The sequence below is a fragment of the Pongo pygmaeus genome, chromosome 8 (assembly GCF_028885625.2).
Source record: "Pongo pygmaeus isolate AG05252 chromosome 8, NHGRI_mPonPyg2-v2.0_pri, whole genome shotgun sequence".
NCBI classification, from domain to species: domain Eukaryota; kingdom Metazoa; phylum Chordata; class Mammalia; order Primates; family Hominidae; genus Pongo; species Pongo pygmaeus.
Window position 1 is genome coordinate 96765688 of NC_072381.2, and position 288358 is coordinate 97054045.

The window sequence follows — 288358 nt, forward strand, 5'->3', positions numbered from 1 at the left end:
CTGTACAGACCCCCACACTAAATTCTCAAGTGTCTTTCTTTTCCATAGCCAGGTCTCAAAAGCTCAAATCTAAACCTACTGATGGAGTAGCAAAGGCTTCCTAAAATTGAGCAATACAGACCTAGGATTGCATGGGGGAATATGACAAGTCAAGACCAGTTACATTGTTGCTTAATTCATCGATAAGAGGCCAAGTTCTCCATTCTCCCCCAGCTCTGCCACTCTGGGAAGAGCCCACTAGCCAGCCTCGGACTGCCAAAGATTGTTGACTCTAACTCTGTCTTAGGAGACGTCTGGTGGAATGCACAGTCCTGGGGTGCCATCTGTGTCTGCACCCCATCAGGCTTCCATTGAACATGAACAATTCTATAATTCTGACCATCATTGTTGTCCCAAAAGACTTGCCCATTAGCATGGTAAGAAATGCAGAACTCAATTTTCTGCTCAGTTGGAATGACAGGGGGTAAGTCAATGGCAAATGAGAAGGTATCACTATCTGAGCCACCATACACATTTTTCATATAGACACAGTCTACATCAGTGTAGTTTTTCCAAGAATCGAAAGTGATACGGATCTGAACTTTCTTCTCAAAACTCATATTTTTGACTTTAACAGTCCCTGTCACTGTTCGCTCTTGCAACGAGCAGTTCTCCAGACAGACAAAGTTCTTCTGAAAGTGGCTCCGGAAACTTAAGTAATCGGTTGAAGGCTGAGGGAAATCTAAAATCAAGTTTTTCTCCTCGTGGCGTTTTAAGGCAGAGGAGATATCATTAAGGTCCAAGAGATCAAACTGGAGATCCCACGCTGGTTCTTCTGGGAGGTCGGAGAAGACATGGATCGCGGTGAGAGAGAGGCCCTTGGAGTCAGCAAACACAACGCGCTTCTTGGCTTGGTTGTGTGAGCACTTCCAGTCATTCTGTGATTTGGCTTCGTGTTTTATGTTGAGACATGATTTCAGGGGCTTTAATTTATTCACAAAATGTCTTCGTTGAAATTCATCATAAGGGCCCAGGAAACTCTTCACAGGTGGTGAATGAGCCAAGCAAAGCCTCATGGCCACATCCACGGGCATGACTGAACTTGTCAAAGGACGTGGATCTAAAACCTGGATCATTCTGGAATGCAAAAGGAAGACGGATTATCACCTGGATCGGAAATGCTCTTCCCCAGTGCCAAATACATATGTACTATTTTTGTGCTGACTGAATTATAGCCAGTGCAGTAGATATCAGGCAGGTGCTATCATATGTAGTAAAAGAGAACAGTACTAAGCGATCAGATCTTCTACGTCTACCTCTACCTTTGGCCGGCTAAAGGCTGTTAATTGCTTAAAACACTTAGAGGGTGATGGGGGTCTCAGTTTCCCCATCTGAGAAATAAAAGGGTTCAACTTGATTATCTCCAAGGCAGCCTTGAGAACTGTGTGCTCTGTTCTGGACCAGTGGTCCTCAAACCTGTCTGGTCACTATGCCTAGGGAATTCATTTTCTTTCTTTCTTGTCTTCCCTCCTTTCCTCCTTCCCTCCTTTCTTCCTTTCTTTCTTTCTCTGTCTCTCTTTCTCTTTCTTCTTGCTTCTTTCTTTCCAATTCCTGGGACTCAGAACTACTGAGGCAGAACTTCTGGGGCTAGGGCCAAAGAATGGATATGTTCTTAAAGCTTCCCAGGTGATTCTAATGACCAGACAGGTTCAGGAGCCACAGTTCCAGACCCTCTGCTCCCTCTGGCTACGTTGGCTTATTTTGCTGCTAAATTGATTGACACTTCTCTGGTAAGGTAATTCACTTGAAAAAACACAAAAATAACATGCAACAGTTTTGAGAGTGAGAAGGCTAGAGAAGAAGTCAAAGAATTATCTCTGCACTTTGATTATCATGCTCTTATTTTTCACAAATAACCACTGAAATACAAGCCAACAATTCATATGCACTTAAAAACTATATAATTGATAATTCACCTAAAGAGATGCCCATGACAAGTCCACATTTAAGTGGAAAAACTGATTACCTGAAAGTTGGAGTGTTTTAAAATATACATTTTATATATATAAACTTATAAATATTGAAAAACTCTATAGGAAATACATCTTTCCTAATAATTTAATAATTATTACTTCTGGGTGATAGGATTATAGATTACATATTTTCATTTTTGTTCTTTTTTGGCATTTTCTAATAGACATTTATAAGTAGAAAGACAATAAACCCATTTAAAGTTTTAAACATGACTATGCTCAGCAATATTAAACCAAGAAGCATCCATAAAGAAGACTTTTCTCTGACCTTTAGCCCTCATCATATATTTCCAAGCTTATGGTATTAGGATTTTTTTCCCTATCTTAGCCTTACAAGTAAGAGGTGTGTATATACTGTACATGACATTTCTCAGTCTGGCTTTAGTAACTCTCCTCACAGCAGCTCTAAACATGTATGCAAGTGGTCATTATCACAAAAATGTGTAATAACACTCGCAGAATTTACTGTATTAGCTCTGGGGTTTTTCTGGGAGATCTGCAAGCTTAGAATAAACAAATGAAAGCTAAAGCTATATTTGTGGGTCTAATAATAGTTAATAGGCAGGATTTTTAGAGAAGTCTGCTAAGCTATGTCTGGATACGCTATTTAAAGTAGTTTTATGGGAGGTTTTTTTTTTTTTCACTTTTTGCATTTATAGACAGACAGTTTTAGTTTGGGTAATCCTTGGAACTTTAAGTCCTGGACAAGAGTTAAAAGTAATCGTTTGCTCAAACTCTTGAGATTTTGCTATGGCAAACTGTGATAAGAAGGACGAATGAATGCAAACGTCGTCCTGTAATTTTTTTCCCCCAAGCTAAACCACCTAACCAGCAATGTCAGAGTGCTGTTCTCACCACTTCAGCTGCCCGAGTCTTTGGGACATTTGTGCAGGACCAAAAGAACAGCCGCATCCATGAGAAAATCCGAACAAGCTGATTCACGTTAAGATAATTTCTGCTTTAAGATGCTGATTACTAAAATAGGCTCTGCTTAAGAAATAGAGCCAAATTTCTACACCTCCAAGGCCTCTCGGTTGCCAGATTCAACTAACAGTGAATTCAACTAACAGATTCAACTGACAGTGCAGTCAGTCCACTTGTCCTCCTCCCTAAGGTGTCCATTTCCAGAGATGACAGAACTGAAACGCCCCCCAACTTCCCCACAGCTGCGCGTTCCCCTGTGTTCCTAGTACGCAGAGTTGCAGCGAACCTACCTGGTGCAGCTCATTAGGCAGAGAGGCGGCGGACCGTAAAAGCCAGCACCCGCTGCTTGCACAAATTCGAACCACAGCTCCAGGCCTTGCCCCTTCGGCGGTCGCTGGGAGAGACTGAGGGCCCGGCGCCTAGAGGCCGCTTATCTGCTCCCAAGCACGTGACCCGATCCCTGGGACCAATCGCCGGGCCTCGAGCCCCATGGCGTGACCAACCAGCGCCCAGCTGGGGCGCAAGCCCTCGCCACGGGAACGTGATGGCCCCGGGGCCGGACGTGCAGAGAGCGAGCTGGGCATCCCGGAGAGGTTCTGGGACTCCGTGGCCAGCTGGAACCAGCCGCGTAACGGGAACCCTGGGCTAGGGGCCGGGCAGGCACGTACCGCATGCAGCGGGCGCCGGCCAAGAGAGAGCGCAGCGAGCATCGCCCAGGCGGGGCGCCAGTGCCTCAGGCTTGGGGCGGCTGTTACTTGGGAATAGCTTTGTGGGTCACTGCGGGTGAATCTGCACACAGAAGATGTGGCTCAAACCGAATGTGTATCGCATTTGAAATGTTTATATCGTTCATTACCCTGTGTATCCGCATTTCTCCCTCACCTTAGCCTGCGCGACCCCAAACTGGCTGCATGCTTTTCAATTAGTATGAGTTCACAGATGCACCACACAGTAGACAGCTGCCGGGAATTACCAACTTATCTAACAAATGTTGTTAGGAAAGAATACGAGCCCCATAAAACACTAAGGTGGCATTTAATTAAAAGACACTTTGTATTTCTGTCTATTCTTCAATTTTCTCCCCTGCGGGGAACACTAAAACCAGAAGTGAAATGACCCTTTTCACACATACAGCCGGTCAAGAGGCAGCAGTCAACCCAAACCCCTTACTCAATTCTGACGTCCTTTGGCAGTGGTGTGGAAATCAAAATGTTAAAATAAAATTTAAAAAATCACGCCGTATGTTTCATGAGCCTTCTGAGCCACTCACTTTCGCTGAGGTTTCATTATTTTGATTAGTTTGAGGAATTTTTAGACCATCATTTACAACTGTAAAATTAAATGTCTAAGTCAAGTCTAAATTATTTTTATAAAACCCACGTCCTAGTTTTGCTCTACTAATTGAGCTATCCATTAGTCAATTAAAATATACAAAAATTCCTATGTCTTTTAAACAACTGTCAAACAGTGGAATTGTTAAAATTATTAGAGTGAAGAAAAAAATCACACTGAATATCACTGGGAAAGGCACTTCATGCCTGGGTTTTATTTTTGAAATGAAATATCTAACTAATGGCAGGTCTTCTAGCCCCTTTAGCTGAACCAAAACTAGCTGGAAGGTCTTTGGATTGACACTTACTAGCTACACGAATCTAGGCAAGTTCTAACCTCAGTATCCTCGTGTGTAAAACGGAGATAGTAATGTTCTGAGGATGAAGTAAGATGGTGCCAATGAACAGACTCAGCACGATGCCCAGCTCCTGTGTTCAACCCGGGCTAGTTCCCAAGTTTCTACTTGATCTCTCAGCTAGAGTTTTTACTCTATCACCTCAAGGTGCCTGGTGCCTGAGCTAAAATATTGAGACTAGCTGCTGCTTGTTGAGCCTTTACTCTGTGCCAAACACTATGTGCTATCAATTCAATCCTCACAACAACCCTATGTGATATGTCCAATTATTAATCCCATTTTAGAGAAAAGAAAACGGAGACACTGAGTGGTCAGGAAACCTGCCCAGTGGATCACTTGAGGCCAGGAGTTCAAGACCAGCCTGGCCAACATGGTGAAATGTTATCTCTACTAAAAATACAAAAATTAGCCAGGCATGGTGGTGCACACCTGTACTCTCAGCTACTCTGGAGGCTGAGGCAGGAGAATCGCTTGAACCCGGGAGGCGGAGGTTGCAGTGAGCTGAGATTGCACCACTGCACTCCAACCTGGGCAACAGAGCGAGACTCTATCTAAAAAAAAAAAAAACCTGTCCAGGATCTCACAGGTAGAGCAGGGATTAGAGCCTGGCTGATGCCAGAGCAATAACTGCTGCACCATATTGTCTTATTTTAATGACCCATCAATGGTTAGAATTATGGAGGTAGAAGGAGGTGATAGGCATCAAACTCTGTATTTCACAGATGAGGAACTGAAAGCTTAGAGAGGTCAAGCTGCTTGCCAGGGGCTGGCTAGGTCTGAGCCAAAACTAGAACCCTAGGTATTCTTTTCCTCTACCCATGATTATATGTTGAGCTAAATAGTAAATATTACCAGTTAAAACTATGAAGAAACATGAATAACAATTTACGGTGATCGCATTTTGAGGGAAAGGTATCCATGCACGGAAAACAGAACCTGCTCTATAGAAATGTGAACAGTTCATTTTGGAATGGTGAGATTCCAAAATGTCTTCGTTGTTTTGCTGCTTTGTTGTTTTTCTTAATTTTTCTACAATGAACATACACAACTTAATTAAGAAATAATTTTTCAAGGGCTTTAAAACTCTGGGATTCAACTAACACATATAGCGTACTGCTAGGTGCCAAGAACTGTGGTGGAAATTTTCACATGCTTGTGCCATTTACTCACACCACCCTTTCAGCCTGTTCCATTCATACAGCTTTCTCTCCTGCCCCCTGGTGTTGACTAAAATGCCATAGAAGTCACTCTCCCTTTCAGCTCCTTCAAATGGAAGATTCAGGGAGACCATGCTTTCTCCTAAAAGGACTCAACACTCACTCAATAAACCTCTAAACTGGATGATCCAGGCTTTTCACTTCTGTCTCCTTCCCAGCTTTTGCTCCCCTTCATTATTGGATGAGAAAAACTAGGATGGAATCAGTGTTCTTAGTTGTGGGTTGCACCAATGAAGACAGAGTAGAAAGGAATCGTGGGGAGTTTTACTACTATTTGTAGGATTTCTCCCACTGTGGTTTGGCAGCATCTAAACATTGCTTGGTCCTACCCATCTTAACAATCAATCTATCAGCAGGAAATTATTGAGCTATGCAGTATTTCCAGCTCCATGCCAGGGGTTACAAAGTCTCAGCAGTCATAATCCTTTGACCTTGAGGAGGTTACAATCATTATTACAGAAAAACAAATTCATAGAATACCCAGCGGACATTTTAAGAAGCTACTAAGCAAGGAGCTGATAATTGTGGGGCTTACACAAGTGGGTCTCTTACAGCGTTCACTCAACACGTTGCCTGAGAGCTGCCTTTGGAAAAACACCCTGGGGGGTTGCCAAGTTGCCAACTCATTTTCTGCAAGCTTGTCTTTTTTCAGTGCCTAATCAAGAAAGTACTTGAGAATTCAGCCTCATAGTTACTAATATAAAAATTTCAGTACTTTAACCACAGTTAGTGGTAACTGAGAGAAACCTCGTAAGTGATCTTCACTGAAGATCACTTATGAAGTTTCAGTGAAGAGTCAGGGAAGTTGAGAACCGAGTTTTTTTTTAATTATTATTAAAAGGAGCAGGTTTTGCATTTTGGAGAACAAAAAAGGTGCCAATTCATTTGTCTCAGTTAATAGTAAGCGCTCTCGTACACTATTTTCTTCTTCCTTCTTTAGCTACATTCAACAGGAAGTCCAATATTAAGTAAAAGGATACAACCTAAAAAACATATGGTGCTTACTTTGGGCTCGGCACTGTTTTAAGCACTTAGAAATATTAACTCATGTAATCTTTCTAAGAATCCGGTGAGGTAGAAACCCATTTCACAGATGAGGAACATGAAGACATCGAAGGGGCCAGTTGTCCAAGATCACACAGCTAGTAGGTGACAGGATCAGGTTTCGAGCCCCTGTAGAATCCATGCTCCTAGTGTATGAGTTGCTCTGAAAAAGACAAGCACCACACTGGTAGCTACCAAGACCAAAAAGCAGCTCTGAAGGCCAGAGAGGTCCTGAAAGGAGAAGGCTTGCTGTGGAATACCTGTGGAAGCTTCAAGAAGGTAGCGGGAATTGGGAAGGCCAGGAAAATGGGAAGAACTTAAATATGATGTGCTATCATCTTTAGGGCATTTAGATGACTAGAATACAACTTTGTGGCTCAACAAATGAGACAGCAAATAAGATCACCATTGAAATGGTGCCAGCCACCCACCATTCCACTCAAAAGGCATATTCCCAGAGGCAAGTGGGGAAGTGAAAGGACTAACAAATCTGCTTGTTGCCAAGAAGACTATGCTACCAGCCATTCAGTTTGCACTAAAGGGATTTTCAAGTATAATTTTCACTACTGGAAATTTTTTAGTTTTTACCTTAAACCCCATTTGTAAAATAGTCCAATAAGAGCAGAGAACGGTCTAGGTGTGGTGGGAAAGCATAATTGTTAGCAAAATAAGGGGTTAAAGAAAGTGCAGGGCTGGGTGAGGTGGCTCACGCCTGTAATCCCAGCACTTGGGAGGCCGATGTGGGCGGATCATTTGAGGTCAGGAGTTCAAGACCAGCCTGGCCAACATAGTCAAACTGCTTCTCTACTAAAAAATAAAAAAATTAGCTGGGCGTGGTGGTGGGCGCCTGTAATCCCAGCTACTCAGGAGGCTGAGGGATGAGAATCACTTGAACCTGGGAGGCAGAGGTTGCAGTGAGCCGAGATCGCACCACTGCACTCCAGCCTGGGCAACAGAGTGAGACTCCCTCTCAAAAAAAAAAAAAGAAAGAAAAGAAAGTGCAGGATGCCGCCTGAAACATGTAGGTATCTCAGGTGAGGTGAGGAAAAGGAGAGGGGAGGGCGGATGAAAAAAAGAATGATATAACTGTATCAGGTTGGCTTAGTGGCAAATGGATCATGTGAATATTACACACATTTGCTACACATGCTTCAGGACTTTAGAGAAAGGACTGGCCTCTGGGGGTCAGGATGGCCAAAGAGGACCAGGACTTACTGAGTAACTACAAGGAGAAGAATTTGGCTAAAGGTGAGGATTCTGGCTGGGGAGCATGAGGAGGAGAGGTCAAAGGAGAGAGGTTTTTTTTTTTAGACAGACTCTCACCTGTTGCCTAGGCTGGAGTACAGCGGCGCTATCTCGAACCTCCACCTTCCAGATTCAAGTGATTCTCCTGCCTCAGCTTCCTGAGTAGCTGGGATGACAGGCATGCGCCATGATGCCCGGCTAATTTTTGTATTTTTAATAGAGACGGGGTTTCACCGTGTTGGCCAGACTGGTCTCCAACTCCTGGCCTCAAGTGATCTGTCTGTATTGGCCTCCCAAAGTGCTAGGATTATATAGGCTTGAGCCACTGTGCCAGGCCAGGAGAGAGAATCTTAAGTGTAAAAATTTTTTAAAATCTGCTGGATTATCATGAACAAAATTAGAGATCTACGTACTACAAAATGAAATAAGCAGAGAATAAAATAACAATCTGACTGTGGGGGAGGTACCATCCTTTTGTGTCGATAGTTACATCAAGTTGCTGCAGTTTCTCTGTATTCATCGAAAGATTAGGGTGAATAAACATGTAAGTTAGAAATAATCCATGCAGAAATTATTAAAACACCTACTGAAGAGCATTTTAAAAAGCTCTAATGTGAGTGTATGGAAGATGGGAAAGGGATGACTTGTTCAGGGGGAGAATTAGAAACTAGCCAAAATGTACGAAAATTCATAGGAAACTTCAACATCAGAAAAATCAAAATAAGAAGAAAAAGTATTTTTGAAAAAGAAAAATGAGGAGATACTAGCCCTACCAGCTTAAATTTGTTATAAAGTTAAAGTTTAAAAAATAAACTGGAATTGGTGTGTGAGCAAAGAAACAGATCAGTGAGATGAAAGAGTTCATAAAATAGACTACTTACATATCAGAATTTCATATATATGATACAGTGGGTAACTCTCATAAGAGGTGCTGAAGAACGGCTTATTCAATAAAAGGGCAGCTGGCTAGACATATAGGGTGGGTGGGAGGATTGGGAGGATATATGGAAGAAATTATTTTATTCACACCTCTGTGGAGGGGGACTACTGTGCTTTGATGGCACAGCAACATGTATGAATAAAGCACCTCAAGAGGGAATTCTGCAAAGGGATGGCTGGCCTGGTTCAACTGCCCTGCACGCTGTAATTTGGGTGACTTAGAGAGTTTTCTTTTCTTTTTTTTTTTAGATGGAGTCTCGCTCTGTCGCCCAGGCTGGAGTACAGTGACGCGATCTCGGCTCACTGCAAGGTCCACCTCCCGGGTTCACGCCATTCTCCTGCCTCAGCCTCCTGAGTAGCTGGGACTACAGGTGCCCGCCACCATGCCTGGCTAATTTTTTTGTATTTTTAGTAGAGGCAGGGTTTTACCATGTTAGCCAGGATGGTCTCTATCTCCTGACCTCATGATCTGCCTGCCTCGGCCTCCCAAAGTGCTGGGATTACAGGCGTGAGCCACCATGCCCAGCCGAGAGTTTTCTTTTTAACTTAGGACTTATGGGATAGAGAAAAGTACTGGGGCAATTACTCAGTGAGAAAAAACTCACTGAGACAATGTATTAAATATAATCTTTTTTTTTTTTTTTGAGACGGAGTCTCGCTCTGTCTCCCAGGCTGGAGTGCAGTCTCACTAGATCTCGGCTCACTAGAACCTCCGCCTCCTGGGTTCAAGTGATTCTCATGCCTCAGCTTCCAGAGTAGCTAGGATTACAGGTGTGTGCAACCATACCCAGCTCATTTTTGTATTTTTAGAGGAGATGGGGTTTCACCACGTTAGCTAGGCTGATCTCAAACTCCTGACCTCAAGTGATCTCCCTGCCTTGTCCTCCCAAAGTGCTGGGATTACAGGTGTGAGCCACCACGCCCAGACTAATGTATACTCTTAAGTACACATTCTTTCCTACCTCAAGTTCCTCCTTTCTAAGAAGGAGGAGAAAACTCTTCATGGGTACAGCCGATGGGATGTGTCAGCACTGGGTGGGCCTGGATGCTTTGTGTGTGTTCTGATTGCTCTATCTGGGCAGGGATGTGTACCTCTAGTTTTTTTACTAAATCTTTATATCCTGACTTTGCAATCTGTATTTTTACTTGAAAACCCAATAGCCTGTGAGATGCAGAGGCTCTCTGCCTACCCAGGCCACTATTTACTCACCAGATGCATATTGTCTAGAGTAGTCTATTTTTTAGCTCTGTATCTGGTTTCTGGACTTAGCTGTGAACTTTAGCTATTGGAGGGGTTTTGAAGACCCTTTGGCAGAGGAGTCCAGACTGAAAACAAGTCCCCCATTTGTAAGGTACCATAACACTTTCTTTCTCATATGACAAAATTAAACCTCTCCTCCTCTAAGAGTCCACTCCCCTCACACACACACAAACATATCACATCAACTTTTTCCTAACTCTGGACATAACTGTTAATAACTACTCGCGCTACAAGATGTTCAGAACTCTTTGTTCCTTTCTTTTAAACCAGAATGCTGTATTTTCTCCTTCAACCATGAGGAGAAAAAGCAGATCTGGTCGAAGTCAGAGCTTTGTGTCTATCAGAGAACTGTTTCTGTTTAGCTGCTAAATGGCTGGTAAGTGGTTAAAAGTTCCAACTGGGGAAAGTTGGAGAGGATTAACAATTTTCCAGATCCTACTGAGTCAACTATTTTTACTAGGGCTTTAATATTTTGTCTGAAGTATAGTAAATTCTCCAGAATGTTAGCCACAGTTTTAAAAACACATTTTTTAAGGTCAGGGGTACATGTGCAGGTTTATTATATAGTTAAACTCATGTCACAGGGAGTTGTTATACAGATTATTTCATCACCCAGGTATTAAGCCTAGTGCCCATTAGTTATTTTTCCTGATCCTCTCCCTCCTCCCACCCTCCACCCTCCGATAGGCCCCAGTGTCTGTTGTTCCCCTCTATGTGTCCATGAAAAACACATTTTAAAGCCAACTGTCTCCAAGTCTTATTGCTGTCTATTAGCAAGGTATTAATTTTTTAAATGAACAACTATTAAACTCTTAAGTCACTTAGTAAAACTGGCAATTGTTTGAAAGCCACTGATAAGAAGACAAAAAACTTCAAAATGCTGTTACTTCCCCTGTCAAAAAAAAAAAAAAAAAAAAAAAACAAAAAAAAAAACCAAACTTCCAATAATCAAAAGTGATGATGTTGAGCAAAAAAGCATTAGGTCTTGCTTTCCTATATACATTGTTGAGTTTTCTTTGTTACATAAATTTGGAGCTCAAACCACTGGTGATTAAAATAAATTTTTCTTTCTGAAGAAAGAAGAAAGAAAATTAATGTTAAGAACAAACTATGAATCTACCACTGCTCGGTCCTTTTACATATTTTATGATATAATCACTGCTACAATATGACTACAATCTAATGTTTTTTTTTTTTTAAGTTAAATGCTATTAAATTAAAAAGAAGATGGGCCGGGTGCGGTGGCTCATGCCTGTAATCCCAGCACTTTGGAAGTCGGAGGCGGGTGGATCACCTGAGGTCAGGAGTTCAAGACCAGCCTGGCCAACATGGTGAAACCCTGTCTCTACTAAAAAATACAAAAATTAGCCAGGCGTGGTGGCAGGTGCCTGTAATCCCAGCTACTCAGGAGGCTAAGACAAGAGAATTGCTTGAACCCAGAAGGCGGAGGTCGCAGTGAGCCGTGATCATGCCATCGCACTCCAGCCTGGGGGACAAGAGCGGGACTTCATCTCAAAAAAAAAAAAAAGAAGAAGAAGATGAACAGAGGACTATTGCTTAAAACAGGGCAAAAGATGATTAGGTATCACTTTATCTTATCTTGCTTCTACTCTGTCCCACCCCCAAATTCAAAGTTTTAATGCTATTTACAAAATTTAATCTTCTTCATAGTTGATACTGGAAGAAGTTATTATTTTGCAAACTACAAACAGAAATGCAAGATCCAATTGGTCAAAATCACAGTGGCAACACGTGAGCAATAACATTTTACACATGATTAGCTCTTTCAATTTTACAAATGCCTTCAGAGCCTTTATTTAATCTTTATTAAAACTCTGTGAAGCCACTCCTCTGATTTCATCTTACAAAAGGAGAAACTGAGACCTGATAAGGCTGAATGACTACAGAAGGTTCACAACTATTAAGTAATTGGGTTAGGCTTCCAAGCCAGGACCTAACCTCATGTGTATACCTTATCTGAGTAGTTAGCTGCTTCATTCACAGATATCAAAGTAGGATCTAAGCATGAACATCTTGTTGGACATTTCTGTCTTCTTCACCTCCATATTTAATCAATCACCAAGTCCTACCTGCTTTGACCTTCTTACTACTTCCGAAAATTGATGTCCCCTTCTCCACTCCCTTGCCACTCACCATCCCTCACTTGAATTGTAATAGCCTTCGAACCAGCTTTTCCCAGTCTATCTTGTGTCACTCAGGTGCATGTTTCTCACAAGCAACAAAGTGTCTAAAATGTAGTTCTGACCACAGAATCTTACTAAGGCTGCCCATAATCTCAATCTACTAAAAATAAACAACTGAAACAAACTGCTGACATTCATAGTCCTCCAGGATCTCTGCCTGTCTCACCGACTTCATTTTCATTTGTCATTCCCTATCCCTACTTGTACTCACAAAGTGCCCATCCCACCTGGAGCATCCTCTCTCCATTCGCTTTGCTTGACTAATGCCCAGTCCTTCTTTGAGGCTCAGCTCAGATGTCACCTGCCCAGGATGCCTTTCATGCCCTCCCTCCACCAACTCAGGGACTTTCCTCTGTCTTTTCCATAAGACCTTGTGACTATTTTTATCATTTCATTTACCATCTACTTTTATAAAAATCTGGTTTGTGTTTATCTCCTCCATTCGACAGTAAGCTCCCTGAGGGTAAGAGCAATGTCTTATTCATCTGTGTTTCTCCAACACTGGGCACAACACCCAGCACAAAAAACACATGCCTGTTGGGTAAATTGTATATATTAATTATGAAAAATACTTGCTGGTTTCAGAATCCTGCACAGAAATTGAGAAGATGATGTTGAAATGATGTGAAATGATGTGATGTTAAATGAATGTTGTGAATCAGCAGGTGACAAGACCATGAACTGTCAAAAGATGCTTTCAGAAACAGTCTAAAGAGGAGTATTGACAAAAACTCTAAATAAGAAGAGTGTACTATTAAGTTGGCAGTCGGGGGAAATGTTATTTCAAAAGTACCACAGAGCAGTGCCAACCAAACCACCCAATGCCCCAGACTCAGGAACCTCAGCAAAAGCACAAGTTGTCCTAGGACATGACAGATTTGTTTTCAGATCATAAGTCAAACACCAGGACCAGGACTGATGGAGACTTGGGTTTTTTTAAGGGATAACTCATCAGGAATTCTTTTAATATATAAACCCATTTGTCATCCTTTGAGTCTTCTTTGCTACTTCTGGCTATTTTCCAACTTCCCCTTTTCCTTGTGGGCCTTCAAATACCTCTTCCTCCTCTGTTTTCCAATGTCTCCTTGCTTTCTGCCTCTCATGTTCTTGCTTGTGGAAGATCACCACTGACATTAAAATTTCCTGGAAAATTCCACTGGCTAATGTACACCTCTAATTGTGGAAAGTACATGGGTCACCTAAGTCCCTCCCTTAATGTGCTATGTTCTCCTGTTTGTTTCCACTGTTCCATCTCCCTGGAAGTCCTTCACCTGGCCAAACCATATCCATCCTTCAAGGTCTGGCTCAAATGTCCAATGTTAAACTTCCTCCAACCCTAAGACAGAGACAGAATGCCCTGCTCTTTTATCTGTACTCCAGAGATGAATTTGCTTAGAAAGCTAGAATAGCTTTTGTAGCACTCCGTGTTTTTACTTGTTTATGCAACTATCTCCCCTAGGAGACTATGCCCTACTGAGGACAGGCACCAAATATCATCCATCTCTGTATCCCTTACCCTTATCAATGCCTAGAAAATCGTAGACACTCAAAAATATTTCTTGATTCCCAGGCAAACTGGCCAAATAGAAACAGCTCCAGTCTCCAGCTACCAGCGAGACCTGAAGCCACCACCAGGAGGCAGGTGATTTCTGCATTTCCAACTGAGGTACCTGGCTCATCTCACTGGGACTGGTTAGACAGTGGGTGCAGCCCATGCAGGGGAAGCAGAAGCAGGGTGGGGCGTTGCCTCACCCAGGAAGTGCAAGGGGTCAGGGAACTCCCTCCCCTAGCCAAGGGAAGCCTTGAGGGACTGTGCCGTGAGGGACGAAGTTATCTGGCCCAGATACTACACTTTTCCCACTGTCTTCACAACCCACAGACCAGGATATTCCCTTGGGTGCCTACACCACCAGGACCCTGGGTTTGAAGCACAAAGCTGGGTGACCGTTTGGGCAGACACTGACTTAGCCGCAGGAGTTTTCCAGCCCCAGTGGCACCTGGAATGCCAGCGAGACAGAACCATTCACTCCCCTGGAAAGGGGGCTGAAGCCAGGGAGCCAAGTGGTCTAGCTCAGCGGATCCCCTCCCCACCCCTCTCCCCACCCCATGGAGCCCAGCAAGCTAAGATCCACTGGCTTGAGATTCTCGCTGCCAGCACAGCAGTCTGAAGTCGACCTGGGATGCTCAAGCTTGGTTGGGGGAGGGATGTCTGTCATTACTGATGCTTGAGTAGGAGGTTTTCCCCTCACAGTGTAAACAAAGCTACTGGGAAGTTCAAACTGGGTGGAGCCCACCACAGTGCTGCAAAGCCACTGTAGCCAGACTGCCTCTCTAGATTCCTCCTCTCTGGTCAGGGCATCTCTGAAAGAAAGGCAGCAGCCCCAGTCAGGGGCTTATAGATAAAACCCCCATCTCCCTGGGACAGAGCACCTGGGGGAAGGGGTGGCTGTGGGTACAGCTTCAGCAGACTTAAATGTTCCTCCATGCTGGCTCTGAAGAGAGCATCAAATCTCCCAGCACAGTGCTTGAGCTCTGCTAAGGGACAGACTGCCTCCTCAAGTGGGTCCCTGACCCCAATGCCTCCTGACTGGGAGACACCTCCCAGCAGGGGTCGACAGACACCTCACAGAGGAGAGCTCTGGCTGGCATCTGGCAGATGCCTCTCTGGGATGAAGCTTCCAGAAGAAGGAACAGGCAGCAATCTTTGCTGTTCTGCAGCCTCCACTACTGACATCCAGTCAAATAGGATCTGGAGTGGACCTCGAGCAAACTCGAGCAGACCTGCAGCAGAAGGGCTTGACCGTTAGGAGGAAAACTAACAAACAGAAAGGAATAGCATCAATATCAACAAAAAGAATGTCCACACAAAAACCCCATCTGATAGTCACCATAATCAAAGACAAAGGTAGACAAATTCACGAAAATAAGGAAAAACCAGTGCAAAAAGACTGAAAATTCCAAAAATCAGAACACCTCTTCTCCTCCAATGGATCACACCTCCTCACCAGCAAGAGAACAAAACTGTATGGACAATGAGTTTGATGAACTGACAGAAGTAGACTTCAGAAGGTGGGTAATAACAAACTCCTCCGAGCTAAAGGAGCGTGTTCTAACCCAATGCAAGGAAGCTAAGAACCTTGATAAAAGGTTACAGGAACTACTAACTAGAATAACCAGTTTAGAGAAGAACATAAATGATGGAGCCGAAAACACAGCATGAGAACTTCGTGAAGCATACACAATTATCAATAGCCAAATTGACCAAGCAGAAGAAAGGATGTTAGAGATTAAAGATCAACTTAATGAAATAAAGCATGAAGACAAGATTAGAGAAAAAAGAATGAAAAGGAATGAACAAAGCCTCCAAGAAATATGGGACTATGTGAAAAGACCGAGCCTACATTTTATTGGTATACCTGAAAGTGACAAGGAGAATGGAACCAAGTTGGAAAACACTCTTCAGGTTATTATCCAGGAAAACTTCCCCAACCTAGCAAGACAGGCCAACATTCAAATTCAGGAAATACAGAGAACACCACAAAGATACTCCTTGAGAAGAGCAATCCCAAGACACATAATCATCAGATTCACCAAGGTTGAAATGAAGGAAAAAATATTAAGGGCAGCTGGAGAGAAAGGTCGGGTTACCCACAAATGGAAGCCCATCAGACTAACAGTGGATATCTCTGCAGAAACCTATTAAGTCAGAAAAGAGTGTGGGCCAACATTCAGTATTTTTTTTTAAAAAAAGAATTTTCAACCCAGAATTTCATATCCAGCCAAACTAAGCTTCACAAGCAAAGGAGAAATAAAACCCTTTACAGACAAGCAAATGCTGAGGGATTTTATCACCACCAGGCCTGCCTTACAAGAGCTCCTGTAGGAAAAACTAAATATGAAAAGGAAAAACCAGCACCAGCCACTGCAAAAACATACCAAAATGTAAAGACGATTGACACTATGAAGAAACTGCATCAACTAATGGGCAAAATAACCAGCTAGCATCATAATGACAGGATCAGAGTCACACATAACAATATTAACCTTAAATGTGAACAGGCTAAATGCCACAATTTTGTGAGCCCAGTCTCACAAAAGACAGAGACTGGCAAATTGAATAAAGCACACCATCAGTGTGCTGTACTCAGGAGACCCATCTCACATGCAAAGACATGCATAGGCTCAAAATAAAGGGATGCAGGAAGATTTACCCAGCAAATGGAAAGCAAAAAAAACCAGGAGTTGCAATCCTAGTCTCTAATAAAACAGATTTTAAACCAACCAACAAAGATCATAAAAGACAAAGAAGAGTATTACATAATGCTAAAGGGATCAGTGCAACAAGAAGAGCTAACTATTTAAATATATATGCACCCAATACAGGAACACCCAGATTCATAAAGCAAGTTCTTAGAGACTTACAAAGAGACTTAGACTCCTGCACAATAATAGTGGGAGACTTTAACACCCCACTGTCAATATTAGACAGATCAATGAGACAGAAAATTAACAAGGATATTCAGGACTTGAACTCATCTCTGGACCAAGTGGACCTAATAGACATCTACAGAAATCTCCACCCCAAATCAACAGAATATACATTTTTCTCGGCACCACACTGCACTTATTCTAAAATGGACCACATAATTGGAAGTAAAACACTCCTCAGCAAATGCAAAAGAATGGAAATCATAACAGTCTCACAGACCACGGTGCAATCATATTAGAACTCAGGATTAAGAAACTCACTCAAAACCACAAAACTACATGGAAATTGAACAACCTGCTCCTGAATGACTACTGGGTAAATAATGAAATTAAGGCAGAAGTAAATAAGTTCTTTGAAATCAGTGAGAACAAAGACACAACGTACCAGAATCTCGGACACAGCTAAAGCAGTGGTGTTTAGAGGGAAATTTATAGCACTAAATGCGCACAAGAGAAAGCAGGAAAGATCTAAAATCAACGCCCTAACATCACAATTAAAAGAACCAGAGAAGCAAGAGCAAGCAAATTCAAAAGCTAGCAGAAGACAAGAAATAACTAAGATCAGAGCAGAACTGAAGGAGATAAAGACATGAAAAACCCTTCAAAACAATCAATGAATCCTGGAAATGCTTTTTTTGAAAAGATTAGCAAAATAGGTAGACTGCTAGCCAGACTAATAAGGAAGAAAAGAGGGAAGAATCAAATGGACATAATAAAAAATGATAAAGGGGATATCACCACCAATCCCACAGAAATACAAACTACCATCAGAGAATACTATAAACACCTCTATGCAAATAAACTAGAAAATCTAGAAGAAATGGACAAATTTCTGGACACATACACCCTCCCAAGACTAAACCAGGAAGAAGTCGTACCTCTGAATAGACCAATAACAAGCTCTGAAATTGAGGCAGTACTTAATAGCCTACCAACCCAAAAAATCCCACGACCAGATAGATTCACAGCCAAATTCTACCAAAGGTACAAAGTGGTGCTAGTACCATGCCTTCTGAAACTCTTCCAAGCAATAGAAAAAGAGGGATTCCTCCCTTACTCTTTTTATGAGGCCAACATCATCCTGATACCAAACCTGGCAGAGACACAACAAAAAAAAGAAAATTTCAGTCCAAAAATCCCTGAGGAACATCAATGAGAAAATCCTCAATAAAATACTGGCAAACAGAATCCAGCAGCACATCAAAAAACTTATCCACCACAATCAAGTTGGCTTCATCCCTGGAATGCAGGGCTAGTTCAACATACACAAGTCAATAAATGTAACCCATCACTTAAAAAGAACCGATGACAAAAACCACACAATTTTCTCAATACATATTGAAAAGGCCTTCAATAAAATTCAACACCCCACTCATGCTAAAAACTCTCAATAAACTAGGTATTGATGGAATGTTTCTCTTAATAAGAGCTATTTATGACAAAGCCACAGCTAATATCATACTGAATGAGCAAAAGCTGGAAGCATTCCCTTTTAAAACCGACACAAGACAAGGATGCCCTGTCTCACTACTCCTATTCAACATATTATCGGAAATTTTGGCCAGGGCAGTCAGGCAAGAGAAAGAAAGGGCATTTAAATAGGAAGAGAGGAAGTCAAATTGTCTCTGTTTGCAGAGGACATGATTATATATTTGGAAAACCCCATCATCTCAGCCCAGAATCTCCTTAAGCTGATATGCAACTTCAGCAAAGTCTCAGGATACAAAATCAATGTGCAAAAATCACAAGCATTCCTATACACCAAAAATAGACAGCCAAATCATGAGTGAACTCCCATTCATAACTGCTACAAAGAGAATAAAATACCTAGCAATACAACTTACAAAGAATGTGAAGGACCTCTTCAAGGAGAGCTACAAATCACTGCTCAAGGAAAGAAGAGAGGACACAAAGGGAAAAACATTCCATCCTCATGGATTGGAAGAATCAATATTGTGAAAATGGCCATACTGCCCAAAGTAATTTATAGATTCAATGCTATCCCCATCAAGCCACCATTGACTTTCTTCACAGAATCAGAAAAAAACTACTTTACATTTCATGTGGAACCAAAAAGAGCCTGTATAGCCAAGACAATCTAAGCAAAAAGAACAAAGCTGGAGGCATCACGCTACCTGACTTCAAAGTATACTACAAGGCTACAGTAACCAAAACAGCTTAGTACTGGTACCAAAACAGATATATAGACCAATGGAACAGAACAGAGGCCTCAGAAATAACTCCACACATCTACAGCCATCTGAGCCTTGACAAACCTGACAAAAGCAAGCAATGGGGAAAGGATTCCCTATTTAATAAATGGTGTCAGGAAAACTGGCTGGCCATATGCAAAAAAACTAAAACTGGACCCCTTCCTTACACCTTATACAAAAATCAACTAAAGATAGATTAAATATTTAAACGTAAGACCTAAAACCTTAGAAGAAAATCTAGGCAATACCATTCAGGACATAGGCATAGGCAAAGACTTCATGACTAAAACACCAAAAGCAATGGCAACAAAAGCCAAAATTGACAAATGGGATCTAATTAAACTAAAGAGCTTCTGCAGAGCAAAAGAAACTACCGTCAGAGTGAACAGGCAACCTACACAATGGGAGAAAAATTTTGCAATCTATCCATCTGACAAAGGGCTAATATCCAGAACCTACAGGGAACTTAAACAAACGTACAAGAAAAAAACAAACAACCCCATCAAAAAGTGGGTGAAAGATATGAACAGACACTTAGAAGACATTTATGCAGCTGACAAACATATGAAAAAAAGCTCATCATCACTGGTCATTAGAGAAATGCAAATCAAAACCACAATGAGATACCATCTCATGCCAGTTAGAATGGCAATCATTAAAAAGTCAGGAAACAACAGATGCTGGAGAGGATGTGGAGAAATAGGAACGCTTTTACACTGTTGGTGGGAGTGTGAATTAGTTCAAACATTGTGGAAGACAGTGTTGCGATTCCTCAAGGATCTAGAACTAGAAATACCATTTGACCCAGCAATCCCATTACTGGGTATATACCCAAAGGATTATAAATCATTCTACTATAAAGATGCATGCACACGTACGTTTATTGCAGCACTATTCACAACAGCAAAGACTTGGAACCAACTCAAATGTCCATCAATGATAGACTGGATAAAGAAAATGTGGCACATATATACCATGGAATACTATGCAGCCATAAAAAAGAATGAGTTCATGTCCTTTGCAGGGACATGGATAAAGCTAGAAACCATCATTCTCAGCAAACTAACACAGGAACAGAAAACCAAACACCAAATGCTCTCACTCATAAGTGAGAGCTGAACAATGAGAACATATGGGCACAGGGAGGTGACCATCACACACTGGGATCTTCCAGGGGTGGGGGGCAAGGGGAGGGATAGCATTAGGAGAAATACCTAATGTAGATGACGGGTTGATGGGTGCAGCAAACCACCATGGCACGTGTATACCTATGTAACCTGCACATTCTGCACATGTATCCCAGAACTTAAATATAATTTTTAAAAAAATTATTGAACTATCTTGCTTTATTTGCTCACTAAGGCGTCAAGTTCACTCCTAAAGTTAGCAAGACTGACTCTAATCAAGGTTTGGTAGCATATAAGGAGAAATTTAAAGATTGGACAATATGAGTATTAGGTATTTAATTATTTAACAAATATTTATTGCTCTTCTACTACGAAGCCCACTATTCTCAAGGCTAAGGATACTGTGGGAAAAAAAGACCACTGGGTCTTATGTTCTCAGGCTAACAGAGAAACTATGATTAATCCAATAATTATACAATTAATTATGATGCAATTTTCATAAGCATATCAAAAGATAACTAGAGGATGCCATGAGAACATGTGATGACCTAAACTGAGGGACGTTAAGGAAGGCTTCCTCAGTGAGTGAGTGATACGCAGACTAAAAGTAGAAGAAAGCAAGCATCCCTAGGTGAAGGGGGACATATGGGGAGACAAAAAGAAGCCGCATATTTGAAGTACATGGCACCTTAGAGAAACTATACAAGGGCCTACTAGAGACTTCCAATTGCCCCTCCAGATGCGTTTGCCACACACTTACAACCTATTTTGTGCCTGTATGAACTATATCGATGGCCTTCCCTGCCTTCTAGCTTCTGGTTAGATTCTGTCAACAAGAGGCCCTGGCAAGAGAGCAGAGGGTAGGAGGAGAATGAAATCAAAGTATTTATTCTCCCAGCTTCCACCCTGACAGGTGGCTATGGTTGGCTTCACTCCTCTACCTGCGGCCATGGCTTCTATCAGGCGGTCCTCTCTGTGGAGCTGCTCCATGGGCCCTGCAATGGCTCTCTCCACTTTTCCTACAGACTAAGAGGTAATAACAGCTCCCTGAGCTCTTACCCACAGGGGACTACACCATCTCTTGTTAGTTTTCTCAGATCCTGTCCACACCCTTGTAATTACCCATTTTGACTATGCTATCTTCCTGCTAGAACGCTGACTGATACAAGGGCAAATAAGAAGCTAGATCATTCAGAAGGTTTTAAACTATTATAAGGGCTTCAGATTTTTGCCCTGAATGCCATGGGAAACCATTGAAAGGGTTAAGCAGATGAGGTAGGTGATCAAGTTTGCATTTTTTAAATGTACACTCTTTGGGTCATGTCTACACTAAAAGTCCAGACATCACCATTACACAATATATCCATGTAACACAACTGCATTGTATCCCCTAAATCTATAAAAAATTTTAAAATGCAAAAAAAAATCACTCTAACAGCTTCGGTGTAGAGAAGAGATGGAAGAGGTGCAAGAGGAGGAAGAGGGAGTCTGGTTATAAGGCAATTAGAGTCACAAAGTTGGCAGATGATGAGCCACAGTGGAAAAATCTGAGGCTGACTACAGAGGTGTGACACAGAACTAGGAGGGACAAGGGAGCAACAGAAGCCCAGCAAGATCTTGAACATCATGCACATAAGACCACCGGGCTCTCTCCACTCTCTTCTTTGCCTCATGGAGTTTATATTGCCCAGCTGCAGTGACCTCCTCACCAATCGCAGTGACTGCCTCACCAATTGCAGTACACCTTGTGCCTGGGGTACACTATCTATCTGGAATATTCTTCCTCTCACCCAAATCCTACCCATCCTCCAAGACTAGCTCAAAAGATACTAAGTAACCATAGCTAACAATTTCTGACAACTTACTATTTTCCAGATATTATGTTAGCATTAGCTCATATAATTGGCCTACCTATGAAGGAGGTACTGTCACTCACTCCATTTTACAGAAGAGGAATTGGGCTCAGAGCTGTTAAGTGCTCATAATCACACCACACTGGGCTTGAACCCAGGCCTGGATACCTTCAAAACCCTGTGTTTGATCCTGACCTAACACTGCCCCTGAAATAGCAATAGTTAACTTTATTGATGACTTACTAAATGACAGGCATTAAGCACTCCCTCAAACTGTTTTATTTGATGCTGGTAACAACCCAATGAGATAAGAATCAATTTAAATATCATCTTCAGAGTATGAAACTAAAGCAGAGAAAGTTAGAAACTTGCTCAAATGCCACCTCCTCAACAAAGTTTTGCCAGATTCCCCACACTCTTGAACATGATTCCTCCCTCCTCTGAAATCTGAGGCACTGCAATGCATCTCCAATAGCATCATCACCCTCTGCTTCATATCCTTGCTGCTTAGCCTGTATCATCTTTTTATTAAAAGGGCAATCTAAGTCTGACTCACCATCAATTACCCCAAGCGCCTGTCTGTAGTTTCCCAACAGCCATTCCCTGACAATTACTTGCTTCAAGTAAGCACTTGCAGTATATTAATGAATGAACACAGGAATGCCTGCAATGTGCCATCAAGGGACTCAGCTAGTGATGAGCCACAGAGTTCCCCTCAGTATTTGCTTAGACCACACCACTGGGCCCTCCAGCCAGGGCAGAGCCAGTTATCTCACAGCCACTAGACTTCTGGATCACATTCAACATTAACCGGGGCACTATGTACACTGCCTGAAGAGCAGAAAAAAGAAATTCAATTTCTATTTATTATAATTAGCTCATTAGGTAGTAAAATAACCATAGTGGTGGAGAGTTGTAGGTTTTGGAAGCCATCACACCCAGTCCTGCTCTTCACTGCTCCATAAGTTTGATCCCATTAGTGACTTAACTTACTTGAACTGCAGACTCCTTATCTATAAAATAAAAAACAATAAGAACCACCTGCTTGGGATTGTTAGGAGGATTAAGTGAGACAATACATGAAAAGCATCTATAACTAAGGTGCCTGGCAGTAAATGGTAGTTATAATTAAATATGAAAGTAGTATATTGCATACTGCATTTAAGGGGGATCACTGGCAAACAGGAAATGTGAAAGAGGACAAGAGGATTGTTCCATATGCTGTCAAAGGAACTGGAGGAGTTTGGCCTATGACATCTAGGAGAATGTACAAGACGTATCTTAATAGATCTGTAGAATTCGCATGTGGAAGAGAAAGATGAACTCTGTGTGGCTCCTAAGCTGAACTAGAACCAATGGATAAAGTGGTAAAGCCCAAATTTTGATTCACTATAAGGGAAGCCTTTCAAATGACTAGGCTGTCCAGTTGGACTGGAAAACTAGCAGGAGTTTGCTCACTGGACTTGCTCAGGCAAAGCCTAAAAGATATGTGAGAGATACTAAAGGCAGAAATGCTTTATGTGGGAGGTCATCCTCAATGGCAAGGAAGTTTCATGCTAATGCCAAGATTCTGTTATTCTGTTGTCCAAAAACGCAAATGCACATGGGAAAGTTGAATAATGAAAGATCCAAAGGTTTCATGCACTCGATTATTAATTCTGGAGTGGCACAAATTAATCTATCAGCTGCAATGATTTATTTCCACCCACATCCAGGTAGACTCCTATTCCTGAATACCTACAAAGATGATTCAGAGCTGTCATCTTGGCATCTCTCCAGACAATAGACTCATAGTTTCCTAAAGTTGGACAGAACCTGAGTTTTTTTAAACCAACTTCTGATCAAATGTCTTTGAATAGAAGAATAATCTCACACTCCTTAGCTGGTTAGCAGCGCACAAAGAAAAACAATCCCTACACAGTGGAGATAAACACATAAGGTGATTACTGTGAACATCCAAACTTTAGGCACCAGGACTGCTGTCTAGTGAGGGCTATTCTCTGCTTCCAGGATGGTGCCTTGTTACTGCGTCCTTCAGAGGAGCAGAACCCTGTGGCCTCACATGATGGAAGGCAGAAGGCAAGTCAATCAAACCCTGCATAAAGCCTCTTTTATGAGGGCCTTAATTTCACTGGTGAAGGAGACCTCACGGCCTAATGACCTCTTAAAGGCCCCACCTCTTAATCCTCACACTTTGGCCATTACATTTCAACACTCGAATTTTGGAGGGGACACATTCAAAGCATAGCACTCCCCACGCTTCTAGAAAAAGGAGAGGGAATCACCAAAGCAGTTGAGAAGCAAAAATAGGTGCCTTTACTCATACCCACAGACACAAAAGCAGGGACTATTTTTACCTATATTACATTAGGTATGCAGTTGGCTATGTTTTCGTAGATACCATGTCTCTTGTCTAAAGTCTACTTTGACTGATATTGATATATCAGACAAGCTTTTTCAAGATTCATCTTTTCATGGTATATCTTTTTTCATCTTTTTGCTCTTAACCTGTGTCTTTATATTTAAAGTGGGCTATTTGCAGAAGTATACATTTGGGTATGGCTTGGTTTTATTTTAAATCATGTCTGACAAAAATCTTCCTTTTAATTGGAGTGTTTAGATCATTTTTATTAATATAATTACTAGTGTGGTAGGAATTAAATCTGCCATTTGCGATTTGTTTTTTATTTGTTGAATCTGTTATTTATTCCTTTTTGTTTGTTTGTTTGAGATGGAGTTTCACTCTGTCGCCTAGGCTAGAGTGGCGTGATCATAGTGTAGCTGCAACCTTGAACTCCTGGGCTCCAGTGATCCTCCTGCCTGAGCCTCCTAAATTGCTGGGATTACAGACTCATGCCACTGCATCTAGCATATTTATTCCTTTTCGCATCTTTCCTTGCCTACCTTAAAGTCAATTGAGTATTTTTAAAGAATTTTATCTCAACTAAATGCTTATTTCCCACGCTTTTTGGTGGTTTTTTTTTTTTTTTTTTTTTAGGGATTGCTCTAGGGTTTACATTGTGCTTCTTTCCCTTATTGCAGTACACTTTCAAATACTATTATGCCAATTTATAGTGTAAAAAATATAATGTTTTAACAGTATATGTATATTTCACTCTCGCATCCTTTATGCTATTGTTGCACATTTTACTTCTAGAAATATTATAAAGCCTATAATGCATTGTTATCTTTTCTTCTGCAGTGTCAAACTTGCTATTAATCCCATCTAGTAATTTTTAAATTTCAAATATCAAGAAATTCCATTTGGCTCTTTTTTGTATCTTCCATTTCTCTCCTTGCTGCATTCACGTTTTTCTTTAATACTTGAACATAGTTATATTAGTTGTTTTAGCATTCTTGTCTCCTAATTGCATCATCCCTATCATTTCTGAGTCTGTTTCTATTGATTTTTTTTTCCTGGTTATGAGTCTTATTTTCCTTCTTGGCATGTCTAACTTTTTTTTTTTTTTTTTTTTGAGACGGAGTCTCCCTCTGTTGCCCAGGCTGGAGTGCAGTGGCGCGATCTCGGCTCACTGCAAGATCCGCTTCCCGGGTTCATGCCATTCTCCTGCCTCAGCCTCCCGAGTAGCTGGGACTACAGGCGCCCCCCGCCACACCTGGCTAATTTTTTGTATTTTTAGTAGAGACGGGGTTTCAGCGTATTAGCCAGGATGGTCTCGATCTCCTGACCTCGTGATCCACCCGCCTCAGCCTCCCAAAGTGCTGGGATTACAGGTGTGAGCCACCAGGCCCGGCCAACAATTTTTTATTGGATGTTGGACATTATAATTTTAAGTTGTTGAGTTACTAAATTATATTGTCTTCCCTTAAAGAGTGTTTGGCGTTGTTCTGGTAAGTAGAAAATTTACTTGGGGTTGGCCGGGCGCGGTGACTCACGCCTGTAATCCCAGCACTTTGGGAGGCTGAGGCGGGTGGATCACAAGGTCAGGAGATCGAGACCATCCTGGCTAACACAGTGAAACCCCGTCTCTACTAAAATACAAAAAAAAAAATTAGCTGGGCATGGTGGCAGGTGCCTGTAGTCCCAGCTACTGGGAGGCTGAGGCAGGAGAATGGCATGAACCTGGGAGGCAGAGCTTGCAGTGAGCCGAGATCGTGCCACCGCACTCCAGCCTGGGAGACAGAGCGAAACTCCGTCTCAAAAAAAAAAAAAGAAAGAAAATTTATTTGAGGTTCAACGCAATTGTTTGCCAGATTTGTTAGAGCATGTCTATAGTAGCCTTCACTCTATGGATAATTTAGCCCATTAATAAGCTATGGTGGCCAGGCACAGTAGCTCATGCCTGTAATCCCAGCACTTTAGGAGCCTGCGGCAGGCAGGAGAATTGCTTGAGCTGAGAAGCTCAAGACCAGCCTGGTTAACATAAGAAGACTCCAACTCTACAAAAAATTTAAAAATTATCCGGGCATGGTGATGTATGACTGTAGTCCCAACTATTTAGGAGGCTGAAGTAGGAGAATCACTTGAGCCTGGGAGGTCAAGAATGAAGTGAACTGTGACCGCAGGGCCACTGCACTCCAGCCTGGGTAACAGAGTTAGACTCTGTCTCAAAAAAGAAAAAAAAAGCTATGGCCATTCTAGGGTCTCTAGTGAATGCTCCAAATGATCAACAAGAACTCTCAACCCTGGCCTATGGGAACTCAGTGATCCCAGTCCTATGTGAGCTCTAGAACCTTTTCAGCTCTTTGCCCATACCTCATAGAGTTTCACTGTACACATTTAAGTCTTAGTGTTCAGCAAAGACTCAGGGAGCACCATGCAGATTTCTGGAGGGCTTTTTCTATATACCTTCCTCCTCTCCAGAACTCTGACCTACAATTTTTAGTCACTTTAGACTACTTGAACTTCAGTCTCTGTCTCAACTCAGTGAGTCTACCATGTTCCGCCTGGGATTCCTCTTCTTGCTTTGTGATCCAGCATGTGCCTCCAGGCAGAAAACCAGGACAATTACAGGGTTCACCTCATTTGTTTCCCTTCTCTAAGGGATCACAGTCCTGTGATGCCTGTTGCCAATGTCTAAAAACAATTGATATTTTGTCCAGTTTAAGGTAGGTAAGTAACACCTTGATGGCCAGAAACAGAAGTCCTCTAGTTGTTCCTAATTTTATAAAAACAGTATTGTGCTGCAGGTAACCTTTCAGGACTTCTATTTTCCACTCCATATTCTATTGCCAGGATTCATCCATATCTTCATATGTAGCTGTAAGCTATTCTTTTGACTGCCGTGTAATAGTACGTTGTGTGAAACCACAAGCTATTTACCCGTTCTCCTGTTGATGGGCATTTGGGTTGCTTCCAGTTTTTTGTTGTGATTATTTTTGTATATGTTTCCTGGTATATTTTTGTAAGAGTTTCTTTTGTATATTTAATATTTTAATTAACATTTTAATTAGAAATGGCCGCTGATTGTATCAAGCCCTTTTCTGACATTTATTGATTACATCATTTTTCCCCTTAATTTGTTGCTGTAGGGAATTATATTGTTGGATTTCCTAATGGCAAACCTTTCTGGCACTCCTAAAATACACTTAGTTGGGGTTTATTATTCTTTCAACACCATTACTAGAACTACTAAATTTTGTGAGTCCAGTTTATTGAGGTATAATTTACAGATAGTAAAAATCATACTTCTAAAGTATATAGTTTGATGAGTTTTGACAAGTATATTCAGTCATATAACCACCACAATAAAGATATAAACATTTCCATCACATCAAAATGTTTCCTCATACCCTTTCGCAGTCAATTTTCTGTCCCACCTCAAATCCTTGGAAATTATTTGTCTGAATTCTGTTCTTATAGGTCACCTTTTCCAGAATGTCATATTCTAAATAAAGTCATACAATATGTAGGCTTTTACAAATGGTTTTTATCACTCTACATAATGCTTTTGCAATTCATCCATGTTGTTGCATATATCAATAGTTTTTTCCTTTTTTACTGTGAATAGTATTGTATTGTATGAGTGTACCACCATTTGTTTATCCATTCACTAGTGGGTAAACTTTCGGACTTTTTGTTTCCAGTTTTTGAAAACAATTAGAAATCAATCTGCTGTACAAATTTAGGTATAAGTCTTTTTGTGGACAAATGCTTTCATTTTCATAGGTAAATAGCTAAGTGTTAGATTGCTGGGGCATCTGATAAGTTCAGCACTATAGAAACTGACAGACTTTTCCAAAGTATCTATACTATTTTGCATTCTCACAAGGAAGGTATGAGACTTCCAGTTGCTCCAACTCGTCGCCAGCATTTTATGTTGTCAATGGGTTGTTTGACTTATTATTGAGCTGCAAAAGTTGTTTATATATTCAGGATATAGGTCCTTTGTTAAATAGATTTTTTACCAATATTTTCTCTTAGTCTGTGCTTTCCTTTTTTCATTTACTTAATGTCTTTCAAATGCTTAACCCAAGATCACAAAGATTTTCTCCTATATTTTCTCCTAGAAGTTTTACAGCTTTAGCGCTCACATTTCTGTCTATAAACTATTTTGATTTAGTATCTTCATAGATGTGAAGGGTCAAGATGTTATTGTTGTTCTTGTTACTCTTTTGTCCTTGTTTTTACATATGGGGTTTCAATTATTCCAGCACCATTTTTTTAAAGATGACCCTTTCTCCATTGAATTTCCTTTGCGTATTTGTCAATATTCAATTGTACATAAATACGTGTGGGTCTATTTCTGGAGTCTCTATTCTATTCTGTGTTCTATAAAACTACCCTTTTGCCATTATAACGTGTTCTTCTTCTTTTTTTCTTTTGAGATGGAGTCTTGCCCTGTTGCCCAGGCTAGAGTGCAGTAGCACGATCTTGGCTCACTGCAACCTCCACCTCCTGGGTTCAAGCGATTCTTCTGCCTCAGCCTCCCGAGTAGCTGGGACTACAGGCATGCACCATCATGTCCAGATAATTTTTGTATTTTAGTAGAGACTGGGTTTCACCATGTTGACCAGGCTGGTCTTGAACTCCTAACCTCAGGTGATCCACCCACCTTGGCCTCCCAAAGTGCTGGGATTATGTGCATGAGCCACTATGCCAGGCCTCATTATAACATGTTCTTGATTACCATGACTTCACAGTAAGTCTGAAATCATGTAGTATGAAAGTCTTCCAACTTTGTTTTTATTTTTCAAATGGACTTGCTAAAGTTTTACATAGAATTTTTTCATGTTTAGTCATAAGTTGAACTACAGAAGCATTTTGTGATATATATATTAGGTTTTAATATTAAAGTTATGCTTGCTTCATATTATTAATTGAGGAACTTTCCATACTTTTTCAGAGTCTGAAATAATTTGACTACCATAGAAATTAGCTCTTCCTTGAAGATTAGATGGAATTCCATTGTAAACAATTTAAGTAGGTTTTTATTTCCTTAAAAAGAAAATTTTAACAATCTTTTGCATTTCTTCTATCATTTTTGGTGTATTTGAGTTTTTTATATATCTTCCTGTACCAATTTTACTCATTTATATTTTCCTAGAAAATCATCTATTTTGTTTAGACTTTCAGATTTACTGAGTTTATCAATTTACAATTAATTAATAAACTTCAAATGTATAAATATATTTACAAACATAGAAAACTGAGGCACAGAGAAATCAAGTAACATGCCAGAGATCATACAGCTAATAGCTGGTAGGGCCAGGATTTGGATCTGGGTTCCAGAATCCCTGCATTTAACCACTAGACATCAGGAAAAACTGACAGTGACCTACATGTTTGGAATATCATTTGATAAAGTCTTTCATGATACCCTTATGAACAAGATAAAGAAATGTTAGGCAGCTACAAAACTTGTTGAACAACCTTGCCCAAAGAGAGCTCCATCTTTAGCTTTCTTCTTTAAATCCATCAAGAAAGAAAATAAAGGACTTGACATAAAGATCCAAGACTTCCATGAAAACATAAAATATGGTTTCCAAATGTGCAAATGGTACAAAAGTGAATCTAATAGCTTAATGGTGAAAAGGAACTCAAAAAAGCCTTCACCACTGTAACTTAGACAATCAAACGAATGTAAACTGAACAGACTTTAGGCTCCACAAGAGCAAAGACAAAATATGTCTTATTTATCAATGTAAACAAAGCTCCCAGCAGAATCATAGCTGCTTAGTAAATATTTTTGAATGTTTATTGAAAGAAAAGTATATACATTACTGAACTTAAACAACTGCACAAGTTTAAAATGCAGATGACATGGTTACACATTGAGACAAGGGGGAAAAAAAGTTTTGGTTTGCCACAAGCTGTGTTAATCAATAATGCAATGGTGCAGGATTTGGCGACAGAAAACTTAAAACTAGATCTGTTTCCAGGACAAGCCACTTAAGCTCACAGTAAAATACAGTTAAAAATTATTCCATTTTTTATTTTATTTTATTTTATTTGAGACAGAGTCTCGCTCTGTCACCCAACCTGGAGTACAGTGGCATGATCTTAGCTCACAGCAACTTTTGCCTCCAGGCTCAAGCAATCTTCCCACCTCAGGCTGTCATGTAGCTGGGACCACAGGTGCACTCCACCATGCCTGGCTAATTTTTGTATTTTTTGTAGAGATGGAATTTCGCCATGTTAGCCAGGCTGGTCTCAAACTCCTGGGCTCAAATGATCCACCTGCCTCAGCCTCCCAAAGTGCTGGAATTACAGGCATGAGCCACCATGCCTGGCGAATAACAATTCAGAAGACTGGTGTGAGCATAAGATCATTTATGTGAGAATTTTTTAGCAAACTACAAATGTCTATTATTATTATTGTTATTAGATTATGAATTCCAACAGGAAGTTAAAAAGTACCTTGAGCTTAACTGTAATTTCTCAGTTTTGACAGGGTTTAAGGGACAGGGTGAAGATTTGAAAAGGATATATATGAAGTGCCTAGCAGGATGTCCAAAATATACTTAACATTTTAAAAATCTTGGTATAAATGGATTATCTTTTCATACATATGAGACTGTATGCATGAGGGGACTCCAAAAAGTTCACAGAATCTGGGTGCAGTGGTGTGTGCCTGTAATCCCAGCTACTGGAGAGGCAGAGGTGGGTGGATCATTTGAGACCAGCCTAGACAACATACTGAGACCCTGTCTCTTAAAAAAGAAAAGAAAAGAAAAGAAAAGAAAATGTTACTGGAAAATGAAATTAAAAGATAAAAATAGAAAATATAAACTGTATTTCTCAACATAAGCTCCATCAAGGTTAAGATACTCTATAAGCAATGATATCAGCCATATAGCCCATCCTTAAAGAACTGGGAATTTAACAATGTCAATGCAGTTTTTTAAAAATAATTAACTGAAGAAAAGTGGGTGCCCTTTAAAGATCTTTTTAAGATTAGAAAACATAAATAAGTCAGAAGGAGTCAAATCAGTACTGTAAGGTGGATGCCTAATGATTTCCCACAGAAACTCTCAAATAATTGCCCTTGTTTGATAAGAGAAATGAGCAGGAGCATTGCCATGGTGGAGAAGGACTCTCTGGTGAAACCTTTCCAGGTGTTTTTCTGCCAAGTCTTTGGCTTTCTCAGAACACTCTCATAATAAGCAAATGTTATCATTCTTTGGCCCTCCAGAAAATCAATTAAAAAAATGCCTTGAGTATCCCAAAAAACTTCTGCCATGACCTATGCTCTTGACTGATCCACTTGTGCTTTGATTGGACAACTTCCACCTCTTGGTAGCCATTGTTTTGATTGTGCTTTGTCTTCAGGATCACACTGATAAAGCCATGTTTCATATCCTGTTAAAATTCTTTGAAGAAATGCTTCGGGATCTTGATCCCACTTGTTTAAAATTTCCATTGAAAGGTCTGTTCTTGTCTGCAGCTGATCTGGGGACAGTGGTTTTGGCACCATTGAGTGGAAGTTTGCCCAACTTTAATTCTTGAGTCAGAAGTGTTTAAGCTGAACCAGTTGAAATGCCTATGGTATTGGCTATTGTTTTCTGGTGTTAATCATCAGTCCTCTTCAATTACTGCATGAACAATATTAATCTTTTCCTCAAAAATTGATATGGATGGTCTGCCACTGTGGGCTTCACCTTCAACAGTCTCATTCCTTCTTAAAATGAGTTATCCACTTGTAAACTAATAATTTATTTTGGGCATTGTTCCCATTAATTTTTCATAAAGCATCTGTAATTTCACCATTTTTCCACCCGAGCTTTACTATAAATTTGGCGTTTGTTTTTGCTTCAATTTTTGTAGAAATCATCTGTTCTGATAGGGAATCATTTCAAATTGATGTCTTATCCTTCTTAATGCCTCAAGCTACATCCTGTTCAGACATATTATAACAATTTAGTGTGATTTTATTTTAGTGCAAAAACATTTTGAAATGCATCCATGGCTTTTTCATAATATACATTTTCCATGATTTTTTGAAGACCCCTCATATAAGAATACATGTGATCGTATATATGTGTGTGTGTGTGTGTATATATATATATAATCACATATGTAAGGATCTATGTTAAAATGTAAACATGTTATATTGAATTATCCCCGAGTCACTATTCTAGATACGGAAGATACAATGGAGAAGTACATGGACAAAACGGCTTCAATTTTTTGTCATTTACTTCTCTTCAACTCCTCTCCCATTTACAAGGACCACTTTTTTAATTAGTAAAATGAAAACCAAACTACAGTATAGAGGTGATAAAAAAGATCAGCAGTTGCCAGGGGTTTACAGAAGGAAAGGGAAGGGATGTAGAGTTAGAGCACAGGAGATTTTTAGGGCCGTGAATTACATTGTCACTTGGTAAAACCCATAGAACTGTACATCACACAGAGCAAATCCTAATGTAAACTATGGATTTTAGTTAATAATAACATATCTCTATTGATTTTCATTTGTAACAAATGTACCACACCAATGCAAGATGTTGATAATAGGGGGAACTGAAAGTGGAATGGGGTATATGGGAACTCTCTGTACTTTCTGTGCAAGTTTTCTGTAAACCTAAACCAGTTCTGAAAAATAGTCTTTAATTAAAAGAAAAACTAAAAAACAAAAGAAAAATCAATGAAAAATCTGGCTTGCTTAGATGGACACTTTCCAAATACTAAATTGCAATTGAGTTATTCTTCTTGGCAGTAAACAACTTGTGGCCTTTTTTTCTTTTATAGCAAGAAATAACTAGCTGGATCTCTCTTTTTGACTCAAGTATATTGAACAATAACAAGAAAATGCCTGGTTGGGTATAGAAAAACTGCCTTGTTAGCTATTTTATTTATGATGTGTGCTTTAATATTTGTTTATATGCTAATAGTGGTTGCCTGGCAACTAAGTTTGGGGCTTCCTTCAGGTAGAAGTGCGTTGTCTAATAGCACCTCATTGTCTTCAATGCTGGATTTCCAAAGCCACTCACCATACCCTAAGTTATGGAATTCTTGGTTTGAATAACATTCAGATCTAGTTTTTTTTATTCATTCAACAACTATTTATATAGAGTATCTACTATGTGTCAGTCACATTCCTAGATTCTGAAGATAGAGTGAAGAATAAAGTGAACAAAGTCCCTGTCCTCAAGGAGCTTATATTCTAGTAGGGTGGGAGGATAAACAAATATAATTTTTCAATAATAATATTCAGGTAAAGATGGAAATGAGTGCTATGAAAAAAGTAGAGTAAGGAGATAAAAAGACTTTGGAAGAATGTTTCTCTTTGCTAGTTTATGAGTAGTTAGTGAACATCTCTCCAAAGAGGTAATATTTGAAGATAGCTGAATGAAGTGAGGCGTGTGCCATGGAAATACATTGGTATATGGGATTAGAGGCATGCCATGGAGGAAAAGCTAATGCAAATGTTAGGTTTTGAAGGGAAGGTGAGGGTTAAAGAAAGACACGCACACAGTGAGAGGGCGGCTCAACAGCAAATTCAGACTTTACGTCCAGCATAAAACCTACAGAAGTGGGGGACCAGCCTAATGCCAGAGCTCACTGCTGCTTACAGGCTGGGACAATTTATAGGTATGAGTGGGAGGGGTCTGGGCAGTAGGGCTTGCTTCCCGGCAGGATACTGATAAGACGTTCTCGTGATGAGGTGGTTCTGGCCCTTGTTCAGGTGGGATGTGATCGTGATATTCCTTGGACCTTTGTCCAGTAAGATATGATTGGGATGTTTCTTTCTTTCTTTCTTTCTTTCTTTTTTTTTTTTTTTTTGACAGCATTTCACTCTTGTCACCCAGGCTGGAGTACAATGGCATGATTTCGGCTCACTGCAACCTCCACCTCCCAGGTTCAAGTGATTCTCCTGCCTCAGCCTCCCATGTAGCTGGGATTATAGGCGCCCACCACCACGCCTGGCTAATTTTTGTATTTTTAGTAGAGATGGGGTTTCGCCATGTTGGCCAGGCTGATCTTGAACTCCTGACCTCAGGTGATCCGCCCATCTTGGCCTTTAAAAGTACTGGGATTATAGGCGTGAGCCACCGCACCTGGCCTGGGATTTGGGCCTTTGTCTGCCTTGTGGTCAGGTGGTTAGGCACAATGTTTCTCAAGGCCCAAACCCCTGTGAAATGTTTCACTTTGACCAAGGTCTGCAAAATAGTGGGAAGCTTACAAAATGATGCAGTTTGGACTAACAGCAAAGACCCTGGGACAGGGGCATGCTTGGAATTTCCAAAGACGGCAAGCTGAGTAAGTCAGTGAGTTAGCCAAAGAGGATGGGAAATAAACTCAGAGCTATGGAAGGCCACTGGGGAATTTTGAGCATTTTTTAAAATGTGGCATGATAGTTGCTATATGGAAAGTAGACTGTGAGGGATATTTAGAGGTAAATGAAGAGATCAGGCAGACACTACTATAGTGGCCAGAAGAGAGACTGAAAACTGAATGAACCAGTCAGGTGGACAACCAACAATCCAGGTTTAATGGCATGTTCGATGTCAAAGAAAAACTACTATTTATCTCCAAATTAGAGGTAACAAACCAATTTGGGAAACAAAGACTAACTGATTAGGTAAAAGCAAAGTTCAGCAGTGATTTCTGCAGAAATCACTTTTCCCTAAGCTTCAGGGAAAAGCTGATTTTCTAAGCAATATTCTCCTCTCCCACATTACCTGAAATCTTTTTCACTACCTTAAAATCAATTTCTCACATTGACAAGACATATCACACAAAAGCACTTAATTTACATCTCAGTAATACAACTTACATCTCAATAATAAAAATAATCTAATTTTTTAATTAGACAAAAGGTTTTGAATGGACATTTCACAAAGATATACAAATGACTGATAAACACATAAAAAAGCATTCAACATTAAGTCAACAGAGAAATGCAAAATAAAATCACAGTGAGATACTACAAGACACCCATTAGAATGGCTAAAAGTAAAAAGACCAAAAATACCAAATGTTGATGAAGATAGGGAGCTACTGGAAGCCTCTTATCTTGTTGGGAGTATAAAATGGCACAATAACTTTGGGAAATAGTCTGGCAGTTTCATTTTAAATTAAATGTAGCCCCTACCTTGTGATTCAGCAATTTCACTCCTAAATGTTTACCCAAGAAAAATGAAAGCCTGTGCCCACAAAAAGAAAATAATATACATATAGCCTTATTTAAAATGTTCCAAAACTGGAAACAGACTAAGTATTGTCAACAGGAAAATGGATGAACAAACTATAGTGTACTTGCACAAAAGAAGACTACCCAGCAATAAAAAAAAATTCACTAATGATACACAAAATAACATAGATGAATCTCAAAAACATTATGCTAAATTAACAAAGCCTTACATTTAGAAGCACATATTGTAATTGTATCATTCCACTTGTTTTAAGTTCTAGAACAGCCAAAAATAATTTATGTATCTCTTTAAAAAGTCAACAGTGGTAAGTTACCTCTGGGTAGAGGGGCAGGTGGACAGGGATTAACTGGGAAGGAAGAAGAGAGAAGTTCTCATAATGTTTCATAATGTTCTATGTCTTGATAGAAATTTAGATTACACTGATGTCTACATTTGTTAAAATTCCTCCAAAGCCTGGCATGGTGCCAAATAGTCTCAGCTACTTGGGAGGATGAGGCAGGAGGATCTCCTTGAGCTTAGGAGTCGGAGTCCAGCCTGGCCAACATAGTGAGATCACATCTCTAACAACAACAAAAATTCCTCCAATGGCACATTTAATATTTGTGCATTTCACTATATGACAACTAACCCCAAAATTTAAAAGAACCATAAACAAAGATTGAACTCATGTTAATGGTATTCATACTGAAGCATTTAGGGGTGAAGTATACAGATAGTTGCAACTTACTTTGAAATTCTGCAAAGTAAAAAAAAAAAGTGGATAGATGGAGAGATGGGGGGTAGATATGTGATAAAGTAAATGTGGCGACATGTTAACTGTAGAATTTAGGTGGTGTGTAAGTTCTTTTAACTCTTCTGTATGTTTGAAATTTTTCATATTAAAATATTGAGGAAAATGTCAGTTTCTCCTATTTGAGTTTAGCTCTTCAAGGACAGTAATTTCAAGTTGAATGATGAAGAATTATATTTTTAAAAACAAGCAGGAATTGACTCTCCTTAGCATAATGTTAGTATTCAATACATTTTGATTAATTAGTTAATTAATTTTTTGAGTACAGGTGACTTTATTGATAGTATATGACAAAGTGGGCTTCCTAGGCCCCTCCCTCTTCAGGGGGCTCTGTGTGGAAATTGTGGGGAGGGGAGATTCTCAGTGTGGTGGGGAACTGAGTGTGGCAGAGACTCCCTAGCAGCTGAGGGCCTCTCTCTTCCTCTCGTGCTCTCACTGCGGCTGGTGGTCTGGGGTCTTACTCCTCGGAGGCTTTGTGGGCCATGAGGTCCACCACCCTGTTGCTATAGCCAAATTCATTGTCATACCAGGAAATGAGGTTGACAAAGTGGTTGTTGAGGGCAATGCCAGCCCTAGCGTTGAAGGCGGAAGAGTGGGTGTTGCTGTTAAAGTCGGAGGAGACAACCTGGTGCTCGTGCAGCCCAGGATGCCCATGAGGGGGCCTCCAATTCCTGCTTTACCACCTTCTTGATGTCATCATATTTGGCAGGTTTCTCCAGATGGCAAGTCAGGTCTGTGACCAACACGTTGGCAGTGGAGACATGGAAGGCCATGCCAATGAGCTTCTCATTCAGCTTGGGGGTAACCTTGCCCATAGCCTTGGCACCACTAGTAGATGCAGGGATGATGTCCTGGAGAGCCACATGGCCATCGTGCCACAGTTTCCCAGAGAGGCCATCCAGGGTCTTCTGGGTGGCAGTGATGGCATGGACTGTGGTTATAAGTTCTTCTGTGATGCCAAAGTTGTCATGGATGACCTTGGCCGGGGGGCTAAGCAGTTGGTGGTACAAGAGGCTTTGCTGATGATCTTGAGGCTGTTTTTGTACTTCTCATGATTCATGCCTATCATGAACAAGGGGGTGTCAGCAGAAAGGGCAGAGATGATGACTCTTTTGGCTCCCTCTTCTAAGACATCTCCAGCCTTCTCATGGTATTGAAGATGCCAGTGGACTACACAACATAATCAGCACCAGCATCACCCCATTTGATTTTGGTGGGATCTCGCTCTCAGAAGATGGTAATGGGATTTCCATTGATGACAAGCTTCCTATTCTCAGCTTTAATGGTGCCATGGAACTTGCCATGGGTGGAATCATACTGGACCATGTGGATCATGTAGTTGAAGTCAACGAAGGGGTCATTGATGGTGACAGTATCCACTCTGCCAAAGTTAAAAGCAGCCCTGGTGACCAGACACCCAACATGACCAAATCCATTTACTTTGGTCTTCACCTTCACCATGGTGTCTCAGGGATACAGCTGGTGCTGCATGAGAAGATGCAGCTGTCTGTCTAACGGGAGGAGCAGAGAGTAATTGTATTCATTTTCTACATGCCTTTCTTACTAATATATGGCAAGTATCTTTCCTTTTCATTAAGTATTCTTCTAAAACACCATTTTTAATAATAGAAAATCTGGGGATCTATTGCCCTCATTCTCACCTACATTGGGTTTTATCTTTTCTTTTAAATCTTTGCCAATTTAGGGAACGAAAAAGACATCTCTCCTTTATATTTTTGATTACTAGTGAGGCTCTTCCTGTTAATTGGTCTTTTATCTTTTCTATGAAAGTGCTTTTATTGGTGTATAAACACTATATATTAGGGTTGTTAGCATTTTTGTCATATGTGTTAAAAATGCATACACAAAAAATATATTTGTTTCAGATTTTTAATTTTAATAGACTTTTTTCATCATGATGCACTTAGATCTCTTGAATTCATTCTTCCTAACTAAAATTTTGTGTCATATGACCAACATCTCCTCAATCCGCCTTCCTTTGCCTCTACCATTTTACTCTCTGCTTCTATTAAGTCACCTTTTTTACGCTCCACTGTAAGTGAGAAAATGTAATATTTGTCTTTCTATGCTTGGTTTATTTCACTTAACATAATGTCCTCCAGGTTCATCCAGTTGTCGCAAAAAAAAAAAAAAAAACAGGATTTCCTTTTTTTTTTTTAAGGCTAATGGTATTCCATTGTTTATATATGTTACATTTTCTTTATCCATTAATCCATTGATGGGCACTTAAGTTGATTCCATATCTTGGCTATTGTGAATAGTACTGCAATGAACACGGGAGTGCAGATATCTCCTCACCACACTGATTTCATGTCCCTTGGATACATACCCAGTAGAGGGGTTGCTGAATCATATGGTTGTTCTATTTTTAACTTTTTTAGGAACCTCCATACTGTTTTCCATAATAGTTGTACCAATTTACATTCCCACAAACAAATTACAATTTTTATTCATAATACTTTGATATAAAATTTTGTTTCTTATTTATTGTTTGCTTTTTTACCATGCCACCTTCAAAGAGACCTGGAGACATTGCCAGGGGTTGGAAACTGACTTAATAAAGAGTCTTGAGAAAGGAAAGAAAGAAAACGTATTAAGGGAAATGTTGCAAGGAATAGACAGATCTAGTTTTAATTCCATTTCAGCCATTAACTACTAATTGGTCGAGTGATTAAATCTCTCAAAACCAGTTTCCTCTTTGGGGATTGGGGATAATAGGACTTTCCCTGAAGTGTTGTTGTGAGGACCACATAAAACAAATATAAAGTACCTCCCTGGGAATGCTTATGCACTGTTGGTGGGAATGAAAATTAGCTCAGCCCCTGTAGAAAGCAGTTTGGAGATTTCTCAAAGAACTAAAAGTAGAATTACCATTTGACTCAGCAATCCCATTGCTGGGTATATGCCCAAAAGAAAATAAATTGCTCTACCAAAAAGACACCTGTACTCATTTGTTTTTCGCAGCACTAGTCACAATAGCAAGATACGGACTCAACCTAGGTGACCATCGACAGTGAATTGGATAAAGAAAATGTGTTACATATACACCATGGAATACTACAAACCATAAACCATTCACAGCCCCAGCATTGAAGGCGGAAGAGTGGTTGTCGATGGTGGCTGTGAATACTACACAACCATAACAGCTGAAGGCTATTATCCTATGTGAATTTTTTTGTTTGTTTTTTGAGACAGTTTCACTCTTATTGCCCAGGCTGGAGTGCAATGGCACGATCTCAGCTCACTGCAACCTCTGCCTCCCAGGTTCAAATGATTCTCCTGCCTCAGCCTCCCAAGTAGCTGGGATTACAGGCACCCGCCAACAAACCTGGCTAATTTTTGTATTTTTAGTAGAGACGGGTTTTCACCATGTTGGCCAGCCTGGTCTTGAACTCCTGACCTCAAGTGACCTGCCTGCCTCTGCCTCCCAAAGTGCTGGGATTATAGGTGGGAGCCACTGCACCCGGCCTATCCTAAGTGAATTAACACAGGAACAGAAAACCAAATATGCATGTTCTCACCGATACGTGGGAGCTAAAGATTGGGTACACAGGGACATACAGATGGGAAAAATAGATACTAGGAACTCCAAAAGTGGGAGAGGGAGGGAGGAAGTCGGAGAAGGACTGAAAAACTTCCTATTCGGCATTACGTTCATGATATGGGTGATGGGATCGGAAGCCCGAACCTCAGCATCACGCAATATGCCCTTATAACTAACCTGCACATGTAACGCCCTGAATTTAAAATTAAAACAAATTTTAAGAACCTCTCTTGAGAGATAGCAAGTTGCAACTGTATGTAACTAAATGAAAAGGTGTTCTAAAACACTGCTTCCCAAATGTTAAAGGTGCATGTGAATCACCTGGGGATCTTGTTAAACGCAGTTTCTCATTCAGGACACCTGAAGCAGCGCCTGAGCTGCTTCATTTCTAACAAGCTCTCAGATGATGCTGATGCTGGTTGAAGATTCTAGAGTCTTCTGACAATGAGAATACTTGACAAAAAATACTTAAGAACCAATTTAACAACTGATGTCTGTTTTCAGAAGAGTTATAACTCGTGGTACTACATGGAATTTGCAAGATGGAAGACGTGGCTTGCCCTTAGAGGATGCAATTTGAATCTAACATTATCTTAACAAGGTCAGTGTTTCACCAGATGAAATTTCATTAGAGTCATGTTGCTATACAGGGAAGCCAAACATCTGATGAATAAGAAATTGTGCATAAAGAATAAAGAAAAGGATTCAGGAGCGGTAGCACACCTATAGCCCTAGCTACCTGGAAGACTGAGGTGGGAGCATCACTTGAGCCCAGGAGTTCCAGTCTAGCCTGGGTGAGAGAGCGAGACCTCATCTCTAAAAATAAAGATAAAAATAAATTTTTGAGACAGCGTCTCTCTTCGTCATCTAGACTAGAGTGCAGTGGCATGAACCCGGCTCACTGCAGCCTCAAACTCCTGGGCTCAAATGATCCCCCCACCTCAACCTCCTGAGTAGCTGGGATCACAGACGGGCACCACCACATCCGGCTATTTTTATGATTATTATTTGTAGAGCCAGGGTCTTGCCATGTTGCCCAGGCTGGTCTCAAATTCCTGGGCCCAAGCAATCCTCCTACCTCCACCTCCCAAAGTGCTAGGATTACAGGCCTGAAAAGATCTAATGGTCACAGTCCTCCTGATGACTTCCTCCCCAAAGGCCTACCCAAAACACCCATCCAAAGGAAACACCCCATATGAAAAAATTGAGTTGTTTGGAGGAAACTAAATTGCAGTATTCTGCGTGCAGCTTTCCCCTGTAGCAGTGTTTCCCAGCCTCAGCCAATCAGAAGCATCACTTGGGTTACCTGCTACCACTCCTAGAGCTTGGGAGAGTTTGTGGAAGGATACGGGAGAAACCCAAGCATCTCTGTTTCTAAACAGAAATGGTTTGGGAAACCTGCCTCACTATGTTCATCTCCCTTTTTTTTCAGTTTAGAATTCATAGCAGAGGGGAGCTGTACATTGTGGACAGAGGTTCTATTGTGAAGAAAACTGACACTCATCTGTGATACTCAGTAGCTGTGTAATCTTGAGCAAGTTACTCATCCTTCCTGAGTGTGAGTTTTCTCATGTGTAAAACAAGAATAAAAAAAAAAGCTTCTACATAAGGTCATTATAGAGATTACCCAAAGTCATGGATTTGACTGCCATTTGTAAACTGAATACAAATGTGATTGCCATAAATGCATTTACTATGTCAAATCTTCACTGAACAAAGCCGTTGAGAGGCCCTTTGGGATTCATTAGTGTGGGATTTTATCCACTTAGCAAGGCGGAGTTGGTAAACTAAAGGTCAAGTTGACATAAAACCTGGATACAAGCCCAACTTTGCTTTTATTGTTTGAGCCCCCTCGGGGAAAGACGGCAACCTTCCAGTTCTCCACTGTCTTATCTGTAAAACAGTGATGATGATAACTCCTAGAATGATGATGATGGAATCCTAGAATGGTTCATTGAACTAGAGCTGTAGCATGAGGTGGAGTCCACTCAGATGCTCTTGGGTGTGGTGACATTGAGATCTGTCCCCTATGGGGACAAGCCTATCAAGAGCAAGGAACACAGAACCATCTCCTTCAGACAGCACTTCCAAGTATGTTACCAAAATCTTGGTCTTTGAATCCCATGTTAGAGAATTCATCATCCATTTAATCAGTCATTCAGAGAGCGATCCCTCTCAGGACTACATAGAACCTGCTTTCTGAGGACAGAGGCTTTATTAGACTTAGGACAGTCAGTGTTTTCCAGTAAAAATATAACACAAACAACATATATAATTTTAAATTAAAAAGTAAAAATAGGCCAGGGCAATGGCACATGTCTGTAATTCCAGCACTTTGGGAGGCTGAGATGGGCAGAACGCTCGAGTCCAGGAGTTTGAGACCAGCCTGGGCAACATGACAAAACCCCATCTCCACAAAAAAAATACAAAAATTTAGCCAGGCGTGGTGTTGCACACCTGCGGTCCTAGTTACTTGGGAGGCTGAGGTGGTAGGATGGCTTGAGCCCGAGAGGTGGAGGTTGCAGTGAGCTGAGATCACACCACTGCACTCCAGCCTGGGTGACAGAGCAAGACCCTGTCTCAAAAATAAAATAAAATAAATAAAAAGTAAAAATAAGCAAGTGAAATTAATTTTAATAATGTAATTTATTTAATCCAATACAGACAATATATCACTTCAACATGTAGGCATGATAAAGCTTAATGAGCTATTTTACACTTTTTATACCAAGTCTTCAAAATCTAGTATGTATGTTACACTTACAGCACATCTCAATGTGGACCAGCCACATTTCAAATGCTCTATTGTCACATGTTGCCAGTGCCATTGCAGTGGACAATACATTGAGGGGTTGTTGGTCAGCAAGCAGGGATGGACCCCTTATAGTATTAGAGTAATTCTGGATGATATTTTCTTGAAAAGATCAAATTTATCAAACACTAACTACTTTTAATCATTACTTTTCCGTGTCATTAAGCTCCATCAGACTCCCAAAAGCTTCCCTGCATTGGCTGCCCCAGAAAATGGCTCTCTGTGACTGTCTGATAATTGGCCCTTACTGTCCATTCTCTCTCTTTTCCATAGTAATAAAAATTTTAGCTGGACAGCTACCCAGAATAATACATTTTCCCTGGCAGCTAGGTGAAACCATGGAACTACATGTTGGTCAATGAGACGTAAACAGAAGTTCATGCAGCACCTTCTTAAAGAAATAGCTGGCATCACTCTTTGTCCTGTTCAATCTCCTTCCTCCTTCCCATTGGCTGGAATGAAAATCTGATGGCTAGAATTAGAGCCACCATATTGGACCATGAGATGACCGGGAAATGGAGGCCACATAGTAGACTACGTGCCAATTTCTGGGAATTTCATGAAGGGGAGCCTACTTCCTGGCTTTAAAGTAAAAGAGAAATACATTTCTACCATGTTTAAGTCAATATTGTTTGTCCGATTGTTACAGCTGAACTTTAACCATTTCACATTCCCAACCATTCATCCTGGCTTGTGAACGTATAGCAGAAATCCCCAAGAAAGGGGCTAACAGAAGTATTGTGCATTGTTAGCACAAAATAAAACTAATAAGAGCTAATTATTATGGAGCTCAAACTCTATCAGTAAGTAGCCTTATGTTAGGTACCGTACATATCTCCTTTAATCCTCGCAACAACCTTTGTGTATAAATAAGAAAAAAATTTTTTTAATGGTGTATTTCTTTTTTTTTTAATTATTATTATACTTTAAGTTTTAGGGTACATGTGCACAATGTGCAGGTTAGTTACATATGTACACATGTGCCATGCTGGTGTGCTGCACCCATTAACTCGTCATTTAGCATTAGGTATATCTCCTAATGCTATCCCTCCCCCCTCCCCCCACCCCACAACAGTCCCCAGAGTGTGATGTTCCCCTTCCTGTGTCCATGTGTTCTCATTGTTCAATTCCCATCTATGAGCGAGAACGTGCGGTGTTTGGTTTTTTGTTCTTGCGATAGTTTACTGAGAATGATGATTTCCAATTTCATCCATGTCCCTACAAAGGACAGGAACTTATCATTTTTTATGGCTGCATAGTATTCCATGGTGTGTATGTGCCACATTTTCTTAATCCAGTCTATCATTGTTGGACATCTGGGTTGGTTCCAAGTCTTTGCTATTGTGAATAGTGCCACAATAAACATACGTGTGCATGTGTCTTTATAGCAGCATGATTTATAATCCTTTGGGTATATACCCAGTAATGGGATGGCTGGGTCAAATGGTATTTCTAGTTCTAGATCCCTGAGGAATCGCCACACTGACTTCCACAATGGTTGAACTAGTTTACAGTCCCACCAACAGTGTAAAAGTGTTCCTATTTAAACAGATTAAGTGACCTGTCCAAGATCACGTAGCTAGAAAATGGGAAGCCAGAATTTGAATCCAGGTCTAGATGACTCCATAAACGAAGTTCTTTGCTAGGCGTATTCCCGTCGGTAGACTCTGCACCATACAACAGGAAGACAGAAGGGGGCACATACCCTATTTTTTTTAAGTCAACAGAAGCTCTGAATTTCAACTTGAATTCACATCCTTCTCCTGGCAAAATTCAACCACTCAGTACAAATGTGAGAATCAGCTGCATTCTGTAAGGTATTTTAAGGGAATAAGGTCACATGACTTACAGCCAATTTCCTAAAACTCAACTCCCTTTTGAGACCTTTGGCACCTGTTCAGGTGTTCTATTCTTTTTGCCATTTTAGCACTCTAAGGATTAAAAATTGACATATTTAGGGTAAAACATGGTGCTTATTATTGAATTTCTGATAAGCATATATTAAATATACGTTATTTTAAGAATCATGGAATCATTTTGTGCTCTGGCTTATGAGCAGGTCACCAACAGAGATATCTTGGAGCTCTGTTACTCATTTCCAACAGTGCCACAAATAAAACTAATAACAGCAAATAGGAGGAGGAGCCAAGATGGCCGAATAGGAACAGCTCCGGTCTACAGCTCCCAGCGCCAGCGACGCAGAAGACGGGTGATTTCTGCATTTCCATCTGAGGTACCGTGTTCATCTCACTAGGGAGTGCCAGACAGTGGGCGCAGGTCAGTGGGTGAGCGCACCGTGCGCCAGCCGAAGCAGGGGCGAGGCATTGCCTCATTCGGGAAGCGCAAGGGGTCAGGGAGTTCCCCTTCCAGGGGTGACAGACGGCACCTGGAAAATCGGGCCACTCCCACCCGAATACTGTGCTTTTCCGACGGGCTTAGGAAACGGTGCCCCAGGAGAGTATAGCCCGCACCTGGCTCAGAGGGTCCTACGCCCACGGAGTCTCGCTGATTGCTAGCACAGCAGTCTGAGATCAAACAGCAAGTCGGCAGCGAGGCTGGGGGAGGGGCGCCCGCCATTGCCCAGGCTCGCTTAGGTAAACAAAGCAGCCTGGAAGCTTGAACTGGGTGGAGCCCATCACAGCTCAAGGAGGCCTGCCTGCCTCTGTAGGCTCCACCTCTGGGGGCAGGGCACAGACAAACAAAAAGACAGTAGTAACCTCTGCAGACTTAAATGTCCCTGTCTGACAGCTGTGAGGAGAGCAGTGGTTCTCCCAGCACGCAGCTGGAGATCTGAGAACGGGCTGACTGCCTCCTCAAGTGGGTCCCTGACCCCTGACCCCCGAGCAGCCTAACTGGGAGGCACCCCCCAGCAGGGGCAGACTGACACCTCACACGGCCGGCCAGGTACTCCAACAGACCTGCAGCTGAGGGTTCTGTCTGTTAGAAGGAAAACTAACAGAAAGAACATCCACACCAAAAACCCATCTGTACATCACCATGATCAAAGACCAAAAGTAGATAAAACCACAAAGATGGGGAAAAAACAGAGCAGAAAAACTGGAAACTCTAAAAACCAGAGTACCTCTCCTCCTCCAAAGGAACGCAGTTCCTCACCAGCAACGGAACAAAGCTGGACGGAGAATGACTTTGACGAGCTGAGAGAAGAAGGCTTCAGACGATCAAATTACTCCGAGCTACGGGAGGATATTCAAACCAAAGGCAAAGAAGTTGAAAACTTCGAAAAAAATTTAGAAGAATGTATAACTAGAATAACCAATACAGAGAAGTGCTTAAAGGAGCTGATGGAGCTGAAAACCAAGGCTCGAGAACTACGTGAAGAATGCAGAAGCCTCAGGAGCCGATGCGATCAAATGGAAGAAAGGGTATCAGCCCTGGAAGATGAAATGAATGAAATGAAGCGAGAAGGGAAGTTTAGAGAAAAAAGAATAAAAAGAAACGAGCAAAGCCTCCAAGAAATGTGGGACTATGTGAAAAGACCAAATCTACGTCTGATTGGTGTACCTGAAAGTGACGGGGAGAATGGAACCAAGTTGGAAAACACTCTGCAGGATATTATCCAGGAGAACTTCCCCAATCTAGCAAGGCAGGCCAACATTCAGATTCAGGAAATACAGAGAACGCCACAAAGATACTCCTCGAAAAGAGCAACTCCAAGACACATAATTGTCAGATTCACCAAAGTTGAAATGAAGGAAAAAATGTTAAGGGCAGCCAGAGAGAAAGGTCGGGTTACCATCAAAGGGAAGCCCATCAGACTAACAGCGGATCTCTCGGCAGAAACCCTACAAGCCAGAAGAGAGTGGGGGCCAATATTCAACATTCTTAAAGAAAAGAATTTTCAACCCAGAATTTCATATCCTGCCAAACTAAGCTTCATAAGTGAAGGAGAAATAAAATACTTTACAGACAAGCAAATGCTGAGAGATTTTGTCACCACCAGCCCTGCCCTAAAAGAGCTCCTGAAGGAAGCGCTAAACATGGAAAGGCACAACCGGTACCAGCCACTGCAAAATCATACTGAAATGTAAAGACCATCGAGACTAGGAAGAGACTGCATCAACTAACGAGCAAAATAACCAGCTAACATCATAATGACAGGATCAGATTCACACATAACAATATTAACTTTAAATGTAAATGGACTAAATGCTCCAATTAAAAGACACAGACTGGCAAATTGGATAAAGACTCAAGACCCATCAGTGTGCTGTATTCAGGAAACCCATCTCACGTGCAGAGACACACATAGGCTCAAAATAAAAGGATGGAGGAAGATCTACCAAGCAAATGGAAAACAAAAAAAGGCAGGGGTTGCAATCCTAGTCTCTGATAAAACAGACTTTAAACCAACAAAGATCAAAAGAGACAAAGAAGGCCATTACATAATCGTAAAGGGATTAATTCAACAAGAAGAGCTAACTATCCTAAAAATATATGCACCCAATACAGGAGCACCCAGATTCATAAAGCAAGTCCTGAGTGACCTACAAAGAGACTTAGACTCCCACACATTAATAATGGGAGACTTTAACACCCCACTGTCAACATTAGACAGATCAACGAGACAGAAAGTCAACAAGGATACCCAGGAATTGAACTCAGCTCTGCACGAAGCGGACCTAATAGACATCTACAGAACTCTCCACCCCAAATCAACAGAATATACATTTTTTTCAGCACCACACCACACCTATTCCAAAATTGACCATATACTTGGAAGTAAAGCTCTCCTCAATAAATGTAAAAGAACAGAAATTGTAACAAACTGTCTCTCAGATCACAGTGCAATCAAGCTAGAACTCAGGATTAAGAATCTCACTCAAAACCGCTCAACTACGTGGAAACTGAACAACCTGCTCCTGAATGACTACTGGGTACATAACGAAATGAAGGCAGAAATAAAGATGTTCTTTGAAACCAACGAGAACCAAGACACAACATACCAGAATCTCTGGGATGCATTCAAAGCAGTGTGTAGAGGGAAATTTATAGCACTAAATGCCCACAAGAGAAAGCAGGAAAGATCCAAAATTGACACCCTAACATCACAATTAAAAGAACTAGAAAAGCAAGAGCAAACACATTCAAAAGCTAGCAGAAGGCAAGAAGTAACTAAAATCAGAGCAGAACTGAAGGAAATAGAGACACAAAAAACCCTTCAAAAAATAAATGAATCTAGGAGCTGGTTTTTTGAAAGGATCAACAAAATTGATAGACCGCTAGCAAGATTAATAAAGAAAAACAGAGAGAAGAATCAAATAGATGCAATAAAAAATGATAAACGGGATATCACCACCGATCCCACAGAAATACAAACTACCATCAGAGAATATTACAAACACCTCTATGCAAATAAACTAGAAAATCTAGAAGAAATGGATAAATTCCTCAACACATACACCCTCCCAAGACTAAATCAGGAAGAAGGTGAATCTCTGAATAGACCAATAACAGGAGCTGAAATTGTGGCAATAATCAATAGCTTACCAACCAAAAAAAGTCCAGGACCAGATGGGTTCACAGCCGAATTCTACCAGAGGTACAAGGAGGAGCTGGTACCATTCTTTCTGAAACTATTCCGATCAATAGAAAAAGAGGGAATCCTCCCTAACTCATTTTATGAGGCCAGCATCATCCTGATACCAAAGGCTGGCAGAGACACAACAAAAAAAGAGAATTTTAGACCAATATCCTTGATGAACATTGATGCAAAAATCCTCAATAAAATACTGGCAAACAGAATCCAGCAGCACATCAAAAAGCTTATCCACCATGATCAAGTGGGCTTCATCCCTGGGATGCAAGGCTGGTTCAATATATGCAAATCAATAAATGTAATCCAGCATATAAACAGAACCAAGGACAAAAACCACATGATTATCTCAATAGATGCAGAAAAGGCCTTTGACAAAATTCAACAACCCTTCATGCTAAAAACTCTCAATAAATTAGGAATTGATGGGACGTATCTCAAAATAATAAGAGCTATTTATGACAAACCCACAGCCAATATCATACTGAATGGGCAAAAACTGGAAGCATTCCCTTTGAAAACTGGCACAAGACAGGGATGCCCTCTCTCACCACTTCTATTCAACATAGTGTTGGAAGTCCTGGCCAGGGCAATTAGGCAGGAGAAGGAAATCAAGGGTATTCAATTAGGAAAAGAGGAAGTCAAATTGTCCCTGTTTGCAGATGACATGATAGTATATCTAGAAAACCCCATTGTCTCAGCCCAAAATCTCCTTAAGCTGATAAGCAACTTCAGCAAAGTCTCAGGATACAAAATCAATGTGCAAAAATCACAAGCATTCTTATACATCAATAACAGACAAACAGAGAGCCAAATCATGAGTGAACTCCCATTCACAATTGCTTCAAAGAGAATAAAATACCTAGGAATCCAACTTACAAGGAATGTGAAAGACCTCTTCAAGGAGAACTACAAACCACTGCTCAAGGAAATAAAAGAGGATACAAACAAATGGAAGAACATTCCATGCTCATGGGTAGGAAGAATCAATATCATGAAAATGGCCATCCTTCCCAAGGTAATTTACAGATTCAATGCCATCCCCATCAAGCTACCAATGACTTTCTTCACAGAATTGGAAAAAACTACTTTAAAGTTCATATGGAACCAAAAAAGAGCCCGCATCGCCAAGTCAATCCTAAGCCAAAAGAACAAAGCTGGAGGCATCACACTACCTGACTTCAAACTATACTACAAGGCTACAGTAACCAAAACAGCATGGTACTGGTACCAAAACAGAGATATAGATCAATGGAACAGAACAGAGCCCTCAGAAATAATGCCACATATCTACAAGTATCTGATCTTTGACAAACCTGACAAAAACAAGCAATGGGGAAAGGATTCCCTATTTAATAAATGGTGCTGGGAAAACTGGCTAGCCATATGTAGAAAGCTGAAACTGGATCCCTTCCTTACACCTTATACAAAAATCAATTCAAGATGGATTAAAGACTTACATGTTAGACCTAAAACCATAAAAACCCTAGAAGAAAACCTAGGCATTACCATTCAGGACATAGGCATGGGCAAGGACTTCATGTCTAAAACACCAAAAGCAATGGCAACAAAAGCCAAAATTGACAAATGGGATCTAATTAAACTAAAGAGCTTCTGCACAGCAAAGGAAACTACCATCAGAGTGAACAGGCAACCTACAAAATGGGAGAAAATTTTCGCAACCTACTCATCTGACAAAGGGCTAATATCCAGAATCTACAATGAACTCCAACAAATTTACAAGAAAAAAACTAACAACCCCATCAAAAAGTGGGCAAAGGACATGAACAGACACTTCTCAAAAGAAGACATTTATGCAGCCAAAAAACACATGAAAAAATGCTCACCATCACTGGCCATCAGAGAAATGCAAATCAAAACCACAATGAGATACCATCTCACACCAGTTAGAATGGCAATCATTAAAAAGTCAGGAAACAACAGGTGCTGGAGAGGATGTGGAGAAATAGGAACACTTTTACACTGTTGGTGGGACTGTAAACTAGTTCAACCCTTGTGGAAGTCAGTGTGGCGATTCCTCAGGGATCTAGAACTAGAAATTCCATTCGACCCAGCCATCCCATTACTGGGTATATACCCAAAGGACTATAAATCTTGCTGCTATAAAGACACATGCACACGTATGTTTATTGCCGCATTATTCACAATAGCAAAGACTTGGAACCAACCCAGATGTCCAACAATGATAGACTGGATTAAGAAAATGTGGCACATATACACCATGGAATACTATGCAGCCATAAAAAATGATGAGTTCATGTCCTTTGTAGGGACATGGATGAAATTGGAAATCATCATTCTCAGTAAACTATCGCAAGAACAAAAAACCAAACACCGCATATTCTCACTCATAGGTGGGAATTGAACAATGAGAACACATGGACACAGGAAGGGGAACATCACACTTTGGGGACTGTTGTGGGGTGGGGGGAGTGGGGAGGGATAGCATTGGGAGATATACCTAATGCTAGATGACGAGTTGGTGAGTGCAGCGCACCAGCATGGCACATGTATACATATGTAACTTACCTGCACATTGCGCACATGTACCATAAAACCTAAAGTATAATAATAATAATAATAATAATAATAATAATAAAGAAAAAAATAATAATAACAGCAAATAACTATTGAGCACTTACTTTAACAGACCTTATTTTAAATACTTGTGTACTTTTAAGCTTATAATCAAAAACAGTGGGTTCCCTGAGTGTGGAGCTTGTGTTGTATTGGTCACTTCTGCATCACCATTTCTTATCACCTTACCTGGCAAATAGCAGGTCTGTGATAACATCTTGTTGAATGAATTGTCAGATACTCCTTAGGCCACTTCACATTCTCTCAGCCTCACCTGTCCCTTGTTCCAGCTGCTGCAGAGACCAATACTACATTAGGCTCTGAGCAACTTCACATAGGTAAAAAGGGCATGCCTTACCTGCACTTGATGTTTCCTGTTTCTTGCTCTGGGGGTTCCCTTTTGACACAGAGGTCTGGGGCACCATGACACCTCCCCTGGCACCTGTGCATGTGCAAAATGAAAGTACGGAGGAGTTAACATCTCATGGGAAAAACCTTTGACCAGTGGGAGACAGGAATCAATGAACAGGTTGCTCTTTCTTCTCTCCAATGGACTATTCTGATACACGATTTATTTGGCTTCTTGGAAGACAGTTGTGATGGTCCCTTGTGATCAAACAATTAGCAGTGACCAACTTGGTAACATGCCCTCCTATTGACTCCCTCCCTCCCTGCCTGCCACTCTTCCTTTGTCCCTTCATCCTGCTCTAATAGAAATAGCACATACATGCTTTATCTCAGGTTTTTCGATCTGGAGAGCTTAGACAAGACAAAGAAAGTGAATTTACCTTTGAATACTTTGTCTAAAAACATTATCCAGATGAATCATTAACCACTGGGCCATCTTACTTTAATTGTCAGATTCAAATCAAAAGAAATGATGGATGCCATCTTCCAGAAACATGTAACCCATGACCATGGATGCCAATGGTAGTTATTTCTATAGGCCCTAGGAGTATGGCCCAAAGGCAGTTGGCCCCATTCTGACTCCTGCAAAGGTCTTATTTCTGCACAAGAAGCACTGCCTCTAAAGGATTCTTTGAGGGCAGGACAATGTGATATTGCTGTGTCAGGGTTCATAACAGAACACTTAAAACAACTGTTTACAGTACATGGTGTCACAGAGATGCCTGCAGCTAATGTCTGAAAATTACACAAATCTGGACATTTATTAATTTACTAAAAAGCAGCAAATGTAAAGGGGCTGATAAAGCAAACAACTGGCAGTAATAATAAAATAATAGTTGTCATTTTTTTTCTAACATTTATTGAGTATTTACTCGGTGCCAGGCCAGGGTTTCACTGTGTCCTCACAAAAGCCCTGTGATAATATTATTAGTTCACATTCACATTGGGTCTTCACAAAAGCCCTGTAATAATATTATTAGTTTAATTTACAGCTATCTGAAGGATTTCGAAGCTACTAACTTACCCACGGCCTCACTGCAAGGAAATGGAAGATGACATTCAACCTTCAGACTTCTTTTATATGGAAGAAGAATAAATTTCTCTGTTTAAGCCAGTGTTATATTGTTGTTATATGTAGTTTCTGTTATATGTAGTGAAAGCTGTTATGCTTACCTAATTACAAGAGATTTCTAATACTCCTTTTGGTTCAAGCCCAATCAAAACACTGGGGAAATAGGCCAGGCGCGGTGGCTCACACCTGTAATCCCAGCACTTTGGGAAGCCAAGCCAGGCAGATCACTTGAGGTCAGGAGTTCAAGACCAGCCTGGCCAACATGGCGAAACCCCCATCTCTACTAAAAATACAAAAAAAAAAAAAAAATTAACTGGCGTGGTGGTGCATGCCTATGGTCCCAGCTGCTCCCAAGGAGGCTAAGCACAAGAATTGCTTGAACCCAGGAAGCAGAGGTTGCAGTGAGCTGAGATCGTGCCACTGCACTCCAGCCTGGGAGACAGAGAAAGATCCTATCTCAAAAAAAAAAAAAAAAAAAAACTAGAAAAATCAACCCTACTGTACATTCAAAACAGTTGTAATCATAAGATACTGAGTGTGCATCAGAGAAAGGAGAATCAATTACCATCTGATATATGGAAAGGTATATCACAGCAAAAAATAAGCCACACAAGGGTTCCAAGGCCTTTTATAGGAATAATGACTATTTTTTCCTCTAACCCTAAAACTGACACATAGGAAGTAATAAATAGGAATGTACTTATTTTCAATAAGAATTTTAGAAAATAGTTATCATATTTCACTACTTGTTCACTTAAGTCATTTATTAAGCCCAGGGGAAATACAGAGATGAAGAGGTGAGACCTTCCTTGTAGGAGGCCAGGCCTACTAAAAGAGGCACCCAAGGAGACAGCCTACACAGTGTGCAGAGTGCTGTGGTCCACAGAGCACGATCTAATGTTGAGGGAGAAAGGAAGACTTTCTGGAGGAGACGATACCAAGTTGATTAGGTGTCCTTGGGAAAATAAATCTGGGTAGGGGGTGGCAGGGGGAGCAGAGAGAGAAGCAGGGCATGCTGGGAGAACAAAGTAGTGAGGTATGGTAGGAAATTTAGGAAGGAGGGAGAAGATATGAAGGGGCCAGGTCACTACAGCATAGAGAAACCACATCATGAAGACCAGGCACTAAGGTGTCCAGACCACCTCAAAAGCTATGAAGAGCTGCAGAACACTTTTCAAGGGGGTGTAATGTGAGAATCATTGTCATTTAGAAAGATCTGTAAGGTGATTTTCTTCAAGTGAGCTCTCTGACCCTTCCTGCTCTAACACTATGAATCAAGGAACTGGTGCAATTTTAAAATAACAATAACTTGTCCGAGTCTAGACTGTTAGGAACCTGCAAGTAACTCTTGCTGTCATTTGGGAAGCTAATTTGGCTCACCACATATTCATGCCTGATACTGTTCTATTGGAACATGCCTGGTGGCCATGCCTAAGTTGGGAAGAGAGATACCACTTGCTATGTCTAAATGTTTGTGTGCCCTCAAAATTCAATGTTAAAACCTAATCCCCAGTGTGATGGTATTTGGAGGTGGAACCTTTGGGAAATAAGATTAAGTCATGAAGGCAGTACCCTCATGAATGGGATTGGTGCCCTTATAAAAGGGACACCAGAGAGCCTCTATTTTTTATGCCATGTCAGGACACAGCTAGAAGGCACCATCTGTGAACCGGGAAATGAACCTCATCAGACACCAAATCTGCAGGCACTTTGACATTGAACTTCCCAGCCATCAGAACTGTGAGAAATAAATTTCTGCTGCTTATAAGCCTCCAGTCTATGGCATTCTGTTATAGCAGCCCAAATGAACTACAACAGTACTATTTGTTTCGGATACCAATTGGAGTAGAAGCCAGGAGCAAAGACTAAAGCTGAGAAACAGTAAAGCCTTCCCTGAGTACCCAGTCTAAATCAAGACTTAGGATTTAAGAGCACTCAGTGATAACATGATGTCAACTAACTAGATGGCAGCAGAGGCTGAGGACCCAATGGGTGCCCATGCTCACTGCCACCAGATGGTTCTTCCAAGGAAATTCTCTTTATATTTGAATATTATCTGCAGAGTCCAGGGGGTCTTCTAGGGGATAGGACCTGGGTTGGACTCCCAGTGGCTCCTGGTGTAATAAAGCAACCATTGTACTGTTCCTTGCCCCTTTTCACATACATTGGCCAGAGCTGGTGGGTCCCTCCTCAGCAACCCCATGCCTCTTTTTACATAGAGTAAGGTGCAAGAAGCCAGGCGCCAGGCAGGGGCCAAGTCTGGCCTGCTCATAGTTGCATCTCAGCACTCGGTACAGCACCAAGCACATGGCAGGTACTCAAGAAATACTTCTGAAATAGATGAACAAATGTGTCAGTTAATTGTGCCTTTGCATACAGAATAATAGCAAACACATATCATGTTTACCATGTGATCTACACATTTTACAAACATTTTATCCTCAAAACAACATTATAAGAGAAGTACTATTATTCTCCCCCTTTTACAGATGAGAAAAGTTAGGCAAAGAGAAGTTAGTGACTTGCCCAAGGTCACACTGCTTAAAGCCTAGACTGGGTATCAACAACAAAATTTGTCAAATGAATAAATTCTAGCATTCATAGTTTCTTTAGGATCCCATTATTTTGTCCAATTGAGGTAGCTGTGGGGTTTTTGGTTTTGTTTTTTTGTTTGGTTTCAGGTTTTTTTTTTCCTTTCTTTCTTTACCATCTTATGGTGCTGAAGCTGTAGGTTTTAATTGTTAACAGGGTGGCAATACTAAATTTGCACATCTTTTGGATATGATTGCATTGCACACACTGAAAAAAGGGAATGAGGCTCAGGTGAGAGAAAACCTTAAAATCCTCCAATGCAGTCTCATTACTCTTAGAATAAAACTCAGATGCCCAGCCTTGGCCTGTGTGATGAGGCCTTCTATATTGCCTCTGTCCTCATCTTGTGCTGCTGTTCCCCCAGGTCCCTAAGGTCTCTGTCACACTAGCCAGCTTTCTGCTCTTCAGACAAGCCAGGCATGTTCCCCCTCATGGGCTACACCTGCTGTTCCATCTGCCAGGAATACCGTGGGCTTTCTCTTAGCTGGATATCTTCTCACCATTGAGGTCTCAGCTTAAATGTTACTCCTCGGTAAAGCCTTCCCTGAGCCCTAATCTAAAGAGCGACTCCCCAGCTCCCACCTCCAACTCCATCTGACCTGTCGATCTCTCTCTATCCCATTAACCTGCTTTATTTTCTTCATAGTACTTATCACTAACTGAAATAATCATTTTTGTCGGCTTGTTTGTCTCCTTATTTCTTTCCTCTTCCCACTTGAGAATTTAAGATCCGTGAGCTCAATCTGGGATGTTGGCAGCATAGAAAAGGTGTCCAGTGCATATGTATTGAATAACAGATGATTCAACAAATTACTAAGCTTTGCCAAGCACTGGCCATCACCAAATCAGATGAGGAGAGGAGTCTCAGACCTCCATGCACCCCATGTCTCACCACTGGAATCGTGCAGAATAAAATGCCCAGGCTTCTGGAGCTTCTGTGTCAAAACTCACTGATGACACCTGATTGCCCCAAAGACAAGGTCCCCTTGCAAATCTGGGAGATTAAATCAGGAAAACTTTGGGAATAAGGAGGATAACTGTGAAGTCAAACCAAAGAGAGGGTTTCGCACCACCACAGACGTTGGAAATCTGTGGAGCCACCTCCAAGTACCTGGAGAAAGAGTTGGTGCGGCCTCTACGACCATCAGGGAGGGTTTCCTGTTGTTGTTGTTGTTGTTGTTGTTGTTGTATATTATGCAGCATAAGATTTCACATTTTTTAAAAAAATCCCTCCAATTTAAAAACATAGTTTGGAAGCCACTTCTTTAGAGAATTTCTCCTGATTATATGCAGAGTATAAATGCTAGAGGAGAATTTTGTTTTTACTTAGGTCTTTCTCAATAGTCATAGTAAAAATTTTAAATGTTGTCCTTCCCAGTTAGAAATTTGAAAACTTCAAGGCCAAATGCCGTGCCTGCTCCAGCCTGGAGGCCGAGGGAGCTGAACGCATTCATCTGCCCCCTGTCCACCCATCTCTCCTCACCAGGTGGTGGGTAGGCTGACTGTCTGCTCCAGGCAAAACACATTAGAAATGTAGGGCGCTCAAACGTGCTACCTTGACGTGGGTAATTTTTTTCCTGCAGGAAGAGAAACCAGGAATATAATTGCCCTAGAAATAACTCAATCAATGGGCATCCTACGCCCAAACCTCTCCAGGGGCCCACGCTTGCGAGGCATAAAGTAATGGCATACTTGCCAGCAGCTAATGATGCACACCAGCCCCCAAGAAGGCTTCGGTAAAATGTCTCCTCACAGCCACTGTAATGATTTAGAAAGTTTTGCCAAAACTAAATGCCTTCCTCTCATTTGCACTTCATGCCTTTAAGCTCCCAAGGTGCCACTGCCCCTGCCACTGGGTGAAGAGTGGCAGGGATTTTGCAGGAATGCTCCCCAGTAGCACAGGCCTAGAAACACAGAGCAGCCACCCACACACTTCTGCGTTGTGACTGCCGCCTCACTGCTGCTAGGCAAGATAATTGGTGGCGCTGGAATGTAGCCAAGATTTGGCAGGATGCAGAGCAGGCATCTAAATCGGGATGTTGGTGCCAGCATCAAAGCTCTGACCATGGGGTAGGAGCCAAGGTCACCACGAAGCTCAGTGTGACCTTGGAGGTGAGGACACTCCTCCCTGTCTGTGCCCTGAGTCCCACTCACTCAGCTTCCATGCCAGTTTTGTGCCACTCTTCCTACATACCAGGCTCTAGCTAGGGCAGCAGCAGGAAGCTGTTAGGTGACACATGAATCCTGTAAGGTATGCAGGTGGCGACAGCATACCACCCACAGGTTGGATGGTGACAGTCACAGCTATATATAGGGAAAGGGATTACCACAGCCCTCTGTGGGTACTGCAAGTACTGGTACATGGGCCCTTTGCATTGTGCCATGGAACCTGTTAGCAATGTAAAATTTGTTCTGTGCCAATTGGACACACAATCACTTTTAACATTAGCAGGAGGGAGAATGGAATCTGACATTTAAAGGGAAAGAAAGAGTCACACCCTGGTGATCAGCTGAATGATTGAATCCAACAACTAGTGTGTCTGCAGCTTTTGTTGGAGGCTCACCCTCACCACCCTGACCTTAGTCACCGAATTTTCATCCTGAAAGCCCAGCCACAGCCCTACTCCCGATGTTGTATGCCACTGGAGGCAGGGAGGGAGCACGCTCCCTTGAGTGGAAGGTTTGAAGTGAAATCTCTACCACTCTCAGAAGCAGAGGCAGGCATCCCATTTCACAAGCGGGTACCAAGATACCATCTGGCCCAGGACTCAGCTCACAAAGGGCCTTAAACTTAGAATTTTGAAATTATCAGCAAAAAGAACTTACAGCCATAAAGATACCCTGATAAGAGTAAAAAAAACTGGCATTCAAGACAAAACTCAACAGTGTCAACCAGATGACACTGCTGGGAGTACATTAAAACAGTAACAACAATAGTAATAACTAACACTTGCATAGCGCAAACTGTTGTAAGAGTCTAGGTACTTCTCTAAGACTTACCTTTAACCCTCACAAAAACCCTGCAAGGAGATACTACTATGCCTATTTTATAGATTGGAAACTGAGGTACAGAAAGACCACATCATGTGCCCAAGATCACATGGCTAATAAATGCTAGGCCAGAATTTGAACTCAGGCTGTCCAGGCTCCAGTGTCCCCATGCTTAATCGCTATCCTCTGAAGTAACGGTTTTTAAAAATAAATCTTTGCTAATAGCACAATCACACTGCAGTGTTACTCATTAAAAGCATCTACCTCTTAGCATGGAAACACTTGACATTTCATCATTTTTTAGTATCTCAGGAGTCTCTAAAAGGCTTTAGGTCAGGCTAGAAACAGCCGTTCTTCTTCCAAGGGTTGCTCTTACTCTAGAGAAAAGTAACACACAGGCCGAGCACGGTGGCTCATGCCTGTAATCCCAGCACTTTGAGAGGTCAAGACAGAAGGATCACTTGAGTTAAGGAGTTTGAGACCAGCCTGGACAACATAGCAAGAAACCATCTCTACCAAAAAAATTTAAAAAAAAATAATTAGCATGGCGTAGTGGCACACACTTGTAGTCCCAGCTACTCGGGAGACTGAGGCAGGAGGATAACTAGAGCCCAAGAGTTTGGGGCTGCAGTGAACTATGATCATGTTACTGCACTCCAGCCTGGGCCACGGAGTGAGACTCTGTGTCAAAAAAAAAAAAAAAAAAAAAAAAGTAACACACTTCTGGAAAACAATCATAGAGCCCCGTGTGTGAGCCTCCTCTATGCTGCAGAGGCACTCTTTATTTGGCCATGTCAGGTCCTCAACTCAAATCTCTCCAATTAAGGAATGAGTGAGAGCTTCTCTGTTCCTAATAGCATGATACCAAGGCTCTCTGAGGGCTCAAGCTCTATCCTAGCCCCTCCAAAAGCATGGCAGCATCAGTGCGGGAGGGAAGTGCAGTGCGCCTCAGCCAAGGTGCTGAGAGGTGTTGAAATATGATCCCAAGTATGCTGGAGGAAAACACTGTGTACAATTAGTATTTGATATATGGACAGTGGGATTTAATCACTCACAACACAACTGTTAACCCTCCCCAGGAGGACACCACGCTAGGCACTGTCGAAACGGAGCTGAATGAGGCACACAAGGGCTCCGAATGGAGGTAACGAACACAGTGACAAATCACTCCAGTACAGTGTGATTAGGAAAGTAGGTCATGGCATGGACAACGGCTGCACGAGCCTGGAGGAGGGGGTTTCCCATTTTGCATAGAGAATTTGTAGAAAGCCTTTAAGGATTTGCAATCCTTAAAGAATTTGCAGTCAGCCTTTAAGGATAAGCAGGTGTTGACTCAGCTCAGCAGAGACAGCTGGAAGAAAGACAAAGGGAGGCTGCAGGAGGATGAGTGAAAGCAAGGCCCCAAACACCATCCAATCTGCAATAGCCTTCTGCCTTTGAGCAAACTTGCCTGTTAATTAACTGATTTAATGAACATTTACTGAGCACCTTCCATTTGACTCATCATACTTGAAAATTTGGCGGGGAGCGGCTACCTGGAATTCTTAACAAATGTTCTAGAAAGATAGAGCTAGGTATTTCTCAACTAACTCTTGTAATGCATATTTATCTTCCAAAACTGAAGTCAGCAGGGGCAATAGGAAAAATGCAGAGTTAGGCACACTCACACCCTACCTACCCCTCCTTGAAGATGGGGACGGCGACAGGGTTTTAGAGCATCTCCATCTCCAAGTTTGACTCCTGCTCTGACTCCTTAGATTATGTCTGTTGGGCCGGCATCCTTTTTAGGACTGTTAGCAACAGATCCCACTCCCAGTGGGCCTTGGGGCATGCCTCTTCCCATTAGAGCAGCTATTGATCACAGACAGATGCCACCATGTGCAAGCACAGTGAGGTTGCCACGTCATCTCTAGGGATGTTGGATGCCAATCTGGCTGTTTGTTCTTTATCTCTTCATTGCCCCCAAATACTTTAGAAAAAAAATATGCTTGCATTGGAAGATCTAGTTTATATTTTGGTGATCAAAGAATTCTGCATCTCAAACGGGCCTCCTTTATTTACATTTTTTAGTGTGTGTATTCTTTGAATACTCATCTCTCCTTTGCATCTGACTAACTCCTCGTCACCCTCCAGACTTTACTGCAAATGTCACTTCCTCCTGGAAGCCTCCTTGGCACTACCACCACGCTCCAGTCGGAATTAAGGGCTGCTTATGTGGTCCTATCCTCTGGACTTCTGCCTTTATCACAACACATTTTAACTGCTGTTTTATTTATCTGACTCCTGATGGCAAATTATAAAATTCTGTGATGGTGAATCTCCTTGTTCATCATTGTATTCTCAATCCCCTAATACAGTGTAAGCAACATATTAGGTAGTCAGTAATTATTTGCTAAATTAATTTATTGTTTAATCGATACTAATGCTTTAAATGACTACACATCAACAATAAGTAATTTTGTACTTCAAAATGAAGTACATTCTGCTTTTTAGATCGTTCATATTTCTTTAGCAAGCCTAAGGGTAGAAAAATATAGGTATCTCAGTCCTTCTGAAGGGCTTCGTAGAAATCCCAAACTTAGAACTTGCACAGTTTAGGAGTTTGAATGAAAAAGTGCTATAATTCCTAGTCCCTACTTCCAACTGCTAGGAAAACTTTAAATCAGATTTCCAACAACATATGGTAGAGCTCTGTCCCTATTCCCTTCCTTAGTTCTCTCTTCAAAAATTTATATCATATGTTTCACTTTCCTTTTCTCCCTCATTCAGGAAAAAGTATATAAATCTTGCTATTGTGGCTGTCTGTTGAAGTTTGTCAGAGAAGTCAGGGTCAGGGGAGGCACATATAAAATCGATTAGTGGTATCAGTGAATCAATAGAGTGTGTTAGTAGATCTCTGCCCCACCACATTTAGGATAACCTTGATGAGGTTATGCCCCTTTTTTTCTTATTTTATTTCCTATCTCAATTTTAAAGATTGATACACCTTTAATGAATTGTTAGCTATAATTTTAAACAATAAATAAACAGCTCAGCCTACACACTTCTCAAATTCTTAAAGTGTTCTCTTTAAATGCAAATAAGAGAGCTCTCAAGTCCTTGGGAGTAAAGGGTGTGGAAAGGGAGCTCTTAAGGGAATCATAAGAAATGCATAATTTGTAATAATAATAATAAGGATCTTTCATGGGACTCTTTCTGTCTTGGTAGTGGCTGAAGTCAACCAAGCAAAACCTGCAAAGGACATGGTTAGCCCGGTTTTATTACCCTTATCCCTCACATACCTCTGAGATCTAAAAGGATTGGGGTTGAAGTATGATTGGAAATTGAAGCATTTCTTTACAAAAAGTTGTTACAGAGTTATGTACTTTCCTCCCATCGTACTTAGAGGGTTTGACATGTGTTCATCGAGTCTGCACAAGGCAATGAACACGGTGGACTAATTTGATGCATACTGGAAAAGCAGTGTATTAGTCTGTTTTCACACTGCTAATAAAGATATACTTGAGACTAGGTAATTTATAAAGAGAAAGAAGTTTAATGGACTCACAGTTCCACGTGGCTGGGGAGGCCTCACAATCATGGCGGAAGGAGAAAGGCAAGTCTTACATGGCGGCAGGCAACCAGAATGAGAACCAAGCAAAAGGGGAAACCCCTTATAAAATCATTTGGCTGGGTGGGGACATAGCCAAACCATCTCAAGCAGAAAGGCAGCAACCAGTAGCCAGAGCAACTGAATGGAAGACTGGCTGAGCTCAGACACACCAGTATTCCCAGTGTTTTTTGGACAAAGGATACATAAATATTCTCTGTGAACCAGAAGACTGCTCAGGAGAGAGAACCGGCCTGGAGGGGGCTTCAAACCTAAGCTGGGAAAGGACCCAGGATTCTGGGGAGCTGAGGGAAAAAACATAAACAGTCACAGAGAACATGCATCTGAGGCATGACACAGGCAGTACAGTCTAATGTTCCCAGTGTAGGCCTCCAGAGTACCCACAAGTACAGCCCCAAAAAGATCTGCTTTGAAATTCCCCCAAGCCCAGAGTCAGCTTGAATCATCCGCCACAGCCAGCAGAATCCATCGCCATATGACATTGGTGCCAGTCAAACTTGACCTTTCCTGTCCCTGACATGTCCTCCCTATTCCCTCTCCTAGTGAGTAGCTGGAGCTATGGAGAAAGTAGCAGGAGTTGAGGGTGGACGACCAAGGTGAGGAAGTCTGGAGGAAGCCAGCCCTGCCCTACTCCAGGCCCAGCAAGAAGAATCTTAAGTGAAATCTGAAGCGTTGATTAACACCTATGAATTGATTTTTTTTTTTTACTGAAATGAGATTATCTTTGTGACAGTAAGTAACTGGAAAACCTTTTATTATCTACAGGTGACTAAAAACTTCAGGGGACCTGCCCTAGACACACCCAGAGGGCAGAGGGGAACTAGTTCCACAGAGCAGGTTCAAGCACATGGTGGGGAAAAGAATGAAGCTGTTTTCTCCTTGTGCCCTCCAAGGTTTTGCTCTTACAATATACTACTTACCTCGTTTCTCCTGGAATTCTCAATATCCTGCTAGCCCAGCAGGTTGAAAGATGTCATCAGCATGGTAGCCGGCTGAGATCAAATCCCATTTTTGCACTTAATGGTCTGTAGGAAAGTAGGCAGAATGCTATCCTCCACGTACCTTGATTCACTTATCTGTACCATGTGGATAATCATAGGATCTACCTCATGGAGCTATTGTGAAGATTTAACAGCCACAAAGATCTTAGATCAGGGTCTAGCTCATGGTAAGTGCTCAATCAATGATAGCAATTATCATCATCCTCTTCATTGAAGACCCTGATGTTCATCAAAAATTTAATGCTCATTAACCTCTAAAGAAAAAGGAAAAGAGAAAGAGATGAGTAAGCATTTGGAATCTTGCTCCACCCAGAACAGAGCTGATGCCACTAGATGTGAGTCCCTCACAGGGCAACAACATCCTCTTTTCCAGAATTCTATTTCCCAGACCCAGTTCAACACCTGCTCAGTCATTGCCAAGAAAGGATTCTTGAGCAAATGAATGAAGAAGTGAATGGATGACTGCTTATACTGCCTACGCCCTGACCACCTTGATCTTGTTGCTCTGGGGCCAGATGAGTGGTTAGAATCTCTCATATTTCCTTGCCCTCAAGGGAGGTGCCTCCTGATTCTACTGTGGCTCTTCAGAAACTCTTCCCACCATGAGGCCCTCACTCCAGACTCTTGACAGCTGAAAGAGAATTGTCCTAAGCAGTGAATCTCAAACTTTAGCATGTATCCGAATCACCTGGAGTGCTTTTTAAAACATAGACTTGGAGTACTTTTTTTTGAGATGGAGTTTTGCTGTTGTTGCCCAGGCTGGAGTGCAGTGGTGCCATCTTGGCTCACCGAAACCTCCGCCTCCTGGGTTCAAGCAATTCTCCTGCCTCAACCTCCCTAGTAGCTGGAATTACAGGCATCCACCATCTCATCCAGCTAATTTTTGTATTTTTAGTAGAGACAGGGTTTCACCATGTTGGCCAGTTGGTCTTGAACTCCTGACCTTAGGTGATCCACCCACCTCGGCCTCCGAAAGTGTGGGGATTACAGGCGTGAGCCACTGCGCCCGGCCCTGGAGTGCTTTTTAAAACAGATTTCTGGGCCCACTCTGGAGTCTCTGGTTTAGTAGGTTTGGACCAAGAATTTGCATTTCTAACAATTTACTGGTCCTGGGAACACACCCTAAGAAACACTGTCCTGTTATTTTTTGACTGTTTAACAAAATCCATGAAGCTGTGGAGAGAAAGGGGGACATTGGTACACTCTTGGTAGGAATGTAAATTAGTCCAGCCACTGTGGAGAGCAATTTAGAGATTTCTCAAAGAACTAAGAGTTGAACTACCATTTGATCCAGCAACACCGTTCCTGGATGTATACCCAAAGGAAAATATATTGTTCTACCAAAAGGACACATGCATTCATATGTTCATCACAGCACTATTTACAATAGCAAAAATTTGGAATCAACCCAGGTGTCCATCGAGAGTGACTGGGTAACAAAAATGTGATACAGGTACACCATGTACTACAGCCATAAAAAAAACAATGAAATCACGTCCTTTGCACAACATGGATGCAGCTAGAGGCCATTATCCTAAGTGAACTGAGGCAGAAATGGAAAAGCAAATACTGCATTTTTCACTTATAGGTGACAGCTAAACATTGGGTACTCATAAAGTGGCAACAGTGGACACTGGAGACTACTAGTGAAGAGGGGAGAGAGGGAGGGGAGTAAGGGCTGAAAAACTACCTGAAAAAAAAAAAACGTAGTAGTACTATGTCCACTACCTGCGTGATGGGTTCAGTCATATCCCAAACCTCAGCATCATGCAATATACCTTTGTAGGCCAGGCACGGTGGCTCATGCCTGTAATCCCAGCACTTTGGGAGGCCAAGGCGGGTGGATCACCTGAGGTCAGGAGTTCGAGACCAGCCTGGCCAATATTGTGAAACCCCAAGACACAAAAATTAGCTGGGCATAGTGGCATGCACCTGTAATCCCAGGTACTTGGGAGGCTGAGGCAGGAGAATTGCTTGAACCTGAGAGGTGGTGGTTGTAGTGAGCTGAGATCGTGCCACTGCACTCCAGCCTGGGCAACAGAGCAAGACTCTGTCTCAAAAAAAATAAAAAATTATATATATATATATGTATATATATATACACCTTTGTAACAAACCTGCACATGTACCCCCTAACCTCAAATAAAAATTAAAAACAAAGCACTGTTCTAAAGCATGGCTTTGATTGCATCATCCACTGCTTAAAAATCTCAGAGAGTTCCTTTTAAAAGTCCATGAACTAAAGCTACTAAATAAAGTCCTCACTCCTTAGTCTCAGGCCCTTCCAACACAGCCCAGTCCAACTTTCTAGCCTCATTTCCTGCCACTCCCCTCCACTCTCTCTAACCACACTGGGCTGCTTTCCCTTTTAGGGACTCTCCAGCAGCCCTGCCTCTGCACTGTTCCCCAGGCCTGCAGTGCCCTTTTCTCCTTCCCTCCTGATCAAGTCCTAGTCATCCTTGAAGACCTGATCCAAATGTCCTCCTCTGTGTCACTTTCTCCAAGTCCCTCCAGGCATGCTGTGTGGCCAGAACATACTGTACACAGCCTTGTTATCACCCTTGTGCATTGGCATTGTCTGTTACATGTCTGTTATGTTACTAGATTGTCTTTGTCCCTCCAGCCATGACCATGCTATTTATTCTCATTTGATGCTCCAAGCCCAGCACAAGGCTTGCCAAAGGGGCAATTTAGCACACATATGATAAATAAGTGAATTCCAGACTGTGGTTGCCCCAGTTGATATCTGTTGCCTGCTCCACAGATGTTTACTGTATTAATCAACTATTGCTATAATAATGGTGCATAGCAAAACACACACACACACATCCAATCTCAACAACGAACATTTATTTTTCTCACTCAGCTAGGGCAGCTCTGCTTCAGGCAGCAATTTGGCTGGGCCTTGGTTCCAAATTGCAAGTTGGGTTCAGGTTTTCTCTACACACATTTCCTCATTCTGGAGCCAGGAGCTACATGTGTGCACACTGCACACATCAGATCTGCTAACATTCCACTAGCCAAAGCAAGTCATATGGCCAAGATCAGTATCAGTGGAGCAGGGAATATACCTTGTCCTCCACAGTGTCAACAAAGCCATGGCAAAGCATATAGAGGTATAATATTATAACAGGGAGCCAATCAAGAATTGGGAAGGAATCATTGGAAATAATAATCTAACCTACAAAATGTACCTTTTCCCACTTTGGGGTCCTCACTCATCTTTGTTCATTCTGCTCAGATGACATCATAGAACCTGCTGACTCCCCAGGGCACAACCCGAAGCCAGTGAACTCATTCTTGTCTTACTCCTTCATCCTTGAAGTTTTGTCTACCATATGCCTAAAGCTGGAAACCCAGAAGGAATAGACCTAGCCATTGTATTTTTTATTATTTTTTTATTTTTATTTCTGCTCCCACTCTATTGGGATCAGCCATTGTATTTTTAAAAACATCATTTGCAAAGTCACTATATTCATTAGTGGAAACTCTCATTGTTAAAGAAATACCACTCCACTCTGTTATGGTGAAAACACAATTCTGTTCTTCCACAAAATGCTACAGGCTGTGAAATTTCTCTTTACCCACCCAACCTCTCTATTCATAACCACACCTTCCTTGCACTAGAGGCCTATTCACTATGATTTTAGCTTTGCCTAATCTAAATGCTGACAAGCCACCCTCCCTAAACCAGTAAGTAGAGAGGGCCAGTAGGGATCTCAGATGATTTCCTTGGAGGTGGGAGAGAAAGCAGCAAGCCCCTCCCCACCCCCTACACACATGTTCTATTGCTAAGGATTACATCACACTATAGGTCTTTTCCAGGACAGGGCAATGCCCTCTAAAAGTTTGCTGTGTCTTGTCTCTGTGAGTTGTTTAGAGACAGGTAGCAGCACGTAGCACACCTCCAGCTTGTAAACCTCTCCTCTCCCCCTACTCAGCCCTCCCATCTGCTTTTAGAAACCAGCCAAGACATCATCCAGTATCCACACAGATTTCCAAAGAACGGAGGGCAGATACTATGTCAAAGCAGACAACACACATGACATAATCAAAAGATCCTAGCAGTTAGGAAATGGGGGTTCTGGCCCTACCACTAACTGTGGTGACCTGGGGTAGGCCCCTTCACCTTTCTGCACCTCCGTTCCCTTTCTGAGCTCCTTTTTCTCTGCTTCAGCCCATTGTTTGACTCCTTCATAACTTAATAGGGTTTGTAATCATTTGATTTACGTATTTTTCTTTTTACTTGCTCTTAGTCTGTGCTCCCCACTAGAATGTAAGCCCCTTTGGGTGATCCGATTATCCCATTGAATACCCAGCACTTGGTACATTGTCATCAGTCAGTAAATATCCATTTAAATTAATGAATGAATACACTGATATCAAATGATCTAGTTTTAATATTCTATAACTTTTAATCTATTAAAGCAAAAACAAGTGAACATATATGAAAGAAAAATTAGCTTGCTTCAGTAGTTCCCAGGGACGAAATGGGGCAACAGATGACTATGTGAACATTTCCTGTTCATCAGCCTCCTTCTTATAACACTTCGTTAGGATCGTAGAGAACAATTTATTATTTTTATATGTCTAACATAACCTGAGTAATTGTGAGCACAGCAATTGGAAAGTCTTTCTTATCTTTCTGGCATTTTCTCGTCCTTCCTAGCATTTCTTTCCTGATTTGATAAATCGTTTTAATCAACACTTAGGTACATGGTCTAGCCTACTCACCAAGTCTAGGCTAGTTTCTCCATTTCCATTATGCATTTGTTCCTTGGAATTTTTGCGTTACTTCTATCCAATCTTGCCATTAACCCCAGAGAATTTAAGATCAAATTGAAACTTAAAAGTACAAAAATGTTCAATAGCGTCCTTCAGACCAGTCCAATTTTTGTGTTAGCAGAAACCATCTGGGCAAAGTCACTATAATGAATGCCATTAGCCACTGTTTCTCAATATAATATTAATATTTAATTAAGACTATGCTGATGGTTGGTCAATGACCTTGGTCTCCATCTTCGTGCCTCTCCACAGCCATTGAACTTTCATCCAATCAGGCCATCCCAAGCTAGTGGACCAATCGCAGATCATTGTAGTTTATTTCTCCCACATACACACACTCTTTTATTTGGTGGGTTTAGCCAGAATTTTCATCCTCTCTTTGCTTATTTGTGTCCAAGCAGCTAAGATGATGTATCTGGTATTTGCTCTTCATAGTTGCTCCTGACAGAGAAGTGAAGGGCTGCGTTTCCTTGAAATGTCTTTTCCAGAAAGATATAGATTTGATCCTCTGTTCTAGCCTTCTGAGAACTCCTGGCTAGGGCAAAAACATTTATGTGATTTCAGATGTTTATGGCAAAAGTTAAACCAAACAACCGATGCTTTTGTTTAGAGCTTTGCCCTATGTGGTCAAACTACCATGCCTAAGCTTCTTTCCCATTTTCCTTCATTCTTCCTTCATCGTACTCAGATCAAACCATGCCTTGTTTCTCCTACAAGCTTGGTGCTTTCCTGAATCCTTGTCTCCTGAATAGTCAGCCCTGAAGGTCCAATACACCTGTTGCCTCCTCCATAAAACTGTCTTAGATCACCCTAATTGGAAGTAATCTGAACCCCCATAGCACTCTTACTTCTCTTATAGGACTTTTCTTTCTCTACCTTATCTTATAGTTTTTTATAAAATTGTTTGTCTCCTACATGAACAATAAATTACTTGTACATAGGAACTATCTCTTCTTCATCTTTATCTCTCGAAAAGTGATCAGTATTATTGTTTGGTTGGATGATGTATTAGTTAGTTCTTATACTGCTAATAAAGATATACCAGAGACTGGGTAATTTATAAAGGAAAGAGGTGTAACTGACTCACAGTTCCACATGGCTACGGAGGCCTCACAATCATAGTGGAAGGCGAAGGAGGGAGCAAAGTCACATTTTAACACTACAGCAGGCAAGAGAGTGCGTGCAGGGGAACACCTCTTTATAAAACCATCAGGGCCGGGCAAGATGGCTCACACCTGTAATCCCAGAACTCTGGGAGGTCCAGGTGGGTGGATCATTCGAGGTCAGGAGTTCGAAACCAGCCTGGCCAACATGGTGAAACCCCCTCTCTACTAAAAATACAAAAATTAGCTGGGTGTGGTGGTGGGCGCCTGTAACCCCAGCTACTCGAGAGGCTGGGGCAGGAGAATTACTTGAGCCCAGGAGGCGGAGGTTGCAGGCAGTGAGCAGAGATCGCACCATTGCACTCCAGCCTGGGCAACAGAGCGAGACTCTGTTGGAAAAAACACACACACACACACACACTTCGGATCTCGAGAGACTTATTCACCATCACAAGAACAGCACAGGAAACACCCACCCCCATAACTCAATTGCCTCCCACTGGGTCCCTCCCATGACACATGGGAATTATGAAAGCTATAATGCAAGATGAAATTTGGATGGGGACACAGCCAAACCATATCAGATAAATAAATGTCTCTAGCTTGTGACATGAGACATCCGTTATACATTTGAAACTCAATACATGTTATTAATAATAGACACATTTATTATCCTTTTCTAACTCCAATGTCAGCAGGGAGCTGGAAAGCTAGTCAATGAACTAGAGAAAAACATAGGGAGAGTTGTTTGTCTCTGTGTACATTCAGGTGTCCAGGTATATTACAGGTTTATGGCAGGAATATTCATTCCACACTGAGCCAAGTGAGTGATAAACTGTCTACAAATAGAGGGTACCAGCACCTCCTACTGGAAGAAGGTAGGACATGCAGGTACTGATAGAGAAGTTTTATTGGAAAAGGTAAAGGGTACAAGGTTATTTTCATCCTTGTTTGGTTGACTTGTACTTGTACTTGTTTGTTCAGGTATAACCCATGAGTTGGGGACATAGCGAGTGAGCATATATATAACAGAATAGAGGTGGGATGTTTCCAGGGGCCTGGTTAAGAATGGAAAAACATTACCCAAGATAGTCCATGAATGTATAACCAGACCTAAGAGTTGAAAGCACAGCCAAGGGAGTATTCTGCATTGGGATTGGAAAAGATGACAACATTCAAAGAACTAAAGGTCTGAGGAAGAGCTATATTGGTGATATGAGCAGCAAAGTTGGTAATCTTGGGAGTCACAAGCAGAGAAACAAGTAAGGTATGGATGAGTCAGGTAATTTTGGAAAAGTGCTTAGAGAAGAAAGTAAGATACAACCCAAGACCTCCAAGAACTCATTCACCAAGTCTTTTGTTATACTCAACGAAACTTTGTTTCCACACTCCATTCATCACTTCAGGAAGCCAAATTACTGCTTCATTTACCCATTCAAAAATATCTAAATAAAAAATATTATTGAGAGATATATAGAATATTTTATTTTAAAAAGATGCACACTATTTCTGGTTAGTTTTTTAAAAAGTCAATTCTTACCCCATATGCAAGCAAAATTCAATTGGATTTTTTTTATTTTGGCCAAATAAAGTTTAAAAATATATAAAAGAATCAACAGGGAATATCAGCTTCAAAATTTTTTAAATAGAAGTGTTGAGAGAAGGTTCTACCCTGTTAGCCATGAAATCATATTACAAAGCTGACATAAGTTAATGCGGTCTTAGCACAGAAATTATCACAGATCAGAGTAAATAATCCAGCAATGTACACCAAGATCTAAAACATTTAATAAATAATAAAGAAAGCATCACAAACAAGTGGGAAACATGAATTATCAAATACATGGCAGTTTAGAAATTAACTATTTGGGGAAAAGTCAGCTTTGAGCCTCACCTCATGCACAGATAAATTCTATGTGGATCACAAAAAGATGTAGAATTCAAACTTTTAAAACATAGGTGATTATGCCATATTGCTGGATGGGAAATGATTTTCTAAACATAACAATGGGAAAAAACATAAAGACTTAGATGTAAGATCCAAAATTATGAAACTACTAGAAGAAAACATAGGGGAAACATTTCATGAAATTAGACTGGGCAAGAATTTTTTTAATAAGATCTCAAAAGCACAGTCAAGGAAAGCAAAAAATAGACAAATAAGATCACATCAAACTAAAGAGTTTCTGCACAGCAAATGAAACAATAAAGTGAAGAGACAACCTACAGAATGGGAGAAAGTATTTGCAAACTATGCATCTGACAAGGGGTTAATATCCAGAATATATAAGGAACTTGAGTAACTCAATAGCAAAAAAAAAACAAAAACAAATAATCTCATTTTAAAATGAGCAAAAGACCTGAAAATATATTTCTCAAAAGAAAACATACAAATGGCCAACAGATCTGTGAAAATATGCTCAAAACCACAAATCTGTCAGAGAAATGCAAATTAAAACTGCCGTGAGACATTACCTCACCCCAATTAGAATGGCTATTATCAAAGACAAAAAAAAAAAACTGACAAGGATGCAAAGAAAAGAAAACTCTTACGCACTGTTGGTAGAAATGAAAATTAGTGCAGCCATTATGGAAAAAAGTATGGAGATTACCCAAAAAATTAAAAATAGAACTACCATACATCCAGCAATTCTATTACTCAGTATATTTCCAAGGGAAATGAAATCAGTATATCGCAATAACTCCTGCACACCCATGTTTATTCCAGTGTTATTCCCAAAAGTGAAGATATGAAATAAACCTAAATGCCCATCTACAGATGAATGGATACAGAAAATGTGGTGTATGTATATATACAATGGAACATTATTTAGCCATAAAAAGGATGAAATCCTGTCATCTGTGGCAACATCGATGAACCTAGAGGCCGTTATGTTAAGTAAAATAAGCCAGGCACAGAAAAACAAAAACTGCATGATTTCACTCATATGTGAAATCTTAAAAAGTTGATTCCTTAAAAGTAAAAGGTAGGATAGTGGTTACCAGAGGCTGGGGAAGGGAAGAGAGAGGGATGATGTGGGAGGCTGGTCAATGGGTACAAAGTTATAGTTAGATAGAATACATTTTTGGTGTTCTATTATACATCAGGATGACAACAGCAAATAACAATGCAGTATATATTTCAAGATAGCTAGAAGAAAATATTTTGAGTATTGTTGCCACAAAAAAATGATAAATGTCTAAGGTGATAGATATGGTAACTACCTACCCTGATTTAATCATTATATTACGTATACATGCATTGAAACATCATATTGTATCCTATAAATATGTAAAATTATGTCATTATAAATTTAGAAATTAAATTTAAAAATTACAATGAATATATTTGTTTCCATTCAATTTTTTAATTACTATACTTCAAAATAATGTCATTAATAAAACTAAATCACAAGCTGGAAAAGTATTTGAAACAAGAATGTTCTTTTTAAAATTTTTTTGAATTTTGCTAATTCTTCATTCTGATCTGAAACAATATTCTTTTTTTTTTTCTTTCAGAAGACAAGGCCTTGGCTATGTTGCCCAAGCTGGTCTCCAACTCCTGGGCTTAAACGATCCTCCCGCCTTGGCCTCCCAGTGTGCTGGGATTACAGGCATGAGCCACTGTGCCCAGCCCTGAAACAATATTCTCGATACATAAAGAACTTCTATAAGTCAGTAAGAAAAACACTAACAATGTAAATATTAAAGGACATAAAATAGCTAAGGCACAAAAAGTAGAAATGTTACAGTTAATAAACAGGAGAAATGCTTAACCCCACTAATAATAATGAAATGCAAATCAAAATAATAATGAAATATGTTTTAGTAGTTATGTTTTTCAAATAACATTCTGTACTAGCAAAGTATTTAGAAAGAGATGCTCTCACATCCACTGGCAAGAATATAGAACCTTTCTGATCAGAAATCTGAAGATAAGTAGCATTTTAAAATGTTTGCATCCAGACTGGGAACAGGTGCCTTTGACATCCCAGATGCTTGAGGGGGGAAGGTGCACTTACCATCCCTGAGCCAGTCTAGCTGCACAGTAGGGAAGTGTGAGATGCCGCAGAAGCTACCGCACAGCCCACAGCCTGACATTCCAGAACCTTGGGACACTCTGGAGCATCCACAGGGAAAAGAAGTACACCAGGAACTTAGCCTTGGCCTGCTCGAATGCACACCATTCTGAGTTTCTATGAAGGTGGTTATGTCCAAGATTGCCCAGGACAATTCATTCCAATAAGGAGGAAAGAGTATGAGGATTCGAGGAGCAGGGCCAGGGTAGTGTTCTGACCAGGATGGGTAGCATGGTGGGGAAGAACATGGGCTGCCTCCGTTCAAATTCCAGCCCTGCCTCTCACTCAGCTGCGTGATCCCTGGCAAGTTACTAATCCACAGCTGTGCTTCAGTTTTCTTGCCCATAAAACGGAGGCCAATACTGGTGACTTTAGTCAGAGAATCAAATACAAGATGCCCTTTTCTGGCACAGATGGGAAATACTTGATAAATGTTCATCTTTGATTATTTCATTATTATCATTGCTCCCTTTCCGGTTCTGGAGTTGGGGAGACCTTTCCTCATCAAGCAATCAAATATGCGGCTGCCAGGCAGAGGCCACAAGCACTGCTGGGCTGCCATCAACCTTGTCTGGTAGGCTTCTTCTCCTACTCAGATACCTTAGAGACAAAACTTCTTGAAGCCCAGGGCCATGAAGTTTTCCTAGTGCTGTAGGAACACAGGCAAGCAGCCAGAGTCCCAGGCCTCAGCTGAGGCTGCATAAGGCCCTAGTGAGGACAGCGTTGATTTGAGAACCAATGAGTAAATGCAGAGAGTGGCCAACCTCCTTTCCCACCAGAAACCTGGGGGTCCATGACAGCTCATCCCAGCCAGGCTCTTGTGGAACCAACAGAGGATGGCTTAGCTCCAGGCCAAGTCACAGGCCATGGGCCAGGCCCAGCTCTCCTGGGGCAATTGGACCCCAAGAGGCTCTGCCTAAGACTGGGCCTTGCTGCATTCTGCCAGGGGCAGGCTTGCGTGGGGGCATGTTGTCCAGGAGACCAAGACAGCTTTCATATGTGGGGCTCCTTGTAGGAACAAAACAATTACCAACCTCTTGGCCCTATTGATGAGGGCACTAAGAACCTCTGTTCACAGCCTCCCCAAAACAATGGTGGCCCACAGGCCCACAATGATTTCTAGCTCTTGTAGAGACTCAGACAAATTGGGCTGCTGGCTGTATGGGAGGGGAAGGCTGTACACGTGGCTGTGGCTATGCTACTGGAAAGACGGCACTTGATCCGGGACAGATATCAGTCCTCTAGAAGCCCCCCACTCTCATCAAGTGAGCATCTGTCCTTGGGGCAGCTCCTTCTTCAGGCAAAGAGAAGGGACTGATTTAGGTTCTGCTCATTCTCCTCTCCTTGCTTCCCTGGTGCCCCTGGGACCATGGACCCTTGGAATAATGCCCAACCCCTGGTCCCCAAGGCCAGGGAGAAAGCAGCACCTGCCCCCAAACCTGGGCTTAGGGCTTGAGCCACTAGGGTTTCCCAAGGAAGACATTTGCAAATGGCTAGATCCGAGAAGTCAGATGACTAAGAAAGGAATCCAAGAAGACAGGCCATCAACTTAGAGATTTATGGACTATGTTGAAATGAACTGAATTGTGTCCCCCTAAAATTCATATGTTGGTGCCCTAACTCCTGTATGATGGTATTTGGAGATGGGACCTTTGGAAGTTACTTAGGTTTAGATGAAGTCGTGAGACAGGTTTAGATGAAGTATTGAGAATGGGGCCCTCATGATGGGATGAGTGCCTTTATAAGAACAGATACCAGGAGGTTACTCTCTGCCTCCCTCTCTCCCCTGCCCCATCATGTGAGGGCACAGTGAGAAGCCAGGAAGAGGGTCTTCATCAGAACCTGACACCCTGGCACCCTAATCCTCAGGCTTCTAGCCTCTAGAATTGTGAGAAAAATGTCTGCTCTTTGAGTTGCCCAGTCTATGGTATTTTGTTATGGCAGCCTGAGCAGGAAAAGACACTGGTGCTCATAAATAGAAAACAGAGGTTCCAATACCACAAACAGGGCAGAAGAAAGCAGGACCTGAAAATAATGAGAGTCAGACATGGGGCGACAAGGCACACCCGCTGAGTGTGCAGCGTGGATGGTTCAAGGCAAACCTCATGGAGCCAGACTCCAGCCCCAACATCTCCATTGGAAATGTTAGAATTCTTCTGTCAGCCCTGGCTGCCAGAGTCCTCAAGGGGCAGCTCCTCTGGACAAGAAGGATCCCAATAGCCATTCTTGGGAAAAGAGCATTCAATTTGCAATACTGACTAGGTACCAATATATGCCAGGAGCCATGACAGGCACTGGGGTACAGCTGTGAATAAGACCAGCCTAATCTCTGTCCTCACAGAGCTTCCCACTTAGCAGGAATTACAGATATTACAGTAGAAATTACAGATGCACTAAGCATTGCAGAAAACTCCTGTTAGTGAATAGAATTTGAAAAATAGACATCAGACTTAGCAGCTATCAAACCCTAGGCTCACAAGAGGTAACAAAAGGCTATTTTGAAAAAGCTTGGGAATCCTTCATAATGGAGACTGCATGGTGGTAATTTACCCTAGATGTCCTCCAAGCTGCTCAATAACCCATTTCGATTTTATCATCCATGAACATCTAAATCCCTCCTGAACTTTACCTCTTTACTGTTTCATTCTATTTTACCATTGCTGACTTAACACTTCTCTTGAATTCATTCATGGAGTCTCAAGCTTTTTCTTTCTATGAGGGGGAATTCTTATCCCATCAATGTATTCTGTCCCAGAACGTGCTCCTTTCCCTTCAGCACTTAGTTCTCCCCTGGACTTTTCCAAGCCCAATTATGTCATTCCTGAGATGGGTGCTCATAAATGCCAGCAACCCTAGTTTTGTTGCCAGTGCCCATTGCCAGGATCTGCCCACGTATTCCCTCTGGCCAAGAGCAACCCCTTCTCTGCCTGCCCCTGCAGGCCAAGGAAGGCCACGGCCCCAGTGCCTGCCCCTTTGCAGAATGGACCCCTCTCATTCATAGCATCCTACTTGTGCCCAGGTTTTGTAGTCTGCAGAGTTCTTTCATAGACATTTTCTCATTTGATACAAAAATCTTGAGAAGCAGGCAAGGTAGACATGAGTTTTCTCATGATTTACAAAACAGAAGTTCAAAATTAATTAATTTATTAAATAAGTTGCCCAATGTCATAAAACTACTAGTGGCAGATGCAGGAATTCAACTTGGGTCTCCTGAGTTGTATCTGCCCAACCACCCCCTTTCTTTAACCCCGAGGCTGCATGCTCTATCTCTTAATATCTGCCACAGATTTCTTCCTTGTCTTGGTGCAAACCTTGGCTTCAGAACACTGGAAGCTCTAGGTAAGTAGCACTTCCTCCAGAGTCTCAGTTCCCTGGGACCCACACCTGGGAGGCTGACCTTCCCCCACACTCTTCTCTACCTGGCCCCTCGCTTCCCAAGGGGGCAGGGGTGATCAGGCCATTTCTAACTCACTACTGTTCCTCTGAATTGTGGCATCTCAGTGCTAAGTCCAAATTTCTGCCCAGCACTAAGCTATGCTTCTAACAATGCTCAATAAATGTTTGGCAAATTGATAGAAAATCTGCTGTCTGCGTATTTTCTGACTCACTGCCTCACATTGCCCTCTGACTCGTGTATTCTTTAAGACTTGATTTTAGGCCAAATTTCTGACAAGCAATACCAACCCTTCCAATTTAGAGACTCCGATATGACCTATTTCTTGCTATAATCAGCATTCTTTTCAAAGGGTACTTATGTGTGCACCAAATACTGGAACCCCTGCTTTATCCAATAGCGTGATCAAGGCTATGATGGAGCTAAAGGGATCCAAAGCTGCTTAATCCAAATGGATTGAGGGTGGAAGAGAAGAAAGATAGGGCAGGCAGGCTTCCAAGAAGAAAGTGCCTGAGCCGGTTCTTAAAAGTGAGTAGAACTAACCAAGATGGAGGAGAGGGGAAAACATTCTAGGCAGGAAATGTGGCACATGAAAAGACACAGAGTGTTAGAGATTATGGTGTATTGAGGAACTACGAGTTCCTCATAGTTGAGCATGGCTGGAGGGCAGGTTGGGAAAGGATGGAGAAGCGAGGTCTAGAGAAGGGCATGGACCAGGTAAGGAACGGCCATGCAGGCCATGCTGAGGTGACTAGACTTCACACTGAAGGAGATGGGCAGCCCTTGCAGAATGTCAATGTGATAGAATCAGATTTGTGCAAACACTCTGGCTGCATAAGAACAGATCGCAAGGGAGCCAAATCTATTGAGAGGGTGCTGCTTTAACCTGCATAAGAAATAACTAACAGAAAATCAAATGATGTACAGAAGCTTAGAATGTCAATGCTGAAAGGGGCCTTGCAGATGGGTCATCTTATCCAAATGCTCCATTTTAGAAATGAAGTAAGGTGGTCAGAGAGGGAGGCCAAGGATTAAGTGCTACTCTGCTGCCATAAATGCCTCTACCTGGCCCATTTATTAGTCCTCTCTCCCATCCGCGGATTTGCTTGCTAGGGCTGCCATAACAAAATACCACAGACTGAGTGACTTAACCAACAGAAATTTATTTTCTCATAATTCTGGAGGCTAGAAGTCCAAGATCAAGGTTTTGGCAGGTTTAGCTTCTTCTGAACCCTCTCTCCTCAGCTTGAGAATTGGCTGCCTTCCAGTTGTGTGCTCACATGGTCATCCTTTGGCTGTGTGGGTCTGTGTTCTAATCCCCTCTTCTTATAAGTGCACCAGTCATATTGCATTAGGGCCCATCCTAACAACCTGGTTCTAACTCAACTCTTCTAATTCTTCTAATGATTCTAACTCTTTAAAGGCCTTATCTCCAAGTACAGTCATATTCTGAGGTACTGAGGGTTAGAGCTTCAACATATTAATCAGGAGACGGGGAACAGAGTTCAGCCCCTGAATAACAGGAAAGTGTATTCACAGGTGCACAGGGCAGAGGAACATGACTCTAGCCATTTGGGAGTTAAAGGATGAATTCTCAAGCAGAAAGAGGGAGCAACAGTAATCCAGGCAGAGGGAAGAAATGAGCAGCGTCCCTCCTGGAACGTTGATCATATGACAAATTTCCTTGGGTCACTGAACACACATCGAGGGCAGAACCTCATCCAAGCTGATACCAACCCACTGTGCTCCCGCCCTGTCACACAACACAGTTTGCAAGACACCTCCTCAACGGGTCACCTTTAGCTTATTATTTACCACACAGCCAGGGGAAACCAGAAGTGAGGCCTCTTCCAGGTCACTAAGGAATGTGCTGTCCCATCATAGCGCTGACCTATGAGAGAGTCCCACCACTAAATTAGCACTCTGTGACTGTCCCCCTTGCTGGAATACTCTGCAGTCATTATGCTGTGATAATCCCAATGATCACAGAAATGCTCACAATACAGTATTAAATGAAGAGACACAATTCAAAAGGTACATTGTAACTTTCATGCTGTCAAAGAAAGGACTGAGAAACATTTCAAGAAGATGTCAATAACAATGGTTTATGAAAGTAATATGTAGTTTTCCAAATTTTTTTATTACACTTTAAGTTCTGGGATACATGTGTAGAACATGCAGGTTTGTTACACAGGTATACATGTGCCATGGTTGTTTGCTGCACTCATCAACCCATCATCTACATTAGGTATTTCTCCTAATTCTATCCCTCCCCTAGGCCCCCATCCCCCAACAGGCCTCAGTGTACGATGTTCCCATCCCTGTATCCATGTGTTCTCATTGTTCAACTCCCACTTATGAGTGAGAACATGTGGTGTTTGGTTTTCTGTTCTTGTGTTAGTATGCTGAGAATGATGGTTTCTAGCTTCATCCATGTCCCTGCAAAGGACATGAACTCATCCTTTTTTATGGCTGCATAGTATTCCATGGTGTATATGTGCCACATTTTCTTTATCCAGTCTATCATTGATGGACATTTCAGTTGGTTCCAAGTCTTTGCTATCGTGAATAGTGCTGCAATGAACAATCGTGTGCATGTGTCTTTATAGTAGAATGATTTATAATCCTTTGGGTATATGCCCAGTAATGGGATGGCTGGGTCAAATGGTATTTCTGGTTCTAGATCCTTGAGGAATCGCCACACTGTCTTCCACAGTGTTTGAACTAATTTACACTCCCACCAACAGTGTAAAAGCGTTCCTATTTCTCCACATTCTCTCCAGCATCTGTTGTTTCCTGACTTTTAAATGATTGCCATTCTAACTGGCGTGAGATGGTATCTCATTGTGGTTTTGATTTATATTTCTCTAATGACCAGTGATGATAAGCCATTTTTCATATGTTTGTTGGCTGCATAAATGTCTTCTTTTGAAAAGTGTCTGTTCATATCCTTCGCTTATTTTTTGATGGGGTTTTTTTTCTTGTAAATTTGTTTAAGTTCCTTGTAGATTCTCGATATTAGCCCTTTGTCAGATGGATAGATTGCAGAAATTTTCTCCCATTCTGTAGGTTGCCTGTTCACTCTGATGATAGTTTCTTTTGCTGTGCAGAAGCTCTTTAGTTTAATTAGATCCCATTTGTCAATTTTGGCTTTTGTTGTCATTGCTTTTGGTGTTTTAGTCATGAACTCTTTGTCCATGCCTATGTCCTGAACTAGGTTTTCTTCTAGGGTTTTAATGGTTTTCGGTCTTACTTTTAAGTCTTTAATCCATCTTGAGTTAATTTTTGTATAAGGTGTAAGGAAGGGGTCCAGTTTCAGTTTTCTGCATATGGCTAGCCAGTTTTCCCAGCACCATGTATTAAATAGGGAATCCTTTCCCCATTGTTTGTTTTTGCAAGGTTTGTCAAAGATTTGTTTATCAAACATTTGTCAAAAAGATTTCTTTTTGTCAGGTTTGTCAAAGGTTGTAGACGTGTGGCGTTATTTCTGAGGCTTTTGTTCTGTTCCATTGGTCTATATATCTGTTTTGGTACCAGTACCATGCTGATTTGGTTACTAGTATTTCAAATTTTAATAAAATGATTTGGAAAAAAATATGCTTAACAAAATTGCAAACCTCTATCTGCAATAGAGTCACTTTTTTTCCCTACCCTTTGTTTCCTAGTACAGTGAAACCCTGGGTATTTTAACTGTAATGAGATTCGCTACCATGACAAAACATGTCCTCTATTCCACAATTATCAAGTTAAAAAAAAACCACCAGTTGCTGACTTTTAAAACTAGAATTTAAGGCAAGTTTTATAATATTCATTTTTGTTTACCTATCTATAAAATAAACTTATTCTAGACTATTAAAAAAATAGAGACAAGCACATAGAAAAAAAGAAAATCACCTAACTTGCTTCTTTACCTATGAATAAATCATAGACATTTCCCCATATCATTATTATTCTTACACATCATTGTTATGACTGCATATTATTTTATTGTATAGATATATCTTAATATATTTAATGAAGTCTCTTTTGATGTAGATATAGGTGAATTTTTTTCTTTCAGTCAGAAATTAGACTGTAATGAAATGGAATGATAAGCATAAATCCATTTTTTTATAGGATAAATTTCTAGCAGTGAAAATGCAGTCAAACACATTGAAGACTTAGGATATATATTGCCTAATTATCTTCCAGAAATTTTGCATGTTCCAAAATTACTGTGAAAATAATTTACCAGCCCATAATTGCCATGATTTCTCTGGAACTTCCTAATAGATATGAATTATATTGCTAATTCATTAGTTATCTGGTAGTCTTTTGTAATTATAGGGTTCATATTTTAGTCAACAGTTCCCCAATTTTATCTCCAGGAACAGCTAGGTAGATGCCATATGTTCAAATGATTTATTTACATCTAAATCGTTCTTATGTTCAAGAACACTTTTTGTGCGTATCACCATTAGCCCTACTCCATCTGGGTTGACAGTTACGAAAGGCAAAGTGTCCAGCCTCTTTTCTGAGGTGCCATTGCTAGAGTGTGTCAGAGGCACTAGACAATAATCATGTGTGAAAACACACCGCTGAAATGAAGGAAAATAAAGGTTAAGGCTTTAAAAAATATTAATAATCATAAGGAATCAGCCTAAAATGTAGTACTATCTTTATTTACTAGTTAGGAAACAGTGAGTTTATTTCAGTAATAGGAAAATGTCTTCAGTGTCTGGAACATATATTAATCAGGGTCCACTCAGGAAAATGGAGCCCATGCCAGGTGGTTCCATGGAGGTAAGTTAATTTAGAGAACCAGTTAAAAATGTTTTGGAAAAGTCGAGAGGCCAAACAAAGGAAAATGAGATAACTCAGGGATTCACAACAGCAGGAGGTTGCTACAACCATATTATGAAAATCCAGAAGCCAGGGCAACAGGACAGAAGCTAGAAACTCAAGACACCCTCTGAATCAGAGAAATAGGAAATGGAATACCCTGACTTCTCTTTTTCTATTTTTCTCCAACTTCCCCACTGGGTTCCCCATGGGTAAAACATAGACAGAAGCCAGTTGGCAAAGAAGCTTGGGAAATGCGGTGTACAGGGCAGCCCTCTTGGAATTTAGAGCAGAACAGAGGAAGTATTGGGTTGGTGCAAAAGTAATTCAGGTTTTTGCCATTGCTTTTAATGGCAAAAAACGCAAGAGTTCAAAGCTGCTCAGCCAAGAGCTAGAATTTGCCATGAGGAGAGCACTCCTTCTCAGCTCATGGAAGAGAGCCCAGTACCTTGGTCTCTCCATATATTCAAATTTCTTATCCTTAAACTCTAGTCTTCCCATGAATGGGTCCCCCACACCAGACCCAAGCCCACTTGAACTTCCCACTCTTAATCTCAGTTTGCACTTTGACCAATGGTACTCACATTTCATCAACGGTACTGACATTTCATCATCTTTGTCCTTGGAGGCCAATCCAGATGCTGAGCAGCTTTGAACTCTGTGTGTCTCTTCAAAGGCTCTGGACTCTGTGCTCATATCCAGACCTCTGACCTTTGCCTAACCCCAGGGATCTGTCTGCACTCCCCTATTGCAGTAGTTCTCTCCCCACAAAATCAATGGAACCAGAAATAGAAGTCTGAGTGTGTTAAAGTTATAATAGTAACTAATGTCATGACTAAAACTCATGTATATCTATCAAATATAGGATGGAATAAGGAGAGGAGGCAGAATGATATGAGCAAAATCCTCATCTGATGCAGGAGGTTAACAGATAACATTTAAAACTGATAAATCAAGATGGAGATACATGTGCATATTAATTAGGATCTGGAAGTAAGTGACAGAACTAAAACCAGAAACAATTAAAAAGAAATAAGACAATCACCTTTGGGCATTGATGCTGCCAGAAGAAAGGATGGAACAAGGGTCTGTTGCATTTTATTATAAGTCCTCCATATTCTTTTTTTTTTAATCATCATAGATTCTGTGCTCAGTTTTTACACTCGCAGATCCCTCTACCTGGAATACTCTGCTCAGATATCCGCATGATTCATTCTCTCAGTTCTTCCTTTGGGTCTTTGCCCAAATATCACCTTCTCAGTGGGGCCTTTCTCGAGCAGTCTATTTAAAATGGGAAATTCTCCCTCTGCTTTATTTCTCTAGATATCACTTATCACCTTTTAACATCTATATAATTTCCTTATTCATTTTAGTTCTTTTCTGTCCAGCCCAATTACAGAGTAATCTTCACGAGGTCAGGGGTTTTGTCTATTTTCTTCACTGGTAAATGCCCAGTGGCTGAGCAATGACTGGCACTATTAACTGACTGTGTGAACAAATGGCACGTGTAAATTACTAGGTGCAAAAGATTGTAATGACCAACAGATGTTTTCAAAAAACTCTCATTTCTTTTTGCTTGTTTGTTTTGTTGTTTTACTTCGAGGTCATTCTTGGAGGATTAACTGTGCCTGAAGTTTTCTAAGTGGATTACTCTTGTGTCCCTTTTTGTCATTCAGAGATTCCTTTCAGTTCATCCTGATGAAGCATCAGGTTGGTCAAGTGCAAGGAACTGATGTGAGTGGGGAAAAGGAAAAGAGGTTTCCTGGTGGCACACTTTCTTACCCGTGAGGATACACTTTTCCCAAAAGGGTATAATCCGAGAAAGGAATGAGGTCAAGCTCCAGAGGAATGACACAATCAAAAGAGCATAATGAGTGTTGGGTCTTATTTGTTTGTTTCCTTAAACATTTCAATTATTTAAGTCTTAAAAACTAAACAATTAAAGGTTAGACAGCCTTGTTCACGTATGGGTCTTTTAGATAAGGAAGTCTAAAAACTACACCTTTCAAAGACCTTATTAAGTCCATTGTAGTAAATGTGCTCTTAGCCCATTTCTTTTGAAAATACAAGTAATTCCTCATATCAGAATCCAGATAATAACAGCATCAAAAACAGCCCCTCTCTTCAGTCCCTTCAGAAGACTTCACCTTCTACTTTCCTGGTGAGTCCTCTCACTACCGTGATTAAGTTAAGTAGAGGAGCCTGGAGTGCAGAGTTGACACACCAGTCTGGGTTCAAGACTGTGATAGTTAATTTTATGTGTCAGCTTGACTGGCCATGGAGTGCTGCCTTTTATATATTTTATCATTTTAAACATATTTTTATAGTATCCTTTAGCTCACTGATCTCAAATATGTGGGTTACTCATTCCATCTGGTCTGTTGACTCTCCCTCTGGGAGCATTTCTTCCTTATGGGTTTGTATTTTTTACTGTGAGCGTATTTCCAGGAGGGATTTGGTCAGGGGGCAAGTGGGAGGTAGGTAGGGGGGACTTGTGTTACAGAAGAGTTGCTACAGAGAGGTTTGGTATTTGCTTCCACAAGTTGCACTGGGTTGTTACCTATGTTTACGTTATTTCTTAGCTTGAGAATTCTAGGACTACTTGGGTAAATATAAATGTGGACTCCGCTCACACAAGACACAAGCTGGGTCTCTGATTTCTCTAAGGTGGAGAGATGTTTTGCATTACTTCCCTGAGTAGGCAAACAAACTGCTTCTAGGTCTATTTTACTAAGAGTGCAGCCATTTAAGGGTTCTAGCTCTCAGAACTAGTTTCCTGTCTTACAACGGTCTAAGCCCACACCTCCTGTCCTCAAATGAAAACAGATATTCAATCCCAACTACTAGCCTCATGGGTCTACTTTCAGATACATATCTTCCTGAGCCACTGTGGCATCGGCTCACGAAGTTACACAGCTGGCTTCACATTTCCTCATTGTTTTTTGCACCAAGAGAGTTCTCTCACTTTGTTGTAAGTTTAAAATTTAAATTTTTTGTTGTAATACTTTGTCTTGTATTTATATGTGTTGGAAGTGACGAAAGAAGATAATATGGTGGTATTTCAGTCAGCCATATCACCAGAACCCAGGATAAATTTTTTTAATAAAGTTTCCTATATGGAAAACATACATTATCTTGGCAAAATTCTTATCCTTATTTTTTCATTTCCCAAATTATTGTGGTTTATTTCCTCAGGTGAAATTCCTTTGTTAAGAGTAAGTACTAGATCCCAAATTGGGCACATGCTATACAATTTTATAAGCTATCTCTTTGTATATGGCTTTTATCCTGAAATATTAGACCATTACCATTTCCTGTATCATTAACAATGTATCAAAAAACTAATACTTACGACCTGCATTTTATTTCACTGCAGTATCATAATTTATTTAGCAGTCCCTCTACATTAAACATGGGTATATTTTTCAGTGTTTCATATAAATAATACTATTTGGCTGGTGCAAAACCGCAATTACTTTTGCACCAAACTAATATGATTATCTTCACACTTAAATATTTATCTACACTTTTTATTGTTTTCTTAAGACATATTCATAGCAATGTCTTTACTGGAGATTGCATTAACTCATTTAAGCCACTGAATGTACTACATGGCAAATGATTATTTAAATTGTATCACTGCCAAGAACCTAACCAGCTACTGTGCTAGCAGGAAGAGAATGATTAGCAATTACCCTCCAGTAAACCACAATGTCATAAGATTATTGTTTGTTTTACTAAAAGTTGTCACATGATTACAGGTCATTAGGAGCCAATGATAATGAAAACTCTATACAGGTTTCACAAGTGTGTTTAAATTTCACAAGCTTTGTATATTCCACCAGAAAGCCAAATGCTTGCAAATGTTCTCCCAATCTTACTTCTCAAAGACTGCTCTTCATTTTCCTCCCCTCATTTCTGAATGTCTTCAAAGACCCTATCAAATGCTGTTTCTTTCAGGAGCTCACCTATCCAGGAGAATAAAACGTAAGCCTCACCTCTCCTCTGTTCCCCCAGCACTTACAGTACTCTTACAATGTTGAATAGAAACACTCTCTGCTCTGTCTTACAGTAGTCATGCTGACACTCAACTATATGCTTTCAGGACAGACACTTGGTCTGATCCATCTTCACATTGCCCAAAACACCTAGAACTCTAACTCTGTCTTCAGCATAGAAAGGACTCTTTTAGTTCTTTTAGACTTTAATGCACAAATGGTAACACTCCTAACTACACAAATCAATTTCATTAACAACTAACCAACAATATGTGTTTATACTATTCAAGTGTAAAAAATGGCTGGGCGCAGTGGCTCATGCCTGTAATCCTAGCACTTTGGGAGGCCAAAGTGGGAGGATTGCTTGAGGCCAAGAGTTCAAGACCAATCTGGCCAACATAGCGAAACCCTCTGTCTCTAAAAAAATGTTTTTAATTAAAATTTAGTTTTTACTCATTTTCACTTAATTTTTATAATATAATACATATTATACATAATAATTTTCATAAATAATAATTAATTTACCTAATTTTACCCAATTTTTTGAGGAAGTGTGTCTCTTGGAATGTAAATATTACCTTGATAAAAAGCCACTAAGTACTCCAAGTTGAGAGATGAAAACCTAAATAAATCAATATAATTCAAGCAGAAATAAAGTAAAATTCAGAAATTCAGTTAATCTGGTTTTTGCATCTAACATTGTAACTAATGTTATTATACATGATGGCTGAGAACAAGCCTAACGATAATGACAAATAGCAAAGTTAAGTGATTTTTCCCATTTTTGAATTTAGTTTTTTCTCTTGGAATTTTTACTTATAGTAATAATCCTTAACTGTTTCAGGAATGACTCTGACCACCAAATGACTATCTTATATTTTTTTCACTGTTAACAATAAGTTTATCATGGCCTGATGGATGGATAGGCGATAAAGCAAATACAGCAATATGTTAACTATATCATTTAAATCGGGGTTGGCAAACTTTTTCTGTAAAGGGTCAGATTGTAAGTACTTTAATCTTTGCGGTCTCTGTGGAAACTACTCAAGCCTGCTATTGTAGTGCAAAAGCAGCCAGAGACAATATCTGAACTAATGAGAAAGGCTGTGTTCTAGTAAAACTTTATTTACAAAAACAGGCAAGTGGGCCAGGCACAGTGGCTCACGCCTGTAATCCCAGCACTTTGGGAGGCCGAGGCAGGCAGATCATGAGGTCAGGAGATCGAGACCACCCTGCTAACACGGTGAAACTCGTCTCTACTAAAAACACAAAAAATTAACCGGGCTTGGTGGCGGGCGCCTGTAGTCCCAGCTACTCGGAAGGCTGAGGCAGGAGAATGGCGTGAACCCGGGAGGCGGAGCTTGCAGTGAGCCGAGATTGCGCCACTGCACTCCAGCCCGGGCGACAGAGCAAGACTCCGTCTCAAAAACAAACAGGCAAGCAACTAGATTTGGCCCACAGGCCAAGTTAGGGTTTGCCAACCCCTAATCTAAATGGTGGGTATACAGATGCTCACTGTAAATTATTTCAACGTTTCTATATGCTTTAAAGCTTTCAGAATAAGATGTTGAAAACCATGTCTATGAGTTATCCAAAGGTTTTTAACTATTATGCAAAGGTTTAAATATTAAAAGCTTATAAATTGTCCCCAAGTTTTTGTTTTTGTAGATGCTCTTTGTTATAGCTTTCAGATGGTAAAAGTTAAATATCTAATTTTCTGAAGTCTTTGGTTTTGATCAGAAATGACTGATCCAAAAATGGCTAGTCTTTGGCAATAGTAAGATGAAAATATTTCTCTCTGCTTTTCTCCACGGGAGTTACACGATGGTTTTCTACTTAATTGTGACCTTTCCATTTCTGTCAGGAAAGGGGAGGTGGATGTTTGTTGCACTCTTATTTTATAAATAGCATATGTACCTTTTTCCAGGCTTTCTTTTTAACATTCCATTATTTAAAACTGACACTACCTAAAGTTGAGAGTAGTGACTTTTCAAATTAAGTTATTTCCTTTTGACTATTTCCATCTACATGGTACCTAATTTGATATATTTTCACTTCCTTCACAATATGGGCTTTTTAAACAACTTTTTTTCTGGAAACTGTGACATGATTACTTTAAAAATCAAACAGAATCTAAATTTGCATGTGTTCATAATATCAGCTCTGCTAGACACAGCAAGATGACAACCAGGCCATAAGACACCCTTTGGGATCTGTGTAGAGTTTGTGAATTGAAGCAGAGAAACATTCTAGTTTCATACTCACTGGCTTAGTTAATGATCCAAACCAAACATTAGGAGACAATCGTAGTGTCTTTGTCCCTGGCAGAATTTTTGTTCAGGCCTGTGAAATCTTTCTGGCCTTATGGCCAAACCATACCTTATAGAAAACAAAAAATAGGATCAGGGAGAAAAACAGTATATAATTAAGGATTATTATAAGATCATTTCAGCCACCACAATCACAAGTTCTTCTGTTGTGATTCTCAGTCCTCCTGGATGTTGAACGCTGCCTGCCTGCCAAAACCGAGGGTCCCCACCGAGGCTTCCTGACACTTGGCTTTTTTATTAAAAACACTTTGGGTAAGACCCAGTGAATCTCCCCAGAGGATCTGGCCCTCTTCCTATGCAGTCCTTCTGGAGAGTTACCATTTTAAATAAAGAAACCGAAACAAAGAGAAAATAGATCACCACACTGCCTCCCCCCTGCCGGGTGAATCCCTACTTCCGAACTCTTTTGTCTCTGTCCCATCACCACTGCCTATCACTGCTTCCTGATAAGAAAGTTATCTTACAAATGCCTACTTTGAGAAATGGTGCAAAGACTACAAACTCTAAAGTCAAATAGATTAGGGTTCAGCTCTCACAGCTGCCACTTACTGGTTATGAATTTGAGTCAAGTTGCTTAATCCTACTGAAGTAGGCTGATAATGACTCCAACAATATGTCCACATCCTAATCCCTGGAACCTGTGAATGTTACCATATGTAGTAAATTTTTGCAGGTGTGAGTTCTTAAGGATCTTGGTCTGAGTGGATTATCCTGATTACCCAGATGGGACCTAAATGCCATTACAAGTGACCTTATAAGAAAGAGACAGAAGGAGATTAGGCACCACACACACACAGGAGAAGGCAATATGAAGATGGAGGCAGAGATTGCAGTCATGTGGCCATAAGCCAAAGAATGCACGGCCCCCAGAAGCCAGAAGAGGCAAGGAATGGATGCTCCCCTGGAACCTCCAAAAGGAACAGCCCTGCTGACACCCTGATGTCTGACTTCTGGCCTCCAAAACTGTAAGAGAATAAATGTCTATTGTTTAAACCATCGAGTTTGTGGTAATTTGTTACAGCACCCACAGGAAACTAATACACCTGCTAAGCCTCCGTTTCCTCACCTATTAAACTGAGATAATAATATATGCCTTGCTAGGTTGTTGTGATAACAAAAATTAACAAATGCAAAATATTGGCTCAATGTCTGGCACATAGTAGGCATATAGTACATAGCAGCAGCTATTATTTTTATTAGTATTATCTTCACTATTTTTAATATGGATAAAAGAGTATGGGCAGCTTATCCTAAACCCAGTACTGCTCCTTTAAAAATCAGTCAAACCAAACACCAAGTGGTATAATCTTCAACTAGGGAGAACTGCATATTTATTTATAGTTTGTATCAAAATAGTGCCTTTCATTAAAAAACTGACTTCTATTCTGTTGCCATATTATTATGAAATGCTCCATCTATTCATGCCAATAATTAAATAAGCCATGTTGCATTTTTCCAAGTATTTAATTGTATGTTTCACCATAAACTACATGTTTAAAATGGAAAATAAACATTTCCAGCTGTTTTGTGGACAACACATCTAAATTTGAACTGCTGAATTCTGGAAAACCACAGATCTTTTAAGTATGCTACAATTATTTCTTAAAGCAATGTCAACTCTTGCTTATTCAGGAGTTGAACATTCAGCTGAAGTGCAGTTAGGGGAGAGTGGGAGTTTTATGTGATGGAAGATTGCCTCCCCAAACACAGAAGTGTAGTATGTAGGGGGTCAATCATTCATTTAACAAATGATTATTTAGTCATTGTGCTGGGCATTGGAGGATGCAAAGGTGACTAAGATAGAGCCTTTACCTTGAAGGCACTCACGGGACAGCGAAGGACATAGAAATATAAAAGCAGATAGATTAAAATTCAGAATGATAATAGTGAAGCTAACATTTACCAAGTATCTATTATGTGCCACACACTATATAGCCCTTTACATGCATTTTCTCATTTAATCTTCACAACCATCCTGTGAAGTGGGGTTTTGGTAAGGTTAGGTTGCCCAAGGTAACACAGCTAGTTTAAGAATAGTCTAATTCCTGGGTCCTCACTTTTAACCACTGCTACAGAGGCATAAACCATTTAACATGATAACATGGAAAACGAAGAAAGTTACTGTGCCTGGGGGAAGTGGGAGGGTTCCATCCAGAAATACAGTTGACTTGGATCAAGGATGAATGGAATTTAGGAGGACTTTGTTTTTAAAGGTGAAAAATACGCCAAAAGGCACTCCAGAAGGAGAGAAGTGCCTGTGCAAAGGTGAGGCATCAGGAAAGGGCCATGTATTCAGGGCAACTGGAGTGCCATGAGTCTGGAGTGGTCAGGAGTATTATACTGGACACAAAGAAGAACATCAAGTTACTAAAGCCTTTTGGGGGTGATATGGTTAGGCTTTGTGTCCCCACCCAAATCTCATCTTGAATTGTAATCCTCATAATCCTCATAGGTCAAAGGAGGGACCCAGTGAGAGATGACTGGATCATGGGGGCAGTTTCCTCCACGCTGTTCTCCTGATAGTGAGTGAGTTCTTCCAAGATCTGATGGTTTTGTAAGCATCTGGCATTTCCCCTGCTTGCACTTCTCTCTCCTGCCACCACGTGAAGAAGGTCTTTGCTTCCCCTTCGCCTTCCACCATGATTGTAAGTTTCCTGAGGCCTCCCCAGGCATGTGGAACTCCTAGTCAATTAAACCTCTTTCTTTTATAAATTCCCCAGTCTCGAGTATTTCTTTACAGCAGTGTAAGAATGGACTAACACAGGGAGAGACAGGATTAGATTTGCATTTTAGAAAGATGCTTGGGGATCCATGTAGGGAATGGGCTACACAAAAAAGTCAAGCCTGGAGGTAGGGGTTTCTAGTCTGATATGGGAATCGGATTACTACTCACTTATCTATTCCCATTGGAATAATTTTAAAATACAAAAGAAAACATGCTATATTACTGCTGGAAACAATGGAAGGCAACCATTCACATAGCAAAAGGCATTGAAGCAAACGACATGCCTGATCTTACTGGTTAGTCAGATTCATATAAAAATGTCTGAAACAAATTTTAAGGTCATCTGGGACCCTCACTATGTTGATATTAGACAAAACAGGATTTACACCAAAAATAATTTTTAAATGAGAAAGGGGGTCATGTTAGATAGATAAAAAGGAGACATACCAAAAATACAGTATGAATTATCATGCACCAAATAACATAGCATCAAAATAGATAAAGCCAAAGTTGCTAGCAATAAAGAGAAAAGTGAAAAATTAGAACTATAATAGGATTTAACATACCCCTCTTTTCAGAATAGATCTAACTAACAAAAGCAAACATAGTTTATAAAAGTATAATTAAAACTTTGTGTTAATAAATATATATATAACACTTTGTATCTCATGAACTTTAAACTATATCACATCCTAGTGAACAAGAAAATCACAAGTTCTAAAAACTAAAAATTGTACAGTTTACATTTCCTAACCACAATACAATTAATAAAGTAGCAATTAATTTTTTAAAATGAACAAAAAATAAACAATTTGGGGTTATAAAACACCATCTTAAATAGATTGGAACAGAAAAAGAGTATAAAACTGCAGTTAAAGATTCTTTATGAAATAAGTAAAACATTAGTTATCTAAACTTTTCCTCAGAAAAGTACCCAGAAGAAAATGTGAAGTCTCAAGTATTTATAATCAAACAAACAAAAAAATAAAAATAAGTTAAATACACATCATTTCAAGGAGCCATAAAAAGAGCCACAAGATAAGCTTAAGGGAAATATGAGGAAAGAAAAAATACAGCAGCTGACAGCAGAAATTAAACAATTTAAAGTATTAAATAGTTTAAGAGATGGTTCTTTTTTTTTCTTTTTCTTTTTCTTTTTTTTTCTTTTGAGACTGTCTCACTCTATCGCCCAGGCTGGAGTGCAGTGGCACAATCCTGGCTCACTGTAACCTCTGCATCCCAGGTTCAGGTGATCTTGTGCCTCAGCCTCCGAAGTAGCTGGGATTACAGGCGCCTGCCATCACACCTGGCTAATTTTTGTATTTTTAGTAGAGACAGGGTTTCACCATGTTGGCCAGGCTGGTCTCAAACTCCTGACCTCAAGTGATCTGCCCGCCTCAGCCTCCCAAAGTGCTGAGATTACAGACGTGAGCCACCATGCCCGGCCAAGATGGTTTATTTTTAAAGAAGACCAATAAAACTTACCTCTGGTAAGTCTAATCAAGGTAAGGAGAATCTATACAAACATACAATATAAGAAATGAGAAAGGAGACACAAATGCAGATAAATTTTTAAAGTCTCTATTAACAAAACAATTCTGGAAATATGTATATTACAAAATCTTCTATGAAAAGGTTATAAACTTGATAGAATAATAACCAAAGAGGGAAATTTTTAAGTGTGTCAAAATATATTCCCCCAATGATACCAGGTTACAGTCCCATGTGGTTTCACAGATCTTTTTCTTTCAAATCTTAAAAGGAATACATAATTTATATGCTAAAAAGTACAGAGAAAGAAGAAATGTTTACCAATTCATTTTACCAGGTGGTATAACCTTGATATTAAAACCTAAATAAAAGTGAAAATATATAATTATTTAAGATATAAATAGAGATTTTAGATCTTACATAAAATTTGAAAATTGTAACCCAGAAGTATATTTTTGGAAAATTTTCTTTCATAATTCAATGAACACAAATCACCATGTAAACAAACTAAAAACCTAAAAGTCATCTCAGTAAACACATAAAAAGCATTTGATATAACACAACATTCATTCCTGCTAAAATACTCAGCAAACTAAGAACAGAAGGGAACTTCTTCAACACAATAAAAAAATCTATGAAACCTACAACTAATATCAAACTTAATGGTAAAAGTCTAAATGTTTGCCACCTAAGATCAGGAATAAGACAAGAATGTTCACTCTTACCACTTTTATTTACCCTTGTACTGGAAATTCTAGCCAGTGCAATAGGCAAGAAAAAGAAATAAAAAGCATTCTGATTGGAAAGGAAGAAGTAAAACTGTCTTTATCCACAAATGGCATGTTTGTCTGTAAAAATCTGATGGAATCTACCAAAAAGCTAGTAGAATGAATAAGTGAGTCTAAAATGTCACAGGATATAAGATCAATATATAAAAATCAATTTTATTTCCGGATATACTAGCAATGAAAAATCAGAATTGAAATTTTAGAAACAATATTATTTATAATAGCACCAAAAAATGAAATACTTTAAGAACAAATCTGTGGATGTAGAGGACAAATAATGTCAAGGGCCTGTGTAGTGAAAACTACGAAACATTGAAAAAAAATTAAAGAACTAAATACATGGAGAGATATACCATGTTCCTAGATTGGTAGAATTAATATTATTAAGATGCCAATTATCCCCAAATTGGTCTATAGATTCAATGCAATCCCGATCAATTTTCCAGAAGCTTTTTTAAGAAATTGACAAGCTAATTCTAAAATTCACATGGAAATGCAAAGAACCTAGAATAGCCAAAACAACTTTGAAAAATAGTAAAGTTAGAGCACTAACACTGATTTCAAGACTTATTAAAGAACTATGGGCCAGGCCCAGTGGTTCACACCTGTAATCGCAACACTTTGGGAGGTTGAGGTGGGTGGGTTGCTTGAGCCCAGGAGTTCAAGACCAGCCTGGACAACATGGCAAAACCCCATCTCTACTAAAAAAAAAAATTACACAAATTAGCTGGGCATGGTGGCCCATGCCTTTACTGCTAGCTACCTGAGAGGCTGAGGTGGGAGAATCACCTGAGCCCAGGAGACAGAGGTTGCAGCGACCCGAGATCATGCCATTGCACTCCAGCCTGGGCGACAGAGCCACACCCTGTCTAAAAAACAAAGAAAGACATAAAGTTTTGGCCCAGTGAGGATACTAAAATTAACCCCTATTCCAACTAATGTTGTGCCACTCACTGGTCTTTCCACACTGGGGTTTGTGGGAGGATCGCCAGACAAGAGGTCAGTCCAGCACCTTCCGAGTTCTGGCTCTGCCACTTAGCAGTTGCTTCAAGCAGGCACTTACTTTCTGTACTTTGGTTTTCTTTTCATAAAATGTGAAGGTTGTGCTACATATGTCCATACCAAGACTTGTATATGAATGTTCATAGCAACGTTACTGGTAATAGCTAAAAACTGGAAAAAACACAAATGTCCATCAACAGGTGAATGGATAAACAAAAGTGATATATCCATATAATGTAATATTAGCAAAAAAGGAATAAACTATCAATACATACAACAGCATGGAAAAATCTCAAAATAATTATGCTACATGAAAGAAGGCTGTATTTTTTCATTCTCACGCTGCTATAAATAAATACCTGAGACTGGGTAATTTATAAAGAAAAGAGGTTTAATTGGCTCCCAGTTCTACCGGCTGCACACAAAGCACAGCGGCTTCAGCTTCTAGGGAGGCCTCAGGAAGCTTCCAATCATGACGGAAGCAGCCATGCCTTACATGACCGACCAGGAGGAGGAGAGAGAAAGGAGGGGAGGTGCCACACACTTTTAAATGACCAGCTCACACAAGAACTCACTCACTAACTCAAGAACAGCCCCAAAGGGAAAACCCGCCCCCATGATCCAATCACCTCCCACCAGGCCCCACCTCCAACACTGGAGATTACAATTTCACATGAGATTTGAGTAGAGACAGATACAAACCACATCAGAGGCAGACCCCCAAAAAATCTTATGCTGTATGATTACATTTATAGAAAATTCTAAAAAATTGAAAACTACAATGACAGAAAGCAAAACAGTGGTTGCCTGGGGGTGAGACGTGGGGAAGAATGTGAGGAGAGAAAGAGTATAACTATCGTTAATAATAATTTAATTCTATATTTTACAATAACTTAAAAAGTGTAATTGGATTATTTGTAATGCAATGGATAAATGCTTGAGGGGATAAATACCCCAGTCTCCATGATGTGCTTATCTCACATTGCATGCCTGTATCAAAACATTTCATCTGCCCCATAAATATGTACACCTATGTACTCATAGAAATTCAAAATTTTAAAAAAGAAATTCAAAATAAAAAAAATTTAAAGAATGAAGAAATATTTGGGCCTGATTATGTTATTGATTTCACAATTATATGCAAACGTCAAAACCTATCAGATTTTACAGTTTAAATAGATGTAGTTTAGTTTATGTCAATTGTACCTCAATAAAGCTGTTTTGAAAATCCTAAATAAAACATTAGAAATTTTGCTGGGCATGGCATCTCATGCTTGTAATCCCAGCACTTTGGGAGGTCACAGCAAGAGGACTGCTTGAGCCCAGGAGGTCAAGACCAGCCCGGGCAACAGAGTGAGATCTCGTCTCTATGCAAAAAGAATTTTTTAATGTTTTTAGAAGATTATATAATATGGAAAATATATTAATATGATCAATTATATTAATTAATTGAAATAAAAATATTTCACTTAACATTTTTAATTCTAAAAGAAGAATATTTCATAAAATGATTTTAAAAAGGTATCTCAAACTGATATTCAGAATGGTATTAATGGTGAGACACTAGATGGTTTCCCATTAAAGCCAAGAATGTTCACTATTACCACAGGCTTGGGTTTTTCAAAAATTAATCTGACATTTCTAGCTAGTTGAATTAGATAAGTAAACTGAATAACAAATAAATATTTAAAAGGAGCCGATAGAAATGTCGTTATTTATAGATGAACCGGTTTTCTACTAGAATAGATTAAAATAAGTTCAGTGAAAGACTAGTGGAAGAAACTCCAGGAAGTAGGTGGTTTGCTGCAAAATGTATGCTAAAATAATGGTTTTCATATATACCAGTAATCACAGAAACAAAAAATACTTAAGAATACATTTAAAATAAATATGCAGATCTAATATGAAGAAAACTACAAGTCTTTACTGAGGGGCGTAATTGAGACTTAGGAAAACTGGAAAGATAGTCCATGTTTCTGGAAAGGAAAGGCTCAGTGCTGAATTTCAATTCTCTAGAAATTAATCCAAACAGCACAATGACAACTAAAATGCCAACAGGATTTCTCTTCAATTTGACTTGATTTGAAATTTCATCTGCATGAATAAACATACACAAAAAAGCAGCAGTATTGAGAAAAAAATCAGTGTGGGGAAAGGTATCCAACAAACTAATAAAATGTACTAAGAAGCCACCATAATGTAAATATTAGGCTGGAATTTGGGTAATCATGGGCAGATTCAAGGAACAGAATTTAATATCCAGGAAAATCCTCAGATATTATAATAGTAGCATTTCAAATCAACTGGTGTTCTAAGCACAAACCAAAATAAATCAAAATGTAAAATATAAAAATTTTGACAATATAAAACCTTTAAACTTCTTTATAACAGAAAATATCACAAACAAAAAAGAAAAGGCAAACCTGGAGGGGAGGAAAATATAACATATATGACAGGAAAAGGGTTGGCTACTCATATATAAAAAGGTCTTTAACAAAATAATGTGCCTCATTAGGAAAACATGCAAAATAATTAACTGTGCATTAAATACAAATGATGACTAGACAAAGAATAAATATAGCATTACTATTAATCTAAGCAGTGTATATTAAAATAACGGGACAAAGATTTTGTTGAGACAAAGAGACTTTTATCTGTCAAATAGGCAAACCTATAAAAGCATAATAATACTAAGTATTTGCAAAAGTGGCTTTTTGTTGCATTTAGCCAATGGGTGGCACCAACAAGACAGGAAGTGGGAGATATTGAAATTTTTTATTCCCCACTTGAGATATAGTTTGCCATACCTGTGGTCCTCTACCTAAAGTCACAGTTCCTGTTAAATGGCCCCTTCCTCACAGTAACAACTCTCACCAGGTTCCACTGACAACTCCCTTGCCCTGCTTATTTCAGCCCAGGGGACTAGGATGCTAAAAGCTTCCTGCAATATCTAGACCCTGGATGTTTTCACACCTGCTGGTTCCCCTAACCCCCGTTCCACACCTCTGTAAATGGCCTCTCCATTAAACTCCCTTTAATGATCCTTGCAGTGTGATTTCCTGACAGGACCCTGACTGATACACAGTCAACCATATGAATGTATTGTTTAAATCTCTTTAAATCTATCTCTCTGTTCTCTCTTTCTCTCACTCTGTGTGTGTGTATAAATATAAATGTAGACTTAGACACAGATACAGACACACAGAAAAAATCAGAATGTATATGGATCAAAATGTGTGAGAACAGATAACTTTTAAATACATACACACACATACATATACATACATATATCAATTCAAGAAATGATAAAGGATATAAAAAGGAATTAGTCAAAAATAATGCTATTTCTCAGCTTCTTGTACAAAAAGGCAATTTAGACCATCATTATACACAAACTACTTAAAAATTGCATATAAGTGATAAAATCACACAGAACTAAATACACACACACACACATGAATACTGGCAAAACTGGTAAAACCTGAGTTAGGTCACTGGATTTTATCAATATTAATTTCCTGGTTATAATATTGTACTAATAGTGTTGTAAGGTATTATTAACCACTGGGAAAAACTGGGTGAAGGGTTCACATGATCTCTCTGTATTATTTCTTACAATCGCATGTAAATCTACAATTATCTCCAAATAAAAAGTTATTTATTTATGTATTTATTTTTTGACAGAGTCTTACTCTGTTGCCCAGGCTGTAGTGCAGTGACACAATCTTGTTTCACTGCAACCTCCGCCTCCCAGGTTCAAGCAATTCTCCTACCTCAGCTTTCCAAGTAGCTGGGATTACAGGCATCCGCCACCACACCTGTCTTATTTTTGTATTTTCAATAGAGACGGGGTTTCGCCATGTTGGCCAAGCTGGTCTCGAACTCCTAGCCTCAAGTGATCCACCCACCTCGGCCTCCCAAAGTGCTAGGATTACAGGCGTGAGCTACTGCGTCTGGCCCAAATAAAATGTTTGTTTGTTTTTGAGACAGAGTCTCGCTCTGTAGTTCAGGCTGGAGTGCAGTGGCACAATCTCAGCTCACTGCAACCTCTGCCTCCCAGGTTCAAGTGATTCTCTTGCCTTAGCCTCCAAGTAGCTGGGATTACAGGTGTGTGCTATCATGCCCGGCTAATTTTTGTATTTTGAGTAGAGATGGGGTTTCACCACGTTGGCCAGGCTGGTCTCAAACTCCTGACCTCAAGTGATCAGCCCACCTCGGCCTCCCAAAGTGCTGGGATTACAGGAATGAGCCACTGTGCCCCGTCAAAACGTTTTTTTAAATTGCATATGAAAAAATTAAAACCTTAGAGGAATAAAATATACATTAACATTTACCCAATCTCTAAAAAGGAATTTATAAGCTCCAGAGGAAAATGGGGAGGGGAAGGTTTGAAAAAGATGGATCAATTTGACATTTTAAAAGTTTAATTTCTACTGGCCACAAACAAGACTGAATAAACATGTATAAAAAAACAAAGGACATAATTACAATGAGACCAACAAAAAGTTCAGATTATTAATATATAAAGGACAATGGCCAATAAGAAAAGGACATTAGGCCAGGCACAGTGGCTCACGCCTGTAATCCCAGCACTTTGGGCAGGCGGATCACGAGGTCAGGAGATAGAGACCATCCTGGCCAACGTGGTGAAACCCCATCTCTACTAAAAATACAAAAATTAGCTGGGCGTGGTGGCGCGCCCCTGTAATCCCAGCTACTCAGGAGGCTGAGGCAGGAGAATTGCTTGAACCCGGGAGGCAGAGGTTGCAGTGAGCGGAGATCACACCACTGCACTCCAGCCTGGGCAACACAACGAGACTCCATCTCAAAAAAAAAGGAAAAGAAAAGAAAAAGAAAAAGAAAAGAAAGAAAAGAATATGAATGGAAAGTTCATAAAAGAGGTGACAATTTTTTCCTCTTTTCAAAACTTCGAAGCCTTATCTCTCCCAGTTCCTCCTCAAACCTGCGCCTATTTCTTCTACTCAGAAGGCTTATTCCTTCCCACTCCAACATTATTCCAAACCTCCACAAGCTCACCAACTCTCACTTTTTCTACTCAACTTCACAGGCAAATATTCCACGTGGCAGAATCCCAGCCTGAACTCCACCATCAATGTGTGTGCCCCTAAACAATTGATGTTGCTGAAGGAAACCACACAGCTGTGCAGACTGGTGTCCCTTTAAATTATTGACCAGAAATTTCAATAGGGTACTCTACACTGCCCCGCAAATCCCACTATATTCCCCTAATAAACTTGCTTTTCTACTCTTAAAGACGATAATTTCATTTGCAAGCATGTCTACAAACTCGATCCACTTCCTCATCTCTCATTCACTTTTTAATCTATTAATCTATATCCACATCTCCCATCTGTCCCTTTTACTCATCCATGCTAGAAAAACTTCTCCTACTAAGGTTGTCAAATCCCATAGACACTTTCAATCCTTGTCTTACTAAGTCTCTCAATCAACTGCATCCTCATATCAAAACACTCTTCTGATTTCCATGAAACTTCAGTCTCCTCAGTTTCTTCCTTGCCTTCCTGCTTGCTTTATTTCATCCTCCTGTTTCCCTTCTCTTCCCAACCTCTAAAGAACGGAGCTATCCCAGGTCCTCATTCAAGGCTCTTCTCGCTCTATACTAGATGATCTCATTCTTTCTCACTAATTCATCAATTGTGTGTTACTAACTCCCAGATTTTTACCTCCAAATCAGGTTTCTCTCCCAGCCTCAAGATACATGTCACCAACTGCCTTCTTGACATCTCCACTTGGATAGCTTTAAGCTTCTCACATCTAATATGTACAAAACAGAGCTCATTATTTCTACACCTGCCCCATCCAAGCCTGGTGTTGCTGTCTTCCACATCTCAGTAAATGACACCTCCAACAAATTAGTTGTCAAACCATAAAACTGGAAGTCATCATTGAGATTTCCCTCTTCCTTACTCCCCATAACTAACCCATCACAGTTCTTGCTGATTCTACCTCCAAAATATACCTTAAACCCAAACTCACTCCAAGCCATCTTTGCTTCCCTTATCAACTACCGTCAACCTTGTGACTGATCTTCTCACTTCCACTCTTCCCCTCCCCAATCCATTCATCACACAGGTGCCAGAAAAATACTTTTGAAATGTAAATCTGACCAACACTCTTCAGTGTCTTCCTATTAAAATTAGCATAAAAATCCGGAATCCTCACCATTACACTATATGATCTAGCTCCTTGTACATTTTTGAGCTCATCTCACACCTCCCAGACCTCCTATTTTCCTCCAGCCAAACTACTTTTCTTTCAAGTCCTCAAACATACAAATTCTTTCCATTTCAGGAAGTTCATGTTTTTCTCTTTACTGAACCACTTTCCGTGAATCTTTGCCTGTCTATTTATCCTTCTGTTCTTAATTTAAATGGCAATCCCTCAAAGAGAATTTCTCTGGCCACCACCACCCCCAATCTAAGTTAGATCTCATTATAATATCATCTTGTACTTTGCCCTCATAGAATTTGCCTTGGTTCATACTATATACCAGGGGTCCCTAATCCCTTGTTAGGAACAGAGCAGCACAGCAGGAGGTGAGTGGCAGGTGAGCCAGCATTAACACCTGAGCTCTGCCTCCTGTCAGATCAGCAGCGGCATTAGATTCTCGTAGGAGCACCAGTCCTATTGTAAACTGCGCATGCGAGGTATCCAGGTTGTGCACTCTTTACAAGAGTCTAACTAAGGCTTGATTATCTGAGGCGGGACAATTTCATCCTGAAACCATTTCCCCCACCCCCATCCACGGAAAAATTGTCTTCCATGAAACCAGTCCCTGGTGCCAAAAAGGTTGGGGACCACTACTATGTACCTATTTATGTGATTATTTCTAGTGTATTTTCCCACTAGGGTTACATCATACAACGCATGAGGGCAGGTGCCAGGGAATATTTGTTTGGCTCATCACTTTTTTAGACCCAGCACTCTGCCAGCACCTGGCACATGATCTTGTGTGGAGTTGTGTGTTTTCAATGACTGCATTAATGAACAAGATTCAGCTCAAGCTTCACTTCCATAACTCTTTTCTCCACCACCCTTGCTGCTTCTCCACTCTGGTAGATCTCAGTACTTGCTTCTTTATTCCCCACTGGATACTGTACCTCTATCTCATACCTGACAAACAGTGCCATCGAACTTCTTTGGGGTTCTTAGACAAGCCAATACTCTTGTGTCACTTCTGGACCTTCACACATGCTGTTCCTTCTACCTGAACACTCTTCCTTTCTTATATTCCCACTCCCTCCCTTTACCTAACTACTCCCTACTTGTCTTTTATGTCTCAATTTAGACATCACTTCCTCCAGGAAATCTCAATATCTCCCTCCATTCCAGGTTAGATTTGCATTGTAATTGTCCATTTGGTTAACTACATTACCCTCTAGACTGTGACCTCAGCACCTGTGTATTTCTTGACTACCACTGTATCTTCAGAACCTAGCATAGAATTTGTCACATAGTAGGTGGTCAAAAAATAGTCATTGAATCAGTGAATTGATAGATGCTTAACAGTTGTATGTTGTTGAAAGAGGAAACTTACTAGACTATGCAGCATTCAAGTCTTAAATGCTTTCCTCATTTAGCCAAATGTTCCAACTCACATGGCCAGGGTCAATTAAAATTAGAGAATTAATTAAGAACCCACTTGAATAGTTCTCTCTCTAGGAAGGTGAGAGTAGATCTGTTTCTACCTTCTCAAACCAACACTTTACAATGTGGAAAAAAATTAGAAATAGAAAATTATTTTTTGTTTGTTTGAGATGGAGTCTCTCTCTGTCATCCAGGTCAGAGTGCAGTGGTGCAATATTGGCTCACTGCAACCTCCACCTCCTGAGTTCAAGCAATTCTCCTGTCTCAGCCTCCTGAGTATCTGGGAATACAGGTGCACACCACCACGCACAGCTAATTTTTGTATTTTTAGTTGAGATGGTGTTTCACCATGTTAGTCAGGCTGGTCTCAAACTCCTGACCTCAGGTAATCCACCAGCCTTGACCTCCCAAACTGTTGGGATTACAGGTATGAGCCACCGCACCCAGCCCAGGAATAGAAAATTCTACAATAACCCTCTACTGGCCCTGGAATCACACTTTGCTGCTGAAAATATTACCAAATTAATTCCATCTCCCACTAATGGAATGGAAATGAAAAAAAAACAGATTCTCTAACTTGGCTTCAAGGATAGTGCCAAAGCTGTCTATGTTAACAACATTTCAGGCAAAAAAGAAGTGGTTATGTAAGATAAGAGTGCCCAGTTTTCCATAAAATCAATTACCTTTTTCGGAAGAGCAACCTTGAAACTATCCAGAAATCGACTGATTAGATAATGCACATTCAGCAACTGCAAAGTCCATAGAAGGCTTAAATCACCAAGTGAAAACCAGTAAAGAGGTACCCTAAGAACAGAGTGCATGAGATGGGAATGACTAAACATGTGCTGAGACAAACTCAGTCATCAATGGTATGGCATATGCTATTTTTTAATAACTATGTTGCAGTCATTATAGGAGATTGGCTCACTTGGCATCCATCTCTACCTTTTCTTCCTAGGCTTCTAGAAGCTAGAAATGCTAAATAATCACTTACCCATCTCTCTTGCAACTAAAGATAGCTAAATAAATAGTTTTGTCTGAATAAGATACTGGGAAAGTATTTCCTGATAAATAAGGCAGATGTAACTACCACTACCCTTTCCCTAGATCATAGATGAAAAGTCTGCAACAGCAGCAGCCATCTTGCAACCATGAGGCACCAAACCAATATGCAGAGGATGAATTGATAGAAGGAGCCTGGCAATTTGATGGTATCATGGAGTTTTTACACCTACCCTGAACTTCCTACATTCAGATTTTTTATTGTATAAGGAAAATAAATGCTTCTCTGTATAAGCCACTATTCTTGCAGCTAAAAATATGAAAACGTGGTATTATGTCCACAACAGTGCTACTCAAACTATGGTCTGCAAGCTAGTAATATCAACATCAACATACCTGCGAGCTGTTAGAAAGGCAAATTCTCACCTTTTCAATTCCCTACCTCCATCCCTACTGTTGGCCACGTTTTATTTCCTGCCTTCCAACCTTGCCTTTCTCTTCCAATTTTCATGATGTCATTTCTTAAATATTTCTCTTCTAACCTTCTTCCTTTCTGCCCATATTTTGATTGTCCAAACCACTGGGCCAGAAAAGGGAAATATAATAAATGTGCATGATGACTTGCTGGTAAGAATAGAGTGCTTAAAATATTATGTGGACATTGCCACATACCTAATATGAACTCAAATTTTTAAAGTAGAAAACCAAACTGCTTATTTTTCTCTCCCAATCTACTCTTCCCCTACTGTTTAATTTCAATTGATGGTATCTTAATTCTCCCAATTGCTTAAATGAAAAACTTGGAGTTATCCATGACTCCTCTCTCCTTCCCACACCCTACATCTAATCCATTAGCAAATTCTATTTGTTTTACTTTCATAACATACTCCAAATATCAAATATTTCTCACCCCTCCACCACTGCCTTGATCTCAGCCACCATTATCTATTGCTTGGGCCACTGTAATAGTTTTCTATTTGGTTTCTCTGCTTCCATCCCTGCCTCCCTACAATCTATTTTCCAGAGAACAACTAAAGTGATCTTTTTAAAAATATAAATCTCATTATATCACTCCTTTACTCAAAACTTTCCAATCTCTTTTAGTAGAATAAAATAGAAACTCCCTAACATAATCTACAAGGCCTGGCATGATCTGGCCTCTGGTTATCTCATCACCATCAGCATTTGTATCACCCTCCAACTTGCTCACCCTACTTTAAGCATTGCCGGCCTTGTTGTTACTCAAGCATGCCAATCACATCTCTCTTATTGTTCCTTCTGCCTGGAGCAGTCGCCCTCCAGATACATTTCCCCTCATTTGTTCAGGTCTCTACTCAATGATCACCCTATCAGAGGAGACTTTCCTGAGTGCTTTATCTAAAAAAACATGTCGCTCATCATATGCTGACTCTCACCTTCCCTTACATTACTGAATACATTACTGCTTGACTTTATATTAAACATTTATATTAAATATATAGTATAAATATGTTTATTGTCCCCAACACAAATACAACAAACATAAATTATTATTTACCAGTACATCCCTAGCATTTTTTAAAAGTGCCTGACATGCAAGAGGAGCTCAATAATTGCATTTGTTGAATTAATAAACTTCTTGTAGACCTCTGCCCAAACTTGAGTTATACTATGTTACCATTCTTTGCCATTTCCCCTATGTTTTCCAAGTTAATGGTTATGGCAAATTTTGTTCAACACTTAAGCCCCACTTAAATGACAATAAAATTCTGATTTGTTCAAGTAAGCATAGAGCAATTGATCTAACTCAGTCCCAAGCAATGAATCATGACTGCTTTAAACCAATCATGGTAATCTCATTCCATTTTGCCATCAATTGTTGTACAATAGACATGTGATCTGATTCATCAAATGCGGTGTAAGGGGAAGTTTACTAAAGGATTTCGTTTCTGAAATAAAAAGAGAGTCTTGGAAGTAACTACTGTTTTGTACCTGTCTCTTCTTTTCTTCTTGGAATGTAGATGTGATGATATAATGTCCAGGGCTGTGGCTGCTACCTTGCAACAATCAAGTGACATGTATTGAGGCAGGAAAATAGGGTCTGATGACAGGGAACTTAAGGCTAATTTGTGCTAACTTCTTAAAAGAGAAAGCACCAAGGTGTGGCGGCAGGAAATCTAAGGCCAATTCACGCTGACTTCCCAAAGCTGGATCAAAAGGAAAACCCCCGGGTCTGGCAGCAGAAAACCTAAGGCCAATTAACACAAAATTCCTAAAGCTAAACCAAAAGGGAAAAACCCCATCTCCCCTAGCTGAGTAGCAAAGGATCAAGGCTACTCTCCCTGCAACCTTCCCCCTTCCACCATACCTCAGATGGAAAGGGAGAGTGCCTTGGACTGGCCATGGGCCAAGCAGGGACCATCCCTATACTGCATAGGGTGCCAATTCACCTCACCCTTCAATTAGCCATAGACCAAATCCTTCATACAGATAAGGGGTAGCTGAGAAGAACCTCAAATGGGGTACTTAAAACCCAGAAAACTTTGTAACTGGGTGTATTAGTCTGTTTGCATGCTGCTGATAAAGACATACCTGAGACTGGATAATTTATAAAGCAAAAGAGGTTTAATGAACTCACAGTTCCACATGGCTGAGGCCTCACAATCATGGTGAAAGGTGAAAGGCTAAAGGCACGTCTTACATGGTGGCAGACAAGAGAGAAGTGAGAGCCAAGTGAGGGGGTTTCCCCTTATAAAGCCACCAGATCCCATGAGACTTATTCACTACCACAAGAACAGTATGCGGGAAACTGCCCCCATGATTCAATTATCTCCCACCGGGTCCCTCCTACAACACGCAGGAATTATGGAAGCTACAATTCAAGATGAGATCTGGGTGGGGACACAGCCAAACCATATCACTGGGCCTTTGAGCTGCTTGCCAGGGCCCACTCCCACCCTGCGGAATGCTCTCTCACTTTAAAAGATTTCCTGCTTTCACTGCTTCTTTCCTGCATTTCATTCCTCTGCTACTTTGTTTGTGTGTTTTGTTAAATTATTTATTCAAAATGCCAAGGACCTGGACAATTCATCATTGAGACCTTCCACTGGGAACAGCATGAAGACTAAAAATCAACCCAGAGAGGATAGCAGAGTAGAAAGATAGAAAGACCCTGGTCCTTGATTACATCATTGAGCAATTAAATAAATCTGGAACTGCCCATTTCCAGACTTCCTATTAAGTAATAATAAATGTTCTTATGGTTTAAGCTATTGTTAGTTTAGATTTCCCTTTATTTGAAGCCAAATGATATCCTAACTAATTCAATTATTTTATTTATAAATGTATTTGTGAGGACAAATGTGCTTTTCCTTATATAGAACATTCTGGGTATAAAAAGGGAGGGAAGAAGAAAGAGAAAAAGGAGAAGAGAAAGGAAGCAACAAACCCAACTAATTTGTGGATGAAATAACCATGGAGGCAGAGTGAATTACAGGAAGGATAAGGAAACAAAAAAAAATTAATCAGTATTTTCCTTGCTCATCATCTAGTCTCATCCCCCGCCAATCTTCCTTTATCTGATCTTTTCACTAATATAGAAGTATCATAAACTAAACCACTGCTCTTATAAATATATCACACTCTGGGTAACCATATACATAGAGTCAAAAATTTTTTTAATTAAAAAAATGAATAAATAAATAAATCTACCACACACTGTAAAACCTTTAATGGATTCTCATTACCATCACAGAATATTCATCTAGTTAACATTCAAAGGCTAAAATCCAATCACACCAATCCACTGAATTTATCTCCCACTTTTTTAATCTAAACCCTCCAGTTCAAACAAAAACAAACAGATAAGGAAAAAGTTCTCCTTATTGCCTTCTTATTTCTTATTTCCTCTAAGCCATGAATCTCTCTATTTCCAGTGTTGGATGCCTCAATAGAGGAAATAAATGCTTAAGACAATAAGCCAAGGGGGAGTGCATGGTGGAATTCAACTATAATAGACTCATCCAAAATTTTACACCAGAAAATCTGCAATAAACTGTTTTAATTTCATCATGCATGCAATTTTTATGTTTTACAATATTACAATTATTTTATTTTGAATTACATAAGATATATGTACCTCATAAATTTTCTTCCAAAGGTTAAGTCAGGCCCTAACCATTCAGAATGCATGTCTTCTCTCCTCCTAATCTTCAGAGAGCCCAGGCCAAAATCCAATCTTCTCCAAGAAACCTTTTCAGACCACAGTAGGGTCTTCTTTTATTTGAATTATTTATTTGTATTGTAATATTTTATATGGGTTATAGCTTATCTCTCTAATATAGGACTCAAAGTTTGCTATTCACAAGCAAGACTACAATGAATATTTGTTGAATGGAAAGAGTACAGAACCCTGCCCTGCCAGTTTACATGACCAATGTGCAGATGAATGTTTGAATATAAATGTTTTATGTTTCAAGAATTATCAGCAATCTATTGGGCCAAAGATAAATTTTGGCTTACGCTATAAAGTAAGACCCTATAGTCAGCATCAATAAATAACCAAATCCTCTTTTGTGAAGTTCTGCAGGAGTTCACCAATTTTGACGAATTACACCTTGCAAAGTCTTTACCTAACAGGCAAGGGAAGATGCAAGAACTCATTTGGTCAGACATCAACCATCCCCACCTAGTCTCTTACCTCCCCCTATACCCAGCACCACTACCACCTCATTACCAACTCAAAAATATGTGTTTTATTGTTTTCTTTTAACTTTTATTTTAGGTTCAGGGGTACACGTGCAGGTTTGTTACACAGGTAAATTGCATGTCATGGGGGTTGGTGTACAGATTATTTCATCACCCAGATAGTAAGTATAGCACTTGATAGGTAGTTTTTCAATCCTCACCCTCCTGCCACCTTCCAACTTCAAGTAGACCCCAGGATCTGTTGTTCCCTTGGGACAATATGTACTCAATGTTTAGCTCCCACTTAGAAGTGAAAAAAACCAGCAGTTGGTTTTCTGTTCCTGTGTTAGTTCACTTAGCTCCATCCATGTTGCTGCAAGGGACATGATCCCATTCTTTCTTATGGTTGCATAATATTTCACGGTATATATGTACTACATTTTCTAATGCTATCCCTCCCCCCTCCTCCCACCCCACAACAGGCCCCAGCGTGTGATGTTCCCCTTCCTGTGTCCAAGTGTTCTCATTGTTCAATTCCCACCTATGAGTGAGAACATGCGGTGTTTGGTCTTTTGTCCTTGCGATAGTTTGCTCAGAATGATGGTTTCCAGCTTCATCCATGTCCCTACAAAGGACATGAACTCATCATTTTTTATGGCTGCATAGTATTCCATGGTGTATATGTGCCACATATCCTTAATCCAGTCTATCATTGATGGACATTTGGGTTGGTTCCAAGTCTTTGCTATTGTGAATAGTGCCGCAATAAATATATATGTGCATATATCTTTATAGCAGCATGATTTATAATCCTTTGGGTATATACCCAGTAATGGGATTGCTGGGTCAAATGATATTTCTAGTTCTAGATCCCTGAGGAATCGCCACACTGTCTTCCACAATGGTTGAACTAGTTTACAGTCCCACCAACAGTGTAAAAGTGTTCCTATTTCTCCACAGCCTCTCCAGCACCTGTTGTTTCCTGACATTTTAATGATCGCCATTCTAACTGGTGGGAGATGGTATCTCATTGTGGTTTTGATTTGCATTACTCTGATGGCCAGTGATGATGAGCATTTTTTCATGTGTCTGTTGGCTGCATAAATGTCTTCTTTTGAGAAGTATCTGTTCATATCCTTCACCCACTTGTTGATGGGGTTGTTTTTTTCTTGTAGATTTGTTTGAGTTCTTTGTAGATTCTGGATATTAGCCCTTTGTCAGATGAGTAGATTGCAAAAATGTTCTCCCATTCTGTAGGTTGCCTGTTCACTCTGATGGTAGTTTCTTTTGATGTGCAGAGCTCTTTAGTTTAATTAGATCCCATTTGTCAATTTTGGCTTTTGTTACCATTGCTTTTGGTGTTTTAGACATGAAGTCCTTGCCCATGCCTATGTCCTGAATGGTATTGCCTAGGTTTTCTTCTAGGGTTTTTATGGTTTTAGGTCTAACATGTAAGTCTTTAATCCATCTTGAATTAATTTTTGTATAAGGTGTAAGGAAGGGATCCAGTTTCAGCTTTCTACATATGGCTAGCCAGTTTTCCCAGCACCATTTATTAAATAGGGAATCCTTTCCCCATTGCTTGTTTTTCTCAGGTTTGTCAAAGATCAGATGGTTGGTAGATGTGTGGTATTATTTCTGAGGTCTCTGTTCTGTTCCATTGGTCTATATCTCTGTTTTGGTACCAGTATCGTGCTGTTTTGGTTACTGTAGCCTTGTAGTATAGTTTGAAGTCAGGTAGCGTGATGCCTCCAGCTTTGTTCTTTTGACTTAGGATTGACTTGGCAATGCGGGCACTTTTTTGGTTCCATATGAACTTTAAAGTAGTTTTTTTCCAATTCATTGGTAGCTTAATGCAGATTGCATTGAATCTATAAACTACTTTGGGCAGTATGGCCATTTTCATGATATTGATTCTTCCTATCCATGAGCATGGAATGTTCTTCCATTTTTTTGTGTCCTCTTTTATTTCATTGAGCAGTGGTTTGTAGTTCTCCTTGAAGAGGTCCTTCACATCCCTTGTAAGTTGGATTCCTAGGTATCTTATTCTCTTTGAAGCAAGTGTGAATGGGAGTTCACTCACGATTTGGTTCTCTGTTTGTCTGTTATTGGTGTATAAGAATGCTTGTGATTTTTGCACATTGATTTTTTATCCTGAGACTTTGCTGAAGTTGCTCATCAGCTTAAGGAGATTTTGGGCTGAGACAATGGGGTTTTCTAAATATGCAATCATGTCATCTGCAAACAGGGACAATTTGACTTCCTCTTTTCTTAATTGAATACCCTTTATTTCTTTCTCCTGCCTGATTGCCCCGGCCAGAACTTCCAACACTATGTTGAATAGGAGTGGTGAGAGAGGGCATCCCTGTCTTGTGCCAGTTTTCAAAGGGAATGCTTCCAATTTTTGCCCATTCAGTATGATATTGGCTGTGGGTTTGTCATAAATGGCTCTATTATTTTGAGATACGTCCCATCAATACCTAATTTATTGAGAGTTTTTAGCCTGAAGGGCTGTTGAATTTTGTCAAAGGCCTTTTCTGCATCTATTGAGATAATCATGTGGTTTTTGTCTTTGGTTCGGTTTATATGCTGGATTACGTTTATTGATTTGTGTATGTTGAACCAGCCTTGCATCCCAGGGATGAAGCCCACTTGATCATGGTGGATAAGCTTTTTGATGTGCCGCTGGATTCTGTTTGCCAGTATTTTATTGAGGATTTTTGCATCGATGTTCATCAGGGATATTGGTCTAAAATTCTCTTTTTTTGTTGTGTCTCTGCCAGACTTTGGTATCAGGATGATGCTGGCCTCATAAAATGAGTTAGGGAGGATGCCCTCTTTTTCTATTGATAGGAATAGTTTCAGAAGGAATGGTACCAGCTCCTCCTTGTACCTCTGGTAGAATTCAGCTGTGAATCCATCTGGTCCTGGACTTTTTTTGGTTGGTAAGCTATTATTGTCTCAATTTCAGAGCCTGTTATTGGTCTATTCAGAGATTCAACTTCTTCCTGGTTTAGTTTGGGAGGGTGAATGTGTCGAGGAATTTATCCATTTCTTCTAGATTTTCTAGGTTATTTGCATAGAGGTGTTTATAGTATTCTTTGATGGTAGTTTGTATTTCTGTGGGATTGGCGGTGATATCCCCTTTATCATTTTTTATTGCATCTATTTGATTCTTCTCTCTTTACTTCTTTATTAGTCTTGCTAGCGGTCTATCAATTTTGTTGATCTTTTCAAAAAACCAGCTCCTGGATTCATTGATTTTTTGAAGGGTTTTTTGTGTCTCTATCTCCTTCACTTCTGCTCTGATCTTAGTTATTTCTTGCCTCCTGCTAGCTTTTGAATGTGTTTGCTCTTGCTTCTCTAGTTCTTTTAATTGTGATGGTAGGGTGTCAATTTTAGATCTTTCCTGCTTTCTCTTGTGAGCATTTAGTGCTATAAATTTCCCTCTACACACTGCTTTAAATGTGTCCCAGAGATTCTGGTATGTTGTGTCTTTGTTCTCGTTGGTTTCAAAGAACATCTTTATTTCTGCCTTCATTTTGTTATGTACCCAGTAGTCATTCAGGAGCAGGTTGTTCAGTTTCCATGTAGTTGAGCGGTTTTGAGTGAGTTTCTTGATCCTGAGTTCTAGTTTGATTGCACTGTGGTCTGAGAGACAGTCTGTTATAATATCTGTTCTTTTATATTTGCTGAGGAGTGCTTTACTTCCAACTATGTGGTCAATTTTGGAATAAGTGTGATGTGGTGCTGAGAAGAATGTATATTCTTTTGAATGGGGTGGAGAGTTCTGTAGATGTCTATTAGGTCCGCTTGATGCAGAGCTGAGTTCAATTCCTGGATATCCTTGTTAACTTTCTGTCTCGTTGATCTGTCTAATGTTGACAGTGGGGTGTTAAATTCTGATGTGGAGCATTCTTTCATGTACTTGTTAGTCACATGTATGTCTTTTCAAAAGTGTCTGTTTGTGTCCTTTGCTCACTTTTTTATGGGATTGTTTGTTTTTTAATTGTTAACATGTTTAAGTTCCCTATGGATTCTGGATATAAGAGCTTTGTCAGATACATAGTTTGAAAACATATTCTCCCATTCTGAAGGTTGTCTGTTTACTCTTTTGGTAGTTTCCTTTGCTGTGCAGAAGCTCTTTAGTTTAATTAAGTCTCATTTGTCAATTTTTGCTTTTGTTATGATTGCTTTTGGCATCTTTGTCATGAAATCTTTGCCAGGTCCTATGTTCAGATTGCCTAGGTTGCCTTCCAGGGTTTTAGAGTTTTGGATTTTACACTTAAGTCTTTAATCCATCTTGAGTTGATTTTTGTATATGGTGTAAGGAAGGGGTCAAATTTCAATATTCTGCATATACTAGCCAGTTATCCCAGCACCATTTCTTGAATAGAGGAAGTCCTTCCCTCATTGCTTATTTCTGTTGACTTTGTCACAGATCAGATGGTGGCAGATGTGCCACATTACTTCTGGGCTCTCTATTCTGTTCCATTGGTCTATGTCTCAGTTTTTATACCAGCACCATGCTCTTTTGGTTACTATAGCCTCGTAGTATATTTTCAAGTGGATAAAATTATGTCTCCAGCTTTGTTCTTCTTGCTTAGGATCACCTTAGATATTCGGGCTCTTTTTTGGTTCCATACAAATTTTAATATAGTTTTTTTCTAATTCTACAATGCATCATTAGTAGTTTGATAGGAATAGCATTGAATCTGTAAATTGCTTTGGACAATATGATGAATTTAACAATATTGATTCTTTCAATCCATGAGATGGAATGTTTTTCCATTTGTTTGTGTCACCTCTGATTTCTTTGAGCAGTGTTTTGAAAGTCTCATTGTATACATCTTTCACCTCCCTGGTTAGCTGAATTCGTAGGTATTTTATTCTTTTTGCAGCTATTGTGAATGGGATTGCATTCTTGATTTGGCTTTCAGCTTGGATGTTGTTGGCGTACAGGAATGCTACTGATTTTTGTACACTGATTTTGTATCCTGTAACTTTGCTGAAGTTGTTTATCAGATCAAGAAGCTTCTGGACAGACTATGGGATTTTCTAAGTATAGAATCATATCATCTGCAAACAGGGATAGTTTGCTTTTCTCTCTTCTTATTCAGATGCCCTTTATTTCTTTCTCTTGCCTGAACACTCTGGTTAGGACTTCCAATACCATGTTGAATAGGAGTGGTGAGAGAGGGCATCCTTGTCTTGTGCCAGTTTTCAAGGAGAATGCTTCCAGCTTTTGCCAATTCAATATGATGTTGGTTGTGAGTCTGTCATAGATGGCTCTTATTATTTTGAAGTATGTTCCTTCAATGCCTAGTTTGTTGAGGATTTTTAACATAAAGGATGTTGAATTGTATTGAAAGCCTTTTCTGCAGCTATTGAGATGATAATGTGGTTTTTGTTTTTAGTTCTGTTTACATGATGAAACACATTTATTGATTTGCATATGTTGAAACAACCTTGCATCCCAGGGATCAAGCATACTTGATTGTGGTGAATTAGCTTTTTGATGTGCTGCTGGGTTTAGTTTGCTAGTATTTTGTTGAGGATTTTTGCATCTCAGTTCATCAAGGATATTGGCCTGAAGTTTTCTGTTTTTGCTGTATCTCTGCTAGGTTTTGGTATCAGGATGATGCTGACTTCATAGAATTAGTTAGGGAGGAGTTCCTCCTCCTCAATTTCTTGGAGTAGTTTCAGTAGGAATGGTACCAGCTCCTCTTTATACACCTGGTAGAATCTGGCTGTGAGTCCATCTGGTCCTGGTTTTTTTCTGGTTGGTAGGCTTAGTACCGATTCAATTTTGGAACTTATTATTGGTCTGTTCAGGAATTCAATTTCTTCCTGGTTCAATCTTAGGAGGCTGCATATTTCCAGGAATTTATCTAACTCTTCTAAGATTTCTAGTTTGTGTGCATAGAGGTGTTTGTAATAGTCTCTGAGGGTTTTTTGTATTTCCATGGGGTTTATGGTAGTAATGTCACCTTTGTCATTTCTGATTGTGTTTATTTGGATCTTCTCTCTTTTTTCTTTATTAGTCTAGCTAGCAGTCTATCAATCTTATTTATTCTTTCAAAAACCAACTCCTGGATTAACTGATCTTTTGTATGGTTTTTGGTTTCTCAATTTCCTTCAGTTCAGCTCGGATTTTGGTTATTTCTTGTCTTCTGTTGCTTTGGGGTTGGTTTGGTCTTTTTTCTCCGGTTCCTCTAGATGTAATGTTAGGTTGTTAATTTGAGATTTTTCTAACATTTAGAGGGGTGTGTAGAGATGGGTTTTCATCATGTTGCCCAGGCTGGTTTCTAACTCCTTTGCTTAAGCAATCCACCCACCTCTGCCTCCCAAAGTGCTAGGATCACAGGTGTGAGCAACCATGCCCAGTCATGTCTCAAAATTTTTGATGTGGGCATTCAGCACTAAAAACTTCTGTCTTAACACTGCTTTAGCTATGTTCCAGAGATTCTGGTTTGTTTTCTCTTTATTCTCATTAGTTTCAAAGAAATTCTTGATTTCTGCCTTAATTTCATTGTTTACCGCAAAGGAGCAGGTTGTTTAATTTCCATGTAATTGTATGGTTTTGAGCACTTTTCTTAGTGTTTATTTCTATTTTTATTGCACTGTTGTCCAAGAGTGTGGTTGGTATGATTTCAGGATTTTTAATTTGCTAAGGATTGTTTTACGTCCTATTGTGTGGTCAATTTTAGAGTATGTGCCATGTGCATATGAGAAAGATATATATTCTGTTGTTTTGTGTTAGAGTTCTGTAGATGTCTATTAGGTACACTTGGTCAAGTGTAGAGTTTAGGTCCTGAATATCTTTGTTAATTTCTCCTCACTGATCTGTCTAATACTGTCAGTGGAGTGTTGAAGTCTCCCACTATTGTTGTGTAGTTATCTAAGTTTCTTCATGGGTCTCTAAGAACTTGCTTTATGAACCTGGGTGCTCCTCTTTTGGGTGCATTTATACTTAGGATAGTTAGGTCTTCTTGGTGAATTGAACACCTTAATACTATGTAATGCCCTTCTTTGTCTTTTTTGTCTTTGTTGGTTTAAAGTCTGTTTTGCCTGAAATTAGAATAGCCACCTCTGCCTTTTTCTGTTTTCTGTTTGCTTGGTAGATTTTCCTCCATTCTTCTACTCTAAGCCTATGGGTGTCATTGCATGTGAGATGGGGCTCTCAAAAACAGCATCCTGTTGAGTCTTGCTTTCTTATCCAACTTGCCATTCTGTGCCTTTTAATTGGGCCACTTAGCCTATTTGCATTCAAGGTTAATATTGACATATGCGGAGTTGATTCTGTCATCATGTTGTTAGCTGGTCATTATTCAGACTTGTTTAAGTGGTTGCTTTACAATGTCAGTGGTCTATGTCCTTAAGTGTGTTTTTTAGTGGCTGGTAACCACCTTTCCTTTCCACATTTAGCACTCCCTTCGGGACCTCTTATAAGGCAGCTCTGGTGTTAGTGAATCCCTTTAGGATTCACTTGTCTGAAAAGAATCTTATTTCTCCTTCACTTATGAAGCTTAGCTTGGCTAGATATGAATTTCTTGGTTGGAATTTATTTTAAGAATACTGAATACAGGCCATGATCTCAACTGGCTTGTAGGGTTTCTGCTAAAAGAACAACAGTTAGCCTGGTTTGGTACTCTTTGTAGGTGACCTGCCCCTTCTCTCTAGCTGCCTTTAACATTTTTTCATTCATTTTGACCTTGGAGAATCTGACTACCGTGTGTCTTGCGGATGGTTATCTTGTGTCTTCTTACAGGAGTTCTCTGCATTTTCTGAAATTGAATGTTGGCCTCTCTAGTGAAGTGGGAAAATTTTTCATAGATGATATCCTCAAATACATTTTCCAAGTTGCTGGCTTTCTGCCTCTCTTTCAGGTATGACAATGAGTTCTAGATTTGGTCTCTTTACACAATCCCATATTTCTAAGAGGTTTTGTTCATTTTTCTTTAATCTTTTTTCTTTATTTTTGTCTCAATGAATTGTTTCAGAGAACTAGTCTCTGAGCTCTGAGATTCTTTCATCAGCTTGGTCAATTCTGCTGTTAATACTTGTAATTGTATTCTGAAATTCTTGCAGTGAGTTTTTTAGCTCTATCAGATCAGTTTGGTTCTCTCTTAAAATGGTCATTTCATCTTTTATCTCCTGTGTTATTTATTGTATTCTTCAGAATCCTTGGATGGGGTTTTGACTTTCTCCTGAATCTCAATAATCTTCATTCCTATCCATAGTCTGATTTCTACTTCTGTCATTTCTGCTGTTTCAGCGTGGTTAAGAAGCATTGCTGGGGAACTAGTACAGTCATTAGGAAGTAAGAAGACACTGGTTTTTGAGTTGTAAGAGTTCTTGCACTGGTTTTTTATCATCTACATGGGCTGACGTTCCTTCAGTCTTTTAAACTGCTGCCTTTTGGATGAGTTTTTGTTTTGTTTTGTTTTGTTTTTACCTTTGAAACAATTAACCCCTTGGGGGTTAATTGTGGTATAAGGTGGGTTCAGTCAACTGGCTTCATTTCTGGAAGATTTTAGGGGGCCAAGTCTCAGGTCAGCATTCTAGGGCTGTGTGCTATAACTCTGGAGGGCTGCTATTGGGCCCTGGCTTTGTTCTCTGGCCCCTCAAGGTTAGAAATCTGCTGCACTAGAGGGACCAATGTGTTCCTGGACTGCTGGCAACAAAACCCCAATGGGTGGTACCAGCCAAAGCACTTCATAAGGTTGGTGACAGCAGGATCTGTGCTCATTCACATGTGCCAGCAGCACCAGCAGCATGGCAGGGTGCACACTTGTCAGCTGGAGTGGAGCTCTGGTAGGCATGGGGCTGCCAGCCTCTGTACATGCATTCACAGCAACAGCAATGGCAGTGTGAGTCAGGAACAGGGCCACTGGCATCCATGTGTGTGTTCACATTCGTGGTGGTGTTAGTGCCAAGGCAGTGTGCTGGCCTGCACAGGACTGCCAGCCTCTATGCACTCATTCATGCCAGCAGCAATGGCAGCATGGGTTGGAGGATGGGGCCACACTGGTTTCCGAGTGCATGTTCACACTGGCAATAGCAGTGCAGCAGTGGATATGTCAGGTCCACTCACAATAGCAGCAGTGGTGCAGTGGGATGCAAGCACACGTGTGCTAGCAGGGGAGGGGAGGTAAGGTCCACTCACACACACACACCGGCAAAGCAGTTGGGGGTGCGGCCATAGGCAAGTTCATGACAGCAAAGGGGCACAGGGGAGGCTGTGGTTGGGGGAGGGCGCGGGTGGGTTGATGTGCATCAGCGGGCGCTGCTCTGCTGGAGCTCTCTGATGGTCAGATGTGATCTGCCAGTGCAGGTGCTATGATGTGGGCTCCCAGGAGTCACCCTAGTTGTGCATCTGAGGCTGCACTACAAGCAAATATAGCCAGACTGGAGTGCCAGGAGTGGGCAGCAGACAGGAGGGTTCTCAGATTGAACTTACCTTGTCTCATGAGCAAGACCGCCCCGCTCTATTCAGGTCTGACAGTTCCCCTAAGACTTAAGACCCCTAGGGGAGCATAGCAAGCCCTGGGGGATGGGCATCCTTGGCCATGCACCACTGCAGATGTTTCCTCACCAAACCCTCTGGGCTCTGCACAGTCTGGAGTCCTGCCCCTACCACCTCTCTAAGCAGCTCTGCCTGCCAGCTCAAGTGTCTGTGTGGGTCGTGGGGTCTCTTGCTGCCAGGATTCCAGAGGTTCAGGACAAGAGCGAGCCACTCCTCACTCCCCTTCAGCTTAGTGTCTGTGTCTGTCTCAATGCCTTCCCGCCAAATATCTGCTAGGAGTGTACTGGTCTTCCCGATGTTTCAGTCCCTCAGTGGCACATGTTCTGCCTGGCTGTATCTAGTCAACAATCTTGCCGAGAATCAAAAATATGTGTTTTAAATTAGAATGTAGTTTGGCAACCAACAGCACTCATGCCATATCAAAATTGATTGCCATCACATACCTACCTTCCTACTGACTGTGACAGTCTGCTATCCACCTCAGTGACAAAAATTGGCAGCCAGCATGCTTCTTCCCCCACTTTGGTGTTAGTGGGCTATCCTTCTCCCTCCCTATTTGGAAATCACTAAGGCCTAAGACCCTTTCTGTGAGCTGCCTCTAACATGCCAAAGGGAAGGGAGTAGGAACTTTGGCACCCTAATTTTAAAAGAATGCCAGCTCATGATATAAAAGGAAGACTATATTCTTCTCCAAATGTGGACACTGCCTGTTTCCTTTATTGCCGTTATTAGCTGATGTCTTTGGCAGAGAACATGTTGAGTAAGTTTTTCCAGGATGGGTTTGTAACATTGGAAATATAACATCTAAATATAACAAACTTCTGATTGTTTCTCAGTTTGCACCCACATATTTACCAAGACACCTCATTTTTTGAAAATATTTTTAACAAAGCAAGAGCCAAATTTACATTCCCTTCTTCTTCCCAATGGCAAGTCATTCCAATATTTATTTTTCTTTTTTTTTTGTCTATTCTTTCCCTTCTTAACTAAAAGAAGATGTTTTTTGTCACCCATAAACACTGCAATTCCTCATTTTCCCTTTTCTGTAGGCTGGCCTCATTTTTCCTGCCCTCTACCTGAACAATAGAATTTAAAAAAAACATTAAACTGAATTGTTAGTAATTCATAATTGAGATTTTAAGTTTAGCATATAAAAACTGAATATGAATAGGATTTGACTCAACAGGTTATTTCTTTATAAATCTAAATATAGATGTGTTTAATGTTCGTTATAAATGGCTTTTAAAAAGGCAAGTGACAGTACTGGAAAAAATAAAGTGCTTTTAAGAAGAAATGTAAACATTTTTCTTAGGAAACTCATTTTGGAAGTTTGCATGCTGTCATTATACCAATATCATATTATAATAAACAATAAAAATGAACTACTATAAACTCTCTTCTCTTGGAATCAATGGTATGAATTTAATAGGCAATCCAGAGCTCCAACTTCAACTTTAATCAATTCCAAAGTCAAATTCCTGATTATCATATGCTCTACTTAATGAGTAACTAACTGGAGAGTAAGACCTCAGTTTGATTGCAGCATGTTATGTACAAATCAGACCACTAGTTTTTCTATTTTTACCACAGTTAAAGAGTAACAAATATGTCTTAAAAGACCCTGGAAAAGTACCACAAAGCTGGAAGAACTGAAAAAAAAGTAATGCTTCTAAGTACAAGTTATTTTTGTATTCTAGGTTTCATTTTTCTATACGATCTCAGAATATAATACAAAATACCAAGCTACAAAAACAATAAATAATTTCCACCATCAGTATTACTTAAGCCTTGGTTGTCTTGCGTGAGAACCAGGTCACACAGATTCAAGCATAACCAAGAATTTTTTAAACTGTTTCCTAAGAATGCCTCCAGACTTTAAGTCCCAATTCTGCCACTAAAGAGCTATGTGACATTAGGAACACAATTAGCTTTTCTGGGTCTCAGTTTTCTTATTTGTAAAGCAGAGATAATAATTCTCCTTACAGGGCTGTTGTGAGGATTAAATGAGAGAATATACATGAAATATCTAATTCAGTGCCTAGATTCCAGTGAATTTCCTTCAAAGCCCTTTCCCACACTCCCCATCGCTAAACTTCCATGCTTAATATTATGTGCCAACAGGGATGTGAGTATTCCTTCCATTCCTCAACAGCAATGAGTTGAACATTGATTTGTGTTGATAGATGTTCTTGAAAATTACACTGTTTTGTATGCATATAATTTTAATTGATATAAATAGTATTGTGTAGTGTAGCTCATTTAACTTCTTGTTCTATTTCTTATTTGGTTTGGGGCTTGGTGTTCTTTGTTTCTTATTGTGGTTTGGGAAAAAAATAGAAAATCTGTTATAAATTAGTCCCTCACAGCTCTTTTTCAAAGGCAAATTCAAAAGTGAGATTTTATAGGTCAGATATGTCCAAAATCAAATGCCAATGAGTTAAATTAATATCTTTTTGCTTGTAAGTATTCTTGTAAAACACATGGTTTTGCATAAAGGTAAAGATAGTTTTAGTTTACTTAAATAGTATTGTGCTATATATCGTTCTATTTATCTTTTCTCCCCTCTGCACTATGCTTTGAAGTTCATCTATATTGTCAGATGTGTATCTATTTAGCTGCTTCTCATTTTTTCCCTTATTCCCATGGTATACAATCTCCAAATTATACCTAGCCACTTTTCTAATGATGGGCACTCAGGAGGGCATTCAACCATCTACCACCATAAAGAATGCTGAAATGAACATTCTTATGTGAGTTCCCACACAGGCAGCCAAAGCTATGAGGAAAGGTGTATACACAAAGGGCCTTGTTATGAGATTGCTGACTCAGCCATGAACAGAGATTCTAGATAGAGAATCAAACCAGTTAGAGAAATGAGCTTAGAGATCACAATCTTCATTTTTGTTTTGTTTTGCTTTAATAACAGAAGCACGAAGATTTTAAATATTACTTTTAAAAAGCTTGGCTGCATCACAGTTAAATAGTGTTTAGAAAAAGTTCCACCTACCTGTTTTAATAAAGCTGTTTTTTGGATTTGTTTGTTGTTTTTTTTTTTTTAAGATAAAACTACTACATCAAAAGCCATCTCTAGTGCAAAAAATTAACAAACCAAAATTTTTTAGTTTAGAATAAAAGTTTTAAGAGTTAACTTTTGGAAAGCCAAAGTTATCCCCTAAAAAATACTAACATGGTTTTTATTTTTGCTGTATAAAGTTTGCTGGTAGTGAAAAGAAAATCCATTCTTAGTTAAAGACATTTTCAACTCATTCCTAAAATTCTAGAATAATTCATGATCTTATAAAGATAACGGAACATAAGAAAAATTATGTGCTATTAAAAATAACTATCCTGGAGAGGAAAGAGGCTTCCGGTTCAAAAATGGTGATGTAGAAGCAAGGTGGCTTCACTCCCCACGACAGAAAACAAAAAACAAATGTACAGCACCGAGATTATCATCAGCAATATCCCAGAACTCAGATGGAAAGACGAGACAGTTCCCAAGGCCACAAAGAAGTGAAACAACTCTGAGCAGATGGTGAGGAAATCAGACTTCCACAGCCACAAAGCCCATCCCTCCATTTTGTCTGACATCCAGGGCATAGAAAATTTTTCCTGTTTCAGAATAGGGATAGCATTAGGAGGAACATCTAATGTAAATGATGAGTTAATGGGTGCAGCACACCAACATGGCACATGTATACATATGTAACAAACCTGCATGTTGTGCACATGTACCCTAGAACTTAAAGTATAATAATAAAAAATAATAATTAATAAATAAGTAAATAAAAATTTTCTCCAAGGTGCGCGGGCTCACGTCTGTAATCCCAACATGTTGGGAGGCCTAGGCAGGCGGATCAATTGAGGCCAGGAGTTCCAGACCAGCCTGGCCAACGTGGTGAAACCTCATCTCTACTAAAAATACAAAAATTAAGCTGTGTATGGTGGTGCACGCCTGTAATCCCAGCTACCCAGAAGGCTGAGGGAGGAGAATTGCTAGAACCCTGGAGGCGGAGGCTGCAGGGAGCCGAGATCGCGCCACTGCACTGAAGCCTGCGCAACAGGGCCAGACACTGTCAAAAAAAAAAAAAAAAAAAAAAAGGAAAAGAAAAGAAAGAAAGGAAAATTTCCTGCCAACTCATGGTTTCTACACTGCAAAAAAGCGAGATCAAGTGGACAACCAGCTTTCCCATCAACTCGGTTTCCCTGGCAGGAGACCCGTCCCTGCCTTAACGCACAGAAAGCATTGCAATTGCCTGAAGGAAGAAATATCCCTGAGAACAGACAGAAAAAGGTGGAGATGGGAATGCTATGCCCGGCCCTGAAAACTATGTTCTGTAATTTAGCCTAAGGAGGCGCCAAATTAGAGTGGCCATTCAACAGCACTATGCCGTAGGAGGTACGTTCCACAGGTCCCCAGGGCACAAACCCCTGGCCGGCATTCCTACACTGCCGGGATATCCCTCTCTGATACCTCCCCGATTCTGGACCGTCATTGTTCCCATCATTTACTAGAGCTGAGGTGAACCTGGGCTTAAGGTGCCACCTAGAGCTGCAAAGGCGGCAGTGACCTAGTGGTAAAGAATCTCTACTCAGCCAGATGCAGCGGCTCATGCCTGTAATCCTAGCGCTTTGAGAGGCTGAGGCAGGTTTATCGCTTGAACCTGAGTGTGAGACCAGCCTGAGCAGAACCCCAACTCTACGAAAAATATCTAAAAATTACTCAGGCATGGTGGTATATGCCTGTAAGTCTCAGTTACTCGGAGGAATGAGACAGAAGCATTGCTTGAGCCTAGAAGTTCAAGTCTGCAGTGAACTATGATCACCACTGCACCCTAGCCTGGGTGACAGAGCAAGGCCCTGCCTCGAAGAGAAAAAGAAGGAGAAGGAGAAGGAGAAGGAAGAAGAAAGAAGAAGAAAAGAAAAAGAAAAAGAATCTCTAAGCAGGTGTATCCAGTAAAAACCAAAACAAGTCAGACAGAGAAGACTGGAATAAATAATTAATCCTTTGATGCAAAAACATGGATGTACACCCCCAAGAAATAGGGAACCATGATCTCTGCAAATGAACAAAGAAAGGAACTAGTGACTGCCCCTAGCAAGACAGCAATCTGTGAACTCTCTAACCAGGAATTCAAAATGACAGTTTTAAGGCAACTTGGCCAGCTCTAAAATAACACAGAAATCAATTCAGAAATTTATCAGAGAAATTTAACAAAGAGATGGAAATAATTTTAAAAATCAAACAGAAATCTTGGAACTGAGACGTACATTTGCTGAATTGAAAAATCCATTAGAGATTCTCAACCCCAGAATGGATCAAGCAGAGAAAAGAATCAGGAAGCTCAGAGACCAGCTATTTGAAAATACATAGTCAAAGGAGAAAAAAAGAATAAAAGGGAACGAAGGCCACCTACAAGATAGAGAAAATTACCTCAAAAGACCAAATCTAAGAAGTATTGGTGTTCAAGAGGGAGTTGAGCAAGAGCAAGGGGTAAAAAGCTTATTCAAGAAATAGAAAACTTCCCAAAACTTAAAAAGAAAAAAAATGTCCAGATACAGGAAGGTCAGAGAAAACCAAACACATTCATCCCAAATAATACTACCCCAAGATATATAATAACCATACTCTCAAAGGTCAAGGATAAAAGAGGGGATCCTAAAAGCAGCAAAAGAGAAGAAGCAAATAACATATAAATGAGCTCCAATTCATCAGGCGACAGACTTCTCAACGAAAACAATGCAGGCCAGGAGAGAGTGCAATGACATTTTCAAAGTCCTGAAAGAATAAAACTGCCATTCAGTAATACTGTATCCCCAAAGGTAGACTTCAAATATGAAGGAGAGAGGACGAATATTTAAGGTAATGGTTGTCCCAAGTACATTGATTTGATCTTTACAAATTTATGAATATATTATCATATGTGCCCCAAGACTCTAATCTATTAAGCATCAATTTTAAAAAAATTTGTTTCAGGGTCAGGTGCAGTGGCTCACACCTGTAATCCAGCACTTTGGGAGGCCGAGGCGGGCAGATCACCTGAGGTCAGGAGTTCGAGACCAGCCTGACCAACATGGTGAAACCCCATCTCTACTAAAAATACAAAAAATTAGCCAGGTGTGGTGTCAGGCACCTGTAATCCCAGCCACTGGGGAGGCTGAGGCAGGAAAATCGCTTGAACCCAGGAGGCAGAGGTTGCAGTGAGCCGAGATCGCACCACTGCACTCCAGCCTGGGCGCAACAGAGCAAGACTCCATCTCAAAAAAAAAAAAAAAAAAATTGCTTCAAAAGACAAAAGTAATAATTTTTAAAAGAAAATAAATAATAAAAGTAATTATTTCTTAGAAAACCTCACAGTTACATGTATTGACTCCATTATAGTTATATTTATCCTTGATGGTGAACATATTAGTTAACACATTTACATATACATTATATATAATATGTGGATATATGGATATATCCCAAAATTACTGTGCATTCAAACAACAATCAGGCTATTTCTAGGAATAAGGCAATAACAAATCAAAAATATTGCATTTCTATAACCAATATATTTTGAAAATGAAAAACTAATGCATAAACAAAAACACAAATGCAGTATTTCTTAAAGTAACAAATTTTTACATATTTAAATACATGCCATTACATACATAGAATGGATAAAATTTAAAAGACTGACCATCGAGTGTTGAAGATAATGCAGATCATACATACACTGCTGATTAGAAACATTTAATGGTAGGCCGGGCTCGGTGGCTCACGCCTGTAATCCCAGCACTTTGGGAGGCCGAGGCGGGTGGATCACGAGGTCAAGAGATCGAGACCATCCTGGCTAACACGGTGAAACACCGTCTCTACTAAAAATACAAAAAAAAATTAGCTGGGCGTGGTAGCTGGCGTCTATAGTCCCAGCTACTTGGGAGGCTGAGGCAGGAGAATGGCTGAACCCGGGAGGCGGAGCTTGCAGTGAGCCGAGATCGCGCCACTGCACTCCAGCCCCTACGGAAGAGCGAGATTCCATCTCAAAAAAAAAAAGAAACATATAATGGTACAACCACTTTGAAAAACTGGCAGTTTTTGATAGTATTAACCCTACAACACAGCAATTCTACTTTTAGACATCTATCCAAGAAAAATGAAAATACAGGTCTATATGAAGACTTGTGCACAAATTTTCATAGGAGTTTTATTTATAATAGCAAAAATTGGACACAACCCACATTTTGATCCACAGGAGGATGGATAAACAAATTTTGCCCAGCATAATGTCTGTGAGATTCATCCATGTTGTATCAGTAGTTCATTCCTTTTTCTTGCTGAGTGGTATTCCATGGTAGTATTCCATGTAAATACAATGGCTCAAGTGATCCTTCCTCCTTGGCCCCTCAAGTAGCTGGGACTACAGGTGTCCAGCTAATTTTATTTTTTTTGTGGAGATGATGATTGCTATTCCATGTAAATACAGTGGACTACCACTTAGCAAGAAAAAGAATGAACTACCGATGCTCACAACATGGATGAATCTCACAGACATTTTGCTGTGAATGTCAAAAGAAGCCAGACACAATTGCTTGACACAGTGGTTCACACCTGAAATCCTAGCACGTTGGGAGGCCAAGGTGGGCAGATCACTTGAGTTCAGGAGTTCGAGACCAGCCTGGGCAACATAACAAGACCTCATCTCTACAAAAAAACATATATATAAAATTAGCTGGACCTCATCGCTACAAAAAATATATAATTAGCTGGACACCTGTAGTCCCAGCTACTTGGGAGGCAAAGGAGGGAGGATCACTTGAGCCCAGAAGGTCGAGTCTGCAGTGAGCCATTTTTGTGCCACTGCACTCAGCCTGTATGACAAAGTGAGGCCCTGTCTCAAAAACAACAACAGTGAAAAAAAGAAGCCAGGCACAGAAAAGTACATGTTATATATTTATTTGAAATTCAGGAATAGGCAAAAGAAATCTATGGTGGTTACCTTGGGTTGGGGACAGCAGGGAGATTAACTGAGAAGAGGTATGAGAGAATTTTCTAGGATAATAGAAATGTTTTTATCTTAATTTGGGTGGTGTTCACACAGGGATATATAGAGGTAGACTCATCAAGCTGTACACTTAAGATTGGTGCGTTTTACTTGTATATAAACTAAACCTCAATAAAGAACTGAAAAAAATTTAAACATACATTTGTGCCTGAACACATGCACACGTACACACACACACATATCCATCCTGAGGATTTCCTTTTGAAGAAGTGGTACGATTTTTTAAAACTATTTTCTTTATATAAAAGTAAACGTAGATACTTGGGCTTCTAATATAACTAATGTCTAATCTTTCTCAAAGAAAAGCAATTGAATTGCTTCAAGGGAATTATCACCAAGAATTCAACATCTCAGTGTCAAAGACTCCCATTCACAATGTATTCCTGTTGTCTTCAAAAGCCAATGCTCTTTATATTCTTCTATCCAAAATCAAAGGGGTTAAAATTCCCAGAATCTATGAAAAAAAATTTCAAACTAGCATTCAAGTAGTCTAGAGGCAGTTTGGCAATTTCAGAGGGAAAAAAATGCTAAAAGTATTTTGTTTATGTACATTTGATAAATTTGAAGTTTAGTTTATTCTTTTCACAGAAATCCCACTACAGTTTTAAAGGCCAATCTGGTTTTTTTTAAGTTTTCATATATGCTACAAGGACTATATTAATATTAGATAAAAATTAAATAAATAAAGTTCATCAAAACTAACTTTTTAAACATGATTTGGCATTAATTTTTATGTTTGTAAAATGTGCAATTTTTTCTATTATATTGGGTAATATCCCTGATTTGAAAATATACATTGAAGCTCAACAGTGGTTCATTAAGGTATAAAAATAGTGATTAAAATTATAACAAAAATATTACCATTAAGAATTGTATCACAAGTCTATAGTGTGAATACAGAACTAGAATTTGTTCAGGTACATCTGAGTGTAACTTTTCCATACAGAAGCTTTAAAAGACAAGTTCCACTAAGTATGATGATTAACATCTGAAGACAGAATTTTTGAGAACTGATAAGCCATTTGCTCTTAGTCTCCAGAACATTGTCTCTTATGAAAATTCATCAAATAGTTTATGACTTTGAAATATTAGGGTCATTTTCAGTTAAAGCACCATGATCTCTCCGGTAACCAAATATGCACAAAATAATGCTTTCCAGTCTCAAACTGAGGAATCTTGATTACCACAGGCACAAAAGAGACCGAATTACAGAAACATCATTCAAAGTTTCATTCCTTACAGTAAAAACTGGTATAAGTTATAGCATTGGTAAGAAGTTTGTAGTAATAGCCATAATCAATAAAATTGATGTTTTTCTCCTAGAAAGCATAATGAGCTATTAGCAAAATTTGTCAAATAACACTATTGAACTCTGAGTATCTGAAATATAGCTATGTGGAAGGTAATTACTATCACATATCCATGCTAGAAGGTACTGCATTCTACATAGTTGCTCAAAATCACTGAAATGATGAGTCACCTCTGTCTTAGTCCATTTTCTGTGCTTATAACAAAATACCTGAAACGGGTTAATTTATAGAGAAAAGGAATTTATTTCTTAAATTCTGGAGGCTGAGAAGTCCAAGGTCAAGGGGCCACACCTGGTGAGAGCTTTCTTGCTGGTGGGAATCCCGTACAGAGTCCAGTGGTGGTACAGGAGATCACATGGTAAGGAGACTGAACATGTTAGCGTGCTATACTCAGGTCTCTCTTCCTCTTTTTATAAAGCCACCAGTTCCATTCCCATGATAACCTATTAATCCATTCACCCTCTAATCCATTAATCCATAAATGGATTAATCCATTCATAAGAGCAGGTTCAATCGCTTCAAGGTTCAATCACCCCTTAAATATCCCCAAGGTTCAATTGCCCCTTAAATATCCTACCTCTCAATACTGCCACACTGGGGATTAAATTTCAACATGAGTTTTGGAGGGGACAAATATTCAAGCCATGGCAACCTCTTAACATTATATATATTATATAGATCCCCAACCTTTTTGGCACCAGGGCTCAGTTTCATGGAAGACAATTTTTCCATGGATGGGGATGGGGGAATGGTTTCGGGATGAAACTCTTCCACCTCAGATCAGGCATTAGATTGTCATAAGGAGCATGCAACCTAGATCTCTTGCATGCGCAGTTCACAATAGGGTTCGCACTCCTATGAGAATCTGATGCTGCCAATGATCTGAAAGGAAGCAAAGCTCAAGTGGTAATGCTCACTTGCCAGCTGCTCACCTCCTGCTGTGAGACCCAGTTCCTAACAGACCACTGACTTGTACCATTCCACAGCATAGAGGTTGGGGACCCCGATATAGGAAGGACCTCATGACTTTATGTGTTTACCACTGAAAATGCGTGCTACAGAGGAAGAGAATATGGTTAACATCTATTTTGTATCCATCTGTGATGTGAAATGGAAACTGTATCAAGAATTTGGTAGTGATAGAATACTAACTATGGATAGAGCAAGAGCATATTTTAAAACTACAACCAAACACTGCAACAGAATATCAAGAAATATTTCTTAGATGCACACACAAGCAGAGTGTTATTAGACATTCAAATGTTTGAAACATTTAAATATCAGCATCTGAACAAGAAGAGAACCAAATGTGCTGCTCAGAGAAAAATCTCTCCAAAATTTCTGGATTAATATGCAACTCAAAAGTCCAAAACTATCTGACAAAGTCTTCAAATATTTGCTCTTTTAATGACTTACAATTGTAAATTAGCATTTTCTAATTTAGAAGAAAATAAAAGGTAAGAAAAAGTCTGCGTTTAAAACCCGACCCACAGCTCAGGGCATCCATCATCAAACCTGTTAAAACTTAGAGAAACACATTAATGATAAGACATAATGAGAGAATTTTACTAGGTGCCTCTGGGTACCACTAATTCACAACTAACATCCAACAAACCAAAAAAAAGAGAGTTGCTGTCTCCCTGGGCACAAGTCATTGGAGTGGATTTTGTTACTATACAGTTTTTATAAATAAGAAAAGTGTAATTCGGGTAAGTAAAATAAGCAAAGTCATAAGATTATACACACCAGAAGCATACCCAACTCACATCTTCACAGTTCTAATTCAGACTCTTAGCTTTATACCATTCCTTCTCATAATCAGAGCCTGTAGTGTGCTTTTGATATATTGCAAGGCTCTAGTTATTTAAACCATCAACTTAAAGGAATACTTATTCTAGAACTCTTACTGAGCTGATGGCTACCAACTAACTAAACTTCCTACACCACAACTAGGCACTGGTTGTTCAGCTTACATTAAAAAAAAAAAAAATCCTGCTATCCCACCAAATTGTCTTCTTTCTGCCACCTAGAGAGATCATTCAATACAGTCCAAAGCAAGGCACATTTGAGTCCAGCACTCTCTCTATTCTAATGGCACTCTATTCCTCCCTAGACCAAAGTACCAATTTCTTTCCTACCCCACAACCTACACTCCCTCCCCAGTTCCAGATCTGGACATAAGATAAGGAGCATCCAAATACTGGATCTTTTTTTAATACCTCTTCTTTTTTTTTTTTTTTTTTTAGAATTAGTTGAAATTTTATTAACATGTTGTCCATAATTAGTTCACCAAAATGAATGAATTTTACCTTGTGAAAATTATTAAAATACTTTCCAAATGCAAATTATGATGTGTGCCCCAAACTTTATAAATGTCCTGTTAAGATGGATTACCTCTTCTTAAGCCTTAAACCAACATTGAAGTTTAAGCTGAACTGAGGGTTCATATTCATTCTATTTGCCAGCCTTCAAAAGTCAATAGAACTATTTCCACTAGATGGCTGTCTTTACCAAGAACTGTAAGAGCTATGCCAACTTGCAGCAGTTTGCAAGTTTTAAAGCTTACCTTTTACGGAGGCAAGCATATATGCAGCCATTTAATAGGCTCACTCCTACAAAATGTCCATGTATTACTTTATTTGTTCACTCCCACATTACAAAAAGTCAATATGATAAAAATGTAATGTGTTCTAGAAAATAATAAGAGAGAAATTTTATTTGTTTCAGGCTGAAAATTTTCTAAAAGATGTACGGAATTTTGCCCTGGAGACTGAAAGACATATATAAAAATTATCTCAGTGTAATTGTTTATATTGTCAGATCAAAAGTTACTTGTTGGTTATAAAAATTGTGTTCTTTAATATTTAAGAAAAGAGATTGGCAATCACTACTCATAGTTGGAATTTGTTTCGCACCTTTCTCTAGGTCATAAAGGTATTTTAAAGTTAAAATATGATACATTGAATAGAATTTGTTATATGCTACAATTTCTACTGTATCAAGGAAATTGTTTCTTCCACTCATATGTTTTGTTATTTCCTTAGTATTTGATTCCTTGTTATTTGATTAGTACAAAAATTCAGCACCAAGTTTGGAGAGGATTGGTTAGGTGGTTGGTTGTTTTTCAGTAAACTTTTTATTCAGATATAACAAAACTAAAGAAAAGTGCACAAATTGTAAGCATATAGCTTGACTGATGTTCACAAAGTGAAATTAACATAAATGTTTTTGTGCAATTGTATATTTTACCTTTTTAAATTTTATTTGCTATTTGTTTAGTTACATCCAAGTAACCAGCACCTAGATCAAGAACTAGAACACTACCAGCCACCCAGACGTTCCTAATCACCTCCCCGAACTGGTGACCATTATTCTGACATCTAATACCACACAGATGGCTTTCGCCTGTTTTGAAGTTTATATGAATCATCCCACTTGTTTGGCTTTTCATTGTGTTGATGAGAATCATCTACTTTGTTTTCACTGCTATGTATCACAACTTACTTATTCATGATCATTTGTGTGGTGTCCAGTTTGGAGCTATTATGAATAGTGCTGTTATGAAGTTTCTATATATACGCTGAATCAATATGTATATCCATTTCTTTGAGTGAGCATATACCTAGAAGTGGAATTGCTGGGTCATGACATTTGCATATGTTCAGCTTTAGTAAATACTGCCAATTTTCTGAAGTAGTTGTACCAATCCACACTCCCACAAGCAGGATATGAACTCCACTATTCCATTTCCTCCTCAGCACTTGGTATTGTCAGTCCTTTAAACGGTAGCCATTCTGGTGGGTATATAGTGATATCTCATTATAGTTTTAAATTGCTTTTTGCTGAAAACTAATGAAATTGTTTATATGCTTATTGGTTAAGAATGTTCCAATCTTTTCTTCATTTTCTATAATATTTTCAGGCTAGGTACAGTGGCTCATGCCTGTAATCCCAACACTTTGGGAGACCAAGCTGAGAGGATTGCTTAAGCTCAGGAGTTTGAGGCTGAAGTGAGCCATGATTGCACCACTTCCCTCCAGCCTGGGCCATAGGGCAAGACCCTGTTTCCAAAAAAAAACACATATTTTCTATCTTTTCTTTATTAATTTGTGTGAGTCAGTGGTAAGATATAAATATATTATAATTATCTTCACCTACTCTGGGGCTTGACCAGTTATGGTCTTAATATTATCTTTGATGAGTAAAGTTCAGTTTATTAATTTTATCTTTTATGGTTAGCACATTCTTTAGGTCCTCTTTTTAAAATCTTTGCCCAGATAGTCATCAGACTATGGAAAGTCAGTGTGAAGGAATAAATTCTAAAAGCAGCAAGAGAGAGGCAACTAATCACCTATAAAGAAAATCCCGGCTGGGTGAGGTGGCTCACACCTGTAATCCCAACACTTTGGGAGGCAGACGCAGGCGGAGGCAGGTGGATCACCTGAGGTCAGGAGTTCGAGAGCAGCCTGGCCAACATGGTGAAACTCCGCCTCTACTAAAAATACAAAAATTAGCCAGGCATGGTGGTGTGGCCTGTAATCCTAGATACTAGGGAGGCTGAGGCAGGAGAATTGCTTTAACTCAGGAGGTGGAGGTTGCAGTGAGCCGAGATCACACCACTGCAGTCTGGGCTACAGAGCAAGACTCCATCTCAAAAAAAAAAAAGAAAATCTCATCAGACTAGCAACTTCTCAGCAGAAATCTTATAAGCCAGAAGAGATTAGGGTCCTATATTCAGTTTTCTTAAAGAAAAGAACTGCTGGCAATTAGCCAGGCATGGTGGTGTGCACCTGTACTCCCAGCTACTTGAGAGGCTGAGGCAGGAGACTTGCTTGAGCCCAGGAGGTGGAGATTGCAGTGAGCCGAGATCACACCACTGCACTCCAGCCTGGGTGACAGAGTAAGACTCCATCTCCAGAAAAAGGAACTGCCGGCCAAGAATTTTGTATCCTGCTAAACTAAGCTTTATAAATGAAGAAGAACTAAAGTATTTCCCAGACAAGTCAATGCTAAGGAAATCCATCAACACTAGACCAGTTGTACAAAAAATGTTCAAAGGAGTTCTAAACATGGAAATGAAAAGGCAATACTCATCATCATAAAAGCACACAAACATATAAAGCTCACAGGTCTTATAAAGCAATTTCACAATTGAGACTACAAAGCAACTAGGTAACAATTAACATCATAATGGGAAAAAAATTCATATATCAATATTAACCTTGAATGTAAATGGACTAAATGCTCCACTTAAAAGACATACACTGGAAGAGTAGATAAAAAATAAAATCCAACCAAATACTGCTTACAAGAAACCCACCTAATGGGTAAAGACATTTACAAACTCAAAGTAAAGGAGTGGAAAAAGACATTCCACACAAACAGAAAACAAAGAAAGCAGGAGTGGCTATACTTACATCAGATAAAACAGACTTTAAACCAACAACAGGAAAAAAAGACAAAGAAGGTCATTATAAAATGATAAAAGAATTCAACAAGAAAATGTAACAATTCTAAATATATATACACCCAACACCAAAGTACTCAGATTCATAAAACAAATACTACTAGACATAAGAAAAGGATAAGACAGCAATCCAATAATAGTGGGGAATTTCAATACCCCACTGACAGCACTGAAAAGGAAGTTTGTAGCTTGCCTACATCAAAAAGACAGGAAGATCTCAAATTAACAACCAAATGTTGCACCTCAAGGAACAAGAAAAACAAGAACAAACCACACCGAAATCTAGCCTAAGAAAAGAAATAACAAAGATCAGAGAAATTGAGACCAAAAAAAAAAAACAAAGGATCAACAAAAAGTTGGTTATTTGAAAAGGTAAACAGGCTGATATACTCCTTGCTAGGTTAATCAAGAAAAAAATAGAGAAGATTCAAATAAGCACAATCAGAAATTATAAAGGAGACATTACAATGGACACTACAGAAATACAGAAGATCATCAGAGACTACTATTAGCACCTCTATGTGCACAAACTAGAAAACCTAGGGAAAACGGACAAATTCCTGTAAACATACAACTTCTCAAGATTGAACCAGGAAGACATAGAAATCTTGAGCAGACCAATGACAAGTAGTTAAATTGAATCAGTAATTTTTAAAAAATCTCCTGACAACAATAACAAAAATCCAGGACAAGAGGGATTCACAGCCAAATTTTGCCAGATGTACAAAGAACTAGTACCAATCCTACTGAAACTGTTCCAAATGCCAAGGAGGGAATCCTCCCTTACTCATTCTACAAAGCCAGTATCACCCTGATAACAAAGCCAGGCAAGGACACAACAAAAAAAGAAAACTATAGGCCAATATCCCTGATAAACATAGACACAAAATCCTCAGCAAAATACTAGCAAACCAACAGTACATCAAAAAGAACATCATGATGGGTTTTATTCCAAGGATGCAAGGATGGTTCAACATACACAAATCAATAAATGGGATACACCACACTAACAGAATTAAAAACAAAAATCACATGATCATCTCAACAGATGCAGAAAAAAGATTTGATAAAATTCATTATTTCTTCATGATAAAAAACCTCAACAAACTAGGCATCAAAGGAACATATGTCAAAATAATAAAAGCCATATATGACAAATCCACAGCCAACATCACATTGAATACGGAAAAGCTAAAAGCATTCTCCCTAAGAACTGGAACAAGACAAGGATGCCCACTTTTACCACTCCTATTCAACATGGTATTGGAATCCTACCTATGGAAAGAAATAAAAGGCATCCAAATTAGAAAGAGGAAGTCAAAGTATCTCTGTTCACTGATGATATGATCTTATCTCTAGAAAAATCCTAACACTCCTCCAAAGAGTTTTAGATTTGATTGATGACTTCAGTCAAATTTCAGGATACAAAATCAAGATACAAAAATCAGCAGCATGTCTATCCACCAATAAAATGAAGCTGAGAACCAAATCAAGAACTCAATCCCTTTTACAATAGCTAGAAAAATAAAATAAAATACCTAGAAATACATTTAACCAAGGAGGTAAAAGATCTTTATGAGAAGAACTACAAAACACTGATGAAAGAAATTGTACGTGACACAAACAAATGGAAAAACATCCCATGCTTGTGAATTAGAAAAATCAATATTGTTAAAATGATCATACTGTCCAAAACAATCTACATATTAAATGCAATTCCTATCAAATTACCAATGTCATTTGTCATGGAATTAGGGAAAAAAATCCTAAAATTCCAATGGAATGCAAAAAGAGCCTGAATAGCCAAAGAAATCCTAAGCAAAGAGAACAAAGCTAGAATAAAGCATCACCTTACCTGACTTGAAATTATACTATGACGCTATAGTAACCAAAACACCATAATACTGGTATAAAATAGACACATAGATCAATGGAACAGAACAAAGACCAGGAATAAACTACACCTACAACAGACAACATCAACAAAAACATATACTGCGAAAAAGACACACTTTTCAACAAATGATTCTGGGAACATTGAATAACCATATGCAGAAGAATGAAACTGGACTCATATCTCTCACCATATGTAAAAATTAACTCAAGATAGATTAAAGACTTAAATATAAGACCTGAAACTATAAAAATCCTAGAAGAACACCTCAGAAAAACTCTTCTAAATGTTGGCCTAGGCAAAGAATTTCTGACTGTCATCAAAAACAAATACAACAAAAACAGATATAGACACATGGGACTTAATTGAACTAAAAGCTTCCATATAGCAAAAGGAATAATTAACAGAGTAAACAGGCAACCTACAGAATGGGAAAAAAATGTTTGTAAACTATGCATCTGACAAAGGGCTAATATCTAGAATCTACAAGGAATTCAAACTCAACAAGAAAAAAATAGATAACCCCATTAAAAATGGGCAAAAGACATGAACAGGTATTTTTCAAAAGAAGATATACAAGCAGCCCACAAACAGGTAAAAAGGCTCAACATCACTAGTCATCATTGAAATGCAAATTAAAACTACAATGAGATACCATCTTATATCAGTCAGAATAGTTATTATTAAAAAGTCAAAAAACAGATATCAGTGAGAATGTGGCGAAAAGGGAATGCATATACATTGTTGGTGAGAATGTAAATTGGTACAATCTCTATGGAAAACAGTATGGAGATTTCTCAAATAACTGAAAATAGAACTACCATTCAAGCCAGCAATACCACTATTAGATGTCTACCCAAATCAAAAGGGCACCTGCACTCATATGTTTACTGCAGCACCATTCACAATAACAAAGTCATGAAATAAGTCTAAGTGTTAATCAATAGATGATTGGATAAAGAAAATGTGACATATATATACCATGGAATACTATGCAACCATAAAAATAATGAAATCATGTATTTTGCATCAACATGGATGGAGCTGGAGGCCATTATTCTAAATAAAATAACTCAGAAACAGAAAGTCAAACATAGCATGTCCTCACGTCTAAGTGGGAGTTAAACAGAAGGTATACATGGACGTCAGAGGGCAATAATAGATATTGGCGACTCCAAAGGGTGAGAGGGGCCAGGTGTGGTGGCTCACGCCTATAATCCCAGCACTTTGGGAGGCCAAGGCAGTCAGATTGCTTGAGGCCAGGAGTTTGAGACCAGCCTGGCCAACATGGTGAAACCGCACCTCTACTAAAAATACAAAAATTAGCTGGGCATGGTGGCAGGTGCCTGTAATCCCAGCTTCTTGGGAGACTGAGGCAGAGAATCACTTGACCCCAGGAGGCAGAGGTTGTAATCAGCCAAGATCACGCCACTGCACTCCAGCCTGGGCAACAGAGTAAGACTCTTGTCTCAAAATAAATAAATAAATACATTTTTTTAAAGGTGAGAGAGTGGCAGAGGGGGTAAAGGTTGAAAAATTACTTACTGGGTACAATGTTCACTATTCAGGTCATGGGTACACTAAAAGCCTAAAGTTCACCACTACACAATATATCCACGTTACAAAACTGCACTTATACCCCCTAAATCGGTGGAAATAATTTTAGAAAATCATTGCCTATTCCAATTTCATGAATATATTCATCTATGCCTTCTTCTTGAAACTTTTTTTTTCAGCCCCCTTGGTCATTGCAAAACAGAAACAAAATTATTCATAAATTGTGGGCAGTTCAAGGAACATCTCTGCTGTGTACTTTCTCTTCCCTCTCCTCTCCAGAGGTGGGAGAAGCAAGTCCTCAGAAGATGCTGCAAGTAGCTGGTTGGTGGAAGTTTTTCACTTTATTTTCCATAAAACCAAGAATCAATGAGAACCAGTGGGAATGTCCCCTTCCCCAGTTGGGGCAATGGATGAGTTGAAGGGGAAGAGTCTCTGTTTACTGGACGGTGCATGTGCATAGGCCATCGAGAAAAGGTGAGCTTGCTGCGTGGGTACGTTCATTGCTAACCTTGGGTACGCACAAACAGGTTGTGATGTCTTGCAGGCAACATGGCTTCTGATCCTTCCTTTGGATGCAGCAGTCTTTTAAAAAATATATTGTATAATAATAATATGAATTTCTCTCGGGTTTTTTTTTTCTGTTTTGTTTGTGTGTTTTTCTGTTTCACTTAGGGATGGGAGTAGGAGGAGAGAGGAAGAAAAAATGTCATTTGTGTATTAGATCCTAAACAAACAGAACTCCTGTATGGCTGAGTCCAACCTCCTGCAGCATAGGGAAATTGGGCAGCACTTGCCTGGAAAAACTGGCTTCAATCGGAAGCTTTTCAGGGCTTTTTTTCAAGGAGAATAAGAAGTCATGGATTATTGTTAGAGACTGTGAAAAGTGGAATCATCTCCCTACTTGAGAATCACTGTGTAATTTGAAGATAATCTTGACATTTTCAGGGTCATCGGGGAAATTTCAGGTGGCAGGCATTCCAACTTCCTTTCCTTTTCCTCCTGTAAATTCCGCTACCATCTCTTCTCTGCCAGCTTTTGCTCTTGCACCTCCTCCTCCTTCTGCTGCTTAAGCTCCCACTCCTCCTATTTCTTCGTTTCTTTCTCCTGGTCAGCCCTGGGAGAAGCCAGGTAGGCCTCATCCTGCTTTTGTCTCAACACCTGGGTCTGGTATCTTTCTTCCCTTTCCAGGCATTCTGACACCAGGTAAGTCTGGTTTGTATCCATGATAGATGTCAGTTGGTTAATGAGGTCATACTGTTGAAGGAGGCCTTCTAGCCATCCCACCACAGTCATCCGCTGATCCTTCAGCATCACCATGGCCAGGAATGGACAGGTGTTCTCTCATAAAGCCTGCGAGACCCTGTATCCCTCAGACTTGTCTGTAGAGCATGCCCAGAAGAGCACCCTAGAGAAAGAATTTTAGTGAAATAACTTTGGGTTCACAGAGTGCATTGCAACAAAACTTATCAGAGACCTGTTGATCATCTCCAAGAAGATAAACCAAAGAGTGAAGCTCCAGCTTGGCATCATTAAGTGCCTGGCTGTGTGTTCTGGGCTAGAAGACAAGGTGTGCCCTCCCATATTTCTATTCAAACGCTAGCATAAATGAAACAATGTACCCAACAGGGTCAGTGATCTGGCTGAGAAGGTCAAGCCATATAAAACAAAGGGCAAACCTAAATATATCAAGTATTGTGTAATAGGTAGACTGGAATGGAAGCATTATCAGGTAATAACCCCATCCAAGCAGACCCCTCGGTTGTGGTCTTGAGACAACATAGCTGTAGATCCTGTGGTCAGCTGTATTACCCTGCAGGGGTGGGGACAAAGGCAGGTTGAAAACACTCCATACACCATCTTGCTCATTCAAGCTGTCCTGTTCAGCAACCTCTATGTTCCAGTTATGCTGCTCCAAGGTATGGTGACACTGATCCATAGATTCTATGCCAGTTAGATCCTGAAACTGCAGCAGCTTCTCTGTCTGCTCCTGTGTTAGATCCTGCTTCTCAGACATTGCCTCTATGCTCCTGCAGAGTTTTATTACTTAACCTTTTATATCTATATCTAATATATCTGCAATTGCTTTTGAGTGAGAGCAGGGTAAAAATTCATTTTCCTATGGATATCAAATTGTCCCAGCACCACTTATTGAAGACTTTCATTTCATTACTATACTGCAGTTTCATCTTTGTCATTAATCAGATAACTGCATATATTGTGGGTTTGTTTTCAGATTTTCTATTCTGTTGCATCGGTCTATTTGTCTATCCTCAGGCCCATGAGCTTTGTTATTTTAGCAATGTAACAAGTCACAATATCTGGTAGTCTAAGTCCCCAGCCTTCTTCAGAATTGTCTTGACTGTTCTTGGTTCTTTGCATTTCTAGATGAATTTTAGGATAAATTTGTAAATTTCCACAGGAGGAACAAAAACAACTACTGGGACTGTTAACTAAAATTGAATTAACCAATAAATTCATTTGGAAAAAATTGATGTCTGGGTGGTTTTGTGATGGACTGATTTAGCTAGGCAATACTGTATCTCCCAGAATTCTTTTCCCTGATGATTTTTGGTTAGGGTGGACCATAGGAGGCCTTTCTTGCAACAGATTTGGAGAGCAGAAGTAAAGTAGCAGCTATAATTTTTATGTTCATATGTCAGAGCAGGCGTTGTTATAGCTCACGTACATTGTAGCTAATCTCTTGGCTCACCTTTGTTGGTGCGGAAACAACAGTCAGGTTGTAATTGCTCCAAAGTACTCTGAATCCTCTTTCAACCCCTCCAACTCCTTAGCAAGTGGCACTAGTTTCTCCTGCTGGACACCCACATCACCAAGACTAGAGGCAATGAGACTTAAGCTGATCTAGGTTCTGCCTCTGTTCTACCCCCTAATATCCTTCTTTCCTTCTCAACTGTCTGTCGTACAGATTTCAAGGTCCAGCATTGGACACAGAGACAACAGCCTTATAGAGGCTGTTTTACCAGCTCCTATATTGTGCAAGGTTAAATTCCTATAACAAATCATACATACATATGCATGTGTTTATATTTATGTACATATATATAGTGTGTGTGCACATGTGCATGTATGTGTGTACAGTCATGAGTTGCTTAATGATGACGATACATTCTAAGAAATGTGTCATTAAGCAATTTCATCATTGTATAAATATCATAGAGTGTACCTACCCAAACCTAGATGGTACAGCCTACTCCACAGCTAGGTTATATGGTATAGCCTATTGCTCCTAGGGGACAAAGCTGTACAGTATGTTACTGTACTGAATACTCCAGGCAATTGGTAACACAATGATATTTGTGTATCTAAACATATTTAAAGAGCATATGCTTGCTCTATGCTATTACCACTGCTACAGCATCACTAGGTAGCATAAAGTTTTCAGCTCCATTATAACATTATAACATTGTATATGCAGTCTGTCATTGACCAAAACTTTGTTATGAGATGCGTAAGTGTATTTATTTGTTTATCTTATCTTAGTGGTTCTGCCTCTCTGATTGAAACCTGACTGATACAAACATCTTTACAATATTGGGTTTTCCAATTCTTGAACATGCTATATCCCTCTACTAATTTGGTTATCTTTAATTTCTCTCAATAATAATTTGTAATTTTTTGGCATGATCTTGCCCATGTTTTATTATATTTATTCCTAGTTATTTGATGGTTTTGATGCAAATGTACATTTTATCTTTTTAATTTTCACTTGCAAATGTTTGTTTCTGGTATATAAAATACAAATTAATTTTTTTATTTTGATCATGTATCTTGCAGCCTTGCTTAAAGTCAGTTATTAATTTTAATAGCTCATGAACTCTTTTGATTTTCTACATACACACTCATGTCATCTGAGCTGATGTGAGCTTCCTTCTTCCTTTTCTTGCCTTTTTGGACTGGATAGGACCTCCAATAAAATGCTTAGTAGAAATGGTGATAGAAGAGAACCTTGTCTCATTGCCCATCTCAAAGGGATGTCTTTAAATACTTTACTCTTCAATATTATATTTTCTTTAGGTTTTTCTGTAAATACTCCTTATCTTATAAAAGAGATTCTTTCCATTCTTAGTTTGCTAAGAGTTTTTATCACAACTATTCTTTGCATTATCAAATGCTTTTTCTGTATCCAATAGTAGGTCATATGATTTTCCCATTTTTTCTGTTAATGTGATGAGTTACACTGATTAATTTTCAAATGTCAAACCAACCTCAACAAAAGCCAATTTGGTCATGATTATTGTCTTTTTATATATTGATAAATTCAATTTGCTAACATTTTGTTTAGAATTCTTCCATTTCTGGTTTTGAAAGAGATTGGCGTATAATTTTCATTTCTTAAATGTCATTTTCAAACTTTGGTCCTAAGGTAATGCTAGCCTCTTAAAATTAGTTAGGAGTATTTTACCTTTTTATATTATCTGAGGAAGTTGTGTAAGATTAGTGTTACCTCTTCCTTAAATATTTGAAAGAATTCACCCATAAGGTTGTCTGGGCCTGAATACTTCTTTATGGGAAGGTTTTAAATTACAGAAGCAACTTATTTAGTAGCTTTGAGTCTATACAACATTGGCAAGTTGTGTTTAATATCATCTTTTTATATTTCTCATGCCTACAAAATCTGTAGAAATGTCCATTTTTCATTTCTGATGTTGGAATTGTGTGCTTGCTTGCTCTCATTTGCTCATGCTATCTCCCTCTTTCTCTCTTTCCCTTTGATTTATTTGCTAGAGGCTGTCAAATTTATTATTATTTTCCAAGATCCCACTTTTCGTTGTGTTGGTTCTCTCTATTGTGCACGTTTTCTATTTAATTAATTTCTTTTCTTACATTTATTATTTACTTCCTTCTACTTTTGTAGATTTATTTTGCTGGGTTTTTTCTAGGTTTTTTAGATAAATATTTAGAGTCTTCATTTCAACCTTCCTTATTTTCTTTTTTTTCTTTTTCTTTTTTTTTCTTTTTTCTTTTCTTTTTTTTTTTTTTTTTTTTTTTTTTTTTTTTTTTTTTTTGAGACAGAGTCTCTCGCTCTGTCGCCCAGGCTGGAGCGCGGTGGCGCGATGTCGGCTCACTGCAAGCTCTGCCTCCCAGGTTCATGCCGTTCTCCTGCCTCAGCCTCCCGAGTAGCTGGGACTACAGGCACCCGCCACCAAGCCCTGCTAATTTTTTTGTATTTTTTAGTGGAGACGGGGTTTCGCCGTGTTAGCCAGGATGGTCTCGATCTCCTGACCTCGTGATCCGACCGCCTCAGCCTCCCAAAGAGCTGGGATTACAGGCGTGAGCCACCGCGCCGGGCCAACCTTCCTTATTTTCTAATAGTATGCATTTTAAAGCTGTAAAATTCTCTATAAGCACAGCTTTAGTAGAAGCTATGCGTTTTAATGTTATATTTTCGTTATTATTCAATTCAAAACACTATCTAGTTTCCAAGTTCTTATTTGAGCGCTAATGTATTTAGAATTATATTGCTTAATTTAATAACAGTTGAGGGTTTTCCAGTTAACTGTCATTGATATCTAGCTGGATTTCACTGTTTCAGAGACACAATCTGTATGGTTTTAAACCTTTGAAAACTTCATGTATACTTTATGGCTCAGCATATGGTCAATTTTAATAAATGTTCCACGTACACTTGAATTGAATGCATATTCTGTTGTTGTTGGTTGTAATGTTCTATACGTGTGTTAGGTTAAATTTTGTTAATCATATTGTTCAGATCTTCTATATAGTTGCTAATGTTTTGTCTGTTTGTTCTACCAACTTTTGAGAGAGCTATGTGAAAGCATCCCACAATGACTGTGGGTTTTCCTATTTCTCCTGGTTCTGTAAGATTTTTGCTTCATATACTTTAAAACCATTTACTGAGTGTATATAGGTATAAACTTGTTATATCTTTCTAAAGGATTCACCCTGTCTTACTCAGTTTGGGCAGCTATAACGAAACATCCTAGACTGAATGACTTAAACATTCAACATTTATTTCTCACAGCTTTGGATGCTAGGAGATCCAAGATCAAGGTACCAGCACATTCATTGTCTGTGAAGGCCTTCTTTCTTATTTGCACATGGCTGCTTTTTTTAATCCTCACATGGCAGAGACAGAGATAATCTCTCTCATGTCTCTTATTATAAGTGCACTAATCCCATCATGAGACTCCACTTTCCAACCTCATGAACTACTTCCCAAAGGCCCCACTTCCATATACCATCACAATGGGAATTAGGGCTTCGATAGAGGAATTTGAAGGGGGAACAGAAACATCCAATCTATAGCACACCTGTTCAAAATCATTAAATGTTTCTCTATTTCTAGTAATATTTCCTGCCTTAAAGTGTTCTTGTTTATATTGATATAGCTACATTCATTTTCTTTTGACTAGAATTTGCATGATATACTTTTTAATCCATTTACTTTAAACTGTCTACGTTCTTATATCAAGCTATGTTTCTTACAAGCAGCTATAGCAGAGTTTTGTTTTCTATCCAATTTCTGACAATCTTTTAATTGGAATGTTCAGTCCATTTACATTTAATACAATATAATAAGAAATATATAATATCATTACTAATATGTCTACCATTTTATTACTTGTTATATATCTCACCCAACTGAGTTTTTTTCTCTCATTTCTTACTTTCCTTTGGATTTAATTAAATAATGCAATATTATTCTATTTTTCCATCTATTAATTACTTATACTTTTTTAGTTGTTCTTTTGGTGATTAGCCTAAATACTGCACTTTATTACAGTCTATATTAGTTTTCTAGGGCTGGCATAACAAATTACCTCAAACTAAATGGCTTATAACAACAAAAATATTATAGTTCTGGAGACTAGAAGTCCAAAATCAAGATGTGAGCAGGTTTAGTTCCTTCTGAGGGCTCTGAGAAACAGCCTGTTCCATGCTTCTCTCCTAGCTTCTGATGACAGCCAGCAATCTTTGGCATTCCTTGGTGTGATGGTTAATAATGAGTGTCAACTTGATTGGATTAAAGGATGCAAAATACTGCCCCTGGTGTGTCTGTGTGGGTGTTGCCAAAGGAGATTAACATTTGAGTCAGTGGACTGGGAAAGGCAGACCCACCCTCAATCTGGGCAGGCACAATCTAATCAGCTGCCAGTGTGGCCAGAATAAAAAGCAGGCAGAAGAACGTGGAGAGATTAGACTGGCTTAGCCTCCCAGCCTACATCTTTCTCCTGTGCTGGATGCTTCCTGCCCTCAAACAGGCTCCAGGTTCTTGAGCTTTGGAACTCAGACTGGCTTCCTTTCTCCTCAGCTTGCAGACAGCCTATTGTGGGACCTTGTGATCATGTGAGTTAATACTCCTTAACATACTCCTTTTTATATATACATCTATCCTATTAGTTCTGTCCCACTAGAGAACCCTGACTAATACACTTGACTTGTAGGTGTATCACTCCAATCTAATCTCTGCCTCCATCTTCCCATGGTATTTTCTCTGTATCTCTTGTCCTCACATGGCTGTTTTCTACTCTATGGTGTCATTCTACTCCAGTATGCCCTCATCTCTACTTTAATTACATTGGAAATGACCCTGTTTCCAAATAAGGTCACATTTTGAAGTACTGGAGTTAGGACTTCAACATACCTTTTGGGGAGGACAGAATTTAACCATAACACAGCCTAAAAATTTTTTTTTACCACTTCCCTGACAATGCTAGTACTTTAGAACACTTTAACTCCATTTACCATATCTTGTCTTTTGTTTTGTTGTTATTGTATATTCAATTTTATACATTTTACATTTTTTAAATTTTTCCTTTTGTTTTCCTTTTTTTTGAGACAGTGTCTTGCTCTGTTGCCCAGGCTGCTGGAGTGCAGTGGCATGATCATGAATCACTGCAGCCTCAAACTCCTGGGCTCAAGTGATCCTTCCATCTCAGCCTCCTGAGTAGCTAGAACTACAGGCACACACCACCATGCCCAATTAATTTTTGTAGAGATGGGTCTCACTATGTTGCCCAGGCGGGTTTTGAACTGGCCTTGAGAGATCATCTCACCTCATCCTCCCAAAGTGCTGGGATTACAAGCATAAGCCACCAGAACTGGTGAAATTCTGTATGTTTTAAATTTTAAACAGCATTACTATTGTTGCTTTATACAGTCAAAATCCATTCATATATACCCATATATTTAACTCTTTCATTACTCTTCATTTTTTTTTTGCACTTTCTTTTTCCATCTTAGAACATTTTCTGTCCCAGTTTTTCCTAGTCTGCTGGGACTCCAGTTACATATATGTCAGACCTGTTCATTACGTCCCATTTGTCCCTGGTGAAATTCTTTTTTTTCTTAATCTATTTTCTCCATATTTTTCTCTATTTTCTTGAATACATTTATTATAGTCATATTAAAATATTTGTTGACAGCTATAATTCTGGATCACCTGTCTTATTTCTCTCCCCCTCTCTCTTGCTCTCTGCCTCTCTCTCTTTCTCCGTCATTTTGTCCTATTTCTTGGTATGCTTGATACTTTTTGATTGACAGTCAGACTCTCTTGAAAAATTACAGAAGTTCTGGATGCTGAAGGAATCTCCAGAGAGGGCTCACCCTTTCCTCTGATAGGTAGGTAGAATTCGAACCAGCCACTTCAATTCAATCAGGAACTGAGCTAACTCAAAGTTAGGCTGCAGTTTTACTAAGGCTTTTTCCACCTCTTTTTTTATTTATTTATTTATTTTAGAGACACTCTGTTGCCCAGGCTGGAGTGCAGTGGCGAAATCCTAGCTCACTGAAGGCTCAGACTCCTGGGCTCAAGCAATTCTCCCACCTCAGGTTCCCAAGCGGCTAGGACTACAGGTGCATGCCACCATGTCCAGCTAAATTTTTTTATGCATATTTTGTAGAGACAGGGTCTCACTTCATTGCCTAGACTGGTCTCAAACTCCTGGCCTCAAGCACCTCAGCCTCCCAAATTGCTGGAATTACAGGTGTGAGCCACTGCACACAGCCTCTTTCTACCTTTGTATTACTACCACCCTAGAGCATAGCTGCTTAAATTCCAACTAAAAGCCTGGGACTTCTCCAGGTTCCAGCCTCCATGTCACGTTCTGAACTCTAATCCTTGACTCCTCAGCCATGTACAACTGCCAGGAACTCCATTCTGCTTTGCCTGGCTTCTTAGGTTCCTGAATTTTACAGCTTCAGAATTCAGCAAAATGGAAAAAAAAACAAACAAACAAAAAAACAAAAAAAAACCCACCTTGCTGGGCATGGTGGCTCAATCCTGTAATCCCAGCACAAAGTGTGACGATTTCTTGAACTCAGGAGTTTGAGACCAGCCTGGGCAACGTAAGGAGACCCCGTCTCTACAAAAAATAATAATGATAATAAAACAATTATTCAGGCATGCTGACATGTGCCTGTAGTCCCAGCTACTTAGGAGGCTGAATTGGGAAGGTCACTAGAGTCCGGAGATTGAGGCTGCAGTGAGCTGTGATTGTGTCAATGCACTCCACCCTGGGCAACAGGGAAACCCTGTCTCAAAAAACAAACAAAAAAAAATGGTCAATTGCTTGGCCCAGCTTTCTGTCCCTCCAGTCTACAATATGTATTTCTTCACACCCACAGGATTGACAAATGCTCTGATGGCTACTCTGTCTTCCAGCAAAAGCCCTTTCCCCAGGCCCTTTACTGAGTTTTCAGCGACATTCCTTGAGCCCAGAATTGTGAAACTCCCCATGGGAAAACATTGCTGCAGAATGTCCTTTCAGCTCTCCATGGTTCTCATCTCTCCAGAATCTTGACCTCTCGAGTTCTGCATTGCCTTAGCAGCTTCCCAATACCCATAAAGAGCTTTTGGGTTTTTTTAAATCCAATTTTTATACTTTTTCTTAAAGGGTGCATTTTTCTGCCGTTAAGTTACTCTGCCTGGCTAAAAGTAGAAGTCCTAACCACAGAGTTTAGATCTTCCCTTTCAATGAAGCTATTGATTATGTTCAGGAAGTTAGACTGCTAAATAAGAGAGTTTCTCATTTTTTTCATCAGGTATATCATGGACTTTAAATCCAAACTGTATAGTAGTTAGTGTGCCCTATGGGAAAACATGAATTTAAATTAACAAGAGAATATGTCATTGGACTATTTTATCAAGAAACGAATGAGAAAAATAAATATGCAAAATAAAAAACAAAATGTACAATTAATAAAATACATTGAAAACAAATTTTATTCAAGATTGAAGCAAAAATGTTAAATTTATTTTATGTTGGTATAGACAACTTAATCAAACTATAAAATAAAAGTGGAATTCTTTCCAAAAGTGGTATAGCTCAGTGAATTACTAGCAGAGGCTTTTTTTAACCTCAGATGTACAGAACTGAGTTGATAATATTAATTTCTTAGCAAGCTATCATCATTTATCCATGTTAAACCCCACTTTTTAAATTTTTTAATGTAATTATTAGCTTTTTCCTTTATCTCAAATCCCCAGTTCTCAATTCAATTTCCTTTCATAAGCTCTATCTTTTATGTATTTTAATTGATACATAATCATTATACATATTTATGGGGTACATAGTGATTGTTTGTTTATTTGTTTGTTTGTTTTCAACACAAGGTCTGGCTCTATCCCCCAGGCTGGAGTGCAGTGGCATGATCTTGGCCCACTGCAACCTCTGCCTCCCAGGCTCAAGCCATCCTCCTACCTCAGCCTCTGGAGTAGTTGGGACTACATGCACATGCCACCACACCTGGCTAATTTTTGCAGTTTTAATAGAGATGGAGTTTCACCGTGTTGCCCAGGCTGGTCTCGAACTCCTGGGCTCAAGCAATCCGTCCACCTCAGCCTACAGTGATGTTTTGATACATACAAAGTATAGTGATCAGATCAGGGTAATTAGCATATCCATCATTTCAAACATTTATCATTTCTTTGTGCTGGGAACATTCAAGATCCTTCTTCTAGATATTTGAAACTATGTAATACATTATTGTTAACTATAGTCATCCTGCAGTACCATAGAACACTAGAACTTTTTCCTCTTATCTAGCTAGTTTTATAGTTTTGGTCTCATATTTAGGTCTTTGTCATGCCAGACCCTTATTGACTTCAGTCAACAGAGGCTGAAGAAGAGGCCCAGAGCCAGTGAACAAGACATAGGGCTTATTGAGAAGACTTATATACAGGACAGTCCGGTGGCAACAGACTGGGCAGGAGAACCACAACTGCTTATAAAAAGCATGCAGTTTATATAGCATTTTCACGTAGCACCCTTCCCCTAGCAATCTCCACCTGGCAACCTTCATTTAACCCAAAACAAAGTACCTTGATCCCCTACGCTACCTGAGTTCCACAGGATATCCCAGAGGGTTCAGATGTTCCTCACAGATAAGGAATGAATCTGTGGGTTGGCTGTTCCCAGGTTCCTTAGCTCAGAAGTCTGAACATACATTCTTAAACCAGAGGGTCATTCTTAAGGTATGCTTAAGTTATTGCTGCCAGGTGTACCTGCCATACAGTCTTTGATCCATTTGAGTTTATTTTTGTATAGAGTGAGTGGGGAGAGAGAGATAAACATTTAGGTCCGGGAAGCTTGTCCATAATGAAACTATGGCAGGGGCCAGGAAGGAAGATTGTAAACAAATAATATTACCTTCCACCTTATTATTGTTATTATTTACAAAATTTTCATACACCCATGGGTCTATCTGAGTTTTAAATTCTGTTCCAAGGTTGGGCTCAGTGGCTCACGCCTGTAATCCCACCACTTTGGGAGAACTAGGCAGGAGGATAGCTTGAGCTAAGCAGTTCGAGACCAGCCTGGGCAACATAGTGAGACCTCATCTCCACAAAAAATTAGACAGGCATGGTGGCACGTGCCTGTAGTCCCAGCTACTTGGGAGGCTGAAGTGGGAGACCACTTGAGCCTAGGAGGTTGAAGCTACAGTGAGCCAAGTTCGCATCACTGCACTCAAGCCTTAGCAACAGAGTGAGACCCAGTCTCAAAAAAATAAATAAGTAAATTATGTTCCAATGGTCTAGTTTCCTGTTCCTCTGACAAAAACATAAGTTTTTATTATTATAACTCCATAATATACTTTCATGTCTTGTAGATTAGGCTCCTTTCTCTGCCCTTTTTTATAAAATTGACTTTCTTAATTTTTACTCCTTAATTATTCTATATAAATATTAGAAAAAGTTTGATTTCCTCAAAAATTCTAAAATTTTAATTAGAATTGCTTTTATTGATTAGTCAGGGGAGGACTGACATATCCATACAGTGATTTAAGATAATAAGAGACCATCTTACACTTCCTATGTTATTAAATAATACTAAGTGCAGGTGGGGATACTAGAAAACTGTCTATGGTTGGATGGAATGGTGCTGCCATTTTGGAGAACAGTATGGCAGTATTTAATAACATTAAATAGGCAGTATTTAATAACATTAAATACATGTAAATGTTATGATGTAGCACTTCCTCTAATGAGTTTTTACCCCAAAGAACAGTTGTAGAGATATACAAGGAGACATACACAAGATATTCATTGCAGTTGTTTGTGGTAACTAAGAGTTGGAGAAAACTTACATGTCCTTTTATAAAGTAATGGATAAGGAAACTATATAAGCATATGATCGAATATAATGCAATGATCAGAAGCTGCCATTGAGAAAAGCATGGTGGCAAGAAAGCAAAAATGAAACAGGTTTTAGAATTACATTTATTAAATAATTTAGGTGTGGTTACAGACATATGGAATTGACTAGAAGTAAATTGATCAGAACTCTATTAAGTTTTTGAAGGAATTATTTTGCCAAAAACAAAAACTAACAAATGGAGTCAACAACAGAAACTGGACTAAAAAAAAATTTTTTTGACTATTCTAGTCTTAAAATAACTTCTTGTAATCCTAACACTTTGGGAGGCTGAGGTAGAAGAATTGCTTGAGGCCAAGAGTTCAAGACCAACCTGGTCAACATAGTGAGACCCTGTCACAAAAAAGCAAACAACAACAACAAAAAACACAGGTCAGGCATGGCAGCTTACATCTGTAATCCCAGCACTTTGGGAGGCCGAGGTGGGCGGATCACTTGAAGCCAGGAGTTTGAGACCAGCCTGGCCAACATAGCAAAACCCCATCTCTACTAAAAATACAAAAATTAGCTGGCCGTGGTGGCACATGCCTGTAATCCCAGCTACTTGGGAGGCTGAGGCACAAAATCCGGTTGAGCCCCGGAGGCGGAGGTTACAGTGAGCCAAGATCACACCACTGCACTCCAGCCTGGGTGACAGAGGGAAACTGTCTCAAAAAACAAAGCAAAACAAAAAAGTCAGGTTCTGAAATTTGCATAGCTGAAAGCAGGCTCAGAAAGCTGTGCAGTCTCCAAGGACATATTCCTCAACAACCTCTTCAGGTATGGCCGTAAAAAATAGACAAGGAAGAACATCCGGCAGGAAAAACTCAAGAACCATGAAACACAGTGGATAAGAGAATGCCTCAAAGGGAGTAGAATCCAGCTCTAATTACAAACTAGCCCACACCCCAGGTAAGAGGAATTCACAATGCATGCCTCAGAGGATTTTATCATTGTAATGAACCAGCAATTACTATGTGTCTCCCATTATTTTTCTTTTCAAGTTAAGAATTCTTAATTGTAGCCATCTAGCCCTGTCACTAATGAATGTATTAGGTATGTGGGAGTAAGAATGAGAATAGGTGCAAATAATTTATCTCTTTAGTTCATAGGTGGCTTGACCACAAGAAGCCACTTCTATGACTGAAAGAACTGTGTATCACTAGGAAATCCTAGAACTTGAATTGGATGCACTGACTGAATGATACTTTGAGCAGTCACTCTTAAGATAAGGTGTATCTTATGTGTGGGAAGAAGAATAAAACAGATGCTATTTACCAGAAGAGTGAACTATGGCAGAAATTGGCCAGACATTCAGCAAACCTATTTTTTTTCTCCTAGACGCTCAGCTAGACCATATTTCCCAGCCTCCCTTTTGGTGAGGTGCAATTATATGACTTTCAGCCTATGGAATGTGGAAAGAGTGATGATTACACACCACTTTCAGGCTTGGCTTGTAAAAATCCACCAATCATTCCTTCACTTTCTCTCCTCATAGTTGGCTGGATAGTGACACTTAAAACCACAGCAAAAGATGGCAGAGCTTCCACCAGCCTAGGTTCCTGAATGACTGCATGGAGTGTGCCCCAGCCCCTGCTGACAGTTGGACTTTATGTGAGTGGGAAATTGTTATTATGTTAAGCCACTGATATTTCAGGAGTTATAGCAGTTAGCTTAATACATGAATACACTTTAAACCAGAAATACCAGTTTTTAAAAGCTTTTCACCTAGAGGGAACATGTACAAACATTGGTTATGGTAGTTGGGGTTAACTTTGGTATTTGTCACTTAAAAAGATAGGTAAATATAAAAACACCCCAGAGCCTAGGAAAAAAACAAAAACAAAACAAAACAAAAAGATAGGTAAATAAAAATGAAGCATCTGGAAGCAATGTACTAGATGAATGTACAATGAGACGGATAAACCTCAAGAACATAGTGTTGAACGAGAAAAGCGACGAGCAGAATTACAGATAGCAGTAGTACAATATCATTGATGTAATTTTGAAAGAAAATGGGGAAAAAAACTATAGCACAATACCACTGATGTAAATGTAAACACATAAATACACAAAACAGTATTATATATTTTTCAAAGATACACACATATCCAAGGGTATATACCAAACATGTCAGGGAAGAAGAATGGGTCTGGGAGTCAATTGAATGGGAAAAAAAGAAAAGAAAGGGGATATTGCAAAAACAATGGTGATAAAGTGCCGTCAACTGAGGGCTATGACTGACTCAATTTTCTGTATCTACATGTGATAGATGCTGCAATATGCCACCCAGATTTCTTCTCCAGGAATGGAAGATTTGCTCCCCCAGCTGCTAAAGTGCTGCAGGAAGACACTCCTCAGCTCTCAGTCCTCTTTGGGGATTGCTGTGGCAAAAGAAAACTGGAGGTCCAAGATGATACCTCCTTCCAAGAGTAGCTCATATACAATGATTGAGAGGTGCCTGTTCTTGCTTCAACTAGGGACAATTTTGAAGAGCCATCCCAGATCCAGAGCTTGTCATCAGGTTGATTAATTGATCACACTTCAACTTCTCCCTCTACCCAATTCTGCTTTCTTTCCCTCCCTTCCAAAGTGCTGATCCCAAGACCACTGCCTAATAAATGGCCTGCACACTAGTCTCCAGCTCTTCTTCAACTGTATCTCCACCTCTTCTTCCTGAAGCATCATGCTGTGACACAAACGTTAATGTATGTTCGTGTATTTAACCTTTGTTGCTCTATATTTCCCTTCTGCTCACCTCTATTTTTCAAGTTTATAGCAACATTTTGTGAAAATAAATAAATATGAAAGTTTTTACAAAATATCATGAGAATGTATTTCTATAATATCAGCTTTAGCAATAATAAAACATGCTAGAATTTCTGCCATGAACATAAAATAGCTAAAAGTACCCTAGCCGTTGAAAAGAAATCATCCTTATTTATCAAGAAAACTTAAAGGAATACAAATAATGAAAAAATAAATAGACATGTAATCAGTTCCCATTAGGTAGCAAGTTAAATGCCAAACCAAAGCTTCCTCATTAAATCAGTTGTACAGTGGTGTTATTTCCAAACTCCTACAACATCACACATGAGTAGAAGTCACTTAGAAAACTCTTTAATTCCCACCGCGTATTCTCACTCATAGGTGGGAATTGAACAATGAGAACACATGGACACAGGAAGGGGAACATCACACTTCGGGGACTGTTGTGGGTTGGGGGGAGGGGGGAGGGATAGCATTGGGAGATATACCTAATGCTAGATGACGAGTTGGTGGGTGCAGCGCACCAGCATGGCACACGTATACATATGTAATTTACTTGCACATTGGGCACATGTACCATAAAACCTAAAGTATAATAATAATAATAATAATAATAATAATAATAATAATAAAAGAAAAAAAATAAATAAATAAAAGAAAACTCTTTAATTCCCTTAATACTTGTTCATGTAATCCACTTGCCTAGACTGTTGTTCTCTTGTGAGCTTTTGATAAGCTTTCAATCCTACGGGTTCCTATGTTTGACAAGTGTTTCCTACAACTAACTGTGTTATTAGCTTCCCAAGGCTGCTGTAACAAAGTGCCATAAACCTGGTGGTTCATAACAACAGAAATTTATTCTCTCACATTTATGGCAATGAAAAGTTCCAAATCAAGGTGTCAGCAGGGCCATGCTCTGTCTGAAACACTTTATGGCAGAATTCTGCCTTGCCTATTCTAGCTTCTAGTGGTTGCCAGCAATCCTCGCATGAGTTTCTCCCTGTGTGCCCTCTCCTCTTCCTTTAATGTAATCACTAAATGCAGTGATTACATTTAGGGCCCACCCTAATCTGATATGACTTCATCTTAATATACATCTTAATTACATTTGCAAAGATCTGATTTCCAAATAAGGTCCCATTCTGAGGTTCCAGATGGATATGAATTTGGGAGGGACACTATTCAACCCAGTAAAGTTTGCCCTCTGCTTCCCCAAAACTCACACCCATCCCATGCACAAAATACATTCACCCCATCCCCATATCCTCAAAAGTCTTAACCAATTCCAGGATTAACTCTAAATTCAAAATCTCCCCTAAACATCCACCAGTAAAGTTCCAAATATCATTATCTATATAATCTAAACCAAGTATGGGTGAAACTCTGGGTATGGTCCATCCCAGGGCAAAATTATTCTCCATCCACAGATTTATGAAACTAGAAAACAAGTTCCCTGCTTTCAAAATACACTGATGGAACAGGCATAGGCCAGGCATTCCCATTCCTAAACTAAAAAATTGGAAGAAATGAAGGACTTACTTGTCTATAGCAAGTTCATAACCCAGCAGTGCAAATTCCCTCAGGTTTCAAAGCCTAAGAGTAATCCTTTGTGGCTGGATGCTATGTCCTCTGGGCCCACTGAGGCAGGAACTCCTTTCTCTCTGACCTCTGCATCCATGGCTCTGCCCTCAAAAGTCATTCCTCCTTCATTTTGTCTTGTCTCTGTCCCTTTCAGTCCAGGCTGGCAGTGTTTCTGCTGGTATAAAATTCTCAAAAACCATGTAAGTCTTTCATGAATGTCAAGGAGTCTCACATTGTTAGACATGAAGGTGCTCCATGGGTCCTTCCTGGATAACCCCATCTTTATTGCAGGTTGTTACTGAGATGGTTGACTGGATCCCTAAATCACACACCTAATGTCTATCGCAAACAGCTGTCCAGCTACACCTTAGCTCTTTTTTCATAGCATACTATTAGGATAGCGTAAGAATCTTACCAATGATCAACTCTTGGTTTCTTTTTCCTTAACAGTGCATTTCTCAATGTATCTCTTTCCTCTCTCATTTTACTGTAAGCAGCAAAGAGAAATCTGGCTGCACCTTTCATACTTTGCCTGGAAATCTCCTAATCCAAATATCCAAGTTCTTCTTTTACAAGTTCTACTTTTCACCGAACAGTAGAGCATAATTCAGCCAAGTTTTCTGCCAGTTTATGACAAGGATTGCCTTTTCTCTAGTGTCCAAGAATATGTTCCCCATTTATATCTGGGACTTCACCAGAAGCACCTTTATTGCTCATTATTTCCGGAAACATTCTTTTAGTGGTTATATATATATATATGCCTTAACACAATAGAAGCTCTCTCCATAGCTCTCCTTCCTTCTTTCTGAGCCCTAACCAGAAGCCCCTTAAACTTCAGTATTTCTACCAACAATCTCTTTAAGGCAACCCAGGCTTTTTCTGCCATGCACCTAAAAATTCTCCCAGCCTCTACCCACTACCCAGTTCCAAAGCCACTTCCACATTTTTAGGTATTTTCTACAGCAGCATCCCACTTCCCAGTACTATCATGTTTATTAGTTTCCCAGGGCTGCCATAACAAAAGGCCACAAACTAGGTGGCTTATAACAACAGAAATTTATTCTCTCACAATTCTAGAAGTTTGAAGCGTATAATCAAGGTGTTGGCAGGGCCACGCTCTCTCTGAAGGCTCTAGGAAAGGACACTTTGTTGCCTCTCCCAGCTTCTGGTGGTTACCAGCAATCCTTAGTGTTCCTAGGCTTGAAGATGCGTCACTCCAATCTCTGTCTCCCTCCTCCATGGCCACATTCTGAGGTGCTGGGTGGATATGAATATCCAACACATTTCAATCTGGTATAGTCTTTTTCTGCCGCCTTCTTATTTCTGTTTTAATTCACTGTCTCCAAGTCCAAGCTGTTCAATTCCCTTTATAATGAAGAGAAAAATAAATGTTGGCAAGGGAAAGTATTCTGTTTAAAGTTAAGAAAACTACTTGTCAGAGTCAGTCCTATAGTTGCTTTAATTATATGTATAAGTACCCCTGGAGTTATTTGTTGTACGTTTGTTTGTTTGGGGTGTTTGCTGCAAGCACCCACTGGTTCCACACAATCTTTTCTGGATTCTGTTAGCTAGTATTCTATTCAGGAATTTTACACCTATGTTCATGAGTGAAATTGGCTTGTAATTTCTCTTTCTTGTTTCTTTCTTTGTCTGCTTTGGTTATACTAGTTTCATAGACTTAGGGAGTATTTCCTCTTTTTCTAGTCTCTGAAAGTTTGAACAAGATTGGAATAATCTATTCAATGACAGTTTGGTAGAATTTTTCTGAACAATTCTTTGGGCTCATTGTTTACTTTGTGGAAAAAAATTAAATTATTGATTGGTTTGACATTAGAAAATCCATAAACATAATTGATTATGTGAACAGAACAAAAAAAAACACATCTCAATAAGTGTAGAAAAAAAGCATTTAGGCTGGACACCATGGCTCACGCCTGTAATCCCAGCACTTTGGGAGGCCAAGGCAGGCAGATCCCGAGGTCAGGAGTTCAAGACCAGCCTGACCAACATGGTTAAACCTCATCTCTACTAAAAATACAAAAATTAGCCAGGCATAGTGGCACACACCTGTAATCCCAGCTACTCAGAAGGCTGAGGCAGGGGAGAACTGCTTGAACCCAGGATGGGGAGGTTGCAGTGGGCCGAGATGGTGCCACTGCTCTCTCCAGCCTGGGTGACAGAGCAAGACTCCATCGTAAAAAAACACACACACACACAAAAAAAAAAAAAAAAAAAAAAAACAAGAAAAAGAAAAAAAGCATTTAATAAAATTCAACATCTGATTATGTTTCAACATCTATTCATAACTACTAAAACATTACCAAAGCTAATGTTTTTTTAAAACATCATACCCGGGCATAGTGGCACATGCCTGTAGTCCCAGCTGCTAGGGAGGCTGAAATAGAAGGATCACTTAAGCCCAGGAGTTCAAAGCTGCAGTGAGCTATGATAGCACCACTACACTCCAGCTTGGGCAACAGAGTGAGGGTCTCGGTATAGAAAAAGGAAAACAGAAAAAAAAAAAAAGAAAAACATCATTCTTAGTATTGAAACTTAGCTGTCTTTTAAAAAACCAGAACATGACAAGCATGCCCAACATTAATACTTTTACTCAATATTATATTTGAGGTCTTAGCCAACCCAGCAAGGCCTAGGATTGGAAAAGGATAAATTTTTTCCACATATTCACATTCACAGATGATAAGACTGTCTAGAACACCCAAAACAAGAGACAAATTGTTGGAAACAATGAGAGAGTTTGGCAAAATGGTTCTCTCTTTCTCTCTCTCTCTCTCTATATATATATGTATATATAAATAAAACAATCCCTTCCCTTCCATATATATAATTTCTACACCTCAGCAAAAATAATTCAAAAATATAATATTAGAGTCTTTATTACACAACTTTTCAAATATACACAAAAATTGGGAGAATAGCGTAATGAACTCTCACATACCCATTACCCAGCTTCACTTCAACAATTATCAACACTTGGCCATTCTTCTTTCATCTCCCCTAACTTTTTTAATGAACTACTTAAAACTAAAAATAGTGACATTATGTCATATGAACTATTTTAAACAAATGTCATGTCACCTTACCAGTAAATGCATATGAGTTTCTAATAAAGGCCTTTTATTTTTATCATAATGAACATGATTTTAGCATATAACCTAATCCAATTAATGCTAATACCTTAATATCATCTAATATCCAGTACAAATTAAAATGTATCAAAGTGCTTCAAAAATATCTTTTTACACTGGTTTGATAAGCCATACTTTTTTTTTTTTTTACTATTATAGCAATAAAACAAGGATGTGTGAGACCTATATGAAGGAAACTGTAAAACTCTACTGAAATTCTTTAAAGAAGAAAATAAATGAAGAGATATACCATGTTCAATGATGAGAGGACTCAATATTTTTAAAATCACAATAGTCAACTATAAATTCAGTGCAAGTCTCATCAGCATTCAAATGGGGTTTTCAAAGAACTTGAGCCTCTGATTCCAAAATATATATGGGAGATCAAAATCTCAAGAAAAGCAAAGAAGAATATAGTGGAAGATTTGCCCTAACAGGCAACAAAACTTATTATAAAGCAATATTAAGATAGTATGGTGTAGGAGGAAGAATCTATAGATCAATCAGTGGAATGAAATAGAGTCTATATGGAAGCTTGATGTGGCACTGCAGCTTTCTTCTTAAATGAGAAAACACTTACTAGATGGTATGAGGACTATCTGTTATTCTCCTGGGGAAAAAATAAAAGAAATTGAATATCACACTATAACCCAAAATCAAGTCCATAAAGATTAAAAACTTAAATGTTAAAAGCAAAAATTTGAACTTTTAGAAGAAAATATAATATCTTTACAACCTTGAGGTAAGGGAGAATTCATAAATAAACTTGATTAAAGGATGTACAAATTTAACTATATTATAATTCAGACATCTTTTCATTGGGGAAGTGAAAAAACAAACTACAAACTTGGGGAAGATATTTTTCAGCACATACAAGTGATACAAGATTAATATCCAAAATAGATACAAAATGCCTACAAATCAGTAGCAAAAGATAAACAACATAACACAAAAATGGGCAAAAGAAAAATAAGCTTTTTACTGCAAGGAAATACAAATAGACCATAAACATAAGAAAAGATATTGCTGCGTTTTGAATGATGTTATCTCATCCAAAATTCATGTTGAAACTTAATCCCTAATGCTGCAGTATTAAGAGGTGTGGCATTTGGGAGGTGACTAAGTCATGATCTTAACCTCTTGAATGGTATTAGCACCTTATTAAAGAGCTCAAGGTTGAAGGGACTGTTCTGCCTTTTCACCTTCACACAGTGCTCATCTCCTCCAGAGGATGCAGCAACAAGGCACCATATTGGAAGCATAAAGCAGCCCTCAACAGACATCAATCTTTTTTATTTTTTTATTTTTAGTTTCTGTGGATACATAGTAGGTGTATATATTTATGAGATACATGAGATATTTTGATACAGGCATGCAATGCGTAATAATCACATCATAGAATATGGGGTATCTAACCTCTCAAGCATTTATCCTTTGTGTTACAAACAATCCAATTATACTTTTAGTTATTTTTAAATGTACAATTAAATTATTATTAACTATAGTCACCCTGTTGTGCTACCAAATACTAGACCTTATTCATTCTTTTATTCTGTACTCATTAACCATCCCTTTCTCCTCCCCCGACTCCCCTCCCTCCACCAAAGGGATGCCAACATCTTCTTGGACTTCCCAGCCAAGTCCAAGAACTGTGGGAAATAAATTTCTATTGTTTATAAATTGCCCAGTCTCTCAGGGATTTTGTTATAGCAGCACAAACAGGCTAATATACTTGACTTCATTTGCTTTCCTTTTTAAACCATATTCTTTTTTTCTTTTTTTTTTTTTTTTTGAGACAGAGATCTCACTCTGTCACCCAGGCTGGAGTGTAGTGGTGACATCATGGCTCACTGCAGCCTCAAACTCCTGGGCTCAGAAGATCCTCCCATCTCAGCCTCCTGAGTAGCTAGGACGACTATAGGCACACACCACCCCACTTGGGTGATATTTATATTTTTTGTAAAGACTATCTCGCCCAGGCTCTGTATTAACCATTTTTAAGTACAGGCATGCCTCAGAGATATTGTAAGTTTGGTTCCAGAACACCACAATAAAGCAAATATTACAATAAAGGGAAATCACATGAATTTTTTGGTTTCCCAGTGCACATAAAAGTTATGTTTACATTATACTGCAGTCTATTAACTCTGCAATAGCATTATGTCAAAAAAAACCAATGTGCATACTTTAATTTAAAAATATTTTGGAGGAGGCAAGACAAGATAACTGAATAGATGCTTCCACTGATCATTCTCCCCAGAAAAACACCAAATTCAACAACTATTTACAGAAAAAAGCACCTCCATAAGAACCAAAAATCAGGTGAGTGATCACAGTGCCTGGTTTTTAACTCCATATCTCTGAAAGAGGCACTGAAGAGGGTAGGAAAAACAGTCTTAAATTGCTGACACCACCCCTTCCCCATCTCTTGCACAGAGAGAGAATCTGTGTGCTTGGGGGTCAGGAAGAGCACAGCAATTATAGGATGCTGCATTGGAACTAGCGCTGCCAACACTGTGCAGAACTCAGCTGACACCCACAGAGGCAGCACTGAGATGAGCCCTAGCCAGAGGGAAATCACCCATCCCAGGGGTCGGAACCTGAGTTTCCGTAAGCCTCACCTCCGTGGGCTAAAGTGCCCTGGGGTTCGAAGGAAACTTGAAAGGCAGTCTAGGCAACAAGGACTCCCAGTCCTAGGCAAGTCATAGTGCTGTGCTGGGCTTGGAGCCAGTGGACATGGAGGGACATGCACCTAGTCAGGCACAGCCAAGGTAGCTAAGGGAATGCTTGCACCACCACTCCCCCTATCCCAGGCAGCATAGTCTGCCATTCCAAAAGTGACCCCTTTCTTCTGTTTGAGGAGAGGAGAGGAAACAGTAAAGACAACTTTGTCTTGTGACTTGGGTACCAGCTCAGTCTCAGTAAGATAGGGTACCAGGCAGAGTCCTAACACATCTAGCTCCCAGACAGCATTTCTAGACACACCCTGGGAAGAAAGGAACCCACTGCCTTGAAGAGAAGGACACAAGCCTGGCATGATTCACCAACTGCTGACTAAAGAGCCTTTGGGCCCTGAATAATCAGCTGCAGTAACCAGGTAGAACACACCATGGGCCTTGGGTGAGACTCTCAGATGTGCTGGCTTGCGGTGTGACCCAGCACATTCACAGCTGTGATGACAAAAAGGAGAGACTCCTTCTGCCTGAGAAAAGCAGAGGGAAGAGTAACAGGACTTTGTCTTGCAGCTTAGATACCAGCTCAACCACAGTGGGGTAGAGCACCAGGTAGTAGGCCCATAGGATTCCTGATTCCAGGCCTTGGTTCTTGGCAGGTATTTTTAGACCTACCCTGGGACAGAAGAGAACCCACTTCCCTGAAGGGTGAGTCCCAGGCCTGGCAGCATTCACTACAGCTGACTAAAGAGCCTTTAGGCCTTAAGGGAACATCAATGGTAGTGTAGGAGTACTCCTCATGGACCTGTGCTGGTGGTGACTGAGGGGAGAGACTCCTGTGCCTGGGGAAAGGAGAGGGAAGAGTGGGAAGGACTATGTCTTGTGGTTTGGGTGCCAGCTCAGCTGCAGTAGAATAGAGCACCAGGTACATATCTCAGGTTTCCAACCCCAGACCCTGGCTCTTAGCGTTTCTGGTCCCACCTAGGGTCCAAGGGAACTCGTTGCCCTGAAGGGAGGGACACAAGCCTAATTGGCTTTGCCACCTGCTGACTATAGAGCCCTAGGGCCTTCAGCAAACATAGGCAATAGTCAGGGAGTAGATACAGTGGGCCTTGGGTGAGATCCAGTGCTATGTTGGATTCAGGTCTGACCTAGTGCAGTCCCAGTGGTGGTGATCACAGTGGTGCTTGTGTCACCCCTCCCCCAGCTCCAGGCAGCTCAGCACAGATAGAGCAACTGTGTTTGTTTTGGAGGAAGTAAAAAAACAAGAGTGTCTGCATGATAATCCAGAGAATTCTTCCAGATTTTATCCAAGACCACCAACATTGTCCCTCTGTGAATATGCAAGAACCACAGTGTTACTGGGCTTGTGGTCCTCCCTAACGCAGATATGGCTGCAGTGACGAAAAACTTAGATCACAATACTGAAGTCTCTTTGAATACCTGGAAAGCCTTCCAGGGGTGGGTACAAGCAAGCCTAGACTGCAAAGACTACAATAAATACCTAACTCTTCAATGCTCAGAAACCGACAAACATTCACAAGAATCAAGGAAAACATGGCCTCACCAAACAAACTAAATAATGCACCAGGGTCCAATCCTGGAAAGACAGAGATATGTGATCCTTCAGACAGATAATTCAAAATAGTGTGTTGAAGAAACAAAGAAATTCAGGATAAATTCAAGAGAAGGAATTCAGAATCCTATCAGATAAAATTAACAAATAAATTTAAATAATTAAAAAGCAGAAATTCTGGAGTTGAAAAATGCAGTTGACATATTGTAGAATGAATCAGAGTCTCTTAACAGCAGAACTGATCAAGCAAGAATTAGTGAGCTTGGAGACAGGTTATTTGAAAATGCACAGCCAAAAGAGACAAAAAAGAAAAGAATAAAAAAGGATGAAGCATACCTACAAGACCTAGGACATAGCCTTAACAGGGCAAATCAAAGAGTTATTGAATTTAAAGAGGAGGTAGAGACAGAAATAAGGCTAGAAAGTTTATTCAAAGGAATAACAGCAGAGGACTTTCCAAACCTAGAAAAAGACATAATATTCAAGTATAAGATGATTATAGAACAACAAGCAGATTTAACAAAGAAGATTCCTAAAGCGATTTAATAATCAAACTCCCAAAGGACAAGGATAAAGAAAGGATCCTAAAAGCAGAAAAAAAAGAGAAAGAAAGAAAGAGAAAGAGTTCTAATATTCCTGGCAGCAGACTGTTCAGTGGAAACCTTATAGGCCAGCAGAAAGTGGTATGACATATTTAAAGTGGTGAAGGAAAAAAACCTTTTACTCTAGATTAGCATATCTGGCAAAAATATCCTTCAAACATGAAGGAGAAATAAAGACTTTCTTAGACAAACTAAAGCTGAGGGATTTCATCAACAACAGACTTGTCCTACAAGAAATGCTAAAGAAAGTTCTTCGATCTGAAAAAAAAAGGATGTGAATGAGCAAAATGAGCAATAAGAAATTACCTGAGGCCGCACGCAGTGGCTCACACCTGTAATCCCAGCACTTTGGGAGACCGAGGTGCATGGATCACCTGAGGTCAGGAGTTCAAGACCAGCCTGGCCAACACGGTGAAACCCCGTCTCTACTTAAAATACAAAAATTAGCCAAGCATGGTGGCAGGCGCCTGTAATCCCAGCTACTCGGGAGGCTGAGGCAGGAGAATTCCCTGAACCCGGGAGGTGGAGGTTGCAGTGAGCCGAGATCGTGCCATTGCACTCCAGCCTGGGGGACAAGAGCGAGACTTCATCTTAAAAAAAAAAAAAAAAAAAAGAAATCATCCTAAGGTACAAAACTCACTGGTAATATTAAGTACACAGAAAATCACAGAATATTGTAACAGGGTCATTGTGATGTATAAATACTCATATCTTAAGTATAAATACTAAAAGATGAACTGATCAAAAATAATAACTACAACTTTACAAGACATAGTACAATGAAGTATAAATAGGAACAACAAAAAATTTTTTTAAAAGGAGGAACAAAGTTAAAGTGTGGAGTTTTTCTTAGTTTTGTTTGTTTATGCAATCCATGTTAAGTTATCATCAGTTTAAAATAATGGGTTATAAGATACTGTTTGCAAGCCTCATGGTAACCTCAAATCGAAAAACATACAATGAATACACAAAAAGTGAAAAGCAAGAAATTAAATCATACCACCAGAGAAAATCAGCTTCACTAAAAGCAAGACAGGAAGAAGGGAAAAAAAGGAGGAAAAGACGAGAAAACAAATAACAAAATGGCAGGAGTAAGTCCTTACTTGTCAATGACATTGATAGCAAATGGACTAAACTCTCCAATCAAAAGACATAGAGTGGCTGAATGGATTTAAAAAACAAAACTCAACAATTTGCCTATAAGAAACACACTTCACATATAAAGACACATACAAACTGAAAATAGATAGTTTTCAAGACAAAAACTATAAAAAGAGATAAAGAAGGTCATTTTATAACAATAAAGGGGTCAATTCATCAAGAGGATATAACAGTTGTAAATATATGTGCATCCAACACTGGAACACCCAGATATATAAAGCAAATATTAGAGAGATAGATACCAATACAATAATAGCTGAAGACTTCAACACCCCCACTTTCAGCATTGCATAGATCATCCAAACAGAAAATCAACAAAGAAATATCGGACATAATATGCACTATAGACCAAATGGAACTAATATGCATTGACAGAACATTTTACCTAATGGCTGCAGAATATACACTCTTTTCCTCAGCAAATGGGTCATTCTAAAGGATAGACCATATCTTAGGCCACAAAACAAGTCTAAAACATTCAAAAATTGAAATAATAGCAACCGTCTTCTCTAACCACAATGGAATAAAACTAGAAATCAGTAAGAAGAGGAATTTTGGAAACTATACAAACACATGGAAATTGAACACTATGCAGCTGAATGAACAGTGGGCCAATGAGGAGATTAAGAAGGAAACTGAAAAATTTCTTGAAACAAATGATAATGGAAATACAACATACCAAAAATAATGGAATAAAACAAAGGAGTATTAAGAAAAATATAAACCTGTAAGCACCTACATCAAAAAAGTAGAAAAACTTCCAATAAACAACTTATGATGCATCTTAAAGAACTATAAAAGCAAGGGCAAAGCAAACCTGAAGTTAGAAGAAGAAAAGAAACAATAAAGATCAGAGCAGCACTAAGTGAAATTGAAATGAAGAACGCAACACAAAAGATCAATGAAACAAAATGTTGATTTTTTGAAAAGATAAACAAAATTGACAAATCTTTAGCCAACTAAGAAAAAAAGAGAGAAGATTCAAATAAAATCAGCAGTGAAAAATGAGACGTTACAATTAATACCACAGAAATTCAAAGGATCGCGGCCGGGCGCGATGGCTCACACCTGTAATCCCAGCACTTTAGGAGGCCGAGGCGGGCGGATCACGTAGTCAGGAGATCAAGACCATCCTGGCCAACACAGTGAAACCCATCTCTACTAAAAATATAAAAATTAGCCGGGCGTGGTGGTGGGCGCCTGTAGTCCCAGCTACTCGGGAGGCAGAGACAGGAGAATGGCGTGAACCCGGGGAGGCAGAGCTTGCAGTGAGCTGAGTTCGCACCACTACACTCCAGCCTAGGCAACAGAGCAAAACTCCGTCTCAAAAAAAAAAAAAAAAAAAAAAATTCAAAGGATCATTAAAGGCTACTATGAGCAACTATATGCCAATAAACTGGAAAACCTAGAAGAAATGGATAAATTTCTAAACACATAAAACCTATCAATATTGAATCATAAAGAAATCCAAAACCTGAACAGAACAATAACAAGTAATGAAATCAAAGCCATAATAAAAAATCTTCCAGCAAAGAAAAGCCTGGGACCTGATGGCTTCACTGCTAAATTTTACCAAACATTTAAAGAAGAACTGATCCCAATCCTACTCAAACTATTCCAAAAAACAGAGAAGGGTATACTTTTGAACTCATTCTACAAGGCCAGTATTATCCTGATACCAAAAAGAAAAACATATCAAAAAAAGAAAACTACAGACCAATATCCCTGATGAACATTGATGCAAAAATCCTCAACAAAATTACTAGTAAACCGAATTCAACAAGACATTAAAAGATCATTCATCATGACCAAGTGGGATTTATCCCAGGGACGAAGGAATGGTTCAACATACACAAATCAATGTGATATGATACATCGTATCAACAGAGTGAAGGACAAAAAGCATATGATCATTTCAACTGGTGCTGAAAAAGCATTTGGTAACATTCAACATCCTTTTATGATAAAAACCCTCAAAAAACTGGATATAGAAGTTACATACCTCAACATAATAAAAGCCATATACGACAGACCCACAGCTGACATCATAGTGAATAGGGAAAAACTGAGAGACTTTTCTCTAAGATTTGGAACACTGCAAAGATGTTCACTTTCACCACTGTTATTCAACATAGTACTGGAAGTCCTAGGTAGAACAATAAGACAAGAGAAAGAAATAAAGAGTATTCAAACCGGAATACAAGAAGTCAAATAATCCTTGTTTACAGATTATATGATCTTATATTTTGAAAACTCTAAAGACTACCAAAAACCTTTTAGAACATATAAACAAATTCAGTAATGTTGGCTGGCTGCAGTTGCTCATGTCTATAATCTGAACATTTTAGAGGCCAAAACAGAAGGATTGCTTGAGCCCAGGAGTTCAGGATCAGCATAGGGAGACTCCATCTCAAAAAAAAAAAAAAAAATTAGCTGGGCATGATGGTGCATGCCTATGGTCCCAGCTACTCAGGAGGCTGAGGTGGAAGGATTGCTTGGGCCCAGGAGATTGAGGCTGCAGTGAGCCCTGATCACACCACTGTGCTACAGCCTGGATGACACAGTGAGACCCTGTTTCAAAAAAACAAAACAAAACTCAGTAAAGTTACAGGATACAAAATCAACATACAAAAATCAGAAGCATTTATATATTCCAGCAGTGAACAATCTGAAAAAGAATTCAAGAAAGTAATCCCATTAACCCATTTATAATAGCTACAAATAAAATTAAATACCTAGGAATTAACCAAAGAAGTGAAAGATCTCTACAATGAAAACTAAAAAACATCGATGAAAAAAACAATTTTCAAATTTATACAGATCCACAAAATACCCATAATAGCCAAAGCTATCCTGAGCAAAAAGAATAAGACTGGAGAAATCACATTACCTGACTTATCAAAACAGCATGGTAGTGGTATAAAAACAGACACATAGACCAATGGAACAGAATAAAGAACCCAGAAATAAATCCATACATCTATAGTGAACTCATTTTTGACTAAGGTGCCAAGAACACATATTGGGGAAAGGACACCGTCTTCAATAAATGTGCTGGGAAAACTGAATATCCATATGCAGAAGAGTGAAACTAGACCCCTATCTCTCACCATATACAAAAGTCAAGTCAAAATGGATTAAAGATTTAAATCTAACACCTCAAACTATGAAACTACTAAAAGAAAACACTGGAAAAACTCTCCAGGTCATTGGACTGGGCAAAGATTTCTTGAGTAATACCCCAGAAGCACAAATAGCCCAAGCAAAAAATGGACAAATGGGATCACATCAAGTTAAAAAGCTTCTGCACAACAAAGGAAACAATCAACAATGTGTAAAGACAATCCACAGAATGGGAGAAAATATTTACAAACTATTCATCTGACAAAAGATTAATAACCAGAATATATAAAGCGTTCAAACAACTCAAAAGGAAAAAAAAAAAGTCTAATAATCTGATTTAAAAATGGGCAAAAGATCTGAATAGACATTTCTCAAAAGAAGACATACAAATGGCAAATAGAAGAGGGCGCGGTGGGTCACGCCTGTAATCCCAGCACTTTGGGAGGCTGAGGCGGGCAGAACACTTGAGGTCACGAGTTCAAGACCAGACTGGCCAACATGGTGAAACCCCATCTCTACTAAAAATACAAAAATTAGCCAGTCATGGCGGCAGGCGCCTGTAATCCCAGCTTATAGGGAGGCTGAGACACGAAAATCGCTTGAACCCGGGAGGCAGAGGTTGCAGGGAGCCAGGATCGTGCCATTGCACTCCATCCTGGGCAATAGAGTGAGACTCTGTCTCAAAAAAACAAAAAACAACAACAACAAACCAAATGGCAAATAGACATGTGAAAAGGTTCTTGATATCACTGATCATCAGAGAAATGTAAAAAACATTTTCTTTGCTCATCCAAAACTACAGTGAAATATCATCTCATCTCAGCTTAACTGGCTTTTATCCAAAAGACAGGCAATAACAAATGGCAACAAGGATATGGAGAAAAGGGATCCCTCGTACACTTTTAGTGGGAATGTAAATTAGTACAACCACTATGAAGAACAGTTTGAAGGTTCCTCAAATAACTAAAAATAGAGTTGTCATATGATCCAGCAATCCCACTGCTAGGTATATACCCTAATGAAAGCAAATCAGTATATTGAGGAGAGATCTGCACTCCCATGCTTATTGCAACACTGTCCACAATAGCCAAAATTTGGAAACAACCTAAGGGTACATCAGCAGATGAATGGATAAAGAAAACATGGTGCATATACACAATGGAGTACTATTCAGCCATAAAAAATGTATGAGAGCTTATCATTTGCAATAACATAGATGGAAATGGAGATCATTATGTTAAGTGAAATAAACCAGGCAGAAAAAGACAAACTTTTCATATTCTCACACATGTGGGAGCTAAAAATTAAAACAATTGAACACATGGAGATAGTAGAATGATGGTTACCAGAGGCTGAGAAGCGAAGTGGGTGGGGGATGTTTAATGGGTACAAAAAATAATTAGAAAGAATGAATAAAACCTATTATTTGATAACACAACAGTGACTGTAGTCAATAATAATCTAATTGTACATTTAAAAATAACTAAAATAGTATAATTGGATTGTTTGTAATGCAAAGGTAAATGTTTGAAGTGACTGATATCCCGTTTACCCTGATATGATTATTAGGCATTGAGTGATAGTATCAAAATATCTCATATACCCAATAAATATATACACCTGTGATGTACCCAAAAAATTAAAAATTCAAACAATTTTTAAAATTAAAAATAGATATTTTGTTGCTAAAAAATGCTAACAGTCATCTGAACCTTCAGCAACTTGTCATCTTTTTGCAGTTGGAAGGTCTTGCCACAATGATATTGAGGGCTGCTAACTGATAATGGTTGCTGAAGGTTGGGGTGGCTGTAGCAATTTCTTAAGAGAAGGTAAAATGAAGTTTGCCACATCGATTGACTGTTCCTTTCACAAAAGATTTCTCTGTAGCATGCAATGCTGTTTGATAGCATTTTACCCACAGAACTTTCAAAATTAGAGTCTATTTGGGTGTTGAAACTTAATGGCAAAAGAAAAAAATAGAGCCTATGCTCTCAAGCTCTGCTACTGCTTTATCACCTATGTTTACGTAACATTCTAAATTCTTTGTTGTCATTTCAACAATTTTTACAGCATCTTCACCAGGAGTAGGCTCCAACTGAAAAAAAAAAATTTTTTTTTTTTGCTCCATAAGAAGTAACTCCTCATCCATTCAAGCTGGTTTTTCTGTTTGTTTTCAAAGACAGGGTATCTGTCACCCAAGCTGTAGAGGAGTGCAGTAACACAATCACAGCTCACCACAGCCTCAAATTCCTAGGCTTAAGTAATCCTCTCATCTCAGCCTCCCAAGTAGCTAGGACTACAGGTGCACCCCACCACATCCAGCTAATTTTTAAAATTGTACCTTTTGTACAGATGGATTCTATGTTGCCCAGGCTCGTCTCAAACTCCTGGCCTCAACCAATCCTGCTGCCTCAGCCTCCCAAAGTGCTGGGGAACCACCACACCCAGCCTCCGTTCAAGTTGTATCATGAGATTGCAGCAATTCAGTCACATTTTCAGTCTCCACTCTAGTTCTCTTGCTATTTCCACCACGTATGCAGTTACTTCTTCCAGTGACGTCCTGAATCTCTCAAAGTCATCCATGAGGGATGGAATCAGCTACTTCTAAATTCCTATTAATGTTGATATTTTGACCTCCTCCCATGAATCTTAATGGCATCTAGAATGGTGAATTCTTCCAGAAGGTTGTCAATTTACTTCGCCCAAGTCCATCAAAAGAATCACTATCTATGGCAGCTGTAGCCTTATGTAATGTATTCTTAAACAATAAGACTTGAAAGTTGAAAGTACTCCTCGATCCATCTACAGAATGGATGTTGTGTTCACAGGCATGAAAACATTAATTTCTTTGTACATCTCCACCAGAGCTCTTGAGTAACCAGGTACAATGTCAATGAGCAGTAATATTTTGAAAGGCATCTTTTTTTGCTAATAAATGGGTCTCAACAGTGGGCTTAAAATACTCAGTAAGTCATGCTATAAACAGATGTGCCATAATCCAAGCTTTGTTATTCCATTTACAGAACAGAGACAGAATAGATTTATCACAATTCTCAAGGGCCCTAGGATTTTCAGAACGGTAAATAAGCATTGGCTTCAACTTAAAGTCACCAGCTGCATTAGCCCCCTAACAAGAAAGTCAATCTATCTTTTGAAGCCAGACATTGACTTCTCCTCTCTAGGTATGAAAGTTCTAGTTGGCAGCATCTTCTTCCAATAGAAGGCTGTTTCATCTACAATGACAGCGTATTGTTTAGTGTAGCCACCTTGATCAATTATCTCACCTATATCTTCTAGATCAGTAGTCCCCAACCTTTTTGACACCAGGGACTGGTTTCATGGAGGACAATTTTTCCATGGACTGAGGGGTGGGGGTGGAGGGGCATGGTGGGGGTGGCGAATGATTTGGGGATGAAACGGTTCCACTTCAGATCATCAGGCATTAGGGCATTAGAGTCTCATCCTAGATCCCTCACATGTGCAGTTCACAATAGGGTTTGTGCTCCTGTGAAAATCTAATGCTGCTGCTGATCTGACAAGAGGTGGAGCTCAGGCGGTAATGCTCACTCCCCGCCCATCCCCACCCTGCCGCCACCCCGCGCCCCCACCTTCTCTGCTCACCTCAGGCTGTGCGTCCTTGTTCCTTACAGGCTAGGGACCAGTACCAGTCCAAAGGCCGGGGGTTGGGGACCCCTGTTCTTGCTGCAGCTCCTACATCAGCATTTGCTGCTTCACCTTACACTTCTATATTATGAAGACAGCTTCTTTCCTTAAACCTCATGAACCAACCTCTGCTAGCTTTTAACTTGTCTTCTGCAACTTCCTCAGGTCTCTCAGCCTTCACAAAATTGAAGAGAGTTAGGGCTTTGCTCTGGGTTCAGCTTTGGCTTAAGGCAATGTTGTGGCTGGTTTGATCTTCTATCCAGACCACTCAAACGTTCTTCATATCAGCAGTAAGTCTGTTTCACTTTCTTATCATTCATGTGTTCACTGGAGTAGCACTTTTAATTTCCTTCAAAAACTTCTCATTTGCATTTACAACTTGGCTGTTTGGTGCAGGGGGGCCTATCTCAGCTTTCAACATGCCTTCTGCACTAAGCTGAATCATTTCTAGCTTTTGATTTAAAGTGAGAGATATGCAACTTTTCCTTTCACTTGAACACCTAGAAACCATTGTTGAGTTCTTAATTGGCCTAATTTCAATATTATTGTGTTTAAGGGAACAGATATGCCCCAAGAAAGGGAGACAGATGGCAGAGTAGCCTGTCAGTGGGGCAGTCAGAACACACACATTTATTGATTGATTGCTGTCTTCTATGGGTGTGGTTTGTGGTGCCTCAAAACAATTACAACGGTGATTTCAACTTATCACTTATCATAGATCAGCATAGCAGATTTATGGGAAGAAAAATGATAAACGCAATCATATTGGTAGTGTTCTAGTCTCAGGTACGTTCATGCATGCTCATGTTATTGATAAGCACCATAACTTCAATTTCACATGTATAAAAATGCTCAAAAAAGTGTACATCCTCTTCTAGCACTGTAGTGAGTCAACACTCCCCAACAAAAACTGGATTTCCTGAAAAACAGGTTAAGGTAGGAGGTGGGGGTGGGGGATGCTTTTCAGAATGCCAAAGGTCAACATGTATCATCTTCTGTAAGTAAAATGTATGTACAGGCATACCTTTCTTTCAGTTTAAGACAAGGGGGTGTAGTGGGGAATTATCATGTAAAACTACACCACTACCTCAAGCGTGAAAATCAATTATATACTTTTCTTTGGTTTGTTGGTCAAAGAAAAAAATTATAACTCAGAAAACTTTCTTGGAGATGCGTATGCTCAGTGTATCCAAACTTTAGGCATGTCGGGTACAATATTGATTTACAAAAAGTTCCTCTAATCAATCCTGAGCTAATAACTTACTGTGGAAAGAGTAATTGATCAGAGCCATCCCTCCAATTGGAGTCAACTTTCATGACTGTTCTGATTCCCTTTATTTTGGGGGCAGTTCATCCAAACTTCTAATTAAACGGCAACTAGTTCACTTTTGTGAAGTGGTTTACAAGAAACAACAACAACAACAAAGCAGTTGCGGAGGAAAGCAAAGAGACACAGTAAAAAAAAAAAAAAAAAACGGAAAAGAAATCCCCCAGGAGAAAGGGATGTGGAAGCTGAAAATACGTACAATTTCCACGGTAAGACTTCCAAAAGAATGTGCAAGATCGGAGCAAAACTTTCAAGGGCTCTTTTTCAGTGTAATGGTAGTGAGAAAGTTAAGCTTGGAAAGCCCAGGGCTTAAAACAACAACAAAAAAGACAATACGCAGTAGAACCCACCGCAAAGATGGCGGTGGGACGAAGCCCCTTCTCCCGCCGCCGAAGCCTCTCGCCTCACATTTCCCACAAACCCTTCGCGCCGCCCCGCTAGCCGAAACCTGCCCGGCCGGTGCCCGGCCACTGCGCACGCGCGGAACGACGTCACGTGCGCTCCCAGGGCTCCGCGGAGCTGGCAGGAGGGGCCTTGCCAGCTTCCGCCGCCGCGTCGTTTCAGAACTCGGACGGCGGATTCGCGCTGCCTCCGCCACCGCTGGGCAGGCGGGGGGGCAAGGAGCCGAGCGAGGGGCGCGCGTGGGTGCGGCCATGGGACTGCGCCGGATCCGGTGACAGCAGGGAGCTGAGCGACCCGGGCCCTGAGCGCGTCTTCTCCGGGGGGCCTCGCCCTCCTGCTCCCGGGGCCGGGGCTCCTGCTCCCGTTGCTGGCGCTGCTGCTGGCTGTGGCAGCGGCCAGGATCATGTCGGGTCGCCGCTGCGCCGGCGGGGGAGCGGCCTGCGCGAGCGCGGCGGCCGAGGCCATGGAGCCGGCCGCCCGAGAGCTGTTCGAGGCGTGCCGCAACGGGGACGTGGAACGAGTCAAGAGGCTGGTGACGCCTGAGAAGGTGAACAGCCGCGACACGGCGGGCAGGAAATCCACCCCGCTGCACTTCGCCGCAGGTAACCGGGGCCAGCGTCCCCTCGCCTCGCTCCAGACCCCACCTGAGCAGCTGGGGCCCACAGGCCTGAAACCAGTGCTCCTCCGCCCCCCGACCTTTCTCCAGGACTCTGGTCCTGGTGATCTCGCTCTCTTCTAGTGGGGACTAGGGAGATTAGGGGTGGGGTGAGCGTGCCACACTCACTGGAAGTTTTTGTTTTGTCTTGGTTTGGTTTTTTTGCCAGGTGTTGGGGGTGGTTTGGGGTTTTGGCTTTGTTTTGTTTTACAGTATCAATACCTGTACCAACTTCCGGTCTTGTTACCCTAGAAGGCCTCTACACACAAGAAAGAGTAGGGGACGTAGTTGATAGACCTTATGATTTAAAAGGTCAGTTACCTCCAAAATTTTTCGTTCTTGCAAGTTCCATTTGGGTTAAGGTCTTGAAGGACTTTGTAAAATACAGGGATGTAATTTAAGAGGAGTAGCTTAATAGGACGTTGACACATTAGCGTTAATTGGTTTATCAGAATAGCCAATCATTACCAATTTTCTGCAGTGACTGGAACGGGAAACAAGCAAGTTTGGGAGAACTGAAACCTGACTTAGGCTGGGTGCGGGAAGCCTTAGAGACACACACACACAAGTTGGGGTGGAAAGTGGAAGTATAAGAGAAAAGATAGTGCAGGTACTTTAGCTTGAATCTAGAATTTAAGTTGGGACAAACCTTGCTTCATTCTGAAATTTAGATCGTTTGAATTACATTATTTTAATATTTATTAGGTTCACTTTATGATATAAGCATATTAAATTTAGTCGAAAAATTTAAAAGAGCCATAGATGAGATATTCAGCTTATTCCCATAAAGCATGCATGCTTTTCACTTGTAGGAAAGATTATGACTGTTTCTAACTTCAGGTGAGTCATGCGTGATTGAAAATGGGCGTACCTTCTCTTACCTCTGACAATCTTGGTTTTTTGTTTTGTGTATTTCATGATTGTTTAAAACAATTTTTTGAAAAATCAGGGAATACCTTTTAAAGTACTCCTGTTCTTTTGGGGCTAGATTGATGAAGAGAAAAGGAGCAGTGAGAAAGATTTCCTCTTTCGCAGATAATTACTTTTACACTTTCTACCAATTGGAGATTTGTTGGCTTTAACCTGTTCCGGATTTTAAATGTAAATACTACCAGGAGGTATGCTTTTTTGATCGATTGCAACTTTGTTCGCTTTCCATTGGGGAGTCTTTTAAAAAGAAGGAAGTTTGGGGAACCTAGGTGGGAGAAGTAGGAACAGTTTGTGGGCAATGGAAAGCGAAGGAAGAATACTTAAGTCAGATCACACCTAGTTAGCCTTTTTGCCCGAAATTTTGGTGGTAAGTGCTGCCGTTCTTCAGCTAATTTAGATTGTGCTGTTTGACCACGGAGTCAACGTTTAAACAACTCATTTGGCAAACTGTCACGATCAACTGATACATAAGCCAAAGGGTAGGGTTACTTAGATTCTGTTCACTTGATCTGTGGGATAAAAATAACCAAGAAAGATCTTAGTTGCTACCTTTCAAGAATTTGGTGTATTAGTGAGTTCATATCTGAAAATAGTAATATTTAGAGGTGTAAGGTTATGGTATTAGATCCTCAGTGACCTTGTTCCTTCTCTGCCTTCCCACCTTCAGTTCTATCCCAACGTTTCAAAGCATATTTTTCACATAGGTTTCATTTTGTTCAAGTTTGGAAGACTTAATATTTTGGAAACCAACCCACCCCTCACAACTTACCCAAATTATCAGGTATAGGTTATCAGATTAAGAGTTAAAGGTATAAAAAGGGAGTAATAAAAATTATGAATTGGGGGTTCTTCATTCAACCAGAGCTTTTGAAGTCCTGCTCTTCAATCACATAAGAAACTTTTTTAAAAATTAGGTTTGTAAATTTAATCTGCATTTTAGGTTCATCAGAGAGAAGCTTTTTAAGTGCATCCAGCTACCTTTTCACTTAATATATGAGAATACACTTTATAATCTGTTGTAGGTGGTGAGTTATCAGTCATGTTAATGTGCCTGCAAGCGTACTGTTGGAAGTTCAACACAGGTGGTGGTATTATGTAACTGCCTGACCAAGCAGTTTCTTGTGTTTTACATCAGTCATAGAGTGAGCTATTGGAGGTGATGGGGGACATCATTATTTTAAAATTTTTTTAGCTGATTAAAGTTTGGAGATTTTATTAGGGGAGGCATGTTTTTGCCTTTTTGTTTTGATTCCCAAGTAGTATTAGGACTGAGAGATTCGTGCAGATCACAGAAAATGAAAATCAGTTTAGAAAACATTTGGTTTAATTTCATCCCCAAAAGTTAGTTCAATTAAAAGAATAATCAGTTGCCAGCACCAAGACAGTTAAATTCTGTTAATGAAGAAGATAGTCAGCATAAACAGGAATTTTCCTTCTACTAGGTGTTTTTTTGTTACTGAACTAGATTGCATACTTTTCTTCTAGATAAATATTATTTAAGAAGTAATACCTTAGGAGAAAAATGACTCTGAAAATTGTTTCCTTTTCAGTCCGCCTGCCAGTGCCCCCGCCATACATAGATATACACAAGATAGGAATTTTTTTTTTTTTTTGAGACAGAGTCTAGTTCTGTCTCCCAGGCTGGAGTGCAGTGGCACGATCTCAGCTCACTGCAACCTCCACCTTCCGGGTTCAACCGATTCTCCTGTCTCAGCCTCCTGAGTAGCTGGGATTACAGGTGCGCACTGCCACGCCCGGCAAATTTTTGTATTTTTAGTAGAGACAGGGTTTCACCATGTTGGTCAGGCTGGTCTCAAACTCGTGACCTCATGATCCACCTGCCTCGGCCTCCCAAAGTGCTGGGATTACAGGCGTGAGCCACTGCGTCCGTCCAGGAATGATTTTTTTCCAACACATAACAGAATTTGTAGAGGCAAGTTGGTAGTAGGGTGGCTCTTGCTCTAATTTTACTAAAAGCAAAAGTATCTGAAAATCTTGACAGTTAATGCCCTAGAAAACAGCAAATTTCAGTAAAGAAGACTCTGCTTCTGTGAACTTATTTCTGAAAAGTAAAGAAGAGGTGACACAAACTTGGGGAGAAAGTCATCTTGATGCCCATCATAGAAATGAAAGAAATATGTGGCATTCCTTACAATCTTAGAACTCTTGGAGTGGGGGTAGGAGCTTGCATTGTAGATCCCTAGCTAAACAAGGTAACACTTATTTTATATTTATAGTATGTTATGTTACTGTTAGTATGAGTATGCTACTGAACCACATACATAAGACCAGTTAGACTGGACTTGGATTATTATATTCAATTGTGTGAATCAAATATAAGAGGGGATTTTTTTATTCAGAGGAGGAAAGTGGAATCAGAGCATCCGGAATTTATTGCACAAGCATAGATAGGAAAATTGGTGCTGCTTATTCTAGAGATGAAAGAAGATTATACCATGTTACCGTCTTCACATATGTGGAAGAATCACAAAGAGTGAGTGGATGTTACTTGTGTGGCTTTGGGAGTCAAAACTAAGGCCAGCAGGTGGAAGGTTACAAGGGGTCAGACAACCTTTAACAATATTCAGCCATCGAACTGGCTGGAAGTATCCAAGCAGTGGCTGGATTGGCATTTTTCAGAGATGCTGTAGACAGGATTTCAGCCTAGTTCGACCAACAGGTTATAATCTCACTGGTACAAGAAAGTGGGATGGTTCCTCCAATTGAAGGCTTTAGCTGCTCAGCTACCAAAGATATACTAGCTTTTGTGATTGTCATTCATATCTTTTCCCAAAATGATAACTATTGGAGACCTCCAATAACCTCTCAGTAACATTTCCTTCTTTGGCTGTAGGCCAACATCTTAGTTGTAAGAGATGCACAAAATTTATCCAACACTCTTCACCTAGAACTACAATTATAGATTGTTGTTTTCAGGATTGGTTTTTGCTATGGGAGATAAATCATACATCAGCAGGAAACCCTAGTATCAAATAAAGATCAGTCTGTTTAGGAATTCATCATCTTTCTTGACTTATCAAATCTCCCAATGTATTATCAAGATTTTGAGCTATACCTTTGCCCTCAGCTCTTGCTGGATTTGGAGGTAGACAGTTGACTTCAATAACAAGAGTTTGGAGTACTCCTTTAAGTATACCCCCATTCAGATGGTCAAAATTTCATCACCGTAGAGGCCATGGCATTCTTTTCCAAGTTTCTACTAATCTGGCCAGACAGTATATCTATCCCAAGTTGAGATGGGCAAAGTCCTCTCCCTTGTATTCTTCGTTCTTAAGAAATATATGTGGGAAATGATTTTCTGGATCTTAGCAAACTAAAATTAATAGTAAGTGAGGCCCGGGCACTGTGCCACGGGCTATAATCCCAGCACTCTGGGAGGCAAAGGCAGGAGTATCACCTGAGCTCAAGAGTTCAAGACCAGCCTGGGCAACAATGGTGAAACCTCATCTCTACAAAAAAATAGAAAAATGAGCCAGGCATGGTGGCACAGACCTGACACTCTGGGAGGCAAAGACAGGAGTATCACTTGAGCTTAAGAGTTCAAGAGCAGCCTGGGCAACATGGCGAAACCCCATCTCTACAAAAAAATAGAAAAATCAGTCAGGCATGGTGGCGCAGGCCTGTAGTCCTAGCTACTTGGGAGGCTAAGGTTGGAGGATTACTTGAGCCAAGGCTGCAGTGAGCCGAGATTGCGCCATTGCACTCCAGGCTGGGCAACAGAGGGAAACCTTGTAACACAAAATAGTAAATGAGAAGTTTAAAATGACATTCCTCAGAAAAAATGTGTCACTGAGAGTCCTGGCTAAAGGTTGCTTGAAAGCTGAAGGCTGTTTGATTATGCCTTCCAATCTCCCAGACTGCAGGAGCTTTGTTTTGTGGCATTTGTTGACATTTTTCCAGAACTTTGTCTTTGGACAAAACTCTGTATGATAGCCTACCTTTAGATATTGCAAGACCTCACCATCTCATATGGGACCAATTGTATTATCAGTGATTAATCCCTCCTTTGGACTATAAAAGACAGGAGGGGGATAGCACTTAGTTAAACTTCCTAAGAGTCTAAGTTGGTTTCTGTGTAGGGACTTGACTGCCTCACAGCTTTTTCGAAACCATTCAGATGAAAGCATGTTTCCAGTGTAGCAGCAAAATGTGATATTATTAACAATAGTCATAGTTAGCAAGCAGTACCTGGAGTTGCTGAAACTGATGGCATCTAGATAAGTAATAAATTTGACAAGAGGCTGCTTTTCTCTGTTTTCACAAATCATTAACACCATATTCTTTGTGAGGGTCCTTTCCTATTCCAGCAGAGTATTAGACATGGCATTAAACAAATGTTTGTCAAGTCCTGCTATATGCCAGACACTGACCTTGTCCCTGAGTAAACTGAAATGAACAGGACACAATACCTGCCATTAACTGACACATGGTTAATGTGGTCAACAAGTATACTTTACAGATAGGCCTGCTTTGCTTCACTGTAAGTACTATATAGTAGATTCACACTCTTTGTATGGTTTCATCAGAATTTTCACAAGTAGAACAGTGTTTGAAGTTGAGTGCTGTTCCATAATTACAAAATAAACTACAGTGTGTCCTGAGCAGCCGTGACTACCAACTTTATTTAGGCTTCTGGTTCCTCATAAAGAGATCCTTAGAATATGGAGATTGACATTGACTCTGAGGATGTGCCTATTCACGTTCTACCTGGCCAGTGAGAACGTGATCAGAATATACCCTGCAAAGCATTTTTTCTTCCAGAAATTGGTGCTTAACAGAAGTACTTTGAACTATTCTTGAGACCATAACAATAGGGATTTTATCAAGGATTACTCCTCAGTTTGGGAAGTATGGTTTTTTGGGGGTTAGGCGTGTCAGGCACAGAATTTCACTCTTGTCGCCCAGCCTGGAGTGCAGTGGTGCGATCTTGGCTCACTTCAACCTCCACCTCCCAGGTTCAAGCAATTTTCCTGCCTTCTGCTTCAGCCTCCTGAGTAGCTGGGATTACAGGTATGTACCACCACGCCTGGCTAATTTTTATATTTTAAGTAGAAACGGGGTTTCACCATGTTGGCCATGGTGGTCTCTGAACTCCTTACCTCAGGTGATCCACCCACCTCTGCCTCCCAAAGTGCTGGGATTACAGGTGCGAGCCACAGTGCCCAGCCAGGAAGTATCTTCAATCTAAAGATTTCGCCAAACTCCAAACAGCTTTTTTTTTTTTTTTTAACATAGCTACCTATTGACTGCCTCCAAATAATTTCCTTTAAGTGCCCAAGATGTGGCTTCAAACATTAAAATCTCAGACTATTCATCTACTGTCTCAGCACAGCAGATTACATTCACTCACATATTGTAGTCCTTACAGTGTGACTGTAAAATCATACCTCTAGTATCAGTCACCAGACTGGTTTCAGACATCTTAATGACTAGGGAATCATGTTAATACAGACATTGACACAGAAGTAATCTGTGTCTTGGAATGTTGGTAACTATATGGATTTAATCACTTTACCCATTCTACCCATATCGATCGCCTCAGCTAAAACTTCAGTTTCAGTAATGTCTTTCTTTTTAACTCTGATTTCATGCAACCCTCTTCTCTTTCCAGCCTTATTTTGACAGAAGGCTACTACTTGACCTTCCTTTAGATCACCAATCCTTTGGGACAGATATCTTCCCAGTTGACACTGTCTCATAACAGCTAGTTATTTTATTCCAGCTATTTCTGTGCACACCTAACTCTCCTTTCTGGGGGGATTAGCCTGTGAGTCACCATTTTGATTACTTCAGATATGCTTATTACTGCTGAAGAATAGTAATCCTTATTCTAAAATGCTTGGGTACATCAAATAACTTTATAGAGTTAGCTTTACAGGTTTTTCTTTATTTTGATTCTTTTTCTCTTACTTTCCAATTTAAGAAGCCTTTTTCTAAAAACATTTCCTGCAGGTGGGTGCTAAGTGGTTGGGATAGTAGAACCATAGATTAGGGCAACTGTGGATAGCCTACTTGGGGAGGACAGTGTGATCAGCAATGCCCAGGAAGTGATCAGGAAGGAAGACTGAAGTCAGGGCTTATAACAGCAAGAGCTGACCTTCCCTTTTTTGACATTTTCCTACTTCACTTCTGCAATGCCATTCTTTCTTAGTTTTACTTCTCAGACTCCTTTTCATATACCATGATATGTTAATTCAGCAAATATCAACAAATTGCTCTATACCATGTACTCTGAAGGATGCTGGGGAAGTAGTGATGAATTAAGATGCACATGGCTCTTGTCCTTCATGGAACTAAGAGTCTAGAAAATGCCGGGCGCAGTGGCTCACGCCTGTAATCCCAGCACTTTGGGAGGCCGAGGCGAGCGGATCACAAGGTCAGGAGATCGAGACCATCCTGGCTAACATGGTGAAACCCCCCCCCCTACTAAAAATACAAAAAAGATTAGCCAGATGTGGTGGCGGGCACCTGTAGCCCCAGCTACTCTGGAGGCTGAAGCAGGAGAATGGCATGAACCCGGGAGGCGGAGCTTGCAGTGAGCTGAGATTGGGCCACTGCACTCCAGCCTGGGGGACAGAGCGAGACTCTGTCTCAAAAAAAAAAAAAAAAAGAGTCTAGAAAATAAGTAAAGCAGTAATTACAAATTTTAATAAGTGACAAATACTGCTATGAACAGCAAAGACAAAAATCCCTGTTGTATGGAGCTTGCATTCTAGTGAAGGAGGTGGGAGATAGACCAACTAAATGGTGTGAAGATAGGAAAAAATGTGGATGGGCAGAAGGGACTATTTTAGATAGGATGGTCAGGGATAGCCGTCTTAAGGTGGTGACATTTAAACAAACCAGGTAGTGAGTAGAAGTGAGGATGCTTTGTGCAAGGGAAGAGCATTCCAGGCAGAAGGGTGGCATGTACCAAGTCGCTGGCATACTTGACAAACTGAAAGAAAGTATATTATAGTTGGGAAAGGGAAGAATCGTGTGAAATGAAATTAGAGAAGAAGGTGAGGGCCAGCTCATGAAGGAGCTTTTAAGGCCGTAGTAGAGTGTTTGAATTTTATTCTAAGAGCATCAGTAGGAAGCCAAGGAATTATTTTAAACAGGGCTGTGATATTATTATTTTTAGAAGGTCACTAGAGACAAGTGGAAATGAGAGACCTATTTAGGGGAGACTATTGCAGGAGCTTATGCTGGAGGTGATAGTGGTTGGAGTAAGGTAATGTCAGTGGAAATAGAAGTTGGAAACATGTTGAGTTTGAGATACCTTTAAAATATCCAGAAGGAAATATGTTAAGTAAACATTCTGGAATTTGGGTGAAAAGTCTAGACTGGAGATTTAAATCTGAGGGTTGTGTATCTAGGTGGTATTTAAAGCCATGGGATCAGATAAGATTATCTAAAAAGAGGTTAGAGAACTGAGTCTTGAGGAATCCCAGGATTTAGAAATTAGGTAGAGGAAGCAATAAGCCCTCAGTGAGATATAACATGTCTAAAACTTGGACTCTTCATCTTCTGCCACAAATCTATTTTCATCTGCAGCCTTGCCCCCATTTCTGTTGATGGCAACTTCACTCTTCCATTACTGAGGCCAAAAACCTTGGCAGTAGTGTGTATAGTAGTAAGATTGGAAACAACCTGTGTATGAGAATGGAACTAGTTACATTTTGATACTCCCAATCAAGAAAATATATACAATACTGATAGGAGTTGATTTCTGGGATATTATTAATAATAGATGTTTTTTAAGAAAGGAAGATGTAAACACTATCTTTAAAGATATATATGTTAGCAGATGTTTGCTTGCATGTATATAAAATAACTTCAAGGTATGTGAAAAAAAGTGTTAACCAGAAGGAAAGGAACTGGGAAGCTGGGAATAGGAGTGGGAGAAAGGCTTCACCAGCCATGTGAATATTACCTATGGTGTTCACATGAACCATGCAGGTATATTATCCTAACCAAATCAGTCTTAATCTTAGCCCTTAACATCTGTCACCTAGACTATGGCACATAGCATTCTAAAACCTTAAGGACCTATCTACTGCCTATCTCTGCATTTGATTCGTTTATTCACACAATTGCCAAGGTGATCTTTCTTTAAAAAAAAAAAAAAAAAGGCAAATAGTCACTGCCCTAAACACATCATTCTGTAACTAATGATGTGTCGTAGCAGTATTTTTCAAACTGTTTCTAAGAGTTGCTCAGGGATACAGGAATATTTTCTTTTGGGTCTTTGTGAGGGGAAGAAGGAGGATTCAACCAGAATAGTTTTTATTTTATTCAATTAATTTGCAGTTCTATGAATGCCAACTATGTACTAGGCATTGGGTATTTAGCAGTAAACATGACCTGCACTTATTATAATCTTAAATAAGATCTAATTGAAATCTGACTGGGCCCAGTGTGGTGGCTCGTGCCTGTAATCCCCGCACTTTGGGAGGCTGAGGATTACTTGAGGTCAGAAGTTCGAGACCAGCCTGGCCAACATGACAATACCCCATGTCTACTAAAAATACAAAAAAAATTAGCCAGGCATGGTGGCACACACCTGTAGTTCCAGCTACTCAGGAAGCTAAGGCAGGAGAATCGCTTAAGCCTGGGAGGCGGAGGGTGCAGTGAGCCGAGATCGCGCCATTGCACTCCAGCCTGGGTGACAGAGTGAGACTCTGTCTCAAAAAACAAAATAAAACAACAAAAAAAACCCTGCTGTCTAAAAACAGTTTGAAAAACACTAATTTATGGGACAAAAGCCAGGTGCTACCTTAGCCTAACATACTCCTTTCATTGTTGTTGTTTTGTTTTGTTTTGTTTTTTTGAGACGGAGTCTCACTCTGTCTCCCAGGCTGGAGTGCAGTGGCCCGGTCTCGGCTCACTGCAAGCTCCACCTCCCGGGTTCATGCCATTCTCCTGCCTCAACCACCCAAGTAGCTGGGACTACAGGCGCCTGCCACAACGCCTGGCTAATTTTTTTTTTTTTTTTTTTTTTTTTTTTTTTGTATTTTTAGTAGAGACAGGGTTTCACCATGTTAGCCAGGATGGTCTCAATCTCCTGACCTTGTGATCCGCCCGCCTCGGCCTCCCAAAGTGCTGGGATTACAGGCGTGAGCCACTGCGCCCGGCCCGCCTGACATACTCCTGATCTAGCATCTGCCCACTTTGGCATTCTGTGTCCTGGCTGTTATGGAGCATTTGTTCGTTCTTTTCTTTCTTTTTTTTTTTTGAGATGGAGTCTTGCTCTGTCACCCAGGCTGGAGTGCGGTGACGTGATCTCGGCTCACTGCAACCTACACCTGCCGGGTTCAAGCAGTTCTGTCTCAGCTTCCCATGTAGCTGGGATTACAGGCACACGCCACCACGCCCAGGTAATTTTTTGTATTTTTAGTAGAGACTGGGTTTCACCATGCTGGCCAGGCTGGTCTCGAACTCCTGACCTCGTGATCTCCCCACTTGGGCCTCCCAAAGTGCTGGGATTACTGGCGTGAGCCACTGCGCCCAGCCCAAGCATTTATTCTTTCCTACCTCCATGTCTGTGTACGTTTTGTTTCTTCTGCTTGGACTGCAGTACCCTTCCTTGCTCATCTCCTTTCCCTCACCTCTCCCTCCTCATTTTCCTAATCATCCCTTATTTTTCTGTGTGCTTTCAGCTCAGGTGTCATCACTGGAATTGCCTTAGGCAGGTCTTTTCCGTTTTCTGCTTTCCCCTAGTTTAGGAGTTCCATTCTTTGAGCTCTAGTAGCACTTAATATATACATAGCAATTATATTGTATTGAAATTTAAAATCTTCATATCTTAAATTATGAGCTCTTTGAGAGGAGGAAGAATCAAAGATACAAAGATACTCATCTTTGTGACCGCAGAGCCCAGCAATGTTAAAACAAAAATAGTTAATCTTTTCAACTATCTTTAGCTCTTCCATCAGCTGCAACCAGGCCAACCCTAGGCATCGACCTTAGAAAGACTGTACCATTACTTTCTTATCTGTTTTCATTGCTGGTCATCTTGGAAGAACTATAGTCAGACTTGGTGGCTTTAAGAATAGAATGTAGGGCTGGGCGCAGTGGCTCACGCCTGTAATCCCAGCACTTTGGGAAACCAAGGCGGGCAGATCATGAGGTCAGGAGATCGAGACCTTCCTGGCTAACATGGTGAAACCCCGTCTGTACTAAAAAATACAAAAAATTAGCCAGGCATGGTGGCGGGTGCCTGTAGTCCCAGCTACTCGGGAGGCTGAGGCAGGAGAATGGCATGAACCCAGGAGGCGGAGCTTGCAGTGAGCCAAGATCGCGCCACTGCACTCCAGCCTGCGCGACAGAGCGAGACTCTGTCTCAAAAAAAAAAAAAAAGAATAGAATGGAGAAATTTCAGAAGAGTGAGCAGTTCCTTTCTCTCTACCCAAACATGTTATAGACCACTCCATCTGCTTTAACGTATGCCTGAAAGCCTTGTCATTTCACAACTAGGTGTAAAAAGGTTTTAAGTACTAATATATGGGAATGATAAGAGATTGAAACTCATTGGTGCTAGATCTATAAACCAGTATAAATAAATTACCGGACTTTTTTTGTTTTATTTGATTTGGGGGCAGTTGAGCAGAACTGTGGAATGTTGGTACCTAAAGGAGGCCTCCTACATGGAAAGAAGTTATATATGCGTTTTGCAAGTGGCAAAGTAGGGACTCCTTTGAAGACACTGGATTTGATACTTTTGCCTGGGGTTATCTCTCTGTGTCTCACTACATAGACAAATATTAGCTGTAAGCGGATCTTTTTTTGTTGCTTCTCGTAGTCCCCCAGTTTAGCAGAAACATTCTGTGAGATAGATGTGGGAAAGGAATTCTAGCAAGAGTTTTGTCACTGTATCATAAGGTTGTGATTTACATATTTAAGTTTTATACTTTGAACATCTGAAAATGTATACACACTAAATATGCAGAACTCTATTGTAGAGTGAGAAACATTTGAACTTTGAGCTTTCAGTCACTTATTTTGTATTCTTTCTTTGACGTTAGTAGTAGTAGTACCACCCAAGGTGCTGCTTAGGTACCACTACTGCTTAGTGGAGAGTCCCTCTGGCTTTATCATTAAGGTTAGTTATTGATATATTTCTGATCACCTTTCCATTAATTAGTTCTTGAATTTTTGAGTCTGTTATTAATTTTCAACCGGAAACATTTTAGTATGGATGGTACTTATCTAATTTGATATCTTTTCCTTGTTGAACTTACGTGTGGACAATTTGTTTTCATCTAGGTTTTGGGCGGAAAGACGTAGTTGAATATTTGCTTCAGAATGGTGCAAATGTCCAAGCACGTGATGATGGGGGCCTTATTCCTCTTCATAATGCGTGCTCTTTTGGTCATGCTGAAGTAGTCAATCTCCTTTTGCGACATGGTGCAGACCCCAATGCTCGAGATAATTGGAATTATACTCCTCTCCATGAAGCTGCAATTAAAGGAAAGATTGATGTTTGCATTGGTAAGACTGTTTACTTTTCTGACTTTTACTAATGTTGTAACTATTCTGAATCTGAACTGAATTAATCTGTTCATATCATCAAATTATGTCAAGCTGAATTTAAATATTTAAGAACATCCCATGATTTAATCTAACTACTATTTACTGAGTGTCTTTTTGTGTGTAGTACTGAGCCTAAATTTCTTTGGAGAATGGACTACAAAGTGCCTATTATACTTGCATTCTCTTGGGAGAGAAAATACACAAAGAGCCAGATAAAGGCATGGTGGAAGGGAACAGAGAGTGTTAAGAGGATAATGAGCACAGTGACTTGGCAGGATCAAGTCAAGGCCCTACTTCCTGGAGTCTTTCCGTGAGAAAGGGAAAGTCTTTCCAGTGGGGAAAGGGTTAAAAAGGTAGGTGGGGATTTCTTTATAAAAAGCTTTAAATACCAGGTTAAGGAGCTTGATATTAGTATGTGCAGGCAGTGTGGAATATTGAATATTTTTTGAAGAAGCGAACACTGTGATAAGATTACATAGTATGCAGTCATGCTCCACGTAACTCCATTTCAAAATGGATGACATACATAAGGGTGGTCCCATAAGATTATAATGGAGCTGAAAAATTCCTGTCACCTACTGACTTCGTAGCAGTCCTAACTTCATAGCACAAGGCATTACTCAGGTTTTTATGGTGATGCTGGGTTAACAAATCTAGTGCACTACCAGTCATATAAACGTATAGCATATAAAATTATGTACACTACGTAATACTTGATAATAACCAACTTTGTTACTGGTTTATATATTTTACTTTTTATTGTGATTTTAGAGTATACTCAGCAATTTTTAAAAAAAGTTAACTGTAAAACAGCCTCAGGCAGGTCCTTTAGGACGTGTTCCAGAAGAAGGCATTATTATAGGAGATGACAGCTCCCTGTATGTTATTGCCCCTAAAGACCTTCCAGTGGGACAAGATGTGGAGGTGGAAGACAGTAATATTGATGATCTTGAGCCTATGTAGGCCTAGCTAATATGTGCGTCTGTATCTTAGTTTTTAACAGAAAAGTTGTAAAAAAATTTTTTTTGAATAGAGAAAAGCTTATAGAATAAAGACATAAAATATTTTTGTATAGCTGTACATAGTGTTTGTGTTTTAAGCTGTTATTACAAAAGTCAAAAAGTTTTTAAAAATTTAAAAATTTATAATGTGAAAAGGTTACAGTAAGCTAAAGTTAATTATTGAAGAAACAAAAATATTTTTAAAATAAACTTACGTAGCTAAGTGTACAGTGTTTATGTAGAGTCTACAGTAATGTATTATAATATACTAGGCCTTCACATTCACTCATCACTCACTCACTGACTCACTCAGGGCAACTTCCAGACCTGCAAGCTCCATTCATGGTAAATGTCTTATACAGATATACCATTTCTTATCTTTTATACTATATTTAGACATACTTAGTTACAGATATACTTACCATTGTATTACAGTTGCCTGCAGTATTCAGTACAGTAACATGCTGTTCAGGTTTGTAGCCTAGGAGGAGTAGGCTATACCATGTAGCCTAGGTGTTTGGTAGACTGTACCAGCTAGGTTTGAGTAAGCATACTCTGGTGTTGGCACAATGATGGACTCACCTACCAATGCATTTCTCAGAATATATCCCTGTCATTAAGTGACACATGACTGTATTTTATGAAGAGTAATCTGGTAGGGGACTGGGTAGGATGGATGGCATCAAGGATACCAGTTAGGAAACTGTAAAGTAACCCAGGTGAGAAATGATGCTACTGAATTATAGGGTTATAGGAGAGTAGAAATGGCAGGATAAGTAAGAAAAATATACAGTATGTGAGAAGGTTTTTTGAGAAGTTGTATTAACCTGGTATTTACTTTTGTGAGACAAACAGATTCAAGGATTTTGGACTCATTGCCACCTTAACTCCATTATTTCCTGATGTAAAACAGGGACAGTTGAAATCCTTAACAAATAGAAAGCCAGTTCAGTGCACTAGAGAAAGTCCAGGTGTTCTATGCTAGACTTAAGTTGGACCTCATGGTACCCAGCATCCCAAATCACTATTTATGTCAACTTCACCAGCTTAGTTTAAATTAGGTAATTTATAAAGATGTGAAATGGATTTCCTAGTTACCTCTGCCCAATTCTCCTTTACTGTATGTTGTCTTAAATTGTTCCTGCCCTACATTCAAATACATCATTTTTATCACATAACCCAACTCTGGTACCTCAGAATCTTAGAGATATAATTAATTAGTTTTAATAATGTAGAGTTTTCCAAATATAGTTATAATCTGCACTATCCAATATGGTAGCTAAGGGCTTGCAATGTCTGAGTTGAGAGGTACTCTAAGGGGAAAAAGCATACCACATTTCAGAGACTTAGTACAATAAAAAATGTAAAATATCTAATTTTATATTGATTATAATATAAATGTAAATATTGAATTTTTGGATGTATTAGGTGAAATGTGTTCAAATTAATTTGAACTGTTTCTTTTTTTAATGTAGTTACTAGAAAATGTTGTATTATTTATGTGGCTCACATTTTATTTCTGTTGAACAGCACTGGTATATATAGGAGTAGAGCAGAATGGAAATTCACCCTATGAAAGAACGGGAGCTGAGCTTCCTTTCTGCACATATTTGCCTGTCTTCCTCCAGCTCCTTATTTAGAGAGTATACTGGAATAGCTTAATAATAATACAAATAATAATACAGTACAGAGCAAAACACAAGACTTCTCTTTTTTCTTTGTTTTTGAAACGGAGTCTTGCTCTGTCCCCCAGGCTGGAGGGCAGTGGCATGATCTCCGCTCACTGCAAGCTCCGCCTCCCAGGTTCACGCCATTCTCCTGCCTCAGCCTCTCAAGTAGCTAGGACTACAGGCGCCCGCCACCATGCCCAGCTAGTTTTTTGTATTTTTAGTAGAGACGGGGTTTCCCCATGTTAGCCAGGATGGTCTGGATCTCCTGACCTCATGATCTGCCCGCCTCGGCCTCCCAAAGTGCTGAGATTACAGGCGTGAGCCACCACGCCCAGCCAAGACTTCCCTTTTTATGTGCCTTGAATTATAATGTAGTAGTTTTGATTTGGGGTAGGTTAGCCCTACTAAGGGTATTTGGATTTTAACTTAAAATTCAGTGTAATTAACCTCAAAAAACTAACTACTCAGCTAGCAACCCTTATTTATATATCTCTCAGTTAAGATTTTTCCAAAGAAAAATTGTCCTTGTAAGGAGTAATTTGCACCTTGGTTTCAATGTACCTACTCCACTCCTTAGACTGTTTACCTTGCACCTTACAAGTGCATTGTATTATGGTATCAATAGTGGACAAATACAAGCAGCCTCCTGTTAATTATTCAGCTTTCCTGAAAAATAGAAAGATAATGACTGATGACCTTACAGAATTTATTGAAAGCATAAGGAAGCTATTCAGTTTTTTGTTTGTGTTTTTTAAAAAGGAATTTACCTGTGTGATTTTCTTTTTCTTTTTTTTTTTTTTCCCCCTTTAAAATCCTACAGATCTCTGTTCCCAGGCTATCTATAGCTTTACACATTTTATTTCTGTCATGATGAACAGTCTTTCTAGCATAAGCAGTGTTCTTTTGGAATGAAAAAACAAGCTTTCAAGCACACTTGCCTTTTCCCTTACACACTCTTATCTATCCTTAGTCACTTGTCACCAGCTATATAAATAGCAAAGGAAAATCTACATTGAACTGAGGGGGAACTTATTTAATGTGTCTTTAATGCATTAAGTATTAGAATACTTTATGTATTATTTTTATATTTAAAATGTAACATTCCCATTCTGACAAGATATGAAAGGTCTTTAAACAACTTTGAGACTTTGCTGGACCAGAATTCTTGAGAAAATGATTTACTAAAATCAAGTTGTTAAGATTACCATTGAACTTCAAAATAGTGTTACTATTTTGCAGTGCTGTTACAGCATGGAGCTGAGCCAACCATCCGAAATACAGATGGAAGGACAGCATTGGATTTAGCAGATCCATCTGCCAAAGCAGTGCTTACTGGTAAGTCTGTATACTCTGGTTATTCCAGGAAGCCTGTAAAGAACAACCTTGCCAGGTAGGAAATTTGCCTCCTGTGATTAATGACCTCAGCTAGATTTTTAAAATAGTGTCAGTTCAGTAGCTATCCTTTTCTACGTCTAGATAGCTGACATTTGATTCTCCTCTAAGAAAAATAAAGCTTTCTTTTTATTTTCTAATTGCTGTTTAAGTATGTCATTGTTGCCTTATTGAGGGTGAGGGTGATAGATAATTGTATATTGCTGTAGTATATTCAGGATATTTTTTAAATACCCCTGAGTTTTTCAGATAATTTATGCCTGCCCTTTACATGCAGATTGAGTATTTCTAACCCAAACTTCAAACTTCTGGTCTTAAGCATTTCAGATAAGGGATATTCAAGCTGTACTTTTTTTTATGTATTTTAATAATTTTTGATGGAATCCTTTCAAAAAGCACTAGCCATTCCATTAGCTTTTCAGAAGAGGATTCTAGGCACACTGATTTCAGTACCATGAAGCAAATGCTAGTTGTACTCTGCTGTAACATATTTATGTCCTTGGAACCTATTGCTATGCATAAGGCTATAGTTTAGATTGACAAGCTTTCCTGAGTTGTATGCACTTCACATATTATCTGCCTTGTCAGTGTGCTTTCCTCTTAGCAACTCAGCCATGTTGTTTACCAGATTCTTACCTACCTTGTGATGACTAGAATCATACCTAATCTAAAGTCAAGAGCCAAAGGGGCTTTGCTGTGAGCTTTGTGCCTGGATTTTGTGATATTTCTTCTACCATTGCTGAGAAAATTTAGGCTTCTTCATGAGAAGACTTCTTCATGAAAAGACTTCTAGAAGTGTGCACTGTTATTGTGACTATCAATCAGTGTTCATTTTCTCCTTCACTAATCCATGTTATTCCAAGCTTTTATTTTTGTTTTTTAAATCTTGGGCCTCAAAAGAGGCATTGCCTTGGCAGTCAGTACGCAATTCACATTGTGGGCAGCAGTTTGGATGTCATTCAGCAAATCATATTAATTTAAATTTTGTTGGTTTTATAGTTTTGTTTGTATTCATTTGTAAAAGTAAAGCCTTTAATAAAGAAAAGAAATAAAGAGTTCATAGTTAATCCTTTTTTATATTTGTATATATTTAAAGTAGCATTAAATAAACATGATATTGGTGTTGAAGAATCTAGGTTCATAAAGATGTTAATGATTATGTTTAATCAGTGATGCTATAGATTCTTTTGTCATTTCTATGATGTTGGTATATTGAGTTTTGTTTGTTTTGTTTAGGGGTTTGCTTTTGGGGGGGGTGTGTGTGTGCGTGCGTGTATGTATCAAGGTCTCACTCTGTCGCCCAGGCTGGAGTGCAGTGGCACAGTCACAGCTTACTGCAGCCTCAACCTATCCAGGCTCAGGTGATCCTCCAACCTCAGTCTCCCAAGTAGCTGGGATTGCAGGCGTGCCTCACCACACCCAGCCAATTTTTGTATTTTTTGTAGAGAGAGGGTTTCACCATGTTCCCCAGGCTAATCTCTAACTCTTGGCCTCAAGCAATCCGCCCACCTCAGCCTCCCAAAGTGCTGGGATTACAGACATGAGCCAATACACCTGGACATTTTTAGGTTTGGAACAAAGTTGTAGATACATTTTGTTTCTCTGTTATAAAAATAACATACTCATTTTAGGAAATTTGAAGGGAAAAAGGAAAAGGTCACCAATAACCTATGACCCAAGATAAACTTTGTTAATATTTTGGTATATTTTCTTTTGGGCTTTCCTTTTCCTGAGCATATTGATTTTATATAGTTGAGGTTGCCTTTCATTATATAAAATAGAATCATTTTTTTTAATCCCATAGCAAAGGTATTTCATGTTTGCTCTTCATGCAAATATTTTTAAACTACACAGTATTCTGTTAATGAACTATTTTCCATTTATTGGAAATTTATTTCCAAATTTATCTACTTTATAATTCATTGGGCATCTTTTTGCATAAAACTCATTAATTTTTCTTTTTAATTTCTATACTTTTTTTTTTTCTAATTCACAGGTGAATATAAGAAAGATGAACTCTTAGAAAGTGCCAGGTACGTACTAATGTTATAAATATGTGACAGGAATACTTCACCATTAATTTTTTCTTTTTTTTTTTTTTACAGTAAGCAAAATTTTTTTTAATGGTTACAGTACTTATCTTGAGGAAGATCTGATGAAGAATGCAAATTACTAATACTTTTTTTGTATTCTAGGAGTGGCAATGAAGAAAAAATGATGGCTCTACTCACACCATTAAATGTCAACTGCCACGCAAGTGATGGCAGAAAGGTACTTCATTTTGCAACTGAGTTTGTGCTTATCTCCTGGTAACATAAAGATAAAGATGTGTTTATCTTATGATAAATTGAAATATATTTGAAGAGAGTGCTGATGTTTTAAGTGTTTCAGTATTTTCAGTATTTCAAATTCTTAAGCCTAGTAAAACTTTATTGATGATAAAGTTATTTGCTTCCTATATGCAATAGTGAATTTATAAACTTGTGTACTATGCCTTCAGTGTGTATGTTGGATTTTGTAAAACCAAATTGATAACTACTTAGACAATGAAGTTATAACTGGATTTTCTGGTTTTATATTTGGGTTTTTTCCCTCTCACACATTTTATTCAACCATTATTTGAATTTCATTAATATATTTGATTAATATTTCAGTCAACTCCATTGCATTTGGCAGCAGGATATAACAGAGTAAAGATTGTACAGCTGTTACTGCAACATGGAGCTGATGTTCATGCTAAAGATAAAGGGTAAGCATTTGAACAAAAACAAGGACTTTTTAAATGTTACCCTCTTCTTAATCTTTGTAACCTTATAAAAATAATATTTTTTACTAAATAACATTAACATGTATTGAGCTTTTACAATGTACAGGTTGTTCTGAGGGCGCAGGAAATTATAAAACCTTAAGCCCACAGCTCATAGAAGGTTTACATTACACTTTAGAGGGCATGAAAAGATACCTAAGAATACAATGAGGTCTCTACCAAGTGTTGAGTCATAGAGAGGGATAGCACTGCAGGAATTCCCAGGAGGGAACTCTCAGTGATGGTTGACTGGAGTGGTTGGGAAATCCCTCAGAATGAGGTGTGACTTGACCTGGACTGTAAAGTCAAGTCTCAATTCAAGAAAGCAGAGTTTGTGGGACATTAGTCTGCAAGACAGTTGGGATAAGTGGGGGCTGCTAAAGCAGACATTAAAGCACATTTAAAAAACAGAGACTAGACTAGCTTTGCTGGAGCAGATGATTCACACAGGAGACAAATGAAGGTTAGGATTAGAGAAATAGGTAAGAACCAGGTTTTGGAGGACTGGGTATTTAGCCTAAGTAATTCAGACTTCACCCTGTGATCTAAAACAAAGGGGATGATTATTCTAAAAGAAGTTTTAGGAGGTGCATTTGAAAGCAATGTGTTGGCTAAATTGGAGAGAGAGGAGACTAGAAGCAAAAGCAGCAATTAGGAAAGTGAGCATTCTAGAGGTTTAAGCATAATCAGGATCCATAATAATGGTGGCAGAAGAAATGAAAATGAAGGCATAGATGCAAGAGATATTGCAGTGTAAGAATGGATAAGATTTGTTGAATGGATATGATGAGCGAGGAATAAAAGGAAAACTACACTTCAAGTTCTGAATGAGTTAGATCCAGTGATACACATACGAAATACAGGAGGCAAAATTGTTTGGGGGGAAAATGTTGAATTGACTTCTAGAACTCTTAGTTTTTTATTTGTTTGTTTGTTGCGTTTTTTATTTTTATTTTTTTTAGATGGAGTCTTGCTCTGTCGCCCAGGCTGGAGTGCAGTGGCGCGATCTTGGTTCACTGCAACCTCCACCTCCCAGGTTCAAGTGATTCTCCTGCCTCAGGCTCCTGAGTAGCTGGGATTACAGGCGCACACCACCACACCTGGCTAATTTTCATATTTTTAGTAGAGACAAGGTTTCGCCATGTTGGCCAGGCTCAAACTCCTGACCTCAGGTGATCCACCTGGCTCGGCCTCCCAAAGTGCTCAGATTACAGGCATGAGCCACCACGCCTGGCCTAGAACTCTTAGTTTAATGGGATGATACAGGAACATAGTGGAAGCATCTAGTAGGTAGTTAGGAACAAAATTGGTGCTCAGGCAAGTGAAGAATCATATATTCAAAAATAGTAAGGAAAGCCATGAACCTTTAAAGAGAGGACTCAAAACTAAAGACTAAATCACCGGTGACCATCCCTTACCAGAGTTTGGCATGATGGTGGCTATGGCAGCATATTAGTGAATGATCCCAAAGGAGAAGGAAAAGCTTCAAGATAGAAGTCAAGATTTTAAAGTTTAACTGTATCTTCCCATAGAGAAAGTTCTTCCTCCATTCCCATCATGGAAGAATTGGGTTTCAGCTTATTAAGGATCTCAAAAAAGTTTTAAAAATGAGCCAGTATTTGAGCTAAGTCTGGAAAAGACATGTAGAAATGAGCTAGAACAAAGGAGGGAGGGAAATCTATACCCAGGGAACAGTATATGTAGAGACATACAGGGAACTATAAGTTTAATATACCATTATTGAAGGGTAAGCCTAGAGAGGGAGCCAGATAATTGTGTGTGCCACGTTAATAAGTTGGAACCATCTCTTGAAAGCACAGAGTTAAGGTGTAACTACATCAGACTTACCTTTTAGAAAAATCTGCCTCAGCTTGGAGGATAAAGTGGGGTGGGAGCTATTTCAATAGTGCAAGGGAGAAATAACATAGGCCCAAAACTAAGGCAGTGGCAGTAGCAGTGAAGTATAAAGGAAGATGGATTTGAAAGAGACTTGGGAGTTCGCAGTAGCAGTGAAGTATAAAGGAAGATGGATTTGAAAGAGACTTGGGAGTTCAAATTCTTAGGACTTAGGGTTCAAATGGATGTTACTAAATTTTGAACATTTTTATTAGAACATCACATAATCCATTTGCTATTTAAGTATAAGTAATTAAATAAATTTTAATTTATAAATTTCCTTAGGCCTAAGAAATCTATACTGAAATAGGATTTTTCCCCCCGCTTCTCATTGTAGTGATCTGGTACCATTACACAATGCCTGTTCTTATGGTCATTATGAAGTAACTGAACTTTTGGTCAAGGTTAGTGCTCTTGTACTCTCCTAATTACTTTCTAGAGTTATATAAAATAACTTGAAATACATTAGTATATCTGGGTTTCTTTTTATTTTCTGTGTTCTTAGTACTTAAAAAAGTAGAAGTATTTATAAGCATTATAAAATATAGGTGACTGATAGCTCAGCATTTGACTGCTTTGAGATTTTTGAGATACCATATGTTTTCTTTTGTTTTTTTGTTGTTGTTTTTTTTTTTTTGAGACAAGGTCTCACTCTTGCCCAGGCCGGAGTGCAGTGGTGCGATCTTGGCTCACTGCAACCTCCACCTCCAGGGTTCAAACGATTCTCCTGCCACAGCCTCCTGAGTAGATGGGATTTCAGACAGGCGCCATCACGCCCAGCTAAGTTTTGTTAGAGATGGGGTTTCACCATGTTGGCCAGGCTAGTCTTGAACTCCTGACCTCAAGTGATCCACCTGCCTCAGCCTCCCAAAGTGCTGGGATTACAGCCATGAGCCACCATGCCCAGCCTGGATACCATATGTTTTTAAATATAAAGTAGCACCGTCATCTTGCTACACATCATCTTGTGACGCATCATCTGAAATCCATCTACTCAGGAGGCTGTGGCAGGAGAATCGTTTGAACCTGGAGATGGAGGTTACAGTGAGCCAAGATCGCACCAGTGCACTCTAGCATGGGCAAGAGTGAGACCTTGTCTCAAAAAAAAAAAAAAAATCATATAGAATAGCAGATAAAGTGATTCCATAATTTATAGCTAAAGGTGAAGTTTCAAAACTCTAAGAAGCAGTTTTTAGTGACTCATATTTTGTTAAAACCACCAGATATAATAGCAAGATTTGCCAGTTGTACTTTGAGTTGGAGCTGGCCCATTTGGTAAGGTTCACTTCTTCCAGTATGCTCAACAGCTGTTTAACAAACAGGTTCCCAAGACTAGCAAGAACCTTTTTTTTTTTTTTTTTTTTTTGGTTTTTGGTTTTTGGTTTTTTTTTTTTGAGACGGAGTCTTGCTTTGTCTCCCAGCCTGGAGTGCAGTGGCACAATCTCCGCTCACTGCAACCTCCGCCTCCTGGGTTCAAGCGATTCTCCTGCCTCAGCCTCCCAAGTACCTGGGATTACAGGTATGTGCCACCATGCCCAGCTAATTTTCTATTTTTAGTAGATACAGAGTTTCACCATGTTGGCCAGGCTGGTCTTGAACTCCAGACCTCAAGTGATCTGCCCACCTCAGCCTCCCAAAGTGCTGGGATTACAGACATGAGCCATCACACCCAGTCCAAAACTTCCTATTTTGATGCCTTTTAGATGAGAGTAGAAGATAAATATTATCTTTGGAAGTGGATCCCAGGATGTTACCTATACCCTTTAACTTCTGTTACCCTGCACCCATTCTACTCCTTCAGCACTTTTCCCCACTCTCAGCAGCTGTTACGGGAAGAGAAAGAGGACACTTGTTTCCGCTGCCTCTTTGGTTCCTTTCGGGCCTGCGTCTTATGAAATACATTTTCCCATAGAAACAACTTTATAATAATAATTAGATACTCTGAGTAGCGTATTAAACTTATAATGTGGCTGTAATGTTATACATTTGTAACAGTAATGCTTTTGCTTCTTGTAAAACTGAATCTTGACTCCAGCAGACCATTTGAAAGTTGCTATGGATAAGAATGAAACATCAAACAGATTGCACTTGGACTTAAAGACAACTGAGTGGTATTTTCCTAAGACCTAGTATTTTGCTGAATAAGAATGAAAGGCTGACTAGAGGTCATACCTACAGAGGGGGTTACCAGGGTAGTAAAGTTAAGAAAAGTCAGGAGAAAGCAAGTAGATAGGGATTGAGAATGCAGATTCTGAGCACTGCTGAGTCAATTGGCAACACTTGCCTAAATAGTTTGGCTACCAGAAGCTGGCATTTAACAGCAAACACCCAGTGACTGCTTTCCATGACCAGGGCATTTGCTAGCCATGGAAGGCACTAAGACATGATCCCTGGACAAAGCATTCAAATAATGAAGGTCTGGCTCTAACAGGCACAAGAATAACAGGGAATTCTCTTAACATTCTTCCTCATAGTCTCTGAATACTAGGAAGCAAGTAGACAGATCTGGCTAGAATGGAAGGAAAAATTATGTCAGATAGATTCATAATTAATTGAACCACTGTGCAGAGTGTTGACTGATATTTCTTTGCTTGGAAGGGAATGTTGGAACCTCCAGTGGGGCCTGAAGTTTCTATCTTTATTGTGGTGCACATTTTTATGGTTGACTTGATAAAAAATTAGAAGGAATGCTTATCCAGTTTGCAGATTAACATAAAGCTGGGAAGGATAACTAATATTCAAGTTGATAGAATCAAGGCTCAAAACCATCTCACCAGGCTCTAAGCTTTGGGTGAAGCCAGTAAGATTAATGGGGCTCAGCAAGGACACTTAAGTTCACGAAATAAGTCGCACAAGAACAAGATGGGAGAGGAGAAAATACTTTGGTGTTTACTTCTTGTTTAAACAATAACACAGAGTTTTTAAATGACCCATTAACTCAATTTAAGTATAAATTATAATGTGACAACTTAAAAAGCTGTCATAATTTTGTGCCAGTAGTAGAATAGTATTGCAAGCAAATATAAGCATGGATGCACTGTACTCTGCACACCCAAACCACACTGGAATCTATAGGCTCTCGGTTTGGTTTGGTTTGGGTTTTTTTGTTTTTGTTTTTGTTTTTTTGGTTTGGGGGGAGAGGGTCTCACTCTACCACCCAGGTTGGAGTGCAGTGGCGCAATCATGGCTCATTGCAGCCACGACCTTCCCAGGCTCAGGTGATCCTCCCACCTCAGCCTCCCAAGTAGCTGAAATTACAGGTGTGGTGCCACCACACATGTTAATTTTTTTATTTTTTGTAGAGATAGGTTTTCACCATGTTGCCTAGTTTGGTCTTGAACTCCTAAGCTCAAGCGATCCACCCACCTCGGCCTCCCAAAGTGCTGGAATTATAGGCATAAGCCACTGCCCCTGGCCTCAATTATTTTTTAATGAATTTTTTAAACTAAAGTATATTTAGTTGAGGGCCACCACGATAATAAGTGGAAACCATCTGATATGAAAGATCAGTGTCCTTTATGATGTCTTTTGCTCCAAAGGCAAATAGATGAAAGTTAAAAGTGCATATTTTAACTTAATATAGAAGAAAACTTTCTAACAACAGAAGTTCTCTAGTAATTATAAAAAGCCATGTTAGCTGCAAATTAGCTCCCCATTGTCAAAAATACTGAAAGAGTAAGAAGCTGGTTCACCTTAGTTGAATGCTGTAGAAGGAAATTTGTGTTTGATTGGTTAAACTAGTATGACTTCAGTGGTCCATACTTAGCCAACTCCAGTACTTGGAAATGGCTAAAATTAAAAAGCCTAACAATACAAAGTGTTAGCAAGGATATGTAGCAACTGGAACTCAAACGTTGCCACGTAGCAGTGGAACTCAAATGTTGCTGATGGCTGGCTGTATAAAGTGCTATAGCCACGTTAGAAGACTCTTTGACAGTTTCTAATAAAGTTAAACATATATCTACCGTGACAGCATATGTTCATAAAGAAATGTTTATGGTAGCTGATTTGTAACACAGGTTGAGTATCCATTATCTGAAATGCTTGGGACCAGAAGTGTTTTAGATTTCAGATATTTTTTGGATTTGAGAATATTTGCATATATACTACATAATGAGAAATCTTGAGGATGGAACCCAAGTCTGCACATGAAATTCACTTACGTTTCATATACACCTTATATACATAGCCTGAAGATGATTTTATATAACATTTTTAATAATTTTGTGCATGAATTAAGTTTGTGCGCATAAGGTTAGGTGTGGAATTTTCCACTTGTGTCGTCATGTCGGTATTCAAAAGTTTTGGATTTTGGAGTATTTTGCATTTCAGGTTTTCAGATTAGAGATACTCAACCAGCCAACTAGAAACAGTCCAAATCTCCATTAACAGGATGATAAATAAGCAAATTATGATATATGTATACTGTGAAATACCCCTCAACAATGAAAATGAACTACTTGTGCAACAACATGAATGAATCTCAGCAACATTATATGTATGAAAGAATCTAGACAAGTACATACGTTAGAAATTTATATTCTTCTATTCTTACAAAATTGAAGAACAGATATATCTAATATGTGGCCAGAATGGGGGCAGGAATTGTCTATAAAAGGAGCATGAGGAAACATTCTGGGGTAATGAAAGTGTCTTGTATCTTGATTTGGGTGATGGTATCACAGATATATACATTTGTCAGTATTCATCAAAGTTGTGTGTTTCACTGTATGTCAGCTATACCGTAAGAGGAGCATTCGTTCTTGGAAAAGATGCAGGTTAAATCTAAAGCTTCGTTCTTAACTGTTCTTAAAAGTAGAAAAGTTAAGTAGACCCTTGTTGGTAGGGCTAGCAATCAGCTACTGTTTTTTCTATTGGGAAAAATGTATACTCATTCTGAAATAATTGGCTTAAAAAGTGAACTTTGGAAACATAACCTGTTTTAGCTTGTATGATGTTAAATTACACAGTACGAATAATTCTGAATTCTTTTAAAAATTGAACATTAAATATATGCTTTTTTGCTCTCCAGCATGGTGCCTGTGTAAATGCAATGGACTTGTGGCAATTCACTCCTCTTCATGAGGCAGCTTCTAAGAACAGGGTTGAAGTATGTTCTCTTCTCTTAAGTTATGGTGCAGACCCAACACTGCTCAATTGTCACAATAAAAGTGCTATAGACTTGGCTCCCACACCACAGTTAAAAGAAAGATTAGCATGTGAGTATAAGATTATGAATGTTCAGGTAGGATATTATATCAATAAACTGAACATTTTTTCTTTCCTGTTTGTTTTTAGAAATGTTTAAATAATAGAATATTTTTCTTAGCCATGGGTATCCACTGTTGTTCAGCATATTTAATAATTTGGAAGTTTCTACTTAAGATGCTATGAAAAGAAAATATGTTTGTATTAATTTTTTCAAGTCAAGTTATATGCTTTTTATATGTACTGTATGAGACTTATTAGATCGTATGCCTTTGAAATGAAAGCATTTGGTTTGTTTTCATCGTTGATATGACTTTTCTGTTTAATCTATGAAGCTTATGAATTTGTGAAGTTAAAGCTTCATAAGATTGCCATCTTGTAAATAGTCTCCAGATCTTAACATCTGATATTCGTTGGCACCTGGGCCAAGTTCTTTGGTTTTCTGTCTATAGCTGAAGTAGATGTAGTGAGAAATAACCACATAGTTTGGATATGGTATTAGTGCATACAAATAAGCAACTTATATTGGATTTGTATTATCCTGGAATAACAAAGAATGATTGGTAGTTCCACAAGTCTGAAGAGTAAAAGAGAATCTTAAGGAAAACCTCTTTTATTTTTTCATCATCATAGGTGGCTTTTGCAGATATCCAACTTTTCTAGTTCCCAGTTCCCTGATGGTTTGAGCAAAGCTGTCTGTCTGCTATAGCCATGATGTCAGTGTAGAGATCACTATTTCTTTACTGAGAAAAATTTTGTGCTTGAAATATTCTAAAACGTCTCCAGTCTAGGAATATATTGTAGTACTCCAGATATCCCAAAATGAATTATGAATTAGAACAAACCATGAATCTGCCATGGGCTAAACCTGTGTATACTCTTGAGGCCATATGTCTATACAATTGCCCCATAACTTAGGGGAACTGGAGTACCACTGTCTGTTTTCAGGGGTTAAATTTGGAGAATATCTTTAGAGCCTCAATCCGGCTGTTTTGGAAGATTATTTTGAAAATAAGTTCAAGGAAAATACTAGATGTCTTTTAGATAAGCCTTTTCAATTTGATCTCGTTATAGATGTAAATGCTTTTTCTTCATCTAGATGAATTTAAAGGCCACTCGTTGCTGCAGGCTGCACGAGAAGCTGATGTTACTCGAATCAAAAAACATCTCTCTCTGGAAATGGTGAATTTCAAGCATCCTCAAACACATGAAACAGCATTGGTAATGTTTCAGATTTAAGTTTTTAAAATGCAGTAACCAAGAACATGCTAAACTAATCATAATATTCTACTTTTAGAACTAGCATTTTTTTGAGTCTGTAGTTTTAAAAAATTACTGCCTGTACAAATATTTTTTAAAAATTTAAACAATGCCAAAAAATAGACAGCCTCACCCTGCAGAAAGCAATGCTATTATCAGTTCGAGAATGCTCAGAAAAAAAAAAAATTCATATTCTGGCATGTATTATATGTAATGCTTTTATTATCATAAGTGATGCATACAGTTTGCCTTTTAGGGGCTATAAAAATGAATGCTTAGGTTAGAAAATTTGGAACCCAATGAAAATAATGAAAAATAAAATAAATACCACCATCCAGATGAAAACACTTGGTGTAGTCCTTCAAAATTAGATCTAGAATGTGAATGAAGTATTTTAGAGGTTACTTCCTTGATAGAGGTAATAATAACTGTGGAGCTATGACAAAATAGATGTGAGTAGAGAAGTCTAAGGAAAAACAGAAAAGAATGGGAGCTAATAGGGATACATGATAAAAGATAAGAGAGGGAATGGTAAAATCAGGGGCTACCTTAAAATTGAAAGGTAGAAAAAAAGAAACTTAAAGGTAGAAATTTAAAAGGAAGAAAGTAAATCCTGTTGTGTGAGTTGCAGAATGTGCTTCGGGTGAGAGAAGATAAGTAAGTTAATGTGTGTGATTTAACTGATTTAACCGATGGTAGCCTTACTTACCTGATACCTTTTATGAGAAGTTTTCTTCCTTATGCCATAATGTAAACTATGAAATTTATGTAGAAACCTACCTATAAAGCATTTTGGACCTTTTTACTGCTTGTAAGAAACATCTAAATTAAAAAAAAAATAGCAAAGCTGTAGACTAATAAGAAATGCTAGTACAAAATTAAAACCACAACAGCATTAAAACTGTACAAAGAAACATGCAAAGACTGACATGGAAAATTCTGGTCATAACTACTGTTAAGCAACTCATTTTTGTAATTAACCTTAAAACACACTAGGAGTTGTGTTGGTGAGTAGTTATGGTGCAGTAGCAGTTTCTTACAGGTTCCCAGAGATTTACAGGCCCTGCTCCAAGATGGTGCAGAGGAGTAGGGTGTAATTTGAGGTGGATATGATTTAAAAAAAAAGTCTTTAAAAAACCATGTCTGGTCTCTGTGCTTTCATGATAGGTGTCCTGGGATGGTTACCCTTAACCTACCAAAGGAACTATGTTCTCCGATTAGAATTGGTTTTATTTAGGGTAAAGGAATGATTTTGGTGACAGCAACATCAAAGAATGGATCTGCAGCAAAGTCATGAGGATCTGATAAGCTTTATGATTAACAACAGATTAAAATCAAAGAACAAATTTCATGTATACTGTGTTTTTAGATGTATAGAGCAACTTAGCTGAAAAATTACCCAGAACTTTTATTCTATAGGTTTTCAGGTTTCAGTTTTAATTTAACATATATACATTGATTTAGTCATGTATCATTCAGACATTATTGAACACCTATTGTGCAGATATTAGGCTTAGGCTTATAACTGGTAAATCTCTACTTCCTGTCTCCTTTCCTCCTGGATACATCATAGATAGAGATGCTGCAGCCTCAAACTCCAGATTATATCATTTTCCACCACTGATTTTGCAAAGAGGTAATGCATGCTCCTTATTCTGCCAAAGCAACTAGTTGAGAGAGATATAAATACTGCTCAGCTTATCAGCTGTATCAGTGCTATTACCAAACAGAATCCAGAGCTGATGAGTGTTTTTTTTTTTGTTTTTTTTTTTTGAGATAGAGTCTTGCTCTGTCGCCCAGGCTAGAGTGCAGTGGCATGATCTCAGCTCACTGCAACCTCCACCTCCCGGGTTCAAGTGATTCTCCTGTCTCAGCCTCGCGAGTAGCTAGGATTACAGGCACGTGCTACCACGGCTGGCTAATTTTTGTATTTTTAGTAGAGAGGGGGTTTCACTATGTTTGCCAGGCTGGTCTTGAACTCCTGACCTTAGGTGACCCGCCTGCCTCAGCCTCCCAAAGTGCTGGGATTACAGGCATGAGCCACTGCACCCGGCTATATTCTGTTATTTCTTCATGTAAAGAAACCTCAACCTTTGCAAGGGTGTTTTCTTAACCTTTAAAATATTGCATGAACACAATGCTACTTGGAAACAGTTTTGAAAAGGATATTGGTCACATTAAGGTTTTCATCACACCAATGGTAGCTTTTTCGAAGATACAGGACAACTGTAAAGTTTGATTGGAATATTTAATAATAGATATTATCTGATAGGTAGGATTTTCAGGTCCTGTCAGAATTTGGTTATTGTTGCAATTCAATCAGAAGTCAAGAGCAAAGTTGCGTCAAAAGTAAAACAGAAAGATTAAATAACTACTTGATTGTTCTTGATTGGAAACACGAATGTTCTTAAAATCAATTATGTATAGTCCTTGATTAATGCTGCAATTTAAATTATTTAGCATTGTGCTGCTGCATCTCCATATCCCAAAAGAAAGCAAATATGTGAACTGTTGCTAAGAAAAGGAGCAAACATCAATGAAAAGACTAAAGAGTAAGTATACATTTAATTATTGAATATTATGGAGATTTTACTCTTTTGGAAAATATATTCACTGTCTGGCTGATTTTTTTCTCTTTAAGATTCTTGACTCCTCTGCACGTGGCATCTGAGAAAGCTCATAATGATGTTGTTGAAGTAGTGGTGAAACATGAAGCAAAGGTATACTTCCTTTTTGGTAATCTTTGGTAATCCAATGAGTTATTTTTTATTTAGCAGGCAAAATGCCTGACTTCCTAAACTACTTTCTCATAAGTATTACTTTTTTTTCCTTATAATCTATGCTTAAGAATTGTCCTGCAGGTAACCTTTTCTATATCTAATTTTTGCTAGAACATCTATGGGTTTATTCAGATACACATTATTCCTGTATGTCCTCCCTCCTCCATTCCTTTTAACCACAGCCCACAGGTCAAAGTTATTCTTAAGGACTTTTCTGACCTATCATCTTTTCTAATCATCTTTTCTCACCCATATCTTCTAATTCTTGGTTGTCATGATAACTTCTGTTATTTTCCCCAACCACCGTTTTTGGTTTTTGTGTTTTGTGTTTTACCCTCTGTTATTTCTGTAACTAAGCCAAAGGACTTGAACGGAAGGAAATATATTATTTAAATAATTTGACTAAAAACATAATAGCTCCCCATGTTGATAAGTTACTGTTCTTGAGTTGGCATTTGTGCACAAAGCCTTTTATTCACCAATATGCTTTCATCAAGGCTAGAAATCATCTCTTACCCAGGAACTTTTAAAAGTACTACTCAGTAAAAGATATACATAGCATCTCAGATTGGAAGAGATGACAGTAGTCACCTAATTCAGCAGTTTTTACAGTTTTTAGCCACAGATACTTGCCTCCTTCAAACAAAATCTTTAGTTGAAATTCAGTATACTCTATAACAGAGAAAGAATAGATGTGCTGTGGATGAAGGGGGAAGAATAATAGACGCTCTTCTCCTTGGATGGCCCCTGAAGCCCTTCCATAAATGAACTTTGCAGAATAGTTTATTCTTACCTGTCTTTTCTTGAGTTTCCATTCATTCAAGGAACCATTTAGAGCTCTCCAGTTTCTTTTTGTGTTGCCTCTCTGTGTCTTAATTTCTCTTTGATTTGGGGGAATTCTTGATAATGTATAATCTTGATCTTTCCTATTGTAAATTATTGAATAAAATAAAGTTTATTTCTGCTTGACTGCTTGGCATATCTTGTCTCTCTGTTCTATAACTGTTTGTTGATTGCTGTTTTCATACTTGTGGTACATTACTTGAAGAATATCTGGATGCATATTGAATTAGAGTTGTGACACTCAGTGAAACAGTCTTGACTAGGGTGACCAACCATCCAGTTTTGTCCAGGACTTCAGGTTTTTTGGGAACACAGGACTTTCAGTGCTAAGACCAGGAAAGTCCTAGGCAAACCAGAACAAGTGGTCACCCTAATCCTAACACAAAGTGGTACCCAAATAGTTTTTTTTTTAAGTGAGTATTTTTCACATTTCAGCGAGTTAGGGTATGTGAATAAATAGTTTGATTGTCCTGAGCATTTTAAATCCATTTTTCAGGCCCTGTAAGCATGGAGACTAGCTATTCATACTCTAGTTTTAGGTTCATTGAGGTCTTGATTATATTCACATTCACATGTTATCTGATTCCATGAATATGAATTGGTCAGTGTCTCATAACACACTAGTGTCCACAGGATTGATTACTGAGGAACTTAATTTCTTAAGCTATGTTGAAGAATTATTTCCATAGCAGGAAGGTAGGGATAACGGTGGTGGAGTCTTACAGGTGATTTTTTTTATTGTGAAAAATTTCAAAGATATAACCAAGTAGAAAGAATTTTGCAGAAAATACCTGCCTACCACTTAGATTCTATTACTAACATTTTACTATAGTGTTTTATTACATATCTTTCCATTTTTTCCTCCATCCACCAATATATCTTATTTTTTCACACATTTCAAAGTAATCTGCAGACTATTCCTCCTAAATACTTCCGCATGCACATCAACTAGAGTTTAATCTTTGTTTACAGTTTTTCTTTAGATGTAAAATTTGCAGTGAAATGCAGAGATCTTAAACGGATGTTTGCTGAATTTTGACTAGTACATACACCTATGTAACCAAAACTCCTGTAGAGATATAGAACATTATCTCATGGCAGAAGTAATGCACAGTCCCAGGCAATCTCCACTTTGACAGATAACCATTTTATTTTTTCTGACATAAAAGTGCGTTCTAGGCCTTGACATACATGGAATCATACAAAATATACACTTTTGTGTAAGGCTTTTCCCATATTGTATGATGTTTTGGAGATTCATCCACGTATCAGTAGTTTGTTCCTTTTTATTGCTGAGTATTCCACTGTGTGACTATTCCATAGTATGTGTATCTATATATTTTACGTAATAAATAAGGGAGAAGATTAAGCCAATAGAAATAAGCATTTTAATGCTAATTTATCTCTGGCTTTGTTACTATTGTCTATCTTGGGGTTAAGCTTTACATTTCTACACTTTAGAGATCCGTAAAAATACATGAGTTCAACTTTCTTAGGCAATGTCTAGCTCTAAATATCTGTGAATGCTTTAATGATAAACACAACTACTATTCAGCTCTCACATTTAACCCAAAATTGAGTCTTCTGATGGTAGCCTTCATGACTTGGTAAATTTATTCTCTAGATTTGAGCAAAAATACTTGCTTTGGCATTGGATAATAGGCCTCATAAAAGAACTGAGACTTAAAAGTAGTAAAAAGTGTTAAATACATGATTGTATGGTTTTAAATTTTGCATTGCAGGCTAATTTCAATTTTTTCTGCATTGTTAAGGTTAATGCTCTGGATAATCTTGGTCAGACTTCTCTACACAGAGCTGCTTATTGTGGTCATCTACAAACCTGCCGCCTACTCCTGAGCTATGGGTGTGATCCTAACATTATATCCCTTCAGGGCTTTACTGCTTTACAGATGGGAAATGAAAATGTACAGCAACTCCTCCAAGGTATTATATGCTTCCATGAAATTGATTTTTTTTAATTAACCTTTAAAAATTTTTCGCATATCAGGTGTTACAGGTAAGAGTTGGTAATAAGAAAAATTGAGAATTTTTGGTTATTTCTTCTTAGGTTGTTATACTTTTAATCAGCTGAATATCCTCAGTCCCCAAAGGTCATTAAGTGATAATTATGATTTTTGTTCCAGTAGCATTTTCTGCCCAGTTTCTTAAGTTAAATATATGGCTTTCAAGTTTTTATCAAGAAAGTTTTAAGAGTAAGATAAAATGGTTGCTATTTATTTTTAAAGAAAGAAATTTTTAGATCCTACATATTCAAGGCAGGTAGAATTTGTATAAGGTAGCCAACTATTTGGCTTATTGAAACATTTAACAACTGAATACACTCATATTCATTACATCTTAAAAGATTTAGATCAAATATCTACACACTTGGCATAGACGAAACATTTCAGCCCGGATATCTGGTCCCATAAATTTTAAAGTATTTTTGTCTACATCTCTACTTTTATTAGAATTTAATGCAGTAGCTTTGACATCTGAAAGCTCAGATGAGAAAAATGTAATAGATTAAGCTTTTCTGTCTTTAACGGTAAATCCTTGATGATCTTTATGCCTTTGTTCTGGGAACCATGTTTTGAGAAACACTCCTTGAACAGATGAAAGCAGATTGATACAACCTCCTGGAATCTGCCAAAACTGTGAACTTTAAACAAGACTGTTTTCAAGATCCCCATTACTTCCCCCATACATCACACATTCATTTCATTGTCAGTTTTTGGGATGATAACACTGGTCCTATTCAGTTGGCTAGTGATAGAATGTAGTCTTGTCAGTTTTATGCTAGGTACCATTACATATAGCTTTTTACTTGCCTTTCCAACTAGTTTCTTACAATAAATTATTGAAGTGGAATTTCCAGGTCAAAGGGTAGCATAAAATTGTCAAATTCTATTAATAGAAAGCTGGTATTTCGCATTTTACAGTCGGAATATATGAAAGCACCTGTTTTCTGTCAGCACTAGATATTACAATTCTTAATATTTTCCTTGAGTGAATATGCATGTGTGAATTACAGAAGTAGTAGATTTTAATGCTAACTATAAAAGTCTCATCAGTGTAGCTCTCCATTTCCTCTCTGCCTACTAGCAGATGGAAAAAAAAGACATTTAATTTGCATTTCTGATTATGAGTAAGTTTGAACATAATTTTAATATGTTTATTGCCCGTTTCTCTTTGTTTTTGTTTTTTTTTCCAAGCAGGGTCTCGCACTGTCTCCCGGGCTGGAGTGCAATGGTGCGATCTCAGCTCACTGCAATCTCTGCCTCCTGGGTTCACATGGTTCTCCTGCCTCAGCCTCCCAAGTAGCTGGTATTATAGGTGCACACCACCGCACCCGGCTAATTTTTTGTATTTTTAGTAGAGACAGAGTTTCACTATGTTGGCCAGACTGGTCTTGAACTTCTGACCTTGTGCTCCCCCTGCCTCGGTCTCCCAAAGTGCTGGGATTACAGGCATGAGCCACCATGCCCGGCCTTTCTTTTTTTTTTTTATTTTCTTTTCTTTTATTTATTTATTTTTGAGATAGAGTCTCACTCTGTCACCCAGGCTGGAGTGCAGTGCTGCAGTCTTGGCTCACTGCAACCTCTGCCTCCCAGGTTCAAGTGATTCTCGTGCCTCACCCTCCTGAGTAGCTGAGATTACAGGCGTGTGCCTAACTTTTGTATTTTATGGGTTTTACCATGTTGCCCAGTCTGGTCTCCAACTCCTGACCTCAAGTAATCTGTCTGCCTCGGCCTCCCAAAGTGCTGGGATTACAGGCGTGAGCCACCATGCCCAGCCAACCATGTCTCTTTTTTGTATGTGTGAATTTCTTGTTCATATCTTTAGCTCATTTGTTGAAGCGTTTCAAAGTACTCCTTTCAGAAGAACACCATATATATATATGTATATATATATATATATGTATAATTTTTTTTTTTTTGAGACAGAGTTTCACTCTTGTTTCCCAGGCTAGGGTGCAATGGCATTATCTTGGCTCACTGTAGCCTCAAATATATTCTCTTAAAAGATGCATGTTACAGTTTGGTTTTTTCCCATTTTGTTCTTGTTTAATGCTGTTATTACCTGACATATTTTTCCAAATACCAATTTTCTTTTTTTTGATGCTGCTTTTGATGTACTGTTCCAAGAAGCTTTTTTATTCCGTGTTATGAAAATATTCCCCCGTTTTCTTCTAGTATTTTTAAGGTTTAATTTTTCATACTTACGTCTTTAATCCATCAGGAGTTTATTTTGTTCTAAGGTGCAAGGTAGATGTTTTCCTTTTCTGACACTTTAAATGAGCTGTAAACATAGAATTTCAGACCTGGAAATGATGTTGCATTTCTACTAGTCTACCTTATGTCTTTAGAACTAAAAAATCTGAGGCCCAGGAAGTTCCAGTGACTTGCTCCAGTTCAGATAGCTAATTAATGACAGAACCACAGTTAGATTTCTGTTTGCTCTCTTAATTTAATACTTTTGCACCATTCCAATGGCTTGCTTATAGAGCAGGCCATCTTTAGTCATCTACTTTATGTTCCTTTATATTGCTTACATCACATTTTATAATCATTATACACATTTACATATTTTGCTTATATGTGTTGTATTTCAAAGAGTTTTAAGATAATCTTATTTTTCCCTCCCCAACCCTCACCCCCTTACTACCATGGAGATTTTGTACATAATCTACCAAATTGTAAAAGAACTTTGCTTTCTGATGAGATGCCTTCCATAAAGCTTGGTTCCATCTTCCAAATAGAGGTTAGTCACTCTTTCTCTCTCTCTTTTTTAGAGGGTATCTCATTAGGTAATTCAGAGGCAGACAGACAATTGCTGGAAGCTGCAAAGGCTGGAGATGTCGAAACTGTAAAAGTAAGATACAATGTTATTTTTCTGTTAACTTTGGGTTTTTATTTTGACATTGTTATTTAATCTGTACTGTTATAATGAAGAGCCTGGTTTATTTGTATGTGCCTTGCCTTAAAAGGTCAATAATACAATCTTAATTGTTCTCTACAAATGAGTAGCCTTAAGAAATGAAAGAAAAAGATTCACTTTCACCTGCATCCCAGTGAATATTACATTCACAAATATAAATAAATTCAGGTAATACCAAATGGGTTTTACTTGAAGAACCTATTCATTTGTCCCTTTAACAGAATAAAGTTTATCAAATTATTTTATATTAGTTTACATATGACACATAAAACAAGAAAGGGGAAAAACAGTGTATCACTTCTGTCTATAGATTTCTTCTGATTTCTTTATTTCTTTACCCCCTCTACCTCTAGGGATCCAGGGCTTAGTATAATAATAATGTTGCCACTTCTCTTTCCCAGGGCTTGCAACTTCAGCTCTTACCTGTTTCTCCGACAAGAGTCTTCCCCAGAGTAACCCTTCTTAACTGTTTTGACTCTTACTGTAGAAATATGTATGTAAAACTGGGCACAGTGGCTCACGCCTGTCTGTAATCCCAGCACTTTGTGAGGCTGAGGAGGGTGGATCACGTGAGGTTAGGAGTTTGAGACCAGCCTGGCCAACATGGCGAAACCCCATCTCTACTAAAGACACAAAAATTAGCCAGGCATAGTGGCATGCACCTGTAATCCCAGGTACTTGGGAGGCTGAGACAGTATAGACATCTCAGATAACTTCAGATTTGTTTTTTAAATTCATTTCTCACAGAAAAATGCAACTATCATGCAGTTTTATTATTTGACATGTTTTTATTTTGATCCTCATTATTCTCATTCCCTTAAGTAGGAGGCTAATAGGATGTTGAAGGGAGGATTTTGTTTCTATTACTGCTGACTTGTGGAAGTACAAATCACTTGAGTTAAAAGGTTGTGAACTGATTTTTTTTTTTTTCAGGACACATGAAAATTAAGTTGAAAGCAATTAGCTGATTTTTTTTTTTTTTTTTTTTTTGGTGTTTGTGGGCAGGGAGAGATACAGAATTGTAAATGCTCATTCTCTTAAATATATTAAAGAACATAAAACTATATTTGGTAACATGTTAAAGACTAAACTTTGTTTTTATAAACATAGAGGGAGTCCAGAGGAGGGGATAGATAAAGAGGAGATGAAGATGGGGGGCAGGAAATGGACTTAGAGAACACAGTAATGCCATTGGATTCAGGAAAACCTGTGCCAGGTATCAGGCTTTCTTCCCTCCCCTCTGCTTTTAAAATCACTTGATGGACATTTATCTCCATCAGCCATTCTTCTTATCTACCTCCAGACAGATGGCTCTGTACGAATCACTGGGACAAGAACATCTGCGTATTACCTAATGAACACTTAACTATTGTGCTCAGTTGTGTTTGTACACTGATAATCCACCAGGCTGGATACTTTATTCGACACATGCTATTAGAAAACCTGTCTCAGAGTGGACAAAATTAAACTGACAGGTATAGAGTAGAATGGCCTGTGATAACTACCAAATCAAGCAGCACCAGGTAGACATGTTAAAAATAGTCGTTTCTGGGGACCTGACTTGAGACGCACTGAAATACCATCTCTTGAATGGGGCCCTGAATCTGTATATCTAGCCAGATCTTATTTGGGAAGCACAGAAGAGCTTTTTACCAGGACAATGATTAATCCTCTTGAGGTAAACCCACTGATAGCAGGCTCCTTTATTTTATTGAGCTTAGGTTATCCCCACTTTGGGAGTAGGATAGTAGAAAGGGGGAAAGAGTTTTTACTAATATGGATATGTTCCTTTTGTTTGTTTGTTTGTTTGAGATGGAGTTTCACTCTTATTGCCCAGGCTGGAGTGCAATTGCACAATCTCAGCTCACAGCAACCTCCACCTCCCGGGTTCAAGCGATTCTCTTGCTTCAGCCTCCTGAGTAGCTGGCATTACAGGCGCCCGCCACCACGCCCCGATAATTTTTTGTATTTTTAGTAGAGATGGTTTCACTGTGTTGGCCAGGCTGGTCTCGAACTCCTGACCTCAGGTGATCCACCCGCCTGGCCTCCCAAAGTGCTGGGATTACAGGCATGAGCCACCGTGCCCGGCCTAAGATGGATATATTCTTTTGATTCTTGAAGCACTCTGATTTACTATCTATGTTGCTTTTCTTCCCCAAACTTTCATACTTTTCATAACTACACTTCCTCGTCTGAACCAAAGAACACAGAAAATTGACCGTTTTCTTAATTCTCCCCAGGACTGTATAAACCATCAGCATTTTTTTTTTCTTTTTTGGAGATGGAGTCTGGGTTGGTCACCCATGCTGGAGTGCGGTGGCACTATCTCAGCTCACTGCAACCGCTGTCTCCCAGGTTCAAGCGATTCTCCTGCTTCACCCTCCCAAGTAGTAGAGACAGGGTTTTGCCATGTTGGCCAGGCTGGTCTCAAACTCCTGGCCTCAAGTGATCTGCCCGCCCGCCTCAGCCTCCCAAAGTGCTGTGATTACAGGCATGAGCCGCCGCATTCAGCCTAACCATCAGCATTCTATTAGTTATTTCATTCCATATAGAGTGGTATGGTTACTAAACCACCAGCATCAGCATCACCCAAGAACTTGTTAGAAGTGGAGATTTTTAGGCTCCACACCAGTTACACTGAAAATTTGAGGGTTGGACCCAATGCACATTAGAGTTGGAGAACCACTGCTTTAAAGGAGTACTTTTCAAACTTTAATGTGTTTCCATACTACCTAGGGATCTTGTTAAAGGGCAAATTCTGACTCAGTAGATAGAGATCTGAGATTCTGAATTCTTAATAAACTCCTTGGTAATGCTGGTACTACCATAATCTCATGTACCTCTATGTATATTTGCCACAAAATGCAAGTTACACTTGCTGATTATTGGCACTTAGTTTACCTGTATATATATATATACATATATATATATAGTAGCGGTAATGATAAAATTTACCCTTGAGCTTTAGAAAAAGTAGAATATAAAGGCATACGTGAGACCAGGCACGGTGGCTCACACTTGTAATCCTAGCATTTGGAAGGCCAAGGTGGGAGGATCCCTTGAGGCTAGGAGTTCGAGACCAGCCTGGCCAACATGGTGAAACCCCGCCTCTCCTAAAAATATAAAAATTAGCCAGGTGTGCTGGCATGTGCCTATAGTCCCTGCTACTCGGGAGGCTGAGGCAGGAGAATTGCTTGAACCCAGGAAACAGAGGTTGCAGTGAACTGAGATTGCGCCACTGCACCCCAGCCTGGGCAAGAGAGACTCTGTCTCAAAAAAATAATAAGACAAAAAAAAAGGCATAGATGAGAGGACCAGAGGGATTCCGAGTAAATGACAAGATGAAGTAAGAATACTAAATAGTTTCTGAGAATACTGATTTAATAAGACAAGAAAATAAGTCAGACACTTTGAAAATTCCTACTAAATGACTTGAAACAAGAAATAAGAATATGTAGATGTAGTATCATGTATGTTGTGTTTTGTCCTTCAGAAACTGTGTACTGTTCAGAGTGTCAACTGCAGAGACATTGAAGGGCGTCAGTCTACACCACTTCATTTTGCAGCTGGGTATAACAGAGTGTCCGTAGTGGAATATCTGCTACAGCATGGAGCTGATGTGCATGCTAAAGATAAAGGGTAAATGCCAACGATTATTATGGACTCTCTTCCTTACTTTTACTTGACCTTTTTAGGAAAACCTGGAAATATGATATGTTTTATTTTTCAAGGAAGCCTGTTTCCTAACATTGGCCTAAATATTAAATAGAGCTTCTTAATTTCAATTAAGATTTTATATGGTTAGCATTCATATAAAGACTTTACTGGCATAATGTCTGGGAATTTTATAATGGCCAAGGAGATTATAACATTAGTGTGATATTGACTTTTAATGTAGTATATTTTTCAGTTTTCATGGAGCGTTTTTGAATTCTTCCAGTTTATCTTGAAGTTATTTTTTATTAAAAATATACAATTCTAGATGTTGCATATATGGATGAATGTTATAGTCTCTGCATTTAAAACATTTTTTAAATGTTCTCCCCGACTCACCAAAAAAGAACTTATTTCTGCCTTAAATAGATTTAGGTTCTACAAAGTATGATCAGTATAATTCCTTATGTAGTTCAAGAATTATCTTTCATCAGTTATATGTAATTATTTAAATTAAAACATGTTCTTCTGTGGCATTATTGTTCATTTATTACTTTTCAGAGGCCTTGTACCTTTGCACAATGCATGTTCTTATGGACATTATGAAGTTGCAGAACTTCTTGTTAAACATGGAGCAGTAGTTAATGTAGCTGATTTATGGAAATTTACACCTTTACATGAAGCAGCAGCAAAAGGAAAATATGAAATTTGCAAACTTCTGCTCCAGGTATATTTAAATACTTAACTGTAAACAGTATGAATTACATAGCATATGTTTATGGTTTTCTAAATAATTCTAGTATAAACTTAAACTAGTAAGCGATGGGAAGCAATGTTATCTAATTCTCTACCTAGATTTTAGACTAAATATCATAAACATTATTTTATATTTTAATCCACAAGTATGTTTACTAGCACCTAGAGTTATTTTTGTCTAGAGCCAACTATCCTGTGATAGTTCTCTTATTATTTTTAGTTTTTCTCTTTAGTACTTTAACCTAAAAATATTTGATGAATTATTTACTTACAAGCCAGATTTATTTAGCATTGATAAAATGGATGATACTGGTTCAGTACAGATACCAGTGGATGTTTTACAATAACAAGAATACAGAGATTTATACTTTATTTAAATGTTCATGAAAAGTAAAAATAGTATAACATGAAAGTTAATTTTTAATGAAATATGACATTTTGAATGTAGTTTAAAATTTTGACTACATTAATGCATTAGAAAAATCCAGTAATATTTAACTGCCTCTGTATTCTTTTTATAGTAATTCTGTGTATAAAGTAAACATTAGTAACAGTGATGTTAACCTTTAAGGTAGAGTCTCAATATAAATTTAGTTTTTCTTTGGTATAGTTACATTGACTATTTTCTCATTGACCAAAGGCACATTTAAGCCATTTCCCCCTTTTTTTCTGTTTTTCACATGCCTAGCATGGTGCAGACCCTACAAAAAAAAACAGGGATGGAAATACTCCTTTGGATCTTGTTAAAGATGGAGATACAGATATTCAAGATCTGCTTAGGGGAGATGCAGCTTTGCTAGATGCTGCCAAGAAGGGTTGTTTAGCCAGAGTGAAGAAGTTGTCTTCTCCTGATAATGTAAATTGCCGTGATACCCAAGGCAGACATTCAACACCTTTACATTTAGCAGGTAAGTGAATGAAGTTTCACAGATTTAGGCTGGTAGTATCTGAGATTCATTTTACCCAGGTAAAATATTTTCTGTAACTAAACTTTAAAAATTCAAATCAGGCCAAGCACAGTGGCTCACACTTGTAATCCCAACACTTTATGAGGCCAAGGCAGGAGGATTGCTTGACCCCAGGAGTTTGAGAGCAGCCTGGGCAACATGGCAAAACTGCACCTCTATAAAAAATTACAAAAATTAGCCAGGAGTGGTGGTGTGCACCTGTAGTCCCAGCTATTCAGGAGGCTGAGGTGGGAAGATTGAGCCCAGGAGGTCACGGATGCAATGAGCCTTGATTGTGCCACTGTACTCCAGCAACAAAGTGAGACCCTGTCTCAAAAAATTAAAAAAAAAAAAATTCAAATCAAGTATCTTCTAATGCCACCATTATACTGTTTAGTATATTTGTACAGGACAACCGTACTTGAAGCTATTAGCTGAGTTCGAGTTCACTTTATTACTAGTATGTTACATTCAGTAAGAACAATTGAAGTAGGCTCTGCCAGTCCCCATGTGCTTTGGGAATCATTATTCCAGGTCATCGTTTTATTGGTATCACCTTTGGTAAACAAGTTTTGAAAAATATGCCTACTTGAGCCCGCCTTCCTTATAGGAAGCTAAAGCTTTCTATTCTTCCTGATGATAGCTGCTAAGCACAAGCAGGAAAAAAAAAAAAAACTCAAAACTTTCAGAAGTTACATAAGCCTCTCACCAAAGTTATCTGTTGTTTTGGTTTGTGAGAGTTCTCATAACAACATACCAAAGACCAGGTGGTTTAAACAACAGAAATTTGTTTTCTCACAGTTCTGGAGGCTAGGAGTCCAAGTTCAAGGTGTTGGCAGAGTTGGTTTCTTCTGAAATCCCCTCTTGGCTTGCAGCTGTCTACCTTCTCAGTGTGTCCTCCCATGGAACGTGGTGTCTCTTTCTATATGTCCTAGTCTCTACTTTTAAGGAAACCAGTCAGATTAGATTAGAGCCCACCCTAATGGGCTCATTTTAACTTTTTTAGCTCTTTAAAGGCTCTGTCTCCAAATAGAGTCATATTCTAAGATACTGGGGTAAAGGGCTTCAACATAAGAATTTTACAGGGTACAATTCATTTCGTAACATTTGTCTTAAGGTTTCACTCATAAAACTGGCACAGTGTACCTTTGTTTTCAGTGCAAATATACAATATATTGTGGTTTCAGTACAGCTTTTTCAGCTGCATTACAGATGTTAGGAAATCATTAAAATCACTGAGCTATAGCTAATACCTCAGTGGAGTTCCATCATAGGCACAGTGGACTCATACAAGTTTGTCTAAATATACATGATTTAAACATGGTATAAAAAGAAGAAAAAATAGTGCAAAATTTCTGCCATTTCGTGTAGTGTGGGAGATGGAAATCTATTATGTTCATTTCAGTCTTGTATTATAACTTGGTGTTACACATGATTTTTACCTTTAAATTCTCACTCCATGTAAGTTGAGACCTCACTGTCCAAAGAAACCAATTACTCTATGTGTCTTTCAAGTATTTTGGAAGTGATAAGCCACAAATGCTAACATGGTGAGAAAAAGCTTTACTTCCACTGGCTATCAGGAGTTTCTAGTCCATGCAAGACAAAATATGACCTGACCTCTGATTGGAAGTTGTGCTGTGCATATTTATGTTAGCTTTTATATCTTTCTTGTAGCTTATCTAGAACACTTAACATTACTGTGTCCAAGTTGTCTTTGTAAGTCACAAATAATTTATGTGCACAAAATATTTCTGTCCACTTCTGCAGTGTTAAATACCATACCTTGAGACCTAGAAAGACTTTCAGATTAATGTAATATGGTAGCTTTATAATTGTATTCTTCTTTACTTGATCTTTTTAAATTCTTTTGCTTTAAATCCTTTAGCAAAAGGATAAAAACTATAATAGAAATAAGTTTTATTTCATGGCTTTAACAGCACCTAAGTTCCTCTACTAGACTTGCAGAGATGTGTACCTCTGAGTTCTCTCTAGCAAAAAAGCATGCTCTTGTGGCCTTCTGGGGAAGAGGACTCTGAGACCCACTCTGGTTTGACTTGTATGTGATTGCAGACCTTTGACTTGCAGCCTCTGAGACCCATGTACCTGAGTTCAAGAAGTGGTATGTAACACCTATGAAGGCAGAGACTTTGGTAGGAAGGTTTTCATAGGAAAGATACAAGCAAATCAGTCAATATAATTTTGGGAATCTACAAAGCTAATTGATAACACAAAAAGCTTCCAACTTGAGGCAAGGGGGAAGTGTTTTCCAGAAGGTAAATTGTTAATAGAGTCCAATGAGCTATTTCAGATTTATACAAAATCTCTTTTTTTATATTTTCAGTAATGTCTATGCCTTATAAATACATATATATGTATTCATATAATGACTTTTTTATATTAACAAGTGGAAGTATTATGACATAAGACTAAAAAAAAAACAAGTAAAGTAATTTTACTTCTTTTCTAAATTAGCTGGTTATAATAATTTAGAAGTTGCAGAGTATTTGTTACAACACGGAGCTGATGTGAATGCCCAAGACAAAGGAGGACTTATTCCTTTACATAATGCAGCATCTTACGGGGTAAGTTCTTCCGTGTTACCTTTAAAAATTTGTGGAATTTTAAAGTGAAAGTCAGTATTGCAACTCAAATGGAATGTAGTTTGATGTTCTCATTTTACAGAGAAGTAAGTGGGAGAGCTAAAGAAGTTAAATAACTTCCAAATTTCGCTTCTGAATCTGTTCTAAGCTTGCTGTGTGATATGCGGCGTATTGTTGTTTGTTTTATTGTCTGCCTTAACACCTGTCTCTTATTTTCAGTGAGATGTTGGTGATTGTGTTTATTTGTTGGTACTCAGAAAATCCACTGGGGCACCAACGGGGTAGATGGAATCTGTACAGATTCAGATGCGTTGTTCCTGACTTGTCATAGTCCAATGTTACATTCAAAATTGACCATCTTCAATGGTATAGTTTGAATAATTGAGGAAGATTGCTGCTTTATAAATTGACATTTAGTAGTTATAACATTTGAATAAATTAAAAATGATTGAAGTCATATTAGTCTAGTTTCCTGCTAAATAGAATTCCTAACTCTTTTCTAGATAGTTTCTCAAGTTATTGAAATGTCCACTGTAATTTTTAATCAGCTACCCATAAGTTGTGATGTTGGGGAGAAAGAGTTTTTCTTTTCATTTCCAGAGTAAGTTTGAAAATGTGGAAGTAGGTACACAACTCGTTTCTTCTTAAGAAAGTAAAGTGTGACAAAATAATATTTCAGACCGTAACGGGTATTTTCTTTTACAGCATGTAGATGTAGCAGCTCTACTAATAAAGTATAATGCATGTGTCAATGCCACGGACAAATGGGCTTTCACACCTTTGCACGAAGCAGCCCAAAAGGGACGAACACAGCTTTGTGCTTTGTTGCTAGCCCATGGAGCTGACCCAACTCTTAAAAATCAGGAAGGACAAACACCTTTAGATTTAGTTTCAGTAAGTGATGGGCTTTTTGAAAAATCTCAGTGTTTTTCTGACTTTTTAAAATTCACTTGATGTTATTATAGAATGTCTTTATAGTCAATGTGAATGGCAAAACCTGGGTTTTAGCCCAATTTTAATGTAAGAGTTCTTTAGTATTAAAATATAATAGAATTATAAAGTAATATAATTATTCTTCTGTAGAATAGAATTATCCATCAGTTATTATATACTGAGTATTTTGGAAATAGGAAAAAGAAGTACATGATATAACTGCTTACGTTAGTTAGGAAACTAAACAGACCCAGGCCCTCAGAGAATGCTGTTACTTAACAATGCATACAGCGCAAGATGGTACAGACCATGGGTCTTACACACGGCCCCAACTGGGAACATTGCCCCCAAGGTGTAATCACAAAGCCTGCTGCCAGTAGAGATTCCTTTTCCTCCCACACTGCCTCATCCCAGAGTTCTTGTTGCTCACCCTACCTTAACTGTTCATGAAACAAGCCTATTATCCACTTTGCTGTGGAGGTCCTGTTTTCCTTCCCCTCTCTCCGGAGCATGGAGCAGGTGTAGGAGCTTCCACTGAACCTTCCACCTCTGCTTTGGGCACTGAAGCAGATGCCTGTCTTGCCTCTACCACTGAGGACATTGACTAGAGCAGTGGAAAGAAAGGAGGAAGGAATTCTTTTTGAGATGAGAAGGAAGGGGAATCTTTTCTGCACACTGCTTTCTACTGAGAGAGATTGCATTGTTCCACATTACAATAAGAAACTGAGGTAGTTCAGCTGCATTGGGGCTTAAGTAGATTTTTCTCAGTCAGCTAACAACCCAGCCATATTTACAACATTATCTCTTCAGGGAAATATCTTTCTAGTTCCAAGTTACCTTAAAAGTGAACATTTGGAATTCATTCCACCCGTATGTTAGTCGACCAGATGCAATTAAGTTACAATGAAGCAAAATGCTGTAGAGAACGTACAGGGGCTTTAGAGTCAGACAGACTGGGCCTAGAATTCCAGCTGCACCATTTAAGTTGTACAATCTTATGAACTGCCTAACCTCTAAACCTTAGTTACCTCATCTATAGATAGAAGTAAAATATATCTGGTTAGTATGAGAATTAAATGGGGTAATTTACTTAAAGTCTTTGGCGTGGTATCAGGTACATAAAAAGCACTCAATAAGTGGTACTATTATTACAAACAAATGTCATTTACAAACTGTGAATGCAATGGGAATGCATAGACTGGGGGAAGAGAAAGGTGATGACTGGAATAGGCAGAACAAATGACTATGAAACAAGTACTGATTTACTCCTTGCTGAATATTAGTTGAACGTTATGAAAGAAGAGTACATATTACTAATTAAACAAATTAATGTACCAATAAATGTGAGGACTTTTTTCCATTCTAGCAGATTTTTTTTTTAATTTTTATTTATTATTATTTTTTTGAGACGGAAGTCTCACTCTGTCACCCAGACTGTAGTGCAGTGGCACAATCTGGGCTCACTGCAACCTCTGCCTCCCAGGTTCAAATGATTCTCCCGCCTCAGCCTCCCAAGTAGCTGGGATTACAGGCATGCACCACCACACCCGGCTAATAATTTTTGTATTTTCAGTAGAAATGGGGTTTCACCATGTTGGCCAGGCTGGCCTCAAACTCCTGACCTCAAGTGATCCACCCACCTCGGCTTCCCAAAGTGCTGGGATTACAGGCATAAGCCACTGCACCCAGCCCCATTCTAGCGGATTTGATTAAAATGATTATCTTTTCTACCCACTTCCTCTCCAAAAAACTTTCAATTTTAAGGAACAAATACATTGCTGAATATTTTCCAGAAAATACAAACAATTCTGTTTGCTAAAGTTCTGTGTAGGTTGAATTACTTCTTTCAGAGTAACTACAATAGGACTAAAATCTCTTACCTTTTAAAATTTATATTTCTGTAATTCGTTGTGCTTCTCAGTCACAATATCAGAATTAGGGTTTTGTTCATGCTTTGCCATATTTAAATTATATTTTGACAATATGTGTTTTGGAAGAGATGTTCTCAGTTATGTCTTATATTTTAATAACAGTTTAGCTGGATACAGGTTGAATATCCCTTATCGGAAATGGTTACAACCAGATGTGTTTTCGGCTTTTGGATTTTTTTTTCAGATTTTGAAATATTATACTCAAGCATTATACTTACTGTTGAGCATCCCCGATCCCAAAATCTGAAATCCAAAATGCTCCAATAAACATTTCCTTTGAGCTTCACGTCAACATTTTAAAATTTTCAGATTTGGGATGTTTGACCTGTATTAACCTGTTTGCTTCACTTTTTAAAATGAATAATCCTCCATTGTGATAATCCTGGCACAAATTGCTGGGTTTTTTCATATTTCTAAATATATTTTATTAGGTATAATAGCATTTTAAAACTTGCTTATGGCAGATGTTGTCTCTGACACGTATCCTAGGCGGATGATGTCAGCGCTCTTCTGACAGCAGCCATGCCCCCGTCTGCTCTGCCCTCTTGTTACAAGCCTCAAGTGCTCAATGGTGTGAGAAGCCCAGGAGCCCCTGCAGATGCTCTCTCTTCAGGTCCATCTAGCCCATCAAGCCTTTCTGCAGCCAGCAGTCTTGACAACTTATCTGGGAGTTTTTCAGAACTGTCTTCAGTAGTTAGTTCAAGTGGAACAGAGGGTACTTCCAGTTTGGAGAAAAAGGAGGGTGAGACGTTCTACAAAAATAACTTTCTAACTGGTATTGTAGCCCCATATTTGTCATTTGGGATGCTAAAAAGTCATTTTTAACCTTGAATACAAGGTATTAATATCAAATTAGTTAACATAGCCTTAAAAAGGTTTAACCTTGTATTGCTTTCTTCCTTCCAAGTTGACAGTTGAAGAGTCTTGTGCTACTAACCTACTATTTATTTATTTATTTTTGAGATGGAGTTTTGCTTTTGTCGCCCAGACTAGAGTGCAGTGGCGCGATCTCGGCTCACTGCAACCTCTGCCTCAAGGGTTCAAGCAATGCTCCTGTCTCAGCCTCCCGAGTAGCTGAAATTGCAAGCACCCACCACCACGCCCGGCTAATTTTTGTAGTTTTAGTAGAGAGGGGATTTCACCATTTTGGCCAGACTGATCTTGAACTCCTGACCTCAGGTGATCCACCTGCCTCGGCCTCCCAAAGTGCTGGGATTATAGGCGTGAGCCACTGCCCCCTGCCCTTGATCTACTCTTTAGATGTAAACCTTTTCTGTTAAAATTCATCTCACCTTATGCAACAATGTGGAGCTTGTTTTCATAAACTTTTTTGTGAAGTAGCTTACATCCTGAAAGATAGGAAAACTGGTTTTAAAAATATAGATGCAATTAAAAACAAAGTTTAAAATAAAAATGAGAGCACTGAGACTGCCCCATTGATTAACTTTTTTCTAATGTTGAAATTTTATAGCTTTCTCTTGTTCAGTATTATATCCTAAGTGGCTATTAATATTATTTTCTTCATATATGGTAACATTACAAGACTTTATTGTTATAGTGATGAAATACATTATTCTGATGTGAAATTCCATTTGTTTTGGATTTTTTTATTTCCCAGTTCCAGGAGTAGATTTTAGCATAACTCAATTCCTAAGGAATCTTGGACTTGAGCACCTAATGGATATATTTGAGAGAGAACAGGTGAGTAGATAAATCATATCGTTTGGATTAGTGTTTTATGGAAACTCAAGGAAAATTTGGAACATACTTGAAATGAGCTGAATCATGTAAGCTATTGGGGGAGAATGTTTTTTAAGAAATGACATCAGTCAGCCTTCTAATTTGGCTTGACCGTGAAACTTCCATTTAGTTTATTAGCACACAATTGACTCGAGTAGTAATGGTGAAGTAGCTTTCTTGAATGGAAAGTTTAGCTTATTCAGTTCTTGAAGTAAGTTATCCTTGAGCATTGTCTATTCAGTTCTCTCTCAAGCCTGACACATTTCTAGCTGCTATGGGAAGGTATATGAATAGGCCAGCCATATCTGGGCTTTTCTAAGCAGTCTCAGTTTAAAGTACTCATCAGAATACATTTACTGATTTTTGTTGTTGTTGAGAAAATAATGTTACTGTAGATGTGCACTCTAAGGGACTTTCAGTGTAGTTATGGAATTAGAATAAGAACATATGGCCGGGTGCAGTGGCTCACACCTGTAATCCCAGCACTTTGGGAGGCCGAGGTGGGTGGATCATAAAGTCAGCAGTTCAAGACCAGCCTGGCCAAGATGGTGAAACCCCCGTCTCTACTAAAAATACAAAAAAATTAGCCAGGCATGGTGGCAGGCACCTATAATCCCACCTACTGAGGAGGCTGAGGCAAAGAATTGCTTGAACCCGGGAAGCAGAGGTTACAGTGAGCCAAGATTACACCACTGCACTCCAGCGTCAGCGACAGAGCGAGACTCTGTCTCAAAAAAAAAAAAAAAAAAAAATGAAAATTCAAGTTTTAGCATAGATTTTAGAAATTTGTAGAAGGGAGCCGGGCAGGTGGCTCATGCCTGTAATCCCAGCACTTTGGGAGGCTGAGGCGGGTGGATCACCTGAGGTCAGGAGTTCAAGACCAGCCTGGCCAATATAGTGAAACCCTATCCCTACTATAAAAATACAAAAAATTAGCTGGGCGTGTTGGCGGGCACCTGTAATCCCAGCTACTCAGGAGGCTGAGGCAGGAGAATCGCTTGAACCCGGGAGGCAGAGGTTGCAGTGAGCTGAGATTGCACTTTTGCACTCCAGCCTTGGCAACAAGAGTGAAACTCCGTCTCAAAAATAAAAAAACAGAAATTTGAAGAAGGAAAAGATTACTGTGAGCTAGGCTCATCAGGGAATGCTTCATGGAATGTGTGTAAGTAAAACGGGATTTTAAAGAATGGCTTCAATTTCATGAAGCCATAGTGTATTACTGTATTAAAGGTAAAAGGGTTACTTTGAACAGTGATGCAGAAGTACCACTTGGCATAGTCCAGACTCATTGAAAGACATTATATAAATAGGATTGGATGTAGAGTGATGGTAGAAAAGTATTATGGAAAAGATAAAATAGAATACCTGAATGTGGTTAATTTGAAAGTGCGTTTTTGTTTTGCATTTTAGTTGTGCTCAGGTTCTTATGCTAAATGGAAATAATATTTTTAGAAATGTTTAAAATAATCTGAAGTAAATGTGTGAATCTTACATATTATGAAAACACCAATATATGAATGTCCACCAAATAAGTAAGCATTCTAAGTAGTTTCCTCCTCTTTTGTAAGATCACTTTGGATGTATTAGTTGAGATGGGGCACAAGGAGCTGAAGGAGATTGGAATCAATGCTTACGGACATAGGCACAAACTAATTAAAGGAGTTGAGAGACTTATCTCCGGACAACAAGGTATTTTATTTTAATAATTGCTGTTGTCAGTTTAACGGTTTGCATAAAGGCAACCCTCAGTGTACTAAGTTATAATTTAAAAATATGTATGAGAGAATCTGTTTAATAGGAAGAATACTAATTTAGGATTCAGGAAACTGGGATTAAGTCTTAGCTGAGCTACTAACTTAAACTTACTGAGCTGCTGCTGTTAACGATGTGAACCTAAGTAAAATTTCCGGACCATTCAAAAATTTGGGAATTGTTTTAGTTCCTGAAAATAAGGAAGTTAGTTTGAGATTATTTTCTGAAGTTATTCTAGCTCTAAAATTGTATTATTTTAAAGGTCTGAAACTTAGGTATCTCATTTCTTATGGTAATATAATAGATAATAACTAAGTGTTCAGGCTAACTCTTAAAGTACTGTAGTAGATCTCTTACGTAGATAAAATTTTAAGCACTTGGGATGAAAATACTGGAAAGCAATAATGTGGCAACTGAGGAAATTGAATAAAACAAAGTTGAATAATATTTTTATTTCTCCTTAATGTTGGTGCTTAAGGAAAATGCAAATTGCATTTATTCAGCAGATGTTAACACTTTATACCAGGTCTGGGTATAAAAAGGTGAATTGTGGCCAAACACAGTGGCTCACGCCTGTAATTCCAGCACTTTGGGAGGCCGATGCAGGTGGATCACGAGGTCAGGAGATGGAGACCATCCTGACTAACACGGTGAAACCCCATCTCTACTAAAATACAAAAAATTAGCCGGGCGTGGTGGCAAGTGCCTGTAGTCTCAGCTATTCAGGAGGCTGAGGCAGGAGAATGGCGTGAACCCGGGAGGTGGAGCTTGCAGTGAGTGGAGATCACGCCACTGCACTCCAGCCTGGGCAACAGAGCGAGACTCTGTCTCAAAAATAAATAAATAAATAATATAAAAAAATAAAAAGGTTAATTGTTTTGGCCAGGCTCAGTGGCTCATGTCTGTAATCCCAGCACTTTGGGAGGCCGAGGCGGGCGGATCACGAAGTCAGGAGATCGAGACCATCCTAGCTAACACGGTGAAACCCCATCTGTACGAAAAATACAAAAAAAATTAGCTGGGCGTGGTGGTGGGCACCTGTAGTCCCAGCTACTCGGGAGGCTGAGGCAGGAGAATGGCGTGAACCCGGGAGGCGGAGCTTGCAGTGAGCTGAGATCACGCCACTGCACTCCAGCCTGGGCGACAGAGCGAGACTCCGTCTCAAAAAAAATAATAAAAAAATAAAAATAAAAAGGTGAATTGTTTTAAGTGTCAAAACCACATTTAACTTTATTGTTCAACTGAGGGAGTGATTTATCTTGCAGTCAAAAATATCCAATAATTGAACGTCCTGGCTGTACACCTGAGGTTAAAGAGAAACCTCCATCAGTAAAAATGAAGGTATTTTCAGGAAAGAATGTATGCTAGCCAGGATGGGGTCCACCTCTGAAGAAATAAGAGCACCTCTAAAAATGTAGATGATTCAAGCTAAGGAATACTTTGAACTGGTATTTTAGAATGAGCTCAATTAAAGGTAGATGTATTTTACTGCCTGATAGGGACTAGGATAAGGTATTTAAAGTGCAATGTGCTCTTGGCTGTTTCTAGTATAGAGGACAAATTTTTGTAAGATAAGGAGGAGGAAAAGTCCATGATTTCCTGAAATATTAGTATACAATATAATTAGCACTAAAAATGAGGAACTAGAACCCGCAGTTGTAGACCATCGTTGTAACTCTACTGGAATAATACTGATCTGGTATGATAACAATTATGTTGGAGTACCAGGATAACAAGAGTCTTTTAGGAAAGAGGCAGGGTAGAAAAGGAAAGCAGGCAGTATTTGTATATTAAACATATCATAGCTATTAGGACTGCACTGAAAAGCTGAAAGGCTCAATGACAGAAATGGATACATTGCCTCCAAATGGCAGAGGTACTTCCATGCCACCTCTGGTCCTGTAGTCACTCTGATACATCCAGCTCCACTTGGATAGGAACATTCATTCCTATATGAAGAAGAAATGTCACGAGACAAAATGCTGTGTCTGATCCAGCATATCAGGGTCACTTTCCTACATAAAGTTACCATCTTCTTTATGTTCATTCAAAGCCAAGATTCTTCTTTTTCCCCCAACCTGATATTAGTCAACCAACAGGGATTCTATACTTACACCTGATTTGCGAAGTGGAACTGGTAGCTGCCCATGATGATCTTCTAACAATCTATCATGCTGACTTAACAGCCTTACCTGTCAGTGCATCAAGTCAATAGATGACTAGTACCATAGTGATCTTTCAGTATTGATAAACATCATCTTGTATATGTTGCAGGTGCCTCAGTCAAGCATTTGTCACAGTCTTTATTCTGTAAAATACTCTCCATATGCTCTTCATAATCCTTAAAGATTATTGCAGTTCAGCCACTTCTGTGACTCTTTATTAGCATTGGCATGTTGGTAGTAGTCCTGTTCTTCAGACCATAGCTTTGAACCAGAATAGTGCTCTTCATCTCCAGAGACAAACTTCCATGCACTAAACCCAGCAGTAAAGGATTTGGCCCCTACATGGGAAAACAGCAGTGTTGGAGATATTGTTGTAGAGATTAAAGGAGAGAGTTGTGCTACAAATACACCAAAGGAATTAGAAAATTCTGTTTAAAATTCCACTTAAAAAGCTTTTATAAGAGTAAAGATACAAAAATAGATATGATTATCTTGATCATTGACATTTGGAAAACATCACAAATTCATTGCTGAGGTAAACGATCTATTATGGGACAGAATATACATTCAATAGGTGGTAAACTGTGGATTTCTCATTCTAGGGTGATTTAAAATTACCTGAGGCTATGCAGTTTCTGTCATAATTCTTCCTCATATTTAAAAGAAGAAAGATTAAATGTTGAAAGGACTGCGTAGTTAGTAAAGAAAGTAATTGAAGAAGAAAATGTGTTACAAACTCATTAAGAATAGGAGATAAGAGAAAGATTTTCTGAAATATTTCCACAAAACCTCTTATAGTCAGGTCAAAAAGTAATAGTCTAAATGCAATGTGGTATGTGTACTGGTTTTGATCGTAGAACAAAAAAAAAGGACATGAGTGGGGAAAACTAGTGAAAAAATGACATCTATAATTTAGTTAATAAGTTTTGACAAGTGTGCTATGGTTATATAAAATGGTAACATTAGGGGAAAGTGAGGGAAGGGTACATAGGAACTCTGTACTTTCAGCATTTCTAAATATCTAAATTATCACACTATGAAATGTTTTTAAAATTGATAGTAAGCGGCCGGGTGCAGTGGCTCACACCTGTAATCCCAGCACTTTGGGAGGCTAAGGTGGGCGGATCACCTGAGGTCGGGAGTTCGAGACCAGCCTGACCAACATGGAGAAACTCCGTCTCTACTAAAAATACAAAATTAGCCAGTCGTGGTAGCAAATGCCTGTAATCTCAGCTACTCGGGAGGCTAAGGCAGGAGAATCGCTTGAACCCAGGAGGTGGAGGTTGTGGTGAGCCAACATCACACCAGCCTAGCCTGGGCAACAAGAGTGAAACTCTGTCTCAAAAAAACAAACAAAAAAAAAGTTTAAAAAAAAAATTAGTAGTAAGCATCAGAAAAATTAGGTGGTTATTTTTGGTTTTGATGTTCGTTGTTTATTGGCAATTTATTTTTCTACCTTCAAATTTTGTTTCATAGGTCTTAACCCATACTTAACTTTGAACACCTCTGGTAGTGGAACAATTCTTATAGATCTGTCTCCTGATGATAAAGAGTTTCAGTCTGTGGAGGAAGAGGTATGTTCATATAACTTCTATAGTAGTTTCGCCTTATATATTTAGTTCACTTTGTATCCTCTTGTTTCTTTTTCTTCCTTTAGTTTGCATTATATAATTTTCACCTATAAATTCTGTTTTCAAGCTGATTATCTAATAACTGTCTCTAGAAAATATTACTCATGAATTTATAAGACTCTTATTCTTTGTTTTTGTGTTTGTTTTTGTTTTTGCTTTTGTTTTTGTTTTTTTTAGTAGAGATGGGGTTTCGCCATGTTGCCCAGGCTGGTCTCGAACTCCTGAGTTCAGGCAGTCCACCTGCCTCGGCCTCCCATAGTGGGACACCATGCCCAGCCCTCATATTCTTTAGAAAACAAAAATATTAAAACCTGTTTTGTATTCTCAAAAATAGAATCAGACGAGTCAAGAACCATGTTCCCCAAATCAGAAAATACACAAATGCTAATGCACATATAATTTCAAACCATTTTTCTGACAGATGCAAAGTACAGTTCGAGAGCACAGAGATGGAGGTCATGCAGGTGGAATCTTCAACAGATACAATATTCTCAAGGTAATAAATTAGTGAAAGTAAAGTTTTCTGAGACCATAGTTTTCAAAGCCTGAAGCCATAAGTAACTTTCATAAGAATCTAATCTGTCTAGCCTGGTAAGTCCTTGACTTGGCATCAGAGACTATTTTGGGAAAGAAGATACCTTGGAAGATTAATATTCTCCAAATCCCTGTGCTATTTTTAATAAAGGATAAATGTTCAATTCTTGTTGAACATATTCAAGTTTATGGGTTATGCTTTATCTTGGGGTAATGCTAAATACTATAGGTTCAATACTTTATATAAAGTACTGTTAAAGTACGCTATTGTAACAAAGCTAAATTTTTTTTGTGGCAGATACCATCTTTATAGTCATACAATGCCTTTTTTTTTATCCTGATTGACTACAGGTTTCTGAAAGTCCCCAAATATATTATCTTTTTATAAACTTTAATAGTACTCTCTTCATCTTTTCCAAAAAAATATATTTTAAAAATGTTTTGAGTCATTTAGTGACTGCTGTCTTACTGATTTCAGTTACTCATCTCAGGAACTTTTTCAACATTATGTTTTTCTTGAACTATAGTGATCAAAACTGCACACCATACTTGATGCATAATGAATTCGTATTAACTACATTGATGCAGTATTTTCCTAATAATTGTAAAAATAAGACAGAATTAAAATGTGACAAATGCCTTTCTAATACACAAATGCTAAACTCTGAACAGTATCAAATCTTTCAGCTGTATTGTATTACTGTTTCATAACATACTATGAGTATAATATGTAATCAGACAAATACATGCCTACTACAGGTACATTTCAGTGAAGTCCACTTTGTCTGCAAGCATTAACAAAATGTGTGGAGTTTTGTTAGGAGTGAGAGCAGGAGAGAGATTGTGTGTTTGATTTCTAAAGTAGTTGGATTTGAGAAAGATACAGTTTTCTTCCTCTAATAAAGGTATTTTCATGTGTTGTGTAATAAAAATTTTTTCAGTGATGAAATGGTTTTTTGTTGTTGTTGTTGTTGTTCCTTTTTAATGCATTAATGAGATCTATTTGTGACAGTTATGGTCCTTGATTACATCTGTGGCAATATTTTGCATTATTTGAGCCAAGACTAAAAAACCATCAGCTTCCAGGTGTGCTCTAGGAACCAGCAGGGGGCTGTAGCACCTTTAAACACAGCTAAGAAACAACACTAGTATTGTGAATTTTGTTCCTAGAAATACTCCTAATGAGACTGATATCCACCTTAAAATCTTTTGCAGACAAAAATTTTCTGAATTAGAAGGTCAAGGGAGTAATTGTGTGTGTGTTGAGGGGTGGGGGACACTATTTCAAATATTCTTAATTTAAAACAGATGAATATGGAACTCTGAGACAAATACATTGGGGGATAAAGGACACTCTTCTCTTTCTAGTACTTTATACAGAAAAAACTCGGCATGTCTGATTTGGAGGTGTTTTTGTAATAGTTTTAAGTTAATGAGAATGGAAGTGTTTTAATAAATTAACAGTATTCCTGACCTTCACATATGGCCTTTTTTTCTTTGAATTTTTTTAATCTCCAAAATGTAGCTATACTTCCAATTTTATGGTTGGGACAAAGTATTTTTAGTTGATTAAAATAACACATTTTATATTTCAGAGAAAAGTTTTGCCTACCTTCTAGCTAAATGTATGGCCCATGTTTGGTTTAGATGAAGAAGTCAGTAAGTAATTCCTAAAGATTTGATTTTTCTGGTTTATTTTTTATAGATTCAGAAGGTTTGTAACAAGAAACTATGGGAAAGATACACTCACCGGAGAAAAGAAGTTTCTGAAGAAAACCACAACCATGCCAATGAACGAATGCTATTTCATGGTAAGATTCCTCCCCACCGACTCTACCACTGTCTTCCACATTAGGATAGTTTTTTTGTTCAGATATGAAATAATAATAAGCCTGTGTATTCTTTATGTCATTATTTTAAGATAAACCTGGTATTTCTGTAACTTTCACATTTATATTTTCAACTTCTTTTGAATTTGTGTATTTTATAATAGATTGTTTTTAAATAAGATTACCACAATAAAAAATAGAAATGAGAGTGTTGACTATCTTTCTTTTTTTTCTTTAAATAGTGAATTTTGCTTATGGTCACTCTAAGAAATTTTGTGTTTTACTTTTAACTAGTTGATTGAATTAAAAATAAGACCTGGGAATCACCTCAGAAGAAGGTGTACATCCTATTCTGATTTTGATTCTAAGTATCAAACCTACACAATTTGAAAAGAGCCATTGTTATTGAACCTGTAGAGGTTTCTGATGACTGTAGAATTGAAACCATAGAATTGAATTGAAAGCACAATTACTTATTCTTCTTGGAATTTTCTACTTTTATTGTATTATAAGGTGGCAGGTGTTGATTAGTCTTTCAAATTTTAGCAAAGTTAAACATATTAATGTAGTATTTATGAGGCCTTCAAATACATTACCCATAGTAGTTCCAGTCTGTTTCTTCATTTGTCCTTGATTGCAGAAAAATTTTAGAGACCTGTAAAGTTCTCTAAAACACAGTAAATTTCATAATACCCTGGGAGAATGGCTGTAACAGAATGGATTCAGGTGCAGAATCTAAACATGTTGCACTCCTTATTCCAAAACCCTAAATAATTATCATGATAATTTCTTGACACAAAGCATATTTATTTATCTGTTAACGTGATGGTTATAATGTGTTTTTTCTAATTTGTAATATAAATAATTTTGGTTTTCCCAAGTTAATTCAAAAAATGATTCTATTCATCTGTATTTCTGTAAAGTAGAATTCAGTATATTTTCCTGTCTGTCTGTGGAAAGGGAACGTGATCTTGATAAATGAATTAGCTGTGGTTTTTTGACTTTTTCCATCCCCCACTCTACTCCACTCCCAAGGAAAGAGGAGAGAGAAGCCAATGTGCAGGGGGTGAGGGAAAGCACCACATTTGCAGATAGAATCTTGTATCGAAATTGATGAAAGGCAGAAGTGGAAGGATAGAAGAGAAGAGGTATAAGAAAGAGAGTAAGAATGTGAAAGTTGGGCCGGGTGCGGTGGCTCACCCCTGTAATCCCAACACTTTGGGAGGCCAAGGTGAGTGGATCACCTGAGGTCAGGAGTTTGAGACCAGCCTGATCAATATGTTGAAACCCTGTCTCTACTAAAAATACAAAAATTAGCCAGGCGTGGTGGTGTGCACGTATAGTCCCAGCTACTCAGGAGGCTGAGACAGGAGAATTGCTTGAACCCGGGAGGCAGAGGTTGCAGTGAGCCAAGATCATGCCACTTCACTCCAGCCTGGGCCACAGAGCGAGACTACATCTCAAAAAAATTTAAAAAAAAAGAATATGAAAGTCTACTTGGGCCACTTGATACCTTCAAAAAAGCACACAGGCATAGGCATCATTCTAAGACCTAATTGCATTTAGCTTTGCTATCTAAAGTGAATTATGAGCCTCTTGGTTTTAGATTTTTATGGATTTGCAGTCTGGCATTTGGTAACTCTTACATTGATATTTCAAGTAATCTGTTTTTCTAGTTCAATCTGTGTCTTTATTTTAGCACATGAACCAGCACTCTGTTAGAAACATTAGTTGATGTTAGCAGTTCTTTATTCTAAAATAGCTGGCTGACAGTTAACTTGTTACCCTTTTTCGTTTTGGCTTTATTATGGTGGGGCTGTATATTTAAGAATTCAATTTCTAAGAAACTAGTTTTTTACTTTTTATTCTAAGATAAATTTTAAATTATTGTTACCCATCTATATGTGTTTCAGGGTCTCCTTTTGTGAATGCAATTATCCACAAAGGCTTTGATGAAAGGCATGCGTACATAGGTGGTATGTTTGGAGCTGGCATTTATTTTGCTGAAAACTCTTCCAAAAGCAATCAATATGTATATGGAATTGGAGGAGGTACTGGGTGTCCAGTTCACAAAGACAGATCTTGTTACATTTGCCACAGGTAAGAGATCACTTGTTCTCATTTATTTTGGTGGTAGTCAGATAAGAACTAGTTACATTTTTGAGGGCAAAGCACCATGTTGGACAGCCTTAGGAATGCAAGCCAGGCATGTTTTAGATTGCTTTTGGCCCTCTCACCAATTATAATAATAGCTAATATTTATTAAATGATCCATATGGGCCAATTATAATTTAAGCACTTGACCTGTTTGACTAATTTAATCATTAGAATATCTGGTACCTTAAAGCGTACTGAGTAGAAAGTAACATTAGGCATGAAAGAGGCTTTATTGTAGCCCTTGAGTATTGTAGGACTCTGTGGACTCTTTAATTAAAATCTAGTATTCAAATGCTAAAATGGCATTATTTGTCAAGTCTAATTATTTGATGGCAGTGCCTGAGCCTCTCTTCCACTGTGATACGATCTTAATCCTCAATTTGCAATATTACTATAAGAACTTAAAATTAAAACATTGATCCTTTTTGAAAGGAAATAATAATCAAATAACTACTTTGCACTTGTTTTTTCCACTTTTAATTACCTGTTCTAACTCACTTGTTACAAATCATTTAAGTAACTTGTCCCTAACTTATAAAATCCTTATAGGCAAAAAATAATGCCATTTGAAAAATCCAATAAGATTAATTCCTGAGATTTATTCGACAGTTAGGGCACTGCTTATTGAATATACAGAGCAGTAGTTTATCAAGCATTAGCATGCATTAGAATCACCTAGATGGCTTGTTTAAATCACAGATTCTTAGGCTCCACCTTCTCAGTTGCTGATTTAGTAGATCTGGGGTGGGACTCTAGAATTTGAGTTTCTACCAGGTTCCCAGATGTGACGCTGTATTTCTGACCGCTGATCTAGAAAAACCCCTAGAACAGTACTTTGCACTTTGGCAGCACATTGGAATCACCCAGGGAATATTATAAAAAACTATTAATACCTGTGTCCCACCCTCACAGAATCTCTTTTAATTGGTCTGGGGCATGATCTGGATATTAGAATTTTTAAAAGCTTCCCAGTTGATTTCAAAGGGCTTCCGAGCTGAAGAATTGCAGTCATGGAGGGAAACAGGTTCTTTCTTTGTGTTTGTTTTGTTCTTACTGTTATCCCTCTAAATTTAGGCCTGCATAGGTAGTACACAGTAGGCCCTCCTATGTATGACGTCCTACTCACTTCTATTTTAGATCATAAATTGGAGTGCTTAGGAGGCGTGTAATTTCCTGTAAATTGAACACTGCTGTTTTTATTTGTCATATATGTTATGAAGGCTAAATAGTTCTGATTATTAGTAATAAGCAACATTCTAATACCTCCCTCTTCTTTGGAAGATAGAACCATCAACTGGTCTACCGAAATCTCCTGTTATCTTCTAAAAAGAAACAATGACGTTAATACTGAAAGGTTGTTTGAAACTAAGAAAGGCCAGTCACATGCCTGAGAGGAGTGAGAGGGTAATCTACTGAAACTGGTGGTGAGGGGAGACGGGGAGACCACCAGTTTACTTCCTATCTAAGGAAGTAACATTTCAGCTGAAGTCTGAAAATTGAGTGGGTATCAGCCAGTGGAAGAGTGGTAAAATAGATACCATTCCAATGGTGGAGAAAATTCTATGGATGGGGACCATTAATAAAGGAAGTTTGGCCTTTGTGAAGAAAAGAAAACTAATGTGCATGGGGCATAATGAACACAAAATAAGACTCAAGAAATTGGAGCCATTGTACAGAATTTGGATTTTCTCCCAAGTACAGTGACAGCCTCTAAAAGGTTTTAAGCAGAAAAGTGACTTGATCTCATTTTTGTTTGTTTTAATTACTTGGATGGGAAAGGTTTGGACAGGAATTAGAGAAGAAACAGGAAGACTGGTTTAGAAAGCCATTGTGTGATAGTCCAGGTGAATATTTCAGTGATTTGACTTAATAGTGACAGTAGAATTAAGAAAAGTAAATGGATTTCAAATATATTTTGAAGGTAAAATCAACTGGACTTAATTAAATATGTGTCCAACTTTGCAAGCCACTTAATGGAAGTCCACTAAACCTTCTTCTTCTCACTTGGCCAGTGACTTTTGTTTTTTGTTGAGATACAAACAAGGTGGTAGAGTCTGCATCTCTATAAGGTTATTACATTTTTCAGATTTTATAGTTAAAATAAGGACTAAATTGACAAATTATTTCATTAATAAGAGTAACAGAAGACATTCTTAAAAAGTTCTTTTAGGGGTGAAATGATAAAAACAATTATAAGTATTTATGTATAAATTTTTAAAACTTATGCCGTGTCCACACATTGTCATATTTATGTATCAAATTTGACTTCAGGGTGATCTTTTCCTTTTCATTTTATAGGCAGCTGCTCTTTTGCCGGGTAACCTTGGGAAAGTCTTTCCTGCAGTTCAGTGCAATGAAAATGGCACATTCTCCTCCAGGTCATCACTCAGTCACTGGTAGGCCCAGTGTAAATGGCCTAGCATTAGCTGAATATGTTATTTACAGAGGAGAACAGGTAATGTAGTTTTATTTGTTCATCTTCAAAAATGCTAGGGAGGCATACTTTAACTTTTTATTAATCTCTTGAATTGACAAGACATATTGCCTTAACTGGATTTTTAAAAAATTTTATTTGGAGATAATTTTAGATTTGGAAAGTTACAAAAATAATAAAGAGAATTGTCTTATAACCTTTACCTAGATTTCCTAAATGTTAATATTTTGTTCTCTTTTTTCTCTTACCATTCTCTCCTTCCTTCCTTGTGTGTGTACATATTTTTTTGTGAACTGTTTGAGAGTAAGTTGCAGGGCATGTCCCTTTACCATTAACTATTTCAATTGTAAATTTCCTAAAAACAAGAAGACTTTATTCAAATTTTGCCAATCGTTCCGGATTTTTCTTAGCTCTTATAAATAATTGAAATCTTGTATTTAACAGCCTGTCCATAGCAAAGAAGTATATAATTGTGTTGCTCTCAGTGAGAGCCAAAAGTAGTTCTAGAGCAGTGTTGTGAACTGGGGGTAGGTATCAGAATCACCTCAGTTGCTAAAATCAGACATCATTTTAGTCTTATCTGATACTTATGAACTTAGTATTCATCCTAGACTTGCTGATTGAAAATCTAAAGAACTGTAGTCAGGGTAAAGATGTTTTGAGAAAATGTCCCTAGATGATTCTGATCTACAACAGTAATTTAGAACCTCCTCCCTAAGATGAGGAATACTTACGGAAAGTCTGTTTATCTTTCAAGAAAATTTTTGTACCATTATTTGAATTTATCTTTCTCTTCCAGGCTTATCCTGAGTATTTAATTACTTACCAGATTATGAGGCCTGAAGGTATGGTCGATGGATAAATAGTTATTTTAAGAAACTAATTCCACTGAACCTAAAATCATCAAAGCAGCAGTGGCTTCTACGTTTTACTCCTTTGCTGAAAAAAAATCATCTTGCCCACAGGCCTGTGGCAAAAGGATAAAAATGTGAACGAAGTTTAACATTCTGACTTGATAAAGCTTTAATAATGTACAGTGTTTTCTAAATATTTCCTGTTTTTTCAGCACTTTAACAGATGCCATTCCAGGTTAAACTGGGTTGTCTGTACTAAATTATAAACAGAGTTAACTTGAACCTTTTATATGTTATGCATTGATTCTAACAAACTGTAATGCCCTCAACAGAACTCATTTTACTAATACAATACTGTGTTCTTTAAAACACAGAATTTACACTGAATACAATTTCATTTGTAAAACTGTAAATAAGAGCTTTTGTACTAGCCCAATATTTATTTACATTGCTTTGTAATATAAATCTGTTTTAGAACTGCAGCGGTTTACAAAATTTTTTCATATGTATTGTTCATCTGTACTTCATCTTACATCGTCATGATTGAGTGATCTTTACATTTGATTCCAGAGGCTATGTTCAGTTGTTAGTTGGGAAAGATTGAGTTATCAGATTTAATTTGCGGATAGGAGCCTTTATCTGTCATTAGAAATCTTTCTCACTTAAGAACTTATGAATATGCTGAAGATTTAATTTGTGATACCTTTGTATGTATGAGACACATTCCAAAGAGCTCTAACTATGATAGGTCCTGATTACTAAAGAAGCTTCTTTACTGGCCTCAATTTCTAGCTTTCATGTTGGAAAATTTTCTAAAGTCATTCTGTGAAAATTAGAGCAAAGTGCTCCTGTTTTTTTAGAGAAACTAAATCTTGCTGTTGAACAATTATTGTGTTCTTTTCATGGAACATAAGTAGGATGTTACATTTCCAGGGTGGGAAGGGTAATCCTAAATCATTTCCCAATCTGTTCTAATTACCTTAAATCTAAAGGGAAAAAAAAAAAAAATCACCAACAGGACTGGGTAGTTTTTTATCCTAAGTATATTTTTCCTGTTCTTTTTACTTGGTTTTATTGCTGTGTTTATAGCCAATCTATACATCATGGGTAAACTTAACCCAGAACTAAAAATGTAGTTGTCTCAGTCCCCTCCAGGCCTCCTGGATGGGCAAGTGCAGTGAAACAGGTGCTTCTTGCTCCTGGGTTTTCTCTCCACGATGTTATGCCCAATTGGAAATATGCTCTCAGTTTGTGCACCATATGGTGACCAGGCCTGTGTTCAGTTTGGCAGCTATAGAAGGAGATGCTGTCCCATAAAATGCCATTCCTATTTTCTAATATAAAACTCTTTTCCAGGAAGCATGCTTAAGCATCTTGTTACAGAGACATACATCATTATGGCTTGGCAATCTCTTTTATTTGTTGACTCTAGCTCCCTTCAAAGTCGACGAAAGATCTTTACTTACTTAATGAGGACATTCCCCATCGCTGTACCAGTTCACCTTTATTTTACGTTTTATTCAGTCTGTAAATTAACTGGCGCTTTGCAGTAACTTGTACATAAAGTGCTAGAAAATCATGTTCCTTGTCCTGAGTAAGAGTTAATCAGAGTAAATGCATTTCTGGAGTTGTTTCTGTGATGTAAATTATGATCATTATTTAAGAAGTCAAATCCTGATCTTGAAGTGCTTTTTATACAGCTCTCTAATAATTACAAATATCCTAAAGTCATTTCTTGGAACACAAGTGGAGTATGCCAAATTTTATATGAATTTTTCAGATTATCTAAGCTTCCAGGTTTTATAATTAGAAGATAATGAGAGAATTAATGGGATTTATATTTACATTCTCTCTCAACTATGTAGCCCATATTACTCACCCTATGAGTGAATCTGGAATTGCTCTTCATGTGAAATCATTGTGGTCTATGAGTTTACAACACTGCAAACTGTGTTATTTTATCTAATCCATTGCTTAATGAGTGTGTTTTTCCATGAATGAATATACCGTGGTTCATGTGTTAGCATGGCAGCATTTTCAGATAGCTTTTTGTTTGTTGGGAAGTTGGGGTTTTGGGGGTAGGGGGAGTATTAGTACATTGCATGAAATAGCTTACTTTATAATGATGGAATTGCTTTTTCTTTTGTCTTGTGATTTTTTTTTGAAGTGAAATTTAACTTTTTGTGCAAGTAGTACTATTATACCCATCTTCAGTGTCTTGTACTGTATCACATTCCATACCCTCATTTAATTCTTAATAAAACTGTTCACTTGTTTTTCTGGGTAGCATGGTAATTACTGGAATAGTATAAATGTGTTGAATGGTCTTTGAGAAAATGAATTAAGATTACAATAAACCACAATTACAGGAAAACAATGTAGTTCTGAGTCTAATAGTGATAAAGAATGCAGTTTGAAGTTTGAAATATTGAATATTGTAGCTGTACTTGCTCATTAAAATGAAAGTAACTGTGAGATGCTTTCAACATTTAGTCTATTCAACACAACTGGTAAACCTTAAAGCTCATTCCTGGGAAATTAATCTTCTTAACTTATTAAAAAGAATATATTTTTATTTCTCTGTCATATGAAAACATTCTTAATAAGTTTCCAAATCTCAAAGTTAGTGGTATTTATTGCTATTAAAAGAAAGTGTAATCGCATATGTATATTAGACTTCAGTATGTTAAGTTTCCTTGTGTGTGATCAATTCCCTGATTTCCATAATAAGAGAATGATGGTGCAAATAATTCTTAAGTCTTTTGGCTTTGAAATACATTTCAGCAGCTCTGTGTTCCTGCTTCATTTAGGGTAATATGGACGTATTTGCTGCTATTTCAAGTATGCATGCCAGTCTCAGGTGTTTATTGTGATCCAGTTGTTTGCAGGTTGATGAGGCAAGAAAGCGTGCAGATTTCCCAGAGCTCTTATAGTCAGTACTCCTGACTGCCTTTACCTGCTGTCCTGTTACAGGACTAGAGTGACAAAGGAAGCAAGTAGTGGTGGTACTCATTTTTCACCAGGAGAACTGTCAGACTTCTATAAAATTAAATTGTAATATGCCTTTCCGTGTCTCCTGTGTCTGCACACCTCCTACCCTCTTGTGCTGACTAGTTTAGACAGGCTGCGACCTAAAATACTTAATTACTGCTCTTCACATAAAGCCATTATTATTAGAAGTGTTGTCTCCACCTTGTCACCCACCCACAGCTGTCATTTCCATAACGCAAATATATACAGAGCCCCGCAAAGCAGTATGCCCATGTACTATAAAGCAGCGCTATACAAAGGTGTGATCTGCAGATGGGATTGGTCTGCAAACTGATATTGCTACCAGCCCATGGAGATATGAATACAAAAAGTAAGGGTAAACTTTTAAAAACTTTTATAGCAAGACATTGCTGTAATTTTTTTTTCTTATTTTTAATTGAAATATTGGCCTGCAATGGATTGGAAACTTAGAAAGAAACTGATCCTTCACAGATAATTTGAAAGGTTTCACATCTGCTTTGTATACCAGTAGACTTAGCACCTAGCATATCTGGCACATAGTGTTCCTCAGTAAATTTTTTGTTGGCTGAATAAATAGTGATTAAGTGATTGGGCTGTAAGGTCAGATGTATATGGATTGTAATTTTTATTCTACCCCTCACTATCTTTGTGATCTTGAACAAATTATGTACCTTTTAAGATTTTTATAACACTTTATAAGGTTGTTGAGAGTAATAAATGATTTTCTATCTGTGCTACTAAGCATTGTACTTGCCAATAACTGGTTATTATAATTACTATTTCCCTGAATACTCCAGAATTAATGGCTTGAGTTTTCCCACTTGTCACAGAAACATAGAGCATAGAATTTTAAAACTGCAAGATGTATTAGCCACTAATTCCTTTATTCTAATGAAATCTTAAGAAGCTCAAAATGTAAAGTATATAAATCCCTAACCCACAGGAATCTCAGTTTAAAAATTACTGATATGAGCACACAGACAGACATACCCATAATCCAGTCTGCATCATATTTGTCTAGAAAAAAGCCTCACTCAGATGAACTCATCAAAAATCCAAAACAGTGTATTGTAAGCACAAATCAGTAGAGACAATCTTGGAGGATTAGCCCCTCCCACAAACAAAGTAGTAAAGTAATATTGTTTAAAATGATTGGGTTGAGAGTGGGAATAAAAGAAATCATTAAAACCATTAAGATGATGCTGTGAAGAAGGCAAAGTCTTTGAAAAAGTAAGTCTTTAGAACTAAATATATATAATTAGAAATTAAAAACTCAAAACATTAAACTACAGACTGGGCGTATCTGAAGATAGAATTGGGGAACTAGAAGATATAGTGGAAAACACACAGATTGTAGCACAGAGAGAAGAGATGGGAAATATCAGAGGGCTAGGAGACAGAATAGAATGAGGAGATACAACATAAAGAATAGGGGAGGGAAAAGACTTGAAAAATACCCAAGAATTCATAGAGAATATGAATCTTTAAAGAAGCAGCAGCTTAAGAAACACCTAGGAGGATGAATAAAAGCAAGTCTGCTACTAGACATAGTGAAACTGCAGAGCATCAAAAGACAAGAAAAAAAAATCTTTAATAGAAAAGATAAAGGATTAATATACTGACAGCAGATCAGTGGCAGCAATAGAAGCCAGAAGACAAAATAACTTAGAAGTGCTGAGGAAACTACTGTTAGCCTAGAATTCTATACACAGATAAACTAGTACTTTAAAAAGAGGATGAAAAATGCATCCGCTCTTTTGCTGAGAGATCTAGTAGATTGTTCTTTAGCAAAGAAAGCAGTTGAATCCAAAAGAGGAGCAGGATGCAAGAAGCATAGTGCACAAAGAAATCGGCAAACATATCAGTAAAAGGGCTGAAATAATATGATAAGGAATAATATTCAAGACCAATGTGTATGATTTGCTACTATTTGTATACGTAGGAAAAAGTACAACATGCATTTGCTTGTTTATGAATAAAATTCCTTCAGGATACACATGAACTATTAGGAGGAAACCTCAGTGCCACTGGGATCAGATGTGAAAGAGACTAAACTGTATATCCTTTTATTCCTTTTGAATTTTATAACAGGACTATTTAAAGCACTATAATAAGCATTGTCTGCAATACACAAGTAATAGATTTGAGATTTTTAAAACAAGGTGGAATGAAAGTGCTAGTCGACAATAGTATGGGAAATAGAAGCTTTAAGATGCTGATGAAATTTAGACTTTAAGTCAAGTATGCATATTAAATTTTCAAAGATAATCACTAAAAGAGTAGAAATCGAAGTGTAAAGATGGGAGAAAGGTAATAAAAATGAACCAGTCGAATAAAAATAAGAATAGCAGGTGACTCGTGCACTTTTTTTCCCCAAAAATATGTCAAAGAATCAGGTGAACAGGAAATATCTGTAAAAGGTTAAGAGTATCCTGGACGCATCTGAAGAAGAAAAATAAAGCAGGAGAACCAGAGATGAAGAATAGTATTAATGCTGTCGTAACTGAGATAGTGTGATATTGATATAGGTGTAGAGTCTTTGACCAGTTGAACAGAGTTTATAAGGGCTTTTTATATACCAGAGTAGTAGTATAGATCCTGAGGAAAGGAGGAACTATTCAATAAATTGTAATGGGACAGCTGGTAATCCACATGGAAAAATACATATCTGGATATATACACAAAAATAAGTTTCACATAGATTTTATATAGGACTTATATGTGAATAGCAAAATATTTTAAAAGTTTAAAAGAAAATATAAGAAACTTTATGACTTTGAGATAACGAAGAACTTTTTTTTTTTTTTTTTTTTTTTGAGACCGTGTTTCGCTCTGTCGCCCAGGCTGGAGTGCAGTGACGCAATCTCGGCTCACTGCAAGCTCCACCTCCTGGGTTCACGCCATTCAAGGAAGATCTTTTTAAGTGACCATCAAACAACACTGACCCTAAAAGAAAAGGTTGGTAAATTTGACTGTATTAAGTTTAAAAGCATCTGTTTATCCAAAGGCCACTAAGAAGAAAGTAAAGAGACAAGTCATAAAGTGTGAGAAAATATTTGCAACACATAAGGGGCAAATAATTTATATTCAGGATATACTAAAAACTACAAGAAAAAAATGAAAAATGCGGGGGGGGGGGGCGCGTGTGAACAAGCGTTTCTCAAAATGGGAAACTCAATAAACATCAAAAAATGCTTAGCCTCATTAGTAATCAAGGAAATTCAAACTAGATACCATAAGGTACCATTTTATACCTGCCAGAACCGACAAAAGTAAAAAACTTAGCAATGCCAGTGTTGGGATCTGGATCCCATACATTGCTGTTGGTGTGAGTGCTTTTGAAATCCATTTGGCATTACTGGTAAAATGAGAAATTCCTCCGACATCTAGGTGTGGAGAGAAACCCTTGCTCAGTGGCTCCAGGAGTCATATGAAGGAACACAACACTGATCACAATGTTTATATAATGACTGTCTTCTCTTTCGACTCTTCACAGTTCTCCAGCCTCCTTTTTGCCCCAGAAATCTAATCTTGATGGGCTACATGGACAGATTCCCTGTTCTCTGGCTTTTCTTTGGGTTTAACCCAAGGGGAGTATCAGCCGGATGTTGGAGGGTGATTAGGAAGAGAGTGAAATTCAAACATGTATTTCCCAGCTCCCATCCTGATCAGTCTCAGGACAACCTTGGCACTATTGACGTTTTGGGAAGATAATTACTTGTTGGGGCTATTCTGTGCATTGTCGGATGTTTAGTGGCATCTCTGATCTCTAATCACTAGATGCAAATAGTACAGCTGCCCCTTGTGACAACCAAAAGTATCCCAGACATTGCCAAATGTCCCCTGGAGGACAAAATCGCCCTGGGTGAGAATCACTGGGTTAGCTGTCCCCTTCACTAAAAGGTCACCCCTCCTTACAGAGTGGCCTTCCTTCTTACACAACTTTGGAGGTAGAAGCAGTAAATGTAAAAACTAGCAATTTAAGGGAATAAAATAGGTAAGGTAATCAAGAAAAATCAGAAATCTACAATATAAAAAAGTTTCAATAGAGAAGTAGCCACAAATACAAAGAAAAATGTTTAAAAATTTTAAAGACCACTTTGCTCAACTCCGTACAAATAAATTTGGGAATGAGATAACACCTAGGGTAATATTCTAGTAAAACATAAATGACTAAAACTAACCCAAGAAAAGAGAGCAAGTCTAAACAAACCAGATGCCAAAAAAGAAAGAAAGAATTCTGTCAAAGAGCTATCCCCAAACAATTCCCAGACCCAGGGAGTTTCATGGTAGATTCTTAAAAAACATTAAGGAATAGATAACTCCAATGTTATTTAAACTGTTCTAAGAGTGTAGACAGTTTCCAGTTTTTTAATAAATACACATAGAATTAATATCAAACTTCAACAAGGTGATAGAAAAAGGAGTGGACATTAATGCACAAAATGTTAAATAATTGCAAGCAAAATCTAGCACAACATTAACAGAATAATACCAGTAGGAATATAGATAAACTGCAAATGGATATGAGTGAACTTTGGGGTGATGGAAATGTTAAAGCGGTTTTTTAAAACTAATACATAATGACCAGTTGGACTTTATACCAAAAATGCAAGGCTGGTTCACCACTAGAAAATAATATAGTCCGGGCACAGTGGCTCACGCCTGTAATCCCAGCACTTTGGGAGGCTGAGGTGGGTGGACCACAAAGTCAGGAGTTCAAGACCAGCCTGGCCAACATGGTGAAACCCCATCTCTACTAAAAATTAAAAAAAAAAAAAATTAGCCAGGCATGTTGGTGCATGCCTGTAATCCCAGCTACTTGGGAGGCTGAGGCAGGAGAATCACTTGAACTCAGGTGGTGGAGGTTGCAGTGAGCTGAGATTGTGTCATTGCACTCCAGCCGGGGTGACAGAGTGAGACTCCATCTCAAAAAAAAAAGAAAAAGAAAAGAATATAATTCACCTTATCAGTAGCTCACAGGGCAAAAATTAGACAATAATCCCCCTGAATTCTGAAAGGCATTTGATAAAGGCATCTAAATTTGATATATACATATATGTGTGTTTATATATGTGTGTGTGTGTATATATATAGTGTGTGTGTACTATATATATAGTGTGTGTCTGTGAGTCTGTGTGTGTATACAAGAATATATATACACACACACAAAAAATAGATACTTCCAGACATAATATTTATACAATTGCTCCTTGATTTACCATGGGGCTACGTCCAAATCCATTGTGAATCAAAAATATTGTATGTCAAACATGCATTTAATGCTAGTGATATGATGGTTCATCTTAGAATTTTTTGACTTAACAATGGCACAAAAGCATTATTCAATAGAAATCATAATGGGTTAGGATTAATGATTTAGTAGAAATCGTAATCCCATTGTAAGTGGTAAGGAGCTCTTTGACTTATAATAGGGTTACATCCCAATAAACCCATCAGTAAAGAAAAATCGTTAAGTCTAAACATTGTAAGTCAGGAACAAACTTTACCATGCAACACACCTAGACAAGGAGCATTTTGTTTTGATTCACCATTCTTGTAAGCTCTTTGATCTGGTGTTTTCTTGGCCTTGTACCAATTGGACCTTTGTGCTGCTGGAAAAGACAGATGTCTACCTGTTGCCTCCTTCCCCTAACACTCTCCTAGTGGTTCTGCCAGAGTGCCCAGAATGTCCACTTTTTAAGCAGTTCTTTGGGTTCAGGTGGTGATAATATGCACAGATGTCATCTAGAGGGGCTCATTAAACCCTCCGTTAACTGTCCTAAGAAGGTGGAGCGCCTGTCAGGCAAACTTGAATGGAGAAAATCCCTGGCGTGAGAAGACAAAGATGTGAGAATTGCTTGGGAGACTCAGGTTCTGGTCTTTCTTCTACCGGTTGGGTGAATTGAACAAGTTGCTGAACTTTTCTGGGCATCACTACCATCTTCTGAAATCCAAGGGAGTATAGCTGACCCAAGTCCTTATTCCTAACAAAATCTTTTGCTGAAAACCAATGTGTAAAATAGGTGAAGGCTGAAAAGGATAGGAGAGCTGTGAGGAGCCCAGTGACAGATTCCAGGAACCCACCAGGACTTAGCAAGTCAGATTGTGCAGAGCACATGAGGCTTCATTTCAATTTCTACCTTCTTGAATTATCTTTCTTCTCCCCATATCATAGTTCAAGAGAGGAAATGCAAATAAAAATTGCAAACCCCAAAATTATACACATCATAGAAACAGATGTGACCTCTACAAGTTCTTCCAACTCTCAGTCTGTGAGTTTATGAGAATCCCAGACTGAAGTTAAATTATTTTCTAGCTGGATGATAACAAATTTAAAAGAATGATTACAATACAAAAAATTAGCCGGGCGTGGTGGTGGGCGCCTGTAGTCCCAGCTACCGGGAGTCTGAGTCAGGAGAATGGCATGAACCTGGGAGGTGGAGCTTGCAGTGAGCCGAGATTGCGCCACTGCACTCCAGCCTGGGTGACAGAGCGAGACTCCGTCTCAAAAAAAAAAAAAAATGATTACAACTGCACCACACTAGAGTATGATTAGAAAATTCCCCTTTAGATTGAAGTAACACTATACTGACCTGCAAGTATCTTTAAGATATATTGTCAAGAGAAAAATAAAGCAAAATGTCTTGTACCCTACCATTTGTAAGAAAAAGAAGAGGAGGAGGAGGAGGAGGAGGAGGAGAGGGGGAGGGGGAGGGAAGGGGGAGGGGAGAGAAGGGGGAAGGAGAGGAGGAGGAGGAAGAGGAGGAAAGAAGAAAAAAGAAGGAACGGAACAAGAAGAGAAAGGGCCAGTGCAGTGGCTCATTCCTATAATCCCAACACTTTGGAAAGCCAAGGCAGGAGGATCACATGAGCCCAGGAGTTCAAGATCAGCCTGGGCAACATAAATGAGACCCCATCTCTACAAAAAATTTAAAACAAAAATTAGCCAGGCATGGTGGTGTTCACCCGTAGCCTCAGCTACTAGAGGTGGGCCTGAGGTGAGAGGGTCACTTGAGTTTTTTTTCTTCGTCTTCTTTTTATTTGAGACAGAGTGTTGCTCTGTTGCCCAGGCTGGAGTGCAGTGGTGTGGTCATAGCTTACTGCAGCCTTGACCTTCCGAGCTCATGTACATTTGATTATGCATAGAATCTCTGAGAAAAGGCCAGGCACAGCGGCTCACGCCTGTAATCCCAGCAGTTTTGGAAGGCCGAGGCGCATGGATCATGAGGTCAGGAGTTCGAGACCAGCTTGGCCAATATGGTGAAACTCCGTCTCTACTAAAAATACAAAAATTAGCTGGGCGTGGTGGTGCGCACCTGTAGTCCCAGCTATTTGGGAGGCTGAGAGGCAGAAGAATTGCTTGAACGTGGGAGGTGGGGGTTGCAGTGAGCCGAGATTGCACCACTGCACTCCAGCGTGGGCAACAGAGTGAGACTCCATCTCAAGAAAAAAAAAGAAAAAAAAAAGAATCTCTGAGAAAATACAGAGGAAACTGATAATCTGGTTGCTTCTATGAAGGAAATGGCATGGCAGGGGATGGGATAGAAGGGAGGCTTGCTTTTCACTCTATTGCCTTTTTAATTCTGTACTGTGTGCATTTCACTTTTTAAAATTGCTCTTTGGTTTCCCCCCTTCATTCCATTTGACCAGCAATTTCACTTCCAGGAATTGATCCTACATATTTGCTCACACAGAAATATTACATGATCATATAGTTGTTCACTGAAGCATTTTTTTATTTTTCTTTTTTTTTTTTGGTAATGTTTGAAACATTGTCAATGTTCATCAATAGGATACTGGTAAAATAGAAGGTGGCACATTCACAAGATGGAATTCCTTGCGTTTGTAAAGTTGTAAAGAAGGCTGAGGATGTGTTCTACGTACTAGTGTGAAAAGATCTGCAAGATACATTGTGTGAAAGGGAGATGGCCCAGCGTGGTGGCTCATGCCTGTAATCCCAGCACTTTGGGAGGCCAATGTGGGAGGATCACTTGAAGTCAGGAGTCAAGACCAGCCTGGCCAACACAGGGAGACCCTGTCTCAAAAAAAAAATTGTTTTAATTAGCTGGATATGGTGACATGCACCTGTAGTCCCATCTGCTCAGGAGGCTGAGGTGGGAAGATCACTTGTACTCAGGAGTTTGAGGCCGCAGCGAGCTATGATCACACCACTGCACTTCAGCCTGGGCAAGAGAGTGAGACACTATCTCAAAAAAAAAAAAAAAAAGAAAGAAAGAAAGAAAAGAAAATAGAAGATGCAGATGTGGATATAATATGAATTTTAAAGGTGAGGTTAAAATATATACATATAAGTATATGTGCTCATATATGTATTAAATTTTCTGGCAGGATATACTAGAAACAAACAATAGTACTCATTAAATGTTGGAAAACTGGGTGTAAATGGGGAATAGGGATAGAAGAGAGACTTTACTGAATACCTGTTTATACTTTAATATTTTTGAACTATGAAAGCAATACATATTCAAAAATTAAGTAATTTATATTTTAAAACCAATAAATGCATTAAAATTACACTTTGGCTTCCCCTCCCACCAAGCACTGCCATTAGGATTTTGCTTCAGGACCAGAAAAACAAAACAAAACAAAACAAACACTCTTCTAAAGAAACCAGCCCTTGGGCCTCCCTTTGTCCTTTCAAATAGTGACTTGCAGAAATTCCAATTCAGCAACATTTCTCCCCTCTGGCTTCAGAACTGTTGCATGCTAACTTTTTATTCCCCTCTCCCCTACCTACTCCTTTTTCCCAGTTCTCATTAATCTTCCCTGGGCCTCCTCTTTAAACACTACTGTAGCCACCAGAGCTCTCTGATTTACAGCACAATGTTGTGCTTAGAATTATAGAAAAACAAAAGCACAGCTCTGAACATGGGTGTCCCAATGGCACCTCAGCCTTAACCAACTTCTGCCTCTATTGCAAGCTCCTAAATGGCCTCACCTCTCACTTTCCTCATACAATTGACATTCCAGCATCCTTCAGGGGATAAAGAATTGCCTTTCACATGGACTCTGTCTTCTCACACTCAAGGCCAGCTGAGTCTGCCCCCAACCCTTGCTAAAATCCCCACATACCCTGGTTGCTCATCATGTGTTTATCTTGTCTCCTCCAGTTACCCTCAAACTTGGCTCAAACCAGTTTTCAGGGCCTCTAGTCCCCGCTGAAACCCAGTGGTGGATCTAAACAGGCTGCCATTCACTGCTTGAATCAATGAACTCCAAGGGCATTATTGGATTCATTTAATACAAATGTCCCTGGCATTAGGCTGAATGCTGGGAAGACAGTCATGAAGAAGACTGACAACATGGTTCCTGTCTGCACAGGCCAGCAGCCTTAGAGAGAAGGCAACTTAACAAGGAGCCAAATACTGCGGCTCTCAACTCTGGCCACATATTAGAAATTCTTGGGAACACTCTAAGTCCATGCTGGACAGATTGAATCAAAATCTCTGGGAGTGAGGCCCAAGCAACAGTATTTTTTAAGTTCTAATGACTGGCTGTCATTAGAATCTTTAAGAGAATGGATTTACAGGCAACCTCCTATTTAATGATACAATCTAAATGATTCCTGGGCAATAGTCCTTAATCGAATCATAAAAATTGAATTTATTTCCTATGAGTATAAGGCTAGGAACTAGGGTACTGAAAACCCATTTCATACCACAAACAACAAAGACAAAAATTTAACCTTGAAAGTAAAAGACGACAAACCCAAATACATACTTTAAGAAATATCCAGTGGCAGGAACACATTCCTGCCAATATTAGAACATGGCATAGTCCATCAGACAGGATGAACTACCTTGATGGTAAGAGTCCTAGAGAATAAGAAGGTATTTTCCAACCTATTTCACACACTGGGTGTTGGATTTCTTGGCTTCACTCCATCCCTTAGAGGTTCTGTGAAATTTCAACTACATATAGAACCTTCTACCACCCCAGTCATCCCTTGCCCCTATACTGGGGTGTTACTTCATTTAACAGGACCCAAGAGTATGTGGTGTGATGATGTGACTCAGTCAATGGGCCTCCCAGTACAGAGTGTCACTCCTTCCACACTCTCTCTGGTTGTCACTGAAGATTTGAAAAGGCAGCTGCAAGAGATTTTTCTCTAAGCCTTATTTGTGAGTGGGGCAGTGTTAATGCTTTTAACATTATCTCCATTTGGGCCAAATCAAACCGAAAGAGAAAAACACATAGGAAACAGCGTCAGGACAATGAAATTCATAAAACTTACAAATATTTAGCCCCCCATTTCCTCATCTGTAAAATGGGCATCATTATAGATTTATGTATATAAAACATATGTTTGCTATGAAAATTAATGGTGATCTTTGGATAAATTGTCTGATCTATAATACTACACAATAGACAATATTTAATATTATTTATTTTAATATCTAAAAAGGAGGGCTGGGAAATGCTGCTTTATGATTTTATGACTTATAGATTTACAAGTTGCCCCTACAGAGGAATTACACCAATTTACACTCCCACCAGTAGTATATAAGAGTACACATTTTTTAGCACCTCCAACAGAGTATCATTCTTTAAAAAAAAAAAATTGTTGGCCAGGCGTGACGGCTCATGCCTGTCATTCCAGCACTTTGGGAGGCCGAGGCCGGTGGATCACCTGAGGTCGGGAGTTCGAGACCAGCCTGGATAACGTGGTAAAACCCCGTCTCTACTAAAAATACAAATATTAGCCGGGCGTGGTGGTGGGCACCTGTAATCCCAGCTACTCGGAAGGCTGAGGCAGGAGAATCGCTTGAACTTGGGAGGTGGAGGTTGCAGTGAGCCAACATCATGCCATTGCACTCCAGTCTTGGCAACAAGAGTGAAACTCTGCCTCAAAAAAAAAAATTGTTAATTTGACAGATAAAATTGATACTAAGTTGTTTTAACCTTCATTAATTTCATTAATTCTAAGTTTGAATATCTTTATTGTTATAATTTTGGTCTATTTTGTATTTATGGTTTTTTTGTTTGTTTGTTTGTTTGTTTTTTAGATGGTCTCTCTCTGTTGCCCAGGCTGGAGTGCAGTGGCGCGATCTCGGCTCACTGCAACCTCTGCCTCCCGGGTTCAAGCGATTCTTCTGCCTCAGCCTTCCGAGTAGCTGGAACTACAGGTGCACGCCACCCCACCTGGCTAATTTTTTATATTTTTAGTAGAGACGGGGTTTCACCATATTGGCCAAGCTGGTCTCGAACTCCTGACCTCGTGATCTGCTGACTCAGCCTCCCAAAGTACTGGGATTACAGGCGTGAGCCACTGCACTTGGCCATATTTATGTATTTTTTACATATCAAATTAAAATTTTTTTATTTAATCATATCTCTTAATTTTCATGTTCTTCTATGTGTCCTCATCTTGAGATCATATAAATATTCATCTTTATCATACTCTAGCTCTATTTTTCTTTAAATATTTGACTCCTAGATCTATTTGGAATTTATTTTAGAATATGAGTGAAGTAAAGATTTGACTTAATTTTAATTTTTCCCTAAATCTTTTGTATTAGAACCACTTATTATCTTATTTATTCTTCTCCTGTTGATTTACCATTTTTTATTGTTTCAATAATTTTCACTGTTTCTTATTGTAATAATAACACATTTTAATTATTATTATAACTTAATAATATATAAAGGATCCTCCTACTTCAGCCTCCTGAGTAGCTGGGACTGCAGACAGAGCATCACCTGTAATGCAAATTCAGGGAAGGAGTCTTAGCACTGCATCTTGTTTACATGGTACACAATTTTTATGCCTGTTGTCCCCTAAAGTAAAACCCGTTACTTTGGCTAATGCAACCTAAATTGAGATATTTTATTCTATATGATGGAACACTATGCACCCATTAAAAATAACCTTCCCTAGGCCAGGCATGGTAGCTCACACCTGTAATCCCAGGACTTTGGGAGGCCAAGGCAGAAGGAAAGCTTGAAGCCAGGAGTTCTAGACCAGCCTGGGCAACATAACCAGACCCTGTCTCTAGCAACAAACAAAAAATTAGTCAGGCATGGTGATGATGCTCTGCCTATAGTCCCAGCTACTCAGGAGGCTGAAGCAGGAGGACACTTTGAGGCCAGGAGTTTGAGGCTACAGTGAGCTATGATGGCACTACCATACTCCAGCCTGAGAGACAGAGCCAGACCCTGACCCTTTAAAAAAAAAAAAAAAATGCTGGGCACGGTGGCTCACATCTGTAATCCCAGAACTTTGGGAGGCTGAGGTGGGAGGGTGGCTTGAGCCCAGGAGTTCAAGACCAGCCTGGGTAACATGGCAAGACCCTATCTCTATTATAAAAAGAAATATAGGCCAGGCGCAGTGGTTCACATCTGTAATTCCAGGTGTGAGTTAAGTCAAATCCTTACTTCACTCATATTCTAAAATAAATTCCAAATAGATTTTGGGAGGCCAAGGAGGGTGGATCACTTGAGTCCAAGAGTTAGAGACCAGCCTGGGCAACATGGCAAGACCCCATCTCTACCAAAAAATATAAAAATTAGCCAGGCATGGTGGTGTGTGCCTCAGGTCCCAGCACTCAGAAGGCTGAGGTGAGAGAATTTCTTGAGCCTGGGAGGCAGAGGTTGCAGTAAACCATGATAATGCTGCTGCACTCCAGCCTGAGTGACAGAGGGAGACACTGTCTCAAAAAGAAAAAAAGAAATATATATATATATAAAATATACATTATATAATACATAGTAAATATATAATATATAGTAATATAATATATATTAATTGTATAACCTTTTCCAAATAAGTTTTTTGTTTTTTTTGAGTCTTGCTCTGTCGCCCAGGCTGGAGTGCAGTGGCTTCATCTCAGCTCACTGCAACCTCCGCCTCCCAGGTTCAAGTGATTCTCCTGCCTCAGCCTCCCGAGTAGCTGGTATTACAGACATGCATCACCATGCCCAGCTAATTTTTGTATTTTTAGTAGAGACGAGGTTTCACCATGTTGGCCAGGCTGGTCTCAAACTCCTGACTTCAGATGATCCACCTGCCTCGGCCTCCCAAAGTGCTGGGATTACCGCACCCAGCAGAAGAAATTTATTAAAATGCATTGGATATAATATTAAAAGATTTAGGATAAACAATATGATCCTGCTTTGTTAAAGCAAAAATAACAAATCACCTGTCTACATGCATAGAAAACAGATTATCGATAAATTAATACACCAAAATGTTAATGGCAAGCTATCTCTAAGTAATGGGACGATGGGTGATTTTTACTTTGCTGTATTTTTCAGCATTTTCCAAATTTTCTACAATAAATATGCGTTACCATTATAATCAGAACAATCAGTAATCACTATGACTTAAATGGATATTTTAAGGTCCACTCCAGTCCTGGTTAGGGTGGTTGGATTGTCAATCTCACCCCAAAGAAGAGACCGCTCTTTCTCTCCATGAGAGCAAGGCTGGGCATCCAGCCCTGAAAGGGGATGCATTCACCACTTCAGTTCAGTTCTTTTGATTGGAAGACACTGCCATTAGATGTTAAATGCCAAATAACATCATCTGGAATCACATGGTGACCCTTTGTGTTGCCAGCTGGGAGAGGGGTGTGTGGCATCACCTCCCACTTACCCTCTCCAAACCCCAACCAGAAGGGCTGGGAAGGCACAGAGATAGTGTGGTACTTCAGGGTGGTATGCTAATGCAGGCCTCTAATCCTATCAGGAATGCTTAGGGTGTTAATTTGACCATCTTTCACAGCTCATAAATCTACTGAAGCAAAGCCAAGCTGCCAGACACCATCAAGCAAAACTCCTTCTGAGGCTGGCAGTTGGAGTAAAGCAGCCGGGATCATGCCACAATAAAGTCCAATAAAGAGCTTTGTATGTGGGGGACTGGAGAGCAGCTTCTCACATTTGGATACAATAGAACAAAACAGTGGGAAATGTGAATGTCTGATTAGTCAGACTGGTGGTCTCCCCCGTGCCCCGCCTGCCCACTGAGCCATAGATCCTCATTCATTCACAATTCTTTGCACGCAGATGGATCTATCTTGCTCCCAAACAATCGCCGGCACAGACTCCCATCGGATTAGTTTGCTTAATCCCTGTGTATAAATACAGATCAACTGTATTCACTTCCATTGGAATCTGCTAGCCTTTTTATATTAAAACCTATTTAACTTCAGTCAAATCACTCCTGCCTAGATCCATTCTCTCTTTATTCGGTGGTCAGAATGGAAACATTCTTCTCTTTCAGGAACAGGGCATTCCCCCAGAAGAGTTCCCACTGTTGACAAATAGGTGGGGTTTAAAACTGTCAACAGAAATCAGTAGCAACCTCCGGATTACAGCTTCATCCAGAGTCCATCTGTTCCTCAAATCAATCCGTTTAAAAATCAGCTGATTAGGGATTCTAAGTAAAAACATCCTTTGGAGCATCCATTTCAAGAGACATTGAGGCAGTCAGTTAGATTTTCATCAGCTTCCTCTTTGGTCCACACCTCTTGGAGGGCAAGTTGCAGCAGTTTTCTGCCTCTAGGGACAGAAATCTCTGACCGAATCTGCAGGCTGGCAGGGGTGGGGAGGGAGTGGTAGTTCCACATGGTCCAAGACTGGAAGTACCAGAAAAACTGAAGAAAGACCCACCCATTCTGCAGTTCTGTACAGGCAACCAATGACATTCCCAAAGTGCTGGGATTACAGGCATAAGCCACCATGCCCAGCCAACAAATTATATTTTTAAATGAGTGCACACAGTATGATGAATACAGAGTGGAAAATGAGCTTTCATTCCATCCCATTGTCTCTGGCCAACCAGATCTCCTCCTCAAACTACTGTACCACTTATTGGCATTTTTTTCCTCTAGAGATAGCCTATGCACACACAAGCCTCTATGTTTACATTTCCTCTGTATTTATTTTTACAATGATAACATACTGTACCTGCTGTTCTGAACCTTGCTTCTTTTTTCCACTCAACAATCTGTCTTGATAGGTACACATAGGACTGGCTCATTCTTTTCATGATTCCAATTTTCTGGTGTATGAATGCACTGTAATTTAGAACCAGCCTCCTATTGATGAACTGTTGTGCTATTTATAATGTTGTATTTTCAATTAACACTGTGATGTATTTCCTTCTCATGCATCCTTTTAATCAAAGGTTATCTTCATTTAAAATATGAACAGGTATTGTTCAATTTTCCTTCTAGAGACCGTTTCCCAATGGTAAGAGAAGAATAATTCTCTTACACTGGGGCTGATGGGTAGCTGTATCCCATCAGAGGGGCTGTACTGGTTGTTAAAAGATCAGCATATTTATGCACTCACTGTTAACTAGCTGCCAAGTGCCTTTCTCTTATGTCTGAGAGCCTTTAGTTTGCTCACAATCCAGCGACTTAAAACTTGACACCAGGGGCCAGGCATGGTGACTCACACCTGTAATCCTAGCATTTTGGGAGGCCAAGGTGGGTGGATCACCTGAGGTCAGGAGTTCAAGACCAACCTGGCCAACATGGTGAAGCCCTGTCTCTACTAAAAATACAAAAAAAAAAAAAAATTAGCTGAGCATGGTGGCAGGTGCCTGTAATCCCAGCTACTTGGGAAGCTGAGGCAGGAGAATTGCTTGAATCCAGGAGGCGGAGGTTGCAGTGAGCTGGGATTGAGCCACTGCACTCCAGCCTGGGCGACAGAGCCAGACCCAGTTTCAAAGAGAAAGACACAGCCGGGCGTGGTGGCTCATGCCTGTAATCCCAGCACTTTGGGAGGCTGATGTGGGCGGATCACGAGTTCAGGCGTTCAAGACCAGCCTGAACAACATAGTGAAATGCCGTTTCTACTAAAAAATACAAAAATTAGCGGGCATGGTGGTGCACGCCTGTAATCCCAGCTACTCAGGAGGCTGAGGCAGGAGAATTGCTTGAACCTGGGAGGCAGAGGTTTCAGTGAGCAGAGATCATGCCATTGCACTCCAGCCTGGGTGACAGAGTGAGTACTCCATCTCAAAAAAAAAAAAAAAAAAAAGAGAGAGAGAGAGAGACAGAGAGAATTGATACCAGGCAGAAGAGGGAGCTGCAGTCTGTTCTGACTGTCCAGTGCCTGGGTATTAAATATTTTGAATATCACTCTTTTACCTTCACTAATATGAGAGATGAAAATGGTCTCACAGTATAGCTAATTTGCAGTTCTCTTTTTAAAATGCCATTTTAATTTCCCTTTCTGTATATTGTTCATATTCTATTGGGTTGCTTGTTTTGCATCTTGATTTTTTTTTTTTTTCCTTGAGAGAGAGCCTCTCACTGTGTTGCCCAGGCTGGAGTACAGTGGCGTGATTACGGCCCACTGCAGCCTCAACCTCCCAGGCTCAAACAATCCTCCCGCCTCAGCCTGCCAAGTAGCTGGCACTACAGGCACACACCACCACACTGGCTAATTTTTTTCATTTTTTATAGAGGCTAGTCTCAAACTCCTGGGCTCAAGCAATCCTCTCACCTCAGCCTCCCAAAAGTGCTAGCATTACAGGCATTAGCCAGCACACCTGGCCAGAATTGATTTTCTTAACACGTAAAAAGGTTTTCATCCTGGCATAGTGGCTCACACCTGTAATCCCAGCACTTTGGGACGCCGAGGCAGGAGGATCGCTTAAGCCCTAGAGTTTGAGATCAGCTTGGGCAACTTAGTGAGACCACGGCCTCTAAAAAGTTATTTTAAAATTAGCTGGGCATAGTGGCACAAGCTTGTAGTCCCAACTACTTGGGAGGCTGAAGTGGGAGGATCATATGAGCCTGGGAGATGGAGGCTGCAATGTGCCACGATCAAGCCACTGCACTCCAGCCTGGGTGACACAGTGAGACCCTGTCAATAAAGGGAAGGGGAGGGGAAGGGAGGGAAGAGAAGGGAGATATTTCAAATTTTTATGAAGTGGAATTTATCAATCTTTCAAAGCTTCTGGGTTTTGTGGTTGTACTTAGGATTTCTCTATATCAAGATTAGTAAAACTTTTTTTTTCTTGTAGTTTTGTGATTTTGTTTTCTGTTTTTACATATTTGACTCATCTGAAGTATATTTTGATGTAAGGCGTAAGGTTTGGATCCAACACTATTTTCCCCAAACAGCTCCCCAATTGTTGCAACACCATCATCTTTTCCATGATTATATAATATACTGCTGTCTTAGTCAGCCCAGGCTGCCATAACAAAATAACATAGACTCCGTGACTTAGACATTTATTTCTCACAGTTCTGGAGGCTGGACGTCCAAGATCAGGGTGCCAGCATGGTCGTGTTCTAGTGAGGGCTCTTTCCGGCTTGTAGACAGCTGCCTTCTCACTATGCCCTAACATGTTGTGGGGGGGGTCCACCCCTCATGATTCAAAGAAAGAAAATTAATTCCTTGGCTATGTCAGGGGGCACAGTGAGAAACAGTTGTCTGCAAGCCAGGAAAAAGTCCTCACCAGACCTCAGTCATGCTGGCACCCTGATCTTAAACTTGTTGTCTTGTTTTCAAGGTCACTAATCCCATCATGAGGGCCCCACCCTTATGACTTTATCTAAATCTAATGACCTCCTGAAGGCCCCATCTCCAAATACCATCACATTGACAGGTAGAGCGCCTGTAGTCCCAGCTACTCCAGAGGCTGAGGCAGAAGAATCACTTGAACCTGGGAGGCGGGGGTTGCAGTGAGCTGAGATTGTGCCACTGCACTCCAGCCTGGGCAACAAAGTGAGACTCTGTCTCAAAAAAAAAAAAAAAAAAGAATCCTTGTACATTTATTTTTCCATAGTGGCTTTAGAATCAGTTTGTAAAATTTCACATTTCATCCCTCAAATAGGTTGACATGTTATTAGGTCATGAAAATTTTATATATTAATTTAGGAAGAAATTAAGTTATATTATTGAATCTTTCTGTACAAGAATAGTATATAAGCAGCCTGGGCAACACAGTGAGACCTGGTCTCTACCAAAAATTTTTAAACAAAAATTAACCAAGTGTAGTGGCATGCACCTATAGTCCCAGCTGCTGAGGAGGCTGAGGTGGGAGTATTGCTTGAGCCCAGGAGGTGGAGGTTGCAATGAGCCGAGATCTCGCCACTGTACTCCAGCCTGGGCAACAGAGTGAGATCCTGTCTCAAAATAATAATAATAATAATAATAATAATAATAGTGTATCTTAAGTAACAATTCTTCTCATTGTTACATTTATTATTAGGTACATATTTTTTGTTATTACTATAAATGGAATCTTTTCTTCCATTACATCTTATAACTGCTTTTTATGTATAAATAGGAAAGCTATTAATTTTTAATTAATTTTATATCCACCCATCTTACTGAATTTTTTTATTGTTTGAGATGGGTTTTCAGTTGATTTTCTTGGGTTGTTCAGATAATATCTGAATTGGAAGTAAAAATAATTTTACTTTATCCTTTAAATTTTTTAAATTTTTTTTTCTCTTGACTAATAGCATCAGCTACTATTTGCAGAACAATGTTAAATAGTGATAGTGGGCAGTCTTATCTGGTTCTTGACTTAAAAGAAATGTTTCTAGTGTTCTTCCCTTAAGCATGAAGCTGGCTTTTGGCTTATATATATAAAGTTGACTTAATATATTGTAGTTAACAAAAGTGATTCTTACCAGAATCGGCTGGGGAATCTTCAGGTTAAAAATAGTCTCCTGCAGCCCGGGCAACTAGTGAAACTCTGTCTGTACTACAAAATATATATATATATTTTTTAATAAGCCGGGGGCAGTGGCCTGCACCATTAGTCCCAGCTACTCGGGAGGCTAAGGCCGGAGTGTTGCTTGAGGCCAGGAGTTCAAGACTGCAGTGAGCTATGATCCTGCCACTGCACTCCTGCCCAAGTGGCAGAGTGAGACCCTGTCTCTAAAAAAAAAAGTTCCTGAGTGTTGCCCAGAGGGTCAGTTTCAGAAGGTCAGAGTGGGGCCCAGAAATCTATATTTTTCCTGAACTTCCTTGGTGGTTCAGATACAAGTAACATTCAGCCCAGACTTGAAGAATTCCAGTGGACAGAAAGCACTTTAGAGTCAGATCTGGGCTCAAGAGGGCAGCTCTTTCCCCCATGTCATTTACTTCCTCTGAGCCTCAGTTTCCCATGCTGCTAAAAGAGGGAGAATAATCACATATGCCCTGGTGACTCGAAGAGGGGCTAAGAGGCTCAGATGAGGTAATGTCTGTGAAAACATTTGGCAGATTAGAAACTGCATATAAATGTGAGGAAGCGTGACCTCACTGTGCCCAAGAGGGGAGATATTTGGAAGAGCCTGACTGATTTTCAGGGCTCGGCGACATCTCCCAGCGAGCCTTGGAGAGCCTGCTTCAAAACCCACACTTACATTCCACGAAACACCCTCTGCTTCCTTGTCAACAGGCTTTGCTTCACGTTAGGTCAGCTTCCACTGCTCAGGGCTTTGTGATGATCATGCACTACAGGTTGGTTTCAGAGGCACAGACACCTTACCGCCTGTGTGTGATCCAGGACCAATGAAAAAAGTCCTCTCCGGCCACACCCCGTTCCCTGCCTGGTCCCCTTGGAGTCTCCGGCATTTGAGAGAGCTTTTGTGGCTTGAATCGAAGTCACAAAACCCCCCCTGCTAATCCCATGGGGTCACAGTTGGACCTAGTGCTTCAGGGGAGGACCAATAAGACAGAATCCATTTTGCATTTCCCTTCCTGCTTTCCTACGGAGAGATGTAAATGTCCCTAGAGGTGAATATAATAAGATAGAGCCAACGTGGGGATGTTGCTCCCTGGGACGCTGCATGAGTGGTGTGACATCATGTTCTTAGTCTGAGCTTCAGTGGATCTCTTAGAATGTTAGAGACCCGTCTCCTCCTAGAAAAGGAGTTCCTGCCCTGTGGTCTGTGAGCTAATGAAAATACAGGCTGTCTCAGCCTGGATTAAAAGAGGTTTTCTTTCCCATTTCCCATTTAAAGACACTGTAGTCTTGAAATTACCATTTAAAGCAGGAGATAAATTGCCAGAGGCCATTTCATGCCAAGGTACATTAGAGAGCAGAGTGTCAAACTGTGCTTAGCCAGGAGACAGTGATGGGCAAATCCTGCTCTCTGAGAGCAGCAGGCATAAAATGTGGCCCCTGGGTAGAGGGAGGGCCCTTGCTTCCAGCCCCCATAGCTTGTCTCCCTTCACCAGCAGGAATATTCTTTCTTTTGTGGCCTCTTGTTTAGGCTGTTCTTGACCTTTCATAAATAAAAGACTCTGAATTTTGGCAGGCCTTGCGCTTTTTTTAATAAAGAGGGGGAAGCCATTTGAAGATAGAAACAAAATTGCTTGGATGGTTGCCTGTGAAGTTACAATTATAGCAATGACTGAAGATGGAGGACAGGAATTGAGAGAAGAGGGATTTTTTTCCCCTAGCTGTCAAAATGCTGGATTTTATGTCCTTCCGTGAGAGCCTGCCGTTATAAATTTTAGACCCTAACTCATCAACAGTGAGTGCTAAAAGACATTCTTGAGGAAGGCCTGGTTTTTCGATACATCTAAATTTTTATTAGCTTTTACTCCAGCATCAGTAAACATTCCTGAGTGCTTACTAGAGGCAGGGCAGTGAGAAGCAGAAGGACGAATCAAAGAACAATTATATCCCAGCACCTGCACCATGCCTGCTGGCCAAGTGTTTTCCTTGAGAAAACCTAAAAACCTTAGCTTCCCTCCCTTTGCCTTAGTAATTCCCCAAACTCTGCTGTTCACTGGAATCACCTGGAATGTTTTTTGGAAAATTCTGATCCCAGACTCTCACGCTAGATGTTATGATTTAATTGTGGGGAGTTTTTTAAAGCTCCCCAGGTGATTCTAACGTCCAGCAGTGTTGGAGACTCACTGGCCTAACTTCCGCTCTTTCTTCAGGTTTCAGTTTAGTATTTCTTCCTTCAGGAAACCTGCTGGAATTCTCCTTCCCCTGTCTTCACACACCTGTGACCCCGAACCCGTGGAGTATCGCTCCTTGAGGGGCTCCTGCAGCACCTGGTACTTGGCCTTGGTGATATGGGCCACTTGACTCAACACTCTTCCTCAGGATGAATGGGACACCCCTGAAGGCAGGACCAATGGCTCGCTCATTCTCCAGAGCCTGGCTCATCATGAGCCCTTGAAGTACTAATTGAAGGAGTAAATTCACATTCTCCTTGGACATTTCCTTTCACTCTTTCTGTGCATGCTAATTTACTTTCTCTAGTAATAATAAATGTCATTTTGTTTTGCATGCTGCTATGGTTTGAATGTTTGTCCCCTCTGAAATTCATGTTAAAACTTAATCCCCAGTATAACCATATTAAGAGGTGGATTAGGGTCAGAAGGGCTCTGCCCTCATGAATGAATTAATCCATTGATGGATGAATAGATTAGTGGGTTATCACAGGAGTGGGTTAGTTATCATGAGAGTAAGTCTCTTATGAAAGCCAGTTTGGGTCTTAGTGCACCCCCACCCCCCTTGCTCTGTGATGCCTTCTGCCATGTGATGATACAGCATGGGACCCGAACTGGAAGCCAACCAGATGCAGTTGCCAGATCTTGGTCTTTTCAGCCTCCAGAACTGTAGGAAATAAATCTCTTTTCTTTATAAATTACCCAGTCTTGGGTTTTCTGTTACAGCAACATAAAATGGACTGACGCCCACTTAATCACACTGTCTCTAATTTTCATGGTCATTGAGTCATGTAATAAAAGTGAAGCATTTACACTGTTTTAATTTAATGTATTTATTCTTTTGAAACAGAGTCTTGCTCTGTTGCCCAGGCTGGAGTGCAGTGGGGCAATCTCAGCTTACTGCAACCTCCACCTCCTAAGCACAAACAATTCTCATTCCTCATCCTCCTCAGTAGCTGGAATTACAGGTGAGTGCCACCACACCGAGCTAATTTTTGTGTTTTTAGTAGAGACAGTGTTTTCCCACATTGGCCAGGCTGGTCTAGAACTCCTAACCTCAAACCATCTATCCGCCTCGGCCAAAGTGCTGGGATTACAGGCGTCAGCCACTGCCCCTGGCCTCTTTTATGCTTTATTGTATTTATTTATTTATTTATTTTTTTGAGACGGAGTTTTGCTCTTGTTACCAGGCTGGAGTGCAATGGCACCATCTCTACTCAGTGCACAAGAGATTCTCCTGCGTCAGCCTCCCGAGTAGCTGGGGTAACAGGCGCATGCCACCACACCCAGCTAATTTTTGTATTTTTAGTAGAGATGAGGTTTCATCACATTGTTCACGCTGGTCTCGCCTGCCTGATCCGCCCGCCTCGGTGATCCGCCCCGCCTCGGCCTCCCAAAGTGCTGGGATGACAGGTGAGCCACCACACCTGGCCTCTTTTTTATGTTTTATATACTTTATAAGATTTTTTAAAAATAGTGCCAGCTGAATCTGTCAAATAAAAAAAATCCCAAAATGTGGTTAATCACAAGAGAAGGTTAAATGATTAGACTTGGTTCTCGAGCATTATTTGTGAAAACATGTATTTTCATTTAGGTCTCCATAGACCTAAAACCTGATTTTCTCCCTATTATTAAAAAGGTTTATATTTTGTAAAATATGCTTCATAACTTAGACAAAGGCTAATCAATGAAAGTGTCTCCTTTTTGTTTGGTTAATGCGGATTTAATGAAAGGGCACACACACATTTCTGAAGTTGTAGCTCACTTTATTGCCAAAATGCAGACAAAGAAACAAATCTGCAAACACAGGGCCCCCTGTAACATCATGGAAGGGGTCAGATTACAAGGCTGGGCGACCGGGGCCTTCAGAGCCACGGTAATTGTCCCCACGTTCCGGGCCCCTGCGACGCCCACAGACTTCTTAATGTCCCTCTTTGTAACCCCTCAGGGCCGCGCGAATAGCGGGGAAGGTAACGTGACTGCGGAGCTCAGGGCCCGCCCGGGAGGGGCGCGGGCCTGGCCAGTGGGAAGGTCGCACGCCGAGGGGCGAAATCACCCCACCGGCATCAGACCACCGCCTCCATTCAGCGGAGGAATGTGGGCGGGCAGAGGACGCGCGGTCCCCTCACCCGGCGTTAACCCTGTGCGCGCCCGGAGCTTCGCCCGGAGCATCGCAGCATCGCGCAGCGCCCGGAGCCCGGAGCCCTCACAGCTCCACCGGTGCCCGGAGCATCTATCTCCCCGCGCGCGGTGCCGCCGCTCGCCACGTTCACATTCCTCCACGTGCCCGCGTGACTCTTTTGGTGTTATTTTTTAAAATCTCACTATTTAATCGCCATGTTTACCTTCCCCAGAACCACATAGTCTCATCGCAATTCAAATAATTTAGAAAACATTTTAAGATAATGGTGGGGCCCACGAAGCCAGTGCAACGTAGGTGGCTTCCCTTGTTGGAAGTCACCGCACCGAGGCCAGAAGAGGGTAGCCAGCGCCCAGGCAAGCGCTTAAAACTGCAGCCTCCTCCACACCTTTGCACGTGGGGAAACCGAAGCAGAACCCTGTCTCTTTCACTTTTCTTCCCCTCGCTAAGACTTTTTTATATTTGTAAGTGGAGGCGCGATCCAGTTAGTTTTTCTCCAGACTTTTAATGTAGAAAATATGCAAATCTACAAAAAAGTTGAACGTGTAGTGCAGTAATACAATTAACACCTGTAGATCCTTCACCTAAATTCACTTCTTAGCATTTTGCCCTACTCGCTCTATCCTTTGTCTGTATGGAGAGATTCCTCTCGCCTGCATTATTTGAAAGTAAATTGCAGACCTCATGACAATTTGCCCCAAAATAATTCACATGCAACAACTAGGAATAAGTACATTTTCTTATGTACCAACAACACCATTTATCACACCTAAGGAAATCAACGCTAATTTAATATCTCCTAAAATATAGTCCTCATTTAAATTTTCTTATTTTACCCAAAATGCCTTTCAACTAAATTTTTTTTAAATCCAGAATATGTTAAAGATTCATGCATTGCGTTTCGTTATGTTATTTGCTTTTTATGATAATTTTGTTTTAAATTTTAATTATTTTCAGCCTGTATAGCATATTTCTGGAATTTAAATTTGGGGGCTGTAGTTATTCTAGATCTGTGTCTAGTTAGCACATTTAAAAACCAGGCTTTTGAGGGAAATTATTTGTTGCGGAGCTTCTGGTGCACACAAGAAAAGATAGGTTTCCTACGCGGACCAAATTTGCTTCCCTGGTCGGGGGTCTGATGCAACAAAACCCCCTTTCCCAGGCTTTCTCCTCCAGAGTCAAATGTCCCATAAATAAAGACATTTAGTCTTTTCATTTTTTCTTACCTCCCGTTTAGATCTTGATGATTTTCTGCTGCTTTACAACAGCCCCGCCCAAACCCAAGTTAAACCGTTCTCTTTTCTTCTTCTTCTTCTTTTTTTCTTTTTTCTTTTTTGAGACGGAGTCTTGCTCTTTCACCCAGGCTGGAGCGCAGTGGTGTGACCTCCGCTCACTGCAACCTCCGCCTCCCAGGTTCACGCCATTCTCCTGCCTCAGCCTCCCAAGTAGCTGGGCTTACAGGTGCGCCCGCCACCACGCCCGGCTAATTTTTGTATTTTTAGTAGAGACGGGGTTTCACCGTGTTAGCCAGGATGGTCTCGATCTCCTGACCTCGTGATCTGCCCGCCTCGGCCTCCCAAAGTGCTGGGATTACAGGCGTGAGCCACCGCGCCCGGCCTAACCATTCTCTTTTCTCTTGTTAGATGACGATTTAAAACATTTTTAGGTTGGGCGTGGTGGCTCACGCCTGTAATCTCAGCACTTTGGGAGTCCGAGGCGGGTGGATCACTTGAGGTCAGGAGTTTGAAACCAGCCTGGCCAACATGGTGAAACTCCTTCTCTACTAAAAATACAAAAATTAGCCGGGCGTGGTGGTGGGTGCCTGTAATCCCATCTACTTGGGAGGCTGAGGCAGGGGACGCTTGAATCCAGGAGTCGGATGTTGCAGTGAGCTGAGATTGCACCATTGCACTCCAGCCTGGGCAACAGAGCGGGACTCCCTCTCAAAAAAAAAAAAAAAAAAAAAATTAAATCTTCACAAGCCCTGTTGCTCTTCTTATCCCATATGTGGACCTCGGAATTCTTTCCCTCTAACCCCATTGCCTTTTTCTCCACGCCTATCTATAACAAAGTGCTATCTATCAAGTGCTATCTATCAAGTACTAGCTATACAGCAAACACTATATTAAGTGCTTTATACATATCTCATCCTCAGAACAGTCTTATAAAGTTAGCATCATTAGTATTACTTCCATCTTAAAGATGAGGAAATTGAGACTTAGGATAAGTAATTTGTCTCCTAAGTGTGACATGGCAAGACATCACTGGGACTTGAATGTTGGTTATCTGACTCCATAATCTACATTCTCAGCGGTCCCCAACCTTATTGGCACCAGGGCCGGTTTTGTGGAAGACAATGAAACTAACTGTCCCATCTCAGATCATCAAGCACTAGTTAATTTCTCATAAGGAGCACTCAGCCTAGATCCCTCGCATGCACAGTTCACAATAGTTCTCATTCCTATGAGAATCTAACCCTCCGCTGCTCTGACAGCAGGTAGAGCTCAGGCGGTAATGCCTACTCGCTGGCCACTCACCTCCTGCTGTGCAGCCCAGTTCCTAACAGGCTGAGCTCAACCCGGAGGTTGGGGATCCCTGCTCAGTATGACATACTACCTTTGAGACTTTTAGCTTCTCCAGAGCCCTCCCTTTATTTAATACGTGAAGAGCCTGTAAAATTGGGAGGTATTTCCATACACCAGATTACTTTACTGTGCCACTATTTTCATAAGTCGTTTGGTAGAAAGTGGTGACACTCATGTGCCTATATTAAGCACGAGGCTAATATTTTCACTAAATGACATTTAGGAAACCCGTATAAGCTACTACCTCACTGAGGCATAGAACACCACTGGTGACACTCTAGGGAGTCAGAGAATATTAAATCATCCCCTGAGCCAGTAGTTCCCAGATGTCTAGAATTCCAAGACTAACAAAACCTTCTAAGACATTTTGGGGAAAGACATAAGGTTGCCACTTTGATACTTTGAAAAGTGAAGACATTAAACTTTTCAAACTACCATCTATAATACTAGCATTATCATTTTATATATAAAAAAAGGATATTTGAAACCCACCTGCCTCCACCCCTGCAAAAAAAAAAAAAGGACATAATCTCAGAATAAAGAATAATCCTTAATCTGATCAATTCAGTGCTACCAAAATTCACTATATTGTCCTTGTTTTTCTCATTTTGTGGTAGACAGGTCTAAGCATCATCATGAACTGACTTTGGGTCTGCCCATAGAGGCTGGCACCATCATCTTACAAATAAGGTAATGATTCATCAGGCACATCTTTATGTTAGCCAGAGTTACCGTGATGGAGTCTGCAGGCAAAGATGGAAGGGATTAGGCCCCTCTGTCTAACAAAAGCATGGAGAGTGGCTCCTCCTCATTAAGGGGGAAGCTCTGATGCATGTGGAAGGCTATGAATTTGGGACTGGTAGAAAGGCATTCTGGCTGAGCAGAAACAATGGGTTAACAGAGACTAAAGGACTGAGGTATTTGGTGGAGGATGTTCAAGGTCTATGGCCTGATGACGAGACAGCTATGCTGTATTGGAAAGACCTGGGTTCGAGTTTCAGCTCTGTTTTGTGTCCTTGGAGAAGTCACTGAATGTCTCTGAACCTGTTTCCTCACTCACAAAATGCCATCTCATGAGGTAGATAAGAGGATGTACAAAAAATGCTTTGTAAATTAAAAACAAATACAAATTATAGGAATTATTATTGTTGAGTTGTTTTGTTTTTTGTTTTTTCAAGACAGCGTCTGGCTTTGTCACCTAGGCTGATGTGCAGTGGTATGATCATAGTTCACTTCAGCCTTTAACTCATAGGCTCAAGTGATCTTGCCAAGTAGTTAGGACTATAGGCATGCGTCACTACACTTGGCTAATTTTTAAATTTTTTTTATTTCTTTAGAGACAGGATCTCCCTATGTTGCCCAAGCTGGTCTTGAACTCCTGGCCTCAAGTGATCCTCCACTCCTTGGCCTCCCAAAGTGCAGGGATTACAGGTGTGAGTCACCATGCCTGGCTGTTTTTTCCTTGTTTGTTTTGTTCTGTTTTGTTTTGTTTCGCTTTTATGATAGACTTTAAAACAAGTATATGTGTTACAATTCTGGAGGAACAAGGATTTCATTTTGGAGCACTATTTAGATTTCACACAAGTTGGAAAACAAAGCGGTGGCCTTTGGAGATTTCATTCTTAGGCATGTGGGTAGAATACAGCTCCTCTCTGTTTTAAGTCAGTGCCAGTTCCAGGCTTCCTGGCCCTATCTAGGGGGTTGGTGCCTGGGAAAAGGCTGCAGTAAAGGTCAGAGGTGACCTTGCACAAGGGTAATGAGTCAGTGTGTGTGCATCCTTCAAGCTCATGAGAGTAGCACAAGCTCTGAAGAGGAGGAGTAGTACTACCCTTATGGCCAGATGAGAAGGGTCACTGCCTGAGCCTGCTCCGGAGAGGGTCCTGCGTATCACAAACACATTTACAAAAAAAAATTAAAGAGTGCAAAAGTTCATCTATCATTTGGGAGGGCTTGGGTCTGCCAGTACAACATGACCTGGCCATACTGTTTAGTCCCCAGGGAAATGCTTCTCCATATTTCTTGTCCGATGTTCTCAAAACAAAAGGGACTGCAGGTGACTGCTCCTGATGTTGGCAATTGAATTACTCCAGAGCATGAGGAACTTGGTCGGCAGAAATCCTTGGGAATGAGAAAGGGTAATCTTGTCATGTCCTTCCTCTCAGATAGTAGGAATGCAGTAGAGTCTTGCATTACAACTTTTTTTTTTTTTTTTTTTTTTTTTTTGAGATGGAGTCTCATTCTGTGGCCCAGGCTGGACTACAGTGGTGCCACCTTGGCTGACTGCAACCTCTGCCTCCAGGGTTCAACTGAGTCTCCTGCCTCAGCCTTCCAAGTAGCTGGGATTACAGGTGTGTGCCCCCATGCCTGGCTAATATATATATATATTTTTTTGTTGTTGTTGTTGTTTGTTTTTTTTGTTTTTGAGACAGAGTCTAGCTCTGTGGCCCAGGCTGGAGTGCAGTGGCATGATCTCGGCTCACTGCAAGCTCTGCCTCCCAGGTTCACGGCATTCTCCTGCCTCAGCCTCCCAAGTAGCTGGGATTACAGGTGCCGGCCACCACGCCTGGCTAATTTTGTTTTTGTATTTTTAGTAGAGACAGGATTTCACCATGTTAGCCAGGATGGTCTCGATCTCCTGACCTCGTGATCCGCCTGCCTCGGCCTCCCAAAATGCTGGGATTATAGGCGTGAGCCACCACGCCCGGCCAATTTTTATATTTTTAGTAGAGACGAAGTTTCACCGTGTTGGCCAGGCTGGTCTTGAACTCCAGACCTCAAGTGATCCACCTGCCTCGGCCTACCAAAGTGCTGGGATTACAGGTGTGAACCACCGCACCCAGCCTGGCAGAAGGTTTGATATTTCATTTACCATCAAAATTTCTTCAAATGGAGAAACTAGACATTTTTATATGCTAAGCACAAAGCCGAAGTTCTGTAGCTACTCTCACGTTTCACAACTATCTTCATGATTAGCTTTGGCCAGTGAAGAGGCTTGTGAAAGGACACATTTAGGTTCTCTATTAAAGGAAAATGACTATCACTTGTGCATAAAAGGAGCACATGAATCACTGGAACTGCAAAAAAAAAAAAAAAAAAAAAAAAGCTGAATAAACAGCAATGGACAGTATTCCACAATAACAACTAAAAGCCAATATAAAAAACATCGATATAATATTCCTAAAATAATACTTAGTCAAACACAATGGCACTTTTCATGGTATTAACAGCACAATATTTACAGAAATAATGGGAAATTTCTAGATTTATTAGAAATGGTTTCAAAAGCTAAAACTAGAACAGCCAAACATGGAAGATAGTTAAGAAATAATAAAATAAAAGATTACTGTGTGGATGAAGAAGTCAAAATGAAACTATTAATTTAATAGACAATAAAGTAGGATTTTAAAACATATAATTTTATTTATTTTTGTTTAACTTTTATTTTAGGTTGGCGGGTACATGTGCAGGTTTGTTATATAGGTAAACTTGTGTCATAAGGGCTTGTTGTGTGTCACCCAGGTGCTAAGACTAGTACCCAATAGTTCTGCTCCCCTTCCTCCTCCCACTCTCCACCCTCAAAAAGGCCTCAGTTTCTGTTGTTCCCCTATTTGTGTTCATGTGTTCTCATCACTCAGCTCCCATTTATAAGTGAGAACATGCAGTTTTGGTTTTCTGTTCCTTGTGGGTGAAAGATTACCTAGGTGCCGAAGTAAAAGACTGAAGGCACAAACTGTTTCAGTATAATAAAGAAAATAGTTAGAATAAAAATAGTCATAATACAAATTAGATATAGAGATGATCATGGACAATTATCATCATTATTATAAGCATTATTAATCATTAGTTTTTAATATTACTCTTTGTTATATTACTAATATAACCTAGGAATAACCGGTGGGTATAGGGTCAGGTGCTGAAGGGACATTGTGAGAAGTGACCTAGAAGGCAAGAGGTGAGCCCTCTGTCACGCCCGCATAAGGGCCGCTTGAGGGCTCCTTGGTTAAGCGGTAATGCCAGTGTCTGGGAAGACACCCATTACTTAGCCGACCACGAAAGGGAGTCTCGTTTCCTTGGAGGAGTCAGGGAACATTCTGCTCTACCAGCTTCTTGTGGAAGGCTGAATATTATCCAGGCCTGCCCGCAGTCATCCAGAGGCCTAAACCCCTCCCTGTGGTGCTGTGCTTCAATGCTCACGCTCCTTGTCCAGTTTCACGTTCCTCCTGTACTCCTGGTTCCTCTTTGAAGTTCGTAGTAGATAGTGGCCGAAGAAATAGTGAAAGTCTTAAAGTCTTTGATCTTTCTTATAAGTGCATAGAAGAAAATGCTGACGTATGCTGCCTTCTCTCTCTTCTTCAGCTACATAAAAGGGAAAGCACTCCTGTCCTATGATCATGTGACTTGCTTCACCTTCTCAATCACTTAGAAGATTCACCCTCCTTACGCTGCCCCCCTTGTCTTGTATACAATAAATATCAGCATGCCCAGCCGTTCGTGGCCACTACCGGTCTCCACATCTTAGTGGTAGTGGTCCCCCGGGCCCAGCTGTTTTCTCTTTATCTCTTTGTCTTATGTCTTTATTTATTACAATCTCTCGTCTCTGCACACAGGGAGAATACCTGCTGAGCCCCATAGAGCTGGACCCTACAGTTCCTGTGTTAGTTCACTAGAATAATGGCCTCCAGCTCCATCCATGTTCCTGAAAAAGACATGATCTCATTCTTTTTATGGCTGTATAGTATTCCACGGTGTACATGTACCACATTTTCTTTGTTTAATCTGTCATTGATGGGCATTTACGTTGAAAATCATACATATAATTTTAGAAAGTGATACTCAGTTCAACTAGTTTGTAACAAGAACAAAAGGCATGTCGAACAACTAACACTTATTCTTTGTAAGTTGAACTGGCAGAAGAAAACAAGAAAATCAAAATTGGTATTTCATTAGTTTCACGCCTATGATAAAAAGTACAGGTTTTGACTCAAAATCTGTTGCCTAAAGAATTGAAAAAAGAAGCAAACCTTTTAGCTGTAGGCACTGATTTAGAACATTGCTGAGGGCAGGCTTATAATGGTGCTAACACCTTTGGTAAAGAGAAAAATGTACATCCAGAATTTTGGCCAAAAATCCAGAAACATTCTTTGTGCTCTACACTAGCACTATCCAACAGAAATATAATGCAAGCCACACATGTAATTTTAAATTTTCTTTTCTTTCTTTTTTTTTTTTTTTTGAAACAGGATCTCATTGGAGTACAGTGGCTTGATCATGGCTCACTGCAACCTCAACCTACCTGGATTAGGTGATCCTCCCACCTTAGCCTCTCAAGTAGCTGAGGCTACAGGCATGAACGGCCATGCCCAGCTAATTTTTGCATTTTTTGTAGAGATAGGGTTATATCATGTTGGACAGGCTGGTCTCAAACTCCTGGGCTCAAGCAATCCACCCGTCTTGCCTCCTAAAGTGCTAGGATTACAGGCACAGGTCACTGCGCCCAACCTTAAATTTTCAAGAAGTTACACTAAAAACACATAAACAGGTGAGATTAACAATTTATTTTATTAAATCTAATATATATAAAATATTACCACTTCAACATGCAATCAATATTTTTAAATTTTTGGCGGCGCGTGGTGGCTCATGCCTGTAATCCCAGCACTTTGGGAGGCCGAGGCAGACGGATCACTTGAGGTCAGAAGTTTGAGACCAGCCTGACCTTCACGGTGAAACCTCATCTCTACTAAAAATACAAAAGTTAGCTGGGCGTGGTGGAACGTGCCTATAATCCCAGTTACTCGGGAGGCTGAGGCAGGAGAATCGCTTGAAGCTGGGAGGCAGAGGTTGCAGCGAGCTGAGATTGCACCATTGCACGACAGCCTGGGCAACAGAGGGGGACTCCATATTAAGAAAGATATATATACACATATATACACACACATATATGTATAAGAGCATACATATATATACATATATATTATATTTTAATATTTTTTAAATTAATGAGATAGTTTACATTCCTCTTTTGAAACCTAGTGTGTACTTTATGTTTGCAGCACATCTCATTTCATACTATCCACGTTTCCAATGCTCAATACCTCATGTGTCTAGTGGCTGCCATATTGGACAGCACAGTGCATAGTTTGAGTTTATTTCAGGAGACATGACCTCAACTGTGTCAATAGCCATGCAATTCTTTGGAATAATTAAAAGGTTGTATGCAATATTTTCTGGATCTGGCTGGGGATGTCACATCTTGATGAAATATATATAAAAACTAACCTTACAGCCACTTTCATGCACACAACGTTAGTGCCTTTTAAATGCTGCTAAAGCACCCCTTCTACCTTGTGAAGTTACAATGAAAAGAGAGCAATCTATGAGGATGCAGGCCCTCACCAGACACTGAATCTGCCAGTGCCTTGATCTTGGACTTCCCAGCCACCAGAACTGTTGAACAAATCCTGGCAGAGTTTAAGTTCAGTGCTGTGGAATGCCACCCCAACAAGCATCCTGAAAATTCCAAAGCAATGGAGACTCTTCAGAAACCGCAGAAGGCATTCTGACCAATGAAGAGAGTAGTGCCCACTATCATCACTAGTGAAGAAGCCAGATATTGATGCCAGTCCTGCAATGGGAAGCTGATATGGTTTCACTCTGTGTTCTCATCCAAATCTCATCTTGAATTATACTCTTATAATTACCACGTGTTGTGGGAGGGACCTGGTGAGAGATAATTTGAATCATGGAGGCGGTTTCCCCTATTGTTCTTGAGGTAGCGAATAAGTCTCACGAGATCTGACGGGTTTATCAGGGGTTTCCGCTTTTGCATCTTCCTCATTTTCTCTTGCTGCTGCCACGTAAAAGTGCCTTTTGCCTCCCGCCATGATTCTGAGGCCTCCCCAGCCATATGGAACTGTAAGTCCAATTAAACCTCTTTTTCTTCCCAGTTTCTGGTATGTCTTTATCAGCAGCATGAAAACAGACTCATACAGAAGCTTGCAGTGAGCGGAGACTGTGCCACTGCACTCCAGCCTGGGCGACAGAGCAAGATTCCATTTCAAAAAAAAAAAAGAAAAGAAAAAAAAAGAAGAAGAAGAAGAAGGAGGAGGAGGAGAAAGGAGAGTAAATAGCTGCCTCTAAATGCAGATAACTATTTTTATCCTGTAAAATAGCCAAGGAATACTTACCCATCATTAAGCATCAACTTTGACATCTCACCCTTCTGGGGATTCCACACTGGCAGTGTTTCTTTCACCTCTCTCTGCACATCTTAAAATCAAGGCACAAGGGCCTTATCCCTGTCTTGGTTTGGAGGATAATCTTTCTCATTGTAATCATTGTGCATGGGAACAAAGAACATATGGATCAAAGGTTTGGGGTCTTCAGCCCTACCACGATCACATGACCACCCAGCTCAAAGGCAGCAACTATCAACTGAAGTGTTGTTTCCAAGCTTCAGGCCTTTTACAGAGAGTCCCCGTGGCTACCTAGAAACAGCCCCCCTACGCCATTTATGTTGTTTTTCACTGTATTGTCAATGTTTCTTTGGGAGAGTCTATACTTAGCCATTCTTTGTTGTACGCCTTAATGAAAGCATTCTTTTTTTCCTCTCTGTCTCTGAAACATACAACTTTGCATCCCTCCAGCCTCCCAATTTACCTAGATTTTCCATTGCAACGTTAGAGTCAGGTTGCCTAGTTCTCACACTCCCAAAATCCTATTGGTATCGTTTTATTGTAACCATATTTAATTGTATACATTCATCCAGAGGGAATTGACACTTATTTAAACACTGAGGTTTCTTATCTAATAATCATCGTAATAAATCCATATGTTTTCATTTATTTGAATCTTTTTTCTGCTCTCAGAAGTATTTCTGTGTTCTTCATATACCTCACGCATATTTCTTGTTGAGTGATTCAGTATTTTACCTTGTGTGGCTATTATTAATGATATCTTTCATTATATTTTAAACTACTTGTCTGTATATGACAACCACTCAGTAATTTTAATATGGCCAAAGTAGGCATCTTGCTTTAAAAGGGAGAGGAGGACTGTGGCCTGCTTTCATGGCTGCTTTTAAATTTTGTAATGGGGAAAAGTTTGAATGTGATGAACCAGAGGTCACAAGAGGGACAAAACTTGGGGTAAGTTCACCAAAGCCCTGCAGCTGTAAGCATTAGTCAGGAACTAAAGAAAATTGTTCTTTGAAGTTATAAGAAAGCCATGGACCTGGGAGGTCAGCTGTGGTCCCCTTGCCTGCGAGACCACATATGAACTCCTGGACAGATGCAGTCTCATCTCCTTTCAAGTCTTCCACATGGAAGGAGGTCTTACAAGCCCACATGCTTCCACATTAGGGATAGGAGTACTGTATATAGCTCTCATCATCAGACAATTCTCTCTTCCATCACTACAGGTTTCTTGCTTCTTTTTTTTTTTTTTTTTCACCCAGGCTGGAGTGCGGTGGCGTGATCTTGGCTCACTGCAAGCTCCGCCTCCCAGGTTCACCCCGTTCTCCTGCCTCAGCCTCCCAAGTAGCTGAGGACTACAGGCACCCGCCACCACACCAGGATAATTTTTTATATTTTTAGTAGAGATGGGGTTTCACCGTGTTAGCCAGGATGGTCTTGATCTCCTGACCTCATGATCCAACTGCCTCGGTCTCCCAAAGTGTTGGGATTACAGGCGTGAGCCACGCACCCAGCTGCTTCTTTCTTCTTATGCTGCCCCCAGCTGAGATGGAGAGTTGCTGATCACCATTTTGCATATGTGCTCTTTAAGACTGAAAATTACCTTTAGATGCCTTTATTGGTATACTAAAGGAAATTGGAGCCCTAACGATGTATTTATTACATGCTTACAACATGCCAGACATTGTGCTTTACATGAGCATCTCATTTAATCCTCTCAACAACTCTATGTTACAGATGAGAAAACTGAGGATCAAAAAGATGAAATGAATTGTCCAAAGTCACAGAGCTGGGTACTGGTAATACCAAGATTTGAACTCATGCATGTTGGTCTCCATCACCCATACTCTTAGTAGAATTTACCTGTAATCATTTTTATGATAATGAGAGGAAAAAACACCCAAATCATGCCCCAGCCAAACCAAAGCTTTAGTCTTTTTTTAACCATTTGTGGTAGCTGTGGGGAGTGTGCTGGGGAGCGCACTGCTCAAATCTCCCTTTGAGCGAGCGCCTCTGTGAGGAGTGTAGTTAGCTGACCATGTCCAGCAGCAGCGACTTCAGAATCCACCACAGTATTCTCACCAAGAGCATAGTCTCTTTGGGACACTCCCAGCCAATGACTGTGCCCACGGGGGATCTAGAACCAGGTCATTCCTGTCCAATGAGGCCTGTCCAACGCGAGGCTCCTCCAATGAGCAGTCTCTGTTCTGGGTGTCCCCACTAGCACAGCTGAGATTTTCTGAGCTGCACAGAGCTAAGTTTCTTCCTACCCTAACCTCCTTCCTCCTACTTGCCCTGCACCTGACTCAGGTTCTCCCCCTCTTCCCTTTCCCCCCTACAATCATCTCCCCCTGTACCTCCTGCCAGCTGATTCCTAGAGGGCCCACTGTGATACACCTTTCCTCAAAGACATTACATCTTTGTGGCTCTCCTATGAATACTCTTCAGAGTTTCTATATTTCTCTTTGCCCTAGAATGGGACATAATGCTATAGTCTGACCAGAAATGAGCAGCAGTGATACTGGTCTGGTGTCATATTCATGCTATGGGCCATGGGCACACCCTCTGGTCCAGTCCTCAACAGATCAGCCGAGCCTGTACATACTCAGTTGTAAAATATTCATTTGTCATCTGAGTTGCACTGTTAATATATTCTTCACTTATTACTCCTGTTCCCTTCCCTGGACAGGACACATAGAACGGGGTCTCATATGTCTATATTTCTGTCAATCCTGAATACCCAGTATTACATTTATTAATGTATTTTATTGAGCCTGAGACTCTATCAGTTATAATACATGCCATTTTTAATGTAGCACTAAGAAAGTAAAAAGATATTGGCTGAGTGCGGTGGCTCACACCTGTAATCCCAGCACTTTGGGAGGCCAAGGCAGGCAGATCACTTGAGGTCAGGAGTTTAAGACCAGCCTAGCCAACATGGCAAAATCTCATCTCTCCTAAAAACACAAAAATTAACCGAGCATGGTGGTGCATGCCTGAAGTCCCAGCTACTTGTGAGGCTGAGGCACAAGGATCACTTGAACCCGGGAGGCCGAGGTTGCAGTGAGCCTAGATTGCGCCATTGCACTCTAGCCTGGGTGAGAGTGAGACTCTGTGTCAAAACAAAAAACAAAGATACTACCAATTAAACGATGACATGCCATTGATTATAAGATGACTTCAGACGTAAATGTGAGGGAGAAAACATGCACCGAATAGTCTTTGTTCCTACAGATCCACTCTCCACCCTTCTCCATCTACCCTGCTCTGGGCCCAGAAGGCTGACCATTAAGCACTGTAGCACCCAGATGCCCTTGTCTCTGGCTTCTAATCAGGTTCAGTCCTTGGAAAGGGGAAACAGAAGGTCAGAGGGTAGCTGGAGAGAGAGCTTAAGGTATTTATTCTCTTGGGTCCCTCCCTATAGACCAAGGTTTTGACAACGGTTACATTTTAGGTACCTAAGACTATAGTTCCTGTTGAGAGACCCTTTCCCCCACAGTTCTGAGTTCAATCTCTCTCTCTTCCTCTGGGTTCTGGAAGCCACTCCTGCCCTTCCCGCTTTGGGTCCAGGGCTGATAATAGCATCTCCTTATTACAGTCCGAGGTGTCCCACTGTGACTTATTAGCCCCTGAATTAGTTTCCTAGGGCTGCCTTAACAAAGTACCACAATCCACATGGCTTAAACCAAGGGAAATTTATCCTCTCACAGTTCTGGAGGTTAGAAGCCTGGAATCAAGCTGCCAGCAAGGCCATGCTCTCTCTGCATGAAGACTAGGGAAGACTCCTTCCTAAGCCTATTCTGGTCCTGGTGGTTGCTGGCAATTTGTGGCATTAATCAGCTTGTAGATACATAATTCCAGTATCTGCCTCCTTCACGTGGCCTTCCCCCTCTGTGTCTCCTCTCTTCTTATAAGGACTCCAGTCAAAAATGGATTCGGGGCTTACCCTGCTTTAGTATGACCTGATCTTAACTAATTACAAAGACCCTGTTTCAATATAAGGTCACATTTTGGGGTTCTGAGAAGGATGTGGATCTTTGGAGGCCTATTCACCCCAGTGCAGTCCCTTATTCTATACTCTTGTAAATAGTTCCTTCATTAAACTCCAGTTACCCCCTTCTGAGTGTGCAGTATGGGGACACTGATGATACAAAGTATACCTTAGAATCAATAAATACAGTATTTATTTTTGACTAACAGGAACTGCACTAGAATCTTATATTAGTTAAGGTAAATGATAATCTCAGAATACAGGGGCTTAAATAAGAAATACAGTTGAATCTCACTATTTGCAGTAGTTATGTTCTATAAAGTCAGTGTGAACACTGACTCAGCAAATACAGAACCACTGCTCCTGGGGAATATACAGGATTAGGTTCCTATGAGCCTTTGGTCACAACATTTTTCATCAACCATTCGATCACAATTTGTTTTATGGGTTTTTCTGTTTAAGGACACCTTACTTAATATATATTGTTGATTCGTTAGCGTTGAACACTGTGACTCATGCCTGAAGGAAGTTTATCAACACATGTATTCTCTCTTTAAAGCACATCACAGTTTCCTGTGCTTAGGAACACAAGATAACACTTTAGCACTGTGTTCGGGGGCCATTTTAAACTGAGAAATTACTAACAGAGCACAAAAGTGCAAAAAATGTGGCTCTAAATAAACCATGATAAAGAGACTTATTTACAGTATTAGAACTGAAGCAAAAAGGCAGAGTGATGCCTTCTTTGACCTCGGCTGGGAACAAGCATGTTGGATGACAAATTTTTCACCACTCTCTGCAGATGTGTATCTACCAATGATTACAAAGGCGCAATGAGTATTGCTTTTGGAGTTACCAATAAATTTTAGCAAGTAGGGAAAATCACAAATACAGAATCCACAAATAATGAGTATTTATTGTACATTTTGTTTTTCTCTCATATAAAGGTCTAGCCTATGCAGAGTGGTGAGGCAGTTTTCCATCAGGTTGTTCAAGAACTCAGATTCCTTCCATCTTGTTACACTGTCATCCTCTAGGGTAATGTATTCCTCTGCATGGTTAAAGCTGAATTGCAAGAGCATCTAAGTCCTACCTCTTAGAGAGGAGAAAGGAGAGAAAGTTCAAGGCAAGCAGTATCTTTTTTTTTTTTTCTTTTATTATTATTATTATTATTATTATTATACTTTAGGTTTTATGGTACATGTGCCCAATGTGCAGGTAAGTTACATATGTATACATGTGCCATGCTGGTGCACTGCACCCACCAACTCGTCATCTTGCATTAGGTATATCTCCCAATGCTATCCCTCCCCCCTCCCCCCACCCCACAACAGTCCCCAGAGTGTGATGTTCCCCTTCCTGTGTCCATGTGTTCTCATTGTTCAATTCCCACCTATGAGTGAGAATATGCGGTGTTTGGTTTTTTGTTCTTGCGATAGTTTACTGAGAATGATGTTTTCCAATTTCATCCATGTCCCTACAAAGGACGTGAACTCATCATTTTTTATGGCTGCATAGTATTCCATGGTGTATATGTGCCACATTTTCTTAATCCAGTCTATCATTGTTGGACATTTGGGTTGGTTCCAAGTCTTTGCTATTGTGAATAATGCCGCAATAAACATACGTGTGCATGTGTCTTTATAGCAGCATGATTTATAGTCCTTTGGGTATATACCCAGTAATGGGATGGCTGGGTCGAATGGAATTTGTAGTTCTAGATCCCTGAGGAATCGCCACACTGACTTCCACAAGGGTTGAACTAGTTTACAGTCCCACCAACAGTGTAAAAGTGTTCCTATTTCTCCACATCCTCTCCAGCACCTGTTGTTTCCTGACTTTTTAATGATTGCCATTCTAACTGGTGTGAGATGGTATCTTATTGTGGTTTTGATTTGCATTTCTCTGATGGCCAGTGATGGTGAGCATTTTTTCATGTGTTTTTTGGCTGCATAAATGTCTTCTTTTGAGAAGTGTCTGTTCATGTCCTTCGCCCACTTTTTGATGGGGTTGTTTGTTTTTTTCTTGTAAATTTGTTGGCGTTCATTGTAGATTCTGGATATTAGCCCTTTGTCAGATGAGTAGGTTGCAAAAATTTTCTCCCATTTTGTAGGTTGCCTGTTCACTCTGATGGTAGTTTCTTTTGCTGTGCAGAAGCTCTTGAGTTTAATTAGATCCCATTTGTCAATTTTGGCTTTTGTTGCCATTGCTTTTGGTGTTTTAGACATGAAGTCAAGGCAAGCAGTATCTTTTAAAGCACATTGAAATTGAAGTTGCATTTGGAAAAAATTTGGTCATTTTTATCACACCTCTCTGCAAGAAAGGCTAGAAAATGTATTTGGCTACGTGGCATGCACTCAGGGAAAAAAAGGTGAGACTAGATTTGGGGTGAATAACTGGCAGTTTACCACCAAGAGCAGTGAAGAAACTCTCATCCTGAAACGCCAGCAATGCCATATCGTAGAAAGCCTGGGGAGAGCTGGCTTCTGTTCTAGCTCTGCCACTACCTTCTCTAATATGTGCATTTAATGCTCTATATTTATCTCTAAGTAATGCTTTAGCTACAATAGACAAATTTTGATATGTCCTATGTTCATTTAGTGCAAAAGTTTTTTTTTTCTTTTTTCTTTTTTGAGACGGAGTCTTGCTCTTTCACCCAGGCTGGAGCGCAGTGGTGTGACCTCCACTCACTGCAACCTCCGCCTCCCAGGTTCATGCCATTCTCCTGCCTGAGCCTCCCGAGAAACTGGGACTACAGGCGCCCGCCACCACGCCTGGCTAATTTTTTGTATTTTCAGTAGAGACAGGGTTTCACCGTGTTAGCCAGGATGATCTTGGTCTCCTGACCTCGTGATCCACCGGCCTCGGCCTCCCAAAGTGCTGGGATTACAGGCGTGAGCCACTGCGCCCAGCAAGAGTTTTGTTTTTTTTAAAATTTTTTGTAGATACAGGGTTTCGCCGTGTTGTCCAGGCTGGTCTCTAATTCCTGGGCTCAAGCGATCTGCCCGCCCTGGCCTTCCAAGGTGCGGGAATTACAGACATGAGCCACCGTGCCAGGCCAACATTTTATACTCTTTTTTTTTTTTGAAACAGAGTTTCACTCTTGTCGCTCAGGCTGGAGCGCAGTGGCACGATCTCAGCTCACTGCAACCTCCACTTCCCCGGTTCAAGTGATTCTCCTGCCTCAGCCTCCCGAGTAGCTGGGATTACAGGCCCCCATCACCACGCCCAGCTAATTTTTGTATTTTTGGTAGAGACGGGATTTCACCATTTGGCCAGGCTGGTCTCAAACTCCTGACCTCAGGAGATCTGCCCGCCTCGGCCTCCCAAAGTGGTAGGATTACAGGCGTGAGCAATGAGCCACTGCGCCCAGCCTTTTTTTTTTTTTTTTTTTTTTTTTTTTTTTGTGTCACAATCTCGCTCTGTTGCCCAGGCTGGAATGCAATGGTGCGATCTCGGCTCACCGCAACCTCTGCCTCCCAGGTTCAAGCGATTCTCCTGCCGCAGCCTCCCGAGTAGCTGGGATTACAGGCATGCACCACCGTGCCCAGCTAATTTTGTATTTTTGGTAGAGTTGGGGTTTCTCCATGTTGGTCACGCTGGTTTAGAACTTCTGACCTCAGGTGATTAGCTTGCCTCAGCCTCCCAAAGTGCTGGGATTACAGGCAAATTTTTATATTTTAAGTACAGACAGGGTTTCACCTTGTTGGCCAGGCTAGTCTCAAACTCTTGTCCTCAAGAGATCCGCCTGCCTCAGCTTCCCAAAGGCTGGGATTACAGGTGTGAGCCACCGCACCCGGCCCAATATTTTATATTCTATTTTCTTTTCTTTTTTTTCTTTTATTTTCTTTTTTTTTTTTTTTGAGACAAAATCTCCCTCTGTTGCCCAGGCTGGAGTGTAGTGGTGCCATCTTGGTTTACTGCAACCTCTGCCTCCCCAGTTCAAGCTATTCTCCTGGCTCAGCCTCCTGAGTAGCTGGGATTAGGGGCACATGCCACCATGCCTGGTTAATTTTTGTATTTTTAGTAGAGATGGGGTTTCACCATGTTGGTCAGGCTGGTCTCGAACTCCTGACCTCATGATCTGCCCGCCTTGGCCTCCCAAAGTGCTGAGAGTACAGGCACGAGCCAGTGCACCTGGCCTATATTCTATTTTCTTTTGTCCTTTTTTTTTTTTTTTTTTTTTTAATGCACTAAATGGATTTCATGACCTCATTGGCTGGGTATCTCATTTTGAAAACACTAGAGTATTTCAAAGAAAAGTGGCATCTCATAGCAAACAATGAAATCCTACCTAAAGAGGAGAATCTTAAAACTTCTAGGCAGAAGAATAATTTTTCTGTGCAAAATATTTTCTGATTTCCCTTATGACTTCCTCTCTGACCCATGGGTTATCTAGAAGTATGTTGTTTGATTTCTAAATATTTGGAAAACTTCCAAATCTCTTCCTTTCATTGATTCCTAACTTAAATCCTTTATGGTTAGAGAATATACTTTGTATTATTTAAATTATTTTAAATATGTTGCAGTTTGTTTTATGGTCCAGAATATGGTCTATATTGGTGAATGTCCCGTGCATATTTGAAAATGTGTAGTCTGCTGTTCTGCTGTTATAGGATACAGTATTCCAGAAAGGTCAATTAGGTCAAGTTTGTTGATAGTATTGTTCAGGTCTTTTATATTCTTACCGATTTTCTATCTTCTTTTTCTATTTATTACTGAAAAAGAAATGTTGAAGTCTCCAGATAAAATAGCGAATTTATCTATTCCTCCTTTCGGTTCTATTGGTTTCTGCTTCATGTATTTTGTTGCACTGTTAGGTACACTCACGTTTAGGATTGTTGTCTTTTTTGTGAGTTGATCCTTCTCTCATTATAGAATGTCCCTCTTTATCCTTTTCCTTTGTTTTGGAGTTTACGATGTTGGACGTAGCCACTTGTGGTAAGCAGAATAATGCTCCCACTCCCCCCTCCACCCCCACTTCTCCCACCCCTGCCCCGTGTTGACATCTTAATCCCCAGAACCTGTGAATATATTGGGATAAATTGCATTAGATTTCAATGGGAAATTAAGGTTACAGATAGAATTAAGTTGGCTAACCAACTGATCTTGAGATTGAAAAATTATCCTGGATTATTTGAATGGGCCCCGTGTATTTATAAGTGTCTTTTTAAGTAAAAAAAAGAGGGAGGCAAGAAAGAGGGAGTCAGAGAAGGAGATGTGATGATAAAAGCAGAGGTTGGGGCTGGGCGCGGTGGCTGATGCCTGTAATCCCAGCACTTTGGGAGGCCAAGGTGGGCGGACCACAAGGTCAGGAGATCGAGACCATCCTGGCTAGCATGGTGAAACCCCGTCTCTACTAAATAAGAAAATACAAAAAATTAGCTGGGCATGGTGGCAGGCGCCTGTAGTCCCAGCTACTTGGGAGGCTGAGGCAGGAGAATGGCGTGAACCCGGGAGGCGGAGCTTGCAGTGAGCCGAGATCGCGCCACTGCACTCCAGCCTGGGCGACTGAGCAAAACTCCGTCTCAAAAAAAAAACAAAAACCAGAGGTTGGAATGAGATGATTGTTGGCTTCGAAGATGGAAGAAAACCAAGGGCCAAGGAATGTGGACAGCTCTAGAAGCTGGAAAAGGCAAGGAAATGATTCTTCCCTAGAGCCTCCATTGTTCATTTCTACTCAGGTTGGCCTGACTCCCTGCTGCTTCTAGCTTGACCTTTTCTGGGACTCTTGTTTTGGCCTTGAACCTTGTCCTGTTGAATAGCAAGATTGGAACTTACCCAGAGTTTTCTTTCAATCAGCAGAATGTGGAAAACTAAGATACATCTTTCAGGTGATAGTGTACCCACCATGCTTAGAAGCAATTCACAGGCCCTGCGCATAATCAAAGAAAGAGGAATACACAGAGGTGAGAATACCAGGAGGTAGGGATCATGTAAGTAAATATATTATGTACTTATAGTCTGCCACCATACGGAACTTGTAGAGTTAAGAGAATAATAAAGTAATGATTTACTCTTATTTGAAGAATTAGAATTTAACTTTGATTTATTATGAACAAATTTTGTGTTCTTGAGATCATAGGTGTTTAGGGTGCAAGGACTATGAAGTTGTTGTTTTAATATAGTGTGCAATGGTATGCTTCAAATGGAGGACCAAAATGTTCAGAATAAAGCGATCTCACCTTGTTAAGAAGGGAATGACCATGAGGATTTAACTTCAAGTTCCCAAATAAGTGGTTGCCACACACACACACACACACACACATTTATATATATAATGGAAAAACATATATATATACATATATAGTTGCCCCTCCACATCTGTGGGCTCTGCATCCACAGATTCAACAATGGATGGGAGGAAGGTGGGGAGGAAGGGAAAAAGAAAGAGAACCAGGGTGCAAATCAAATAGAACAATGATAAGGCCAGGTGGCTGCCAGTTTATGACTCTTGCTTTATGTCAACTTCTTAGTTTCTGTCTTTTCCCAGCAATTCAAGATGTGTTTAAGAACTTAATTCAAGGTGTACTTGGAAGTAGATCAAATGCAGGTAGAATTTCCATTGCCTTGCCACTTCTTTAAATCTAACCATACAGTTTTTATTGAGCACCTAACATATACACACACAGTCTATCATTACATCACACTAAAAATGAAATACATTAATAATTAGTTACATGAAACAGAGAGATACAACTTCCATAATGGTCAAAATGACTCTGAGATACATACTTACATTTTAGCTGTTTAAAAAAAAATCATCAGATATAAAGAGAATCACTTTTTACTGGAGCACTCATCATCTATAATTCACTTCTAAATGCAGAAGGTTAATGGGAAAGTTCCAGAACATTAGTCACCATTTCGTTAAAAAGTAGCAGTTCTAGTGGCACACCCCTGAAGTCCGGGCTACTCCGGAGGCTGAGGCAGGAGGATCACTTGAGACTGGAATGTCGAGGCCGCAGTGAGCCATAATTGCACCACTGCACTCCAGTCTGGATGACACAAGACCCTGTCTCAAAAATAAAAATAAAGTAGCACTTCCAAGCCAAGTGCAGCGGTGCATGCTTGTAGTCCCAGCTACTCCTACTCCTAGCTATTCTGGAGGCTAAGATGTGAGGATCCCTTGAGGCCAGGAGTTGGAGACTGCAGTGCCTATTATTGCATCTGTGACTAGCCACTGCACTCCAGCCTGGGCAAGCCAGACCCTGTCAGGGGGCAAAAAAAAAAAAAAAAAAAAAAAAAAAAAAAGTAGCTCTTCTAAAAGAATGGAAAGGAAATCATTCTGCAAACCTTTCCTTGGAGTCAGTTTTGACCTGTGAGGCTTCTGTCCCTATAGAGGTTATCTATGACACTCACCACGCTGCATCCAAGTTTATACCAATTCAGAAAGGGAAAAAAGTCTGCAGTCTTGTTAGCTGATTAAGTGAGAAGACATTGATTCAACCTGGCTCAGGTTGGCAATTGCTCATGGCTGCATTTAACAGAAATGTTAAACAATAAACATTGCATCCCCATCCCCACATGGGACTCACATCACTTTAGTCACTCTATCTCCCCCTTATTCTCAGCCTCTCTCTGCATCGATTTCTCTCCCCGGTCTCCAGTTTTTGCACACTTAAGGTACGCCTATTTCTGTTTCCATTATTATTCCTGCTCTTAATCAGGACTGAGACTTTTCAAAATTTTTAACTTCTCTGCTATCCCAGAGATTCTCCATACCCCTTACACTCTTATCCCAAGCACCTCACCCTTACCTCCACCCCCATTCGAGAACCTGGACTTCTCCCCAGTCTCTATCACAGTACCACCCCCCCCCCCCCGCCCCGGTCTAAGACGCCCTTAGCTTTCCCTTCCCCACGCCTCCCCCATCATCCCTCCCAAAGCCGGCAGGCAGTCTCAGCCGTTCCAGAAATTGACAAAGAAGTTGCAGAGCGAGTGCCACTTCTCAGCGCAGTAGGTCTCCGTGAGCTCCGCGTTCCCGTCCAGCCTGTCGGGGTCGGGCCCGGTCCCCATGGGTCGCTCCTCGTTGGGGACCAAGGCCGCCTTCCTCTTGCCCCCGTTGGTCTTCCTCTCAGAGGGGTTTTCTTTGGGAGGTGCGCTTTGGGGAGGCGGGGTCCCAGCGGCTGGGCCAGGCGCACGCTCCCGGGTCCGCCCCCGGTTCCGAGCCCGGGGCTTGGACTCCCCCGCGAATCCCGCGGCGGTGGGGCGTGCGGGTGGGGACGCGCGGGGCACTAGCCGCAGCTCGGCGCTGCGGCCCTTCTTGCCCGCGCACAAGCGGGCCTGGAGCGGCGCGGGGTCGTGACAGGGCCTCCGCTTCTTGCGCAACCCTCCCAGCACCTGCTTCCAGAAGTGCGCGCGGCGAGCGGCGTAGGCTGCGCAGCGTTCCGGATCCCCGCGGTAGGCGCACTGGTGGCGCGCCCCGTCCGGGCTCTGGCAGCGCAGCGCCAGCTCGCTGCCCGCTGCGGCCCCCGGGGCGGGCAGCAGGAGCTGCCAACTGCACGCGTGCTGCTCGGGGCTGAGGAAGCGACCCGAGGAGCCGCCAGTGGGCCCGGGGACCGGCTCCGCCACGTTGCTATCCGCCCCTTTCTCCCTCCGAGCAGCCGCGAGGAGGCAACCACTCAGCAGCAGCAGCAGCGACGGCGACAGCGACGCTCGCAGCCTCGGAGGACTCATGCTCCGCGGTTTCCGCGCTCCGCTCTTCTCAGACCACGTCTGTCGGGGCTGGACCAGGCAAAGAGCATTCCCCAGGACCTGCGGACAGAGGCAGAGACTGCCACCAACTGCGCCACGCGCAGCGCTTCGCCCAGACACATCCACCTGCGAACTACCCTTCCGCAGACTTTCTGGAAGCTGCAGCCTGCGAGGAGACCCTCTGAGGAGCTTTCCTGGGGAAACTGCTTACTGTCTAAATAATCGCTTTCAAACCATGTATGCATTGAGATTTTCTTCACCTCTCAAATATGATAGCAAAACGATGCGTGATAATTGCCCCCTCTACCCCTTCCTTCATTTTCTCCCTTCTCCAACCTGCAATAAACTATCTACAAAATCATTTCAGATGATTCCTTGGAAACATGCACTTTATTACACTTTGAACTTACCGAGTTCTGGGAGAGGCGCCAAAGCCTTATTAGGGTAGAGGGAACGACTGCACGGGGGAGTAGTCTGTTTTAGCCGGCTCCCTGTGAATGAACGTGGTATCAATGGAACAGAAGAGGCCTACCCTTCTTCGCCCCTCCCCGATTTCTCTCACACTGGGAGACTTATCACCGCCGCGCTTCTCTCTCTCTCTCCCTCTCTCTCTCTGTCTCTCCAGATGGATGATGGAAGCGGTCCTGTAGTATGAAATACAAATCTTGTATTTTGCTTCCAATGTTTAAAGTAATCAGGCAAAATTAACCAAGTTTTTCTTCTTTCACGTACTTAACCATCCAAAAAATAAAAATTAAACAAAAGATCTAAGTTTTAAAAGTTAAATAAAATGAAACAAAACAAACTTCAGTATTCTAAACTAGGCATTTTTTACACAATTATATTATTTACATTCTATTTCTCATATTCTGAGTTTTACATTTTTACCTATTATTTCCAATAGCCTTTCTTAAGGCTCTCAATCTTAATAATTGCTACTACTAATAAAAATATAATATCCTAGTTTATTAACATATAATAGTGCCCAGCAGTTCACCCAGGAGTGGACATTTGGGCTTTTGATTACTTTTAGGTATTATAAATCAGTTATAAATGTCCTCCAAAAATTAGAAGTTTAAAAAAATTATTTGTATTATAGTAGTTGAAAAGTAAGATTACCAACTGAAATTGTTTAATAGTTAAGAATGCGAGACCAGCCTGGCCTCGTGAAATCCCTTCTCTACTAAAAATACAAAAATTAGCCAGGCTTGGTGGCAGACGCCTGTAATCCCAGCTACTCAGGAGGCTGAGGCAGGAGAATCACTTGAACCCGGGACAGAGCGAGACTGCCTCTCAAAAAAAAAAAAAAAAAGGAGAGAATGAATGTGTTCTTGGATCTTGAAAATGTTACATTTAAGCAAAGCTGCTTTTTCTGGAGGGGGGGATTGTGTGTGTGTGCGGGGGTTGGTTTGTTTTGTTTTGTTTTGTTTGTTTGTTTTGAGACGGGGGCTCACTCTGTCACCCAGGCTGGAGTGCAGTGGTGCTATCTCGGCTCACTGCAACCTCCGCCTTCCCGGTTCCAGCGATTCTCCTGCCTCAGCCTCCACAGTAGCTGGAATTACAGGCGCCTGCCACAACACCCAGCTAATTTTTAGTGGAGAAGGGGTTTCACCATGTTGGCCAGTCTGGTCTCTAACTCCTGACCTCAGATGAGCCACCTGCCTCAGCCTCTCAAAGTGCTGACCAAGCAAAGCTTTTTTTTTTTTTTTTTTTGCACTTTTTAAAAATTTTATTTAGAAGCCTACTTGTAGAAGTTAGCATAATTTTATAGATTATTAGAAAAATTCAATTATTTTCTCTCTGCAAACAGTTATAATAGGAATAATAGATTAGCAATGTACTACATTACAAAACAGTGGCCTATAACGATCTGTACATGTACTGTGCACCTTAAGGAAAAGAATTTGACAGTGTGCTGTACTTACACTGCAGGTAACATATTTTTATTCTATCACACAAAACTGACCAGTGGTAGTGCTTGAATTTATAAATGGCCATTAAACAGAATATTTAAACTCAGATTTATATTTAGCATGCTAAAAAGTGAAAAAAGTTTCAACTGAAGTTCTGTGGCTCATCAGTTCAAATGTTTCATGGCATTTTTTTCTTTAAATGAAAAATTTTGATATTGTAAAACAAATAATTTTACATAATAAATGCAAAAGGATAAAATTTTCTAAATTTTTAGAAAGAATATTTCCATTCATTTTGTCATGGGTTTCGTGTGGCTCTTCTTAATATATTAATCATATTAATAGGACACTGGTCCTATACAATTTTCAGAGTCCATCTTCAATTAAAAACTGTAACAAAAATAAATAGTATGTAAAGAGTAACAAAAAGTAAATTAAATATACTAAACTCACACAACAGGTAGAATAAAATGAAACCAAATTACATAATGGCAGGTTATACATTTTAAAGAATCTCTTTCCACTTAGTCAAATAAGAAAGAAATTGAAATGTTAACTTGCTGATTTCTGTGGGGTTTTCCCCACTGGTTCAAATGGGAAAATATGATATAAATTTAATATTTTATTTCTGTACATTTAACATGATTCAATATAATCTGCAGTCTCATGTATAGCTTATCAATAATGCCACCATCACTGTATGTCAAACAAAAAAACTCACTGCTTACTAGAAATGCTAAACTGGAAAAAATGGAATTTTATACATTTGTTTTCTTAAATTTTGACAGATATTCTTCAAAAAGTTAAAACTGCCTTCCACAAAATTTTGTGTGTATATGGCACAAGTTGACAGCCAAAAAGTGTGAATTCCATCAAAAAGGCACTGTTAACAATACTCAGAATAATCTGACAAGGTCTACATCAATGTCTGAGTAAAGAATAGGTAAATAGACAAACCCTTATAAAAGACAGCATTATTGTTTAAATATACTACAGCTATATAAAAAGAAATAAAGTGACACACAGAAATGACCCTTAGCAAAGCTGTTTTTAAACTTCAGAATATTCCATCATCTTTTAAAAATGTTCTCATTAATAAATCTGATTTTTTTAATTGCAAGGGTTTATACCTCTGACTGTAATTTTTTTACACAAGTAAATATTTTACTTAAATACTTCCTCAAGATATTAGGAATTCTTATTATATTTCCTAATGTCCTCTTGCATATGGCATTTTCTATTACTGAACTCCTGTTAGTATTATATTTGAACAATTATAGTTTGGTTACTACTATAAAAACCAAAATACTTTAGAATTAGAAGAATGTGTTTAAATATATAGTAGTATATATTAAATATATAGTAATGTATATTGACTTCAGAAACAGTGGTAAGTTTTTACCACTCTGGTAAAATCAGAGAAACTAGATAACTTGTCCAGGGTCACACATCATTTAGTGATAAAACCACTAACATCTTTCAGTGATCAGTGATCTTTATGTTTTGTCTTTGTATTTTACTATTAGTTATATTTTAATTATACCAATTCAGGCTGGGCATGGTGGCTCACACCTGTAATTCCAGCACTTTGGGAAGCCAAGGCGGGTGGATCACCTGAGGTCAGGAGTTCGAGACCAGCCTGGCCAACATGGCAAAACCCCATCTCTACTAACAATACAAAAATTAGCTGGGCGTGGTAGTGCAAGCCTGTAATCCCAGCTACTCGGGAGGCTGAGGCAAGAGAATCACTTGAATCCGGGAGGCAGAGGTTGCAGTGAGCTGAGGTCACATCAATGCACTCCAGCCTGGGAAACAGAGCAAGACTCTTTCTCAAAAAAAATAAAAATAAAAATAAAAATAAAAAAATTAATTACACCAATTCAACTTATAATGAAAACCAATTTGTACCTATGAAGATTAGAAACATTAACATGTTTCATAAATAAGGGTAGCTAATTAATACATTTCACACTTGGAAGCCCTTTCTTTCCCAGAAAACTGTCTTTGTATGTGTGAAGCATGGATGAGTAGTCACAGGCTTTTGTCTGTTGCCTTGGCATCACTTTTTGTTAACAACTACTGAAACGAATTGGTACCATTTTTAATGAAAGAACGACATCTTGTGGCATAATGCTCTAATTACAATAAAAAATTTATTATCTGAAAGCTGTAATTAAGAGATACTCCAGAGACCATGCTTCTCTGTCACAAACATTGTTCCCAGAGTAAAAAGTAAGGGCACGTAGACATATCATGCAATATCAGAAAAGGGGAGTTATTTTTTAAAAAACTGTGGCATAATATGCATAACATAAAATTTGTTGTTTTAACTGTTTTTAGGTGTACTCTTCAGTGACATTAAAAAGATTCACACTGTTGTGCACCACTATAGCTATCTATCTCCAGAACTTTTTTTTATCCTTCAAAACTGAAACTCTGTACCCATTCCTCCCTTCCCCCAGCCCCTGGCAACCATCATTCTACTTTCTGTCTCTGTGAATTTGACTACTTTAGATATCTTATAGTAAGTGTAATCCTAACAGTATTTGTCCTTTGTGATTGGCTTATTTCACTTAACACAATGTCTTCAAGGTTTATCTGTGTTATAGCATGTATCTGAATTTATTTCACTTTTAAGTCTGAATAATATGCCATTGTATGTATATATCACATTTTGTTTACCCACTTAGGTTGTTTCCATACCTTGGCAATTGTAAATAATGCTGCAATTAACATGAAAGTGCAGATATCTTTATGAGGTGGTCATTTCATTTTCTTTGGATATATGCCCAGAAGAGGAATTGCTGGGTCATATAGTAGTTGATTATTAATTTCTTTACAAATCTCCATACTGTTTTCCATAATGGCTGTACCAATCTACATTCTCACCAAGAGTGTACAACCTTTTCCCCACATCCTTGCCAACATTTATCTTTTGACTTTTTGGTAATAGCCATCCTAACGGGTGTGAGGTAGTATCTCATAGTGGTTTTGATTTACAATCCCCTGATGATTAATGGTGTTGAGCACCCGTTCATATACCTGTTGGTGATTTTCATGTTTCCTTTGGAAAAATGTGTATTCAGGTCTTTTTGCCCATTTTTAAATCAGGTTATTTGTTTTCCTACCATTGAGTTGTATGAGTGCTTTATAAATTTTGGACAGTAACCCCTTATTTGATATATGGTTCACAGATGTTTTTTCCCAATTTGTAGCTGCCATTTATTTGTTGATTGTTTCCTTGGCTGTGCAGAAGCTTTTTAGTTTCATGTAGTACCATTTATTTATTGTCGCTTTTGTGGCTTGAGCTTTTGGTGTGATGTCCAAAACTTTTTGCCAAGGTCCATATCCAGGAGATTTTCCCCTATGTTCTCTTCTGGGAGTTTGATAGTTCCTGGTCTTACAATTAGGTTCTTTATCCATTTTGAATTGATGTTTTTGTATAGTGTAAGATAATGATCAAATTTCATTCTTTTGCATATGGAAATCCAGTTTTCCCAGCACTATTGAGACTACCCTTATCCCATTTTGTCTCTTATCAAAAATTAGTTGACCATATATGTTTGAATTTATTTCTTCTCTATTCTGTTCCATTGTTCTATGTGTCCGTTTTTATGCCAGTACCATTACTGTTTTGATTACTAAAGCTTTATAATATAATTTTTTTTTGAGACAGGGTCTCACTCTGTTGCCCAGGCTGGAAGGCAGTGGCATGATCATGGCTCACTGCAGCCTCAAACTCTGGGCTCAAGCAATCCTCCCACATCAGCCTCCTGAGTAGCTGGGACTACAGACATGTGCCACCACACCTGGATAATTTTTTCTACTTTTCATAGAGACACAGTGTCACTATGTTGCCCAGGCTTGTCTCAAACTCCTGGGCTAAAGCAATCCTCCTGCCTCAGCCTCCAAAAGTGCTGGGATTGTAGGCTTTAATATAATTTAAAATCAGGAAGCGTAATGCCTCCAACTTTGTTTTACTTTCTCAGAATTGTTTAGGTAATTCACGGTCTTTTATGTTTCCATATAAATTTTAGGATTGCTTTTTCCGTTTCTGTGAAGAATGGCATTGGGATTTTTGTAGGGATTGTGTTGAATCTGCATACTGCTTTAGGTAGAATGGATATTTTAACAATATTATTGCTTCCAATCCATGAGCATGGGGTAGCTTTCCATTTATTTGTGTCTTCTTCAATTTCTTTCATGAATGTTTTACAGTTTTCAGTGTAATTTTTACACCTCAGTTAAATTTATTCCCAAGTATTTTATTTTATTTTACTTTTTCATCCTATCATAAATGGGATTGTTTTCTTGCATTCTTTTTCTGTTAGGTCATTATGTGTATAAAAATGCTACCGATTTTTGTATGTTTATTTTGTATCCTGAAACTCTTCTCAATTCATTTAGTGGTTCTAATAGGTTTTTGTGAAATCTTTAAAGTTTTTAAAAATAAGATAATGTCATCTGTAATACAGATAATTTTACTTCTTTTATAATTTGGATGCTTTTTATTTTTCTTGTCTGATTGCTCTTGGTAGTACTTCTAGTACTGTGTTATATAGAAGTGGTGAGACTGGGCATCCTTGCCTTTGTCTTTTACTACATCTTAGAGGAAAAGCTTTCAGTATTTCCCCATTGATTATATGAGGAACTAACATTATATGTTAGCTGTGGGTTTTTCATAAATGGCTTTTATTATGTTGAGGACCTTTCCTTCTATACCTAAATTATTGTGAGTTTTTATCAAGAAAAAATGTTGGACTTTATTGAATGCTTTTCCCAAATCAATTGAGATGATCATGTGGTTTTTATCTTTCATTCTGTTAAATCTATCACATCAACTGATATGCATATGTTACACCAGACTTGCATGGCTAGGATAATTCTCATTTGGTCATGATGTATAATCTTTTTCATGTAATGTTAAATTCAGCTTGCTAATATCTTATTGAGAATTTTTGCATTAATATTCATCAGAGAGAATGTCCTAGTTTTCTTGTGATGTCTTTCACTTAGGTATCAAAGTGAAGATGGCCTCATAAAGTTTATTTGGAAATATTCCCTCTAGCTTTATTTTTTGGAAGAGTTGTATTAAGAAGCATTGGTATTAATTCTTCTTTAAATGTTTGATAGAATTCAGTGTGAAGCCATCTGGTCCTGGGTTTGGCTTTTCTTTGTTGGGCAGTTTTTTGTTTTTTTGTTGGTTATTTATTTATTTTTTTTTTGAGACAGAGTTTCACTGTTGTTGCTCAGGCTGGAGTGCAATGGCGCAATCTCGGCTCACCGCAACTTCCGCCTCCCAGGTTCAAGCGACTCTCCTGCCTTAGCCTCCCGAGTAGCTGGGATTACAGGCATGTGCCACCACCCCGGCTAATTTTGTATTTTTAGTAGAGATGGGGTTTCTCCATGTTGATCAGACTGGTCTTGAACTTCCGACCTCAGGTAATCCACCCGCCTTGGCTTCCCAAAGTGCTGGAATTACAGGCATGAGCAACCGTGCCTGGCATTTCTTGGTATTTTTGAGATGGAGTCTTGCTCTGTCGTCCAGGCCGGAGTGCACTGGCTCACAGCATTGGCTCATTTGGCTCACTGCAACCTCCGCTTCCCAGGTTCAAGCAATTCTTGTGCCTCAGCCTCCTAAGTAGCTGGAATTACAGGCACCCACCACCAGGCCCAGCTAATTTTTGTATTTTTAGTAGAGATGGGGTTTCGCCATGTTGGCCAGGCTGGTCTCGAATTCCTCACCTCAGGTGATCTGCCCGCCTCGGCCTCCCAAAGTGTTGGGATTACAGGCGTGAGCCACTGCTCCCAGTTTTTTATTACTACTTCAGTCTCTTTATTTGTTATTAGTCGGCTCATGCCTTCTATTTCTTCCTGACTCAATCTTGGTAGGTTGTATTTTTCTAGGAATTTATCCATTTTTTTCTAGGTTATCCAATTTCTAGGCATATACTTGTTCATAAAAGTCCCTTATAATCTTGTTTTTTATTTCTGAGACATCTGTTGTAATTTCTTCACTTTGATTTTTTGAGTCTTCTCTTTTTCTCTAAGATGATTTCTCAATTTTATTTG

The 288358-nt window shown here is 39.5% G+C and overlaps 3 protein-coding genes, 1 long non-coding RNA gene and 2 pseudogenes across 6 annotated transcripts in view; 1 reads left to right on the forward strand and 5 right to left on the reverse strand.

The window, feature by feature from the left end:
- Positions 1 to 3663, reverse strand: part of PPP1R3C (protein phosphatase 1 regulatory subunit 3C) — a 4972-nt gene extending 1309 nt beyond the window's left edge. The window contains exons 1-2 of the mRNA XM_054503537.2: positions 3227 to 3663; positions 1 to 1116 (exon numbers count right to left, since the gene is read on the reverse strand). The exon at positions 1 to 1116 is cut by the window's left edge and continues 1309 nt beyond it. Of these exons, the coding sequence (XP_054359512.1) occupies positions 177 to 1116; positions 3227 to 3240 (954 nt within the window). The 5' untranslated portion in view covers positions 3241 to 3663 and the 3' untranslated portion in view covers positions 1 to 176. The remainder of the gene's footprint in view (positions 1117 to 3226) is intronic.
- Positions 3664 to 37021: 33358 nt separating this feature from the next.
- On the reverse strand, positions 37022 to 38025 carry LOC129045174 (glyceraldehyde-3-phosphate dehydrogenase-like; annotated as a pseudogene).
- Positions 38026 to 62472: 24447 nt separating this feature from the next.
- On the reverse strand, positions 62473 to 169120 carry LOC129045175 (uncharacterized). 2 transcript variants are annotated; one of them, XR_010127451.1, is made up of 4 exons: positions 168975 to 169120; positions 151310 to 152716; positions 87213 to 87326; positions 62473 to 63021 (listed from the first exon to the last, which is right to left on the reverse strand). It is a non-coding gene; the product is annotated as an uncharacterized LOC129045175 (long non-coding RNA). The 2 variants fall into 2 exon arrangements; XR_010127450.1 differs by having other exon boundaries at positions 168824 to 169120.
- On the reverse strand, positions 134594 to 136509 carry LOC129045068 (FAS-associated factor 2-like; annotated as a pseudogene).
- On the forward strand, positions 168956 to 234139 carry TNKS2 (tankyrase 2). 2 transcript variants are annotated; one of them, XM_054503538.2, is made up of 27 exons: positions 168956 to 169628; positions 181880 to 182104; positions 186057 to 186152; positions 188206 to 188242; positions 188405 to 188480; positions 188864 to 188958; positions 191249 to 191315; positions 195944 to 196130; positions 197219 to 197340; positions 199840 to 199931; positions 200021 to 200099; positions 202775 to 202946; positions 205798 to 205877; positions 209437 to 209582; positions 210159 to 210324; positions 211042 to 211261; positions 213776 to 213885; positions 214609 to 214797; positions 217257 to 217509; positions 218386 to 218468; positions 220076 to 220196; positions 223901 to 223998; positions 224477 to 224551; positions 226295 to 226400; positions 228332 to 228518; positions 230874 to 231030; positions 231809 to 234139. In XM_054503538.2, the coding sequence occupies exons 1-27, from the start codon at positions 169430 to 169432 to the stop codon at positions 231869 to 231871; spliced, it is 3501 nt and encodes a 1166-aa protein (XP_054359513.1). In that variant the 5' UTR covers positions 168956 to 169429; the 3' UTR covers positions 231872 to 234139. The 2 variants fall into 2 exon arrangements, with proteins under 2 accessions (XP_054359513.1, XP_054359514.1); XM_054503539.2 differs by lacking the exon at positions 214609 to 214797 and having other exon boundaries at positions 169088 to 169628.
- A 44117-nt stretch (positions 234140 to 278256) lies between these two features.
- On the reverse strand, positions 278257 to 280935 carry FGFBP3 (fibroblast growth factor binding protein 3). Its single transcript, XM_063669981.1, has 2 exons — positions 280784 to 280935; positions 278257 to 280433 (listed from the first exon to the last, which is right to left on the reverse strand). Exon 2 carries the CDS (start codon positions 280353 to 280355, stop codon positions 279579 to 279581), a length of 777 nt encoding a protein of 258 aa, XP_063526051.1. The 5' UTR covers positions 280356 to 280433; positions 280784 to 280935; the 3' UTR covers positions 278257 to 279578.
- Positions 280936 to 288358: the final 7423 nt, after the last annotated feature.

Coding starts and splice junctions, on each gene's coding strand:
- TNKS2 (XM_054503538.2), top strand. CDS start 169,430: ATGTCGGGTCGCCGCTGCGCCGGCGGGGGAGCGGCCTGCGCGAGCGCG. Junction 188,243..188,404: donor GAACTCTTAGAAAGTGCCAG/GTACGTACTAAT, acceptor TTTGTATTCTAG/GAGTGGCAATGAAGAAAAAA. Junction 231,031..231,808: donor TTATTTACAGAGGAGAACAG/GTAATGTAGTTT, acceptor TTTCTCTTCCAG/GCTTATCCTGAGTATTTAAT.
- FGFBP3 (XM_063669981.1), bottom strand. CDS start 280,355: ATGAGTCCTCCGAGGCTGCGAGCGTCGCTGTCGCCGTCGCTGCTGCTG.